At 45.1% G+C, this 254,080-nt stretch overlaps 11 protein-coding genes and 1 long non-coding RNA gene across 32 annotated transcripts; 7 read left to right on the top strand and 5 right to left on the bottom strand.

Annotated features, from left to right (window-relative positions):
* Positions 1-12,625: 12,625 nt before the first annotated feature.
* On the top strand, positions 12,626-23,300 carry LOC120824379 (uncharacterized). The gene is made up of 2 exons (XR_005712940.2): positions 12,626-12,940; positions 20,150-23,300. It is a non-coding gene; the product is annotated as an uncharacterized LOC120824379 (long non-coding RNA).
* A 6,418-nt stretch (positions 23,301-29,718) lies between these two features.
* On the bottom strand, positions 29,719-32,938 carry s1pr4 (sphingosine-1-phosphate receptor 4). Of its 2 annotated transcripts, none has more exons than XM_040184955.2 (2): positions 32,271-32,938; positions 29,719-31,624 (listed from the first exon to the last, which is right to left on the bottom strand). In XM_040184955.2, exon 2 carries the CDS (start codon positions 31,481-31,483, stop codon positions 30,239-30,241), a length of 1,245 nt encoding a protein of 414 aa, XP_040040889.2. In that variant the 5' UTR covers positions 31,484-31,624; positions 32,271-32,938; the 3' UTR covers positions 29,719-30,238. The 2 variants fall into 2 exon arrangements, with proteins under 2 accessions (XP_040040889.2, XP_040040890.2); XM_040184956.2 differs by having other exon boundaries at positions 31,998-32,273.
* Positions 32,939-35,229: 2,291 nt separating this feature from the next.
* On the top strand, positions 35,230-80,693 carry LOC120823641 (myosin IXB). Of its 15 annotated transcripts, none has more exons than XM_078108399.1 (45): positions 35,230-35,746; positions 49,591-49,829; positions 49,954-50,173; positions 50,431-50,690; positions 50,756-50,937; positions 58,927-59,021; positions 61,124-61,186; positions 62,665-62,764; positions 63,153-63,253; positions 63,580-63,709; positions 63,792-63,881; positions 64,458-64,574; positions 64,734-64,868; positions 65,309-65,430; positions 65,565-65,706; positions 65,820-66,015; positions 66,554-66,629; positions 67,055-67,147; positions 68,494-68,607; positions 69,303-69,342; positions 69,483-69,608; positions 69,737-69,817; positions 70,112-70,222; positions 70,299-70,424; positions 70,543-70,692; positions 70,808-70,968; positions 71,075-72,169; positions 72,324-72,393; positions 72,510-72,622; positions 73,144-73,262; positions 73,726-73,916; positions 74,022-74,129; positions 74,241-74,411; positions 75,155-75,196; positions 75,285-75,396; positions 75,495-75,568; positions 76,033-76,225; positions 76,327-76,455; positions 76,713-76,818; positions 76,971-77,102; positions 77,233-77,356; positions 77,522-77,572; positions 78,253-78,365; positions 78,458-78,597; positions 79,067-80,693. In XM_078108399.1, exons 5-45 carry the CDS (start codon positions 50,773-50,775, stop codon positions 79,591-79,593), a joined length of 6,144 nt encoding a protein of 2,047 aa, XP_077964525.1. In that variant the 5' UTR covers positions 35,230-35,746; positions 49,591-49,829; positions 49,954-50,173; positions 50,431-50,690; positions 50,756-50,772; the 3' UTR covers positions 79,594-80,693. The 15 variants fall into 15 exon arrangements, 13 of the variants coding, with proteins under 13 accessions (XP_077964525.1, XP_077964527.1, XP_040039729.2 ...); XR_005712862.2 differs by adding an exon at positions 78,698-78,771 and having other exon boundaries at positions 35,232-35,746; positions 50,431-50,937; XM_040183795.2 differs by adding an exon at positions 78,698-78,751 and having other exon boundaries at positions 35,232-35,746; positions 50,431-50,937.
* Positions 80,694-81,961: 1,268 nt separating this feature from the next.
* On the top strand, positions 81,962-86,181 carry use1 (unconventional SNARE in the ER 1 homolog (S. cerevisiae)). The gene is made up of 8 exons (XM_040185035.2): positions 81,962-82,359; positions 83,198-83,247; positions 83,335-83,413; positions 83,617-83,769; positions 83,922-83,937; positions 84,030-84,060; positions 84,291-84,453; positions 85,022-86,181. Exons 1-8 carry the CDS (start codon positions 82,261-82,263, stop codon positions 85,202-85,204), a joined length of 774 nt encoding a protein of 257 aa, XP_040040969.1. The 5' UTR covers positions 81,962-82,260; the 3' UTR covers positions 85,205-86,181.
* A 13,116-nt stretch (positions 86,182-99,297) lies between these two features.
* Positions 99,298-166,437, top strand: insrb (insulin receptor b). The gene is made up of 23 exons (XM_040184073.2): positions 99,298-100,834; positions 117,661-118,209; positions 148,310-148,518; positions 148,629-148,762; positions 153,884-154,023; positions 154,210-154,354; positions 154,434-154,648; positions 155,017-155,143; positions 155,594-155,844; positions 156,494-156,661; positions 156,768-156,966; positions 157,864-157,990; positions 158,361-158,514; positions 158,882-159,030; positions 160,029-160,185; positions 160,416-160,512; positions 160,746-160,813; positions 160,925-161,154; positions 161,825-161,935; positions 162,058-162,220; positions 162,322-162,451; positions 162,537-162,671; positions 163,084-166,437. Exons 1-23 carry the CDS (start codon positions 100,741-100,743, stop codon positions 163,436-163,438), a joined length of 4,107 nt encoding a protein of 1,368 aa, XP_040040007.2. The 5' UTR covers positions 99,298-100,740; the 3' UTR covers positions 163,439-166,437.
* A 4,746-nt stretch (positions 166,438-171,183) lies between these two features.
* arhgef18b (rho/rac guanine nucleotide exchange factor (GEF) 18b) lies at positions 171,184-206,886 on the top strand. 5 transcript variants are annotated; one of them, XM_078108392.1, is made up of 32 exons: positions 171,227-171,632; positions 175,526-175,683; positions 176,242-176,858; positions 177,206-177,386; positions 178,012-178,138; positions 178,244-178,298; positions 178,976-179,020; positions 179,811-179,885; positions 180,162-180,273; positions 180,540-180,726; positions 186,473-186,540; positions 186,925-186,961; positions 188,310-188,484; positions 189,169-189,275; positions 190,143-190,283; positions 190,426-190,676; positions 190,813-190,938; positions 191,043-191,160; positions 191,270-191,524; positions 191,649-191,725; positions 191,864-192,042; positions 192,179-192,252; positions 192,596-192,781; positions 192,857-193,003; positions 193,230-193,345; positions 194,044-194,112; positions 194,277-194,324; positions 194,560-194,841; positions 195,077-195,226; positions 201,184-201,538; positions 202,432-202,575; positions 203,062-206,886. In XM_078108392.1, exons 3-32 carry the CDS (start codon positions 176,689-176,691, stop codon positions 203,379-203,381), a joined length of 4,377 nt encoding a protein of 1,458 aa, XP_077964518.1. In that variant the 5' UTR covers positions 171,227-171,632; positions 175,526-175,683; positions 176,242-176,688; the 3' UTR covers positions 203,382-206,886. The 5 variants fall into 5 exon arrangements, 4 of the variants coding, with proteins under 4 accessions (XP_077964519.1, XP_077964518.1, XP_040039481.2 ...); XM_040183547.2 differs by lacking the exon at positions 171,227-171,632 and adding an exon at positions 172,468-172,621; XM_078108393.1 differs by lacking the exon at positions 178,976-179,020 and having other exon boundaries at positions 171,184-171,632.
* An 8,180-nt stretch (positions 206,887-215,066) lies between these two features.
* enc3 (ectodermal-neural cortex 3) lies at positions 215,067-225,504 on the bottom strand. The gene is made up of 4 exons (XM_040183765.2): positions 224,971-225,504; positions 222,965-223,999; positions 222,098-222,864; positions 215,067-216,437 (listed from the first exon to the last, which is right to left on the bottom strand). The coding sequence occupies exons 2-3, from the start codon at positions 223,985-223,987 to the stop codon at positions 222,118-222,120; spliced, it is 1,770 nt and encodes a 589-aa protein (XP_040039699.1). The 5' UTR covers positions 223,988-223,999; positions 224,971-225,504; the 3' UTR covers positions 215,067-216,437; positions 222,098-222,117.
* Positions 225,505-227,723: 2,219 nt separating this feature from the next.
* timm13 (translocase of inner mitochondrial membrane 13 homolog (yeast)) lies at positions 227,724-230,618 on the top strand. Its single transcript, XM_040183764.2, has 3 exons — positions 227,724-228,854; positions 229,092-229,160; positions 229,396-230,618. Exons 1-3 carry the CDS (start codon positions 228,735-228,737, stop codon positions 229,492-229,494), a joined length of 288 nt encoding a protein of 95 aa, XP_040039698.1. The 5' UTR covers positions 227,724-228,734; the 3' UTR covers positions 229,495-230,618.
* On the bottom strand, positions 229,278-237,467 carry tmprss9 (transmembrane serine protease 9). The gene is made up of 16 exons (XM_040183759.2): positions 237,209-237,467; positions 236,656-236,851; positions 236,403-236,530; positions 236,256-236,323; positions 235,995-236,170; positions 235,841-235,885; positions 235,155-235,268; positions 234,838-235,003; positions 234,451-234,725; positions 234,048-234,190; positions 233,301-233,586; positions 232,797-232,910; positions 232,555-232,723; positions 232,192-232,457; positions 231,670-231,806; positions 229,278-231,232 (listed from the first exon to the last, which is right to left on the bottom strand). The coding sequence occupies exons 2-16, from the start codon at positions 236,789-236,791 to the stop codon at positions 231,071-231,073; spliced, it is 2,385 nt and encodes a 794-aa protein (XP_040039693.2). The 5' UTR covers positions 236,792-236,851; positions 237,209-237,467; the 3' UTR covers positions 229,278-231,070.
* Positions 237,468-238,120: 653 nt separating this feature from the next.
* Positions 238,121-240,085, bottom strand: lsm7 (LSM7 homolog, U6 small nuclear RNA and mRNA degradation associated). The gene is made up of 4 exons (XM_040183763.2): positions 239,959-240,085; positions 239,601-239,691; positions 239,387-239,458; positions 238,121-238,606 (listed from the first exon to the last, which is right to left on the bottom strand). The coding sequence occupies exons 1-4, from the start codon at positions 239,962-239,964 to the stop codon at positions 238,464-238,466; spliced, it is 312 nt and encodes a 103-aa protein (XP_040039697.1). The 5' UTR covers positions 239,965-240,085; the 3' UTR covers positions 238,121-238,463.
* A 136-nt stretch (positions 240,086-240,221) lies between these two features.
* LOC120823624 (kelch-like protein 23) lies at positions 240,222-243,050 on the top strand. Its single transcript, XM_040183760.2, has 3 exons — positions 240,222-241,294; positions 241,465-241,876; positions 242,040-243,050. The coding sequence occupies exons 1-3, from the start codon at positions 240,358-240,360 to the stop codon at positions 242,341-242,343; spliced, it is 1,653 nt and encodes a 550-aa protein (XP_040039694.1). The 5' UTR covers positions 240,222-240,357; the 3' UTR covers positions 242,344-243,050.
* Positions 242,429-250,395, bottom strand: cers4a (ceramide synthase 4a). 2 transcript variants are annotated; one of them, XM_040183762.2, is made up of 11 exons: positions 250,282-250,395; positions 249,384-249,560; positions 248,592-248,709; positions 247,390-247,508; positions 247,113-247,170; positions 246,911-246,961; positions 245,961-246,053; positions 245,351-245,479; positions 244,713-244,819; positions 244,246-244,402; positions 242,429-244,155 (listed from the first exon to the last, which is right to left on the bottom strand). In XM_040183762.2, the coding sequence occupies exons 2-11, from the start codon at positions 249,557-249,559 to the stop codon at positions 243,949-243,951; spliced, it is 1,215 nt and encodes a 404-aa protein (XP_040039696.1). In that variant the 5' UTR covers position 249,560; positions 250,282-250,395; the 3' UTR covers positions 242,429-243,948. The 2 variants fall into 2 exon arrangements, with proteins under 2 accessions (XP_040039696.1, XP_040039695.2); XM_040183761.2 differs by lacking the exon at positions 250,282-250,395 and adding an exon at positions 250,130-250,275.
* Between the last annotated feature and the right edge of the window lie 3,685 nt (positions 250,396-254,080).

The raw sequence follows: 254,080 nt of genomic DNA, 5'->3' as shown, positions 1-254,080 counted from the left end.
TTTGGTAAACTTCATATCTGTCTCTGTGTGGATTATTCTGCTATGCGTTGACATTTGTTGAAAAGACATATCTGGACATTTATATGCATCTTCTTATGTAGTCAAATATTTGAAAATACACTTAGATATATTAAATCCTTTAACTATGTAACGAGAGCTATCATTAAAGTTGTATTTCATTAAAGAACACCAATACAAATGAAAAGCCTGCAACCAGTTGGAGTTCAAAATCCTGTTCTCGCTCTCTCTCCTCTCCCCGTCTCCCCCTCCTGAGGCCGCTGTGCTAAGTGGCAGATTAATGCTGATATGATGTCCTACCATCCCACTTAATGGACCTTGGCGTCATTATTTCCTTTTGTATGAGTAATCCATGCACGGGCCGGTGAGACAGGGCAGGCAGCAAACAAAACACAAAACCAATTTGGTGTGGACGGTGAAGCTCATTGTAATGATTACACATTACGGGGAGAAATGATCATTTGGAGATGCGCTCACATGACCGGCAGTCTGGCTGAAGGGAAAACACACCGGTGAAGACAACAGTAAAAGAGAACAATTGTTTCAAGGGAAAAACGCTCTTGTGCGGATGGCCGCCGTAAATCACGTGAATGTGATTCCTCAAAATTTGTAACACACCCTATTATCCCAGGATCGTCACCAGCTTAGCAAAAAGGGCACTTTTTTTTTTTACCTGAAGTTGTTTCATCTAAAAAAATAAAATAATCCAAACACGACTGTGTGCGCGCTAGAGTGTAGACTCAAGAGCACGCACACACACACACACACACACACACACACACACACACACACACACACACACACACACACAGACAATGCAGGAGCTGTTCCGTGTCCTCATTTCTTACCAGGGCTCCTGGGAATGTCCTGAATCAGACCAGCCTTTGCTCCCGGACCCCTGGCCACAGAAAAACACTTTCTCTGTGCAACCACACAAAAGGTGCAGTCAGTGTGTGTTTCGTACGGCGGATTAACGAGAGATTATCTACCTAGCAGTAAGTAAGCAATTTCTGTGTAGGATGCCTATGTAAATTGCCCCCCCCCATAGAGTATTGCCCCTTCTCATTCTCCGAGGATGCTGTCATTTTCTCAAACACTGGCCCCACTGAAGTGTTCAAACCGCTCAACGGCAAGGTCGCAATCAAAGGATACCAGAGATGTACTGTAAGAAGGAGTGATTTCTGGCTGCACACAGGCGCCACTATGAACACACAACGGTGGTCCTGACCTATGGAGCAAGTTGTTTACGCCTTAAAACATACCACCCGCTATATAATCCCCTTGTTGGCGGGCAGAAGCTGGAAAAAAAAGGGGCCACGCTTCACACTACTTTACACTTTTTGAGCAAGTAAGTACATGTCTTCCGGCGCAAGCGCCCACTACACTGATTCTTGCTATTCATGAAAGAATCCTGTCACAAAACGCACCACCTTTTAGTTTGTTTTGATCTGTTCTGTTGGTTTCTGCTGTCTATTCAGGTCCTCCACTCAGCACGAACCCTCAGTCTCCGGACCCGGTTTTCCGTGCCTATCTCACCTGCTGCTCATTTCTCTCTGTAGTCCCTCAGTATTTATATCGGGCCAGCTGCGCTTGGTTCCTGCCAGATTGTTACAGTGATCGTTTTCTATTTTCTGAATCTGATCTACCCATTCCAACTCAGCCTTCCCGTTTGGACCAGGATTTTTCTCCGTGTCCATTCTGGGTTTATTTGCTTGATCTCCCTGTTTTGTCCCCACCTGAACATAAAGTAAACTGTACCTCTGCCTCTTTTTTGGTTTCCAGTGTACTATTTAGCATTACAAATCTAGTTCTCTAGATGCTGTTCCTAAAAATATATGGTGAAAAATGACACTGACCGGTATGCCACGCCCCCGAATGAAGATGTATCACTGAATTTACATCCAGTAAACACTCAATGATAATTTTTAAAGTATTCACGGAATATGTTCTTATTTTGGACATTGTTATATTTGTTACTTAGCACACCCTGGGTCAGTACGATGATTAATATTGGACGACTGGCCAACACAGCGAGGAAGACACCATCTGAAACGTTGGAGTTACTATGAATTCACGGTAATACCAGAAAAATGCAAAATTTGAAAAACTTAATTGTCACAAACTGGAGGATTCAGTCTGAAGCATAAAGCTGTGGTTGATCCCTCAACAGGACATGGTAATGATGGGTCTGAGATAATGGCTGACTCAACACAAAATATGACCATACTTAACTTTTCCTCTTTTGCTGATTTGCATTTGATTTGTGGCCCGGTGGAGGCAAAACTTCGACCAGGACTCCTTTACGTACCAGGGAATTCATTTTCCAATTATTTGTGTTAGAGGCCATTGGAAATAAGACAAAGAAAATGGCAAACCATGGTGTATGACAACTGAGCTGCAGCCACTGAGACCGTGAGCCTATTTGGTTGCGCGGGGCAACAGTCAGATAATGGATGACGAGGCCTTGTGGAGCCAGCCGTTCCATTAGGTTTCGTTAATGCGGTCAGAGGAGGTTGGCGGGGCTCATCCGCCTTCGTATCCACTTTCAGAGACGCTCACTCATTCTCGCCAGCGGGTTCCTCCCTCCTCTCCGTTGGGTTACAGTTATCTCCCTCTTGCTTCTTACTGTATATCCTTTACTCTCTATCCTCCCTCTCGCTCATTATTTTTGTCTTTATCTCTTATTTCCATGATTCTTGGGAGGCTTTGAGGCGATCCGTCACGTGTGGCTGCTTCAGATTAGGTGGTGGTTTTCGGACAGTATCACCCCAGCGGTTGCACAGCAGTAGAGTACACATTGTGTCTAAACCGCTGCACCAAGGGATTTTCATTTGATTACCGTAACACAATTTTTAGGGGCCTATTCTCAAATTGCTGTGCTTTGCTTTACAAGCATCTCTGTGTGGCAAGCTAGGAACTCCAGGCTTGAGAAAGAGGAACGAACGAGTCGTGGACTGAACGTCCGAACTGTGCATATAGTGGGCAGAACAGAGCGGAATTCATGAATGGGTGTGTGTGTGTGTGTGTGTGTGTGTGTGTGTGTGTGTGTGTGTGTGTGTGTGTGTGTGTGTGTGTGTGAAAGAGTGTCGCAATAACTTTCTACATAATGCTGGGAATTATAGCAGCAAGTAGGACGGGGATCTTGTCTAATGCTTTCCTGTCTGTCTTTCGTGTTCTTTGGTTCCCATAACAGCTGGTTTACCAACCTTACAAAATGCTATTTTGTTTACACCATTTAAGTACATTATCTTCATCTATGTATCCGTCTTATTGTCTGTCTGTTGGTTATTTATCAGGTAAACAAAAGCACATTCTTTTAAACTTTATATCCAATGTATTAGGTGCTCGTTGTTCTTTTTTACTGGCCATAAGGGGCATCGGTACAAGCTGTAAACGCTAAAATTGACTTATCATCACCTTATAAAGTAGTTATGGCCTATAAAGGACTTGCCTATTTACACATCCAGCAGACGCAGGACAACAATGTCCTTTGGCCGGGCTTTTCTTTTGTCCACCTGACAAATGCGAGTCCAATATTCACTTTTGTTTTTGCGGTCTCTCCCAAAGGGAACGCGCGCACCAGATAGTCCCTAAAAGCACGTCGGTTCCTGGGCGGTTCCTGGCACATCGCTCCTTCACTGCGTCACGTCTCTGACCCCCGCCAGAGCGGCCGAGGAGCCCCGCATCGCTCGTCCGCACCTGCCTGTCATGTTTTCGTCCGCCCTGCTGCTGCATCACAAAGGACGCCTGTGCCTGCAGAGCCACTTCTGACCTTCTCCCTCACCCGGTCCCTCTCTCTCTCTCTCTCCCCCCCAGCTGAGCGGGAAGCTGCCTCTCTGTCAGCCTAATAAACACAAAAACAAATTGCAGCAGGTTAGAAGTATGCAGCGTGGGACGGAGCTGTTAATGTAATGAACTTGGCTTCATGGAAATACGAGGCAATTATACTCCCACGGTGCCTCCCTCTAACCCAGACAGACTGAATGGGAAGAGGAGGGGGGGGGAGAAATCAGGGAGCTAAGAAGAGAAATGGGGGTTTAACTGAGAGAATAGAGCCATTTAGCCGGCCCACAGGAGTAGGAAGTGTGCTGTCTGTGTGTGAGCTCAAACACCAATCAGTCATGAGGCCGCCTCATGCAGAGGTCACACCGGGCCTCAGGGAGCATTTTCCGACCATCGCTCACACTCCCGCTGTTTGTTTTGGTTGTTTGCCGGCGTGATTGCCGGCCAGGTTTGAGTTGTTCAGGTGAAGATAAAGAGAAACCGGGATACAGACGAGGGGTGAGCGTGGCGTGCTGGCCGCGTATTTAGAGCTCAATGTCTTATGTCATGTTAGTATCCACCGAGGCAATTTCTTCTAATTGCCACAAAAACATTAATCTTAGATCGGATAAAAAATAAATATAATGTATAAAAACAGAGTTAAGTTTAACAACGAGCATAACTATAGCAGCAAATGACCCCGTCATTTCCCTTGGCGTTGTTGCAGTGCTAAAATAATTAACATTTGCGCTGTATTTTTTAATCCAAATGTCACCAGTAAAAAGGTGGGTTGTCATTATTTTGTTTTTCCTCGTATCTGCTTAACCCTGTTTCCACTCTTTGTGTTGAGCTAAGCTAAACTGTTTCTAGCTCCAGCTTTGTATTGATTAATACACCTGATCAGAACTAAGCTATAACACAAATGCACATGGCCAAACTATTCATACTCCACGACTGGATCCCTCCTCCCTCCCAAGGGCCTCAGATCCACTCAGCAGGGATCGAATCCAAGAGCCGGAAGCAAACAAGAGCTTCGGATCTGCTTCAATCAGGGAGGCCTGATCCCTTCGGCCTCGCCACATCTGGTTTGTAATTGGCCGTGCAGCTGTAAGGACGATGCAGACGGGTTGAGCAAACGGTTGGAGGCTTTCTTACCTCCAGCCTGCTTGTGGAGGTTTAAGAGTGGTCCAATATCTATAGGCAACCCCATCACGGCATGGTTGCTCTGTGGCTCCTGTTATTTTATATCATTCTCTCTTGTCGCAGTGGATTTATCGTTTGTTATGAATATAAACATCGTCTCGCGTTTGCCAGATGCACATGAGCACATGAGTGCACAAGAGGTGGGAGGCGGGGGCAGTGGGGGGGGAGAGTGAAATTCTAGTGAACATTCAGGAAGTAATCTGGACCGGGGCCACGCAGTTGGGAGTGAATGGTTTCCGTCTGCCTCGGTTTGCAGATCTGTGTGAAATGACAGTCGCCGTCTTTTGCCTCTGTGGATCTCTCAGTTCTGACTCGCAGCTTATCAATAGATCCGTTATCAGTGTGGGGCGCTAACCTGATCTCTCCTCAGGAACATGGACCACATGTGCCGCTGGCTCTCAAACTGTATTCATGACTGAGAAGAGGGGCTCTCCGGGGGTTTTTAAGAAGCTCAAAGCGCGCCCGGCTTTGAAGCTACCAGAAAGCTCCTCTCTCACTCAACACAGATAACACACTGAGGCCCTAACCCACAGTCAGATCCTGCTACTGGTTGCACACAGGAAATGAAGAAAACGTGATGAAACCAGTGAGAAAAGCAGTGAAAAAAAAGAGAGTGTGAAGTTCAAACGGTAAAACCAGATCCGGGGTGTAAATTAAATGAATCAGAGTTGAGGACAGATTACTTGTTATTTGAGAATAAATACATAATCAAATGTTTGGGAGCGGCAATGCTTCCTGGTCAGAACTGTTTCTATTCATGGAAATACTGTAACATTAACCGATGAGTCCATTCAAAAGCCCACTGTCTTTTAAGATAAGTTTTGTTTTTAAAACATCACCACACCCACACAAATGAGAAGAGAACAAGTGGGACTAAAACTTCAAAATATGAAGACAAGAACACTTTGTCCTCAGGTAATGATGCTATTTATCAGTCAAATGTTCCTCGATATCTGATCTCGAAACGTAATGAAATCAAACCGAGTGTACGCGGTCCAAATATAGGATAAACAAAACAAGCAGTCGGGATATTAAGATATCAGATGTATTAAAGGGGCTTATCCTCAATACTATAATTCTAATATTGAAATCCACAACTATAGATATTGCTTGCATAGAGAGATAACTACTGTAGCTGTAATTCAAGAGTGGGCCTTAAGGCGGATGTCGTCATTGGTTCTCCCGTTGAACACACATAGATATAAGCTTTGATAAAATGTAAGAACACACATTTTGTCTCAGGAATATTTGTTCTTTCTACATACAATAATTATATTGAATCTTTTTTTTCTGATATTTTGTGTTTATTTGGCAAGGCACCGGTGAAAGTTCATCAAAAAAGAGAAGATAAATAAATTAATACTTATTTAGTATTATTTAGTTAATTTAATTACCTAGTATTTGGTGGAGTTTTCTTTGATAAAGACTTCAAGCTCTATTCTACCACAAACAACAACAACAACGGTTTAAATCAAGTACACAAATGTCGACACCTTTGTTTGAGCAGTTAGAAGAATCACTTATATTTCTGGGCTTCAACCTCGTGAGAACAAAATCTCATGGCATTATCTTCCAAATAGAGTTATTTTTGTTTGGATCAAAAGTGGCTGACTAACCATCATTGCCACCTGTTGAGAGTCCCTGCCATGGCTAAAAAAAGTCCGGTCCATGCATGTAAACACACGTATGTCCATCTGAGCACGTGTGTAACATCTTGTTTAGGTATATACAGTGGCTGTGTTTGTCCCAGTCCTGCTAACCGGCCACTTCCCCGGCAGTCCACTGCAAAGTGGTGGTGTGTCATCCAGATGTTGCAGCGGAGGTTTGATGAGTTCAGTTAGTCCCAAGGGATTTTCCCCATGAGCCCCTCGCTGATGCAGGGCCGCTGGGAGGAGCCATCACAGCCGACATGTGTGTCTTTCCGTGCCTCATCCTTACCTCCATCGGTGTACGGATCTCTACTCTGTAATTGAACTTCCATTTCCTGCTGCTCCTGATTACCTGCAGCCTCCTTTCCCATTCTTCTTTGTCTCCCTTTTTGAATTTGGTACAATCTTAGACGTTTTCCCCTGTGCGTGTTTCTTCTTGAAAAGCACATACGTTTTAATAACTTACATAATGCCACGTTATTAGTTACGCCTTGGCTTCTCATGCCGTGACAATACGTAAGGTCTTCCTCGGAAAAAACGCAATTGATTCAGTCAGAAAAGGTTCTCATAAAATCTAAATAAGGTATGAAATCCGTTGTACACGGAGGGGAGACGTGAACGTGTTCAAAATGATTGCACATGTGGCTCCTGCAGTTTGTTGTAAGCCGAGCTACAGATGGCCTTGATGCTCCAGTAGTATGGGAGAGAACCGAGTGAGAACTATAACAGAGAGCCCTCCAGGCAGCATGCATCACTCACAAGCCCTCTCTTTAACGGCTTAAAGGAAGAAATCACCGGGCTTTAGGAAACACATGTGTCTATTTTCACTCATGCCTCTGTGTGTGTGTGTGTGTGTTTGTGTTTGGTGGGTGGGAGGTTGAGTTACTGTCTCTCACTCCGTCTGGCCATGTAGCGAGAGATGGTTAACTAAAGTTATTGACGCTGTAAGAAATGGAAGAATTGTAATAGGGCAAGAGAGGCCTGCAGATGCATGATCCAAGTTCAACTGTCGCATCAAGCCTCCGCCGCGCTCCAAGTGCCCGTGATCAAGATTGTGTAATGAGAAAGACAGAGAGACAGACACAAACATTCGAAAACTCGTCTTTCATCAGTGCCCTTTTTGAAACCGCGGCGAGCTCGGGTTTGGTTCTGGAAACAGGATGTGGGCAGGAGAGCTGGGCATCTGCCACATGCCACGGAGCCCCGGGACCTCATTTGCATAGGTTATGTACAGTGTGTGTGTGTGTGTGTGTGTTTGGACGAGTGTCTGGTTTATAGCTGGCCAATAAAATCCTTGCATTCTTGTGCGTGTGCGTACTCGCCTATTGTCAGTCTCTGTGTGTCCGTGTCCACATGCAAATTGGGTTCATGCCCCCTGTTTTGTGTAACGCTTTAATGTTCGTATCCAAGAAGGGCGTGCGTGTTTGTGCGTGTGTGTGTTTGTGCATAAACGTGTGTCTGTCTATGTGCTTGGTCCCTCCCCCGTGTCTTGCGTAGGCTTCTTTTCCCGGCACAGCACCATGCATGGCATTCCCGTTGGCACCGTCTTCGGCCCACCCTGGAAAAAGACAGGCAGCCAGGCTGTCTGTCTCCCTCAGTCTGCCATCAGCCTTCACCTCTTCATCTTTACGCTCCGACAGCGTGCGGTCGAATAACGAAACATAAAGAAGGGTCAGGACAGAAGCAAAGTTTAGTCGAAATATTTACCCCGAGCGAGGAAATAAATCTTGAGCTGAGACAAATTTCCACAAAACAAAAACAACCGTTTCAGCCACCACTTGGACCCAATAGAAATTTAACTTTGGCAATCTGCTCTCTCATTGTGGTTACAATCTATTGCCGTCAAAACAACCCAGCGAGTAAATACAACCCCTTTGAAAAGAAAATGTTAAACGCAATACAATGTGAGTGGTTAGCATTTAGAAAACTGAAAGACAAGCTGCTTGACTCTCAATTTGCTGAAGAATCCCTCTATTTCCTGTCATCTCGCTGCTACTCAGCAGGGAATGCCCATCAAAATACTTTGGGAGAGATCTAAGACCTAATTTGGACTTGGAGTCAAGTTCCCCCCTTTAATGGAGGGGAGATTTGACGTGGGACTTTGTTTGACTGAAGTCTTATGACCTAACCCTCCCCAAATTACAAAAAAACAGGTCTGCAGACCTGCGGGCCACTATGCAGATGATGCCACTCAATTCAACATAAACAGCACAAATTCTCCAGCGTACTCATGCACATCAACGCATGTCATTCAAACAGTGTGTGACAGTGTTTAGGAACCGTAACGTAGCAATGCGTAACAAAAATGAAACACTTTGCATGCAGTGAAACCTCTCTGCTAGCGGTTGGAGGAGACTGTTTGGTTTCAGTCACTTAAAATCGGAGTATGATCCCGGTCGGGAAGCCCGCCTCTCGGCTTCATTATGGCTCGGTGTGCTGGAAAGTCTGAAAGCCTCAGACTGGTTTAAACAAACAAATAAGCCCAGAGGGAAAATGTGGGAAACACAGGCAAACACCAGCACCTTGGCTTGAACAACGAGCACTCATTACTGCTCAAAGATGGCTTGTTTTATGCTGAGACGGCATCAGCTTCGTGATCTATGATTAATTTTGTCGTGCCGCTTCTGTTTTCCTCCCGTGAACCTGATTAATTTTCTGTAGTTTCCAGTGGGTGCGTTTTTTGAGGGGGGGGGTTGAAATATCCATCTCAGAGAATTCTGTCCCAACGCTGACGCAACGGAGGAGAATGGAATATTATTTGTGGAGCTTCCATGTCTACAGAACAACATCAGTGGGATAAATGCGTAATTTAATTGGTGAGGTTTGGTGAACCCTCCCCAAAAATAAATCGGCTTAATAACCTCAAGACTAAGTTCAAATTAAACAACGAATCACTGTGATAATTGATCATTTTAATTTGAACCATTTCCGAGCTCTACAACCAAATTCCATTCAGCTCCAGGGCAAATTAAATCTACACCATCTGCCCAGCTAGCTAAGTGATGAAGTACTGCATGTCTTCTTGTAATTTGGGGTGACTATAAGTCCTGGGGTAATTTTGAGACTCAATGCACCTCCAACCTCTTCAGCTCAGAAACCAACGTAGCACCCCTTCTCTGTTGCCCTTTTAGTCAGGGTTCTCATACCACACCCTATAGAAGAGGGTCTACTAAGTTATTGCTATAATCCATCCATCCATCTGCAAACTGCTTATCCTGCACACAGGGTCATGGGGGGGGTTAGGTTAGGGTAATCAACCTGATCCCCAGAGCATGTCTTTAGACTGTGGGAGGAAGCCGGAGAACCCGGAGAGAACCGACGCAGACACGGGGAGAACATGCAGACTCCACACAGAAAGGCCGCTAGGCGGAGACGAAGCCAGGACCTTCTTGCTGTGAGACGACAGCGCTGACCACCACGCCACCGTGCCGCCCTATTGCTATAATGTCAGAGTATATTCACATAGCTCAGATGCGAAACCGTGAACATTCATTATCACACACAATTCAACACACACTCAGCGTAAACAGGCAATTCAATACTGTGCAATGATTTAATTGTCGGTACGATGGTATATACGTCGCCGCGCATGTCGGAGCTCCAGGAAATCGTCCACCCAGAAAAGAGCGGTTGGTATTCACAGTTCATTGAGTGACGCCAAGGGCGAAATGTGGTCGGTGGAAGGTTCCCTTTTCAGAACGCCAGGTTCCAGTGGTCCACCGACCGCTTTTCGCACTCGGCGCTACTGCAGTCCTCGTCGCGATGATGAAAAGTCATCCTGGAAAAAGACACTGAAGTGAATTTGTGCAGTGTAAATGATAGATCGCGCTGATGAAGTAATTGTAAGTTATGAGGCTGACAGACGGCCCCAAGAACATTGCAGTGGCTGCAGTTCTCATCTCCAAAACTATTTTTGTGAGATACTATCTAACTTCAGAGCGAACACACAAGCTTAATTAATGAATGTTATGTCTGGGCGCGTAATGCTCTTTGAAATACCATTCAATCATTGCTGCTGGCCTCTAATCATTTGGGATTTACAGTATGATGAACAGTTGGAGCCGCCGGACGTTGATGTCTCTGCTGAGGGTCTTCTTCTATTTCGTTTACTCTTCTTTTTATTTGTTGTTCACATTTTCTGCTGTTTTTAAAGTGGGGTTATTTCACTTGGACTGACCCTTGTATGGTGTGTAGGAGAAATCCAGCACAGTTTGTAAAGTCACCTAAGGAGGATGGAGAAGCTGTTTGTGCCCACATTGTTTTTTTGGGTGAAATTCATGACTTTCTATTTACAAGAGGCTCGCTCCGCTGGGCCTCATGTCACTCTCCAGTGTCCAAAACTGCTGCATCGCGCCTGCACTGATGAAACACTGTCACCTCTCTACTGGCTTCTCTGACCTTTTACTAAAACACCTCCTCAGTCTTCAGCTCGGTTACCATAACTGGGCAGGGTTTGGATTTCTCCACATGCAGATGCGATGTTCAGGCATTTAAGCAAAGTAAGCGGTTGTTAGCGTCTTCGGCTACATCCAGCAGGTGAAACTGTGTAGTATTTCCTCACTGTGTGGAAGATACTCCTTGATGCTACCGTTTGTAAGGGTGGCCAAGTAACCCTAAGAAACTGCAATTAGTTTATTTTAATGTCGTCCACATGGATCATCAACGTGTGATAGGGTAGGTTTTACCTACATTGTGCACATTTATGACCCAGTTTACCGAGTTTTTTGAGACGCGTCAGCTTCAAACGGTAAAAAGTCCGCCAGATAAATTGTTTTCAACCCACAACGACTGATGTTCTCGTTTCACCTGGAAAAAACTTTCAATAGATAACCAGAAATAAAGAAGCCTCAGCCTCCGTCTTAATCCGGGGAGCTATTCCTATAACGTCCTTGATTCCCATGGAAAATAAAAATGAGCACTAACATGCCTCACGTTGAAAACTCAGAGTTTCCATCAAGATGTATTGTGATAACCTTAAGTAACACTAAGTAGTCATACAATAAGAAGTTAAATGTGTTTTCTTCTGATTGTGGCTTTATTGATTCTACATGGACTACATATCCCCGGCAGTGGCCATTAGTTCAGTAATGGCGGGTAAACATTGGAGACAATCGCAAGGCAGAGAAACGCAATCAATGCCTTCAGCCTGCGGAAATATGATCTCGCACTTGGACGCCTTCAAAGTGGCTCGGCACCTCTGCGAAAGAGCGAAAAACAGAGTCAGTGTCCCCTTAAGGGATGTCTCGCAGAGGTAGGTTGAAAAGCTGCACAGAATGAAGGAGAGGAGGTGCGTTCGTGTACGAGTACATTTCACACTGAGTGACACTTGGGAGAAAGACGGAGGGAGGAAACAGAGATAAGGAGAAAGGGAGACAAAGACGGAGAGGCACAACATTGCATTAGGCACTTAGAGCCATTCCTCTCTGGCTAAAGGCTAATGCAATTGCCACAATAAGAGTGTCTCGGTGGAGGCTGTACAAAAAAAAAACAGAGAGGGGAATGAAAGAGGAGAGGCAGGCAAGGAGGGAAGGAGAGGAGGGAGGAGGGAGGGAGGGAAGAAGGAGAACTGGCAGCTCTTCCTCCAGACTCTCGTATGGACCGTGGATCTCGTGGGACAACTGGTTGAAAGTGTCTCTCTGTCTCCGCTGTAACTCCCGGCTGAGTGGCTCGGTGCTCTGCTGTGTCTCCAGAGCGATCCGTCAGGTATAGCAGGGAGGAAAGACCGAGAGAGAGAGAGAGAGAGAGAGAGAGGGAGGGAGGGGGAGGGGGGGGAGACAACCTGGGTTTGCATGCAGGCGGGCGGCAGTTACCAGCTTGCAGCCGGCTGGGTGTGTGTTAACTCCACATCTGACCTCTATGGGAACGGAGCAGCCTCCACTCCTCCCCTCTCCTCCTTGCAGGCTGTGGGAACAAATGGGACAGAGCTTCATTTCGCCTCTCTCTCCCCCTCCCTCCCTCTCTCTCCCTCTCTCCCTCTCCCACTCTCCCTCTCTGCCTCTTGGCTGGGTCGTCGAGCTCCGGGAAGCGGCCCTTGGACAGAGCAGGACGTGACATGGGACGGCTTCGGCGGGCCCGACCTCGCCGGTGGACTCTGTGAGGTGATGTCGGCGCCGACTGACTCTGAAGTGGCCCAGTTGGCACAGTCAGGCGGCCTGACGCAGTTGTCCGGCCGGTCATCGGGGAGTCAGTGAGTTAGTTTGCCTGTCAGGGAAAATCGCTCAGTGGCTCCCAACTCTGTGGATGTCATCGGCTGAACTCTTGAGGTGACTCAGACTTGCCGTGTAAGAGAAAACGGACCTGTGGGCACGGTAGGTGGCAGACACCCATCTCTGTCTCTCAAGAGCTTTTCCTTCGACTCGTTTCCCCATATGGGTGTTTTTTTTTATTATCTTTGCTCAGTTATGTGCCTCTCCTTATTGTTTTCCTTATTTTTTATGTATTTTTCCTTTGGCAGCTGACACAACACAAGACAGCAGACACTATCAAAGCTTCGGTTGGATGTTATGGATGTTGTGCAGTTGTCACAGTCGAGCTTTGATCTCTTTGTGACGGCCCCCGGGAGGAGAGTGCGTCTCCGTTAGTGTGACAAACCGGTTTCACACCCACCGTCAGCGCATCTCGCAGTGTGTGGGGATCAATGGAAAAATATAATCGCTAACCAATCGCAACTAGTTTAGAGCGTAGCATGCTGCGTTGATTGATATCAAATCAATGAAGTGAACAGAAAGGCAGGGTAGAGAAGTGTGTCACACACACACACACACACACTCACCTGCACGGCTTCTGGCTGCTGCACCAGCACTTTTTCTCATCAAACTCATGACTGCGTTTTTTAGGGTTTTTTGTACAACGAAATCATCTCGGCACTGTTTGGAAAAGAAGTTTGATTCGATAAACTCTAAAGCGGAGTCCACAGAACATTTCTGGACAAATTGTTCAAATATTTCAACGTGCTCCAGGGCTTTATCTGGGTCTGCTGGATCAGTGTGTGAGAGTGTTTCACACGGACAAAGCTGCTAGAGAAGTATACGGCGACCAAATGCAGGAACGTGAATTGCACAAATCATAATAAATAATTGTTTGCAATACTAAACAGGCTGACAGTTAACACCAAACTTTGCCGCTGTATGCATCTTTTAACTTTTGTTTTCACCTTTTTTCTCATATAATGGTTGTATATGTCGTGACGTACCGTCGATATTGATAGATAAAGATTAATTTTATGATTAATTATGAATTGAAATGTTCTATATAATATCGCGATTGTTATTTCAAGTTCAAAGTAAAACACTGACAATTTAACAAAGTAATTGATCAAGTTAACAAATAATTCTTCCAAACCATAGCTAACATTTACATAATGAATATTGCAAATAATTAACTGGCGAACTACATGCCATGCCACTGCTGTGTCATGGAGTTTGAGGAGGCAAAAATAACTTAAACTTAAAGTGAGCGTATTTTAACACTTTGTTTCTGTTTTTTTGGGTGAGTCTTTCTGCCCCCTTTGACCAAACATCAGTCCATTCAGCTAAACTAAATTAAACCTCAGAGTAAGGCCTCGCACACTCACTATCCGTGGCAGATGTTGACGAGGGCGTTGCCTAAAGAACAACCAACAGATGTTTGTTATTTGGGTTCTGCTGCTGATTTAACCCTTGGTGTTTAGTGTGTGAGGAGATGCCTGTGTGCGGCCTGTGTCCTCCTTCAGGAGGTACACCTGCGCGATTTGCAGTAGTTTCCTGAGCTTCAGTCTCTTGCGTGCGAGGCTCGCCTCTTTTTTCCTAATTTCCCTGCATTTTGTGTGTTTGCTGGTTCCCCTCAGATCAACCGAGCGCTTAAGTGTTCAGGACAGCATGGTTTCCCTCAGCTCATTCAGCCCGGTCATGCGTCTGCCACAGGGAATTTCTGTCTGAGCCGAGGCAATTACAGCACACATCCAAGGCCATCTCCGCCAGGAACCAAATGAAGGAGCCTTTGATAGGCCCCGACTGATGCGTATTTACTTTTTATGACCAACCAAGTAGTAAACAGCTCGCCGTGCCGGCGCTCGAGCAAGACTTTAAATACGGGACTGTTCACGCACAAGCGCACGCGTTAACACACACAAGTACATGCGCAAACAGACAAAAACTACGCAGCCTTCTCTTCTTCTGTCAATTTAGCAAACACCCGTAGATATCTGCAATTGACTGGCTCTGCCAGCTTGATCTGTTGGCCAGTTTCAGATTTTCAGACTTTTTTTCCTTTCTGAGCTGCAGACACGGCAGCAGCAGCAGTAGCCTCCAATTGAAGCCATGTGTGGTGGAAAAACAGGCCTCGGTTTGTGGAGAGATTGCATGCTCGGAAAGGGAGGGAGCCTGCCGGTCACTGAGGTCACGATCCGAACACACCAACTCCTCTTGGCCTTCTCACGCGCCATGCTGACGAATGCATCTCAGAGTCGGTCAGGAAACCCGTCCAAACCTCATTCAGTTCCTCCTTACCACCATCGGAATTTATTACAATTTTACAACTTTTTATTGGGGAGAAGGGAGTTCGCTAATGTTGAGAGGGCGTGGCACGGGACACGCACAAAAAAAGGCGGTCGGTTTAGTTGAGTCAGGCATGAGTGTTTGTACTAGAAGAAGCCACTGTCCTCAAATGAACCAGATGGTCCAAAGGTTTATTTCCTCCACCGCTGCGTCACTCTCGCTCACCATTACACAACAGCACGTTTATCTCTTTCATCCTCCCTATTCTTTCCATCTTTTATATGCTTCACTTTGGCTCTGCGTCCCTTTGTTCTCAGCTTGTTTCAGAGAGCCTATCCCCTTCCAGTCATAATGTTATCAGCTTATCCACGGCTATTAGCTAATAGCTGAGACAGCTACTACTATCAGATTCAAAGATGCCAGGATGTAATGCAGCTATGCCATTTCCTCTACTGGACTACAGTAGATCACATTTCTGTCTGCGCATTGAACCAGAACAATTTTTCCCTTTTCTCTATAGTCCAATGAGAGGTGAGACAGTGCCTCTTTAAAGATAATTCAAATGGTTTAGCTTCAAGTACCTTTTTGGCATAACATCACCAAATCTGTTTCGTCTCACATGTCTTCTTCCGTTTCATTTCCGACAAAAGGTTGGTAATGATTGATTCTGCATGAAATAACATCCCCGCCAAAATTGCATTAACGAAATGCAAAGTGGATTATTGTTAATGGGACACAAGAAAAAAACTCCTGCTTTCCTGCTCTCTTCATCAGTCACATGGCAGGACTGGTTTATTGGGATCGAGTGATCTAATGAGCTAAATTATAAAACTTGGACCCGACAAGCTCTGGTTAATGACTTTTTAATGCTCACGGGGTCTTTAGTTACCTAAAAATGTGTTATTGGTTGAGACAGGGTCGCCCAGTTTCATCCCTCTAATCAATTCTAACACAGTCCAACAACTCGGCCTCTGAAAGAACTCAGCAGGAGCTCAATTGCTTTACGCGGTTTTCCTCCAGTGGCTCAACTTATTCCTCAATTTTACTGCAGCAGATGCATTAAGCAAACATTTTCAACCCACACAGTTGCGTTCACTTGTCTTTCTCTTAACTTAATATGCGAGTTGTTCATGTGTAGGGCTCTAGAATTCCTTCTGCATTCCTTTTTTTCTCAGAGACTCCTTGTTAAGTAGTCAGTCAAGTACTTTGTTTGAAGCGGATCCCTTCAGGGCAACGTATTTATAGCCGTAGTGAAGACGAGGTGAAAAGCGTTTGGTACAAAGAGGGAAATGGGATGACTTTTCGTCACTTTTAGAAGAACTTTTAAGTGTTACACTCATATGAACAAACAACACAGTGACCCGGTTGTGTAATAGTTGTGCAGTAGTGATCTGACTCGCTCACATGTCGGGTGGTTTTTAAGTTGGTGTGATTGTGGTTGGATTGTCAGTTGTGGAAAGTTAAACAAAGCCAACAAATGCCCTACGAGCAGTCTGAGTCACGTTGGACCTTCAAGACTCTGTCTCCCTAAAACGGCTTCAAGTTCCATAAAAACGTACAAACAATTTAGTTTACTTCAGCTTTGAGTGAAATATCCCGACGCAATAACGCTAATGCCGGTAATTGTGGAACAACATTGACCGTCAAGCGATTTCGAATGTGGTTACTTTCATAAATTGGCCAACAATCACAGAAACTGATCCCTTCTCCGTAAATGTCATAGGGGTAAATTACAAAAAAATGACGGTTAACGTAATTTTGGTCAACAAATATAAGCAAATAAATATATCCCATATGAGAACATGAATAGGCAACTAACCCAGTGTTTTAATCATTTTGTAGGCTTATGTTTTACAATTTAATTTTTAAATGATAGTTCTTATTTTAGGAAAATTGATTTCACCGTCCCCTTATTGAGCAGTATGGAGTCCCACTGTAGCTCCCTTAAGTGCAATTCCTGAGCCGTTCCAAAATGATGTTACGATCCGAAGCTCTTCTTCAGACTCAACATTCTATCCCCATTATCAATAAAAGGTCCGTCTTCATTCCATTGCTTTTAATATGAATCAATCCTGGCTCTTCAAAAAGGTAAACGTTTCTGTTCTTGATCCGTTTTGCTTCGAGAAGTCTCCTAAGTCACTGCCAAGCTGGGACTCACGTTAACAGGCCGTAACCGAAGTTAGCAGCTCTCTGAGAGTATTTCTCGGAAGCATCCATAAATCAAAGCTCTTCTAATGCAATTTGACTTGTTTGACTCTTTCTCACACGCACACATTCCCACATTCTTTTATATTTCTCCCCCTCTCTTGTTTCCCCTTCTGCCTCTCAACACTGTTTTGTGAGAGCAGGCTGACAAATCCCAGTGGCACCGGCGTGCGAGATGCAGGCTGACGTCAGCGCCAAGCGCCCGCGTTCAGATGTGAATCTTACGCCCGCGGACACCAGCACACACATCGCAACATCTCCCGTGCAAACACTTCAAGCTGCCTGGAATAGAAAGACAAACAGCCCTTTTCACCTTTGAAAGGAAATTTTAGGAGGAAGTAACTAAGAAAGAAAGATCGATTGTTGAGGATTTGTATGTGAATGTACGTGTTGCAGTTAACTAATTAGGTTGCTAACCACTTGAGCATCGTACGATTACATCCTATCCCTTTTGCTGTTTTGCACGACAAGCAGTTTTGTGAATGAGGTCATTTTGTTCGGCTGAGTGTGCAAACATTGCACCCTGAAAATGTGGTGACTTGCTCACACCGTCAGCCTCGTGTGAAATACAAACTTCCATCAGACTGTAAAATATCTACATTTGGGCTCACACATGATAGAATTTTTTCTCAATTGACAACGATACTCCATTTTATTTGAAATCATGTCAGCTGAAGGCTCGCAGAGAAAAATCCTCTGGTTCTCACATGTGAGGATATGTTGCTTTTTCTCTATCATATTTGAGAATTACATTTAAATCTTTGGGTTTTATATACTTATATACTGGCTGTGTGGAGCTATAGCGACCCTTTTTGAGGCGTTTTGAAAACACAAAAATGGAATTCATTAAAAAAAAGAATATTTTTTTAATGAATTCCATTTATTAAAAAAATATTCTTTTTTTTTAATAAATGGAATTCATTAAAAAAATATTTTAATGAATTCCATTTATTAAAAACACCACACCATTTATTTAAATTTGATAATTTTCCATCAAGTTTTCACACCCGGAAAACCAACACTGACTCACGTCCACGTTGAGGGCCGGACCGCTCCCTTCTCACTCACTCACACTCTCAGCAGTTTCTTCTTTTCTTTCACACTTAACCTCATCTAACCCACACATGCAAACGAACAGACGCACAAACACACGCGCGCACATACACAGAGGCAACCCCTCCTTCCACTTTCCTACAACTGTGCCGTGAAGCGCAGCTAAACCTTTCACATCTTACAACCAAGACAAACATATTTATTCATGACTCCCGTCCAGCGAGGGGCGGACTGGTTGACAGGACTGACATATTTCTCGGTCTGGAAGGAGTTTGCAACGCCTTCATTCGGTTGTACAACATGTACTGTGCACTCTGCACGGGCCGTGGAGGACACGCAGTTCCTTTAAAACGTTGCACACATGCCATTGAGATTCTGTCAGCAGACATTGTAAGGTTTATAATCTACCAGCAAGTGTAGACACGAGTAGACCTTTTGAAGAAGGGTCTTATGAAGTTTCATTGTAATTATCAAGCTTAATCCAGCTTGGCGCGTAGCTCTCACAAAGTCTGCAAACAGGAAATAAGCTCCGTCCAACAGCGTTGTAGTGGAGATCACCTAAACCGAGACCAATTTAAGATCAGGACCAAGGCAGGGCCGGTGTGAAGCGCTCACCACATGACACACTCAGGGTATAATGAGGGACGTGCAAATCGGAAAGATACACAGATAAACAAAGATTCATCTTCATTCACTTCCTTCGTTGCCATATATGCTGTGGGACCAGACAAAAATATCTTTACAACATAATCAAAAGGCACAGCAGAGGGGAATTTTATGAGTTGGAATTTTCCTCTGTTTGTTTGTTATGCATCATTGAAATAAAATCCAAAGTCGTTTTTGTCTGAGACAGAGACAAGACATGGTAAAAATGTGGATGGTTCCAAAGCAACAGCTTCCAAATGTCATCCTCCAGTACTTTAACACTGCTCTCCAAAGATTCAAAAACTGGATCATAAAAACAACAATCCACTGTTTTGGTTTTTTTTGTGCCTGACTAGTTCAAAGTCAACCAGAGTGTTATTCCAACAAGGAACCTGTTCTTGATTTTTCTCTTGTCGTAGAAAAAACTACAGATGTGTTTCTCCAATTATTTTGTTTCTTAAATTAGGTGTAAGAAGACGCTGACAAAAGCTCTGAAGGACAGAATGTTGAGCCATGACCTCCTCCTCCTCCTCCTGACGGCTCAACAATACCGTCATTATTCCTTCCCTAGCAGGGTGGGCTTGGATTTTTCCGCGTGAAATGGCATAAACAAAACCACAAAAGATAATTTTATACGATGATGTTGCAATCGTACAAGAGGGACGTTGTCAAAAGAGTTTTGAACCAGCCTCCAACCTGAAAAACAACTGTTTCATCTGAAACCGAGACGAAAGAGAAGCTTGTGCGTTTGGCGTATTATTTTCAAAAACAAGACACGGATCTCCTGAAGATGCACGTTGTCCTCGGACGACATTTTGTAGTGCGGTTATCCGGGAGCACCGGATCCGTCTTTGCCATTTTCAAAGCAGAGTTTTTGTGGCTTAACAACCCGACCGGATAGCTAACTCTGCATGTTGCAACCAGACTCCACATCTGCTGCATCTCGCCCATCTGTGCAGCAGAGAAGTCTGCAGAGTCGCTCTTCAAATCTAATATTTTTAGATCACATGTATCATCTTCCATTCCGAGGTTGCACGAGTGGTTTAAAGTGCATCATAGATCGCCATCAGATCGGTTCAGGTTCTGCTCTGAAGCTTTTATTCAGACGAGTAATGTACCTCACGTCTCTCTTTGTTTCAGGTCTCAGGTGCTCAGCAGATGCGGTGGAGGACGGCACCTGGAACCCGTTGGGGGGGGAGGTGTTGGAGAAGAGAGAATGCAGCTCGGTGCACGAGGGCCCGGGCTTTGTCACGGCTGTGGTGGGGAGGGTTCCTGGCACCGTGATTTGATGCACAAAGAAAAACAAAATCACATTGCCAGGGATTTCCACTCCTTCACGGCACCGCGGGTGACCCGCCCGCGTTGTATCTCCACAGCGGGATGCCTTTGTGTTGTCTCCTTCAGACACAAAGTTATCTGAGACTGGATGTTGCTACGGATTCCGAAGGAGTAAATACTGGAGAGGTTTGAACGGGTTTTGTGATCAGCTCCCTCAGTGGATTTCAAGAGGTTAACCAGTTTATCACAAAACTGCAAAAAATGGGTTTAAAGCGTGCAGTTGAATGCGCATATGTCTAAAGATGTAACTGTCTTCACCATTCTCACATTTCATGTCAATCACTCGATGTAAAAGCACACAAGAGCCTACAATTATACATGTTTACACAACAAGTTTTGTCTCTCAGAATTTACAGTAGATTCATTAACAGTGAGACGATTTTCATGTTTCAAATGAAGGACACACTTTAAAACATTTTACAAATGTGCCCCGTCAAAGGGGAAGCAGACCTCAACATTAGAAGCATTGCAAAAATGTACCACTGAGCAGTCACGTAAAGGTCGGCGTAGACCTGAATTCGCTCCAAAGCCAGCCACCCACTTGCTGAAGGCACAGAGCTTAGCTAATTGGTGAGCAGTGATCCCTGCTATGTGTTGTTCACAGTGGCTAAGTTCAGTGCCTGAGGTGAAATAGGGGATTCGACGGAGGGGATTTGTTCGGGTGAATGGAAAGATCCTGATGATCTCGGATATGAAGACAGGAGGAGGAAGGAAGACGGGCGGGGGGATAAATTACGAAAAAAAGAAAGAAAGCAAAGTAAAAGTAAAGGTTATGATCCCATAAAGGAGCAATGTGGGGTTCATGGTTTAATGGGGCAATACAGTCCAGACAAGCTTTATCGTTTTCTTTATTGTTTGCCTAAAGCAACAACGTCTTATTTTACCCCAGTTATAACCGTAGACAAGAATCTTCATGCATGCCAAATACGTTTGACAGCGCATCACTGAGACAGTTTGAACCAGGTTCAATGTGGACTTAACAGTTCCACAGGTTGTATTTGAGGAATGTGGTGCTAAATGTCAGATCCGTCTGGGCATGCCCCGTTCGTGTCCAACTGTGTTTGCTCAGGGCGAGTGTCCCGGTTTGTTGGTGCCACAGCCTGGACCTTTATGTCGGAGGAGAAGCCTGCGTGCGCCGAGTTCACAGTTTGATAACCCCTCGCAGTGATTGTCAGAGCCTAGCAACCGTTGCTACCCACAGCAGGCCCGTAAACCTTTGAATTCAAAAGCGGTGGGTTGTCGCACAAAGGACAGTCTGCACTCACCATTTAGAGACTTTGGAGATTTCTGTCCTTTTGTAGCTTGTCCAAACACAAGTGTAAAGAATTAAATTAAATCAAGCTACATGTGTTAGGTCATCCGGCTATTCATTAATAATCAATAAAAAATAAACAATAACCCTGATATTCCATGTCCACGTCTTTGGTTTGGATCACCAACCGGATAGAATTGATAACTTTCTGCTTGGGACATGAGCTTCAGCGTTTTAGTTAAATATCCTTTGGTAAAAGGTTTAATAACTGAGTTAGCAATGTTATAAACCTTCAGGAGATGAAATGTTATTTCTGCAGTATCTGCAGTTCACTTTTAGTAATGCAAAGCTGCATTTATCTACTACAGTGCAATTCTGCCACTGCCGTCATTGTGAGTAAGTACCATGCCAACACAAAGCACAACAGGAGTTGCAACTGCTGTGCTTGGTCAATTTCCAAAGTGTTTCTATTGTTCTCTGCATGTTGCACATCACATCATCCTTTTTGTTGGATTTAAAGAAACACCTTCCAATGAGGCCGCACGCTGCATTTTCCTCCCGTGCCTACTGAACTGGTATCAGTGTTTTTTCTAAAAACTGGCTCAGTTCAGCAGGAACAGGAGTGGAGTCCATTAACAATCGGGATCGACCGAGTTTGTCATTCAGCTTCGGCTTCACTATTTGCACAGCACATTTCCCTGGGACTTGTAACCTCTCCACTCAACGTGCAGCGAGACAGTCTCGGCTAAGATTCAGCACTTTACTGTGCTCTTGTGTTTAGTTGACCTTAACCAATGCATTGAGTTTGCTTCAAGTCATTGGCCTTGATTAAAATCAAACCTGAGCCGTCCAACCTGTCAGACGACGGCACCGAACCCTGAAGCGTCTTCAAGGGCGGTGCAGCTTGAGTTTCACATGGCTGTCCCTTGCTTTGCTAAAACATGAATATTTCATGAGCAGATTTACCATTTTTTGCTTGATAGGTGGGCCCTGGCGTCCTCAGCCGCTGTGTGAATGCTATTACATACGGATGCTGTCGATCTTGGTGTTGTGCTGCTCAGCCTTCATGTTTATTTCATTATTCTGCAGAAAACACGCCACCCTATCTCTGTCTGACTCTTTCTTTTCTGCCTTTTTGTGCTGTCAAAGGCCAGACTGTTACTGGAGTTTATGTAGTCATGTAATCCCGGTTAAATATCTGCTGTGTTCGTGTAACGTATGTCACCCAGCAGCCTCCATTATTAGTGATGGGGGACGTGAGCAATGCTGCTTCTTCCGCATTCTACAGATAAATTGCAGCCACCAAAGGCAAAAGCGCATCATCTTGAAGTCTCACACCCGTGGGGGAGTGGAAGGCTTATTACCAAGCACGATGAATCTGCTCTTAACCAGCGACTCCTCTGAGCGTGGTTGGAACATACAATTGTACGTCTATTACCCTGCGGATGAATGTTTCATGCGAACTTGAGATTAGAAAGGTAGGCAGGTATTTTTCATTGATTGGTGTGATTTTTATCCCCGGGGTATTTCATCTACCTGATTGTGGATAACGGTGCGAATGAAGCATCATTCTAAATGTCAGAACAATTCTACTGATTTGGAGCATGATTTATTTTGATATTACAGGTGCAACCAATGTTTCATTTCATTATGAATCCAACTACTATTTCATTTTAATAAAAATTTGAAGAGCCTTAAAAAGAGTTCAAGCATTGTTTTTCTGGGTTCAAGATCATACAATTACATCAACTATTCCTGTGAGGTAAATATGTTACAGTAAAAAACATTTTTAGATATTTGCCCAAGCTGAGAAAACTATGAGGTCATTTGGAAGCTTTAGTAACTTGAATCGCTAAAAATGTATATAATTAAACGTTGTGAATTTGGGAGGTAGCCATATGGGCCGGTCTTGACTCGGATATCAGGTTTGTTATGCTAGGCTCAGTCCATATAGCCTTAATCTTTTAGCCTCAAGCAAAGAAACAAAGTCTGGCGAGTACCCTTCTCTCCGGCTACAAAACCCAAATTTAACCCTTTCAAACTTTTTAGACAATACAGTTCACAGATAATACTGCTGAAACGTTAAAAGATATGAGAATATCCAAATAATATCAAGACTGAGACGATTTATAGTATTAATCTAAATGTTTTGGGGGCACTAGTATGATCTCACAGTTTTTTTTTTGTCAGTTTCAGCAAACAAAGGCTGGACTTGCTGTTTGAGACAAGCCAGTTGCTGCCTGTTTTATGCAAAAACATGACAGAATAGACAGTATTGACTCCTTATGAAAGCAGACACATGCTTCCCAACCCGCAGAGACGGGGACCCAAACCAAAGCTGCAGGCTCTCCTTTTTGGTCTCCATAGCAATGTCAGTATCCCTTTTACCATCAGGCCTCACAGGCTGACCAGATTTCATGATGTGGCTGCTTTATTGAGCCTGATCTGCTTTTGTTGCCCCCTTTTGGCAATCAATCAGCATCCGTGCGGTTCTGGCCTGTGGCTGTGAGCTTGACTACGTAATTTGGTTAAGAGCTGAGCCGGAACATCTGTTCTACAAAGCCCCAGCTCCTTCCATTCCTCGGGGCCTCATGGAAAAAAAAGACGGCCAGCGGTGGAGCCGCCGCTGCATCACAGGACCTCCAAACCAGCACGCCACAACCTCCAGTCCAAACCCTCCCAAGAGTGATCTCAGTAGTGAGCGGAGAAGAGCGACGGGGCTTTGAAACAAATGTGTGATGTGGTGTAGGATTTAAAGGTGGACTGGCGGTGACTGAGTGTGCTTTATTGATTTCATACGTACAGTGGGTTGATTTTTAACTGTGAGACAAAGCGTTTCATTCAGTCAGATGACTCAGATGGAAAATATTTATTTTGTGAATAGAAAGTATGTGCTACTAATATAATATGTGTTATTGGTGTTAGAGTCAGATATCTGCTGGAATTGATGAAATACTGTATGAAGGTGGTTAATGATGACAGCAGATTGGATTTGTTTTTGACAAACAGCCACAGTCTGGCCATGCTAACATGCTAATAGTACATACATGCTAACCTGCTAAACATAAGCATGTCAACGTTGTCATGTGAGCATGGTAGCACACTTATGTCAGCATTTAATAGCACCGTTTTTCCTAAGTAGTCTACAATCTTACCGGGCCGAGTCTTGTTTTTGTTTCCTGACAAATCCCCTGCAGACAAAACCTGCATCCTCAGTAAAGAAACTTTAGTAAAACTGAAGCTGAATCATCACCCTTGAAACATCTTTCACAACACAATTAGTTAAGTGGTCACGGTGCTCAGCCAAAGCACAAATGAATGAGAGGGGCGATTAGGAAAAGAGGGAAGACTTGCTCACATACATATCCAAGGTTGAGAGCAGAGTCACAGCACATGGCCAACATCCAGCCCTCAAGAGAAAACGTTGTTATTTGTCTCATATGCTCTCGATGAAAGAGGAAGGGGAAAAAAACACGTCATTGTGCTTGTGGCAATTTTGATGGTGTTTTTGCCTCCATCATTTTAAAAGCTCATAACGTCTGCCCTTTGTATCCACTGTCCCACAATCTAAAATCTGATAAGGAGGAAGCAGCTGGGTCCGGAGATGGTGTGTAGACTTTAAGAGGCCTTCCTCCTCCACATGCACTCACACTGGCATCAGAATAAATCTTCCCAGAACGGGGCTCTTTTGTTAAGACGCGGAGGAAAGAAACTGCAGACCAAAGGCAACGTGGCGGCGCATTCCCTTTTAATTAAGGAACAGAACATCCTTCTTGTCTTGAGCTATGCTCCACCTACTGTGTATCTCTAGTTTAGAGACCTGCTGTGTTTATATGAACAACTACAGAGGCATGCATAACTTTAAACTAATGATTAGAAAAGCAAATACATCTTTAATTAGCTCCACAAGCACCAGAGAAGAAGACGGCTGTGCAGGTGACAGAAACCAACACATGAAGAAAAGGTTTGATTTCTGTTTTGCTTTGGACATGCGTTGAGTTAACGACGCTTGGTCTGGGAGCGAGTCCAGTGGGTTAAATAAAGAGAGATTTTCCCGGCTCGGACAATGTGTGTGTTGGTGTGTGTGTTGGTGTGTCTGTGGCTGCGCGTGTATGAATGAATGACAAAGACCAGATAACTCCCGCCTGGCTGTGAACGTCTGGTTCGTATCACCGTGCGAACACATTTTACTGTTGCTCGATGAGTACACAGGTGCAAGTGTATACATTAACACACGTAGACACACATTAAAACAACAAAAGTTCACTCAAACAAAGTTCTATTGTGTTTCTTTTAAATTTGTGTGTTTGAAAGTGAATTATCCGACAATTTTGATATTATCAAATGCATTTGCAAACGAGACATTAAGGTCTTCAGGAAGTGGAAAAACTCTCCAATTTTTTGTAAATTGTAAGAAGAGACAAAGAAAGATCTCACAAGCTCTTACAGTTTTCCATTACTGTGCCACCTATAACAATTGCATGACAACATATTAACAAAATTGTCTTTCTTTAATTTGTGGGGAATTAAAAGTACACGGTTATAAGTAAACGGTAACATTCTGGTATTTATAACACAAAAACAGTAGTTGTATGGCATCAAACTGTAATCCAATATACAGCAACATACCGTATATTACAGTAGGGCACTGTAAATAAAACAGTAAGTTACTAGCGTCGACTGCCAGTAAATTGCAGTTAATTCACTGTAAAATTAAAGTAATTACAGTAATACATTATACGGCAGTGTACCATAAAAACCAACAAATTACTGGCATCCGCTGCCAGTATTTTTCCATGAATTGACTGTAAAGTTCACGCCAATTTACTGTAATCCTTTTTACGGTAATATAGTGTAAAAACCATTTACATATTATACCGTAAAATAACAGTAAATTCCTGGCCTCCTTGTTGCCAGTAAGTTACCGTTAATTTACGGTGAAATTTTTTTTGAGTGAAGGCTAACAATCCCTTGGGGATCAGGTGAGTCAACATGAGTATTCTTTCTTTCTTCTCAAGAAAGTGCCTTATCCATATTGAAAGCATCCTGTGGTCTAAGGTGGATTAAGGCCTCGACTATTGCTAATTCTTATGTGATCAGCTCTTTCAACCGTGACCACTGAGACAAAGCGTTTCATGTTAGTTTTACTGTATGTTGCCTTTTTAGCGGCAGTCTTTCACCAAACATGTCTGGCGCCAAAGAGAAGGACAAATGTCTGGAATATCACATAAGTAGATATAGTAGTAGGGCTCTGTACTGCATGCCCAGCAAATCAATGTGAGCACTTGCTTGAGCGGGTTGTTAAACTAGAAAGTGTGCATTTAGCCATATTTGGGCCCATAGCTGAATCACACGGAAGTAGATTATGCTGCATCAGGAGGTTCAACAGACGTTTCTATAGACATCTTGATGCTCATGAGAGATATCCCTTCAAATTGAGTAGTCCTAAAAACTGAGTCCACTGTAAAGCTGTCAGTCCCATATCTTTGCCGTAAAGCCTTTTATCACTTTGTGTATCTTTCCCTTTAGCACATTACAGTTACAGGCTGATTACAGTTAAAAAAACGTAATAAACACACTCCTTATACATGACAACTGATTTCTTTTCCACATCATTAGTTTTTCTTTTCAACGGTGTTTTGTTATGTGTAGTGTTTTGTGCAGCACATGTGCCACCGAGCTGTCGCAGTGCTGATGGCACACACACACCCACCACCCACCCCCCGTGTAGCTTCACCGACACTACATCATTAGCTGTCTGCTGAACACCTGGAGGCAAAGCCAGCGAGGTAATTATTGAGGGCACAGCCGCGTCCGCACGCAACCATCATTAACCCATCGTACCTCATTTAGAGCAAAGAAAAGGTCTTGTTGTTGTAAGCGGAGACGAAGAGAGAGAACAGCGTGCGGTGCTGATCAGCCCCTGACATGTCAAATATGATACAACAAACGTCTCGAAGGCCAGAGCTAATAAAGCCTGGAATTTGCTGTTGTTTTTTCATCAGGCACCGGACTTGGAGCTGTGCCAGCACCGAGGATGAGAGCGGCTTATCCCCTACTCTTAACTGTGAGGATGCAGGAATTCACGAGACGGGAACACACACACACACACACACACACACACACACACACACAACCAGCAATGACTTGTTTGCTTCTTCAGCCCAAAAAGAAACACAAGAAAGGATTTTGAGGAGAGCCAGCTTTAGATCTTCACGTCGGAGAAACCTCATGAACGACTATAGAGAGCGGATTCACACTTTGTGTGCGTGAATGTGTGTTTATGAACATGTTTGTCTACAAAGTGAGTGCACTTCCATCTACAGAACGATTGTGTGAACCAAAGGTATACATTAGCCCTCCATTACATAGTCATATGTATAAATATGTATAAATCATGATAAAGTCTGTGTATATGTGCATTTGTGTGTGTGTGTGGGGGGGGGGGGGGGGGTGGGGGGTCGTGACAGGTGAACAGAACGATGTTGAATCTCCTATTGAATGAAGTCGTTAATTCTGTTAATTATTAATTCTGTATCTTTATCATCCTATCCTATCCGTTTCTATTCATGTGTGATTTACTCTCTGTTGTGTATCAGGGTTTTTTGTGTCTATATTTTGGTTGGATAAGCAAAGAGACTCTTCCTTTCATCAGCACTGAACACAACTTACAAAAGGCTTTGGGGACATGTTAAAACTTATGGCATTTGTTATTTAATAAGATATTTAGCTGTTTAATCGCAATGGCAAAAACAACAAATCACTGAAATCCCAGTTTTCTGGTTAGAAAAGTAAAGAAAATCAGTACCCATTAGACAATGGACAGAAAATCCTAGTATCATGTCATAGCTTATTTTTTAAGAAGATCTCACAAGAGGAAATGGAACAGATGCTAACTAAAAAGGGGACGAGGTTTCAACGCCGCGGTCTACGGAGACACTGAGGTATTTAAAACAAAATGTTGCAAATTCTGCCCCAAAAAAAGGAAAACGGATTACATATATTTGCATCATTTTGTGCTCTTGCTTAATGTATTTCATTGTCAGCATGGGTTTGTGACCCACACACACACACACACACAAATGTGCACACGTTGTGTCTCCATGCCTGTAGAGGACATTACATTGAGTTACAATCATTTCCTGGACACTGACACTAACCCTTACCCTAACTTCTACTTGCCTAATCCTAAACCCATCGCAGCCTTGAAGGAAGTTCTCACGATCAACGTAACAATTTAAATTACGAGGTTGTTTATCTGACTAAGAAGCTGATTGAAAAAAACTGGTTTATCTGATATGGCCTTTTCAACTACGAAGGAGAAGCAGCAGGCATGGCCTCGCCGTGACAAAGACCACGCAATCCTGCAGCAAAGAAGCTGAGATTCAGAGTTAAGTTATACTGAAAGTAGAAACAACACAGCAAGTGATACTGCACATTGGAGCTGAGCTCTATTGCAATGACTGCAAAACTGCCAGAGAGCACACAATGCATACAGAAAGGCATATCGTTGGTTATGTTTTTTGAAGAAAATACTTTTACATGTCTTTTCCAGTTGTTCCAGTACACAGTAGCATAAGTACACTATAGAAGCCTGTATAATTTACAGGCGGATACTCTCTGCTAAACCTCATATATCTACCCTGCGAGAGAGTCATGATGCATTTATCAATTAGCCCTGGCAGTGTGTGTCCTTGGGGCTGCATACGCTGCCCTCACCTCCTTCAAATTGAACTTCAATCCGTCATCCTGTCTGCAAAGGATGGAGGGGAGGGAGCATCCTTCTTCGATAAAGGTTTTTTGAGGAGTCAATAGAAATAATAACCTTTAGAACACACACATACTTTACTCATTAGTGCTTTGCGCTTACTGCATGGAACTGCTGAGTGAATACAAATGTTTTTGGCAGAGATTAAAAGTGGTAATTTGAATGTATTGGGACAAGTAATGTTTCGATATCATAAATGAAGAAAAACATAGTTTGCTCAGGTTGCTGTCATGTTTAATATCAGGGCAGGAGCATTTACAGCATTTTGAATAATCTGATGCATCCGCAGGAGCAAGTTATGGCTTTTGTCTCCCTCCAGAGGAATACTTACTGAAAAACAGCATGCACTCATTTATTAGGCAAAATAAACTTTATTTATATTTTCAATATACAGTAAAACGTACATCTTACATAATGCAATACAAGTCTGTCAAGTCTGCACAAGTTGACTGAGAAAAGATTTGGCAATAGAGTCACTGAGTGTGATATCTACTGAGCCACCGTCCCCCAACCAATAGACATTTCATCACTTCCTCCTCAAATATATATATATATATATTGGATAGAAAAAGCTTTGCATTTACAACTTAATGGATGTTTCATTACTCTTGTAAGCACAGTAATGACCACTTCCGAGCTCTCTGCCTTTGCAGCGTACCAAAGCCGTGGTGTAACAACAGATTGCTTCATAAATAAGGCCCAAAAACTGTTTACATTGCAAGAATAAATTCATTTTTTTATATGTCAACTGTGTGTCATCAAGTACCTACGGGCCGAGCACTCAACATTGAAACCAAAACTAAGAGGAAACGGTTGGGTGTGTATCAGTGCGCACAGGTCTTGTTTGCTTGGGCGGGGAGCACGTTGTGGTTTAACCGCTTGAAACTGACAGGCAGCTGGTGGTGGAGCTCAGCCTATATTTTTTGGGTGCCTTGCGAGGCTTGCTTGGAGTCGCTGGTGGAGAGGCCACGCTCAGGTTCCTGACCTTGTTAAAACTGTTCCTCAGACTGTCCCTCCTGCTCCCTGAGGTGCTGCTGGTCTCCTTGGATGTGAAGGTGTCTGGGCGACAGAGACCGGCCTTCAGACAGCAGCTGCACAGCAGCTTAGCGATGGCCTTCCTCATATCGCTGCTGCCCAAGGCGTAGATGACGGGGTTCAGGCCAGAGTTCAAGACCGCCAGGGAGATGCAAAAGTCAGCGCTGAACAGCAGCGCACACTGCCGGGAGTCGCAGAAGAAGTCCACCATTAACAGCAGGAACAGTGGCCCCCAGCACAGCATGAAGACTCCAACTATGGTGATCACAGTCCTGAGCAGATCCAAAGAGCGCTTGCGACTGCGCAGGGAGCCCAGCTGTGCACTCTTGTGCACGTGGCAGTAGATGGCCCCGTAGAGCACGCCGATGGCCAGGAGGATGAGGAAGAAGATGATGAGAGAGAAAAAGATGTAGGACTTGGAGTAGAGAGGAAGTAGCGTGGAGCATCCGTCCAGGCTGCACACGCAGTTCCAGCCCAACAAGGGGAGAAAGCCAATCACCATCGCCAAAATCCAGCATAGCGCCACCAAGCCATAGATCCTGCAGTAGGTCTTCTTCGCTGCCTTCTGGGGCAAGGGCTTTATCATGGTGGTGTAACGCTCCACAGCGATCAGCAGCAAACTGAATATGGACGCAGCCAGGGCCACAAACAGCACCCCTTCCCTGAAGAGCCAGAGGGCCGGCGTGAGGCGAAACGTCTGGCTGCCGGACATGCAGATGTTGACCAGGTAGGCAGCGCCGGTGAGGAGGTCACTGAGCGTGATGTTGGCAATGCAGACGTAAACCCAGCGCCGGCTGTGGGCGATGCGGGAGATGACGGCCACCAGCACCAGGAGATTCTCCAAGATGATGAAGATACTGAAGAAGAGGAAGACGGCCATGGAGGCACTGATGTAGTTATGCGGGTCCGAGGTGGTTCTGTTCTGCAGGCGCCCCGTGTGGTTATAATGACGCAGGATCACATGGTTGACGTCGTTGGCTGCGGTGGTGGCGTTCGATAAGGTGGTGTTGCCGGGGTAACTGGGTAAGTGGTACAGTTGGGGGCAGGAAGAGGAGGAGGTGAAGGAGGAGAAGACACTCATAGCAGCAGCAGCTGTGCGGGTCCAAAAGGGCTGAGTAGAGAATGTACGTGCTGCAGGGGAACTAGTGTGGAACTCCTGTTATCGAACAGGCTATCATCACACTCTAACCACTGCAGCTCTGCCTGTGTACAAGACACAAACCTGAGGAGGCAAAGGAAGAGGGTTTAAGAACAATTTCATCACAGCACCAATCTGAAAACAATTTAAAAAAACACAATTCCCCTCGCTCACGACTGCGCATCCTCATCAAGGCGGTCCAATCAATTTAAAAGGCAGCGTTTAAATGCCTGCTTCATGCGTAACAACACTCCTTTCTGCGGTTTGCACAGGATGAGTAGGCAGCTGCAGAGGGCATTTAAATCACCACGTGAAGGAAATGCACACGTTTTCTTTCATGAATGCTGGACAATGCTTCAATGAAATTTCCAATACCAATACCGAACGATTTACCCGGCTAAAATAATAAATATATTAATGATAACTAAATGCAAATATGACAAAAGCATACTTTTACCTTTTCTCCAGTGACATAAATTGATATAGATTAACCCAAAATGATTGAAAAAACATGAATTGTTTTTTTTCAAAGGATTATATTTATTTACACTAAAGGGTAAAAACAGTTTTTTCCCTTATGCATCAAGCACTTTATGTTGTACCCTGAGATTTTAGCAGGAATTAGCAAATCTGTTCAAAACCGTCCATATTGCATTGTCATCTATTATATGTTGATGAAATCCAATTAAAGTTCTAGTGATGTGAATGCGGAGCAGTGGCGAGTACTTACTCTGTCTGTTGGTGGAGATGCTGAGTGATGGTGATTGGGGAAGTAAGCCCAATAAGGCTAGGTGCACCACACCCAGAACGCACTCACACACACACACACACACACACACACACACACACACACACACACACACACACACACACAACATGCAACATGCAAGAGAGAGATTGTCGTCTGTTCCATTACCTTGAAAAAAGAAAATTGTTGGCCTCGTAATTTATCTATTTCACAAAAACGAATTTACTCTTACTGATATTTAAAGATTCTCCACAACTTTTCAGGTGCACCAAAATCAACAAGTTTTCCCAGGACCCCTTACAGATTTCACTACAACAACACATCCAGTCATATTGCTCAAGTTGCCCTCACGGTGACTTCTACGAGAAAGGCTCTGGCAAACGTAAATGTAACATAACTCGTGTGTGTTTTCAGGATGTGTGGCAAGAATCTCACGAGCACTTACAAGACCAAATGGCGGCAAGCCAAAGCTGGGTTATTACAAAAGCCTCAAATAATGTTTTTCTGATTCTTTCTAAGTAGAGAAACAGGATGGCAAATGTGCCCCTCCCTGCTGATGGAGGGTTTCATTCTATTTCCTCACACAGCTGCTTTGAACCGACGTGCCACATTCGTTCCCCACTCTCACTGGCACCGTGCAAGGCACGCTTGACTTCAGCAAACGTCTAAGCCCGCAGCAGCAGGCCATAACCACATGCCATAAGACAGGCAGTGGCATACGACCGTGACACTTTCAAGTCAACCGTAAACACATAGTATACTGAGAACCGGCATGCATGCATTTTGCAATGCAACAAAAAAAAAGATTCCAGACCACAACATCAAGAAACCACTTTCAAATATGAGCGAATCCAAACAGATTTGTCCCTCGAAGTGGAGTGTTCAAAGATTTTATCAGCAAAGTAGCCTCTAATTGTACCACTGCACTATACTTATCATTTATCAAATCCTTCAAAAACTGACTCAAGTGGTCTGGAAAAATGTCAAAAGATACATTTGAGCAAATGAAACTAAAATCATAGCCCGATGTTTCTCTAAGAAAGTGTTGTTTTTTGTTTTATTACAATTTTTTTTTTTTTTTTTTATGATAATAGAAATTTCTTTTTTATTTGTCATCCTCTATGTCCATCGCAAAGCTGTGATTTCACTCAACAGGTCTCCACTTCATTTGTTCAAAAGCAAGAAAGGAAGGGCAAGACAGAAATACAGATGTAAACAGCCACTGACCTACGTAGTGCAAAAGTAAGGGGGTGTGAGATTCAGGGGCCTTCCCCGCTTAACCAAAATACCTAACTTCTCCTTTTTAGTTCTGAGTTGTAAAACTAATATAGACATGCATCGCCAAGTCATATAGTGATCATTTTAATAAAGGATGCTCCCATACATACATCTGATGACACTGTGGAAAGCATGTCTCGCTCATTTTGAATTTGAAAAACACCACTGAATCAACAGCAGGCTTCTGCAACCCGAGGTGTAAACAACACCCAAAACCGTCAAAAACGCCCTTTACCATGAGCATATGACCACAAACAGCACAGTTACTACAAAGCGTGAGTCTGATAAGCAGAGCGAGAGCTGTAGATTTTGCTGTCGTGGCTCTAAAACAAAATTGCCCGTGTGACTACAAGTCAGTGCCGGGACTCTATGTCTGTTCAGAGTTCAGTTGGGGGGGGTCTGATCCCAAAATGCACTTGGGGACAGAGCATGCAAACAGGTTGCTGGTCTGTCAAACCTCCAGTCATCTAGGATTCCTTTGGGAGGGAGCCAATATGCAAAGTCTCCGCAAAACAACCAAGGCGGTCCGACTGGATTTGAATCAATCACCTATGAAAATGTATGAATGCAGAGGGATTAAAAGTTATTAAATCTAAATGAAGAAAATGTTCATGCTCAAGTGTAATTTAATGAAACAGACTGCAAGTCGCGTGTGTTCAACATGATATAATAAATCATCTTTAATCTTTGTTCAAGCATAGAAAACATGATATTGTCCTCATAGACTAAATAACTAGAAATAACTAAATAACTGCTGTATTACTTTATACGTGGCAACACGTTTCAAGCTCTTTATTTCATATTGGAATATGAAGAATTCTGGTCATAGTAATACAGCGGCTATCGAGCATCCCAGCCTCATGGTAAAATGTCCATAAGGAAATGAAACATGAGTAAAAAACGCTCCCGCTGACATGCAAATCCCACTGTTTGGTTCTTGAGCCACCAGCTTTAAGCAGAGACGAGGAGCGGGGCTACATAGGTCTGCATGCCATAAACCATTGTGTGCCATTAGTGGTTAGTAGATGCTGCTATGATGGAGACAGTTAAAAGCAAGCAATAAATAAATGCAACCTCTTGTTTCGGAAGGCATTTTTCACAATACAAAGCTTTTTTTTATTTACATGGTGACACCATCTGGCCGTTCAGTGCAATTTATTAATTGGCATATCTCTTGTGTACAGTCAACATCTATTGGCCACAAAGCAGTATTACAACAATTTTCCTGTTGAGAAGAAATCATGGCGGATCACTGCTGGACCATTTGAAGCTCAGTGAAATCCTGAAATGTCACAACGTTGCGCAGTTACAATAAATACAGATGACAGATGCAGCTTAACATCCCAATTTCAACTCTGTATTCATTTTGGTTGGCTATATATTTAACATACCACAAATTGCAAAAAAAATCCAATACCTCAAATAAAAGCCTTTGACGTTTTTATAGAAGCAAAAGGTAAAATCTGAGTACAAATCAGAAAACAATGACACAACACCAGAGTGCGAGTAAAATACAACTTGGAATATTGCGTTCACATTAGCATCAGACAGCAAAAGTCAAACAGCATTAAACTACGTCATACGTACCTGACTGCATCACCTGAGGCCCGCCCCCTCCTCGTGACACCATGTAGTACCACCGCCTGCATCCGGCAGGGGGCGCCGCTGCGTCGTTAATATCCGCGAGCAACAGGGTGCCTTCAGTGTGCGCGATCTTGTGCCTTTTTTCCTCAACTTTTTTTTCTCTCTCTCCGCCTTGTGTTATATAGGCAGAGAGAAAAAAGGAAGTAGCGACAAGCTAGCTTGGCTAGCCAGTCCGAACCCGCACCGTCTTGTCAGGAAAGAGTGGACCGTTTATTTTATTTTTTTTTAATCTCAGACACTGGCCCCGTTTCTTTGTTAAATATACGCGCGCAGGACATTTTTTTTCTCTCTCGGTTAATTCCCCCCACCTCCTCCCTCCCCCCTCTCCTCTCCCCCCACACTCCCTGACGCTAACCCGGATTCGTGATCTTTCAAAACGGACTGAGCCGCTGTTAGCCCCGGTGGTTGGATACGAGTCGGGTCTTCGTCTCATCGACGGAGAACACGAGCCTTTCTTTTCCTTTCTGATTCTTTCACCACACGGTTGAATGCTATCAAGGATCACACCGAGACAATGAGAACAGCAGCCGGCTCAGGTAACGTTACGCTGAATGCTCCTTTTTTCCTGCGCGGCACTTTATGTTTCTAAATTAAATATTTAACATCAGGTCGACCTCTGTTGAAGGTTTTATTTTCATTTTTTTAATGCGCGGTTCGTGCTTCGGTGCTGCCGGGCACCGACTTGACAAGACCAGCTCGTGAGAAGTTAACGTGAAGAAGTTCGCTGGGATATATTTGGCAATTCTTAATCCAACGGGTTTTCTCCATTTTTTTTTTTGACAAAATGGAGGTTTACCGGCTAACTTCTTTCCCTCCTCCCCCGCCACACGCGTCCCGTAACGATAGCCGTCGGAGTGACGACATGTCGCCCGTTAGTGGCACAGAAGCACAGTTAACGTTAGTTGTTTGAGTCTTTGGCTGCCTCGTTGCGTCCGGGCCTTGGTTCCGTGGTGAGACCAACCTTCACGTCACGGCGCCGTGTTGTGTAGCCGTGTTGTGTAGTTTCAGTCAACGAGGCTCACCTGTACTTCAGAAAACGTCACTGAGTTTTATCCATTTGTTTTTTTGTAAATTTCTTAAAGGCTTAAAGGCGACCACAGTTTATCCCAAATGCCATGACTGTTTTTATGTGCCCCCCCCCCCCATGGTGGTGGAAAGTTTATGCAGAAAGTACATCCTTGATTGCCAGGTGAAATACTTACTGCACATTGATACAGTATTGTTTTGGGGATTTGACAGCGTCTATGCCATTTATTTATATATATATATATATATATATATATATATATATATATATATATATATATATATATATCATGACTAAACGCTGAATTTCTCCCCAGTCTGGCTCAGTAATATCAGCAGTGTCTGCCTCTGCTTGCCCTTCATTATACACTCATTTTAATACTGCCCATCACTTTTATGTCTGTGCTCATGGGAAACCACTGCCACCATATCACTGTAGAGTTCAACAATTGGTAGAAAGGCTTGAAATTGATGCCACGTGTCGTGTATTCAGAATCGCACACAGAGACTGTATTGGAAGTGTTGTAGCTGTTTCTTAAACACGGCAACCAAATCTGCCACACAAGCTGCAGGACCCAGCTCTCTCTTCATGACTAACGTCTGGGGTGGTGGAAAATAACAATCACACACAGGAATATCGCAACTACGCACATATGCACTTCACTTGGAAGTTCCTCTCTTTTTCCATTTCCCCGATTTACTTTGGTCTGTAAAGCGCTGCGTTCTTCCAGCGGTTCGTGCTTAATAAGCCACATGTTGTGACCCAGGCCTCGATATATATATATATATATATATATATATATATATACGCACACGCTGTTGGACTGAAGGATACAGGATCATGGGATGTCGAGCAAATGTGCAAAATCGCAGGAGTAGGTGGAGCATCAACCTATACAGGAGGGAATGAACCTCCTGAATGTTAAGGCATAAACTTGAGCGTTACACACACTCAATTTATCATATGTGTTCTTTAAAGAATAGTCTTATTACTCTGCTGAAATCCACAAAACAAAATCATTTCTTTATCCTAGATGTATTATTTGGGAGAACTGAATATATCCATGTTTTGATCACCACAGTTTTTCATTGAATTACAAAGATTCTGCATAGAATGTAAATCCATCTGGCATCTCATTAAAAAGACATCTCATTACAAACATGAGCGCATCCAGACAGCATCTCAAATTAATTCTTCAAGGCCAAACCGGAGGTGACATTGAAGAAAATGTAGATTACATTTAATTTATGCTATACGCCGTATTTGACCGCAACATGTCTCCTTAATTTCTAGCGCAATTAAATATTACCCGTTACAAGAATAATACGCTGTGATTCTGTTGAAATGGATCTAGGCACACCGGAGGCGTGGTCTGTATGTGGGCAGCATCTGTAAGCCGACTGGTCGGGCCAAAAAGACCCTCTGCTAAGGATCAGCCATCAGCGAATTCAATACATTCAATGTTCCCATCTGTCATACTCCAAATCTAATTAACATCCCAATCCCTGAGAGAAACCCCTCAAGGAGAGTCAGATCTCCGTTTATTAAAAGACTTTCTGTGTTCGAATGTCAATTGTGGTTTCTCTTTTGGAAATCCCCAAAAAAGGGGAACTGATGTGACCGATATTGTTCAGATGCAAACACATGAGGCAGTCTATTCGTGCTCAAATGGCATCTAAACTGGAATCTAATCTTTTCCCATCTGACACAACATCTTCAAATTATTTTTAAACCAAAAACCCTCACGAATGATGTTGCAATGCAGAGCTAGTTCATTCCCTGGCTCCTTAAAGTGCCTCTTAATACTGCGTCCTAGAGCGGCTCTCTGCAGTCTTTGAAAGAGGGCGGCCATGTGAGCCCCCCTCCTCCCGCTAATGTTGCCCTCTTCAAGCCCCGCAGCAAAGCGGCCAGTGGTGGACCACGAGGAGAAGGTGGGGGAGGGAACACCAATTGGATCTCCAGCTCAACCTCTAGTTGTAATTGGTCCACAGATCCTGCTGGATGCAATTGTGTGAAACTGCCGATGAAAAGATAATTGCCTCGGTTGTAGCGGTTCTCAGAGGACGCGTTTTGCGTTTCCGCCTCAGACTCTGCTTGCGTATTTGGGTTCTCATCAAGCAAGCTGCCATCTCCTGTCAGCCAGCAAGATGGTTCATTAAAATGTCTTTTTTTTGGCTGCTACACGTGAGCATTTTATTGTTAGCTAGTGACTAGAGGGTGTGAGTGTGCTGCTGTTGCCTTGTTTATAGTAAAAGCAACTGATTATAACCGATCTGCTCTGATGTTTATTTTATCTTGTTTGTTTCTAGAACAGCTGGGTAACTACTTTGTTTGTCACTACTGTCTGATCAACCCTGATTAGTGTAGGAAATTGAACCCAGGTTATCGGCTGTAGAATATTATCGAACGTCGGCATTATCAACCACTGTGGCATTGTAGTCTGGTTTGGGCCTGCTGTTTGGTGTGTGCGCTCTAGAATGTGCAGACTGTGAGGTCGTCTCACATTCTCCTGTTTCAAATCATCATGAAAACACACACACACACACCTTGATGGGTCATGTCTGTTTGCGTAGTTTAAAGCAAAGACACAGTTTGTGTACTGTATTCTAATCCCTTCTGTGGGAGTTAACTATCCGGTTGCTGGGTTCCTCTTTTTAAAAAAACCATTTTTTTTTTTAGAATCTTTTGATAATTTTAGGTCCCAGACCAGAAACGGATGGAGCTGCGGTTTGCCGTGGCAGGGGAGTGATTTCAAATGAGTCCCTCAGCGGCTTTGTGTGGCTAAGTGACGCAGACACCTGCGGCACCACGGCGCTGCACAGCGGCCCCGCTGAGCAGGATACCAGCGACGAGTGCCAATCTGTTTGCTACTTTGTGAATGCAAGCCCGGGCAGCAGAGTCAGACGTGTAGTGGCGAGCGGGTGGCCGCGCGCGCGCGCGCGTGTGTGTGCACGTGCTCATCACTAAACCGTCTGCATGGCTCTGTAGTCTCCACTACTCACTGCCTGTCATTCTCCCTTTTTGGGTGGGTACAAGGGAGCAGTATCTAAGATCTTTGGACACTCGGCCCTTTTGAGAGGGCTGTGCCATATGTTGTCACAGATGTTGACTGGTAATTTGAACAGGCTTCCACGGGTAGAGGGGGAAAAAAACCCTGATGATTCCCATCAGTTTCTACCTGTATGAAGACCGAGGGAGAGAAGGAACTGATGTCATAAGGGAGAAATGGGATGCCGATATATGTGTGTACATACGATGAGTCAATAATGTCAACAGCATGCTCCTGTGGCAATGGACGGGGAGGGGCAAAAAAACATGTTTAGTTATTGTTTTTTCACCAGAAAGCTGCTCACCGAGCTTTGCAGTGTGAATTTGCAATGACCTGTATTTTATAGAGACCGGACCACCAGATGGAGAATGCAGGCGGAGAGAAAGTCAGTGAGTGAGAAGGAGAGAGAGAGGGATATAAATATATATATATATATCTCATCCAATTCAACAAACGTCTTGGTAACTTGGCGCCTTGTATTGTGGCAAAGCTGAATTTATGGGCTTTATAAATAGAGCCAGCTGTAATGATGGGGTAGAAGTGAGAAAAGGGGGGCCGACTGTTTAGGGATGGCCTACTTACAGTGCATTTGTTTAGTTGTGCTGCAGTATTCACAAAGTCAGCATTTCAGGGTTCAAACACCACGAGCAAAGACACTCGATGCTTGTGATTACACCAAATCTGCCTCTTTTTGAAAAACATGTTTTATTCTGATTATAGCCACGGTTATGAGCCAAGCAAAAGTTGAACCAAAATATACAACTCAGATTTTCCACAGTGAAGTGAAAGCTGGTCCGTCAACGTCATCGACGACTTGATTCAACCACTTTCAGGCGGTTTGAGCACAATAGCTTCATGTGGAATTTAGATTGCAACCTCCACGTTTCATGTTACCCTGCTTTGGGTGGTAATCCTAACAGTGTTTGCTTTGCCTGCTAAATTCAAAAATGGATCATAAATCGCGAGGTGCCAACAATAACCCAGGTTTACAAACTCTTCTATATGCATGTCAGTGGCTGTGATTCTCCTCTTTGACTGTACTGTTACAACGATGGGTGGTACGAGTTGCTTCTTTCCTGATTTTGATGCATGCGGTTCAGCTACTGCAGCTGTCATGTGGTTGCAGATCACCCAGGGAGACAGCGGAGTCAGCAAAGGAAAAAACATTTCAACTACAAAAGCACACAAAAAGCATTCAACTGTCCACAATAGATTATGAAATGTCTTTTCATGATTTAGCCATTTTTTTTTCTCTTCTTGCCCATCTGCAAAATTCCACATGCATCGGATGTCCCAGCTGCTCAACCACTAATGTAACCTTGCAAAAAAGAATATATGGAAAATCCAAGCCGTGCTTCTATCGTTTGAAGGCTGACATATTGACTGGAGTTTTTTTCATTCGCTCCCCGCCCCCTCAGCTGCAGAGGTCACCCCCAGGAAGTGTGCGTGCGTGCGTGCGTGCGCTGACCAACTAGTCGATGTCTGTGGTCTGTGCTATAACATCCCCCTTCATCCTCTCTGCGGTCACTGATCCGGTCCCTTGGCTCTGGATTATGGGCAGGGAGAGGCCACACCCTGAGGCTTCATGTGCTGTGACTCTGCACCAGAGAGCCGCTCCAAGTGTCCAAATTGGATCGTTAGCTGAAAAAGAACCTCAGCGGTGGACGGCCTTGAGTGTCATTATCATCGTTTATTTACCTAAAATGTCATCAGATTTCTATCAGTTGTTGCTAAACTTGAACTAGACGGGCAAATCTGTTTATTTTTGGTATAATCTGATTTAGTACATACGGATGTATTGTGGAGAGGCAAATCCAGAGGAGAATGGAGGTTTAAAAATGAACCTGACGTCCTTAGGCTCTCATACGGTCCCCAATGTAATACATCAATTTCAAAGCACATTGACACAAATTGAATTGTCCAGTATAGTAGATTTTCAACGTCATTCGGTTGATCGCTCCTAGAAAATGAAATAAAACATTTACGTTGGCCGTTAATGTGCATTTCCTGTCCAGACTTTGGGCATTATTTTTCTTGCACTTGGTTATGCGGTCCGGGGGAGACTGAGCAAGAGCCCTTGGCTGGGTGCTCTGCGTTAGCTGATCTCTGCTCCGTGTGTTTTGGCTGTATTTTTACTGTGCAGTCCGACTGGTCAGCGATGAATGACTCCATATGTTGGATCCATTTCATCTGGACGAAATTAGGAAGTCAGGAAGTTTGGCCTCGGTGGAAGCGTTCAGAGACATGATGACATCTTGTAGAAAAGGAAAGGGTTTGGAATCCCGCTTTAGTGGTGTTGTCTTTTTACTTCAAACTGGTTGGTTTAGGGCATGTCACGTTGCACAGAATCATCACTGTTCCTCAGATGTTTATCATCCACTTGATGGTGTGTTAGATCTGCCGGGCCACCCAAACAGCATCGGGACAAACCACAGGGAAGATTATTCAAAGAGACCGATAGCTGCACATAATCTATTAGCTTTCTCCCGTTTTTTTGTTTTGTTACTCTTATTCCACATCGTTATATTATCATGAGCTCTTTTTGCGAGCCCCCCCCATGCTGCTTTTACGCCCCACTTTGAAGTTGAAAGTGAGTTCAAATCCCGGTGTCCTAGTAGGCAGAACCGAGCCTGCTGTCTGGACTTTTTCTTTTCCTCTCAGAAATACTTAAGTGTGTGGCATGTGTGAGCGGCTGCCTGATTGTGGATACGTATGAACCCGCCGCGGCGCAGGAACTATTCTGGTGCTACAATAGAGTCATGTGTTCGGGAAATGCTTTTAGAGCAAGGCAGCCCACATGAGTGAGCGTCTACAATAATCCCCTCTGTCTGCCCACTTCCCTCCTCTTCTGCTTTTCCCGGTTTCTGCCTGCAGCTGCCCCACATCTCCGGACGACGTGCTGTGTGTTTGTGTGTTTGTGCGTGCCTTGTCCAGCTCAAGGTGAAGGGAGTGTTGGCTAACTGGAGGACCATCCTTAGCAGGCTCAGAGCAAATGCGTCTAAAGCCATTAAGTGTATTGTGCAAATATTGGCATTTTTATAGCTCATTTTCATTAATCATCCCGAGGATTGTATTTTGAAAGGTCATATACTATTATTAAAAATACTTCTCCCAACAGACTCCAAATATATTTAGATTACTTTCATAAAACACCAAGGATACTAATTTCCTATTTGATTAAATTAAAGTAGAGATTTGGTAATTGCATCAATCTTTTGAATTTCTCTTAAAGATAGGTTAGGCTGACAGTTAGGGTTTCAGCCATCTTCAGACTTCTTTCGGCTGGCTTATGGAGATGTGCTTATGTTAATAGCACACAACCACCGACAGCTGGTAATTGAAGAAATATGTAACTGCGGGCGTGTTATTTCGTTGACTAATTAAGAACACGCCAGTGTCCTCAATGCCCTCATTCAGCTGTACTTCTCCACTGCTGGCCCAAACTAGCCCGTTATTAGTCCAACATGGCTATGATGACTGGTCCGGGAATTTCCCCGGAAATCCCTGTCACCACCAACCAGCATGGAGTCCCCGAACAGCCAATCCGACTCGGCAGAGACCTTCTGGGCTGCATTAAGTCAGACTGGCTCCGGCCTCGCTGGTCCACTGTGTTTCATGTGGACGCTGCTGCTTTGCATCTCCAGTTTCATCTCCTTACAATCCCTCCACTCGGTGTGGTTCTGCATCTGGAATGAGTTGAACCAGCAGTGCTAAATGTTCTGCAGAAGGGGGTGACCGGCAAGAGGTCCGGGGGGTGGTGGGAGGCGTTGGGGAGATGCTGTTAATGGCAGCAGGAGAGATGGAGGGAAGGAAAGTGCAGTTAAGGAAGCAGTAGAACAAGATAATCCAGCTGAGCGGACCGGAGGCGAGACACGGGGGTGGTGTAAGGCTGTACGGGCCTCTCGGATTGCTCACCCGCTGTAAAATGTTTCACATATAGTTACACAATACAGTTTAGAGTTCATAAAGCAGATGTCACGTTGTTCAATAGTAACATGTCCAGTTTGTTTACAGCCGGCCTCCGCTGAGCGGGCCGTGCATGACGTGGGGTCGTACCTTCCTCGGAGCGCTGCAAGTGAACACCAGCCCTTCTTTCAATTCAATATGTGACTCGGACACATGATATTGGGAGGGGCAGATCAATGGCGTGCACTCAAATAACCATGTTGTGATTGATTAGCATTTTCCATGGCACTTATAGTGAGTTATTCATTGTGACAGACAGCCGACTAGCTTAAGTCTTTAGTAAAAACAAGAAACAACTTTAAAAAGAAGCTGTCGTTGTGATGAGATATCAAATGTTTTTCCCTCTCAAAGACCGAATAGCTTGTGCAATGTCTTTCTCCGCGCTGCTTTTAAAAAAAAATGTATTCTTACTTGTGGCAGAGGAGAGGAATGTGACCATGAGCTTGGGCTCTATGCCAACTGAATAGGATCGGATCATATCAACAAGTCAAAGGCTGGATCCCTGTGGCTCCTCTCTCCTTTATCCTCTTCTCTAGACGTAGGCAGCAGATGCTCCTCAGCTCTGGTTTTATTGTTCATGGCTGACCAGCCTGCCAGCTGACTTATAAACTGGGTGGCGGGGGGGAGGAGATGAGCCTTTAGTGCCCCCGTTTCTTCCTTTTCCTTCACTCTCTCTTTTCGTAGCCCCTTCCCTATCCGTATTTGTCTTTTTGAGCCATTGGTGTCTGCTGGATGAGTTACACTGATTGAGGTTTGGGTCCCCCCCCCCCCCCCCCTTTTTTTCAAACAAAAAGGCTGCGTCTTTGAAGGGGCCACATGGCTCCAGTGGGAGCGCTCTGATCCATTCACAGCCATTTTGGGTGCATCTGCGCGGCTGATTTAGCAACAGGAGTGATTTCTCTCTCAATCACACAAGTCCCGTGTGCACGTCTAAATCACTAAGATCACTCACTCACTCACACACAGAGTGAATCTTTACTTCTTTTGCTTCAGCTTTTCATTGTGCTCAGGGGACAATGCACCACTTTGGCCCTAAGTCAGGCCATCTCCTCTCCATTAGGCCACGCAGAGAGGGTTGTAGTGGTGACGGATACCTCTGCAGCCCCCTCCCTGGGGAGAGGAAAGTAGCTTGGTCTGTGGCGGTGCAGCCAGGCTCACTGATGTGCTCCGGAAGGGACCTTGCGGCCTTTGAAATGTTTGAATCATTTTGTTTCACACTGAATTTCAGTTTTTAATTTGAGCACGAACATTCAAATTGTTTACCTCCCTGACAACACAAAGCCTTCGGTGGGTCCAATCATTACAAGCACGTGTTGTTGGCACATTTTTCAAACCCTTTTATTTTAGTCAAGGTGTCAGGGGGGGGGGAAACAAAACGTTGATGGGTGGATTGAATAATTAATTGATTGTATTGGACATTCTCTACCACTCTACCACCAACATGGTGGTTGCTTCACCAAGCAGTCAGACTTCTATTCTTTTTGTGTGAAGGTGTGATTTCTCTGACACGTTCCTTGTAATTACATCATCACTCGTCTCTCCATTACAAGTTGCTCATCCTTCCTGTGTAGCATACTGAAATGCTGGAGGGAAGTGTAGCCCTGCGTTTGCTCATCGGGGCTGGGAGTCCCTCCAGAACAACGTTTCAGGAATTCGTGTGGCTTTTCTCCCACTCGACCACGGTAATAATTTCCAACTAAATTTCTATTAAACAATGCCTCATACAAGAATACTTGAAGTACCTCCACAAACTTATGGAGTTTGTATTTTTTGATGAGCTCTTTTTACCTGAGTGTTCTTGGTGTGAATACCTAATGAACATAATCATTTTTGGTTTTTGTTTATGATAAAGACATTCTATCTCTTTTATGACAAATTAACACTTAAAAAAAAATGTTTTTATTGAAATCATTTACATTTACTTGGTATGGAATTTGATTGGCCTGTGAATGATTTCCAATTCGTGGAAATTTGACCTACATTGCCGTGGAGCAGTGTGAGTCGGTTGACCATTAACCATTAGGGTTAGAAGCCCAATGTACTGGTCTGCTTGTCTACAGCCTTCTGGGTGCCGCCATTGTGGTGTGAGTGACTAGTTGCAGCCGTGTGAGCTGCTTTCAGACCTGACTAGTGAGAGACTCATCCTAAAGTCAAACACCGGGAGTGACACTATCTTCACTCCACACTCACGGCTGACATCACAACTTGGTTTGCATGTGTTTATTGGCGTGTGAGACATGGGCGGGGAGGGAGAGACAGAAGGCGTGAGAAGAATGGCGAAATGTATATTTATTTGGCTGTAGCTCATTGATGTGTCACTGCCGGGTCATTCGCTTCCCGCCAGATCAGTCAGCTAGTGGCGTCTCAGCACCTACTGGCTTCTCTTTTTACACCTAGATATATACATATATATACACACACAAGTATATGTGAGTGTGCATGCTAGTCCATTACGAAAGAAAATGAACTGCCCGTCGTAAAGACTATAACACTTAAGGTTCCCTCACATCACTAAGTGAGATCATAAACACTACAACAGCTGGCCATATAAAGGCAAAACATTTCTTTCCTCTCTTCACAAATTGGCTCTCTAGTCACACTGTTGCTCTTCCTCTTCCTTCTTCTATGGATCTTTCCAGTTTGACCGTGACTGTTTTGCATTGCTCCTGTCCTGTGCTGCTTACATACAACAACCTCCATGTTTACACCAGTGTAAACTGTGTGCTGGTTAGAATTATAACATAAAACGGACCATAACCTTTAGTGTTGTCAGCCCCTGTGAAATATAGACCCCCAGACGACCGACTCTAACCGGCCCCCTGTGACGGCAGTCAGCGCAGCACTCCGACATATCCATGCACCGTCTAATTTAGTAGTTCTACTCGACTGTATGTTAATTTGATTGTGCGGATTTCTTTTCTGATGTTTTGGTTAATCAGCCATCTGTAGTCATCCTGATGAATCTACAGTGAAATTAATTCCCTTTAAGCCTATTCTTCTTGCCTGGATAACAAGGGGTTAGGTGGGATAACCGGAGTGCGTTCAATTGAGATGATTTTCCAAGTCTTGTTTAAGGAGCTTGTTAGTGGTTAATGCCCCATCCTGGCCGCAGTCAGCAGATGGACAGCCTGTCTCTACCCTCAGTTGTGGTTTTGCGCTCTAGTGTCATTCCCATCAGCCCTCAGTAAGCAGCTGAAGTGCCAGGCTAAGCCTTTGCAAAGCAGGCAACCTTGGGTCTTATCTGAGGAATGCTGGGCATCCTTGCAAGGATCTCCTCCGCAGGGAGGAAGCTGCATTATCTCAAAGCCCCTGTCTCCTTTTGATTGTCCCTTGGGACCTCTCTCTTTTTTGTATCTCCCTTTTAGATGTTTACCTCTCTCTCAGTGCGTTTGTCCGTCGCTCAGCCTTCCTCTTTATTTCATTGTTCTTTCTGTCACTACCCTTTTTCTCCTGGCCGCTTTGCTCTCTGCAAAGCCACAGAAACTGAGATGGAACGCTGAACAGCTTCCACACGTCTTCTGTACTTTTATAACAGCTCTTTAGAAGCTAGTTGAGAGGGAGAACGGAGTAACCGATTAAAACCAGACCGGGCCCGTGATGGGGAGATAATGACGATGCTGTCTTTTGTGGCCTCTGCAGTTTTGCACGCCTTGGTGTTTTACGGGCGTGCGTGTTTTTGGGGACTGTGGTCAGTGAGCCTGGAGAAGGCACAAGCTTATGACTCTTAAGCTGCTCTGCTATGACCTGAATGGTTCCAGGGTTGGCTTTTTTACAAAATATCTGCGTCTTAGCTAAGTGGGTTGTGGTAGTCGTACATTACCCGCAAGGTTTGATCCCGAGCTCCCTCTGCCCGCATGTTGAAATGGCCTTGAGCAAGACACTGAACCCAAACTTCTCCCCAGAGCTTTACAGCAGCCCATTGTCCCTAAAATGCTTAGGATGAGTTGAATGCAGAGGTCAACTTTCATGGATGTATGAATGTGTGTAATACAGTTAGTTATCGGGTACAACTTAGTTTGGTTTAGAAGTATTATTTTCTTGACAAAAGAAAAGATCCCATTGTTGTACAGAAGAGAAAGAATAGATGAAGCATTATCTTTGCCACGAAACTAGATATTTAATCATTTAAATGAGCTATTCTTAACTTTCAATGAAACAACTCTTTTGTTAAGGAGGAATGGAAACCCTAAATGCATAACTCATGCAATAAGCCTTTTTTCCCCTCCGCATGCTTTTTAGGCATATCTCAGACTAATATTTCATATTTTTTTAGTTTGAGAAAATAAACTGTCTCCGCTCGAATGATTAAAGCGAAAAACTGCAGGACTCTGTGCTCTCGGGACTCGACCTGGGATCAGGTTACCAGTGCAGGGCAGTCTGGCTGCCATCCAGTGATCTAAACCAGGTCCCTGTTTCCCTGGGGGGGACATGCAGAGCACACAGAATACACAACTGATGCAGAAGCCCACTACATGAGCCATCATTAGACCCAACTTCAGCCAGCCGCTGTGTGCGACTGTATTGTAACTGGCTAACTGCATTCATTTTCGCTACAGACAGTTTTACCCTGCATCATTTTTATTATTTGTGGTCCAGATGGATATTATAAAAACTTTGTTAACATGCAGCAGATTTTCAGTCTTTTCAGCCCGTGCACCTAAAAGCACAGTATTCCTACATGGCTAATTAATATCAGCATTTGACTAACATTCTCATTTATATGAAGCCTTTTGTTTTCTGATTGATTATCCAAAACCCTTTTCATCAGATTCTTTCTTTCCAATGTTTAAATGCATTTTTGAGGGGGGGATTCTGTGGGCCGCAAACGGCCAGAAATAAGCTCAGCGGTAGAGCGCTGTTTATGAGAACCATCTCATATCCGATATATAATATAATGTGCATCTAAATGTAGTCACCTACTCGGCCCTGAAACACCTCAGCATCACCTCAGTTTCCTTTTAATGATTCGGCCATTGTCGCCCAGGCGATCCCATCACCAGCTTTGATGTGGAGCTGCTTTCATGTCAGTCTTGTGAAGTAACCACAGCAACAGCCCTGTCAGTCATTTGGGGTGTGGAGTGAAATTAACCTGCAGGTACGAAAGAATGATTTGACCGCTAATTACAGAGTGTTGCTTATCCCGTGGTTTTGTACCAACGCTAACTACTGCAAACTAGATTGTGGTGCAGAAAACGGTTGCCACTAGATGTTTCTCTCCTCTACGTGCAGGTTTCAGATGGCTATGTCTATTTAAATCTAGATATTCAACATGCTGAGAACTCGGCCTTTTACAGCGCAGCATTTAAACACGGATTGAATATATTCTTTAGAGCCTCTGTATTGAAAAGCTTGCTGTTTCCTTACTGTAGAAATAGTCACGTTACATGCTGCACTGAACGTATGCATGTTCTACTGTCAGTGATTAAAATACGCTGATTAGTTTGAATTAAAATCCCTTTAGACCCTCTGTGGGCGAACTACTTTCTTTTAAACACGACTCCAGTTACACAAAAGGGTTTGAAAAAACAACAAGGAATTTCTGCCTGACATCATTGACGTGTGATCAGGTTTTTATATTGGTACGTTGCCGGGCAGAAAAGATCACCGTAGGTGTCACGTCTGAGAGAGTGCAGAACGCTCACTCGTCGCTCCACTTGTGGTTTTGAGTGTTTTCTGTTTTTGTGTCTTGGTTGCTCTCATTGAGCGGAAGGGTTCAATTTCAGTGAAACTTCTGCAGCTGCAAATTCTCAGAGGCAATTTCTTTACATGTGATAACCATCTACTGCGGTGTTATTAACTTGAAGTCAACACATTATAATAAACATGTCTGAGCCCTGACCCCCAGCAATAGGAATACTACTCTCTGCATTGACTTTGCAATGGAAGTGCGGTTAGATTTTTGTTATACCCATTTTGATGACTGAACTGTATTTTTAGATTTGAGGAAAACCACAAGTAGGAAAGGAGGTACATTCTCTTTTATTTAACCGTAGTTTTCTCTCACATCAACTCTTTTGTTTGCATTTTGAAATGCTTACTTAGAGCTGCAATCATGCAATTTTTGAGGCATTTAGTGAGCTGCAATGCTCGTTTACAGTCTGCACTGGTGTAACGCCAGAAGAAAGAGTGTTTATTGGAATATAATAGCGCATTGTTTGCCTGAGAGTCAATCCTCTTTCATCCCAAACGTTGTTGCTACACAGGTTTCTGTTGAGGCTTCGTACAGCCTCGTTTCTTATCCTCATCCAGTGTAAATATATTAAATTGTCAGGCACCATTTTCTTTTCCATGTGTGGATGTATGACTGTAAAAATAAATGTCAACCTTTTCATTTCCAGGTGCTGTGTGGTGAGCGGGAAGTGGTGGGTGCGGCATGCTGAGGCCACTCCCCCTGGCCCAGGATGAGTGTCAGAGATGGCGCTGCCACCATGGCAACGAATGCAGGCAGTGGAGGACGAGGAGGGGGGGGAGGCAGCGGAGGCGGGTCAGCTGGCCCTAACGATCACGATGGCCGCTCATACCTGCTCCAGATCTACCCACGGTTGGCGGCCCAGTCCACCACCTGCTGCAGCCTCCGGTGAGTGTGACTCAGCGCTACGAGCAGAAGTTGGAGTCGTATTTTTATGTGGTTAAAAAGTAAAGGCACCACTGCTAAGCCAACATCTGTCAAACTCTGTCATTGCTTTTTCCCAACTCATCAGAGTGCAGAAGGACGCAACCGCGGCCTCCGTAATCGCGGACGCTGCTGCGGCCCTCGGGCTGGACCCCGGCCGCATGTATGTGCTTGCAGAGGTGAAGGAATGTGGCGGCGAGGAGTGGGTGCTGGAGGCTGGAGACCTGCCGGCACAGAGGTTTTTGCTGTGGCCTCGGAAAGCCCAGGAGAAACATCCCCAAAGCCTCGGCTTTTACTTCCTACTACAGGTAGGGTTGACGGCACACGATGCACCTTGGACCGCTGAGAAAAGCCCAAATAACGAGTTGCACACAAATGCTAAAACAAATATAACAATAAGGCAGTTAAATTGTTGACATGCAATGTGTTTCCTAGTGTCAATCCCCCTGGTTAGTTCAATGACAACTTGAATTTGCTTTTTACTAGTTTTAAAAAGTCAGCAGCCCTGGATACAGACCCCATCAACTGTCTGGATAATATTATGCATTTTTTTTTTCTCTTCCAGGAGAGGAACCACGATGGCAGTATTCGCTATGTCCACCTCCCACCTGTGACTAAGGCACAGGAAGCCCAACTAGCAGACAGGGGCTTCCTTCCCCCTCCACAGGACGATTTTGCGGATCTTTGCAACCTTCCCGTCCTCAATGAGGACAGTATATTAAACAACCTGCGCACGCGCTTTTATAAGAAAAAGATCTATACCTATGCAGGCAGCATCCTTATAGCCATCAACCCCTTCAAGTTCCTGCCCATCTACAACCCCAAGTACGTCAAGATGTACGAGAACCACCAGCTGGGCAAACTGGAGCCTCATATTTTTGCTATTGCAGATGTGGCTTACTACGCAATGCTCAGGAAGAGGGTCAACCAGTGCATCGTCATTTCTGGGGAAAGTGGCTCGGGTAAGACCCAGAGCACCAACTTCCTGATCCACTGTCTTACTGCGCTCAGCCAGAAGGGCTACGCCAGTGGAGTGGAAAGGACCATACTGGGAGCCGGGCCGGTTCTGGAGGTGAGATGTTAACATCTGGGTTTGTGTGTACTCCACCAGTCCCTTTCGCTGACAATCGCCCCGAGTTGGGTTTTACATTCAGGTAATCGGTAGTATCTCTCAGACAAAGCTTGTGGAAGCAGGTTTTAAGGCTTGTGAAAAATGAGAGATAAGATTAAGAATGGAATGGAAGCCAGTGTCTGTTTTGTAAAGTGGCGCAACAGCAAAGAAGAATGGAAAACACCGTAGAGTCCGTCAGAGCCTGGTAGTTTCCGAGCTTCTCGTCTGGTGGCACGAATGATCGGTTATTAAAGTTCTACATTTTATTTCTCTACCCTACTTCTGCACTGTCCTCCACCAAGTGTGAAACGCATTGTTCTTTAAATTAAGTCATATCCAACTATGACGTTGCTTCCTCAGAGGTGACTCATGTTGCTATGGCATGCTGAAACACCCACACAACGTTCACACACTTTATCTGAGAATATTTATCTCTAGTTCAGTGGTTATGAGTGATAAAACATTACATGAAAGTTTTTTCCCCATGCAGCATTGAGTGAATGTATTTTCAGGCTGTGACTCAGTTGCACTTCCCTGCGTGGGCCGACCTGATGAAACAGATGGCCGTCTGTGTGCAGTGTAAAAGACTTTAACATAAAGATTTTAGTCTACTCAGAAAGAAGAAATGAAAAAGCGGATGGGAAGTTGCTTTATGGACCTGTCATGTGGCCTTTTTGCGTTTGAACACGCTGTGGGAATTCAGTCAAGATAGGAAGCAAACAAACCACATCTCCACCGCATTTTGAAATGCAATTTTGCTCTCTTTGGGTAACCAATTGCGCAACGTCATGAGTTCTGTTTTTGACTATTAGAATATTTACAGCATAATTTTATTTTTGAGCTGATTTTTCTTTGTTGCTGTTTGGGGTCCGGTGAATGCTCTTCCTTCCTGCTCTGTGGTCTTTTAGAAGTGACGTGCCTGTACTGACTAGCTCACCGATTGAATTCAAACTTTATGTAAGCTACTCAGTTTGATAGCCAGTGGCAGAATATTTATCAAACCATCAAGACAATAAGTAAGTTTAACATGAAGAACCTTTTTGTCAGTGCAGTGTTGAATCAATGAGCCAGGCCATCTGGTAGTTAGTAATGGGACACATTTCGTCCTGTCTGGACGGACCACGTCTATGAACTTGAGCCGTATGGACGCATGAAGCGTTTCATAGTTTACCTCACTGATGCATGTGGAAAAATCCACGGCAGTCAGACGAATCACTCCACTAGGATACACACCTTTTTCTCTCCCAAACGTTTGCATTAGAAAGGTGTTTAGAACTTCCCAGTTATTTTATTTGTTCAGCCGTTTGACTTTTCCAAAGTGAGTAACTTGAATAATTATGCATTTTCTGAAGCGAGGGTGTATGGGTCGCCACCAGGGAGAGAAGTCTAATGTCAGTGCTGCTGAGTGTATCTTTGCGCAGCAGAAGGTGAAATACCCAGGGCTCGATGGAAAGTATAGCTCCTTTTGTTTGTTAACTAGAGGGACAAACTCAAACATGCAGACCAGTAAACATCTGTTAGCTTTTACCTTGTTGAACCAAAAACGATTACATCACTCCAGGATAAGATATGGCCCAGTATTGGTTTTGAGTTTAATCTTTTTGCTACATGGCAAAGAACAGAGTTGACTTCATTTACTTTATTTTTCAATCCGGCAATTGGAAACCGATTGTCCTCCACTTTCACATGTGGAACAATTTACCGCTGATCAGACCTGAAGCAGGATTATTACCGTGAAGTTGTTTTTAGCATCCACATCACTTCTACGCTTGTGCTCTCTCATAAGCAAAAGTGTTGAGGGTTCACATTGTGCTCTGCAGTGTCGATCTCCATATACCATCGACTCGCATGCCTATTTGCAACACTGTGGATCATTAGACTGCGCTGCAGGTACTGGATAAACCACAATGCTGCGTGTTTGTACGTGTGTGTCTTGCACTGGGAGGCATGACCGTGTGACATCACATCATTTTCGAGTACTTCCTATCAGTGATTTAGTTAGTGATTTGAAATCCATGGGAGTAAAAGGGATGAAAAAAAGATAGATTGAGTTGTGCTTGAGGCTGCACAGTAAATATCCAACCTCATATCTCCCTCCTAATCCCAGCACTGGGTTTCAGTGTAATAGTCCTCATTGGTGTTGGCACCGATTAATTGCAGTGTTTTTCGTGTTTTTCGTGAAGTAAATCTCCTCTCTACATTTTTCAGTTTTATTTTGCAATAATGGGGCTAAAAATAGAGCCTTTTACTCAGAAAAGCTGTATACGGAATGCAGCTTATTGAAAGTACCAAACGGTACTGAGAAAAAAAAACAGAACTGGCCCTAGCACACACACTGCCACTCTACTGTTTACTCCCAGAGCGCCGAGCCTGTGTTAGCCTGGTCCAGAGCTGTAGTCGCGTAGGGAGACGAGCTCGGCCCTTTCTGTCCTGGTCGGTTCGAGGAAGTGGAGGTTGGACTTTTGAAACTGATTTAAATTTGCATTTCAGCCAGAAAAGTTAACTCGTTGGTTGTGGAAGCTGCGGTAAACAGTTTTCTATACTATCCTGTTTTTTTATGTGAGAATATTCCGTTTTGATGTCACTCATTGTGGCAGAATGCTCATAAGATGGCTGATATTAACTGAAATACACTTCAGACGCTCTGGCACTCCTCTGTGGGTCCTCCAGCTACACTGGAGGTCTTCAGGCCCCGCTCATACATTGTGAGGAGATGAGATCATGGTTTATGGAGTTGAACGGCCTGTGAGCTGTGTTGTAGCAGAATAAATGCCCCCCACCTCAAACCATGTGGGAAAAGCCACGGCCCTACTTTATTTCATTTTATATTGTTCCGTGTCTTTCTTTCCTCCTTTGTCTTGAGATAATGCCAGTTAAGTCCCAGGACTTCTGCCTGCTGAACAGCTTGCCAGCTATATAAAATTTCTGAACTGGTCCAACCAGTTAATCCTCCTGCATGGTTCTTTTGCCTTCTGTTTTTGTTTGCCGAAAACAGCCCCTTGGGGCTCTCCTCCGTTGTAAAGTTGAATGAAACATTGCAGGCAATACTTTGGGGGTTATTTGTTAATCATAGAGACCACGGATCAAGTTTTTCTTGTTCCAGTGCATTAGGCAGTTGGCCTAATCTTTAACTGTTTGACAGAGACTAGATTTAATAAGCCATAAGGAGCAACATCCATGCTCCTTTTTAACAATGCAAATTGGCAAGTTAGTAACTTTTGAAGTTAAGAGAATCTCATCTTCTACAAGTAACTGTCATTTTGCGTGTTTAGTGTGTCGTTCCAGTCTCTTTAGAAAAAAACTCATTTTTACTACAGTCTGTCTTTGTAAGCCTTTACGATTGCATCTGACCCGTTGGCACCGTTGATGAAAATTAAAAATAACTATATAGAACGATCCCAATCCTCTGGTCGATCGTCCCGTTTACTTATGTAGGTTGAGATGTGGCTACTAAAATAACTGTTCCTCACCCTTCAACCTGCTTTGTCAAACTCCTGTGTGGAACTTTAACGAAGTGGTGTAAAAGTTGAACATTTAATTATTGTATCATAAGAAAGTAGTGTATTCACTCTGCTTTTTGGTAATAAACTATTAAGATACAATTCCAGGATCCTCCAAAGATGAAATAAATCAGTCCTCAGATCATCCCAACCTCAAGGTGAATAGTATGTAGTATCTGATTGGGCTGGGCGGTATGGCCAAAAATCCATATCATGGTATTTGGAAAGATTCTGACTGTATCCCGGTATGTGACATTTAAACACATTAATGACCCCGAAAAGGCCCGCCGGCTGCCGAACAGCTGTTTGCCGCTCGCAACTGGGCGGCGAGTTAGCACATTAGCATGTTAGCTGTTAGTGGGTTAGCTTGTTGTGGCTGCTAGTGTTGCCACCAGATGCAATACCAGAGGCTCGACAGACTTTGCAATGAATCGTTTTCTGATCTAATGTAACTTAGGTCGGATTTTCCAAAACCAAAAACCCTCCAAACAGACGTTCCTCCTGTATCGCTCTTTTCCGTGTTTTCCGAAGCGCAACATCAGAAGAGAAATTCCTACCGTAGGGAAATCTTATATCGTCTGAACCGGTATACCGCCCAGCTCTGGTATCTGAAGAGAATTAGTCATCAGATGTGAGATGATACACAGCCTTTTAACTAAAGCTCCCTGGTTGTTGTGTCCTTCATGCCAATTTGTCTCAGAAAGGAAGTTCCCATCATCCGGAACCCTTTTTCCGCCTTTTTTTTTATTTTTTATTTTTTTATTTTTTTTTAAAGGAAGCAGCTACGACACAGGAAGTAACTGCAGCAGTTCTCTCTGCTGTTAGCCTCGGACTTTGAGGGGTGTGGATACACCGAAGTATTGTATTGTTGCTCAGGAAGTGCAGAGGAGTAGCTGGCCATTCTGTCAGCTGGGCCATTGTTTATCTCTTACGTGTTGGTTACACCTCTTTATATTTGGTCAGGCTGGGTTGCATTGTGTAAGAGTCTGGGAAAAGCTGGCATTGCTGGCTTTGAGTCGCTGCGTCATGCACACATTTCACACACACACACACACACACACACACACACACACACACACGGGCCGAACAGTAATCATACTAGTTACAATCCTATTGAAGAGTGGGATATACTGTTCCTTACAGGACAAATGCAGCGTACATGTACCAGCACGCCCCAGGCCACTTCAGGTCTATTCACGGCACTCTGACCACACCACAGGCCAAGGTTTGATGTGGTACCCATCTAGACATGGGTGGAGCTGCTTGAAATGACTCCAATCTGGTGAAACACCCAACCAAAACCTTATTCTAACTATTCCAGGCTCTGAACTCTGACTACTTTGTCACTTTACCCTGGGTTATGTATGCATGCAGGGGGTAGAGCAGTCATTCTAGATAGTTTCATAAAAAAGCTTGGTTTTGCCCAGACAGAGGTGTTACCATTCCACACTGACTTAATCTGTTAGATTCCATTAACTTTTTAAAGCTGCAAACTGCTCCCGACAATAGGTGTTTGTATTTGCTTTATGTTTACACTGAGAAGTCTCTCCGACTGAGTCGTAGGGTGTAGCTTAACGAGTGCCAAGGGCACACAGGGCTAATGGTATTGGACCATTGCAAATGGCAGTAATTTTAGACCTGTGTCAAATGCAAAAGGCTTAACAGAGTTGCAGCTAAAATGTTAATGCTGCAGAAAAGTTATAATTTGACTGACTTTGTTTGAACACTGAGGAACGCTGAAACGCTTGCTCTAGTTTAATGAATCCCTAAGTGTGCTGTGCGCTCCAGTTTCCTACTGGGCTCAACATGGATTTCAATGTGCACTTGACAAAATGAAGTCAGTTCGTGCTGCATGTGTCAACTGCTCTTTGTCAATTCAGTTAGTTTCTGCTTCTATGTATGCGTCAGCATTGCTAGACCTCCCCCTAAAACACAGACAAGGAAGAAGTTTAATAAAAAACTAAATGTGGCTACATGAGACGTTCTGATCGCCTGTAAAGTGCATACTGAGCAATGAATACTCTACACTCAGTTCATCGTAACCACGTCCACTGGAACATTGAAACAAACGAGCTGCCCCTCTGAGTGCTACTGACGGCTTCATGGAACGTCGAAGAGTCCATTCTTTGTTACCAGTCGAGCTGCGCTCGGGGGTTTAAGAGCAGTTGGTAGGATAAAGAGGCAGCTTGAAACCGAGAGGAGGAACTGTGTAGAGACGTGGTTGCATTCACTGCCGACACCATGTGATTTTATCAAAAGATTTTTTCACACGAACAATTATTTTGTCACCAAGCGATGTTGGTGTTTTGCAGTGGTGATTATGTAGTTCATAACTCTCTTGCTTGGTTCTTTTAGTTTATCTGTTATTGAATTTAAAGGACCAACCGCACACAGCTTGAGGGGAAGTATGTGTGCAAAGTGTCACATGGGGGTCAATGGCATCTCCTCTCATCCCGAACACATCAGACCGTTTTCTTAGCTCCAACTCTTTTATTTATGTCATTTAAACCTTTTGTTGAGACTACAAAAAATATATCAAAAACTGCGGTGTTTTTCAGACACTTCCCTAGTTTGATTGGTAAAGAGAAGTGCAAGCAAATGTTTGTGTGTGGGTGTCTGAATGAGGATGTGAGACATACGTCTGGCTCTATACAGTAGTGGAACTATACAGTGGAGTGGCTCCAGGAAGAGAAATTAATCCAGACAGAATTGCATGTCATGAAATGGTCACTGGATCTGCATACAGGCAACACGCAGACGTCTACACGCCGCTTTCTCTTTCTATACCTTTCACTTAGCAATCCTTCCTTTTTGCTTCTATAAACTGCATATTAGACGTTTTGCTTCCCCATACCTGCTGTGCCTTCCAGCCAATTGCATTTTTGAGCGCCCGGGCAAGTTTGAATACGAATAAGGCTGTGACATGTTTAGCAATCCCTCCTTGGTGCAGCGGCCTGGGCCTTGCAGAGATTTCCCAGGGTGTTTGGTGCTCTTGGCTGCAAGGTTTGTGGGGGAGGGGGAGGAGGTCAGAACAGCACTGGTCACAGTGGGGAGCATTGAGACACTTTGGAGGTGCCAAAACACACTTGGTAACCCTGAAACCCGGAACAGAAGTGATGGCACACAATCCTTTAAAAACTGGCTACACCTGAATAAAACCATTTCCAATTTTACAGTTTGTTATTGCAAACCAAACATACAAATGAACTGAATAATTTTTCATAGATTTGTTTTTGACACATGCACATATCCATAAAACGGAACGAAAGCGAGTGTTTGGGTGTGAGCCCGGTGAGTGGGTGGGTACAAGTCTTGTCTGAGCAAGTCCCTGTGAAGATGAAGATGTATAATTCTGGTCCCAACTAAAGATCTGTTGCATCATCCAACAGGCAGCAACTCTTGCCACACACTCCACTACTATAGTATACTTGCTATAGTAATTTATATACACTTGTACAGCTCTGAACAATCAGTAGAAAGAGCTGCTTCCAAGTCTACTTCAGCAGCAGAATAAAAGATTTAAAGAAAAGGTCAACTGTTCATCCTGAGGAATTTCAATTGGACCCTGTAGGTGTGTGTATTTGTGCCCTCGGGTGCAATCGGCCTCCACACCACTGTGTCAAATTCACCCTGCAACTGCTTCAGAAAATACAATGTTGCTCCTATTTAGCATGCACTCAGTCAACTTCCCCTGTGGTGTGTGTGTGTGTGTTACCATGTGAGCGTGTGCATCATGATGAAAAGAGAGCGCTATTCTGGTACCGAATCAATGCGGTGAACAGTGAGGCCTTACTAACTGGGCTCTGTGGGCCCCTGGCGGTCCGGGTCCTCTCTGACACTGCTGTCCAAACTTCATTTATCATCTCTGACCTGTGCGCTTTCCATCAAATGCACGCACGCACACACACACACACACATATGAGAAATGTTCTTGACAAAGATGTGAAAGAGATGGATGGGAAGAGAGCGAGAGAAGGGCAGGAAGGGACAACCAGTTGCAAACACTTCTCTCCTAAGACCCCCAACATGCACACACTCTCATTGACGCGCAACCCCCGTCTTTAATCACTGCTCTTAGTTATAAAAAATAAAACCGTCTAGTGTCTTTTTTGTCCTCCTGTGTTATTGTTAGGTGTTGTGCATCTGCTCGCTCCTCAATATTCTATATTTGAAACTCCAGGTCAGAGTTGAGTTTCAAAACATCAGCAATGAGCAGGAGGTAAATTTGAAAATGTTTACAGACCGTGGTGGTTGCAGCAATTAAAAAAAAAAGAAGAAAAAAAAAAAAAAAGATACATATAAACCAGTTATCTTGTGCGTTTATTCGACAAAGTTAAAGAAGACAAATGTTGAAGCACATCAAAGGCATTGATGCATTTCATATTGACGAGTACAGAGTTTTGGTTTTTGACGTCATACCTTGTGTTTCTGTCTTTTGTTGTCTCTTCAGGCCTTTGGGAACGCAAAGACCGCCCACAACAACAACTCAAGCCGCTTTGGCAAATTCATCCAGGTGAATTACCTGGAGAGTGGAGTAGTCAGAGGGTGAGTAACAGCGAGTGCATGTGTTTTTGCAACAAGGCTTTAATCTGCAGTTCTGCAGCACACAGGGATGTGGAAACCGTGGTTTCAGTATGCTCTGTCTGTAGCGCCGCATGGTCTTCCACTTCTCTATAACCCCGTGTCTTCATCTTCGCTCTTTTTCTGGCCGGTAATGTAATCCTCCTCTGCGTGTGCGTGCGTGCGTGCGTGTGTGTGTGTGTGGACATTCAACCACTGGTACGTCCTTCCTTTTTATCTCAGCAGTCACTCTGCTCAGGAGCTGTATCGGAGTTTGGTCAGCTGTGTCACTTCCTCATCAAGAGTAGGGAACAGCAGCTCAGTACAGTTTCTTTCAAAAAAGAGTTGTGTGTGTGTGTTGCATACTAGTAATATAATTTTATTTCCAACCTCTTTTAAATGCCTGTGGTGAAAGCTCCCCGATCCCCGACCTGATTATCCTCTGGCACCTGGTGTCATTGTGCTCTATTGAATTTTGACGGTTTCCAATCAGTGGAGTCGATTTTAGCGGACTGGTGCTTTTCTGTTGGAAAACGTAGACCATCTTAAACAAGGAAATGCTGAAAACTGTAAATGTAGTAAACCTAAAAACACCGTCCATAGTCTACCATCAGTGTACTCGTTGTGCAGCCTTCTGCTTCACAGCAGTAAGGTGTCGGAGCGACATCACAGCTGAGCTCTGTCGCCCTCACAAAGGCTGGCTGTCTATCCCTCCATCCTCAGTGGCAGCCATTCAGACAGTCAATAGAGGAGATCAACAAAGGGAAGGCTGCTGTTCTGCTTCGCTCTGCTTTCTGAGCCGACCGACTGACTGACTGGCAGACGGGATGTTTTTTTTGTTTGTTTTTTCTTTCTCTCTCTGCCGCTCACTGAGTCCGGCTAATCCGCCTCACTGCGATCTGAGCAAGATGGAGCAGAACAATAAAAAGAAAAGGAAGGAGGCGTGTCAGTGAAAGATGCCTGAGCATGAACATGTGCTGTATGTATTTTTAGATGTGTGTCAGTTACTCCTCCTTGGTATATACTGCACGGCCTGTATGTGGGGCTGTGCTTTTCTCAGAATGGGCTTTTATGAACATTCCTGCAGCTTCTCCCTTAGATCATTTCACATGAACAGACCAGGACTTATTTTAAGAAGCTAACATTCACTCGTTGTCTGGTGTCGCCCTTAATGTTTAGAACCCCCTAACAAATAAGTCTATAGACCTTTTGGAACAGGCTGTCATAATGCAGATAGAGCCAATGAGTACAACTCCAGCATTCTCTGGAATGTATCCTGGAACGGGAAGAGGGTTAAAAAAAAAATCTGACCTCCACAAATACAGAAACAATTGAAGTCCAGGACACCCATTGTAAGCCAAGGTTAAATAGTGTGACCCTGACCATGATACCTAAAACAAATCACACGGCAACAATTTCTATAATATCCAGTAAAGTGTTTTATTTTTGTTGCGTATTACTTGCAGTGGAGACTATTCTGGCCTCAGCTGAGCTGTCTATAGTAGTGGCTGCAGTTTGAGAAGATGGACACAGCCATGCTTCTCTCATCACAGCTCTATTCTTAGTGTGCCGTGAGGACTGGCGTCAGTGTTGTTTTCTCCCGGCTCTAGAAAAAACAACTGTTATAAAATCTGATTTAGACAACTTTATGGCCTTGGCCAGATGCGGTGCGTAAATACCGCTGCTTTTAGTGCATGTCTCGTGACTGCAATGGTCTGAAAGCATACCTTTACCACCGCTGGAGCCTTTCAGTCACCATAGCCATCTATAGTACACAAAGCCAAAGCTGGCTGTTTGCCGATGTGTGTGTGTGTGTGTGTGTGTGTGTGTGTTGCTATGTGATGTGCTACCATCCATCTGACCGTATCTGAAGGCTTTGTTCACCGATTGATTATGCCGACCATCTGTCCTCACTTCCCCTCCTGCTCCTCCCCATTTTTTATTACCAGCCCACTTTCACATATGACCTAAAAACACAACCGAGTGACCTTTTGTGTTAAGTGATTCATGCTGATTGTTTTTTCTTCCCCTTTTTCTTCTCGTCCTCTTCTACTCCCCCCTTCCCTCTTGTCCTCTCCGTCTTGCAGCGCTGTGGTGGAGAAGTATCTCCTGGAGAAGTCTCGTCTGGTCTCCAGAGAGAACAACGAGAGGTGAGCAGGGGTCACAAGCCTTCACCCCCGCTGACCTTCATGGGGCCGTCTGTACAAACATGGGAAGCCTCTGACGGTTGGATATGAAGTTCAGCCGGAGGCTCCAGTCTTTGACTTTGGATTTCCATCTGACTGAACGCTTAAACCCCCACATACATGTACTTAAATATCCACTCGGGAGAGATTGGCTTCCTACGTTCCTGGTAAAGTGCTGTCCTCAGCCTGGTGTTGCGTCTGGAGTGGACGGTTTGTAGACTTGGAATTTGAATGTAGCAGTGATCACATACTTTGGTGATGTGACCCTCGGTGAGTTGTGTGAGATAAGATTAAATGTTTTGTATAAACAGATACAAACTTGAAAATATCAGTTTTCTATCCTCACTCACTCGTCGCTCATTCTTACTTTGTTACTCACTGTGGCATTCACTAGAGACTAGACTACAGCTTCGCTGCTACTGTGATTAATGGGCAAACAAATACTTGGACTTCGGTTATTGAGAACAGTCAGCCAGTTAGGGGAGTGAGCAAATTCTCCACCATTGCTTTGCTAAAAAGATATTTATATTACTCATCAATGAGTCAAAAGAAGAAACCGGTCGGATTTTGTATCTGCTCCAGTTAAATTGTTTAAATCTTAATTAAACAAATATAAAGCCTGCCTATCTTTTTAATAAAAATCTTCCCGTGGAAACTGCACAGCTTTAACCACAATGTGGTGTTGATCTCACTGTTGTCGACAGAGGTTTTTCCTACCTACAAAAGACGTGTTTTACGATGCCCTTTTTAGATTTATACAGATACCGACGAGCAGTAATGGGCGTCAGTCTTTAAAACCACAACCTACCATTGGGGAAGCAGTTGATGCTTTGTGTAAAGAACCCTACTGTAGCTTTTGTCAGAAAGAAGAGTCTTCCACATTCACGTTTCATATCCAGATTTTCCCCAGCTAGCTTTGAGTAAATATAGCCCCCTTGCATTGATAAGCCGGCCTCTCGTGGTTTGTCATTGTTCAGTTCGTCACCTAGCCTACAGTTGCTGTTGACAGTGCATCTTTCCTGTCTAGTTACTCCACCAGATGATGTAATGGTTTCTTAGTGATACATGTGAGAACTCATTACTCCTGTGTGCTTTCACGACAAAGCTTAGATGCCTGCTCACTGATAGCATGAGTGGAAAACTTAACTTTCGAAATATTTTTTAAATATTAATCCAGATATTGTCTTTTTTTCTATTAATAGCTTGAAACAATGTGCTCTCTTTTGGTTTATCACCCTCTTATTTGTGGCCATAATAAAGCTCATATCCTTACAGCCGCTTACTAGGTAGTAAAACAAATCAATTCTGGATGCAGATGATAGCAAATGTATCCCCTTGAAGAGCAGCTGAAAGAATATTTCCTGTGAAGTGTGTGTGTGTGTGTGTGTGTGTGTGCGTGTGGGTTGTACACGTCTCAAGTAAGATGTGTGTTGCCTTTACAGAAACTACCATGTGTTTTACTACCTGCTGTTGGGAGCTTCAGAAGAGGAGAGGAAGGAGTTCAAGCTACTGCCGCCTGAAGACTACTTCTACCTCAAGCAGGTACAGTACTGCTCCACTATCCCTTCACACCCAGCAGTTTATTGTCTTTACATACGGAAAAAATCCTCATTCACCGTTGTTCCACCTTGTTCCATTTGCTCACCCTTTGCAAATAACCTTCTAATTTGGTCAATGAAGTATAATCAGTTGTTGTGGGCAATTTGACCTTATAAGGAAACCCTATATTTGCCTTGGAGCCGACCCTGTATTCATGTAGACGGTCGGGCTGCTGAATAAGCCGCCGTGCGTGCCCTGCATGTCAATGAAGCACTCTTTGTTCGCTCGCTCGGTTTTTATTCCCCTTCATTACCTCTTCCCTTCACCTGTCTGTCCATGCTGTGCTCCTGCGGGGTTCTCATTACCATACTCTGTATGTTTTATCCTGTAGCAAAACTTCAAGATCGAAGATGAGGAAGACCTGCGACATGACTTTGAAAGGCTGCAGCAGGCAATGGAGATGGTCGGCTTCCTTCCTGCCACCAAGAAACAGTAAGTGAATAACGTTGATACGTTGCATGTAGTGCGCGAAAGAGACATCATGTTGTTCTTCCAGACATGTTGAATGGATTGTGTTGAAAATCTACCCTGAAGCGTTTTTCCACCCAGTCCTAAAAAACAGAAATTTATTTTGGTCTGAGTGTTGAATCACATTACCAAAAACATAAATAACAAAGGAGACCGTTTAGACTAGTTGTTGAACATAAACGGAGGATAACCCTAAAGAACAGCATGTGAAGCACTGTTCTTGGATGTGTCATGTGACTGCATTGTCACTGTGGCTTTCGACTCACGCAGGCTTTGTCGCTGTGTTGCAGGATTTTTTTGGTGCTTTCGGCAATCTTGTATCTGGGCAACGTGACGTACCGGCGTAAGTCGACGGGACGGGACGAGGGGTTGGACGTAGGGCCGCCAGAGGTCCTGGCTACGCTGTCTGACCTGCTGAAGGTAGCATTTCCCTTCTTGTTTCACTGAGACTCCGTTCTTTGGGGGTCCGGGTCGCCATTAACCTGCGTGGTCTCCCTCCCAGGTCAAGGAGGAGCTGCTGGTTGAAGCTCTGACGAAAAGGAAAACGGTGACAGTCAACGACAAACTGATCCTCCCGTACAGCCACTCTGAGGTAGGCACCAGCCACGAAGACGTCTCTGCAACCTGTTATCACTATAATGGAGTCCAGCCGTAGACTAATTGCTGGCCTTGTGCGTCTGCTTCTTCCGCCTTTATTGATACCACGCACAAGAGTAGATCTCTTCTTCCTGTCAATGTTCTCCTTTTCTCCGCTTTCTTTTCTGATGACCTCTGTGATACTTCTGTTGTAATTCTGTTTAACACATACATTCGTTCAAGTACTGTTCTATAGTACAACTTTGAGGTTCTTACACTTTTAGGATATTTTTGACTTTTTAAATGTATTGTGTTTTTCCCGGGAAATATTCAAAAGCATTGTATGAAGTAATTAAATTTAGCTTCTTCGAGTGATTGTCACATCAATGCATCACTAATATAATGCAATAAAATAATATTTTCAAATGGGCATGCTTACTTAAATATAATTTTAGAATGCAAGGCCTTTACAGACTACTTCTCCTCTGTGGTATGGCTTTTACCATCACTGGTGACGGCACCATTGCAGTTGTTCTTTTAGGTATCTTAACGTTTTTGTTGCAGTACTCATTGTCCCTCTTCTTCCTATCAGGCTATCACAGCGAGAGACTCCATGGCCAAATCTCTGTACAGCGCCTTGTTTGACTGGATCGTCCTTCGCATCAATCACTCACTGCTTAACAAGAAAGACATGGAGGAGTCTGTCCCAGTAAGACACAAAAACACATACAACAGCACAAACCGTACAAATTAACAATTTTCCTCTTCTTATACACCTGAAGGAATTATATGCTATAAAAGCTGTGTTTCATTTGTTGGTGATTGCTGTGCGTTCCCCTTCCTTCTCCTCACTTTGCCTCTTTTCCAGTGTTTGTCCATCGGTGTCCTGGACATTTTCGGGTTTGAGGACTTTGAGACCAACAGCTTTGAGCAGTTCTGTATCAACTATGCAAACGAGCAACTGCAGTATTACTTCAACAATCACATCTTCAACCTGGAGCAGGTGAGTGGTGCTATTTAGTTTGCAATCTTTGCACATGACGCACCTAACAGCACACCATCAGAAGATTTTAAATTTACGACCCCTGTCCCTGCTCTGTGTTTATAATAATGAGTACTTGCATGCTGACTCATCCAAACATTTCCTCTCTGACGGGAGAAACGGTTACATGCCAAGTCATGCTAATTTATCTTCTTCTTTAGAGCAACAACTTTACAAATGTTTAATTTATTGTCAAAACATTTAGTTATTCAGCCAAACTGGACTTTAAAAAATGTATACTTCTGCATAGTTTGCCTACACATGTAAGACTTACATCAGGTTTGGATGTTGGGGAGTATTTGTATTTTATTGCATCTTATTTGAGACCAAAAGTAAAAATGATTAATCTTTCTAACTCTGACTTGATTTCAATCCAAAATGTTCTGTTCTGCCTCAACCAGGAGGAGTACCAGGCGGAGGGTATCACCTGGCACAACATTGACTATACAGACAATGTGGGCTGTATCCATCTGATCAGCAAGAAGCCCACCGGCCTGCTTTACCTGCTGGATGAGGAGAGCAAGTAAGAACAGCTGCAGACGATGCCCCACGGCTTAGAGTACCAATGAACTTGCCTTTAATGAAGCTGTACATTCATTAGTCACATGTATTTTCCTGTCTCTCTCTCTCTCTCTCTCTCTCTGTGTGTGCCTGCAGCTTTCCCCATGCCACAGATGAGACATTATTGGCCAAATTCAAGCAACAGCACCTGGGGAACAATTACTTTGTGTCCACACCGGTCATGGAGCCTGCTTTTGTCATCCAACACTTTGCTGGAAAAGTCAAATATCAAATCAAGGTAATGAGGACAGAGCGAAAAGACGAGGGAACACTTTCAAAAGGGATTCAATTATACTTAGTTACGCCTGCATTTGCCGATTTTAATGTTGATGAAATGCTTGACCTCACCAGGATTTCCGGGAGAAGAACACCGACCACATGCGTCCAGACATTGTGGCGTTGCTGCGGAGCAGCGACCGCGCTTATGTGCGGCAACTCATCGGCACGGACCCGGTGGCCATGTTTCGATGGGGCATCCTGCGCGCCACCATCAGAGGCATTGCTGCTTTTAATGAAGCCGGCCGCTCCTGGGCCGCCAAAACTTCAGGTGCTATGAGTGGTGTGACGGTGTCAGTCCATCCTGGGGCAGGATAAATCATTCTTAGCATACGTTGTTTTGTAGTCGATGGCTATAAGGGCACATTAAGGGCGCAGACCTCCACCAAGCCAAGCAAGGTTTATCATGGTAGAACAAAAACTAATATCCGTGAAACGCAAAAGGACAGTGGTTTCTTTCAAGGTAGATCTATTACATTATACATTTCCCAATGTTTTACACGCCAGCTGCCTGCTCTCCTCCTGTGAAGCTTATACCACAACTTCAGTGCAATGCCGTTTCTCTGATCTGCAATTAGTCGGCAAAGAGAGGAAAATGGAGCAACATGGGGCTTTAGGAGATTTAGTTATTTTCCGTGCAATACTTTCTAGTGCCCTCAGGGCTAGCCCATTGACATGGGAGCCTTTTTGTGTGGATTAACAAAATTTAAAAAACTTAATACGAATGTGAAAATAAACGTTTTAAAGGCTTTGTTGTGATGAATACATAATTTCATTCGTTAAATCCATACTAACTATTTTTGTTTTAGGTGTTGTCCGGCCAATCTCCAGAACTCCTTTAGGAGAGCTTCAGCGATCCAATGCCCCGATAGACAGAATGTACAAGTAAGTAATGTATATACTGGCTATAAAGCTATCAAACTGGTTGGGTCTTTGTTGGATTTGGTTTTCCAACTGTCAGGTCTGTTTCCTTTGGAGGAACCTGTCTGCTATAATACCTGTGGACTTGTAGACCACACTGCAGCATGCTTCCTGTTTGGTGCCCCTCGCTGAAGGTGAAGGAAATGTTTCCAATGGTTTGGTGAGCTGTGGACCTCCTTATTCATCCTTTTGGGGCTGGATGAGATCAGGAAGGAGAAATGTCAAGACGTAAACTGCGTTCAGTTACTGCAGCTTACAAAATCAGTCTCTTTTTTTTTTTTTACGTCACCCAGGCGGTTGAATCCTCCCTCACCACAGCTTAGTCACCCACATCTTCTCCACCTTTTGGTGACCCCACTATGTGCGGTTCTCTCCTCTCCCCTCCACAGACGAGCTTCTATGCTTGATTTCTACTTTGATCACTCAGAGGAGCGCCCTCTAGAGGCCTTTGAAGACATCTTTGCTAGCTATGAGAGTAAGAAGTAAGTGAATTCGGTGGGCAGGAACAAGGAATGAAGAAATGAGGCCACGCAGGAAGGAAATGGGTTTTGCTTTGAGAAATAGTAACCCGTTTGCTCCATTTTTAGAGTTTGCTCCCTTTTAAACATTAGAATATTTTTTTAGCTCTTTATTAGTTGAATAAAAAACGATTGTATCAAATGTATGCCCCTTACCTTGCAATCCCTCCCTTCCTGCATTGATATCCCCAACTTCTCCTGCGGCTCTGATAATCTCTCTCCTTCCTCACGTTTATTATTCTAGCTATAGTGCATAGGAATGTCTTTGTACTGGCCCACACTGATTAGCCACCCGGATTACTTTTGTCAGCTGTGGAGCTTATGAGACACACAATCATTCACACAGACTAAATCTAATGGCATAAAAAGGATTAGGGGAGCTTTCTCAAAATGGAACAAAACGATGGAGATATTTTTGGATTCTCTGGCCCTTTGAATCTTGACCCTATACCTCCTCCTTATAGATCTAAAAATATTGAATAGTACCTGAATGAGTTTAACCTCCCAGCACATTGCTACTTTTATACAATCATCCACTTCTAACAGATCTGCAAACAAGGAGGTGTACAGGGTCAAATTCATTGTGACTTATTGGCTTTATATCTTTCCCATTCCTTCACTGCCTGACCTCTATTTTCGTGGTCAGTCATGGTAAGTATAGAAAATGATTGCATGGATAAAATCAAGATTCCATATTAACCTCACCAGAACCAGCGTAACATCAGGATCAATTAAAGGGCCGTGAATCAACCAGTCTCACTAGTAACAACTTCACACAGCCAGTAACCACCCCGGCATGGAAAAACAGACCAACCACAGCGCCAGCCCCACTCTGCATGTTAACTTCCACAGCGGCAGGAATAGAGGGTGAAAACAACCCCTACTTGCACCACTTTATTTCTCTCTCATTGTCTTTTTCTTTTCTTAAAGGGCATATGGCGGCATGGTTAGGTGCCTAGCGTGTGTTGTGTTTTTCATGTTCATAATCATGGACAGTGGGAGAAAGCATTTTGCGTGTTATTGGTCATGGATGAGCACAGCATGAAGTTCCTCGATATCACACCCCCGGTTATGCTGCAGTCAGTGTGTGTGCTCTTGTCTTTGGTAACTGTGGCGGTGTCTGTTTTATAAGGTATCCTGGAAGTGATGTTCTGTCATACCCTACTTTGTTTTTATTCCTTTTTTGTTCCTGCTTACTTTTCTTGTTGTCTTTTTTTTCCCCATCTTTTTTCCCCTCCCTTCTCCTGCTCCCCGTACTGCCCCATCATTCCCTCTCCACACTACGTGCGTGTTTGTGTGTGCGTGATCAGAGTCATGCATGCAGAGATCATCAGCTCCATTAAGAACTTGCCGTTGGATGGTGAGGACCCTCGCAAGCTCCTGCAGTCCTGGGGTCGCCTCCGCTTCCCTCGACACATCCTCCAGTGAGTCTGCAGACAGACCTGGCGTCAGTTCTTCTCCGGATCAGTTGGCTCAGGCAGAACACGCTCCTATCGAAGCTTTGTTTCCCGCCAACAGACTATTCTCATCCTTTATATCCACTTCTCCAATGAATCATTAATGATTTGGGATCTAGTACAAACATCACACACACTCCTGCTTCATCAGGAGACGTTACATTATCAGCTTGTGGATGCTATCTAGTTTTCATGAAGGCTGAAGCTGAAATGCCTTGAATACCTATTTCTGCATGAGCATCAACAGAAGACTGTGCTGGCTTGTGAGGTCTTGTGAAAGTATGTCCGAGCAGCATTTTAGAATCTACAGAAAGTTTTGCCGTTTTAACTAGAACGTGAATCAGGGATGGTAATGAGAGCATGTCTGTCTGTATGTTGACCCTCTGCAGAGCTGATGAGTTTTGCGTTGCATCCCATCCCCTGCAAGAGACTCCCTCCTCTCCCTCTCTGTCATCCTCACCTTCTCTCTCACTCACTCAACTCATCATTCATCCCATCTTATAGGTGCCAACCTGGATGTCATCACTGACTGCGCATAAAGACAGCCTTCCGTACTAACCCGGCTTCTCACATTCCCACCTACGACTTGTTCCACCGTCACACCTTTAAAACGCTCCGGCCCCTCAAACTCACTTTGCATCTTCCCTCTCCCGTTTTCACAGGAAACACAAGCACACCAAACAGAGGCAGGTCATCCCCAAGGTAAACTTAACTGAGGACCATGGGCTGTCTAAGGAGAATATATCGTTTAAGTCGGTTGACGTGGTTTTATCAGTTTTAACCATCCTTACATTGCATTGAGTTTAAGCAGGCAATGGATTTATTGTTTTACTGTTATGCAGAGTTTGCTGGATTCTCAGTCTCTGAAGTTCATTGTCAGCCTGACGCTGCATGATCGCACCACCAAGTCTCTGCTCCACGTACACAAGAAAAAGAAGAAGCCCCCCAGCATCAGTGCCCAGTTCCAGGTAACGCCGCCTTTTGACAGTATGAACGCGTCAAAATGAAAGCAGTCCAACGCATCCAACAACAGCAGCAGCAGCAGCAGCAGCAGTCCTGGCCATTCATAAAACACCTTTTCTGTTTTTTACCTCAGACCTCTCTGACCAAACTCTTAGAGACGCTGAACAGAGCAGAGCCGTTCTTCATCCGTTGCATCCGCTCCAATGCTGAGAAGGTAAGACGTTGTCATTGCTGTTGTCATTGTTCATGTAATTTTTTCTTGTTTAAATCCTTGGTCTCTTTCTGAATACTGACATATACACTTCCAGCATAAAGACTTTGTCGAAGGAAATGTTATGCGTATGCTGTTGTCGAGTAATCATATGTGATAAATCTCTGAAATAAATTCTTTGCTCCTAAAATAACTGTTTCAATAGATTGAATTGAAAAGAAATGATGACAATCGTCTAACTGGTAAATATATGAAATTGAAAGTGAATGTGCCTCTGGTGTCCTTGCATGTGAGCAGAAGGAGATGTATCTGGACGAGGCCTTGGTGTTTCAGCAGCTGCGATACACAGGAATGCTGGAGACAGTTCGCATTAGGAGGTCCGGCTATGGAGCCAAGTACACATTCCAGGTACAGTTCTTCCTAAAGCTTTTGAACCACAAATGTCTAAATATTTCTAATTTGTATTGTTGTCTTTCCCCATTAGGAGTTCATAGAGCATTTTAGAGTTTTGCTGCCAATGAATGCAGATGCCTCTAAAGAAGACATCGCAGCGCTCCTTGAGAAGAAGATGGGCCTGGACCCCACCACGTACCAGATAGGCAAAACTAAGGTATGCCACTTAGCTCCTGTCAGTTTTATTATTTCAATGCATCTTGATAAACATTATCTATTGTTTTGCCACTATTTCCTTCTGTGCATGTGATTCCTTGTGTGTCCTCTCTATTCAGGTGTTCCTAAAGGAGCTGGAGCGACAGCAGCTGCAGGACATGCTCCACAAGGATGTGAAGCACAAGATCATCTTCCTTCAGCGATGGTTCAGAGGTCGCCTGCAGAGGAAAGAGTTTCTGGACATGAGACAAGCTGCCATCTTGATTCAGGTAATATAGATTTTTGAGCCAGTCCTTAAGGTTGTTTTTTTTATTGTGTTCCCATTTGGATATTAAGAGACAGATAAAGTGTGATACTGATCCTGTTTGGTTCTGTCTTGCTCAGCGTTCATGGCGCAGGTACTGCATAGAGGAGCGCAGGCGACGGGCAGCCGCTGTGATCCAGGCTGTGTGGAGGGGGCACAGGCAAAGATCAGAGTACCACCGCCAAAGACAAGGCGCCACCAAAATACAAGCCCTGGTCAGAGGACATTCGGCACGCAGAAGGTAACAGTTTGGAACAAGTCTGCTGGACCGTAAATGGAAAGGGGGGCGACGCTTTAAAAGTGGTTTCCCTCCATTCATTGCGACATTGATGTTTTCTGTGTTACAGGTGCCACTCCATCCGTGAGGAAAAACAGCGAGAGGAGGAGGAAAAAGCGGCCCGGCAGAGGGCAGAGGAAGAGGAAAGAAGGAAGAGGCAAGAACAGGAGGAGGAGGCGGCAAGAAGAGCAGAGGAAGAAAGGAGAATGGAGGAAGAAACATCAAGGAGAAAGGAGGAGGAGGCTAGGAGAAGAGCAGAGGAAGAAGAGGCCACCAGGAAGGTGCTGGAAGCACAGAAAAAGAGAGAGGAGGCGGAGAAAAGACTGACAAGTGAGGCTCAAACAAGAGAAGATACAGACTTGGAGCTGGCCACAGTCCAGAAGGCAGAGGAGAACAGAGAGGTTAATACAAGCTCATACACAGAGGTGGAGCAGGGCAAGGATGAAGAGCTGGAGGATGAAGACGAGGAGTTTGATTATGAGACTAACGGTACCCTGGCTGAGGCTGGAACTCAGCTGGATGAGAAAGAAGATGATGAGGATTTGGGACGGCCAGACTCCAGACAGCCCTTTGGTAGGGTCACCTCCAACGCACCAACACCCACATGTCCAGACGATGCCTCCGCTGCTTCCAATGAAAAGAGAGCACGAGCTCCAGCTTTTAGCAGTGGCCAGTCATCCAGGAGCCAGGAGAAGAGAGAGCTCAGGAGGCGAAGAGGGCTGGAGCACAACCAGAGGGAGACCGAACGAGCCGCCTCCTCCTCCTCCTCCACCCCTCCCAGCAACAAGGATCAAACGTCCCCGCTGAAGAGCGAAAGCCAGGACTCCTCGAGGCTAAAAGAGCGAGCGGACAGCAAGGAGCTGGACCAGTACACCTTTGTGGTTCGCAAAGTAAAAGAGGACAAAGGGGGGAAGAAGGAGGCCAAACAGTCTCCTCCTTCTTCCAGTCCTGTTCGCCCCTCTTCGTTACCGCTGCACTCCGCTGACGCCGTGTCAGCCGAGAGAAACGGCCTAGGTGAGGGCGTCGGAGCAGCCAACCTGCAACGCCGCCATGGGGCGTTTAAGGAGAAGCCGGAGAAGTGGAAGGGGAGGAGGAGTAACGGAGAATACCCAGACAGCACTTCTCCAACTCAGAACAAGGAGGAAAGGGGCAAAAAGAAGTCGCTGTAGGTCTTCTGTTCAAATTGTCCAATATGTAAAAGCATCTTTCTAAAGACTAAAGCCTTTCAGTAGGAAAAGAAGGGAAGATTCTCTTCTCCATCATAATGCTCATGTGGTTAAAGAAAAGAAATGTATATCTTTTTCATTGATCTTCTGCAGGAGTGATGCGGCCTTAATCGACAGTTTGTCTTCAGGATTTGAAGTTGCCGGTGCTTTTTCAGCCAAAGAGGTATTGTTATAGTCACCTGTTGTGTTTGAAAAATCCAGGTATAAACATTTGAGCTGACTGGTGCAGTTATTCTGCACATGTTTAATCACTTGTGAATTGTTTTTGTTGTTCTGCAGATGATCTCCCCCTCAGATGTGGATGGCTCGAAGGGAAGCTCCATCAGAAGGAAACACCAGGATGGTTCTGGTCACCAAGACTCGGCACACTTCATCCCGTCCACACCAGACAAGTACTAAACCGCGCTGGCCTTTATCCGAGCGGCCGGGTGGGGGGGGATGAAAAAAAAATCTATCTAGGGAAAACACTCTGACTTGTGTAAGCAAGCATCCTCGGCTCGTTCTGCGCTGATGTTGACGCAAATTCCTGATAAGTGAATTTACTCAGAATGGATTCATATGTCAGGGCTCAAGTCATGGGGCTGCAGCTTTATCTGTGGGAGGCATCGGGGTGACTGCTTTGTTTTTATTTCGTGTTTTTGCTATGGTGTTAGCGCTGGAGCAGACCGTGGATATGTGGCACAGGAGAACTCCGTTTTGATGGTGTTTTTAGGGAGTTGCACAGAGGGATACAAACTTCGGTCTGCGGTTGCAAATCAATAAGTTGTGAGATATAATTTTGTGAACACACAGAGAAACCTATTCCCTTTAACCCGCATGAAACATCGCTCTGTTGTTTTAGTCACACAACACTTGTGCGTAACAATATCAGTGAATGTTTCTTTAGAGCTTCCTGTTTTTCTGTGTCCCGCAGGTCAGGTGGTTTCTTCAGCAAGATTTTGAAAAAACGTCCGCACAAGGAGGCCCTGACACCCGACAACGCAGAGCTGACATTTGCTCAGACTCTTGGTGAGCGGCCATCCGGAGGGGAAGGTAAATAATACAAACTCTTCAGTTTCCCATGTCCCTGCCCTAGTAAATCCTATAAGTTCATGTTTTTTGTTTTTTTTCTGTTGTCACTTTCCCAAAACGTATTTTTGGACCAAATGTTGCTGTTTTACCACCCAGCGCTGCTGGACTACTCGGTCCACTTTCATGACCTCATGAAGTGAGAAATGGAAAGAAAACACAGGTTGAATATCACTAGAATTCTATATGCCTTAACTTATCCTGCCGCTTGCTTTCTTAGAAAATACTGACCCGTGCAAGATCACGCTCAGTGCAAACAGGACTTCTTTGTTCAGGGTTTTGTTTTCTCTGTGGTACTCATACGTGCTTTCCATTGTGCATTGGGGGTTTCAGTTTGAGAAAAGAGAAGTAGTCTGCATGTCTTTCACCGTTGCTTCCCTGCAATAGATATTATTGTCTGATGATAAATCCAATTCCTCTCTTTCAGCCCCGACGTCTGCACATCTGTCCCGGCCTCTTTCTCAGCGACATGGTGATACTAGTAAAGGTTTAGGCCGCAACCCCACCATAAAGATCAGCCGTGCCACACGGGTCTCCGAGCAGTGGAACGCCTCGCTGGATCGGGAAATTACCAACGCCAATGAGCTGCGGCACCTCGATGAGTTTCTAGGCAACCAGGTGAGTGAAAATGAAGAATTACTCAATGTGGGAAGTCATTTTAGTACCGGCGTGTACTTATTTATTCACCGGCAAATCCCTGTTCTTGTTTGTGTCTCCTCACAGGTCAATGATTTCCGCTCCAGGGGGAAGTCTCTTTCAGCCACAGAGGCCATCTTTGTCACAGCCACCATGCAGTTCAGGGAGACTATCAAAGCTATGTATTCCCTCCCAGTGAGTTTGTCTACAGGCGCATAACACACACAACACACGTGCCGAGCAGAGCTCTTCCTCACCGTCCTCCCCTCTTCCTCATTCTGTTTCCTGTCTGCTGTACTTTTCCAGAAACCCACCATTGGCTACAAAGGTCTGATGACGGGCTACCAGCAGAAAGTGATGCATCTCGCGGACGATAAGCAGAAGGCAGAAGTCCAACTTGTGGTCAATCTATTCCAATCGGTTCTGGATGGCTTCATCAGAGGAGAGATGAAGAAGGAGGAGGCTGAGCCAGCAAAGGTGAAAACACTCAAATTTATAATCATGACGTCTAATAAGTCCAAATGGGGAGAAGATGCATTTTGTGTGGTGGAAGTTTGACCGAATAGAGGGAGACATACAAAGAGAAATTTGTCTTTGTATATTTAATAGACTTCTGCGCAGAATGACCGAACACAACAGTTTACAATTAAGCAACTGCCCCGGAATCGGAACAGAGGGCTTCCTGAGCAGAGTTTTTATATGCATGAAGACAATGAATCAATACAGACATGTGGGACTTTCCATGTCTAAGGGGATTTCACAAGTTGAATGCAGACTCTTAGCTTATGGAAAAGATGGAAGTAATACAGTCAGTTAAGCAGAAACAATAGTGACAATCTGCCTCTTTGCGGAAAGGGAGTCAAATGACACCTGTTCAGCGGAAGTTAGTTCCCAACACCTTAAAAAAATGTTCAATGGGGATTTTTCCCCCAATAAGGAAGTAATCCGTTGAAGGACTGGACAGAAATCCTTAAGATGTTCAATACTGGCAAATCATGTTACAGAAATAGTTCAAGTACATATATATTTTATAATAAACACAAGTAAGTCAAAACATAAAGCAATATATGTCTTAAAAGGTTATAGTGTAAATCACCGGTTGAAGTTCGATGGGGCATAGGATACATAATGTTTCCCTCAGATAAACGGGTCACATCACACTGGGTCAGTGATTTACTTTTCCTCTACATTTCTGATTATGCTTTCTGTGTGTTTTTCAGCCTGCTAAAGCGAGGAAGAAGAGGAGGAAAAAAGATAAAAGTGTAACTATGCAGTCAAAAGTCAATTTAATAATGATTTGTAATGTAATGTTGATTCTGGTTTCTAATCGAGTGACTGTCTCCTTGTTAGATGGAGAGCCCACTGGATCATGTTTTCGTCAACTATCAGGTCAACATTGTGCAGTCATGTGACCAGTGTAGTTATTACATATGGGGCATGGAAAAGGCCTACATGTGCAGCGGTGAGTTAACAATGAGACTATTTCTTCTTATTTTTGATTTATGTTTAAATATTACGATTATAAGTAATACAATCTTTTTTCTTTACCATGTGTCACAGATTGTAAAATGGTGTGTCACAAGAAATGCCTCGGCAAAATAATCACTGACTGCTCCACCTTCTGTGCTAAAAAGGTAAGTGTTTTATTTTTAGAAATCCCTGGCCTGGATTGATCATGAGTTTTTGATGTTTACAGGTTGGCAGTGAGGCCGGGATTCGGAAAGACAGTCATTGTCCTAATTTAAAACAGTCTTGTTGCGCTTCGCTCAATTATATTTTAGTCTGAAACACGGTAGGCTTTATTACTGACCATTACAGTACTTACTAGTTAAATGTAATTAAGAAAAGAAGGCTTTTATTATTGTTTAAATGACAACAACAAAAAAAAGATAAAAGTAACCTTCCACGACAGACCGCAGCAGCACAATGAGAAGTGGGGCAGGAGCTCGTAGGGCCTTTGCCCTCATAATCTAAAAAAATACCAGCGATTCAATAGATTCCTTCATCTCTTATATCTCTATTATATTGAAACATCCGAGGCGAGTGTACGGGATAAGTGAACATTTTACTAACCGCTCCTGTCCGTCTAAATCCACAGGGTGACGAGGACTCTGGAGGTCTGCACTTCGGTGTGCGCGTGGGTAGCCTGGTCAACGATAAGAACCCTGTGCCCATGGTGCTGGAGATGATGCTGGAGCACGTGGAGATGCAGGGCCTCTACACCGAGGGCATCTATCGCAAGTCCGGCTCTGCCAATCGCATGAAAGAGCTGCACCAGCGGCTGGAGACCGGTTAGACTCCTTCTGATTGAGCATTATTGTAGCTCAATAATACAGGCGTTGTCACGGCTCCATTAACAAATGTTCCATTGTTCCATTGGTAAATTATTCAGATCCCCACCGGGTCTGCCTCGAAGATTATCCCATCCACACGGTGACGGGCCTGGTGAAGCAGTGGTTGAGGGAGCTGCCTGATCCACTCATGACCTTCACCCATTACAGCGATTTCCTGCATGCAGTCGGTGAGGATGACGTCCCCCACCAGGGGGCAGCATTTTACTGAAGAGACTGTGTGTTCCTTATTTTCAGCTGGGTTGTTGACGTTTAAGTTGTTAAATACTTATACTTCACAATAGCTAGTAATTAGGTGGAACAATATAACAACAATACAATAGAAGTAATTGTTAAAACTGAAATTGGGCATTTTTAAATATTTAATGAGCGCTGTAAGTGTTCATGCGAAATTGTGGGGTTTTCTTTATGATGTTTTCTCCTCTAGAACTGCCAGAGAAGCAGGAACAGCTTCATGCTGTATACAAAGAGCTGGATGAACTCCCGATGGCAAACTTCAACACGTTGGAGAGACTCGTCTTCCATCTCGTCAGGTGGGATTTCTCTCATTGTCATCTTGTTTATTTCAATGTGAACATGACGTAACGCCTCCAATAGATCGTCAATGGCGACTGTTTTCTGTCCCTCATCACAAACGTGCAACTTGAGATGCGCCTTTTGTAAGACCTCATGAATTCTGTTGCAGGGTGTGTAAAGAGGAGGGTCACAACCGCATGTCTCCGAACTCATTGGCCATAGTTTTTGCCCCGTGTATCTTGCGCTGCCCAGACAACGCCGACCCGCTCCTTAGCATGAAGGATGTTGCCAAGACCACCACGTAAGAACAATAACTAAATCCGTGCTTTTCCCTTTCCACAATATGTGTCTTTTCTCCGCATTGCGTTAACAATTAGTTAGTAAATCTGCACAAATACTGTCTTACATCTCGCTTCCTCGTCCCCCTGTAGGTGCGTAGAGATGATCATCAACGAGCAGATCAGAAAGTACAACGAGAAGATGGTGGAGATCGAGCAGCTGGAGTACGCCGAGGCTCTGGCAGTTAACCAGCTGAAGCTCAAGAGACAGAACACGGTGAGAAGTGGACCCCGGGACGTTGTGATTCGCCTTTGTTTGATTCTGTATGGTCTCTTAATACCATGGCAACAACATACTATTTTAATTTATGGCTCATCCTCTTGCCTGGACGTAAAGGAATTACATGGGGTAACGCAGCCAATGTTCCTTGTTTCTCTTTAGCACTACTGGCATTTACCTCTCAGGTTCTCAGCTCCTCACAAAGGAGCGGTGGTATGTATCATCGAGCTCTCCTAGTGCAGTAGAACTAGCAGTTTTAGTGTGTAGTAGTGTGCCATATAGAAGGCACCCGTGCATGGCATGTTAGATGTGGGTGATGCTCTGGCTGTTTTTATTTTGTATTTTTTTACATTTCTTCCTGTAATCCTGTTTACTCTTCCTTACTAACTGGTAGTAGTTTGCATGTTGCTGTTTGTTATTCTTGTTCTCTTTAAGAGAGGACAAGATGGTTCTGGGTTTGTTTTGGGACAGTACTTGTTGTCTTGATGGAAGACAATAGCTGTACAACATTGTGACCTGCAAAGCTTCATGGTTCATGGAAAATGCATTTTTTTATTTCTCCTATTGCTTAGTCTTTCCGTTTTATTTTAAGACTATAAAGTACGGAAAGTCTTGTTATGTTTGCTGTTGAGTGGTTTCTGTATCGTGGTGGTGTGTCTTTAAAGTTGATCACAAACCAACTAAACTGTTTGCATTATGGATGTAAACCAGCTTCTATTGCATCACAGCCTTTTAGTGATTGTGTTTCACAGATGGGCTGCAGGAATTCTATGCGGATGCATTAATCCATCCTCTTTTCCTTACTAACTAAGTTTCAGATCTTGGCCATTTTTGTGGTGATTACACAATGTGCATTGTTGTGGTTTCAGCGTGTGGTGCTCTGTGTTCTGCAGGTGCATGAGAAGGGGAGTTCCGATCTCAGCGTGGTCCCTGAGAACGAGCCTCTGGACTCGGACACCGAGGCCGAGAACCTGATGGAGCGCATCAAGTCCATCAAACAGGAGAAGTAGGGATGCTTTCCTAATTATTTCTGTTTGCCGTGGTGTCCTGTCCTCCTCCAGTCCCTCATCATCTCTGATGTCATCTGTCTCTTTGCAGAGAAGATCTGGCCTACAGACTGCCAGAGATGGAGCAGCCTGGTTCCGACCAGGAGAACTTTGACTCTGAGGCCTCGCTGAGCGCCGAGAGCCTTCTGGACGAGCAGCAGCGCGCTTCGGTTCCCTGCTCGGAGACTGATGGTCAGTATTCAGCGTGCGGCCGGTCCTTCCTTCATCCTACCTTTCTCTCTCACTAACACGTGGGTTCCTGACCAGACCAGACCTGTTTTTTGTGGTACAGGTCTGGACCAGTGATGGTGATGGGGGCGGTGACGTCTGCTCTGTAACCAAGCAGGTTGGAGGAACATCAACCGTGTGTGTTTGTGTGTGTGTGTGTGTCTGCACACCCATGTATGCATGATTATGCATGTGCGCCACATAAGCATGCTCAAACTTGATCCAAATTCTTTAATTGAAAATTCGACACAACGTCGCAAGCCAGATGCTCGCCTGTTTGGGCCTTAACAAACATCCCTCGTGGCAGATAACATGGTTGCATGCTCTTCCATTGCTCTGCATCCCTCTCAGGACTCCTATGTGAAAAAATACCAGCTCTAAGGTAAAACATGCTCATCTTCCTCTGTCCTCTCTCTCTCTCTCTCCCTGCCAGGACGAGGTGGCCTCTCGCTGAGGAGACACAGGCCAGTTTGTCCACCCAAACCACCAGAGCTGGCCCAGCGCCCTCACGTCCCCGGTGGACCCGACTCTCGGCCGAAGCTCACCTCTGCTAGCTCCACGTCCTCCGTGTCCAGCTGCGTTTTTTCGCCCTCCGACTCCCCGGCCGCCTCCATCCGGCATCTGCTGCAACGCCGCAACCCCATCATCCCTGCCACAGTTAAGCTCCCGCATGGCGTCCCCTCCCAGTCCGCAGCCTACAAAGCAGCACCCGAGTATCGCGCCTCGAAGTTCTTTGCCAGGAGGAGAGAGCACCCAGGCCGCCGCAAAGACAGCACTCAGTCCCTGTACATCGACAGCTCTGAGTCTGACCTGAGTTTCTCTTCCTGCCCTCCCTCGATTTCCTCTTCCCCCATGGTGACCCCACCTCCCCGGCACCAGCACCACCACACTCAAGCCACTCGGGGCCAGAGACGTTTTTCTGACCCGGACATCCCTTTTATAGATGACGACGACGTCTGAGCAGGGCACAACAGAGAGGACAGGCAGTCTTCGTCTGGCCACGGATGACAGCGATGAATCGTAAAGAAAGAGCCAGGAGAGGACGAGACTCCAGAATCGCAGTAAACGTGACTAGATGTGCAGGAGCCACACAGGACCTGAGCGACACAAAATCAAGGCTGCTCCATTCGCTTTGTCAGTGGGAACTAATTGAGGAATTGCAAATGTGTCCGCTATGATAGTAAAATACCTGGACAAGATGTTGCCAAGCACCTTTTCTATCATTTTAATATATTGTGGTTAATGTTGAGTTGGGACAGGCTGTGTTCTCTGAAGCATCATATTGATGGACCAGCATTTACTTTTCTTTTCTTTCTTTTTTTATACACACTTGTGCTAATACGAGGAGATCGTGCAGCCGCACTTTTCCGGTCTTAGTTCTCTGAATTGGCGAAACATTCATACTGATATGTTAGCTAGTGCCTTTGAATTGTACAGTAAGTAAGAAACTCTTGTCATGTTATGGATAGTGCCCACAACGGGAGGGAGGGTCTTAAGAGAGGGTCCCTTGTGTTTATTGTACTGAACCAATGTCTGAAACAGGACGTTAACGTGCACATTGGGACCGTTGTATCGGTGTCTCGGCAGAACGGTTGCAATGGTTAATTTTATCTTCCCACCTACAGGACAACAAACCCCCGATAGGAATTCATTGCCTAGCAGAGCAAAGGGAAATGGGAGCAGCACACGCCACTTTTATCCTTTTTTGAAAGAACAAAAACACAAACCCAGCCATGACGCGACAAGCCGTGCCACAATGTCTTTAAAGTCTTTGAACTCCCCTTTCCCCGTTTTCTAAAATGAACCGAATCGCACCTGCAATTCATAATAAACATGACCTACGTAAGGAACAGGTTCTGCGACAGCACAACTTTGGCCCACTTAGTTTGAAATGTGATACTAATGTTCCTCTATGACTGCTGTTGAGTGATGTCTGTTAGTATGTCTGAATTATGAGGAATAACGTGTAATGTGTAACTGTGTGTGTGGTTGGGACTGAATGACGTGAACTGCAATGGTTGTTAGTATTAACATGACAATACAGAACGTGATGCTTGTTACCTCTGCTGCTGTGTGTTAATTAACTCTCCAGCAATGTGTCTCTTCTATCAACGGTTGGCAGATGCACTAGTATTTACCCACAAATTAATTGTTAATCATTTTCACATGGTAGTTACACAAAAGGTGTCATCGAAAGTATTGAATCAAAAGATGATGAAAGTCTGTGCAGTTACCTTGACGATCTTCGTTCTTTCAATTTGACATTAACTCTGGGTTCAAAAGATTCCCGTGTAAAACATTACTATTCACATCACAATATGTTTCTTCTTCAAAAAAGGGTTGTTCTGTTATATTAAGTCAAACTTAAAAAGGAGGTTAGGCTGTTTAAATGTTCACTTCAACTGTTAAAGTTGCTGAAGCGATGGTGGCGTACGGAGTACAGAGGGTGCGCCGGGAACTGCAAGGATGGCGGTTTGAACCCTGCATGTCTCACGTCAGAGGCCCCAACTCCTAACAGCTCAGTGGGAACCCCGGATGGCTGCACGCTACTCCCACTGTGTGGGATGGGATCAAATGGGATATGTGTAAGTCTCTTTGGATAAAAGCGTCAGCTAAATGACATGTAAGCACTGAAAGGTAAGTGGAGGTTTTAACGCAACAGTTAAAGGAGTTTAAGGTAGATGTTTTATTGCCTGCATACAATCCCCAGTAGATCGACATGCTGACCATCAGCCTTTTGGAAGTTGTGCACTAGCTTGAGAATGTTCTAGAATTTCATATGATCTGATCTGAGAATCCTATTATTACAATGTTGATATGATTTAATAGTAGTTCTCAATACGTGCAAAGGAAATACAGAATTATAAAGAATACATAGAACGGATAAGTACCAAATAACCTTCACGGTATGTAACTTCAGACCGTGATATTGCTTAATAATACAAAGACTGGACAGCTCTCAGCAAAAAAACCGGCATTTTTTAAAAGGATTTTTGTAGAAACTTTCTATTGGATTATTTTTTCTATATTATTGAACATTTTTTCAGTGAATACAATATCTCTCAGGGAATAGATAGATAAAATAATTGAACCAATAAAAAGAGGGTAAATAATATATAAACCGTCATGAAAAGAAAAAAGCAAGTTATTCAAAAATGAAGGAGCACATCTCGATTATTGCCTTTTCATTTTTAACAAATCATAAACCCATGGAGTCTTAGCTTTCACATCGTAGCTATAAGACATATTCACCAATACGAAGGTTCATATTTATTTTAATTTTGTTTAGATTCTTTGTATTAAAAAATAAAACACAGCGAACCTCTGAACCAGACAAATGACACAAGCAACCGTATTTGCCATTTGTTTCGTTTTCATTGACAAAAACGTAACCTTAAAAAAGGTTTGGTGGCCGAACAGAGGACACTAAATTAAGCGTTTCAGAGGAAAGCTTTATTGATAAATTGATAAATGACTCTGGACGGCGGTTAAAACGCAGGCCGAACTGTTGGAGAAAATATCAAGTCCCTAAAAACATTTTGAATGCGGGTCTTACTGTGACGCTCGCGCTGCGTCATCGCTGAACCGGTGACGTCGAAATGCTGCGACGGTGCATCAGCTTCAAACATGGCTTCAAGATTAGAAATCAATTTTATCCGATTATTGTCCCGCTGTGAATCTATAGCTTCCGAGAAAAGAGGGGAAACAGAATGGAGGTTAGAAAAGGTAAGAAGGCGTCAGTACGTCATAAGTCATTGTAGCGTTTAGCTCTGACCTTCAACCGCTAACGTTTGAGTTAGCATGACTGCTGTTGTTGTTCGCTGCAGCTGTGAACCGTCTGTTCGCCACGTCGTCACTGATCCCACTAACGGGATTTTACCAGATGATACGTTTCTGTCGTGTTCACCTCTCCGATACACTTAACACATGAACATTTTGTAGTCAGCGTTACAGTTGACTTGCAGGTTGTTAACGGCCTTTGCGGTGTTAGCTTGCTGTATTAATGACAGCGACAACAGTCGCATTAATATCACACAGTGCTTCACCAACGGTTACTAAGAGAAACTAACAGCTTCATGTTCAGACCTTTTTTGGGGGTAAACCATATCAAATTTCAACATTATTGTAACAAATCCACTCTTTATGAATGTTCTAATCATCTTATGTTAAAACTGTTATAGCTAACCGCTATTAGGTGTTATTTTAACTTTGAATGGACATTTCGGAGGAACACTTCGTGATGCGGTTGCACTCTATGGATTTATAAGAGATATTTTCTTTTGTCTACACTATTTTTATATCGATGAGAATTCACTAAATCAATTTAGCAAACTTTATCCTGCAGATCGACCCTGACGTTCCTGAATCAACTCCTCTTTAAACCAAAGTGCACAATAGTTGCAGGGCTTTTGTGTTGTTCTGCATTTCATGTCCCAACTGACTTTATCTGTTTAACTTACATACAGCAAACACAAGGGCCCTGACACAGAGCTTCATGTTGTGTCTATTTAATCATCCGAACCGATGTGACCCTCATGCATCTGCTCTGTTTTTCGTCCTGCAGTACGTTGGGGCCCTGGAGGAGATGCTGGTGGCTCTGAGGAAAAGCCTGAGGTACCATCGCTTTGCACTCTGATGTATCAAAGTTTTTATTATTTCTAATTTAATAACGCAAATGTCAATAACAATCTTTTTTCCCAGCAAACCGACAGCAGAAATAATGACTGAATATTCAAGAAAAGTGGATTTTCTGAAAGGACTTCTTGAGGCAGAGAAACTGGTCGGTGACAATATTCTCTCAAATGAATTTTCCATAGTACTCCCATCATGTGCTTTGTGACTTTGATATTAATGCAGCGTTTAAGACTATTCTTTGCATCTTACTTCTTATATGAACTGCACATGTAACAAACTTTAAAACACGAAACGGTAATTTCCTCGTTTGACTGTTTTTTCTGATCTTTCTCCTGTTCTCCTTCACAGCCTTCGCCATCCGAAAAGGCTTTGGCTAATCAGTTCCTCGCCCCCGGGCGAACACCCACAATAGGCAATGAGAGGATGCCTGCCTCAAAAACGGTCCACATGCAGACGAAGGCCCGGTGTACGGGAGAGATGAGGGCCGAGCTGCTTGGCACGGTAGGTTGAGATGTGGACTCTGATTACTCATGATATGAAAGTAATCCTAGCACTGTAATGTTAGTCTTCAATTAAAATACTCAAAACTAAAATATTAAAGGCCTCGTTCAATCAAATTCATACATTTTCTCTGTTTGTGTTTCTGTTCACAGGGGATGTCAGGCAAAGGTAATACATTTTTTTTATATTCAAAATGATCTTGACTTCAGTGTACCGTTGATATTCTGGAAAGATGACGTTCCTCTCCCTCCGCTCTACAGGCACGTTGGAAACCGACTTGCGAAACAGAAAGTAAAGTAGCATCAATTCTTGTCTTAATGATCTAACATGTATTGTATTATTATTTACTTATTTAGATACAACAGTAAAAAACAATGGTAGCTTCTAACAGGTTTAAGGATCATTTCCAGATCTGTTGATCATAAATCACTCACCATCAAAGGCTTTTGAAAGGTGGCAACCTTTTGAATAATCACATTTCTTTTCGACTGCCCACAAATCCGAAACGTCGTCTTGTGCAGAGGTCTTCCTGTGGATGAGCGTCAGTCTGCCGCAGAGCTGGAGGCCGTCATGCAGCACCACCACAACCTACAGGAGAAACTTGCCGAGGACATGCTCAACCTGGCCCGAAACTTGAAGAACAACACTCTGGCAGCGCAGAACATCATCAAGCAGGACAACCAGGTAACCGGATAGGCACCTGGAAAGTATCGCAGTATTCATCACGGTGTATTTATCAGGGTGCTCAGATGGAAGCTATTGAGCCCGTGAAAGAGTTTTCATCAGAGACCAAAGCAGATGAAATGAACTGAATGGGGGTAAACCAGCGCGTAACGGCAGCTGCCTGACACTTTGCCAATGAGGGACTTGTGTTGATACACTTTGCTCTTACGTTTATTTGACTGGCTGACTGTTGAGAAATAAGACGTACTGAAATAATAGAAGATTCGTTGTACTCGCATCAAATAGGTCTCAATAAAAAAAGAGAACACACATTCACACGGCTCCTTGTTGCATAAGGTATTCATGAATGTGTTTTTATCGTCCTGTTTGAAAAATGGATACCAGACACACACTAACAGGCCAACTGCTTGGTTTAAGGCAGAATTAAGCCATCTGTTGTTTTGTTTTTTACGTCTTCATAAGCTTCTGTTGCTGGATCAATTTCCGCTCTTGTTTCCTTTAAAACGGTCTAATAGTATCTGCGTGTGAGTGCCTCCCCCATCAGTTGCGTGTTCCTATTCCCTTCCAGACCCTGAGCCAGTCCATGCGTCAGGCCGACGTGAACTTTGAGAAGCTGAAGACGGAGTCGGAGCGACTGGAGCAGCACACCAAGAAGTCAGTCAACTGGTTGCTGTGGCTGATGCTCATCCTGGTCTCCTTCAGCTTCATCAGCATGATCCTCTTCATCAGAATCTTCCCCCGACTGCGATGATGCCCGTCCGCAATCCCGAACTATTAGCGCCGCGTCCTCCTGTGTTTACAGAGAAGTAACCACATAGGCCTCGTAGATCCGCTCAGAGAGAGAGAGAGAGATGCAGAACGGTAGTGATTAGAACCAAAACACATTTGCACTTTTGAAAGAGAAATTCTTCCTCTAAATGAGCTGATGGAAGTAAAAAAAAAAATGTGGTTTGAAGTGTTGGCCTACCCTTTTTTTTTGAACGCCATTCAAGAAGAGCTTCTTGTTGGAGTGTTTTTGCGAGCAGCAACATGTCTTAATAGCCAGACAGCGGGGGCTGAGCCTTAACAGTTGTAATCCCTTATCAGGTAGGCTGTTAGCCATTCAATACACGTATGTACGTTATTATTTAGTGTGACCTAAATAATCTTTTATAGAAAAATTAATGTTGCCATGCATTTGTCTTAAAGTGTTTACCAACAGTCCGGCATCTACTGCATATCAGCTACGGTTTAAACACTATATTGAGTTCATTGAATATGTATAAATGTGGACTTACAACACTTGACTTACTGCCCCTATTCGGCATTTATGAGCACAATATAAATGTTTAATAAATTGTTTAGGCCACTATACTGTTACAATGATGAATTCTAACTTCCATGAAGACATATTATATTTCCTATATTCTCATTCGCTATCTGTTTATAGTGCCATGATCCACTCGTTAAATGTTTTCTATATTGTGCTTATGACTGCTAAATACAGAGGTTAAAGTGTTTTATTAAAACGTTAGAGTACAAATTGCAAACCGGATTCCCATGATCAGTTTCATCTGTCATCCAGGTTTTGGAGACATCAGAACTCCCCGTGTGTGATTCGCTCATTCCTGTTTGTTCACGAGTGTCTGTGTGTGTTGGTGATGTCCAGCGGGTGGGGGATGCGTGTTATGTTGTTGATGACTGTCGATGAAGTGAGATGTTGTTCTCATTAAAATGACTGTAACCGCGTGTCGTTCAGAGTGTTTATTAGTCCGCGCGGTCTCATGGAATTAATTCCAGCACAGTATAAAGCATCTAAATCACCGTCTCGTAAACGTTTTGGCACAATAACCTTGATAACTGTCGGCAGTGGGAGCCGTGCGTGACTTCTCCTCGGAACACACCGGGCCCTCCGTTGGCTGAACGCCTGATGCAGTGACCCGACGTGGCCAGACGGTGTCAGTCACACCCTTACAACAGCGTAACCCGAGAAATGCCCTCCATGACCCGCGTGGCCTGATGAACCCCGCTGCTCCTTTAGAAGAAAACCACACAGCGACTCAACCCACCCCCCCCCCCCCCCCCCCCCCTCCTCACCCGGCGTTTAGATCCACTGGATTTAGCCTGTTGACGTTTGGAGATCACCGTGATTTTTCATGGGACCGGGCGCACCGAATGAAGCCTGGGGGAGGTTTAACATTCCTGCTGCTGTTGTCGTCTGTCTGACTGTCGTCTCAGGCCCGTGGCGCTGACTAGCTTGTCCAGACTCGCAGCCCCCCCCACCCCCGGGTGCTGCTGCCCCCTCCTCACACCCTGCCATGTATTTTAAGATCCCTGGAGGGGGTATTTTGCCTGCTGGAAGCGGAGGCATGCAGGCCACCAGGAGACCAAATGAGGTCGTGTCACAGCGGAGGATCATCGTCCCTCGGTTGATTTACAGCCGCTTGCGCCTCCATTCTCAGGCCTCTGCTGGTCTCCGGCTGTGCGATTGGCTCTCGGTGCATGACTTCATCAGCGGTTTGCCTTCTCGTGATCGTTGCGGTTCTCGTATCCCCATTCGCTGAAACCGACTTTCTTCTGGGTTCCAGCGTCTGGGACGTGTTAAGTACGCGCTCTTATAATCAGCAAATGCCTGTAGATCTGTGGAGCCCAATAATGGCTTTAACCTCTGACCCCAGGAACCTGAATGGGTTCCTTCCTGCACTCTTTTCCCACAGGAACACCCTGGAAATAGTGCCGGATTGTCTATAATTGTCAAATGAACCCAAGTTATTCAGTGCTCTTGTGAAATAAGAGCCTTTATTCAAACTTCAAATAGGTACTTGTGACTTTAACAATAAGATTTATGAAAATATATGATTAGCTTATATGATTTAAGCATCACCTGCCGTACAAAGTTAAAACTGTCCACACGTAATTCATTGTAAATAATTGGTTATACAACCCTGACAGTACTACAATTGGGAATGCAGTGCTTTTACTTTACAAGTCATGGCTAAGAACACAACGGATGAAGAGCAATAAACAAAGGCATTTTTTCTCAACCCGGGATCCCAAAAACTGCCAGAAGTCTATTGGTTGAATAAAAGCATAATTTAGGAGTAGGAAGGAACACAATTAGAATTTGTCGGACCACTAATAATATTGGGGCGTGTGTGTGTGTGTGTCTGTGAGCCCGTTTTAAATTGGTTTGATAAATTGTTACACATGAGAGAACTTCCATCCCCTCTCAGCTGCACTGCGGCTGCTAAACACCAACACTCCAGTCTTTTTAATTTGGTTTTTGGCTGCAGCCACAGTGAGGATTTGGGTTGCCTACAGAGATGAAGGAGATTTTCCTTTCATTCTCTTTTTTTTTTTTCCATGTACTTTCTTCAGGGAGCACAAGGCTAAAGAGGGATTTTTTTTCTTCTCCTTGCCAAAGTTCAGAATGAGCTGTAATGTTAATGACCTAATGGGAGCATAAAAGGCTGCACTTATTAAGCCTACACTGTGACTCACTATCTCAGACACACATACTCCGATTCATGGAAAACAGAACCGATCTGCCTCCGGCTTTTCGCTCAGGCGCATTAAAGTAGTTTGGAATTGCTGAGAATTTATACAATTACAAGTTAAATCTCCTTTAGTCAATAAACTCCTTGATTTCCTTTTATTGGAAAATTGCTTTTATGGTTACATTTTCCAGGTTTTGGTTTATAATTACTTAGGTCAGCCATGGATGGAAATAAGTCAAATTTGACTGTTTAATCCCACGCAAAAAAATGTTGTAAGTTGTCAGTAAACCAAACCAACTTAAATGCAGTTAACCTCAACTAGAGTTCACAAGGCACTGCTGCTCTTTCTCAATCTCTCAATCTCTCTTGTCTACACAGGTGCTGTGGAAGTTTCACTTTGTTTCCATTTCACCGTTACGGTTTCCCTCTTCGGGAACCCGTCTCCCTGTGTGTGTGTGTGTGTGTGTGTGCGTGGGAAACTGTTTCTGCGAGTCTCCGTGTGGTTGTGTTGGCTCTCTGGCTCTTCCTCCGTCTGGTGAGGCCTCGTCTCAACGCGCTCTCACACTCGTTCTCCGTACGGCGGCGTTGTGTGCTGCGGCTGTGACAGCAGTTGAGGCCCCTGGTTGATTTCTGAGAAAATCCACCAGGAAGCAGATCACAGATTAACCGACCACCAAAACAGTGTGTGTGTGTTTGCATGTGTGTCGTCATCTGCTGCCCACTGTTGTTGTTGTTGTCACTCGCAGCCGAGTGTCAACATGAACCGTCCCGGGGGGGTCAGTGCGGGGGGGGCCTTATTCGTCGGCCAGCGCGGCGCTGAAAGAGTCCCTTGCCGGCTTCTGCTCAGCCCTTTGATGTGTGAGGTTCCAGGTAGCGCTGCTGCTGCTGCTGAGAGATTTAATTTCTTGGATCTTTGCTTATTCACCTTTCCGGGGATTCTGGGCCTCCCAGCGGGCAGAACCGGAGAGCCCGGCCGGCTGTTGCTGCTACAACAGGAGGCTTTTGTAGCTTAGTGTCGAGGAGAAGAAAAGAAAGGCTTGTCCACGTCTTGCTCGACTTTAAAGGAATAGTCACATGTATGTTTTTTTATTATTGCCAAGAGTTGGATACCTGTAACTGGAGCAAGTTCATTTAGCTTAGCATCGATAAAGGGACAAGCTCACTAATAAAGGCACTTCATCTTATTTGTTAGTCTTTACTAAATCATTTGCAATTTTTACACCAGAAAATGCAGGAAGTTTTCTGCTCTAGGGCAAAAAACAATCCGGCACGTAACAATATTTTCATTATTGATGAACAGTTATTGATTTCAAGCTAAACTGCAACAGCAGTGTCAGTGGCTCCAGCTTCTCAGATGCTACGATTTGCCGCTTGTCTACGCTTTGTATTATCCAAAGTTAGAAATGTTTAACTTTTGTTTAGACAAAACAAGTCATTTTAAGGCATCACACTGGTCTGAACAGCAGCTTTCCTTTATTTTGAGTCGATGACTATAGCTTGTTATTTAATTGATGGCGACATGGATCCCCTCTCATCCGACTCTCGGGCGGGAAACAAGTCCACGTATTCACTAAAATATCCAACTGTTGGAAGGAAGGGGAGCGCTTGTTTTTGTCTGAGTCGAGTCTCGGGAGGAGGCCTTGAGGGTAAAAACCGTCAAGGACGTGAAGGTGGTGTAGACGAGGTGAAGTGGGAGCATTCGAGGCTTTGATAATGGAGCCGAGACCGAGGTGCGTCCATGTTTTCATCCTGGCAATCCGTGTGTTTAACTAAAGTGATAAGTTGGAACAACAGGTCCCTCCTCTCCTGGGCCTCCTCGGCTTCTTCCCCAGCAGGTGCAAGGCCCCTCCTGGAAAACGGGAGGCTCCTCAGGGTAGCAGATTAGGGGTGTGTGTGTCTGTGTGTGTGTGTGTGGCTAAAACCGTGTTTTTTCAAATGAACAAAACTCTGCAACCACAACATTGTATTAAACTGCTTTTGAGTTTTATGTGGACATAAGTCAATTTCTGTATGCTCGTGTGTGTGTGTGTGTAAAATACTGTGTTGGTAAAAGGCCTGAATCCTTGGCTGAGCTGTTATTTGTTAGGATGTTTGAGACCAAGGTTTTGTTCAAGGGTAGTTTCAACATCAGTCATCTCATGTTTTGTCCACTCAGATGGTATGTCAAGGCCAGCCAGATGGATCTTGATTAATTACAAATACAAAAGTGCCACATTTTGGTTAGAAAAAAGAATCTTCTACAAGGTTTGCTGTCACATGTTCCGTCCCATCATCATCATCAACCGCTGAGAAAATGCAGCCGTAACAGTTTTTTATTTAAATAACAGAGATTCTTACTCTATTGCAAAGGATTTTATTTTACAAACATGACATATTGTGTTTGATCGTATTCTCAAACCCGTTTTGTAAGATCACCAATCCCGCTTTCACGAGGGTAAAAGTGGAGTAGACGTTGCTCTGCTCCCAAATCCATCATATTCCAATCCAGATCAATAGTGATGCTTGATATCTGTCAGCTAAACTCCAGCTCTCCAGTAACTATTGATCACATAGCGGAGGAGCGTCTTCAGCTGTAGAAAAGGTCTTTGGAAAGAGCTTTTTTGGCTCCCGGGAAACGAGTGATAGAAATTCAAAGAGTGCGACTATGAAGGGGGTGTTTTTTTGTGTAGCAGGATGAACACTTCTCTTGCAGCACTGTGTTTTTAGTTCAACACAACACCATTCGGAAATGAATGAACAGCCTTGTGATCGTTTGACTTCCCAAATACTTTTGGCTGCAAACAGCTGTTGTATTTTTGGAGACCAGAGCACCGGTCGGATTTCTTCAGTCCAGATAACAAATCAATAATTTGCCTTTAGGTATTGGCAGATATGTTTTCATATTAAATCTGTTCCAACGAAAAGGATAAAATGCTACTTTTACAATAGTTCACCCGTAAGAACAAACCTGAATATTTGTGTGGGTAACAAATGCTTTTTAAAAGTACTTTAAGCGCATTCCGCTGAGAATTGTATTCATGATACTTTGGTATTTTGACCCAAGTATCATATAAATGCATTATTGTCAAACTGCTACAATGTAGCTGACCGCTAACCTGACCGCTTCTTTCTAACGTTATCAGCTCCTCGGCTGACCACAAGCCGTTGCCTTTGCAGTCGCTTTGCAGTGTCTCTTTTCGGCCTTCTCTGTGAACATCGCACTTCTCAGTTAAAGGTCACACTCACCTCCAGCACTGCTGCCTTAAAGGATGTTGATATCTTATTCTCTCATCTTGTATTTACCCACATTCCCCCTCCTCTCTCTGCCTCGAAGCATCTCACGCTGCAGTGCGACCAACGGCGAGAGAGAACTTCTGGTGACCGCTGAATAAAACATCACAGCGTCCTGAGAAGGTCCCACTGAGGAACCTCGACCTGCAGTCGTCGTGCTGGAGCTCAGCGTTGGGGGGGCTTTTATTTAGTAGCTGGGAGATTTCTTGGCTGAAGCCTCCTCCGTGACTGCTGCGAGTCAGGGGGGATAAATCAGGCACTAACTGTGCTGTTGCTAAGGGAGAGCGAGAACATCTTCTGTGTTTTCCTTTGCTTTTTTACTCTGTGCGCCTGCGATGTTCACCACCGGTTCACTGATTGGTGCCGACGAGTTGAAGCCGGCGCCTCCTGTTGTCTGAGCACCAGGCCGCTGATGGGGGGGGAGAGTAAAAAATGGGTTATCCTCGTCAGGAAGGAGTTTAATGACAACATGTATTATAAAACATCTCCTTTATCACTTTTTTACTTTTTACTTTTCTACCCAGTGCGTCAGAGTGTCGCCAAGTGGTCTGACATAGAGTTAGTATGTTGTGATTATTGCCGTGTGGGTTTTTTTGTTTTTGTTTGTTTGTTGTAGAACTCGCTCAACTTTGTGTTAACCCGCATTCCAGCAGCTTCCACATCATGACCGATGTCATTTTGGTTTAGTTTCGTCTCAAAGAAAGGTGTCAGTTGTTGTTTTTTGTCGCTGATACTAAATCACTGACAGTAAACTAAGAGCCAAAAAAGTTTTAAAACTATCCTCTTGTTACTCGGAACATTTTGACAAAAAAAATATAGAAATAAAAGACACAAAACCTTTTAATTTAGCTACTGAAAACATTTAAACTTGCAGGGACATGTCCTGCTGATAGAGTTACATCAGGTTTCCAATCATCATCTGTCTATTCTCAGCCTGCATGCATGTTGCAACTGCTTATTTTTGCACACACTCTCAAATGATGTCCTAACTTGGGCTATTTTTTCCACATCTTGTCAAACTGGGGGTTATTTATAGTGACTAGACACACTGAACTCTCCCACAGACGGCCTCTTTCAGGCATGCAACCCTTACTCACACACACACACGCACATAAACACTTTGTCAAGTCAATGTCACTAAATTACAATAAGTCCAGTTTGCATAATTCCAAAGCGACAGTTTTGTTTTTGACTCCCAGACCAGAGCGCTGGGTGGGTGGGTGGGGGGGGGGTCGCAGAGCGTGGCTATGGTCAGTCAGGCCTGAGTCTCCGGATGTTGAAGGAGCGTGCCCCCGAGCTGTGGCTGGAAATAGGACTCGGGAAGAGCGAATGATTAAAGCCTCGATGACTTCCATTGCGTCTGTTCCTCCGGGACGGAAAAGAACAGGCCGCACACACACACAAACACGCCGCCCTCTAAGCTCTCTGTCAGGAGGTGGACGGCTCTGAAGACGTGGAGCCAGGTCACTGAGAGGAGCAGTTTGGGTCACGAGCGCTGCTCTATGAGGTGTCTCCCCTTTCACTCGATCTGTGTGAAAAAATTCAGTGTCAGCGGGTTTATTTTGCAAGGCAAACTACATTTTATACTACTTCCCCCCTTTACGATACATCTCTGTTTACACAAATAATAAGTTGTAGCAATAGGTAGCAAATACATTTCAATTGCATGCTTTGAATTCGATAGCTGATAAGATTCAATCTGCACATTCACAACCAGTTCTTGCTCTCGTCTTATCGCTCATGGATTCGAGGTGCATTGATGGATATTTAAATCCTTAGCAGATAATATCCATTCATGGAGGACACAGAGGGTCATTGTCGGGTCCCTGTGTCACTAGAATCCTGGGAATTTTCATCCCTGCTCTGATCTGCACCCACAAGTCACTCTGTCGGCGTTTTCACATGCAGAATGAAATACATTTGACCGAATAAATCTGACTCTACTGCAAATTACATCCATCCATCTATCGATAATCTAGTCGTTGAAATAATTAATTAATTAATACACATTTTATCCCTAATATTATTAAAACAAAGAATATTGGTCGAAAGATTAAATTAGCGCAGAAAAAGTTACAGCTACCATAACAAAATACAAGCACAACATCTACAAAAAGAACACAGCAATCTGCTGTTATTGCAGCCACGTCCAAGTTGACCTCCGGCCCTCGAGTCACACTATGAAACTTCTGTCGACGTGCAAATGTCCGATGCTCCTGCACACACACGAACGCATCTACGTGTGCAAGGAAGCAGCAAAACAGTGTTTCTCGCCCCCCTCTCACGGAGTCAAGGGAAGTGGGAGAACAACACTTTGCTGTTGTGCAGCACACACTATCTTCCTAAAGCCGGTGCACTTTTCTGTGCTGTGACCTTGACCTTGACCTTGACTGTGCTGTCCCTGCATCTACTGTGCCTCTCTCTCTCTCTCTCTCTCTCTCTCTCTCTCTCTCTCTCTCTCTCTCTCTCTCTCTCTCTCTGGATGTTTTTGCCATATGTGGATGAAGCAGTCACTGACACATCCTCTCGGGAAGGGCATTCCGGCTCCAGCGAGCAATGCGACACCCCCCCCTGGCTCCTTATCAATGATAAAGTTAATCCTTTAGCCCCGCACATGGCTTCATGAAAAGACAAAAACAAACTACAAGAGGAGGCAAAGGAGGACACAGAAAGCTGAAGTGATCTGTGATATAAAACCAGGGAAAAGAAGCAGGGAGAAAGTAGCCATTCACCAGGTTGGATTCACATTTGAGAGTGTGAGGAAAGGAGTGTGAGGTGATGAGAGAGCGAGGTGGGCACAGCGCAGGTGACCTTGGCGCTCTAATCTGTTCATAGATAAGCGTGTCGTTGTCCGTGTGTGGGAAAACAAGGCTCTCTGGGATGCGTGTGTGCGACCCGGGGTTCTCACACAAAGACCAGGGGTGAACTCGCGAGGACACACAACACACATGGCGGAGTAACGGGGGGGCGCCGGCGGGTTTACTGAAGGGTCCTCTGGTTCAGGACATTGGGACACTGATAGAGTTGTCACGGAGAGGAAGTCAAACATTTCCCTTGGAAAATAAACGGCTATATGTCTCACTTTATCTTCAAGTGGTCAGAGGATTCTTTTGTTGAGCGTGACGTAGATTTAAAGGAAGTAAATGTCAGGATCAGGGCTGAGTGTTGAAATAGTGGCCTTTGTCACGTTTGTTTTAACTTCATTTTAAAGCAGACAGCCACAGAGACTTTACTACCAAAACCAGCACAATCCAGTTTGATACAAATGGTCCTTTATGATGCTAAGCTAACCGGTGACTATTCTCATTTGTGATTATTTTGTTTGGCTAAAACAACAAACAAAAAAATGTTTAGTTTAATAGTGAAAATTCACATGTAAGAAACTAGAGCCAGAAAAATGACCTAAACTATCAGTTAAACATGTCGAGGGCCGTCAGGCGATTTTGTGGACTGAAAGACAAAATGCAACAAAGTAGAAATATGAGTCACATGGCGAGTTAGAGAAAGGAGGATACAGAATATAAAGTACACAACGTGTGATATGATTGTTATGCTTTCTATTTCCCGTCCGTTCCTTGGTATTCATGTTCTTGACTAGCTGCGTTGTAACGAAGACAAACATTGTAGTTTCGTTGTGGTCGTTGATGTTGGCAGGCGGTTGGTTGTGATTGTATGATGATAGTATTGATGGATTAGTCTGTTGATTATTAAAAGAATATTTTATATTATTTTAGTATGTGTTCTAAATAAAATATACTTAGTTTACATTTTTTGAGTTTCCTTTCTGCTACTTTACATTTCTAGCTGCCACCTGCACGTGTTCTTCATAAAAGTGAGTGTAGTGTTTTTAAAGCATCTCATCTCATCAAACGAATAGCTTTCCATCTATAAGCAGCATATAACTCATGGATTATATGTGTTTATTACCTCTTCCTATGGTAATAAACCAATGAAATGTTAAGCCCTGAGGAGCAAAGATGAGGAATAAGATGAGAAAAAGCAGATAGAGTGCTTTAAATATCCCACCATATGTGCACGTATGATTTGTTTTCTCAATCTGCCGCAGAGACTCTGAAAGCAGCAGGAAGACACTCTGAAAGGCCGATTGACACACAGCATTCTGCGTTTCATGAATCCAAAGCAATGCATCTCAAGCTGCATCATAGACGTGTGCACCCGGGGTTTCGTTTTCCTTAATGGAGGATGTGATTGATTAAACCCAGACGGACTAACGGACACCGACAGAGAGACTGGAAGTCCGTGGATCGAGCCGGCTACCTGCAAGGCAGCCGTTATCAACGTGGATTATCAACAAGAGTTGTGTGGTCCGTGCGGGAGATTTATCGGATCACTGAACGCATCATAGGCCGCATAATCATAGTGTTGAGCCGCCCATGGTGTTCTTTCCGAAAGCTTGAGTCTTCCTCATCAATGGCTTAGTCTGACGTCTAGTCGTAGTCAGCAGCTTCCTTCATCTTCCTCGCTGTTTCCTATTTCAGATCAGGTCTGCTGCTCCTTCGCTTCCCCCCGGATCACCAGTCCACTTCGTCCAGATTCCCCCTCGTTCCCATTGGAACAAACACAGTGTGAAGGTTGGTCATCCTGAGGGCAATGTTGTTGTCCGAGATGCTGGATATACAAACAGGTTAAGCACCCTACAGCTACTTTATAGCACTTCTAGAGGCAAGCTGACAGCTAACAATATGCTCACAATTTGCAGGTACGCTGTTTATCATATCAAGCAGCACAGCTTAGCTAATATTTGGAGAAAAAAAAGACCCACAAAATCCCAACGCCTTTCATACGCCCCCACACACACTGCACCTGTCCAGGAAGAAGAGTTCCACATCAAAGTCCTCCTACACTAGGAGTTTTATACAGTGTTTCTGAGTACATCTGAACCTCGTTTTCCTTTTGAAAGATGAAGAGGGGATTCATTGATTTGATGAGGATATTGCTGCAGATGTGCAGGAATAAACACATGGATGACGTCTGCCATAGTAAATGCAGCGTATCCTGTTGTGTGTTTTTCTGCCGTCTCCCTTTTCCTGATGTCACGTGTGCAGAAGAGCGACCCGAAGCTCGTGAGGACAATAAAGGTGAACCCTTTTTTTTCCTAATCCATGCTGAGGAGAAACAACCAGGGAATCAGACAGTGAGTTTGTCTGTTTGTCTCCGCTGGAGGGACTGAAGCGTAGGAACAGCAAGTGCTTATAAGTGTAAATCACTAACACAGGGAGCCGTTTGAAGAGGATAATCCAGGCGGTGGGGGGGGGGGGGTTCTGTTTAAGCTCATGACCCTCTCCTGGGTTGGACATCTCAAACTCACAAACACACACAGATGCCCTCCCGCACACACAGGCGCACACAGGATGAACGGAGGTTCCTGCTTCGTGGCTCCCGGGGGAAGCTAATGACTGAGCTACCCGTGCCAACAAAAGGAAAGAGACTCTCTCCATTCAATTGTGTTAATCCCCCCCATTTACAGGCTACAGAACAGGCAACTGTGGAGGGAATGAGCGGGAGTTTGTTTTGGCCTTTAGATGTTCGTGGGGGGAAAAAAACGTACTGAATATGTCGGTAGAGTTAGTGTCGGAAGGCAGGAGAGGGAATCGCAAATGTATGCATTTATAACTCGTTGGCTTTGGTGTGGGGATCCCGACTGCACTGATAAATGGTGAGTAGCTCCAAGGAGCTGTTGTATGTCACCTGACCTTCTGCTTGCTTAAATGGGCTGATGCTAAATCAAGATATAATTTGTTATTGGAATCAGTGATCCAAATCAAATAAAGCAATGCTCCCTTGTTCCGTGTATCTGCCTTGCCGGACCTGAAGGGACAAAAGAGTATTTTGTTGTGCTCTTGCTGACATTATTGCAAAGCTGGATGTGTGCCGTCAGAAGGTGAAAAGCTGTACGCTGGGCCTTTGAAGGGCTTCATGGGCGGCGTTCACTGACGTAATGTGCGCTGACCAAGCAAATTTTCTTCAACCATCACCCATCTTCGTGACATCCACATATCTGCATATCCCGCGGTCTGAATCAACGTGCAGATAGCGGGCGGAAACGTGGTGAATCTGCCCCGGAGCTTGAGATAAAAAGAGATGTGTCAACATGTTACTCACAGAAACGGCGGCTTTGCAACATCCATGTTGTTACAGATTGATTGCCTGTGTGAGTTACAAAAAATAAAAATAAAAAGACGTTCATGAATGACCAAACAGCCATGCTATGTTCCAAATTCATCATTTGCAGTCAGTATATGAAGCAATGAACTTCCACAAACCGCATTATAATCCACATTATGATTATTTGGCATCACCCAGATCTCCCTACACACTTCTCTCTCTCTGGCCGGAGTTAATCCCATTCATTGAAATCGTTGTATCCCTTTTTCCCGGTTTGACGTTTGGAGTAAGTGAATTGGCTGGAGTTATTTTTAGTGCCACCTACTGAAATGAAGGTAGTACGGCGGCTGCGTGTGCAGACTCGAAACAGCACTCTTGTGCTTGTGGGATAGAAAGTCACTCACTTGACTTCCTCTATACTGAAAAGGGAAAGAAAGTGGTGCAGAGCACCTGAGAGGAAGTGTGTGTGTGTGTGTGTGTGTGTGTGTGTGTGTGTGTGTGTGTGTGTGTGTGTGTGTGTGTGTGTGTGTGTGTGTGTGTGTGTGTGTGTGTGCGTGTGTGTGTGAAGAGAACACAAGGACAGAGGCTGCATGTGTGTGCGCGCCTCCAGTTGTGGCGTCAGACAGCGTGACTACCACAACGAGATCTGTTTTGACTAGATTCCACAACCCTTAGTCCTTCAGACCTGTGACATATAATCTCACTAAGACCTCATTTACTCTGTTCACCGGGTAACAACATTCCTCAGATTAAGCAGCCGGCTCCACAAGCAGAGCGGGCCAGTGTGTGTCCATCCAGGCACACAAGCGGCACACGTGATCAAAAAGAGGCAAATGTTTTACTACATTGGGTTCTCTTGTCTTCCATTAGTCCCATGTTGAGGTGAGAATGGATTCAGCCACCGACCTGGAAGTAGTAACAAGTCCCCAAGTAATGTGTTTCATTAATAGGTCAGGATTCATTATAAGGATAATGTGGATATTTGGGGGAATGGTGGAAACCTGTGTGACTGCAGGCAGGTTCTTTACCTCGTGGCTGTCGGACAAGGCAGTGTGCAATGTTTACAACGCTTTATGACACAGGGAGAGCTTATTCTGGCCACAAGGGTTTTCTGCTTCCATACTGCTTGAAATTCAGCTGAAAATATCAGTTCTCTTTGTTGATTTCTGTACATATGTAAACTACACTTCTCTCGGTCGCTAAGTAAGCAAAACATTGGTGTATAGAGAAGGCTTAAGATAAGTTGGCAAATTAATTAATTTGGCTTGTTCAGTCAGTCATCAAATAACTAGTTAGAGCTGAGAAGATTGACATACATTAATGACGGAAATTAAACTGCAACTATTTTCATTATTGATTAATAGTACAATCGTTTTTTTTAATGCGAGGATTATCTGATTTTCTTTCTCATCGTACAGATGATTGTAACCTACAATCCTTGCATGGGTTCGGGACAGTTGTTCTTTTGAAAATTGTTCGGCAACTGATTTGATATTTTGTGGACAAAACAAGTCACTGAGAAAATGATCAAGAGATTAATCCTAATATGTTTTGACTGCAGGCTCAAACTGGTTACTGATTACTGCAGGACTCGTGTGGCTGTTATTTTGTCCACAGTCTGTACAAAAGAAAAGACTACGAATAGACTAAATAATTGAGATTCAACAACCCACGGTGGCGAGAATCAACAATTCAGCGCAGCACGTGATTTTGCATTTGAACACACGTATGTTATAAAAGAAAGTGAATCTGCTGCTTTACGTGTTTATTTTTCTTAAAAACTCATTATATACATAAAGACATATACAACAATTATTATACTCTACGAGGACGCGTGAACCCCCTCGACCCTCTCCTCCCCTCCGACAAACAGCGCCGGTGTTTTGACGCTGGCGGCCGCGCTGCCTGAGTCCAGATCCGGATCCAGCCGGTTGAGCGGCGGGCCGCTCCGCTCCGGGTTTTCCCGCAGACCACGTGCGGCCCAGCTGAGGTGACTGGCAGGACTTGTTTACTGGTGGAGAGACTCGCAGAAAGAGAGAGACGGAAAGAGGGGGAACCGGAGGGAGAGCAACCGCTAAAACGGAACGGGAATCCAAGTTTTTTTTTTAAAAACACTTGCTTCTTCTTTTTTTTTTTGTTAACTCTTTTCACGTTTGTTGACCTCATCGTTTTTCACTCTCGAGGACGGGACGCTGACTTTAGCCAAAGCGCGTGTGTGTGTTTTTATTTTTATTTTTTTAACTCTCGCCTCGTTTGTTTTGGATTAGCTTAGCTTTAGCTAACGTTAGCTCCCCCCCCTCCCTCCACCAGCTAACGTTAATCTGAAGAAAAAGAAACGGGCGGCGCGGTGGAGAGTTTTCTCACTTCACGGCAACGTGCAGGTCCAACGTAGCCGTTTCCACCCACATCCACCCACACCTCCACCTCCTTTCGTCGTAGACGGGAAAAGACGTATCGTTATTTTTTTCCTCCCTCCCCGTTCGTTTGTTCGGTTGTTTTTTACGGGTGTCTGCGGGCGAGCTGGTCAGGGGAGGTGAAGGAGTTCAGAGGAAGGTCGTCGCAGGGAAAAGGAGCTGCCTCGTTGCACGTTTTTTTTTTTGGTTGTTTTGTTTTTGGGTTTTTTTTTCTCCCCCTCCCCGCCCCGCACGTAGCTCTCCTCCGAAGGAGTTTCCCGGGATGAGCTCCCGTTCGACCTAAAGGGGTTCCGAGAAGACACCAGCGAAAACAGGGCTGGGTGGTGCCCGAACCTGTGGACTTCAGAGAGAGAGACAAGTGTCCTTCCGGCTCCCGCGAGACCCACAACTCCAGCTCATCGGTGCTTTCTTTCTAAAACCGGAGACACGTTTCGTACCAGTTGTTTTGTTTTTATTTCTAGGTGGGTGTATTCCCTCTTCGCAGCGGTGTATTACGGAGAAATGAGGCCGGGGCCACTGGTCCTCCTGCGGGGACCTCCAAACTAGCCCCCCCCCCCCCCCCCCCCGCTCCTCCTCCTCCACCTCCTCCTGCGTGTGGGATATAAATAATAATAGTAATTCCTCTCTTCGTTACGCGGAGCAGCAACATTAAACAAATGAACGTGGACTGTCGCCTTCACTTATGGAAAATGAACATCTGTACCCGCCCGCGTGTTGCCAGAACCCGAGATCACGTCATTTAGTGGTCTGCGTTCTTCTCCGGGGCGCACACAGCCGACATCACCAAGTCGGCCGGGAAGATACTCATAAATGTTCAACTCCCCCCGGCTGACGGGGGGCGACGTGGAATCACTTGGCTAACGTCGAACTTCATTTTTAGGAATTTGTCCACTGCTTTTTTTTTAATATCCCAACCCCGTGTTGAGAACTTTTCTCCCTCTTTGGAGTGTTTTTTTTTGTTTGTTTATTGAGAGGTGAGCTCAACTTCTCTCCAAGTCAAAATGAGACGCTGGACGCTGAAGCTGAGAGCACAAATTGTGTGTTTTATCGTCGGCACCTGCATTGTGTTCCAGTGTGGACTAATACACGGAGAAAGTAAGTTATGTGTTTTTTAAAAGTCTTCACAACACATGTTGCTGTATGTGTATATATATATTTTTTTTATTTTGTTACGGTTTTCTTGTTTGACATTAACAAATATACAGAAGAAAGGACATTTTAATGTTTTTCTAAGGGATCCCATCAGATCTTACACATTTAGAGTTTGTGATTACAGTATCCGTGTTGGCAGATAAACTACCATTAAGTAAGACATTGGTAACATAAACAAACCAAAGACCTCTGCTGTTATTCAAATAGTAATGTTGTTTACAGTTGTTAATTAAATTAAAGTAAGCTTGTCTTCCACTTACGCCGTTTTAAATCCCCCGTTGAACCTTCTACGGCTAATGTCGCTCCAAAAATACTACGGTTATTATTATTATTTATTTCGTCAATTAAGATTTGCGATGCGGGTCACGAGGCTCTCGCCTTCGATCTTGCGCATGCGCAACGTCGCATGCAGGGTCTAATTAAAGGGCGAGTAATTCCACTCTTTGCGTGCGCGTAGCTGCGCAAAATACAATTGGCATTTCTCGGGTAACGTGATCGATTCTGATATCCGCGCGCCCGCGGCGTCCCCCCGGAGGTGCGCGGTGTGTCGGATGCGCCGGATTAGTCGCTGGAACGGGACCGGCGCGGTCCGCCGCGGCGGGTCTAAACCGGGAGCAGCAGGGTCGGCCCTGTGCGCGCTACTATAGGCCTCTTACGGCGACAGACACGCTTCAGAAGCGACGCACGCACGGACACGCGCACGCACGGACACGCACACTGCTGCAGCCCGAACGTAAACAAATTAGCCGCTAAGAAGTGTCTTTTCTAGGCGGTGGATTAACGCGCGGGGCTGCAGAGCAGATCGTGGAGGTTGTTTTCTGTGGTGCTGTTTCATTTGTTGTTGTTGTTGTTATCGATGGATCCATTTTTATTTAATTTTTTTTTAGATCGCAGCGAGTCACATGGGAACATTTGCTCTGCCACACAGACACGGAGAGCTGGAGGTCCTAATAACCTCGCCACAATAACATCCGTGCAGTGATGAGTTTTATTTATATGTGTATTGCATAGTGAGTAGTTTACAGCTGGCTGCTGTTGCTTTGAAGGGAAGACACTTTAAATCAGTTGATCCGTTTAACTGGTGTAACACGTCATTCCAAATCTGGGATAAATATGATTTTACACTTCTAAGTTAGAGATGTCAGATGTAGCCTACCCAAGCTGCAGAAAATACTAAATTACTTGACTGAATTGTCAAACTTGTTATATTCTTCAAAGGCATTGACAGTGGGAGCGGATTTAATGGAGTGTAGAAAAGGAAAAACAATGTGAAGTAGACTGTAGTAAATTCTGTTTGACCATGTGGTGACTTACTACTGTTAAATCAGCTCAAATAATAAAATGCCACAACTGAAAACACATTAGGTATAAACACAGAATATCCCACTGAATTTCTGAGATTGATCATTTAATCAGGTTAAACCTTTGACCTATATCTGTGCGCTTCAGACTTGTGCTCAGTGTTTTTAGATGATGTGTTGCACAAGTCCACAAAATGTTTCAGCGCACGTGGGCAGAATAACAGAGCTATTACACCAGACTAAAATTAGGGAACAAGTCAGCGTCTAATGAAACCATTAATAAACTCCCGTTTGTTTGTTGTTTTTAGGCTGTTCCAACGTTTGAGTTGTATCGCTTAAAAATGTCTTCCAGCGGCACAGGTTGAAAGGAAATCTTCTGTCTCCTTTACACAGGTCATGTATGTAGACAGAGCAGAGGCCCCTGAGAGGGGGTCTCATGAGACCGGGTCTCTCTCTCTCTCTCTCTCTCTCTCTCTCTCTCCCCCCTCTTGGAGTGGGGTCCGTGGCATTGGCTGTTTCTGGTTACTGATTCACTCAATTCTCTGGGAAGTGGCCATATTTGGGAACTCTTGAGTTGTTTACGTCTGAAATACTTAAAATATTTCCCTCTGAAGCCACACGCTGCCTGACATCCCCCCCCCTCAGCCATGGGAAAGAGGAAGCCGTATTGACATGTAAACCCCCCTGTGGCGGCTGAATGCCCTCTACAGAGAGTAATAAAGCCGTTTGGTACAGCACCGCTGTTTGTTGATTGCTTTTGATGGGGTGGCTTCAGTTTGTCGTAGTTCTCGGGCGCTTTCTGGAGTAAGTAGCCCGTCTCCGTGGTTCAACTCACAAAAAAAAAAAAAAAAAAAGGTTGTGCAACGGCTGCCTTGCCCCCTTCTTGTTCCTCTCGGGCTTGTAAGCACAGCTCTGTTGGAAAAAGGGGGCAGTGTGCATGCGTGTTGTTACGTACGCGTTCCACACTCTGTGTGCTTTCTTAAATCGCCCCAAGTCACACAGACTGCAAAGAGCCTAAAGAATCTCCCACCCCGACGACGTGAGAGAAATTCCCCGTTTGTCCAAGAGCAACTGTTGGAACGGTTGTTTTTAAAATCAAAAAATCAAAATCAGGACGACTAAAGGTGCCCTGGTGGGTTTGTCTGTAGTCCATTTGGATTCTCATGCTCTGTCCGCTGGAGCGCACAGTGGCATTTTCCGACAATGCCGTGCATGCTGTGGAATGTGTTTGAAGTGGCCCACCATGTAGGTGCCTGTGTGTGTGTGTGTGTGTGTGTGTGTGTGTGTGTGCGTGCGCGCAAGCGCAACCCGGTCACCCCGTGCTGTCCACTGGATCTCATCTCTCAGCTCCAGACATGCCCACTTCCGGGCAATGTATGTCTTCTGTGTGTGTGTGTGTGTGTGTCATGCATGAGAACAGTGTGTACCAGAATGCTCAAGAGTGAGCTGCATGTTAGCACAAGCCCCCCGGAGCCCCTAGTGGCCCCCTTGACCCGCCACACATCAAAGTCATCAAATGGACGAATTGTATGATGTGTGTTTTAAAATAAATGAGCATCCGTGGATGTTTGTGGCAAAGAATGTCCGTTTTAGAGAGCAGCGATCCCTCTCCTCAACCCAATGATTTATTTAGGGAGACCTCAAAGGGCTTTACTGTGCTGCCACAGTGGCCAGTGAGCACAGAAGAAAAGGGAGTATTTGAATAATTATTCAATTTCTAGAAGTTTATTTAAAGTCAGTCTAACCCGCAGTAAAGTCATTTCAAGTTTTTTTTTGCTTTTTGTTGCATTTTGAAGTTCACGTTGATACTTAAGAATTCACATCATACAGCAGATAATGATACATTGCCGGGTCGGAAATTAACTCGTGCCAGTTATTATTATTTCTTTTGGTCTGTCACTCAGAAATGTTAGCCACCATGCGCTAATTTATCGAATTTAATTTTAGATGGGACGTCATTCAATATGCGATATATTTTGCACACAAAAACCATCACACGATCTTCAATTTCTGGAACTACACAGTAGCTTCATCCCCGCAGTAATGTACTGTACTTTTTTATTACCGGCTGTAGTTGATTTATTTTTTATTAAAACACACTATTAAAATGATTAGAGCTCTCTATAAAGTTCATTTTATGTTTCTGTGAAAACATCTTCAAACAAGTGTAATACTGACTGTATACTGCGTTATTGTAATTGTAATTGTCGTTGTTGTTGTTTACTGCTGCGCCTTGTCCTCGCTGATGGAGCAGCCATCGCTGGTTGTGCAACAGGCCTCACAGGTTCGCCGTTGTGCGTCCGTGTAGTCCGTGTGCACGCAGGCCTGCAGACAATGGGGGTCATGAACTGAGGACTCCGGCAGCTGTGTGCTGCGTTGGCCCGGAAGGCGATATGTAGTGCTAAAGGAAATGAACTGTTGGGGCGCCTTTGCTGAGTGCTTCCTCCTCTGCTCTTAACTTGCCCGTGCATTTTTCTTTTCTTGTCAGATTGTGTGTACGTTTGTGCGCATTTGTGTGATTGCTTCTGCTTGCTGTCTTTTCCCAACAACACAACCGGAGGAGGAAAAACAAAACCTCACCTTTTGACCCCGACAATTCACATTTTTGTGAGTCGTTAAGTAAATACACTCCATCGTGTTTGCTCGTGTGTCCACATTTGTCGGCTTTTGACCGGTGCTCCCCGGAGAACAGTTGGTTTCATTTTAAAATCTATTTTTTTCTGAAAGGATCATTTGGAAAGCAGATACATTAGACTTTAGTATACAAACAGACATAGAAAAGTAAGGATGCTTTGAAGTAATTTAAAATCTGTGTTTATTGTGTCCATAGGCAACCCATGAGCCCACATGTGTACAGATACGGAGAAAACCTTCCAGTTTACTCATTCTTATTCTGGGAGCTCTGTCGTTCTTGTGTATGTGTGTAGATTAGCAGATGGCCTCCTCCTTGACTCCCATTCCTACACAGAGCGGAGCCTGTTATTGTAAACATCTTCTCACTGCACGGAAATGTGAGTCGAGGATCACCAACACTCACACACACACACACGTACACACACGCAGAGCACCGTTACGCCATGCCGCAACAATCTCATTTGATAGTCCTTGTTGCTGTTTGGATCTGCCCTATTTTAGCTGTTGGTGACTCCACACATTAAAATCCACGTTCAGCTGCCGCTGTAATTTGGCTTATTGGCGTCGCGTCCTCAGTTACGGGTTTCTTTCTTCAACCATCACCTTTTTATTCGTTTTTTTACAAAGGTTTTCGTCCAAACCCGATGGTGTTGAATGTGTGGTGATTTCACTGTGATGAGTAAATTCAAACTTTTTGGTGCTGCGTACACATCTTTTGTGGCAAAAGAACTCTTTGGACAGTTTAAAAACAGCGTTTCCAGATGAGTCTGCGTCCGTTTGAGGAGGAAGGCTAAATGTTTTTGTCGCAAGGGAATCCGTCTCCGGCCCTCGGGTGGTTTACGGTTTACAAAACCATCCTGTAATTTGAGGGCAACGGCCGCAGAAGTTAACGTGTCCATCTCTGTCTGTCGGACGCTGATCTTCTAGCTGTTTCTGACCTCACTGCTGAAAGCCAATATGTGTGTACCATTGTTTCCTACGAGGAAACGTGAAGAGGCCTCTTCCTGTTTACAGCGTAACAGAGCCGTGGAAAAGATGCTCCGGACAACTGAATTTCATTTTGACACGTCTTGAGGTTTTCCAGCATTTTTGAGCAACGTGATTAAAACACTACCTTTTAATGAACATAATACAGTTGAACCTATAGGAGCTAATGCGTACCAGCTGTACCCGGCTGGAGTGACCGTGTTACCGGCTGCAGCAAAGCAAGAATTCCTTTCAAAGTCAGGAAAACTGCATGTTTTAGACTAAATATAAGAGTTCCAAACGTCATTAGTAGGCATCTGCCTTTTGCCTCTTTCGTTTCATTTTCTTGAGCTTTCATTCATCGTTCCTTTGTCTGCCACACATTTCTTTTTCATGTCCCTTGAACGTTGTGGCTAACAAAAATGCACCAGATTTGATGAGTGAATTAAATCAGTGGAAGTTATTAGAACCTTCTCTCTCATTCTCCCTCCCTCCGCTTGCTTTTACGTTCAGGGGTAAGAGGGTTCACTCTCTCTCATCCACTGATTTGTTTTTCTTTCACACTGCAGATGCGCTCGGCCTGCAGACCTGTCCTCCACACGCGCGCACACACACACACACACACTCACACGCCTGCTAATCCTGCTCTGTATGGGGTGGGAAAGCCTCCTCTTTCAAACCTCTTAAAGGTGTGAACACAATCCATTTGACACCTCTCTCTCTCTCCCACCCTGTTTTGTTTTTAGCTTTCTGCTCTCTTATCAGGCTTCCGGCTGGGCCTAAAGCCTAGTTTATGCTTCTGTGTTTTCAGAGAGACGCATGGACACGCAGACGCAAGAGCCCCTTGCGTGTCTTTTCACCCCTCCTTGCGTCCGTCGACCCATTTTTCTAGACTAGCGTCAAAAGCTACGCAAGCCGCCGTAAATATGACCACTGATCCAACCCGTCGTTGGTAGTTGTGAAAGAAAATACGGGCCAAATGTGTCGGCGATGAAAAGCAGCAGTGGCGATGCATGGGGCAATAAAGTCTATGATAAATAAATAAACAAAATGACTTCCACACACAAACAAAAACGCGTTACTCCACCTATTGAGTGCGTCGACACGACTGTGTGTAAAGACGCAGAAGCATGCGCCAGCCTCGAGTGATGCTTACCATGCACACCTACACATTGTGACACCCCCCCCCCCCCCTCCCCGTCACATGGGCCTGCTCTGATTGTGTTGTGTTTGTCCGTGTGTCCTTTTATGATCACTCCTGTTTGTATGTGTAATGTGTTCCGTGTGGGGGGGGCAGGAGGGCTCTGTTTTTGTCCCGATGAACTAGCCTGAGTTGGGTTACTATGGTGACTGCACTAGATGTGCTGGTAGGGCAGTGCTCCCTTTCCTCCCTGTATAAACACTAATTCTAGATTCACTGCATTTAAGTGCCTTGTTAATGGAAGTGGGATCCTTATTCTGTGCATAGTTGTCTTCCAGTGAACAGTCTATTCCATAGTGGCGTTACTATTGGGGTCCTTCCCTGTGTGTTTTTAATGGATTATTTTCCCTCCTCCGACCCACCCAGCAGTGTCCACTGTCCACACAGTAACTGACGGGCGTTTAGTCTTACTACACACCGCAACAGCAAAGTGTTTATCTTTGATCCGCGGCAGATGGGGAGGGAGACGGAAGCCACCCGCATCACAGATCGAGGGTACACAAAGCGCCTCCTTTCTCGACTCCTTCTCGTGCCCGCCGGCCTGCTCCGTCCACCTCAGAGCCATTTCACACCACCGCAGTCATGAAACCAGATGGGCGAGAATCTGGCCTTGCCCCACAAAACCACCGGCCAAGCAGTAAAATGTAATCACTTGATTACACGATGTATGCTTGTACGATTTTTACTATTAACGGTTAATTATTTTTTTGTTTTTTCTATCAGCTGGATTGTTTCTGCTTATCGGGAGACTTATCTATTGAACGGTGGCTTAGCTTGGCAGGGACAAGTGTAATAACAAACCCGCTGACCGCTCGACACACGCCAGAGTACATCTCCCGAGCTCAGTTTTTATTCAAACTGGAAAGTATTTGGTTCGAATCAGTTGAGCTACAATATGCTGGGACAATCAACCGCTTCACAGTTCACAAACTGATTTTAATAGATTATATACCAATGAAAATAGAAGTATAGTGTTTTTTAAACGTCTACAGGTTAATTTATTTTCAGGTTGAAACCATATTGAACAAAACAATATTTCCCCCCAAAATATAAATACCAACATTGTCACTGAAATAAGACTTTAGGACTCTTAAACACATTTTACTTTAGTTTTCCTTTGAGTACAAAGCGGTGCTGTGATATCTATCCTTCCTCTCAGGGTGTATGTTCTGGGAATAAAAGAAAAACGCTTCTGACCAGAGATGTAAATGCACAAATTAAACATTGAAGCATTCAGGTCAGACCTCATTTTTGGGTGGTGGTTGACACATCCTTTATTGTCCGTGTCCATCACGTGCCATTTCCTTCCTTAACAATGTTTAACCGGCCGTCTTGCTCTTGAAGGATGTGAGGAAAACCAACACCTACTGCCAGGCGGGAGTGGAGAAAGTGTCCCAGTGTAGTCTTCCATCCGGGAGAAGACACCGGAGGGACTCGTGCCAAGACGGGAGTGAGAAGGGACAGAGAGATGAAGCGCTTGTGCCTATTTTATGAGCCTGCGTCGGGCATTCCTAATTCACTTACAGTTAAAGAGGGCCCATATTGAATCATGCCTTGCTGTTAAATGACAGCGTAATGAATGGAAGTCATTTTACAATACCGCCGTGGCCACAGGCCCTCCCCTCCAGGGACTTGTCTGTCAGAGGCTGGGAAACAGGCAGTGATTTGTTGACCGGGGGGCTTTTGAGCGTTAACATGACGTCAGTATTCCCTTCGTGCCCTACCTATCAAGGATATCCTGTACTTGACAACTAACACAGCAGGGCGGTGATCTTGAGTCTTTGGGAATCTGCAAATATCTGCACAAATCCTGCAGCTTATGTGTCCATCGATAAAAGGATGACAGAACTTCGCTGCCTCGTGTTTCCAGAAGTGGAAGACGTCAGCAAAAATTAAAAAAATAGGGGGCGGGATTTAACAATTCCCCAAAAATGTCACATTTCTCCTGATGCATTAACTGATTTCACAGAGCAGATATATATGTTGAACATACCAAAAGTGTACAAATTAATTTACATATGACTTAAAGTGGCCCTTACAAGCTGTGGATCACAGGCCTGAGCAAAGGTGTGTGTGTGTGTGTTTCCAGCAGCAGCCACTCAGAGCTGGTGGTCTCACAGTGTAGACAAACGGGCCATTAAACTCACCCGGCCCCTCTGCTTTCCATCCCTCCAGCGTCCTCTCTGCTTTTCCCTCTTCTCCGACTTAGTTTGCCAACTCTCGTCTCCGCTTGCTCCCATACCGCTTTTCTTTTCTCAAGTTCAAGCTGTTTTGTTTTTTTAAACATTTGTTCATTCTTACTTTCTTGCGTTCATATTTCCTGTGCATATTTACACACACAAACACAATTTGCAGTCTCATTTCAAGGCGGTGAGAGTCCAATTATGTCCTCTCTGGGTGTTTCTCGTCGTTTGCATCAAATTTTGGGCTTTCGTTGCAGCCCAGAGTTGGCAGCCCTGCAGCAATCCGAATCAATAGGATTGGCCACGCTCGGGATGAGCTCACTCGTCCGATCCCCACTCAGGGAAGACCTCCACTAAACCCCTAAACTGTTTTAGCTGGAGGTAAAAGCAACTGTGTGTCAAAACCCACGCTACAGTTCCACGGGAACCGAAGTGTAAACTCTGGAGATGCAGCTTCACAGCCGTCGCTCCGCGGTCTGTTGTCGGGTGGGCGGGCGGATTTCTGGGGAGGAACGGAAGCCACCTGGGATCGACGAAGTCGTTTCTTTTTTGGCGCGGCCAACCAGGCAGGCGTAGCTCGTCCAGCCTCGTGTGTAGCTACGGTTTGCGGGTCAGAGCGCTGGCGGGGGCCGGGCCCTGCAGCTGCTGCCGTGCGGCTGCCAGTCAAGCGGAGGAGCCGAGCCCCGGCGGCCTCCCTCTCGGGCCGAGGCTCACCACACCAAGACGCCGCTCGGCGCTCCGCTCGCTAACGTGGGAAGATGAAAAGGAACATCAGATGTTTTCTCCATTACTCACTCGAGTCTATTTCTTCATCAAAGTCCGGCCCCCATTCGATTACCTGCTCTTGTTTCAAAATCCTCTTGTTTGTTTCTCAATGCTTTGAGTATGTCAGGAATGCTCCCCCCCCCCCTCTCCTCACAACCTGCTTTTTATTTGTTTGGAGCACCACCTGGTTTAGCCGTTTAGTCAGGCGAGGCCAGAATTGTTGAGATTTTTCTTTACTAGGTCTGTATTGCCAGCTGTCCGATTGTTTTCCAGACGGGGGAACACGTTGGCTGCAGCCGGTCACGGAGTTAAAGCTGAAAGACGGATCTAAATCGGTGCGATTATACATGTCATAAAAAAAACATGCCGGGTTCCCCATGCAATGCACGTGCAGAGTTTTTTCTTCTTCTCAAACGGTTGAAATTGCAGGGAAGGAGAAAGAGAGAGACCTAGAATGAGGAACTGGGCAATAAGGTCAAACCTCAGATACAAAGACAATGAACATCTTATCTGCTTTACAGATGCACTGACGGTTCCAAATTCTTGGCCGTTGTTTGCTAGTTTTGAGTGTGGAGCCGGAACAGCGCAGCAACAGTACGCTGGAGATATAGAGTCTTTGTTTGAGTTGTCTTGTAAAACATGGCCAAATTTAATCTTTAAATGTGACTACGTAAGGGTCGTCTCGTCTCACGTCCATCTTGCATGGAGACACGTTGCTCTGTGTGCATGCGGCGGGATATTTAGTGTTTGGGTTGGTGGTGCAGACTCGAGGTGTCGGTTCCTATGAGGTGTCCCGTCACTCTGCAAAGATGTCAAACAGGACTGTCCACACACATTCTGCTCTTCTGTTTCCTCCACTTAGCTCCTACACCTCTGGTTTCCTCTCTTCGCAGCTTCGACCCCAAGGTCAAACCCAAGCCCTGTGTGGCTATAGAACATATTGAGTCACTGTTTTTAAAAACAAGGGACCTCCCCGACTCCTTTTCTCTTTCCTCTTCCTCATTCTTTCTCACTGTTTATTTTCCGTCTCTCTGTCTCCCTCTGTCTGTGCCTATCCTTCCCCTCACCTCTCCTTTGCCATTGCCAGAAGGTAGACGGAGGGAGGTTGAGCCGAAGTCACCAGTGTGATCTGATTTAAGCCCCTCTTTTCTTGGCCAACCATCTGACAGCGCAGGGCCAGCATGTTGCTCTTTTCTACCCGCTTCAATCTGCCACAGCCTGGCCTGGTGCCACAGCTGTAACGGGACCCAGCGCTGGGTATAAATAGGCCCGGCCAGCTCCCCCTGCCATGCTCCTCAATGGGAAGCTGAGGCAATGGAGGAACAGGTGCTCCAGCCCACACACTTCCATTCCCTCTCTCTCTCTCTCTCTCTCCCCCGCTCCGTCTCCCTTCCCAAGCCCCCCCCCATCCCCTCTCCACACACCCACCCCACCTACACCTTTTATCTGACGGCCCTTCAAATTTCAAATGCGCCCGTTACGTGGTGTCACTCGGCCATTTTCCACTCTTATTGTTAAAAGAAGATGTCCTCCTTAAAATAGTTCATGTGTGGTTTAATTTAATGGCACGCTGGGATTATTTCCACTCTCCAAGCTGCCCCCCCCCCCCCCCCCCCCGTCTTTGGCTCTCGCACTGTTATTTTGGTCCTCAACTCTCTTTGTTTTGGAGGTACAAGTTGGTACATGTTAAACAAAATGCCTCTCATGCAATTTCTCAGCATCATTTTTCTCCGTAAAAGCCACAGCTTGGCAGTGGACGCACGCGGAGCTGGCTTTACTTCGCAGGACTTTCCACAGCTATATCAACAAACAAATGCATTTTTCCACCGCCAGTCCACTTGGCACCGCCGCCGCATATTCTCTCTCCTGGGGTTTGTTCAGCAACTGATCTGTTGACAAATCTATAATCAGCAGATCACCTCATCGGAGGCAACGTGTGTCCAACCCGACAGCTAGGGGAAACTTCTCACAGTCCAGAGTTAGCCGCCCGCTGATTTCGCGCCGGACAGGTCCGGTTTCCCGCTGGGCTAACGCAAAGGCGCCCTCTGCTACGGTGAAAGGCAGAAGCGGGTGCCGGTAAGCCGGGCGACATTCTCCTCTTCGGAAGCTGCCAGCGCGATCCACTTTCTCGCTGCCAGCCGGCTACCGTTAGTCGACGCGTATTAAATTCTCTGCAGGGAGCACAACTCTAAAAATAAGAGAAGAATCTGTCTGAAATTGTAGCTCCACTATAAGGGCAGGCTGCAGCTGCGGGGGCTCACTGAATAGTGGAGATGGCAGTTTCCGTCAGAGATGGTCGTCACTATCGCTACGACCCCGGTCACGCCGGTCGAGCTGTAATTCTGAAGGGCTTATTCTCTTATTCGTTTCCTATTTGACAAGCGAGAGGGAGTAAAGATGTGACGGAGACGGACGATGACGACTGGGAGCTAAAGTGTTACTTACCATGCTGCTTGACAGATGTCTTAAGAGCGTCTTGGAATGGGCGTGATTTAGGAAAAACACAAACTGGAGTTTTAGAGCAGGCTGGTAAACTCTGTGAAAGGAGAGAGGTTACACGGATGATCACGCTTTCATTCTTTCATTCCCCAGAGCACCGTTTCACTTGTAGTCAAATCTGAAGCGCTTTAATCACCAATACCGCTTCCGCACACTGTGCCTGGAATGTGTTGACAGCGTTTAGGTTGTTTTAAGTCGGTTAGGTTTTAACAGAATGGCCCCGGTAGTCGAAATCTGTTTGGTTGCCACGACCTGCCGGGTAGAGTAAAAGCACTGGACGAATGTTTGGAGACGTGAAACTTATTTTGGCATCTTCAAATTTCACGTTGCATAAAGCAGAAGGACTGAATAGATCGTACATAATATTCTGAACACTCGGTATTTGATGGATGATTTCACACATGTAGCCTGTACTATTATCGCCATGGGTGATTACGCCACAGCATCACAGTTAATGACTCCTACAGCATCAGGAACACAGAAGGGCAGGTTTTTTATGTGAAGGATCTATCAGTGTAGTTTGTGGGGTTGGAATAGTCCCGTCATATTAAAATAACATGTATACTGAGTGTAAAATAACATGCAAGTCATCCATGTGACCAACTTTACTGGAACAGTTCGTGCATTTATAAAGTTACTGTTACGGCGTGAATGTGTGAAGAGACCTCATAACTATTCAAGCAGCATTCAGGAACCATTGTCTTTTCCCCACCTGTTTGTTAGGGAGGGAACTGTCATTTCTCAATACGCACTTCCCTCAAATGTTCACGTAAAATGTTGAAACAGATTCATTTTCTGGGAAATCCCCCATTTAAGCTTAACCTTCACACCTGGTGCCATCTCCCAGCTTTTTTCTCTGCTGTTTCTGTTTGTCTGACAGCCTTCTATACCCCCCTCCCTCCCCCCCTCCCGCTCTCCTCCTCCTCTTCTCATTCCTGCTGCCAAATTAAGTGTCAAACAGACCGGGGAGGCGGGTGGATGGCCCACATTTCTCCTATGGAGATGCACAGTGTGGTACAGAACATCCCAGCCTGTGCTCTGTTATTCCATTCTCTGCTTAGATACAGAACCCCCCCCCCCCCCCCCCCACACACACACACACCGGCCCTCCCGCTCATTAGTGTCTGATTGGGTTGTTGTTATAATCAAGAGGTCCTGTACAGCCAGTGAGAGCACCAAGCTGTCTGCTCATGGGTGGTCCTCAGTGGGAGGGGGGGGGGCTTCTACTGGGGTCACGGTCATTGTCCACCACCCCCCCCCCCCCCCCCCCTCCGCGCTCAAACCACGTCTATTGTATCTATTTCTTTATATTCTGTTTATGTCATAATGCCATTCCAAATAGCAGCTCAAAGTTTAGTCTTTGTGTCATTTATTTTTTTCTCTTGAGGACAGAACATGAACGATTGTGCAGCAGGTGTCTCCTTCAATGTCTTTGTTTCTGTCTCACGTTGTTCATCCAGTCAGAAGCTTGGTTTTAATATTTTGAGTAATGCTGAAGGCTTAATGTTGTTATTATGGCCAACAGGTAGCAAAAGTGTGTGTGTGTGTGTGTTTGGGTCGCTCGCCATGTAACGTTGGTCAATAGCGGGCCTCCATTCATGCATGTGATCACCAACCGTCCTGTAGGTCCCTTTCGTCACCCCGCGTTCCTGCCTGGGCTCAGGTTACACTTTCATCCCGCTGCCTCCCATCAACCCGCTGCCCCCCTTAACCCCGACGGCCCCAACCTTTTTTTTTTCTTTTTTTCTTTTCCCCCAAGACCCGTATCCCCCTCGACCCAATCTCCCTATTTGCGCTCTTCGCTGCTCCTGTGCCCCGCCCCCCCCTCCACCCCCCTCCACCTCCTCCGGAGGGTATCTCGGAGGAGATAGCTCATTATTTTAAAGACCCGGTGGCTCATGCGGCCAACCCCAGACTACGTAACCCTTCCTCCACTCCTTTCCTCTCCCTCCTTCTCCTCCACTTTTCCTAATCTGTCCCCCTCCCCCCACCCCCACCACCCAATAACTTCACACACACACATACATACACAAACCACCACCCCCCCATGTCTATCAGTCCAAAACAAGTCTCCATTTTGCAGAGGGACCGCGTACAGCTTCCCCTCACGGCCCAATAACATTTCTTTATGTCAACAAAGCTTCTCCGGCGCGACGCGCTGTGTGTGCGAGTCTGTGAGCATTTCCAGTATCGTATCTCTCCCTTTACCCCCCCCTCCCCCCACCCCAAACCCCGTTAAACTGAAAAGGTCATGTTTGTGTCCTCTCTGTGTTTTCCTTGAAGATTGTTGCGGGCAGAGGTGGGTTGCACCCTGGCCCCCGCTGCGGTTGCGTAACGCGGTTTGTTATGCTGCCGCGTTGCACAATAGGTATCCGGTTAGTTCTGCAGGCTGACGGCGAGTGGGTGGCCTGCAGGCCCGTTTGATGCGTCCCGGAGATAAGGGGGGGTGTGTAAGGTTGCTCTTATCACCCGGGAATAACAGCGGCTGACACGCCGCGCAGGAAGAAGAGTGTTTTTGTGTTTTGGTTTCTGACACGCTGTGTGTCTAATAAAGAGGGTGCAGCCAGGACGACGTTGCTAGATTGTGTGAATGAGTAGCTGTTGTTTCTAACCCGGCCTTATCAGATGATCAGATTGTCCTATTTTAGCTGCCGTTGGCTACGTGGGTGCTTTCTGATACATTTTGTATCCAAACAACTGCCGTCGGATTGTTTTCTGCGGACGGGAGTCCTTTCGGCACCAGTAATGATATTGTGTCCACTTGTTGCCGTCTGACAATAAATGGATGGATCTGTTGATTCTTCCTGATTTTGTGAAAAATGTACCGTCAGAGTAATATTTGCTCCTTGTCAACAATATAATACACTTTCATTTGACTGCTATCATATTGCTATGGGCAGTTGGTCCAGTTGTGGGCGAGGTGAGGGTCAGATCTTCCAGTTGGCATGTGACACATTACGAACTTGTTCGGTTATACATGCGGCTGCGTGCTGTTTGGGGGTCAAACTGAATGATTAACAGGATGGCTTCCCTTGTGTACAGGGGAGCTTATTAGTTTTATAACTAATACCTTCTAGTTATTAGAAGTTATTCGCTTTTTTTAGTATTATGTGTATATTTTCTTCAGTTAAAATGCTGCTTTAGATTAAACACAATTGTCCATTGTGAAGCGTTTTCTAAATGTTACCGTATTGGACACAATCTCAAGCTCCAAATAATGTGGAACTATACCTGTATAGTTACCTAATATACCTCAGACCAGAAAAAGGCAAATTGAAAACGTAATATCCATGCAAACATGTTTTTCCTTGGTACAAACAAGTGACCTTTTACAAATATCTTGTAAATGACTTTTCACGCGCTGACTCACCTCTACTGCCAACATGCAGTCGTAGTAAACAACACGGTTTTATTTGGCAGTGCAGTGATTGGAGGCTTTCCTGACTCTTATCCATTAGAAGCAGTTCGTACCGTAGAGTTTGTACCTCGATTGTTGACATGTTTGCCTCGCTGACCTTTAACAGAATGGGAAGTTAATAGGTAGCTTACACCTGGGAAATGAGGACACTCGATAACAACTCAATGGAACCAAGTAGTCCACTGCAATCGATTTGGACTTTTTTCTGTTTCAAGATGCTGTAGTGCCATTGATTATTTTGTGTGTGTGTGTGTGTGTAAAGGGGAAGTGAAGGATTTAGCATTATAAATGAGGAATATTAAGAAAGGTGGCGAGCAGCGGAGGTTCACACCACCAACACGCATGGAAAACACTAGAGTATGATTAGTAGGTATGTGTCTGTATCATTGATTTGAAAGCAGAAGAGCAAATAGAGACCAATAGATCACCCGTATGATAAGAGGCTCATTTTACCCTCCATGCATGAGCTCAGGCTGCTTTTTAATGCGTATGTTCCTGCCAGCCCCCCCCCCCCGCTCTCAGTGTTTGTATTGTAATCAAATAAATGACTGAGAGAAGTCTTTGTTTCACAAGGTGGAAACACTTTTTACGTTCCATTACCGGATTGCATTTAAATGCAATCTTTCTGCATGTTGGTTATTGACCATAGCCATCTGTTTTGGGCCGTAATGGCTCGTTGTGTGGTTGATACGGTACATTCATCCTTAAATTTTAAATCGCCATTGGCCGTCTCGCCTCTACCATTATGGTTAGTGAGTGTGTTCGCTGAGTGTGGGTGTGTCGACACCGCGGAATTAATGCAAATGTTTCTCTCGTCTTAACAAGCTGTTCAAACTTCACGTGTACCGTCTTATCATCAAAGAAATTCACTGTTTAAACAATGAGGCATTCTTCTATAAAGTCACACGTTATTTTATTTATTTGTTATTTGACTTATTTGACATATAAAATGTGCATTTTATTAATTGCAGTAAGCAACAACAGCATTTATTTTCTCTCTGTACATCTCCTAACTTACACACACACATTAACACGCTGAGTGTGTGTGTGTGTGTGTGTGTATGTGTTTGTGTGTGTGTGCATGTACTTGCTGGTCCAAACGTGGGCCTGTGCGTGTGCCAGTGTTCAGCAGCTAAAGAGTATGAATGAGCCTGGATATGCATTTAGCTTCCAGGCTTCATTTCTGTTAACCCCTTCGTGTCTGCTTCATTCAGATCAGACGGTGCCGTACTGTAATTTCCTCTCTAGAGAAATAAGGCTGGAGCCAATGAGAAGACAGAGGATGTGTGTGTGTGTGTGTGTGTGTGTGTGTGATAGAAAGAGAGCGCCTGAGGTCAGTCAGATTGTAGAGGGGACTTCAATGAGAAGGGTTTCATGAATGGCTCTGCTCTACTTAACGCGGATCACTAGTGGTTTCATAGCTTTAATGGCAAAGGGAAGGTTGAATTTCATATCCGGTTGTTTTCATACCATTGCAAATAGAAAGCTCCTCTTGCGTTCATTTAAAGATTTAGATACACAGTCTATGGTTTGGCCTGTTGTTGTGAGCCAAAGTCAAGGAACGACATGACACATGGTGCTCATAGTAACACACTTCCTCTATTACAAAAATCTGTCACTAAACAATCACTATAGACGCTTAGTTCTAGGGAGGTGTTCCTAATAAATAATAATAAATATTGAGTGTCGTCCTACTAAAACCGTAATAAACTATTATCACACTTCCGGGGCAAGTTGTTTTTAAAGACTGTTTTATAGTCGATAATTGTTCCTCACATCTCCCTTCCTCTTAATCCCTCCAGTCTGCCAGAGTAAGGACATCCGGAACAATGTGACCAACCTCCAGTCGGTGGAGAACTGCACCATCATCGAGGGCCACCTGAAGATTCTGCTCATGTTTAAGACCAAGACTGAGGACTTCCGGGGCCTCAGCTACCCGAGGCTGCAAGTGGTGACCGACTACGTGCTGCTGTTCAGGGTCTACGGCCTGGAGGCCCTCACCGACCTCTTCCCCAACCTGGCGGTGATCCGCGGAAACAACCTCTTCTTCAACTACGCTCTTGTGATTTACGAGATGCTGCAGCTGAAGGAGGTGGGCCTCCACAGCCTCATGAATATCACCCGGGGCGCTGTGAGGATTGAGAAGAACCCAGACCTGTGCTACCTGGCCACCCTGGACTGGTCCAAGGTCCTGGACTCAGTGGAGGACAACTTCATCGTGGATAATAAGAATGACAGAGAGTGTGGAGATGTGTGTCCCGGCACGGCTCAAGGTCAGACCACCTGCCCACAGAACACCATCAACGGACACTTCAGGAGCCGGTGCTGGTCGCAGAACCACTGCCAGAGAAGTAAGTGTACATGTGCCTTTATGTCCTTTCAACAGGGGAGAGCTGATTGATCTTTGATAAATCTTCTGAGAAGTCAGAGAAAAAGTTGCTCCTTCAACTGCAGAAATCGCCAAATAATGTAAAACAACACAGGGGGAAAAAACAGGCCTTGAGTTGTAGCCTGAAGCTCGCGCACCAACTCTGTGGTACTGTAATTGTTGTTATAGGTGGTGTCAGGTGTTGAAACTCGCCCAATAGAGGGGAAAAAATAACGTTGATGTAGGAAGAAGTGGAAAAATCTCAATATTGACCGACTGGTTTGTACAGAGATGATAGTGTAGCACCTTTCCAGGATCCATCACGCCGCTCTTTCCAAGTGCAAGTGGCCCATTGAGACGCTTAATGATAATATGCACTGTGTTTTTTTTTTTTCCTCCCAGAAATCAATTGCGACTGATGTTTTCACGGCAAACGGTTTACGTAATGATTTCTATGATGCGGAGGGCTGCTCCTGATACCAGCAGCCGGGGGTCGTGGACTCCCTCTGATTAGCATTCATTGACTGCAGCGTTTGTGGGCAAGTGTTCTGTAATTGTGGGCTCTGACCTGCTTGATGTGTGGAATGACTCAACGGCGTTGTTGAGTCGGAGAACTGCGAGCTCAAAGGTAGGCATTATGGCGTGAAGAAAGAGAGCTCGAGCAGGGGAGCCGACGGACCGGAATAAACAGTAAAGCACACTTGTTTGTTAAATATTGGACAGATTTTCTCTCCTTTTTGACAGAAAGGAGCTGCGGGTTCGCTTGGCGCTGCATGTCGGCTAGTCAGTCGCTCAGTCTTTCCTCTGCAACCATAAACACAGAGAAAGGCTTCTATTGTGAGACACACCGATAATGGTTATTATTTTTTTGAAAGCGATTATAGCTTCTGTTGTTGTTTTTTTCTCTTCAGAAAGTCAAGCATCCAAAGCACTCGGCCGTGTTTATACATACAGACTGTCGCAGCCAGCAAATAATGTCGGCTCCTATATTTTCTGCCAGGTCTCTCTGTTGGAAAAGTAATTCAGGCTGTGTCTCCCTTTATGTGTCTCTCGCTCTCTACACGTACAGACAAAGACGTCGCATGATGTTTTGACTTCATCGTTTTGTGCAGCTTTCAGTGTGCGGTTATAACAGCCCCTCTCAATCCATTTGAAAGCTATTATCAAACCTTGTATTTGTACCTAAATACAAGAGCGATCCAATTGGCTAAAAGGGGGTCAGATGACTAAAGTGCAGGCCGAGGGTAACACATCTTTGGGAATGAATGTTCAGAACAGCCGTGAGTTGTGGCAGTACGACATGTTTCCTTTTATAACTTTTGCTGACTTCAAAGACAAATCTCTTTTCAAACCATTAAAAAAAAAAAGAAGAAGAAGAATGTGAACCTATTCGCTGAGGTGGGCGCCCAGCACGTCAAACAACCTGCTGTGCGTGTGCGTTCATGTCTCCTCTGCTTGGGATGGCCCCGGGGGAGCAGGTATGACGCTGCGCTCTGCGTCACTTCACCGACCCCGCTTGGGTCTGTGCAACGCGGCGCTTCTAGAGCGCGACGCCGTTGGCCCCGGCGGCAGGGCTGTGCGAGTATGTTTTGTGTTTGTTAAATGCTCGCAAGTGTTTTGTGTGCGTTCCTTGTGTGCTTTTCCAGGTGAGAACCGCAGGTGCACATTGCCACAGACCTTTTTAAGCTCACAGCCACTTCAATGCTTCAAGTCAGTGTTGTTCTACTTGAAAAGAACCATACAGGGCAGCAATAGTTATTGTTACCAATATGTGGAAACAGTCTAATGTGCTTGCTGCTATGAAGAAAGAGACATGTGTTGTTTGCCGGCCCTTGTTGTATACAATGAAACACGTGGTGGCGTGAGGAAACTGTGGGATCTTCCATTACAACATCTGTAAACAAACAATAAAAACGTAAGTTCACCGACTTGTGTGCGGGGCATTAGGTGGGGCATTAAGTTTAATGAGTGAGTGGAAACTGTGGGTTTGTTTTCTTTGTGTTTTTAAAGGGTTTGCGTTGCCTGAGGTAAGAGCCAAGGGAGAGCCTGCATTCCTCTGATCCTACACATGCTCCTTACAAGCAGGAAAACCACTGAGTGTGTGAGTGAGTGAGTGAGAGAGAGAGAACCAGGACGAGTCATGTTTAACTGTGCAGCGTCCTTAAGAAACCTATCGGCAATCCGAACCGCCTGGAGAGTGCATGAGATGTGACATTCAAGGCCCAGTGCTATTTTACTCCGTTTAGTACGTGTGTTCATCTGACGCACACGCGTGTTCAGTGTATATTCACAACGTCACGCGGGTAGCTGCTCAAATGTCGAGGTCAGCCCAGCGGCGGGTCTCGTCAAGTGCATTCAGGCTGCAATTTGCCCGGCTTTTACAAGTTGTCACTGTGGCTTTGTTAGCTGATTGAAAGTTGGCAGTTATTATTGGTCATTGTTTTTTTTTTTTTGCATGGGATAAAATCTTCCAAAAGCATCATTATATTGGAATTCTTCAGCCACAGGTTCGTTTTACTGTGTGGACGAATGAGCTGAAATGTGAATTCTACCAGTCCCACACGTGCCTTTCAGCAGCTGACACGCCACATGGTCGTCCCCACGGGGAACCAAGAATGACATGAGCGGTTCATTATTCATACGTAACTTGGTAAACATTGGAGTAGAACCACCGGAAAAGGAACACCAAAGAAAAGGAACACCTGTAACGCGTCTGACGTTGTTGGGTAACTTTAAACAAGACATGTGTGTAGGCAAGTGGCAGCGTCCCCATGAATGCACACGATGCACCCGGGTTGAGTGAAATGTTTGTGCCGTCATGTTTTGATATCAAAGATGTTTGCCATGACGGTTGTGGTTTTGTTGCAATTCCTTTGCGGCTCTAAATTTGTTTTTTTTAATGATTTTTTTTCCCCCCATTATTTAAAAAAAGTTTTTCATTTTCACAATAAATGGCCTTTTAACATAAGCTTGGATGAGCCGGTTAACAAAAATGACGCAAGACTGAACGTATGGACCAGAAAGAGCTGTATTTAGAAAAGAGACGGATGTACAGTAGACAAATACATAAGCAGATAAGAAAGTTTTAAAGCAAGTACACGGTGCTGAGGACTGGATCAACGAATGAGAGCTGAAAGGAGAGGGAACGTGAAGATAGAAAGGAAGTGTGGGTAATATTCACAGATGAGAGAGACGGAGGCAATGGGAGCAAACACTCGCTCTCCTGTTTGGATAAGGCTGTCTGCTGCTTGCGCAACCGGGACACACACGAAAAGACACACAGACCGGAGGAGAGGAAGCTTTTCAGGTCAAAGTTCACGTTGCCTACGTGCTCGGTTTGCGGCAATTTGTTTTGAGGCCGCGCACACAGACGCAGCTCCACTTTCCCCCCCCGCGGCGGAAGACGGGGAGGGAAAAATGTCCCTCTCTCCGCGTCACACGCGGCGCTTTCAGACTGAGCAGGTCAAACCTGCGCTGGTGGTCTTTTTAAATGGGTCCGTGTGCGTCATTCGCCTTCTGACCGGAGCTGAGGAGGGGTCGGGAAACAAGAGAGATTCAATTAACTTCCAAGACGCAGAGAGTACAGTAAAGAGGTCGAGCAAAAGAAAGAGAGCGTGAGGTGTTTACAGTGCTGTATGCAATTCTCAGTTACAGGAACTTCGTTTCCATGGAGCTTCCATCCAGCTGTAATCCGTGAGCAGTGATAAACCTGTTAGACAGTTCATGAAAGCATAAAAAGAAGCCTGTTGAACGACATCTTGACCCTACATCACAGAATTTGTTTTGTTCTTATTAAAATGATGCTCGCGAACCCACGTTAATGTTGAGAAAGCTATTGGACGCTACGGCAGTCAGCATCAAGTGTGTATTTGTGTCCCAGCAACAGATCTCCATGAAAATACATAAGAAAAAGTCCGTCGAAACACAAAGATTTTGAATTTAAAAGATTTTAAAGACCTTGGGAACTGAAATACACCCGATCATTTTAACGCTTTGGTTTTGTTTTGTACAGATTATATTGTGGGTTTCGCCTGCTCTCAGTCTTTATGGTAAACTAATCTAAATGTTTCTTGGCTCTACCTTCATAATTAACCGACCGCTTTGAAACTTGGAACAACTAAGCCAAATAACTAAATTCCCAAATGTGGAACTGTTCCTTTTTTATTTATTCATTTTTCCATCTAACGACATGTTAATCAGACGAGATATTCACGGTTGCCGTGGTAATGTGAATTGTCATCGGCTCGTACCGGCAAAAGAAACTGGACCGTTGATGTGGATGAGATGAAGAGCCATGAGGGGGAAGAGAAGGGGTCGGCCGAGGCGAAAATAAACAGAGCAAAACAAACAAGTCCAATTTCAAGTGTGGCTTCCAGGTACAGACACAGACGCACACTCAAAACACCACACACACACACACACACTCAGTTTTTCCAGAGTGGCAAGTGGCCGAGCCAGAGGAGGCTAAGAGAGGAAGAAGTATTAAGGATGGAGGCGCTAGATGAAGCGTGCCGCTGGTCAGCGCCCACAACCAAACAAAAACACTCAGCCAGCTTCTTATCCGATCTCTTCTTCCTTCCTCTGGTTCAGTTCCTGAATGAAAAGTACAGGAAACGGTCCTCCTCCTAATTAGCCATCCAGTGCCCAGTGATGCATACAGGGACTCATCGCCTCTCTCTCACGCCTCCTATGAGGAGTTCTGTTCGCTCGAGTCCAACAATCCTCGTGAATTTTACCCACTGAAACGTTATGTTGTACCCAGAATGACCGTATTTCTTGATTGTATATTTGTCATCGGTGAGATCACATTGAGATAATTTGATACAAACACAGATAGTCGGTGATACCTGAGTTTTGTTGCTGATGGAGGCATTTGGAGGCCTGAGGCCGAGTGAACTTTGACAAAGATGTTTTTCTAGTTAGGAAAGCACTTTGCTGTCTTCTCACTCACTGAAATGAATCCCACTGCCTGGAATTGGAATGCTTGTACCGGCCACGCATATGGGAACATATAGTACGAGTATTTCTTTAGCATGTGCCATTTTGTAGTGAGGGGCATAGAGAGCGTCTGGAACAGGTCACATCAGCGTTGGTGTCGAGGCCACATCTTCAGAGCTATTCAAACGATTTCAGTAAAAGAAAATGGTTGAAACAAGTTTCTTCTTTTCATTTGAACAGAGCAATCTTTCATTTATTCCCATAGACACGGACGAGCTCCTCTTTGATGCTGTCCTTTGTGATGGCTTCGCGTTGGTGGCTTGCCTTGGATCAACACACACACACAAATGCTCACTCACCTATGTTTGAATTTCCACAGGCCTCTTATAAGATACAAGGAGTGAGAGACAGACACGGAAAGAGAGGGAGAAGAGGAGGGAAGGAAAGAAGGAAGGAAGCATGGAAATGGACAGATGGAGAGGGAGAGTTAGTAATTGTGCTCTTGTGTTTTCCTTCCTGGCAGCTTGCATCCTTGTTAACAAATCCAAATTAACTTTGATAAGCTGGCATCAGCTGTAGTCGTGCACGTGTATGTGTGTGTGTGTGTGTGTGTGTGTGTGTGTGTGTGTGTGTGTGTGTGCATGCGCATTTCCCTCCACCCGCTCCATTTGTGCAGCGAGTGCAGTGATAGCCGAGTGCCCCGGGGGATCTGGAAAAGTCTCTCTCCTCTCTCCGCTAGCTCATCAATGGTCGGGTACTCCCACATTCTGCGCCACACACACACACACACACACAGTAACGGTACACTTTCAGATAGTAGCGTGCAAAACAAATGCACACGAGGGTCAAGTGGAGCACAAACATACACACTGGGCTAAGTGGAGCATGCGGGCACCGCTGGCCAACGGAACGCCAATATTCTCCCCTCTCTGCTAATAAGTGGAGATATGATGGGGGCTTCTGAGGAAAGCCTACATGCAGGGACAAGAGTAGTATCCAGAAGGAGAGGATCATTCCTTATCTCACGTAACCTAAGACCTCCCTTGTGTCCACGTAGCAGGCTGATATACTTTCCTGCTGAGGATGGCGGTTCGACTCCCTCCGTGCGCGAGTGGCTCCGCATGTGTGAGCCGCAGAGGAAGGCGCGTTGACAGGTTGAGCAGTTGTTGCAGCCCGAGCTGCCTGAAAGCACTTCCCCATTACTTCCTGCCTTTGTCCAAAACGGTTCCTACTGCCGAGCGGTACAACTGTGCCCTGGGGGGGGTAGGGGGGGGGGCAATGAGAGTGTTGTGGGGAGAACGAGAGGAAAGAAGGATCACAGCGTCGCAGATCCTTAACCCGTAAAAAGAAAGAGTGCTACGAATGTTTATTTCATTATGGCCCTGAGAGCCTCCAGCAACTAGAAAACTCCAGGTTGTAAATCAGTTTGTCCGAAATTAGAAGACAGCCAGCCGAGACGAGAGGATTGCGTTAGTTGTTTGTGTGCGAGGGAGGGAAAATAACACAAGCCGCCCTCTTCTCAAGAGACGGGGGATTGTTTTCAGGTGTGGCGGATCGGATGACATCAACACCAGACGCACTTGATAGTGAAGACGCAGTCCGATCACCAGTAGCACTCAATCCTAGCATATTATATGTACACTGTTTTAATACTGTGTTTATCAGAACAGTCCTTTCGTAAACGCATAATCCGCCCTGAGTGAAGAGATGTTTGAAGCGCATGATTATTACGTTCATCGGAGCGCTGTGTATATTCATGCATACACGGTTTCAGTATGTAGAAGCACAACACATTATGGCCACCAGTATTTGCCGTTTGTTTCCACATTTGAAGTTTTAAAGTTAAAAATTTTTGAAGTTTGAAAAAGAATTCCTTAAAGGTATCCACGTTGGTCCTCAGGACACCTAACAAATGGAAATGATTGGTTTGTTTTCACATTATTGTTGCTTTCATGTTGTGTACAGTTGCGTTTGAATCTTTAAAACCTAACGGCAGCTCTCAGAAGTCACAGCTGGAAATCTGCTACACGTTTCTCGCTGCGTTGAACTTGTTAATCCTCGCGTGACCCCCCTCACCCTTCTTGCTGTTTTTCCAAACCAAACCCTCTCCACGTAGTTGTGTAGAAACCCAGCTCACTCAGCTGAATGTCACGTCCTCCGCTTCCAATAAACGGATCTATTCCTTGAACCGTTGAACAGGTTTTTCAAAGAAAGAAGAAAAGAAACGGCACCTGTCAGCGAGTCGGCCCTTACTCAGAATGCGTTAATAAGTGTCTGCAAACGACGCTTTGTTCTTAGTAAACTGAGCTCTAATGGTGACCACCACCCCTTTGACGCTTTAATGGTGCAGTCCAGAGAAACTCTGTCTATTTAAGGCGATACCTAGTGACACTAGGCCCGGGGGGCCCGGGGGGCCCGGGGGGCTCTGTGGGTGAAGGGGGGCAGATGCAGCGGCGCATTATTGGGAGAACGTGACCCTGAGTTGACCCACCCGGGTCAGAGGTGAGCACGTAGAGGATGAGGGCGAGGCAGGTTTAGGGCCAATGACATGGACACACACACACACACTCTTCAGAAAGACTCACAAAGACGGGAAGTGCCAATGTGGAACATGAACAGGTGTGTGTGTGTGTTCATTGTGTTTTTTTGCCCAGCAGCAGGCGCGAACGGTATGATGTACTTCTTCTTTCTCTTTATAACCCAAATCATCATTTCCCATCTGATTTTGCTCTCTGCCAGCTCCGGGACACATTTAAAACATTTAAAGCTTCCTCCGCTAAAGCGTTCTTAAAGTCTGGCTAGCTGCTCAACGGTCGGTAATGAAGTTCTGATGAGTGTAAATATTGTTTTCTCTTTCGTCTCTACCACAGCTGGACCACCTAGGGCGAGCGTTTACCATTAGCTGTAGAAAGATATCAAATCCCAGTAAGGAGATGGTGTCATGAAGCCCTTTTTGTTATTTTCTTTTACTAGAGGCCAACTCGGTCTGGATCTCTTTGTTATGCTGAGAAGGCTGCGTCTCCTCTACGCTGCTGGCATCGGTACGCGGGCTGGCGTAGCGCCAATTTGCAAAGCAGGTACTTTCCTCTGACCGGCACCCTGTCCGACTTGTAGCATTGCTTGATTGCTGCTAGTCACAATCTAGTCGGCTTTATAGTGAAACAAACCGGATAATAAATGCTCGAATCGAAGCACAAAATAAAATGTGTCACGGGGGTCACAATCACGTACGAACGAGTGAGCGTAACGTGTCAGATAAAAAAATCTCTGTGCCAACGTTGTTTGTGTGTCACACAGGAAATGAAGATATGAACCTGGGTTTACGTATCGGACAGGCTGAGTGGAGGTCACACCATGAGGTTGTCAAAAATGGCAGCTTTAAGGTTTTAATACTCATGTAAGATCATCTGAAACAAAAGGCTATTTTCTTTGCTGAACATTTAACCACTGTAAAGTGGCTCTTATAGTCACCAAAAGAGGCCGATGAAAGAGAGAAGTAATGGTCTCTTTTCCCGTCTTTCTTTTTCTCCCGGTCGCTCCACCTAATGTGAAAGATTCTCCCTTCCATTCTGCACTCCCTCCTCCTCTTTTCCTTTCTGTCCCTCTGTTCCTTTACTTTGTGCCCCCCCCCCCCCCCCCCCTTACTTCCCCTTTCACTGTGGTATGCAGACATGCAGGAATTTCTGGGCCTCAAAATGATAGACCAAACTTGTCAGCTCCGGCTCTTGTTACTAAAGATGGCCGCCCCGGCAGTGTGTGCGCTTGTGATTGGTGCACTTCGGAGTTACACGCCATGTGATTGGTTGTACCATGTTTGTCCACAGTCGTCGTGTTTTTTGGCAAAAGTGTAAATTTCCGTTTTTTCTTTGTATGAGGCGCAATTTTCGTCTGTAATATGTGACTGCTGTTGCACTCCGTTTTCTCCACCCCACAGTTTTGGGCTTCCGAGACATTAGTGTTACAGCAAGCTGCGGTGTTTGTGTCTTCTTTGTCTTTGTGTGTAAATGAGTGGCGTGTTGCTTAGAGACGAAGATGGTAGCTCGAGTGTGGCTGCAAATAGGAAAGTTCTTTTTTTTGTTTTGTAAATCTCCCAATTGCTTTCCTGATAATTTGTGTTGTTAGAAAATAAAGATAATTCCCAATGTAACTTCTTTAAATATTTATATTTGTCTGTCTGAACTCCAAAGATGTATGTTTGCTATCAAATAAGAAAAAGAAAGGCAACCAATACTAAATATTTGGCATTTTCATTTCAAGGAGAGGAATCATAAACTATGCAAAGTTGTTTCTTAGTTTTTGTTAAGCGAGAAGCGGAAACAAAACATTTGGTCTGACTGAGCAGATGCAGTAGTGCATATTCTTAACTTAATATGAACCATACACTTTAGCTTGTTCAGTTTTAACACATGAACTAATGAAGTTGATATAAAATTACATTTAAAATGAGCCACTGGCAGAGACAGATGAAACACTGTGGAGCCTTTGGATGAACGTCTTATTATACAGTCGGGTGGTATAATTTATCCTCCTATTTCACTACGTGCCAACGGACTTAATAATGTTTTTGGTGCTCCATATGAAACTCCAATCAAGATGCCAGCTTCTAATATCTGCGCCTCCTAATACACGCATATTGAAATCGACCCCGAGTGACACCCATAGCTCGCCCTTAATATAGACGATGAGCTAGTGAGCTAGTCTCTCGCGCCGCGTGTGTTTTACGTGTGTGTATCGGCAGGCAGAGTGACGTCCGGCCCAGCTAATACTTAGCATGCCTCGGCTGCTGCCTCCTCTCCGCAGCGTCTGCTACCGTGGGCCTCGTGACGGTGGCATTGTTGCAGCTAAATAAGGTTCCGCTCTGGTCTGTCAGCCAGACACACGACACTCCGCTGGCCGTCCCACTCACAAACACATGGCACACACACACACAGGACTACGCTATGTTTTGCTGGTGTTTCGGATGAACTGTGGTGCACCTGCGCTTGTGTGTACCCGTATATCATCAGGCTGCTGCTTCCGAGATTCGTATCTCGACAGAGATGGAGTGGAATGATTTTTTATTTTTTTTTCCTCCCATGAGGAATGTTGCCGTCATGTGCTGTCGGTCTTTCTTCTTTTAGTTTTTCCCTTTTCTACCTAACTGCACCAACTCGACCAGTCCATCCGTCTCTGGCCAACTAACCCAGAACACAAACAACCATTCTGGTGCTTCGAAACCAGAGGGACAGTAACTCCCAGGTGAATTCTTCTTCAGTCGCAAAATGTACCTTTTTTTCTCCCCCTATCGATCTTGAAGCTCCCGGAGGGAATGCTGGTGTCTGTCCCCCTTATCGCCCCCTATCTCTCTTCCCGCCGCCTGCCTTGACCGAACCAGGCAGAGGGGCGCGCTTCTGGCCAATTCCACTGAACTAATTGGTTGTTGTAAGGGCTTGTTGGGAGAAGGGAGTCTGGGAGCAGGTGAATATCTGTTTGTGTGCACTGAGGCAGGCCCGAGTTGGGGCCTATTTAGTGTGTTTGTGTGTTTATCCCTCAGTTCCTCCCAGAGCAGAAATGGGAACACCAAGGGAGGAACTGGGCGTGGCTCCTATTAGTGGGGGGGAAAAACATTTACTTGTAGATGTTGGTTGTTGTTGAAACTGTGCAAATATTAGAATTACATCTTGTTATGCTAGAGAATGCTAGAGAGCTTTCAACGCCACTCTGAAGAAATAAACAAGCTCAGAAAATGCTATCCACACCAAATTACCACACATAGCTCATTAAAATGGATCCAATAATAAACCATTTTGGTTATCATGCCATTGGTAATTTTATAGGTTTATATTGAAAGGTGTTCCAAGGATACGTGCCACGTTCAGGCAGATTAATGACAATCCAGATCTCTGTATTGATGTGTAAATGAATTGCTCAGTAATTCCGTGGGAGTGTCCGGCGGTGCCCTTTTTAAACAACCCTGTAACGGATCCCGCATATAAAAAGACATGGCACTTACTGCTGGTGAAATTACTCCTTTATTTTCTTCCTTTCCATGCAATACCATCCTTGAACGTCAGCGTAAAAACACCACCGTAAGAGCTTTTTGCCATTATTGTTACGGGTCCATTAAACGAATAGTTTTAAATAAAATTCACATTTGTCAGTAACAAGTTCCGTTAAGCTCACATTCAAAACGCAGAAACATCCTCTTTTTACCCTTTCAAAATAAAGGTACAATTCCCTTTTACCAGAAGATCTGCAGAGTTACTTACACTCCCACCAAATTAGTGTTTTTACAAAATAGAAACCTTAAAACACTCAATTTCAAATTACAGAATAACCTTTCAAAGGTATGGGCTAAAACTACACAGAAAACAATATAGCATTTCTTAACTGCAATAGTGCTTAAACAGCCTCTAACAATAGAACTAATTTGTGGACAGGGCGCTCCAAAACAGGCCTGTTGGTGCGCTCTCCTTTGTGATTCAGCTCCTTCTCTCCAAACAAGATTTTGGCCCGTCTCACAAGTCCATCTTTGCCTTTAATGACGTCTGAGACTGTCCCGAGTTTCCATTTGCTTCGTGGTAAAGTGTCCTCAGCATCCAGTACAATGTCACCAACCTGCAGGTTCCTTTTAGTGCTATGCCAGCATTGTCTTGTTGTGATATTGTGTAGATATTCCCTTTTCCATCTACTCCAAAACTGCTCTGTCAGGTACTGCACCTGACGCCATCTCTTTCGTCCATAGAGATCCTCTCTTTCAAACTTGCCAGGTGGAGGCAAGGCTGTGGTGGATTTCATCGTGATCAAGTGGTTAGGAGTGAGTGGCTCCAAACTGTTGTGGCTGTCCAAGGTATCAGCTGTGAGCGGACGACTGTTCACTATAGCCATGGTTTCATAAAAGAAGGTGCGCAATGATGCATCATTTAGCCTACCAGAGGCAAGTAACAGAGTGGCATTAAGAACACTTCTGACAGTTCTGATTTGCCTTTCCCACACACCACCTGCATGGCTGGCATGAGGTGCATTCATTACAAAGTCACACTGCTTTTCTGTGAGGAATACGTTCAATCTATTCGTGTCCAACTCCTTTAATGTAGCACTCAGCTCATTTTTTGCACCCATGAAGTTGGTGCCTTGATCACATTGAATTTGTCGTACAGCACCTCTTAAAGCAATAAAGCATCTCAATCCATTAATGAATGTGTCTGTGGACAAGTCCTCCAACATTTCAATATGAATGGCTCTAGAGCAGAAGCAGGTAAGGAGCAATCCATACCTTTTTTCTTGTTTTCTCCCTTGTTTTGTCCAAAAGGGGCCGAAACAGTCCATCCCACAATAAGTGAAGGGTGGGGTGGGTTCTGTTCTTTCAACAGGCAGGTCACTCATCCTTTGGCTTTCAGCTGGTCTTCTCAACCTTCGACATGTCACACAGTGGCGGATGTGTGTTGCGACTGCTCTGCTGAGTCCACAGATCCAATAGCCATTGGACCTAATTTCATTCATGGTGAAGCCTTTGCCCTGATGTTTTACTGTTTCATGATGGTGGGCGATGATCAGATTAGTCATGTGATGTCCTGGAGGAATGACTGTTGGATGTTTAAAAGAGTTAGGAAAAGGTGAGCGACTGAGCCTACCTCCCACCTTGAGCACACCCTCTGCATCCAGGAAAGCATCGAGGTGATACAGCTTGCTGTGTCTTGGAAGCTGATGTCTCTTTTTTAATAGTTTAATCTCTTCTCCGTACGCTTGGCTTTGTATGTCCTTGATGATAAGTCGTTCTGCACTTTGTCTTTCGCTGACTGTTGAAAGGTCACACGATTTGACCTTTCTAGCACGCCGCAAGAGACGCGCCACTGCCCCGACGGCCCGAGACCAGCATGAAAACTTCTTTAATCTTCCTACAAGACCAACTTGCTCTGAGGTCTTTGTCTGGAATGTCTGAGCCCTTTTAACTTCTGGGTCACCAACAGGTAGCTCCAAAAGCACCTCTGTTGGCACTTCTATTTCTCCTTTCCACAGAAAGCTAGGGCCGGTGAACCAATCAGAAGAGAGCAACTCATCTACTGTTTTCCCTCTTGATGCATAGTCTGCTGGGTTTTCATCAGTTGGTACATAGAACCATTGCTTCGGGTCTGAGCCACGACGGATTTTCTGCACTCGATTTGCTACAAAGGTGTGGAAACGGCGAGCATCATTATTAATGTAGCCTAATACAACCTTTGAGTCTGTCCAAAAGAACTCTTCTACATTACAGTAGCCTAATTCTTCTTTGAGCATATTGCTCACTGTGACTGAGACAACTGCTGCGGCAAGTTCTAACCTTGGAATAGTTGTGACCTTTAGCGGCGAGACTCGCGCTTTTCCCATTAGAAGAACACAGTGAATGTCTCCTCTTTCATTCTTCAGTCTCAGGTATGTGCATTGGCCGTAGCCCGTGGTGCTGGCATCTGAAAAGTGATGTAATTCAGTTTTCATCACCTTTCCAAAGCCAGGAGGCTGATAGCAGCGAGCTACCTGTATTCCTTCCATCTTAACAAGATCATCTTCCCATTTCTTCCACCGTGGCTTCAACCGCTCTGGAATTGGATCATCCCATCCTGTTCCTTGATGACACATTTCTTGGAGAATTTTCTTTCCCTTGAGGAGGAAGGGAGCTACGAAGCCCAGCGGGTCGTATATGGAGGCGACAGATGACAGGATGCCGCGACGTGTTGCGGGCTGGTTCTTTGGAGAGACTTTGAAAGTGAAACAATCGCTCTCGATGTTCCAATATATCCCCAATGCTCTCTCTAAAGCTGGGTCATTGAATCTGAGATCTTTTGTTTTGATGTCCATGGCGTGTTCTGTTGCGGGGATGCTTTGCAAAACGGCAATGTTGTTGGACACAAATTTGTGAAGGCGTAAACCTCTATTTGCACACATTTCGCGTGCCTCCTTTGCTATTTGAATGGCTTTTTTAGCAGACTCTACACTAATGATGCCGTCGTCCACATAAAAGTCTCTGGCAATGAACTGTGACCCTAATGGGTGTGTGTGACTGTGTTCTTTGGCGAGCTGCTTCAATCCATAATTTGCACACCCCGGTGAAGATACAGCTCCAAAAAGATGGACCTTCATCCTGAATTCCTGGGGAGGTGTGCTTAGGTCTCTGTTTTTCCACCATAAGAAGCGTAGATAATCACGGTCATTTTCTGAGACATGGAACTGATGAAACATCTTTTCTATGTCACACATCAGAGCAATGCGATGCTGTCGGAAGCGAATGAGAACACCTGTCAGACTGTTTATCATATCTGGGCCAGGGAGAAGATGTTCATTGAGGCTACTTCCCTTGTACTTTGCAGAACAGTCAAAAACCACTCTCAGCTTTTCAGGTTTTTTGGGGTGATAAACACCATGGTGAGGTATGTACCATTTTTCTCCATAAGTGCCCACATCGCATACCTCCTCGACATCACCTCTCTCAATGATGTCCTTCATGTAGTTCATGTAGTCATTCTTGTAGCTTTCATTTAAAAGGAACTTCCTTTTCAGGTGGCTTAATCTTACAGCAGCAAGTTGCTTGTTATCAGGAAGGAAGGGCCTCTCTCTGAAAGGGAGGGGCATTTCGTAATGTCCCTGCTTGTTTGTTTTTATGCTTTCCTTTAATTTGTCAAGAAAAATCAAATCTTCTTGACTGACTGTTTTGTCATCTCCTTGAGTGTCTCTGAAATCAGTCTCGAGCATTCTTATTGCATCCAATGGAGTCACTGCGGGCAGCTCCTTCACAGTTACTCTGTGACAGTGACCGTTTGACAATTGTGCATCAGAGTGAGTTGCTGAACAGCCGACAATACTCCACCCTAAGTCTGTGAGAATAGCAAAGGGTTCGTTATCCTTTCCTGTTATGACACGCCTGGGTATGAGAGCTCCTGGACAATTGTATCCTATGAGTAACCCCACTTCACAGTTAAGAAGAGGCGGCATTTGATCTGCAATTGCTTGGAGATGCTGCCATCCTTTTGCCGTTTCGTGCGTTGGTATGTGTTGTCTGTTTACAGGAATGCAGTCCTTGGTGTATGCAGGAGGCAGTTTGATGTGCACAGTAGAATTGAAACCTCTCACACGCAGACCAGATGTCCGTTCACTTTTAAAGACCATATTTTCACCCATCATCGTAGTGAGTTTCAGTTTAACAGGGAAAGTAGTCAGCTGAAGTTCATTACTTACATCATTTTCAATGAATGTTGTGTCACTTTGTGTATCCAGCAGGGCATACACAAGTTTTTCTCTGGATGGATTATTGTCGCTTGACACCCACACTGGCACTATCATTGAGGTGTTTTCTGACTGACCTTGACTGGTGACATTGAGAGAAACGGCAGACGTTGGTTCCGTTTCCCTGTGTTGCGCTGACATTTCCCTATTTGTCCATTCTTTGATTTCAACTTTTCCGTAGCCATCATCGTGTAGACATGTAGGATGCCGTCCTCTGCATGAGTCACATGTGTGCCGATGTCGGCATTCCTTCGCGCTGTGACCGTGTTTTAGACATCCATAACACAGTCTGTTATCTTTGACATATGCCCTTCTGTATTCCAGTTTTCTTTGCATGAAGTCTGGACATTTGCAAAGCTGATGACTGATATCCTTACAAAGCATACAAGGGGCCTTGACCTTTTCCTTTGTTGTGGTCTGCTTACTGTTTTCAACCACAATTTGTGTGTTAAAGGTGCTGGCTTTGTTTCTTTTGCTTACCCTTGTGCTCCACTTTTCTTGACCAGAACCATCAGGTGGATGGAGAGCGAGGAAAGAGGTGACTGGATTGCAGGCGGTTTCGGCCTCCACAGACATAAACTTGGCAAAGTCCTTGAAGCTAGGGAAATCCTTTCCCTCCGTGAGACGCAATGTTACTTGCCGGTTCCATCGTGAGGCTAGCCACTCTGGCAGTTTCCGCACCAACTTCTGATTTTCCTCACAATCGTTTAGGATGTTTAAACCTTTTACATGGGGCATGGCCTGCAGACAGGCATTTAAGAAATCTGAGAAGTCTCTCAATCCTTCAGCATCCTTTGACTGTATTTTTGACCAGTTGGATAACTTTTCTCTAAAAGCCTTTTGAATGATAAATGGCTGGCCGTACCTCTGATTGAGCTTTTTCCAAGCGTCGCTGTAAGCTTCACTGTCACTACGATAGAATGTCCCTTCTAGGCATTTGTGAGCTGAGCCACCTACATATCTCCTTAGGTAGTGCAGCTTGTCGGTAGTGGGAATGTTCATTCTATCTATAAGTGAAATAAAAGAAGCCTTCCACTCAACAAAGTCAATGGGATTGCCATTAAACACTGGGGGCTCTGGCATTGGAAGTCTGTTAATAGCGATGCTGTCCTGAACAGCTTGTGCTAGGCCGGATACATCAATGGGAGCAGATGGAGTGACAATTGTAGGAGGAGGACAATTTATTGCGACAGGCAGAATGTTCCGAATAGGGTTCTGAAATGACTGAAAGGACTGAGCATCAGATTCCTCTTTCACTTCTCTGTCATATACTTCAAGTCTGGCTTGGGCAGCCTTTAAGTCTTTTTCAGCTTGTAACCGTTCTAATTCTGCTTTGTGTTTTTCTAATTCCCTCCTGTGCTCTTCCTCTAAAACTCGGATCTTTTCCCGTTGACTCTCTTCCTCCGTTAGCATTTTATATTCAGCCTCCTTAGCAGCTAATTCCGCCGCTGCTTCTGCTCGCTTGGCTGCTACCCTTGAACGTGTGGAGCGATGACTGCCAGTTAGCGCTGAGGCAGAGGAGCCGTAAATGGACCGGGCATAGTCAGGCTCGAGTAGCTCGTGCAAGCGCTGTCCTTCATATTCTGCATCATATTCTCCATTTACGCCAGTTAGCCTCTCGTTCAGGATTTTAATAATGTCACCTGTTACTGCAGCACAAGCATCAACTTTGCGCCTTAGCTCAGTGTCGGGCGGGCCGCACCCTCTCAATTCTTCATACACTTTCATGATTTCGATTTTCCTTATTTCCAGATTGTCTGCGAGACATGCCAATCGACTTTCTGTTAGTTCAGATTTTAGTTCTTGCCGTGTTTGTCGAGCTTGGGCTTTCCACTGTTCATAAAGGCTATCAAGTCTTTTAGCACGTTTGCTCTGCTCTTGTTTACGATAAGCTAGCATCTTTTCCGTGGGAGCTCGCGCGCGTTCCGAACGTCTAACGTTAGCTAAATCTGTAGCATTTTCATCGTCATCGTTCAACAGTTCAGCAAGCATTTCCTTTTTGTTAAGCAAAGACTCTTTTAGTTCTTGTCTAACAGCACCTTGTTCGGTTTCCTTTTCTATCATTTCCTTGTATTCCTGAATTACCTTTTGAAGGATTTCGATCTGTTGCTCTTTATCCTTGCTGCGCCGAGTAGTCTCGTTTCCCTCCATTTTGCTAGCCTTACTCCTCTTCTTGCTCTTTCCTACCACGTCGCCGTCTTCTTTTCACCGCTGCCCTTCTCCATTCTTCCGTACGAGCGTTCTTTTATATCCGTGAAAAATGTCCTTAAAGTCCGTTATAGTCCGTTGATGCAGCAGGTTAGCTGGCGAGGTAAAGCTCTTACTGTAACGGATCCCGCATATAAAAAGACATGGCACTTACTGCTGGTGAAATTACTCCTTTATTTTCTTCCTTTCCATGCAATACCATCCTTGAACGTCAGCGTAAAAACACCACCGTAAGAGCTTTTTGCCATTATTGTTACGGGTCCATTAAACGAATAGTTTTAAATAAAATTCACATTTGTCAGTAACAAGTTCCGTTAAGCTCACATTCAAAACGCAGAAACATCCTCTTTTTACCCTTTCAAAATAAAGGTACAATTCCCTTTTACCAGAAGATCTGCAGAGTTACTTACAACCCAGTCTGTGTTTAATGCAGTTGAAAGTCAGCACTCTGGGGTGTGTGTCTGTGTGTGTGTGTGTGTGTGTGTGTGATCACCTGTGTGTGTCTGTGTGGCCCCTCAGAGAGCTGGTTAGCTGTGATGGATGCAGAGAACAGCTTGGATGACAAACCCAGCCCCCGGTTTAGCTTGATGGGACGTATGTCTGTAGGAGGGGATGTCTGGCGCTCCAGGACTCCATACTGTGGACAGTATGTGCATGTGTAGATGGAGACAGATGCTCCAGACTCTTCATCTCCATGTGTACCGCTGACGAGGATAAATGTGCCAATAGTACTTTTTTGGGACTGAGAAAATAAATAGCTGAGGTCATATTTGCCACTCCAACTGCAAGTGACCAAATTAAAACCATGTAGTAGTGTTTCTTTTGTGTATCGTAATATTTGCACTACACACACGCACTGTCAACGGGTCCTTCAGTTGAGGCTGGATGCAGCTGCTGATCGCATCAATCACCAATACCTGTTTACTGTCTCCTGTTAACCACTGCACTGCCCAGGCTATTCCCCTCAGCACTGATTTCATTTAGCCCTCATTCTACTTTTTAAAATCTCATTACAAAGATGTGCGCGCACACACACACACACACACACACACACACACACACACACGTCTGTGTACGTTTGCCACATGTGGGGGTCTACAGTGGGGGTATGACGTTGAAGCATCATCCTTTAGATTCTGAACACCTTTTTTTTTAAGGGATTTCTCAATGAGAAAGCAGATAGTCTGCACTGACTGGCCGTGAGTGTGGTGGTGGTTCTCAGTCAGATATCGTTTTATCGACCCATAGCTTTTTGGAAAGTGGGGCACAGGTAGTGTCGGCGCGTCTCTCTGTTTGCTGCCCCTGGCTGCTGTGTTTTCATGTGAAAAGGCTTTTTCCCTTTGTGCGCCTCTCACCCACTCAGCCAGCCTGCCTGCCTGCTAGAGGGGCCTCTGTTGACAACACCTGCACCCCCCAAGGATAAGCAGGCCCTTTTTAAGTCCCCCGACACCCCTTTCTCCTTCCTAATGTATGTGCCGTGTTCCTTTTAGTCTTTGTTCTAAACACGGGTCTACATGTATTATGTATGTGCATACGCACACACAGGCATGATGCGAGCGGGGACCCCTCCTCTCCGGTGGTAATCCTGCTGTGCAAATCCTTCCTTCGGTCAGGACCCTAAAGGGAGGCGGTGTGCCGGAGCTGTTCTACCTCCAATGTTCACTTTATGCCGGAACCGCAGCCTTATTAGCTTATGAATTGGTTTCCGGATAAAGGGCACCCTCCTTCACTGTAGTGGCCGGAGCCAGAGACGTAGTGGGTGTCAAAGTGGTGTCACACATGAGCGAGGGTACTTCCAAACTTGTTGCAGGAGGTGAGTCTTCAGTGCATTCGTTTCCTTTCTTTTGTTTGTTTGTTCTACTTTCTATGTTGTTGGTCAGACGTGAACTGCACAGCAGTGGTTCTCCAAAAGTCCCTGACTTCCTCCTTTCTGTGGCTTGCTAAAGGTTAACCAAACATGACCATAAACTTAATAAGACAGTAGCTTTTTGTAAACGTATTGTTTGCCAATCCCTTAAAGAACCTTCTATGCTTTCCTTCCTTTGGAAGAGGGATTAAGTCAATTCAATGTACAAAGCACCCAAAGCGTTGAGTACAACTCTTAGTGTGGGAGATTCTCTACATGTGTTATAGATCGTGGTGTAGGCCTATGGCCGCCACTTTAAACATATTTAGCCTTGAGGAATAAAGGTATTTTTTTTGCGTAAACTTCTTTGATTGTGCCTTTTTTGAGGAGACTTGCAATGTATACAACGTGGAGACCACGTTCCACCCGACGCAATGAGCCCCTTAGATGTTCAACTTACCAAAAAAAAGATCTGAATGGCAGCCTGTTTGCGATTACTACAAAGTCCCTGCCACACTTTTACTCCATTGTCCTCATCTTAATTATTCTCAAATTCTTTTGGAGACCTTGAAGTTAAATTATGTTGATTAATGCACGTGTCGTTCATCGAATGCTGATAAAAGTAACAGCCTTGACACATGATTCCTTCATCGACCCTTTCATAACAAAGCAGTTGTATTTATGTATTACAGATGCGGCCACAGAAAGGAAGCGGTTTGCTGGTGTGGTTGGATGTTTGAGGAGAAATAAATTGAACCTGGAAAATATTTATTAAACTTAGAGGTCATGAAAATGGAAGGAAATACTTAAAAATAGCATTTATATAATTAAATACATTTTTCAAGAGATAAAATATATAAATAAAATAACTTTATGGGATATTAATCACGTGGTAGAAACGATAGCAATAAGAACCGTAAATTAATATAACGCCTATCCCTAATTGCCCTCCTTAGTTAACGGATGTGTCCATCTTGTTTTTGAGGTGACGCCCTGCAAATTCCTGTTCCAGGAGAGAAAAACAAGCCTGGGGGAGGGGTGTTTGTCAAAGCCACCTGATCAGACAGAGTGAGTGAGACATAGGAGGACAGAACCGGACGGGTCTTTATCCCGTTGAATCCGTGCCGTTTAGTTTTTTTGGGGTTTATTTTGCACATCATTTCCCCAGTAGTTGTCTCATATCTGGTGGTTTTTTGCTCCGCCCCTCTGCAGCTCCGTCCCTACCTTTTTGAGCTTTGTCCTCCTATCTGGCCCCCCTTCCTCCATACACGGCTCACTTCAGTTGTGCATCTGAATCGATTGCATTTGGTTTGCATTATCATGCTCTTGTTTTCCCGTGCTGCATCAGCCGTAGCCTCCATCCCTCCCTCCTACATTCACTGAGGGAATGTCTGAGCACAGTGTGAGCGAATAGGCTGTCGGAAGCATCTGTCTGCGGCCCGCCCAGCTCACTACAGACGCCGCGACATGGAGGCGTAAAGCTGGATTTTTTGACGTTTTTTGTGGCTCGACACCGTTGCGTCCTATATGTGCTATGCTTCTCGTTGCTGTGTGTACACACATAATCTCGCCTGGTCCTCTGCATCGGCAGTCGGTTCTGTGTGCTTATGGAGAATTCTCCTTCGACTGGCATTATTGGAACTAGTGTTTTAATTAGGCACGGTTTGTAGAGTGGCGCACGATGCATTAGCATTGCTGCAGGAGCATGTCTGATGGGTCGACTGGCTGACGGACACATCAATCCTGTCTAGTGAGGAGAACAGACAATGGCGGTGTTAAGTGTATTGTATACCTACTGTTTCTGTTAATTTGTGAATTTCTTTGTAATTTTTTTTGTAAACGGAATTTTTCTCACCTCCCCGATACGTATTTGTACAGGAAGATTTTAGGAGTCCTTCGTTTCTAGCACCCAATCACGCACACATTGCTGCCAGAAATGTGTCCTGTTGTTGAGGCTAGATGTTGGGATGATTGATTAAATCATGCGGCTGTCGAATGAGTTTTGATTAGAATTTGATCTCAAATGGAGACAACCTGAAAACGTCTGTGTGTGTCTGCTGTTTTCATCTACAGCTCCTAAGCGATCCAAAGCCCTGTAGAGGCTGCGTATTTTATTTTAGTTTTAGTTAGTTTTTTTCCTGATCGACAACCTGGTTTCAAGGTCTTTTGTCCACAAATAACCATGAAGTAGGATGGCATTTTAGAGAGTTGTTTCCTTAAAAAAAAAGTGACAGTGGAAGTCTCACATCAAAACCTTTTTTGTTTTCCATACACTACATGGTTTTCGTGAACCCTAGAACTCTAGACCTTTTCTCCCTAAAAACCAGCAGAACCCGATATTGGTTCCCATAAAGTTCACACAACATTTCCAGTCCATGATAAACAGAACAGGGGATGTGCTCAGCCAGATGGATGAACAAAGTTAGAGCACACAGAAGCAAGAGATCTCCCGATTTCCCCCAAATTCTTTACACTGTTTTGCTTATGACTAACCCTCTCCATAATCTGTCCCTGCACACCGGCCCAGGAGACCCCTGGTCGGTCTTCTCGGCTGTTTTCCTTGGCCTCTCCCTCTGCTGATGGAAAGATGAGTCTCATTGAGGTCAAACGGAGGCTTCTGCAACTTGGAAGTGAGGCTTTGAGGGATGACTGTGAATCAGGACCACAGTTTTGGTGTGCGGAGACATCATGACCTCCATGTTTTTAGATTTAATATCCCGAGTACTTTTCATGACCTGTGGCCTTTCAACTCCTCAAAGCTATGATCGTTTCTGGGGGATGTGTGTGTTTAATTGTCTTGAAACCCTTTAGCAGGGTTTTTAGATTAAACTTTATTGTCATTGCACAGGGTACAAGTACTGAGGCAACGAAATGCGTTGAGTCAGGTCCAGCAACTGCAATGTTATTGTCCTGTCTTAAGGTCGGGGGAGAAGGGAGGGTCGCTATGAACAATAGAAGAAGGTACTAGAACTCCACGTGTCTGACACGTGTGCAGCATTTGTGGTGTATTTTTGACGCAAGAAGGTGGAATGTGTGTATGTGACCCCGCGCGACAGGCTTGTTTCTCTGAGTAATGATGGAGAGTTTCCCTCCTTCCTCCCAGAGTAAGTAGCCTTCCTGAGGCCTTGTGGGATATGAATGGAGGGAGGAAACTGGCGGGATGGGGTGCTCTGATTTGTATGATACAAAGAGCAGTGAGGGCACTTAAAATGACATCTGGCCAAAGCTTTGTGTTCTTAACGCAGTGACTCAGAACAGAAGTAATGTCTGTGATTTAATTGTATTGATTTTATTTCTCTGTAGAAAATGCCCACAGAGTTCTCCTTTATCGTCCAAATTGACATGTGTAGCAATATTATAGTATTAGCTTTTTGTTGTTTATTCCTCTAACCATCATGCGCTCTGCTCTTGCTCTGCTCTCAGGTGCATGTGTGTGTGTGTGTGCGCGCGTGTGTGTACGCGTGTGTGCGCTTGCCTGTGTTCTGTAGTTCTGCCTCGTGCTACGCTGTGAATATGAAATAGGGCAGCTAGCATCTGCACTGCAGCCATCCCGCCCAAGCCCCCCCACACTGTGCCTACTGCTCACTGCAGCTGGCCATTCTGCAGAAACACAGGAGGGTGTCACTTGTTTGTGTGTGTGTGTGTGTGTGTGTGTGTGTGTGTGTGTGTGTGTGTGTGTGTGTGTGTGTGTGTGTGTGTGTGTGTGTGTGTGTGTGTGTGTGTGTGTGTGTGTGTGTGTGTGTGTGTGTGTGTGTGTGTGCATCTGTCACATGCATCTGCATTGATAACCTCTTTTATCTATACGGAAGTTGCGTTTACATAAAAAAAAAAATCCTCAAACTTCTTATCTTATCTTTTAGGTTCTTCACTGGCTCCGATTAAACACATTCAGCTCCCCACCTTAAAAAACAAAGAAGAGCAACATTGTTCACAGCCATGTTTTTCTTGGAAAAAGGCATTATGGAATTGCAGTCCTAACCTTTTCACAGACTAGGATAATTTCATTTTTGTTTTTGAAGTGTAAGCATCAACCTGCAGCAGCTGCGACGGAGGGTCCATGTCCCGGTCACGAAGGGGCAGCTAAACTCAAAGCCCCTGAAACACTAGAAAGCCGGGAAAGAGAGAGAAGCAGAGGTGGAGGTGGGAGGAGAGGAAAGAGAGATGGAGTAAGGGGAGAAGAGAGTAGAAAGAGAAACCTGACAATCCGCCTTTTGATTAACGTACTTTCTGTGTCAACTGAGGACAAAGAGAAAGAGAGAGTGATTTACCTTCCCCGCTGTCTCTCTTTCTGCGGCTAATATGAGGAGATAATGGGCCATTGAGGCGGAGAGGGAAGGCTTAAAAACACCGTAGTCATGAATGGGCTGCCCCCCCCCCAGCACCGCAGATTGAATTACCAAAATTAATTTGACTTAAAGATGTTGGATCTCCGTCTCCAGCGCTTGGTTGTTGTTTTTTTTCTATTCGTTCTAATTTGACTTCCTTTAAGGGACACATGAGATGTTTGGTGGGCGTATTGAGCAGCAGCAGAAATCCCAAATCTCCATCAAACTGCATTTTCTATGTCGTGGAAGTGCTGTGGAATGTTGAACTCTGATTGCCTCCCAATCAAGTCGACATTGTTTGAAGCGTGTCTCTCTCAAGGGATGCCACGGCAGGTCGCAGAGTCTTTAGAGATTGACCACTGGACCTGACGGCACGGTACCATCCTTTTGTTGGCTGAAGCTATTTTACAGAGAGACGCCTGCTTCTGTTGTGGTGTGTGTGTGTGTGTGTGTGTGTGTGTGTGTGTGCGCGCGTGCGCGTGTGTTTATGAGTTATTCTTGCTAGTGGAAACGTGAAGGAACATCATGAGGCCAGTGATGCAGGTGTCTTGCCCTTTAGATGGATGTTCACGTGTGCTGCCTCTCTCCATCACTGTCCCACTGTCCCCAAACTGTGTGGTCAGCAAAACCTGCTTGACCTGGTGTGTGTGTGTGTGTGTGTGTGTGTGTGTGTGTGTGTGTGTGTGTTTGTGCGCCTGTTTATTTGTGTCTGTGCGTATCAGAATCAGATGCAATTTATTGCCAAATATGTTACACAGAGGAATTTGACTTGGTGCATTGGTGCAATATAGAATAAAATAAGATAAATTAAAATAAGATAAAATATACAAGCAAGAATTAACAATATAAACCGATAAGTGTAATCGTGTGTACGTGTGTGTGAGCGAGAGAGAGGGATAGAGAGAACTTGTGTTGACTGCAGCATTGTGTGTGTGTGTGTGTGTGTGTGTGTGTGTGTGTGTGTGTGTGTGTGTGTGTGTGTGTGTGTGTGTGTGTGTGTGTGTGTGTGTGTGTGTGTGTGTGTGTGTGTGTGGTCCCAGCTTGTCTTGGTGTGTTTTTTATGTTTGCGCCTAGATGTCAGAAGAAAAAAAAAAAAAATGCATGCAACAGCAAATGCAGCAGCTGGTGGCAGTGTGACAAAATTAAAGATGTGGAACTGGGAGGGAAAAGAGGGAGGGAGGGAGAGGAACGTTGGGGGATTGTGGAGGGTATTTTCGAGAGCTCCTGGAGGAGAGAAGAATGAGGGAGTGGCGGAGTGAACCGTCAGTGGGACGCTTTGATTGAAGCTCCCTTCCCGGCGTCTGCAATGAGATCCACTAGATGTGGCTTTATGGAGGAGTAAATGTGTCACCCGGGGCTACACACCATGGCTGGGCGGGACAGGGGGAGAAAGGAAACTGCCAGGGGAGGGTCAAGAGGAGGAGACGACAAGAGACGGGGAATAAGTCAGGGAGAGGAGACAAGAGCGCAAAGCTTGAAGGGACAGAGAGACGGAAAGTGTCCAGCCGACCCGATGAAAAGACAAGACGCATACGGTGACTAGAGGGGAATCTAAGAAAACGCCTGTTGGGAGCATGCAGCTAATTACTGCACACAGTCAACGTCTGGACTCATCTCCATGGTAACAAGATGGGCCGGCAAGGCCGGCCGGCACACAGGAAGACAGACGAGGGGATCAATGAGCAGACAGGCAAAGAGGAGAGCAGAACCGCGCTCGTTCAGCCTGATTCACCCGCTTAGTTGGTCCACAGGTCCGCGCGGCTGTGTTCGCGTGGATGGCTGCCCGTCAACCCTAAATTCAGACTTACCATGTGACACTATGGCAGCTGTGTAAAACACTAATAATTAGGTTGCTTCTCCAATTGTTTGGATCTTGCGGCAGTCAGTAAAGACCAGAAGTTTCTGCTCTCTCAACAAACAGTCTGCAATTGTCCTTGAGCAAAGCAAGAAATCTTTAATTGATTTAATCAAGCCTTTATAGTGGCAAAGTGCTTAAGTCTTCTTATATTAATGAGTGTGATCACTCGCCCCCCCCCCTAATTCTTTCATTTACGCAGTTCTAACCTCATGATATGTTGGGCTCCCAAAAAGATCCTATAGCTCACGTCTGAAGAATTACTTAAAGTTGTTCATTTTGAATCTCACTTTGCAGATCTGTGTTGCTTGCCCCACAAATATCTTGGTATTTGTAAGTAGACTTGAGTAAACTCTCTGTGTTTGGTGAGTTGCCTGCACCATGGCGGCTCTTCTTCTGTGTGTCAACAGCCCTGAGAGGGAGTGGCTGTTGCAGAGGAAAGGGGAGGATATGTCCGTTTATTCTATTAATCCTTTAATACAGGTTGGAAAATGTTTTCACATAATTCAGAAGTGCATAGGAAAACCTTTGCAAAAAAACCATGAAAATAACTAATTAGTAATTCTGTTTTTTGGGCATTTACCCACTGCAACACGTAAAAACTTCAAATTTAAGAATTGTCTGCTCTTCGAAAAGCATTATGAGTTTTTGTCACACTTTTGGTAATATAACAGGCTTTTTTTCAAGGACTTTGTTCAGCTGGATTTTCAAAAAATAGCTTTAAAAGGTAACGGGGCCTTTTGTGAGCATTAAGGACTTTCATTTAAAACTGTTTGTTGTTTGATTGTGTTTGTGTATACAATCAGAATTACTCCTTCTCCTACACAGCAGTACTCACTTGACTTCAACACAAGTTGAATGACGCCTTGACTTCCTCTCGGTACAATTAGGCTCATATATCAAGTCTCATTTGAACTACTTTCATTGCTCATGCTATTTTTAACCCCTCACCTTATTTCAACCATTCATACGGCCTCCTCAGCCACATCATGCAAAGTCTGGAGGACTTCACACGTAAAACGGTGAAGGGGGAAAGGCCAACCGGACCGTAACCATAACTATATATACATATGGAATGTAAAAAAACAAACAACAACAAAATATTGTTCTCCGCGTGCGCTTTTGTAGAATAAGCGCCTCCAGCTCGTACGTATTTCTCAGTTCGGTTTTGTTTCGACCAGGATTTTGCACGTCATTGTTTACCATAAAGCAATATCGTGAGTAGGGAACTTTCAACATCGCCGGGCCCAGATCCTCCACGTACCTTATTCCCCCCCCCCCCACTCTCTCTCTCCGCTGTATCGGTGAACAAACACAGACCTTCGCCTCTGTGTATTTGTATTTGTCTATTAGTGGGCTTGCGTGTGTTGACGCTTCTTATGACAGTATCACTCTCTCCTTCCCAGCAATCAGCCTTTTTGTTTACAGCCTTTCCCCTCCTCCCCGTCTCTCTCTTCGACTCTCTTCAGGGTGAATGTCTCACATCAGATCACTCAGCCTTTACAGCAAAGCTTTTGAAGCTTAGGACTCCCACCGTGGCCAAATATAGTAAAGTCTATGTGTGTGTGTGTGTGTGTGTGTGTGTGTGTGTGTGTGCGCGCGCGCAACAGGCTGGATGTGCGTCTGCGTGCATTTGTTCTCCTGAGTAAATGGCTCTGGGGTAAAAACGTGTTTGTTATTGTTCCCAGCACATCGCCTGTAGACAACACCGCCAATTAAAGGGGAGGTTTTATGTGTTAAGAGCAGGAAGTGTTGCCGTGTGTGGCAGCAGGCTATTGGCTGCCCGGCTTTTCCCATGTTCCTTCCCCGGGCGGCCGTACAGACAGGGCTCTTTACTGCCGCGGCCAAATGAAAGGTAAACACAACGCGCCTTTGAATTTAAATTCCTTACTCGAAACGTGTGTGTGTGTGTGTAAGGAAGCGGCAGGCAAATTATTGAATGACACTGTGAGGTTTAAATGTGTGTATGTGTGTGTGTTAAGCTTAATGAGAGATTAGCTCTCCAGGATGCTACAGCCCCCTCCTACTCCTCCTCCTCCTCCTCTTGTTGTTGATGCACGAGGGAAATCGTCCGTCCATCCATGCCTCCTTCCATCCATCCCCCCATGCAGCCAGCTCGAAAACAAAACAAGGCGTTGTATGAATGAAAGTGGGAGGGCTTGAGTGGCCTAGAAAGGCAGGCAGGCAGATAGAGAGATAGATTGTGGTGCAGGGCAGGGTGAGGCTGTGGTGGATGGGAGGGTCAGAGAAGAGGACGGAGGAGGGGATGAATGAATGAATGAGTGAGCTGACTGGAGCATGTTTGGCATAGCAGCTAGCTCGCGTAGCCCAGTGCTAGCGTGAGCGGAATGAAGAATAAAGCTGTTACGCTGCCGTAGCCCTCCCCACTGAGACGGCTGTGCTGTGATCCGGTAGAGAGGCGAGAGGGAAAAAAAGGGGTAAAATATACCTCAGATTAATACAATATAATAAAAATATTGAATAAGATACCATGGTAGTGCGTCATAAATGTAAATTATAATCACTGAAGTGAACATAAAAGGGCGCCTTAGTGGATGGAACTAGCTATCTCTGTTTCAGTCGTAATTCAGCCGAAGCAGCAGTCTTCCCCGGCGCACTGGCTGCTTGGCTGCGTCTGCCCCCTGTCTGTCCCAGCGAGGCCAGGGTTAACCCTGGGCGTCTCTCTCCTCCCCGACATGGAAGGCCATTGAATGGCTGCCTCCCCCAGTCGGCAAACGCATTGGCTGAAGCTGAGGGTGGATCTGGGGTTGGAGCGGCACCCAGGCACGGATCCTCGACTGGAGCTGGAGCCAGTGCGAGCAGTCGCCTCCCTCCCGCGCTACGTGACGCCGTGGTCACAGCATGGACACACACACACAGCAGACAGACGAGAGGGGGAGGGCCGAAGAAGAGCATTTTTCTCTGTGGGTCAGAGACGACGGTGTGCAGCGTTTTGGTTTATTGGCTCACAGTAAAGAAAATGCAGTTGAGCAACTCCTGAACCAACCCGGGAGGTGGAAATGATGTTTTTTTTACTTTATTAGTCTTCCCCCTTTTCTGCAGTTTCCACCCTCCTGTCCCTCTTGTCATTGTTCTTTTCTTTAACCGTCTGTCCTCTCTGCTTTTACTCAGGCACCACAATGGGCACCCCTCCTGTGCACAGGGCGGGTGGTGGTCCTTAGGTTTGCTCACAGTACGGATAACTTGATTATCGAAAGCTAACCAAAATACTAATTCAGAACCTTCCCTTTTAAGTATGTGTGTATTAGACACTCAAAGCAGGGTCAAATCATGTTTGCACCCTTTTATTTGCCCTGGATCTGCTTTGTGCCCTGACGCTCTCTGGTTCAGTTCACACGTGATATTAAGGCTGACGCGGAGAAGCATGTTGAGAGTCGTTGATCAACACACTGTAGATATTTAGCTTTTTTTTAATCCAGCCAATTTCGAAGTAAATAGAACTGACCCGATTAGTTTTTATTATGTATTGTATCCTGGACTGAAATGAACAGGGCATCCTCCGTTAACTCGCTGCTTATTGTTATGTCCTATCCTGTTTGTCCCCATCAGTATGTGTAGTTGGCAAAAAGACCAGCGCCTGGCATAAGGTGAGATGTAATGAGTCTGTACTGGTCATCAGACGAGGCAATAACAGCCAGTTTATTGGATCATTACAGGGAACGGGGCAAACCTAACGGCTAATCCAATCACAATTGACACTAAAGCTCTTTCACCAAATGCTGTTTCCAAACAGGTCAAATTGAACTTGACATGAGCCAATGACCTATAGTGTTAAAGCTAATAGCAATTAAGGTGGTTTCCATGGTGGTGCAGACGATCGCCGTTGCTCATCAGGTGTGAATTGTGGACACTTCATGGATGCCAGGGTTGCATTCACTAGTTGTCCAAATACGTGTCAGCATGCCGATTACGGTGGGAGTTGTCTGATTGTGTCCTTGAATGCTAATTAGTGTTGGTCTAATATTGTGCAAATTGAGTAGATTTTCAACACAACCCCAGAACACAGACGGGAGGTCATGCTGTTGTAGCCTTGATTCAACTTGTTGATGCAACAATTTTAGCAGCAGCGACTCGATTGACGTTCATGTCGGGGGTTCATTTGGGATCTTTGTTTCTCTCAACCTAGTGGTGTGTTAACATTACAGTCTGCAATCCATCAGCCAGCCAAGGGAATCGCTGATAAATCTTAGCTTTGTGTTTTTTTTAATTACGTTTTCTCTTTAAGGGTCGACGTTTGTTTCAGTTCCCCCCCTCCCCTCCCTCGATGGCAGCTCCAACTTTCTCCAGCAGCGAGGAACCACAAGGCCTCGGCCGAGAACACCTGTTTATAGTTCACGCAGCCATGTTCATGTGTTTGTACTTCCACAGCAAACATGCATGCGGTTCCCTCGCTGCTCACAGATCAGAGCGAACCACCACTCGGTGGCCATTTTGACCACAGGGGGCTCCGCTCATTTGGCCCCTTCTTGTTTTTTAACGTTTGGCGAGCTGTTAAATGCCAGACACGGCGTCTGAGAAAGCGACACGTCTCTGCCTACCAACGCAATTTTTATAGAGATACTAATTAGGGTAAAAAAAAAAACATTACTAAATCTGTGTGTACAGTCGTTAACCTCGTCCTTACGTTTTGTCCTCCCCCTCTGTTTCTCCTCAGTGTGCCTGGACAACTGTAGGCATAGTGCGTGTAACCACAAGGGCCAGTGCTGCCATGACCAGTGCCTCGGCGGCTGTTCTGAGCCAGGTAATGCAAGTAGCTGTGTGGCCTGCAGGAACCTCCAGCACGGGAATAACTGCATGGAAAAGTGTCCTCCTGGATACTACGTCTTCAGGGGCTGGCGCTGTGTCAGCTTTTCCTTCTGCCAGGTTGGTGATAATTCAAATTCTTTAAGGTTGACTCTTATAATGTCGACACAGTAAACTTACATACGCAGGTGAAAGCAATCGTTTAATTTTTTATTTTTTTTTCAAACCAGGAGCTCCACAACCAGTGTAAGGATTCTAAGAAGTTGAACCAGGACCGAGAGTTGGGCTGCCACGAATATGTCATCCACAATGGAGCCTGTATTCCAGAGTGTCCGTCAGGATACACCACTATCAACTCCACTACGTACGTCCGGCACACACACACACACACACACGCACACACCTTTAATGCTACCATAAACACTGCCGTGATGGTGGCCGTCATTACACGATTGGAGAGTTAGTTAGTTTCCACCCACAACAAATCATTCTCCTGTGACAGTGGATTGTGGTCACTGAACACACTCAATAACCTTTGCACACAAAAGGTGATTGTGTTGGGAAGTTGATCAAACAGAAAGGGCTGCAGTAGTTTTCCTCTATGGAAAGTCTCCCCTGTGGAAAAGCAGCAGAGGAGTCAAGACACAAACATCACCTGCATCTCTGTTTGTCTCGGTATTAAACGTGAACAGTGTTGTTTGGCAGGTTGTAGGATTTACAAGTTCAGTGTCAATTTATAGCCTGTGAGGTATATGCAGAATACCGTATGAAAATACATATAGCTCATGGCTATAATGTCAGTTACTACTGGTATGATAAGTTTACCAAATGCCCAAAACACAAGTTTCTATATGGTCCTGAGACTACGTGTCAAATGAAAATAAATCCTCTAATCTCAGTTGCTGTGAATGGGTCCATGGGGTTTTCACAGCCTCCATCACATGTTCTCAATGATTACACAGCTGCATCAAGTCAAATCGTTCCCAGACTGACATATGCTTTAACACTATGTTAAAGTTTTTTATGGACTTTTCACATGCAAATTAAATCCGTGAACTTAATTTACTAAAACTGGGTTTTGTGTTGCGTACAGAAATATTTTTGTCAACCGAATGAAGCAACGAATGAAGCAACGTTTGTATTCATGCTGAAGTGGTGATTATTTTGGAAACAGCGTAGAAGGGTGCACTGAGGTGAAATAATGTGCCCAGGTCTTTATCCACCTAATAGCCAATTATTTTCCTATCCACGGGATTATTCAGAACCTGAGCTCAACAGTCCGTCTGGGACCTGTTCACTTAGTATGGTTGAGTGAATCTCATGAGATTACTTCCTATGAAATAATAGTAATAAGGATTGCTGGCTGATTGTCAGTACTTGCTGGATGTATTTAAACACAATAGTAATAGTAGTGTAGCTGGTTAAAAGTTTTAAAAAAAAGGTCAAAAATTTGGATAAAGGTGTCAGCCAGGTGCCTTTTGAATGTAAAAATAATGTAACAAAAAATAGTCTGGACGTCACCTGCTCCTGTTTAGCACACAGCTTTGCCTGCGTGTGGAACCGGCAAGGACACGACCTTGTTTAGCATACTTGAAGTAACCGGCGGTAGAGGAACATCGCTGGCCTCCTCACTTAGCGCCGGTAGCTGTTTGCTAAACGCAGCGGACACGTGTTTGTTTTGAGGCCCCAGCATGTGTTCTGAGACCTTTCCTGTTTTCGTGCTTTCAAAACACATACACAGGTGTGCACACTGAGGAACGAACGTATTTCAGCACAAACGGGGACGTATGTAACACTCCTGTTTGTTTTGTTTTTTGGCCAGGCATATCTGACTAAACGGCGCTCGCAAGAGTGGCCTGTTGAATACAAAAAAACTCGTATTATAAGCCAAGTCACCTACCAAGAAGTGGCCGACTTGTTGTGTGTTGTTGTGCTGTGACAAAAGACTTCAGAGAGTAGGAGTTCTGTTGCTGCGAAGACGGCGAGAGACACGCCAATGGAGTGTGGAGAAGAAAGTTAGCAGGCGATGGGGTGAAAACGAAGCACTGAGCTGCTTTTGAGCTTTTAGTTTTTTTTCCAATGAGATTTACCCAGAGATGTCTGCAGCGCCCGGAGCCGTAGTCGGGCCGGGTGATTGATGGTGTTTGTGTATCTGGCGTACCTGTGAATATTCAAGTGTTTTGCGTATACATTTGTGAGCACATGCATTTTGAGTGTTTGTTTGTGTGTGTGTGTGGCGAGCGTGTTCGCGACTACATTAGCTCGTTCCCAGTAAAGCGTTTGGTCGGGTTACTTTTTCCAGGTTCAGGCTGGGTGGGAGGGCGGGGGGGGTGGTGATGGTGGTATGTCCACTGTGTCCAGATGGAGGTTTATATATATAGAGAGTGATATATTTATTAGGTAAATAATAAACACCCTCGTGCGCGGAGCTTTAGTGCACCCAGCGGAAATGGGAAGAACATTTCAACAGAACATTAATCTTTCCAAAAAAACTTACTTTGGGTGTAAAAAAGAGAGATTGACTCTCTCCGTGTATGCTTCCATCCCGAAGGGATTATCAGCTGTTTAGAGAGAAAAGAATATTGCTTTAAGTCACATTCATACCCTGAGTTATAAGGCAGAATGTCATTCTTTGCGTGGTTACGTGTGGATGTATGTGTGGATGTTTTTATCAGGGGGCCTCCGTGTGTCTGTTTCGCTGCTATGGTTTGGTTATAGCGAGAACAAGCGTCATCATCACAGCGGCTTTAGCCTGGCAGACGCTACACCCACCCAGACAGACAGGCAACACACATTCTACATAGGAGTACACACACACACAGAACGACGAGGAGCGACACAGAGGAGAGGAGATGGTTGGCGTCCTGATTTTTCTGCGACGTCAAAAGACAATAAAGAATTCTTCCTGCCCTTTGCTGTGTGTCAATAGTGCTTTTGTATTAATTAATACATTTACCTCTGCAACATACGTCTAGATCCTTAGTATGCTTTGGGGCGGTCCTTGCCCAAAGAAGTTCTTAGTTGACAAAAAATATGATTTTGTTCACAATCAAGAGCTTAAAACCCCCCGAAATTACTCCTCTAAGAATCGCACTGAAGCACCCCTTTAAATCTTGAGTTTACAATCTATCCTTCACTTGGATATATTTTCTCTCTGCCTTCAACTGCCTCTTCAGCTGTGCGTGCGTGCTTGAGTGTGCGTGCGTGCGTGCGTGTGCGCGTGCGCACAATTGGTCTGGTTCCGCCGGGCTCGGGCCCAAAACCAAACCTGAGCGCCGGCTGCGGCCTCTGTTGCAGATGGTTCTAGCAGACCCTGCAGTCCGAGTCATGGAGTTCAGCCGGACAGAGGAACACTGTCTCTTTAAGAGCTGCCGCTGGGCTCTGCCTGTCTGTCTGTCTGCCTGTGCGTCTGTGTTTTTCAGTACAACAGCCCAAAACATTCTTTCTTTCCACACGGCAACTGGAGCATTACGGTCGAGAAGTTGAATATATGATTTTGTACGTGGGAGAAGGAATGAGAGAAACAATAATATGTATTTCTTACTGATGTTTAAGAGACAATTACAGTGTTTCCACTCGGCCATGAGTCTGAGAGGCGAAGCAATCATTTGGCCTTTGATTGACGGAAATTATTAAGAGCTTGATAAGATGGAAACTGGGAGAAGGCAGGTGTGTATTTGCGCTCTCTCTCTCTCTCTCTTTCTCTGGGGACGGGAAAAGCCAGACAAGGACCAAAACCACACCCCTGGGATCGAAGTGTTTGTTGCCCCCATGGTGAATGTCGTCCATAGCATCTCCTGTCTATTAACAGGCGAAAGGTTTGGGCACAATTTTGGTGAGAGTGTGTGTGTGTGTGTGTGTGTGTGTGTGTGTGTGTGTGTGTGTGTGTGTGCGTGTGCGCGCTTCCTGGAAAGGGGGATTATAATAAGAGTTGCATAAACATAGAATTAACTCGGGGTGAGCTTACAAATGCCAGTGCATGCAGAGCTCGCATGGTCCCCGCAGCGAACAACAGCATCCTTTGTTAGCTGCTCCCCGGGCCAGGGGCTGCTTTGAAAAGGTGCCTGCCAAGGCTGCTGCTGGATGTCATTTGTCTCCTCTTCTTTGAGTTTTGAATCCCCGATCGGACGGCTTCAAAATCTGATCCAGTGAACCATCGTCACCCCCAGCTCTCTATTTTAATTTTTTTTTATATAAAGAAGAAAAAAAAAAGAGCAGGCCCCTGATGAACGCGTTTGGTGGGCGAAGCTCACTTGTATATTTAGGTTTTTGGAGCAGACCAACCAAAAAGCAGCGTTTTAGTTTACGTCTCAGGCTGACCTTTGTGATCAGGGGGGTGTCGAAGCTGGAAGTGGAAGTAAAGGGAGGGATTATGTTCCTTCGAGAGGGCTTCTCATAAAAAGTGTTCATTTGTGAATGAAGCATCGGATCCCTTTTCTCTGTGTGGCGTGTACCCGGCTCACTAGACAAGGCCTGCCTTTTGTGAATGAATTCACTGAAAGGCAGCGCTATCAAGGCCTCATTGCTCAGTATACGTGTGTGTGTGTGTGTGTGTGTGTGTGTGTGTGTGCTTACGTGCACAAGCACATGTTTCCAGGGAGAGAATGCCACTCAGCGAGCTGAGAGAGGGGAATGCCTGTTAGAAACTGCAGATGGTGTTTCAGTCGTGTTGCTTTTGTTGTTTTTTGGTGCATTTGAGTGAGTGTGTGTGTGTGTGTGTGTGTGTGTGTTGTTTATGTGACAAGAAATGAAAGCAAAGGACCATGAAGCACTCTCCTATATTCCACGGTGCTAATAAAAATAAAGGAGGATCGGATGTGGCTGATGGATTCCGTAACCTAATTCCACGACTAAGAGCCTATGGATTCATTATGGGATATCAAATGAATTGAGAGAATTATACAGATTCACCTTTGAATCCATCATTTCATTCATTGAATGGAAAGGTTGTCTTTGATTTGAGATGATGAGTTTAAGAAAGGTGCAGTATTGTTGATTATTTGTCAATTTACGGTAATTATGGATATTGATCCCACGTTGGTTATTAGGCAGTCCTTTTTCTAATGTCATATTTATGGAAGTCGTATAAAGGAAGTTCTTGAATGAGCATTCTTATTTACAATTGCTGCATACGGATAGCAAAGAATATTTGGATCAAACTCAGCCATAAACCGCAACTAGAATTAATGTTCAGCTTAATTTCCTCAAACAGATTCCCTGTTGTTTTCAAAATGCCTCGTCATCCCCGGTCCCAGCTCACGTCACACGAGTACGTCACCGGGCCTGATCCAATTATGCGCCTTTCCATTTCTAATAACTGCACACCAAAACATTGCGGGCTCTGTAGTTTTGTCACTTTAGAATGTGCCGTGGACAATAATGTTCTCTGCCCGGGACATCAGCATAGTATTTTCTGCATTGCTCTAGACGTTGTTGTGTTTCTGGCTCTAATCTGTGCACGTGTCTCCACTCACTCTCTGTGTAGGTTGACCTGTTCGCCATGTGCAGGTCTCTGTCCTAAACTGTGTGCGGGAAACAAGACGATTGACTCTGTAACTTCGGCCCAGGCTTTGAGAGGATGCACCGTTCTCCACGGCAACATGATCATCAAGATCCGAGGAGGGAGTGAGTACTACCGCGCCTGCTGGGCCTCCAGTAGAGGCTCTGGTTCTCCCGCTGTGTCTGTCTCCTGCTCCCTCAGTCTCAGGCAATGTTGAGGACCTCCAGCCCTACTGTCTGTGTCTGATCGTACGACCGTCTGTGTTTGTTTCCTGGCCAAATCTTTACAATCAAATCTCCTTGTCCTTGCAGATAATATTGCAGCTGAATTGGAGGCTAGTTTGGGCCAGCTCGAGGAAATCACAGGACACCTGACTGTTCGCAGAGCCTACGCCCTGGTCTCCCTGTCCTTCCTCCGCAAACTGCGTGTTATCAGGGGCGAGCATCTTGAGGGAGAGTAAGTCTCGTCTCGTCTCTACTCTCCGCTCAGATCATTGTGTGCATTTCTTTATCCGGCTCCTCCCTGTCGCTCTCAGTGTCTTCGCCTTCTACGCGCTGGACAACCAGAACCTGCATGAGCTGTGGGATTGGTCCAAGCACAACCTGACCATCCATCATGGTCGTATGTTCTTCCACTACAACTCCAAGCTTTGCATGTCTGAGATCAGAAAGATGGAGAATGTGACGGGAACCAAGGAGCGCAACCAAAAGAACGACATCGCTGTACGCACCAACGGGGACCAAGCCTCCTGTAAGATACCCAGAATGTCAGACTGATGTTCATCCGATGGTCACCGCCTTACTGATGCCATTTCATTTAATGTTCTTAATATGCTCTAGATTTCTTTGTGCTAGCTGTGCTTTTTTGCCTAATGCTTTGTTTTTACCTCAAGATGAGCTCACAGTACATCACTTATGTAATCCTAAAAACAATGTTTGGATGAAATACTGTATTCACTTCTGCAGGTCTAATGTTGTGCAATATCATTTCAGACAAAATTATACCGTTAATGTCCTTTATTATTATGATTGTCCGTACCTCAGTAGCGTTGGGGTATTTGAGGTTGTACTGTTCTTTTACCAATAGCATGTGATAAGGATAGTGTGTTTCCCCCCCAGGTGTGACCAAGCTGCTGAAATTCACCTTGATCAAGACCTCATCAAATATGATTATGCTGAAGTGGGAGCCCTTTTGGCCTTCAGACTTCAGAGACTTGCTGGGATTTATGGTTCTCTACAAAGAGACGTAAGTATCTGACAAAAATCCCTGGACGTTCCCATACCACATGTACATGTATTCACACCTACGATCAGTGTTCCTGCAATACAGGCTACACACCAGGGGTTATTTTTAGCTACGGTTTGAATGTCATGTCAGTAACTTGACCAGTACGGCTTTTACTCTACTCTAACGTGTCCGAACTTGATTCTGAGAGGCTGGATGATGCATTCACCTCAACCATGCTAGTCCCCTGCATCGCTCTCTCTTTGCTGCAGCACTCAAACAAACAATAGGGAGACTCGATATATTTCAGACTGTTAAAGTTAAATACACATCAATGAAAATGCTTTATATAATCTTTAAAGCACTGACTTGTTTGTCTCCCCGTATTACCTTTTACCAGCATGTGCCATCTAATATAGTTTGAAGCTGTTTATCCGTGTTCTGTGATCTCTGTCTTTCCACCTGCTCCAGGCTGTACAGGAACGTGACGGAGTTTGATGGACAGGACGCATGCGGCTCCAACAGCTGGGCGATTGCCGACGTTGATCCTCCGCAACGTTCCACGGAGGGCAAGAAGGCGGATGATCCAGGGTACCTTATCCGACCATTGAAGCCCTGGACCTTGTACGCCATCATGGTCAAAACCCAACTATCTACGTCTGACGAGCAGCAGGTCAACGGAGCCAAGAGCAAGATCATCTACGTCCGCACCGATGCATCCAGTAAGTTACACCGCCTAAAGACGCGAGTGTGGATTGGTTCAGGAAATCCTATTTTTAGAGACTTTGATTTTCACTGACTCTGACTTCACAATGGGATGATAAATAAATGATAGAGAATCAAAATTTCGGATTGTATATTTAAAGTTGAAGAGAGACTAGTCAAATAATTGAATTCCTTTTGCAGCTGTAGATTTTTATGTGGATGTTGCACTGTGATACAATAGCTTAAATTCTAATTATAGGGTTATCTTTGGGTATATGATCACATTCAGAATTTCATTACACTGAATCTGAGCGTCAGAAAGGATAATGTGAACAAATGTATCAAGTTTAACTTCCAACTCACAATTCAAGTTCACACTTCAAGGATATTAAATTTACACTACCAGTTAAAAGTTTGAATCGGATTCAATTAAATGAGAAAGTGAACTTATGACTGGTACTGTACAATCCATCAGCGAAAAAACTTTGGTCCGGACGCGTTAAGTCCTTCAACTGCGTTTGTAGTTGAAGAACAGAAAATTCCAAGCAAAAAAATCAGGGAATCCATAAATAAATGAGGGGGAAGTGTTGTTTTTTTCCCACATAGAACCAAATTCCCTCTGTCACCGACATAGTTGTGACGGTTGATTCCCTCCATCCCCCTCAGAACCCTCGGTGCCTCTGGACCCCATTTCCTCCTCCAACTCGTCCTCTCAGATCATCCTGAAGTGGAAGCCCCCCACCAATCCCAACGGCAACATCACCCACTACCGCGTCATCTGTCGTAAGCAGTCTGAGGACAGTGACCTCTACAAGTTTGACTACTGCCTCCAAGGTCAGTATCCACTTGTTGGTGCATTCAAATCCGCCCCGAGTGGCTGTTTGCGAGCACTTTACATGTACTTGCGTGGCTTTCCCTCACGCCTATTTCTTCTGCCCAGGGATGAAGCTGCCGTCTCGTACCCCGACCCCCCCGGACAGTGAGGATGAGCAGAAGTGGAACCACACAGACGAGCCCACCTCAGGGGGCCGGTGCTGCGCCTGCCCCAAGACTGACTACCAGCTTAAGAAGGAGCAGGAGGAGATAGAGTATCGCAAGACCTTCGAGAATTACCTCCACAATGAAGTGTTCGAGAGCAGGTACACGCCCCGTATTCTAATTAAGTGCCAAAAAATTGGTAATGAAAATTCTGTTGCAACTTTTTCAAGATCAAGATAGAACTTCATTCATGTTAGTCAGGGGCTCAGTCATGCAGACCGCCATGTGGACTCAAACTCACACAAACACTCAAACTCACACACGCCTCAGCTGGATTTTGAACACATGCTGTCGAATCAGCCACGGTCAACTCCATACGCTGTAGTACACAAAGAACTCCTCGTGCTCTCACGCAAATGGATGAAGGAAAGGTCATGTTTTTCTTCTGCATGAGCAAGTGTCGGTTCCACATTAACAATGTTTCCCGGTACAGTGAAGGAGGGGCCTTGCAGCCCTGGGGTGAAGTGTGCTACTTAAGGACACTGATGGTGGTGATTTCGGAAAGAGGGAAGATCATTTTCGGATTTATTAACAGTGTTTCTTCCCGTCCTTCCGCAGCGTTGCACTGCAGGTGTTGTGTGTGCTAGTTAGTTGAGGTTCATGACCTTTGTGGTGGACCTACACTCACAACCACTAGTGAGGTGGCGCTGCTCGTTGGCACCACACAGGGGTGACAGTCGGTAGCCCTTCCAGCGGGGCATTGAATGGTATTCGTGGATATGTGTCATGCAGTCAGACTTGCAACTCACTGTAAAGGTTAGTGTGAGCAGGGGTCTTTACTGGCCTCCTCCACACTGCTGCTCCATCTGCCAGGTCCTGATTCACATGGTTCAAATGCTTCTGGCTTTTCTTTTTTGATCATTTATTGTACCTTTTCTGGGAGCCATTTGTGTTAGAGGACTGTGTGTAAAAGGCTCTTAAAAGGAACACTGCCCCCTTCAGGTTTTCGGCGGGCATTTCCTGTGACTTTTGCTTCACCTGTTGTCCTGTCTGTGCAGGCCATCTCGACGCCGGCGCTCAGTTGGAGTTGCCAACGCCACCCTGCCCTCATTCTTCCTCCCTGCAGCCCCCGGCCTGGCTTTCGGATCCACGACGGTCCCCCCTGAAGACGAGGAAGGATCCAAGGTCCTGCGCTGTTTGTCTTATTTGTCATTTTATGTGCTGATTGTTTTTTCTGTTCCGCATCACAAACGCTTATGTAATCTAAGAAAAAATCGAAACTCCTTTTTACATGTAACTCAAAATTCAAGTGTAACGGGAAAAAAAATGTTCTATTCAACTCTATGCGTTTCTTTCAACTTTGTGAGCCTCTAAGTTACATTCCGTAACATTAAAAGCAGACACATTTTTGTTTTTGTCCCCCCTGGAAAGAGAGCAAAGGAAAATCTCCTTCCTGTTCAGTCTAGCCTCAGAATGGCACATGAATGGCACTATTCTCCATTGAAATCACTGACACCGTTGAACTAATGACTTCTTTTTCATCTTTTCTGCTCAGGTGGAACTAAAAGTGTCCTCAAAAGAGTCAACAGTCATCTCCAACCTGCACCACTTTACCAGTTATAAGATAGAGATCATAGCCTGCAACAAAGTAAAAGACGTCGAACAATGCAGCTTGGCTTCTTTGGTCAGTGCTCGGACTATGCCAGAGGGTAAGAACAAGTACAAATGTCTCAGTGGAAATTTGAACTTAATGTTAGAATGATCAGTTATTGTTGAAGGTCCATAGGGAGGTGTTGATTGGTCGTTTGGCGTATAAATATATATATATATTTGGAGTATATATCAATTTGACAAACTGAACACACACACTGACATGAACATTAGCATTTAGCCTTTACCCATGGATGCAGCAAAGAAAGGGCCATGGGTCTCATCACAATAAACAAAATGTTTTAAACATGCATGGATGTCACATGTGCACAATCTGGGACAAAGTTTGCAACTAGAACATTGTGAAAATACAATGCTTCATACTGCTCACATTATGCGCTTGTCTTTAACGCGTGGTCCCCACAGAGAAGGCAGACGACATCCCGGGCACTGTGACCCATGAGATCGTGGCGGCCGAGCCTCCCTACGTGCTCATCAAATGGGACTCCCCTCGCTCCCCTAACGGCCTCATCATCCTGTATGAGGTGTACTACAGGAAGGTCGAAGACACAGAGGTCAGTACCAACCATCCCCAAACTTTTGACCCGTGCAAAAGCAAACCCACGCTACCACTGCGTGTGTTTGCATAGTGCCATACCTGTACACTACCGTGTAATTCTATGTGAGAATTTGTCTCTCATTGCTATTCATTGCGGCACTGCCTGACCCTAGGAGTCAGTAGCAGCTCTGTTACCGTAGTAACAGAGGCAGGGAGGAAGAGTCTAATGCAGTGGCAGGGAAGGAATGGCATCTCAGACAAAATCTCCTGCACTGCTACAAAAACACCATTTATTTAAACTGAGGTTTTTTTTATTGCACACTGTAGGACTAAACACATCATGCAGGCAGCAGACCGACTGGTTTGACTGTATTCATCAACTCATGGACAAAGTTGTAAATAGAGTTATACAGTTTAAAGTTTTCTTCTTTTGATACTCCCTCCCCATGATTTAATAAAAAAACTGTTGTTTATTCAATGTACCATGTATATAAAATACTTATTTACATTTTGATACTTATTTGGACTAAAATAAGTTGTATATTTATGTATATATATATTTATACAGTAGCATCCGTAGGTAGGCTGTAGCACCAGGACAACGGACGCAGACGCACACAAGTATCATTTTATGTGTCTTTCTGTTAATTGTCGTCACAATGTTTACACATTTTAAATTTGCACATTCTAAATGATGTTATTCTTGTACAAAGACAAATGCGGTATTGGAGACAATCTCCCCAGTCTGACTCTTTGTGTCGTCTTGGGTCCAGACACAAGATCTCTTCTTTAATCGGCCATTAACCATTATCTCATAATGACGTTGAGTCAAACTTCATTTCTTTTAATGTTCCTTCCAGTGATTTTCAGAGTTGACTTAAGGCAATATTTTGCAGTTTTGTAGTAAAAAAAGTTTGTTAGTTTATGATTTGGGTTAACTTTTAGAATTGTGTCTGCCCTCCTTTGTCACCCCTTTAAACATCTTGTGATGTATTTCTTTTTGTTCATTTCTAGGATCTCACAGCTTGTGTGTCACGGCCGGCCTACCTCACGTCAGGTGGCACAAAGCTTTCGCTTATGCATCCTGGGAACTACAGTGTGAGGGTCCGCGCCACCTCCTTGGCGGGAAATGGCTCTTTTACAGAAACCACTTACTTCTACATGCCCAATTGTAAGACCGCAGGCTTTATGTCTGACTAACTGAACCTGCATCTCCTGCATTGTTCACACGGATCTGGGCAGTTTGTCTACTGCTGAAATAATTATTCATGAATATTATAAGATATTTAATAACCAAGGACCGTAACATTTTTACACATTAATATCCTTTAATACAGATTGTTCTTTTATACTCTGCGATCTTCCCAGCAAACTGACCGGTGACTTCTGTGTTTATTGCAGCGGATCCAGGTTTAATTTGGATTGTGATGGGTCCAGTCATCTGCTTCATCCTGCTGCTGTTCATAGGAGGTGGAGTCTTTGTCATCCTCAAAAAGAGGTATGAATCTTTGACTGGCGTCGGGATGATCCACCCAGCTGGATATAGAAACTGAGCAGATTACACTAAACGACATCAAAGAGAGAGGACTGGTGCTCGTTTTGTTAAGACGGTGTTGAACTTGAACACTTGAGCCCAGGAGCCGTTATGCGTGTGTGACAGCGGAAATTAACAAGACGTTTCCATTGTTTAACCGTCTTCAGCGTCTCGTGCTTTATGCTGTTGTGTTACAGGCAAACCGAAGGCCCGACCGGACCTCTTATCGCCTCCTCGAACCCAGAGTACATCAGCACCAATGATGGTAAGATTAGCATTACACAACCACAACATGTGCTTCTTCCCGTATTTACAACATGATCATTTGTGGAGGACTACCTCATTTAAACGGCGCTCTGTGCCTTCCTGTGTGTAGTGTACATCCCCGATGAGTGGGAAGTTCCCCGGGACAAGATCACGGTGCTCAGAGAGCTCGGTCAAGGCTCCTTCGGCATGGTGTACGAGGGAATCGCCAAGGACATCATCAAAGGAGACCCGGACACACAAGTCGCCGTCAAGACGGTGAACGAGTCGGCCAGCCTGCGCGAGAGGATCGAGTTCCTGAACGAAGCCTCCGTCATGAAGGCTTTCAACTGTCACCACGTGGTACGTCACCGCGTAGCGCTTTTCAAACCCTCTCACAGCGTCGTCACAGGCAAACAGGCACACCGGGACGGCTATGCACTTGGGAATTGCAGTTTTATCACATCTTTCCGTTCATCTGGTTGAAACCAGCGTGAACATGTATGACTCATTTAATCGTGGCTCGTGTGTTGTGTTGATGCTGCCATATTGACACACAGTTTGACTCTCATATGAAATGTTCACACTTGGTGAGCAATTGTGCCTACCAATATATGTTCACTTAACAGCCTCCTAAGCACCAATTAAATTGCCACTTGTTATGCTGACAACTGTAAAAAAAAAAATCATGTTGAGATGTATGGCGCCATTATTCATGATTTACCCACAAATGAAGAGAGAATGACAACAAAAGAAACTTCTTATAAATGTATGAATCTTGTCTGCATGGAGAAGAGGAAATGTTTCTCTTAAAAGTAAAATAATTGAGGACACCATACCCACAATGAAGGGAAGTACTGAAATGCTAAAATCACCGATAGTTTGATGGTTTTTAAACCCACGTTTGGTGGAATGAAATGTGGTAGTTGTCATTTTCATATGTGGCTCTTTGAATTTTGATGTGTTCATTAGAAATCAAACGCCTTAATTGCTCGTCATTTAAAGGGTAAATACTGGAAGTTCTTTTCTGTAGGTGCGTTTGTTAGGCGTGGTGTCCAAAGGTCAGCCGACCCTGGTGGTGATGGAGCTGATGACCCACGGTGACCTAAAGAGCTACCTGCGTGGTCTCAGGCCGGACTCTGAGGTATGCGGCGCAGAAATCCTCCTCCTGGAGCTGGAGATCAATACAGCCAAAGGATGCTTCGTGCTCATATTCAAATGCGTGGCTGACTTTATTTCTCTGGGGGTGGGGGCTGGGTTTTACAGAACAACCCCACAGGCCGTTCACCACCTACGCTGAAGGAGATGATCCAGATGGCAGCAGAAATTTCGGATGGCATGGCCTACCTCAACGCCAAGAAGTTTGTCCACAGGGACCTTGCAGCCCGAAACTGCATGGTGGCAGAAGACTTTACCGTCAAGATTGGAGGTACCTTTTGCTCCTTGTTCGAACTGCAATTGCATTTCATCTCTGTTATTTGTGTGTTTCGGTCAAATTGAATCACAAATCTCTCCCCCTCCCGCTCATAGACTTTGGTATGACCCGAGACATCTATGAGACTGACTACTACCGTAAAGGAGGTAAGGGCCTGCTTCCTGTCCGGTGGATGGCGCCAGAGTCTCTGAAGGACGGCGTCTTCACAGCCCACTCGGACTGCTGGTGAGTCCCCGTCCTATTGTCTTTCCAATCCCGACCACTTTGCCGGGGGCCATTTGATCTCATTTGGTGGTTTGTGCGTCGGCAGGTCATTTGGCGTCGTGCTGTGGGAGATCACTACGCTAGCAGAGCAGCCTTACCAGGGTTTATCCAACGAACAGGTTCTCAAGTTCGTCATGGATGGAGGATACCTGGACCGGCCGGATAACTGCCCGGAGAGGATGTGAGTAAACGGCGCACGTCGCCTCCCTGGGCCACCTTGTCTCTCCGGCTTTATCATTAAACTATATCCTCTCTGGATATTCTGATTTAATCTCTCAGATGGAGGATCCTTGCAAACATTTTCAAGGAGTCGTTTTTCGACCGATGCCCACAATTCATGTTAATCTGGCAGCAGAACATCATAATATTGTGTACGTGTGGAATTGTGGAGTAGTTTCCTACTGCAGGAGCTACTCTGCCGTAATCAACCAGCACACGGCCTTCTCATGGAGCTCATTGTCAAAGTCATTTTCCAATAGAATACTTTATTACTTATTTTGTGGGCCAAGGGAGTTGATTGATTAATTGAGTGACTTGGGGGCTAAATGCCTCAGAGGGGTAAAGCTTTGTATGCCTTGATCTCCCTTTTCCAGGCACAGCCTAATGCAGATGTGTTGGCAGTACAACCCCAAGATGCGGCCGTTGTTCCAAGAGATCATCGAGATGTTGCGCGAGGACCTGCACCCGTCTTTCCACGATTTCTCCTTCTTCTACAGCGAGGAGAACAAAGTCCCAGAGACAGAGGAGTATGACCTGGACTTGGACAACATGGAGAGCATCCCACTGGACCCGTCTTCGTACTCCCAGAGAGAGGAGAGCTTAGGCAGGGACAGCGGGCCCTCGGCGGCCCGCAGGGGGAACTATGAGGAGCACGGCCCCTACACACACATGAACGGTGGCAAGAAAAACGGACGAATCTTATCGTTGCCCAGGTCCAGCCCTTCCTAACCTTTCCTGTTTCCTAAGAGACCTTGTTTAACCCCACGCCCCCCTTTCCCATCCCAGTCTTTCTCTTCCAGTCGATTGTTTTCTGTATCTTTCATGTTCCTCTCATCGGTTTCTGATTTTCGTATTCTTGGAGAAACCCTTCAAAAAAGACACCCAGATCTCAGGACTTTTTATTTTCTTCCTCACGGCTGCCGCACACAGGCAGGCGAGGAATGCAAACACGGTGTAACTCTTTTTTTTAACTTCCTCAACTACACATCGGACTTTCTATTACCGTATTACCTATCTATTGTTTTTCACTATTGGCACGTTTCCGGGAGTCCTTTGTGATGGAAACAGAGAAAAAACCAAACTGTGAACACAAAAAACCTTAGACAACCAAGAAGGCTGCTTATGCTCAACACACACCCCCCCTCCCAGACTTGCCCCCCCCCATCTGCATTTCCACATTTCTGTGCTTTGTTTTAAGTGAAATCCTTTTACTGAAATAGTGGCCTTTTTGTATGTGGCCTATAAACAAAGAGAAGTGTCCATCAGTGCTTATACTAATTTCCCTTTGAACAACGGCTTAATCAGTTTGGAACAGTGGGAAGACTTTATTTGTACAACAAATATCTATTCCTGGAGGAATGTTTTCTTAAATTTTTTTTTCTTTGTTTGTTCGGTTCTGCAGAATTCCTACATTCATCGGGTGTTTGGTGAACAGTTTTAATTTATTTGCTTCAATGTTATTTTCCTCTTCCCTTTCTCAGTTTTATTTCTGTGTCCTCACGATAAGGCTGAAGGATATTTAAACAAATAAGAATTTGACAAAAGAGTTCCTCGGACTGACCAATAGCTGCTGCTTTGATATATTTTAGTGGGTATATAAATATATAAAAATGATATATGCTATATATGTAGTATTGGTATTTATGTACCGTTATTTCATATATAATGTATGCTATATTGATGTTTTTGTAAATAGTGCATATTTGTAATATTTTCATCAGAAGCTTTGCTAGTATTTTATTTTGCCAGGTTTTTTCTTTCTGGGTTTTTTAAATTTTCTTATTTTTATAGCCCAAGAAATCACACTAAACTACCACCAGTGCTCTCTGTGTCTTAGGCCTCCAGTCCCTCTTGAGTGCTCTCTGTTCGCGTCAGTGGAAAGAGAGACGGCCCACCAAGTATTGTGTACCCACTGCATCCTTTTGGTTTTTAAAACCTCGTTCCCTCTGAGAACCGAGGAGAAAACTGTACTGCAGCAATGAAAAAACAAAATAACCAAAAAAAAAAGAAGCTTTATAAAAGGGGCATGAGGTCTTTCTGGGTGGAAGTGCACCTGCGGTTTTTCATCTGCTGTGTCTCTCTGGTCGGGTCCCGCCGGAGCCGAGGGGCTTTGTGTGTTTTCTTGTCGCAGGTTCATAATGTCTTCTTCACGCGATTCTTCTCCGGTTGTCGTCGTTAACGGTCACTGAGGTCAGAGCTCGTCCTTTCCTCCATGTGACTGTGCCTCCTTGTGTCGGCGTAACACTGACTGCTTGTTTCGCGAGGGCGGGGAGGAGGGGTCGCCACGGTGAATACAGGTGGATGAAACCATGAACGGAAGCAGTAGCCCCTCCCCCTTTACACCTCACCTGAGATCTGCTTCAGTTCAGGACCTCGGTGTTTGAATGGAAGGTTCTTTTAAATTCATGTTCCCCTCTCGTTGTTGTTCGGTTTTGCTCTGCAACACACACACACACACACACACACACCTCCTGCATGCTCTCCCCCCTCAGTCTTCCCGAGGCTTCCCATTGGCTGCAGAACTCACTGCTCAAAATCAGGCTATTGGAAATTTCCACGTTTTGTGGTTGAGGGGCTGTAGAGATAAACGGAAAGTTCCCACTGTGTCCACAGCAGCCAGTGAGGAGAGGGGCCGTGTCTCTATCTCTCTGAGAGGGGACGGGTGGGGGGGGGGGCATTGTTAATCCTGTTATCCTCTCTGCTATCACATGCCGCTGGGCCGTCAGGACACGGTGTGCAGCAGCTGTTTCACTCAGGTCTGACATTCCAGGGTTCAGTTGGAACTGCTCGTTCCCCCGTTTTTTTGCCCGTCGGTTGGTAGAGCTGATCCCATCGCCGCACCCCGTCGGATTCAGAGCACACACGAGCAAGACTTTGTCTTACCTTCTTAATAATCCAATAGCTGAAGTTCCCCCCCCCCTCCTGTCCGGAATCAAACACATTCCTTTCCACCGCACCGCGACTCAGAGCTGCATGAAAGTATGCTGCTGATCCGCCATCGAGGTAATTAATCCACTACGACCTTCATCCAGAGCCCACGGGCCTTTTTAGAGTTTCACAGCAGATCCCCCATAACAACTCCTTTCTCACCCTCTCTGTATCCACAGCAGTCAACAGACTTTGACTTTTTTTTGTGTGTGGTGTGGTTGCCAAACGGCATTCAGCACTTATAGTACAGCCAAAGTGTTGGCAGCTTTCTGTGAACAATGACAACCCACAGAATCAGAGCGAGAGAAAGCAGGGAAGCTGCCTCCATGTTTTACCAGTGCCTTCTCAAACCCACACTCAGCTACACACACACACACACACACACACACACTGTGCTCTTTCTGTATTTCTTCTCCTGAGGCAGGAGAGGCAGAGACACCAACGCTGCATTTGTGTTTCGTAGCGTTGTGCAACTTTGTTCTTTGCTGGAAGGGAAGTAGAAGTGTTTGGGGCAGTTTTATTTTTTTTTTAAATGCTGTACTATTGGTTTTAGCGCGTCGCCGGCGTGCGGTCTGAACACCCACGTTCACTTAGTGCTTTAGCGTTGACACTGGATCGGCCGGAGTCCGGGCCGGTGTGCACTCGCAGGGGCCCCGAGGTCATGAAGTAGATTTTAGCTAATTATTCTGAGGAGTTCCAATCTTGGGCTTTTTGTACTTTGTAAATAGTTTGACATAGTTTGGAAACAAAAGCAGAAAAACATATATATTAAAAAAAAGAAAGAAAGGAAAAAAAAAAAAGATCTGACGCCGCGTCAGTTTTGCGTACATGACAGAAAAAGGGGTGGAGCTCAGCTGTGTTTCAGTTCCACACTACATACTAATACTAAAGGATAACTTTAATGAGCAGTTAGTACATCCTTGTCTACACTACGCACAGTAAATCCACTTAGAATTAGTATGTTATATAGAAATGGGACATTGCTCCTGTCTCCACCTTTTATCTAGGTTGCTTATCTTGTGGTGGTGTTCACATGCATATGCAATTTTTAATTAAGATTGTGCCCATATCTTTGAAATACCAGATATTTATTTTATTATGATCATTGTCATTGAATAAAAAAGAACACGGTTAGCTTTTTAGTTGAGCATTTTTACCGTGTTTCAGACTAGAGCGACGTAAACGCCTAGTTTGTTATTGTACAGGTAGCGGATGGTGAGCAGGAGTGCTAGTTAGTTAGTTAGTTTGTGAGTAAGTAAGTAGTTGTCGTCGTCGTCGTCTTTGTGTTTGGCCAGAGTCTACCTCAGTGCATATGGATGAATCAGTCTAAAGAGCCGAAAATCTTTACCCATCAGCTCCTCAGAATCCGATTAATTCAAATAATATCTCTTTATGGTACAACACTGCTGTTGAATTCCTCCCTTCTTGTTTTCTCTTCTTTTTTTTTGCTGAGGGAAGCTGTTTCCTGTGTTGATATATTTGGGGTATTTTGGCCCTGCTCTGTTTATGAATGTCCTGATTTTGGCGTTACGGGATAAACTTAAGATATAAAACTATTATCCCGCCGCTTTTACATCTTTCACCCCGAGCACTTACTCAAAGTGGAAAGTAACGGCCTTTTTCAACAGTTTCTAAAGTTAAACTAAATGCTCTGGAAGGAGCGGTGTAGCTTTATTGTGCATATTGGCCTTTTCCACATTCACCAATCCTCCGGGCCGTTTGTGCTAGCAGCTCTACTGGCTTCCTGGGGCGGTGGGACATTAACACAAATCGCTTGTCTCTGAATGCCCCTGGGCCCTCATGCTTCTTTAAGAATCCCATCTAGGCCCTTTTGTCTGCTATAAAGCCCAGCTCTTCTTCCTCAGTCTGTCTCTTTATTGTCAAAAGCGGTTAGCGTTCAAATCACACACCTCCTCCAGTCGTGGTCCGCTGATTTGTCTGTTTCTCTGTGCTCATTTTTTGTTTTGTGTGTATATTTTTTTCTACTGTGAATATCAAGACGCTGATCAGGACACTGACGTCTGAGCTGAGTCAAAAAGATTTTAACGAGGAGCCCCCCCCCCCCTGCAAATGAAATATAGCTAGACTGGGACTGTGTGCCATAAGAACTGTTAGCAGACATGAACTCTAGATTGTAACTTTTCCTCTCAGGGAGGCTGCCTGATACTTTGGTTGGGGGATAAAGAGGAGACAAGGAGGAAGAACAGCTACCTATCTTTTTTTTAATCTACTCACAGCATCCTTGCATCAATCAACAAGGAGAGGACAACAACAAAAACCCAAACGCCCTTTTCATGAATCTGAAAACCTTCTGGCCTTCTGAAGATGGGGATGTGACGTGTGTGGACCGCCCTCTGGCGGTTGGATGGGAGCATTGCAGGTCGGGGCAAACAGGGCCCGCAGATCCTTGCCCCCCCCCCACCCTCCCCCCTAAAGAATAGTTTCCATTTCTCAAACGTGATATGAAAAACACAGGAATTGTGGGTCTTTTGGGGGGGATTCTGTGTTCTTTAGTTTAACTGCAGAGAAAATATTCTCACTGCTTGGTTGGAAAAGGCTGTAATTTGGATTTAGTGATAGTTGAGCTGCTCGGATCTTGCTTGCCTTGTGCATAGAAAAAGAATCGCCTACATCAGCAATTTGATTCTTACTAATTTTTTTCTTTATGCGATTAGTATGTTTTGACAGCGAGGCCCAAAAAAACACCCTAAAACCCACGACTAGCATCAAGTGAATGCAATACAATTTGGGGATTTCCATTTTGGTACATATTGTTATTTCACAATAAATAAATGAAAGAAACAAAGTAATAATCCCTCAACTGTAAATAGCGGCAAATTCCCCCGACCCACCCTGAAAACAAAAGTACTTCATTTTAAGGAAGTTTAGGTTTGTTTTGTTGAACAGAGCATGCAAATAACGCCGCGCAGGGCGAGAACAAAGCATCGTATGTATTATTGGTTTGTTTTAAAGGAAAGAAAGAAGTATTACATTTTGGAGATGTTTCCCAATTATTTTTTTGGCCAAAGGACGGCGAACACAATTACCTTTTCTGACTGTAAACTTTTACGACACTTGTACGATATGAATTTAACGATGCTATCAAGGTGTATATAACTTTTTTTTTTCTTCTAAATGTAAAGAGATTTGATTTATTTGTTCTTCTTTTCGTGACACAACCCACTACACGGAAAGCAAAGTCAAGTCTGTCTGTGTATTTAAGAGGAGCTTCACCCCCGTGTAACGAGACACAAACATTACGCGGCCTGAAACGTGTCTCAATGCATGCGTGCATTTCAAACCACCCGCCCACAATAGCATGTCAGCCGTGAAGCCTTTGAGTCACAAAAAACATGTCACCTACCACGGATGTTGTATGAAATAGTTTCTGACAAAACGGATGTTTAGTTTGCAAATGTGTTGTTTTATTTGTTGGGTGTTTCTTTTTGTATGTTAAAAAAAACAAACTGGAAAAGACCACTGCACATCCTTTTTGAATAAGAGGAAAACTGAGTGATAAAATCCCGAATAAGCTAAAAACCACCATACAACTTTAGAGTTCGGACTGTAGAGCTGGAGGATGTTGGGAAATATGAAAATTGCCTTCCTGGCATGTTTGATGAGAAGGTGGATAGCATCCAGTTCAGCGTGGCTAACAAGATCACGATCAACAAAGAACACATTATGTCTTGTTTTACTTTATTGGTACAAACGCTGTACCAAAGGAAAATTGTAAATCGGCATTTTAGGGGGGATGACGGTGAGACGTTCAGGATCTATTCGAGTGTCCAGGAATTAGCACCTTGCAAATGACCATTTGAAACTTGTCCTACAACAACACAACGAGTCAATGAGAGTCACGCAAGCCGTCTCCCCGACCCCCCCCCGTGTTATTGATCAGGGAGAGATCCGCCATTGTTTAAAGGGGCGGAGGGGGTGCAGGTGGGGCGACAAATCTGAGGAAAGGCCAGCGTCCTCAGTTTTAAGAGTCATCTGTGGGTCCAGTGGTCTGCTCCAGTTTATACACCGATACCTTCTATTTATCTCTATCCTGTTTCCCGTGCTGTGCGTTGGTTAAATCGATGGGTTTGTGTGCGTGTCGTCCTATGATGAAGTCTCTACCACGGCTTTCTCTGTCTCCGATTGCTGCTCTTCCTCTCTGTTTCCATCCGAGTCTTTCTCTCCTCAGTGCACATAGGTGGCCCCCAGAACGCTGTGTGTCGTCTCGCAGGATACCTCTTCTTCAATGTCGTTTGTCGCCGATGAATATGCTGATGTGTTAATTTTGGGATATGTTGTGTATACGTTGTGTTGAGACGCCGACGCGTGTGCAGACAGCAGGAATATGTCTTTCATGTACAGTCCGAAAGAAACCAAACCAACCCAGATTGCTTCATCCCTCACACTGGATCCAAATGTGCCATTATCTTTATGTATCACAGATATCAACATATTGAACACAGACACACACAGACAGAAATACATGCATATTGTACAGGATCAAAAATGTGCCATGACTAAATGAGCGCTTGACAATTTATTTTTTCTATGTTTTCAAAGGAGAGCCAAGTAGTGACATGTACAGAAAATGTTGCAATGATATGAAAATTAAAATCTTGCTGTGTGTAAATTATTCAACAATTAACTGTTTATATTAAAATTATGAATAAAATTATTGGAGAATATGTGTATTTGTGTGGCTTTTATATGGACTGAGTCAGACTGCCAGAAAATGTTCAACACGAGGAGAATCATTACTTTACTGTGACTGAAAAAATGACTGTAGCACTATGGAGGAAAGTGTTCCCAAGTACAAACTTTGAGGTACTTTTGGTACTATTTCCGTTTGGTGCTGCTCTATACTTTTACTCTACCACGTGTGTTTGATGGGTTACGTTCTTTATCTCACAGGCATGCAATTAGAAGTATGACTATAAATGTGTTTATTGCTTTACATAAAACTCCCTAACCGCCTATACAATAGTTATCTTCCCCTGGACCAACTATAGCTTTAAAATGCTGCTCACATCAGTTGCATGTCACCCGTAAAGCCTTTATGTCTCAAATGTGTCACTTATCATGAATGTTTTCTATTAAATTCTTAGAAGTGGGTTTAGACCACTGCACATTTTTATAATATCCTACACATTTTTTTAAATTGTATGGCTATTTACAGTGAAATCTAAACTCTCAATACTTCTTCCATTGGTTTTATTTTTTCTTTTCTTTTGTTTTTTGGGGCGTCAAAGGGCGTCTTGACTGTTTGAGGGGGGGTCTAAATCATTTCTTCACACTTCTTTGCCAACACGCTCCTATTTAAACCTGCTTCCTGCTGATCTGAGTGTCTTAGCTTACAATGCGGTTGCAAAACAAAGAATGAAATCGACACAATTGAACCTGCACCTTTTCCACTTGAGTCCGTAACTCCACCGCACCGTTTTCTCTGCATCTGCTCAACGTTTGTGCATTTCATAACCTCAAAGTGAAAGACACGGAGATTGACGAAGAGACGCTCCGACTCAAACCGCCGTAGACGCAGCTAGTTCCTCCTAACCCACTTTGACAGGCGGCGTCAAAACACGCAGCAACAGCGTCAACTCGCGCGGCGCCACAGCGGCGATCGGACTAATCGAAGGATGGATGCACTGACTCGTGAATGCATGCATCGCCTTCGGCTTTTTTTTTTTTGTAGAGCGGGGGTTAGCTCCATGAAATACGTTTAAGAGTTTACTGTGTAAACATTCTCAGAAAACCTGAGCCGCGATGACACGCTTCTTAAAAATAGCCGCCACGTGCGCCGCGGTGTGCGCGTCCTCTGTGGCGCAGAATGACAGAAAGAGGAAGCGGGGCCGCGGTCCTGCGGCCGGCTCGCAGCCTTTCTGCAGTCAGTGAGAACACAGCGACGGGCTCCACCAACCGGGACCCCCGTTCCCCGTCTTCTGCCTCGCGAGGAGGGACGTGCTGCTGCCACTCGTCACCCCAAAGATCGTCAAATGTAAGTATAGTGCACTTTGGGGGGGGGGGGGGGGGGGGGGGTCTGTGTTTCTGCACTTCGTCACGTATCTCTTCCCCCCCCCCCCCGCAAGAGAGTTGTGTTTTAGTGCATTTCTCTCTCCTCTTGTCTGTGGGAACAGCGAGAGACTTTTCCGCTTGATGTGCAGTGAGCTGAACTTGACAGTGATCCGTAGTTACACTTGAGAAGGTTAAGACGCACAATGGTTGCAACAATTTGTCAGGCTGTGTGTGTGTGTGTGTGTGTGTGTGTGTGTGTGTGTGTGTGTGTGTTTCTCTCTGCTGTACGGGGATGGTTCCACTTCACAGCTTCTTGCATTTCTTTTAAAAGACATATCTCGCTTTAATTCTCTCCAGAAAATGTGGCGTAAGTCAGACTTTCAAAAAAGTGTAACGTATCATCGCCCTGCTTGTATTGCGCGTACACTTCCTTCTCTTTTTCTCTTTCTGCTGTATTTCCCTGATAGCAATAACATATTTGAACTGCAAACTGAACAGCGAAACACGCTTGTTTGAAGCCCTGGCTTTGTTTCGGTTTTATCAGCTTGAAACCTTTCTTGGTCCCTTCACACTGTATCATATATAAGTCTGATAACAATTCAACACATCCAAAGCAAAACCTTGAGGCCTCCTGTTCTCTTCCCACTCCTTTTTTTGTCTTTCTTGCCCTTATCGTGTCTTCACTTGAGTCTTTAGAGCGGTAATCCCCAACCAGCAGTTCCCTTGCTTTGGACTCTCTCTCCCTCTCCTTTCATTTCCCCTCCCTCCGTCCCTCGTTTCCCCTCTTGCTCTCTCTCTCTCTCTCTCTCTGTCTCTCTCCCTTCCTCTTGCTTGGTGCAAGAGCTCCAGCGTGAGAGAGCTCCAGTTCCAACTGGCCTCCCCACTTTGCTGCTCGAATGGCGGACTCTTCCCTCAACAACTCCTGGCCCTCCTTCTCCAAGCTCTGGATGAAGAGATGGTCCTTCAAGCGAGGTAGAGGTTCTGCGTGTGGTCGCCGCTTTCACCGCTTTTTGGTTTGTTGGATAGAACGGAGGGCGTGGGCTGGAGGTGACCTTAGGACAGGAGGATGTGTTATCCGTTGTTCACCATTTTAACCTGATTGGGGCGTGTGGTGAGTGACGTTTGCTGTGTGGCAGAAGAGTTTTCTTTGCAAAGTTCAGGGACTCATTTTTGTCGCTGCATTGTAGAAATGTCACTATATGCACCTACAGCTGAGAAGGAGCCTTTGGTTATTCATCCATATCTAATCATTTGGTGTGGAAATGCTTCAGTAAATGTAGAGTTAACAGCCTAAACAAACCTTTTTCTTCATGATGTTTGGTGTGAGTTTACAGTTTTACGATCAAACCTAATGGGAAATAAATCACTCAGAAAGTCCAGATGAAAGAGACTGACGAGTTTTATGATATAAAACCGTCTGTTCCCTGTTATTCTCAGAAGAATAGGACTTTTTTCTCTTACGAAGCCGTGTGCATGCTTCCATTCAGCTTTGAGCCGCGGCGTCTGTGTAGATCGACACTTTGAAACCGTCGTCGGACGAATTTGTGATCAAAGCGGATCTGTGAGATGTTTTTTTGATGTGCGCTTCGACCTCAGATCTAACAGCCTCCGCGTTCTGTTTTAAACAGACACAACCTCTGTCACACACACACACACCCACACCCACACACACACACACAGGCACACAACTGACACCGGTTGGTGAGTCATCCAGGTACCGAATTGTCGTTAGGACCCTTAACACAAACACCTCATCAGATGAGTTGATTTAATATATCTCTGTTAGGTGACTTACAACTGGGCCTTTGGTCATAGACTCATCACGCTAATTCCAAATAATCAACTGACCGTATCATATGATGCCAACATGACAATCACAAGAGTTCCTCTTGTGATTGTCATGTTGCCTTTCAAAGGTATGCGCATAAGCTGTGTGGGGAACATGTGCCCTCGTTTCCTTCTTTCTCACTGTTGCTTAAATGTCTTTTCCAGAGCTCATCGAACACAAACAGGGGCTACGCCCTCGAATCTCCCATCTACATTTTTTTCATCCACCGTAGTTTTTTGTAGATTTAGTTATGTTTACTGTTGTTGGAATCATTGCTCTCCTTCCCTTTTCATTATTTCATTCATTATTATATTGTTGTACTATTTAATATATATACTGTTATAGTTTTACGTTTTACTCTGAAGAGACAAAACAACTTCAGTTACAAGAATTCAGTACGATGGCAAATTCATTGTAGGACAAGTCGATCACAAGTCAAGTCAGTTTGACTTAAGAACAAAGTCAAAACGTAACAATCTGCAGCACGTGACCCCTCTGTCAGTGACTTCTCTCTCTGAATACGACAGTTCTGCTCTTTTGATTATAACAATGCTTGAAATGATTGGAATCATATACAGAAATGACACTAATGACTTTTTATGACGAGCCTCCCCGGACCGCACATCTCTGCCCTTTATCCCTAACCTTGATTTGAAAATACAATAAAAGTAATACGTTAATACTTGTATGTATTAGATTAATTAGATATTCAGTGACGATGTGTGTTACTGTAATTTATTATGTGATAATAGTAATTTGTTGCACTAGCAGGCCACCCTGTTATGTGGAGACATACTGTGGGGAAAACAGCTGACCATGACAGTGCCAAATGGTTATGGAGACACACACACACACACACCTGAGCAGACACGCACTCGCTTGCACACAGTGACACACACACACACACACTCGTGTTTCGTCCGTGTGTGATATATAAGCAGATACGAGAGGCCGACCATAAAAGGCTGCGGCAGCGCTACTGGACAACATCAAGCAGCTGCAGCACTCTGTACGGAGTGTTTGAGTTTACACTTAACACCAGTTTGGACCCAAACTAAATCCTGCCGCGGTGACGCTGCCACTCCCCCCCCAGCTTCAGGGGGGTGATTGAGTATTATAGATCTATACGGTGTGTTTATGTGAGGGCATCCTTGGCTGTGGAGCGGATGCTGCTGGTTTGTAGACGTGGTGCAGCACTCAGATCCATTTGATCTCACTGCACAACGGAACCCGAGGTCGGCGACTCACACACACAGACACTAATCAAAGCGGTCAGAAATATGATCGGACGGCCCACCAGGATATGTATGGGTATCTATAATCCAATGCAATGTAAATTGCACAATGGATATATATATTATATATTCATATGTGTTTTAAGCTTAATCAAAATTTAATTGAATGCATTATTTCATTGATTGTTTGCTTCACAGCATATTTTATGCTACTGGCATGTTTTTGTTTCTGACCACAGTCCTCCACAGAGACAGAGCAGCGTCTCAGCTGAAACATGACGTCAGCAGCCGCAGTTCACCTGTTCCCACTCATCATTGTAAAGCTCAGTTTCACAGGAACCGTTATGAGATCGGGCTTATGCAACTTGTCGTAGCTGCGTCGCTCCCTTCTTACCTCAAATATGTGATCTCCAGCTCCACACTGTGCAGTTCCTTTACATAGCATCCATTTAATGTTACATTAAGCAAGCAGCTCCTCGGGCTGCTGAAAGCTCAGTGAGACCATAATCTCCGGCTCTCCAACCACCGCTGCTGGCTCATCACGCAGTTTGCAGTGACGTCAGTGTGAATCCAGGAATGTGTTCATGCAATGGAAACGTAAAGAAGCTTTTGGTGAGAGGACGTGAGCAAATGGGCTGTAACTGAGCTTGTCTTCCATCACTGAAGTTGATCACACAGGTGTTGTGCAGCTGCTAAAATCAGCCTCATTGTGTACTTTTCCCCCCCTCATGGTACAGTTGAAACATTGACTTTTTTCATATATATATATATATATATATATAACTCCCAAACATCACGTTCATTACCTTTCAGCATCTGAGTGCAAGCCGTGTAGTCAGCCCTGTGGGTCTCCCAGTGCACAGCTCGGTGTCCAGCCTCACGGTGGTACAGGCTCCTCCTCCTCCTCCTCCTCACTGTCTCCTGCCTCGGTCACTGAGGAGGTCTTCTTTGGGAGCATCAATAAAGATCAGGTAAAAGATTTGGATCATTTATGTATATTCAATTTAGCGTTGATTCCTTTTCGGCTGCGTTGCTGTTGTGATGGAAAACTCTGTCGGACTAAAACAACTCAATACTTAATGAATGGATTTAAATTTGGTACATCCTGTATTCTCATGACTATGGTGACTTTTCATCCTCCGCCACAGTGAGATTACCTTTTCTTTTTTTACTACTGGATGGACTACAGCAACAATTTGTTCGGACATTCATCTCCCTCCGAGATGCATCGCAATACCTTTTGATCATCTGACCTTAAAAACTAACCAGGTCAAAGCTCACTTAGCAACTTTAGCATCGTCACTATGAGCTTGTATTAAGCTGAAAATAAATGTTAGCATGGCAATGTACTTAAGTTACTTAAATTGTGGATGGAAGCTAGTGTTCAGTGTATTTGACAATATACACTGATATTGTATCAGTGTATACAATGTATTCATCTCCTCTGTTTTTTCATGCCTGTGTCCTTGTTCCTCTCTTTCTCCTCTGCCTTTTAACTGCTACACTTTCCTGCCTTGGCTGATTTGCAGGATGCGTGTTCAGTAGTCAGCGACTATGATTTCCCCTGTGCCGAGGTGAGAAGCAGTCTGGAGGACTTGCTGGGCCTCGCCAGAGACTCCGAGTACTTAAAAGACCTGGAAGGAGGGATACCGGCTGCACAGTCGACTTCATCCACGGTGACCATAGTCCCGCGGAGCCACACCCCAAGTGTTGGCCTCCAGGTAGCCCTAAACTCAAAGTTAGGTCCTGCTCTCCTCCAACCCAGCCAGACGTCTTTGAGCACACACTCCACTCAGGTCTATGCAGCATCTTCCCCCACCTTCTATATTCACCCTGCAGTGGAACCCCATCAAAACTTTGTGGTCAGTCAGCTCAAACCCAAATTGTTGCCAGGTTGTATCATTGACAGCGGCGATTCCTCAGGCCCCGCCGTGGGGCTCAGCTTGACATTTAATCTGAGTGGACTGTTGGGATCAATGGAAACCGCCGAAGGCATAACGGGATCAGAAGAAGTAAACGAGCAACCCACCATGGAGTCAGACGGAGAGTCGGACCTGGACAGCTGTCCCATTCTGGTCAGATCCATGTCAACGTCTAGGAGGCACAGCTGGGGTGTCCCCGTGTCCCCCATCAACCTGGGGAGGAGGTAAGACGGAGAGATAGTTGTAGCGGATGAAGAGAATTGACTGGAACATTCTCATAGGAATAAAAACATCTCCTCCCGTGCTTATGAAGTCTACAGTATGTTTCAGCTGAGCTCAGTGTTTCTATTGGTTTAGGTGGTTGTTCTCTCACAGCTTTCAAAATAATGCAGTCAAAGTTACTTTTAGTTACGAGAATTTAACCCCTGCACCAAAATGCTTAGTGACATCGAAAGAAAAACGAAGGCAAATAAAGGCAGGGCATAAATGGGTCTTGCTTAAAAGTGTGTGGTTAAAAGTTCCTGTGTGTGTGTGTGTGTGTGTGTGTGTGTGTCTGCCGGTGTGCTGCCAGACTGAGTCTGGATACCACGGCCATGGACAGTGATGGAGAGAGAGAGGATGATGAAGAGGGAGAAAAGGGTCTCTTCCAGCCCCCCCTGCCGCAGACCTCCGGCTGCACAGCGTGTCCAGGAGAGAAGACAGATGGCGCCGGGCCGATGGTCCCCTGTCCGAGAGCCAGACTCACCAGCATGGTAGTAAAGCAATAGTGACACATTAAACAGATTATTGTCAATAAATCTTACCTCAAGACCAGAATGGCGGTTCCATAGCCAAGCGGTTTCCACTGATGACTCATAAAACCCTAAAACATTTCAATAAAAAAGGCTATTGCCTAAACGTTTTCAGGAGATGTGGCCCGAACAAGAGGATATACCCATTTGTTTGGGTGTTTATTATCAGCCGTGGATTAATCTGCATTTAATTAACTTGTGATTATTTACAGTGTGTGTGGGATTGAGGAAGACGTGAACGTGTCACCCAGTGGAACAGTTTGGCTCATCGATGATTGTTTTAAATCAACCGAACTCTAATAAGATAAATGCTAAACAGATGATACAGATCAAATGGTTGTTGGTGTTCTTTCATGTTGAACACTCCAGATGATCTCCTGATATGGCCTTCTGCTGGTTCCATATTCAGCCACAGCTTGAATACCTGACACTAATTCACAGAGGGCAGAATCTGTCTGTTCTGTGCAAAATATTGCTAAAAGTCATCATGATACATTATTTTTCCAACTGTATATTTGGGGCTGGAGGTAAAACACATCAAATGGGCCCATGGTGTACATTTGTGTTTCCCCTCCAACGCTTTCAGGCCGTTGGCGCGCGTAGAAGGCATCTGTACTCCCGCTCAGAGATCCTCGCCACAGATGAATGTTCCCGTGCTGCGCACATTTCCCGTGTTGTGCAGACATCCAAACAGGCCGCAACGGCAGCAGGAGGTGGGGCTGAGATGTTATGCAAGTAGAGCTCATCTTAGTTTATGTGTTTTGCACTCGGCAGGCAGCCGTTTTTCTTATTTTACCGTTTCATCCCTTCTTCCGCAGCGGAGGAGTTTGACCCTGAGGAAAACTTACACTCTACTGAAGGACACAGCCATACGTAAGCACAAATATCAATTGCATCTCAAGCTCGAGTAAGGCCAAACACCAATTATGACTCGCAAGATGTGGTGGAATATCGATTTCCTCTCCTAAAGATGCCTCAGACTGACTGGCAGCTCCGGTTAAATGATGCTTAAAAGAAAGACAAATTCACTCCTCTGGTTTGATCCACAGGAGGCAACTTGTGATCACTCCTGTTTCCTCTAAATTACACCCATTGCTTTTGAATGGTTCAGTGCAATAGTTCACTGTAGTTGTAAATTGTTAGTCTGGTACTCCCACATAAGGGGGGATGGGGCTTCCCCCACTCCCTCCTGACATTTCTGCTCCATGTCATATGTCTGCAACCTCCTCCTCCCACAGTCTTGTTGCCCTGCTCCTTAGATGGCCCCTGAGCATGTGTTTGTGTGTGTGTGTGTGTGTGTGTGTGTGTGTGTGTGTACTTTATGTGCGCTCTGGTGATTGTGTGGAGGCAGCAGTCAAGGGAGGATTCTTCCCTAAATCAGATCAGAGTTTGCACCTACAGTTCCCAGCAGTCTCACTCTCCCCTCCACTCTCCTCTCACTCTTTTCTTCTCCTCTCCTCTCTTTTCCACTCCTCACTCCTCTTCTCCTCTCCTCTCCCCTCCTCCCTTTTGGCGGCCCCCACTCAACCTCAGTGTCTTGTTTGTCTTAGGCTGATGGTACAGAAAGTTCTGCAGGAGCTAAAGCTGTACCATGGGTAAGTAAACAGGAGACGGACCCTCAAACGCTCCTACCTGTATTCAGAGGGGCAGCAGAGCCAGATCCAGGGGAGCACTGCACTGTGTGTGTGGGTGTGTGTGTGTGTGTGCGTGTCAGTCAAGTCAAGTCATTTTATTTTGTATAGCCCAGAATCGCAAATTACAAATTTGCCTCAGAGGGCTTTACAGTCTGTACACATACGACATCCTCTGCCCCGAAACCCACCATCGGCACAGGAAAAACTCCCCAAAAAATGAAAAAACCCTTACAAGAGGGAAAAAAGGGAAGAAACCTTAGGGAGAACGTCAGAGGAGGGATCCCACTCCCGGGATGGACAGACTACAATGGATGCCATGTGTACAGAATGAACAATGTATAATACATGCAATTCCTATGACAGAAATGATTCTAGTAATTGTGAGTAGTAAGTGTGTGTAAGTATGTAAGTGTGTGTGCACCTTACATGTATGTGCATGCATGTTTGTGGCATGTGTATTTGCATGTGCCTCTTTGGGCCCTGTCGCAGTATTCCATCATCTCGTGAAAAGAGTCTGTGGAGAAATAAAAGGGAAAATAATGTTCAAAAAATCAATCGTTGACAATGAGCTCACTTGACAATCCAAGCCAGCTGACCGAGGGAAACACACGAGTTAAAAGTGCACCGCTGGCTTCACCACGTTATACTCTCAGATTGTCTCTTTTGCTTATTGATGGTTAAAGTTTTGGCCAGTTGCCATTGAAATTGAGTCTCTCTCTCCGCAATAGAACCTTCTCATTGTTCTCCGCAGAGCGAAGGAGAGGAACAACCGATCGGACAGTAAAGTTTCAGGAAATGTCACTTGGTACGAGTTCCTCTCCCATGAGTAAGTACTGTCCTATTGTCCTGTCGTTGTTCCCTTATTACTGAAGTGCAGACATTTTGGATGAAAATGAAAACGTCCACACACATATACACATACGGTGAATATGGTTCTGGTGTATTTACATAAAGCTGTTATTGGTATTGTACAAAATAAAGGCTATACAGTGAAAACTACACTATGCAATAATAATATTAATATAATATATTGTATTCAGATTATTTTTCTGTATGTTTGTATTTTCTTGGTATTTATTGCGATTTCTGCTCCTTTGACCAGCCCTGAAGAGGAAGGGGAGGATCGTGCAGAGAAGTTGGAGAAAGGCACCAAGGTGAAGAGGACTCTCAGCTCGCTGAGGAACAGGGTGACTGGCTCCTTCAATAAAGATAAGGTAAACCTAGACCACACACACAAGGTGCACAACGTCACCTTGCAATAGAATAGATTAACCGATCTTCATTTTAAAAGACCAATTGCTGAGGCGTAAACAGTTCTCTGGTCTGCATGTGTCTGCACACACAAGTCCGTTACCAACTTACACACACCCTCTTATACATCCTGCCTCTGACACGGTTTTGCAATGTCAGGCCCAGCAAAGACGTGTGTGCCAAACTGAAAGAGAACACACACATTTCTGCTTTTCTTGTTCCTCTGCAGGGTAAGAGCCGAGAAAAAGAGCAGCAGAAAGAGAGGGGGAAGGAGAAGGAGCGGGAGGCTAAAGAAAAAGTGTGTGGCAGTAGCAGCAGAAATGGGCATTATTTGGTGCCGGGGGCTTTCTCCAGCTGTGCCTCCTGCTCACTGTGCAGCAAGACCCTGCAGAGAAAGCATGGCCTGCAATGCATGAGTGAGTAACACCACAACCACGAGTGTAAACACACCCACGCTTGCTCTCAGCCTGACACACAAATGCACAGGTGCTCCGCTCACGCACAAACGCACCTACTTAAAGCCAAACTAAGCATGAACGCTCACTCGCCCACTTGTTGAAGCACTAAAGTATACGGGCGCCGTGACTCAGGCTTCTTTTTTGCTTTGTTGATGTATCCGGACCATCAGAGCATGCTTTTAGTGCAGATACATGCATGTGAGCGGGCCGGCAGGTTACTATGTCGTAACCCAGAAAGATATAATCACTGCACGTGTCATTCTACATATTGATTGTGGCTTTTGCATGTTTCTGCTGTGAAGAACTTGCTGTTCCCTTTCAGTTCCTCTTTAAATAGTGCTAAATACAGATCTAAATGCTAACACACTTTAATATGAACACACTTTACACAATTGAGCTCACTTGTTTGGATGGGTTTTCTGATATATTAGCATCATCACCTGACATGTGTTTGTATGAATCTACAGCAGGACTGAGCTTTATTGCTCTGGCTTGGCATATTCTTCACAACTCCTGTGTCTTTTGTATGGTGCGTGGCTTTGTCGTTGCTAAGCACAACCCGGTGAGTCCATTTGTAGAGCAGACCTGCACAGGTCATCTCGGTATCTAGCAGCTCCGCTTTTTTCTGTCCCTCATATGCCATTCATATGCATTCTGCAGGACAGCTGATGAGCATCTAATAACTAATGAAAGACGTGTGCTTGTGAATAGAGTACAGTGGAAACATGCAAGGAGTCAAGGAGTCATTGTACTGCAAAAAAGCAGGAGTCATTCCTTTTGATTATAAGATTTTGTAAATAGAAGCCTCTTATTTATGAAATAATCAAGAGAGGTTAAACTGGTAAATGGATGGTGTAAAATGGGTGGATTTTAGAATTCTTACCCCCAGCATTTGGTAATAGATATATTTCATAAGGGAGCACTAAAGTGCAGTATGAAGTTAGAAATTTAAAAAATAAATAAAAAGGGAAATGGTCCTTTTTAGTGGAGATTAAGACAATAGTTTTGTAACATTGCTTAATAACATGCCATTTCACAGCAGCGCTGCTAGTGTTTCAAAGGAATCAAATTGTTATGAAATGGTTGAGAAATTGTAAGACAGCAAAATTATGACAAGCACACTAAAATTCCTCAAATCTGATTATTTTGCCATAATGTGGTAAAACATTTCTAAATCGCAATATTGAAGTACTTATTATGAAGATATGCACAACTTAAATAAGGTAAATAACAATCCATCATAATCTACTTATAAATTATAAACCCTGACATCTGGCACGAGGCGATGCACCGTTTGATTGTTTTTTTTAATAATGTCCTTAATAAACAAAACTGCTCTGGTACATTTCACGAGGCAAAAGGCCGCCGCGCTGCTTCTTTTAGACACTAACCAGCAAGCAAAAACACATCAAGGTCAGGAGCAATTTCCCATTCATCAAGCAGGACTTGTTTACATCGATGAAGTTACTGATCCTACATTCTGAAACGTGATGTGCGCTGTTGGTGCACGCGCACGCAGGAGAAAACTAGTGCGTGTCCCTTTAACGTGAAGCCCGGTGGGGATTCAGCCTGTGGAATGCGTCGTTTGTGTGCCAGAGATTGTTCCCAGGGAGAGTAGCGCACCAAACTGGACAAAACCAACAAGAAAAAGAAAAGGAAAAAAAAAAAGAAGTGGGATACTTGTTGCTGTTGATCTCAATGGCCGAACAGCTTCACCGATCTCACGGACGGGATAGATTTGCTTTCGGGTGCAGCTGAATCGCGTCTCGTAACGGTAAGAGGCGGCGGCCGCGGCGATGGTCTCAAGCGGGATCAGGTGGATGACTCCCGTTGTTTCGCTCAATGGGCTCCTCGGGCACCCTGGCCGCTAGCTAGGCAGCTACATGCTAATCACAGTTAACCAAACGCTTGGTAAATCTCAAGTGTTACGGTGGGCTCGAGTCGGCGTACTCATCCGGGAAATCACTTCTTAAACGTCTTGCATATTTAACTTTTCACCAGCCGGTCGAAATTGAATCACCAGTTACGTTTGACGTAACGTTAACGATCGCTAACTGTTAGCCACGCAATGCTAGCGCGTTAGCCCGCATTCAATCGCTTCTGTTTAAAAAAATAACAAGGTTATTGTTAGTTGCTCAAGCAGTTTGCTTTGGAAGAACTCAAACGTTATGAATACAGACTAATGTTACGTGGACTCTGTGTCGTGGGTCACTGTTGCACAACAGCACTGAATGTGGCTCTTTTTCAGAAGTTAAGTATCGTTAGTCTTTGCCGCACCGCTCAACAGGTGATCTGCTAGCTCGCGTTAGCTCACGTTAGCTTCCGTGATAACTCCTGGTTTTTCACCCGAGGTCAGGTGTTAAAACGTAACGTTTCTAGCCGGCTCAAGTGCGTGACGGACAGTACAAGCCATCCAAAAGTACAATTTGAAGTGTCTCTTGTTTTCTTTCTCTCACTCCCGCCCCGTTCGAGTCCAGACTGCGGCGGCTAACTGGCTCTCTGTGCTTTATGAAACTCCACAATCCTGCAATGTCATAAACCACGATTGACCATCTTGATCTTCAAATTCGGGCTTTTCTTACTTTATTTGTATTTTTTTACCTCTATGTTCTGCCTAAGCTTTCCCTCTGGGTCACATGCTGCTAATTGTGCTTGGCAGGTCTGCCGGTGCATAACAGCCCCCTCAGTGACTCCGGGTCTCACCCATCTCCCCCTGTTAGCACAGCACTTCTGCATGCATCACTGCTTTGCATCACTGCTTTGCCCTCCAGCATGCAGCCCCTCTCTCTCTCTCTCTCTCTCTCTCTCTCTCTCTCTCTCTCTCTCTCTCTCTCTCTCTCTCTCTCTCTCTTGGTTTTATTACTTAAGTCCTGCATGTCTCCCTTTTGAGTACTTCTCACGAGATCCACAAACTCATTCTGATCATCTGCTCTTCATGGTTTCTATTGACCTTTTATTAAGAAGGACGGTGGACAAATAGATCTGGGTAAAGGACAAACAAGTTTAAGATGGAACATGATAATAAGACTCGGACTACGTGGGACTATCATTTGGAAGAATACAATTACTGCGATCTAGACGCGCTTTTGCTGTAGCTTTCCCCAAGCCTTATGTTCTAGTATAACCTGTTTCTACTGTGGTTTGTATGGGGCGAGAGATGTGACTGGGTGGGGGGGGGGGTGTTTCGCCTCACAGAGTAAACAGCCCACTGAGCCCCTGTTTCTCCTTTCACGCGATGATGTCATGGTTTGGCTGGCCACTGAAAGGTCAGCCCCCAAGTGTTGAAGTCGTCTTGTCTCTATTGTCTCAGGGAATCAAGAGCGACCTCGTACCTACAGAGACCTTCTTTTTTTTTTAAAGAAGCTGTTGTGACCTCTTGTCCTCCTCTCTGCGGCTGAAGGGTTTTGCTACACACTGTGTGCTCGGGGTCACACCTAGTTTTAACATGGTTTCATACTATCTTAGTGTAATAGATGTTCACAGATAAATCCGTTTGGATGATAAGTAAACCACAGATGTTTTCCGTCCATCCTCCATCGGTGATGGACGGAAAATGAGTTAATGTTTCCCTGGAACAGCCCGGGGGGGAACGGTATACAGATTCCAGTATCTTTGATAGATAACACAAGACAAAACATTCAGTCTCTAGAGGAACAATTGTAGCACAGGTGATAACCTGTTTCAATCATTTATTTCCATCTCCTCAATGGTTAACTTCCTGTGGGGAAGAAAATTCCTGCAGATGGCGGTTGTTGCCGAGGCCTCGTTTGCATTACCAGTCGATCCAGTGACTCGCCTGAACACTATGGTGCGTTCCTTTTTGTTATTGCGATGGTCTGCAGTCAGCAGATGTTGGGTGTGGCTGCGGGCTTTTGACGGTGGGTCGAGTGTCCCGAGGAACCCGCCGCCGCAAAAACCGCGGCGCTGCTGACGCCGGCGAGTCACCGGCAGAGCCGGTCCACGCTCGCCCGCCCGCGTCCCGTCTTGATCACACAAACCTCCCCGGTTTACGCTGCGCATCCTTTGATTTGTTTGGTTGCTGAATCGGGTGTAGCGTTTTGTTTGGGATTGTGCGTTTGCCAAATGGCGAGGCGGCCTGCGCTGCAGTGAGTCATTGGCGATAAGGTCTGATATCTGGGAAGGGAAAACACACCGTGTTCTAGCTTCCCTTTGGAGTCTTTTTTTTTTTATTTCCCTTTTTTTTAAAAGCATAACCACCAACGCGGCTACAACGGAAAGCGCTTACGTTCGGATTCCTCAGTGATGACTTATGGATTTTATTCAATCTTTTATTGCGTATCCTTTTGGTTTCTCAGCTTGGCCCAGTCGATTTTCTTTTTTCTGGCTTTTAAGATGTTCTACTTCACTAATACACTTTATTAGACCTCGAAGGCCGGCGTGTTAGTTGGAGACTGCTGCTGAGTTTGTTGCGTCTCCTGGTTCTGTGCCGGTATCCTGCCTCAAAAGGTAAAACGCTCAGCCAGCTATTAGTTGTTAGGGAGACGGAGGGTGTGGGGTGGGGGGGGGGGGGTGTTTGAGACCATGAATGCAGTGAAATAATAAAGTGGTTAGCTCACTCCGAAAGCAACAGATTCAAATAATACTCTCCCTATATGAAGAACTAACATTGTATATTCCCCTGTTCTTTATTCTTGGACATGATCATCTCTCTGCTCCGGGCCTCTCTTTGGTTCACAGGAGTGTCACCTTTCACAATAAGCTCGGCCACGGGGGGGGGGGGGTGAAAGGAGACTTGCTTTTGACTCGTTAATCATTTCGCAGGAACGATGAGGACATCATCAAGACCGTTGGCGTCACTGGTATTTAAACTGAGAGTACCAGCGAAAGAGAAAATCGCCGGTTCTTCTTTTCACTAATGGCTCCGTTAGCTCGGGCTCCCAAACTCCCCCCAGTTTCCACGGATACCGCGAAGCGGTAGCCCTGGTTCCCCTGTGCATGTGTATTGCTTCGCCCGTATGCATGTGTATATGTTTTGCATTGAGACCATGTTTGTCTCGTCCACGTCAGCCTGGTTTTTACATGGCTGGGATCAGGCTTTGCATAGTGATAGGTTCCTCCGTTTAGCCCCCCCCCCCCGATGAAGGGCCTCTGCCGCTCGCCTTATACAGTATGTAGTCAGGCTGAAAGATGGAATTGTTTTTGTTTCTACATGTTTTGTCTTTCCGGCTGAACAGCGAGTGGAAAACTTTGAAGGCCTCGGCGGCGGGTTTTCTTTTTCCCCAAACATCTTTTGATTTGGATCGGTGTCAACCAGCGGAGATTCGGTAGCTTTGTTTTCCGTTCGTGGGGTAGAAAAGTGGACAAAGAGACAAACCTCACTAACAGATGAAGGGAGTTCCGGGCCTGTTGACCTGAGCCACTTTGTGTGTTGTTTGTGTAAACAAACCGAAGCCACAGAGTTCCTGCTGCAGCTGAACCACTGGAAGAGATTCTGTGACTTCTTGATAAGAGTACATGTCCGAAGACAGAGACTTTGTGATAGTTGACGGCTGTAAAGGTCAGGCCATCGGGCTTTTATTTCAGCACCATAGCAGTGTTTTAGCTAGAGTCACAGCCGTTTTACCTGTAAGGTTGGACTGGTTTTGAAATGTTTTGTGTTTCCCGAGCAGATCTCCAATCCAGAAGCCACCTCCAGTGGCTAAAGCGACACTGACTCTGTGTTCCTGTCCTGCTGTTTTTTCAGATTGTGCCGTGAACGTTCACAAGAACTGCAAGTCTCTGCTTGGTGAGTGCACCAGCAGCAGGAATAAGGTAAACACGACACCGCGGCGTAGAAAAACAGGAACCCCGGCTGTAATCAAGTCTCGCTAGTTCGCTGGAGCCGACCCGTCAAAATAAAAGTGAAACCAAACGTTGCCCACAGCAGACATCAAGTCTTACTTTCATGGTCCTTTAATTTATGACTGCCACAGTTTTTTGCGCCGCCAAATAAACACTGTTTGCTGGATTTTTCCTCTGTCTTCAGCTTAGTAAACAGACTGTTATCTTGTGTAGTTTTCAGCTCCTTCTCTGACTGACTTTTATTGTAATATAATATACCCATTTTTCCCATGACGTTGTTTGACCTAATATTCTTTTTAGTTTTTTTTCATGATGTTTTGCACTTTTTTCTAAATTCCTCATTTACCTCAACAGAGAGATTCTTCGCACCAATCAGGATCTCTGAATCGTGGTAAGCAGAACGTGCAGATGTGCACCGTGTACATCTGGCTCACCACCGTATCGATTGAAGTAATGAAACTGATGGAGAGCGGTGTGGTTCCCATGTTGCATATTAAAAAGCAGGATTCCACTGTGGTGGTTTGCAGAAGATGAAAAAAAAAGAACTCTCATGACATCTGTAGATGGACTTGTCCTCTTTCTTTCTCCTAACTGCATGTGTGGGTCTCTTGTCTGTGTGTCTGCCTACACGCTGAGTGCAAAGGGGGTGATAGGCCTCCAGCAGATTGCAGCTAAAGGTGATGATTGGCCATTGTTGACAAAAAGCCAGGAACTTTACCTCTGGTTCAATTATTGTCTAAACCCAAGATAGATTTTGTTATTTTGTACAAATTCTCCACCGTAGATTGTTTTTTTTTTTTATACAGTGCCGCTCAAGTTATGGATCTTTGTGTCGGATCCATCTTGACAATTTTTCTTCTTTCTTGTACTTAATAAACGATCGGATTGAAGGTAATCTGACTTGTTAAATGTGCAATGTGCTCTCATTCATTATCGTTAAGTGGTCCGTCGATTGTAACATTCAGCAGGCCCTGCTGCATGCGATTGAACCCGCCGGAGACGTGTGCGGCTGCGGCAGCTGCTAAAGTTAATCTCCTGTCGCGGTTGTTATTCTACTCCGAGCAGCTGGAGTCCGGTCGGCCTCCACCGATTTCTCCTCTTGTTCTGCTTGGGTCAATCAGTGGCTCGTGCAGGGTGTCGGGGAGAGAGGAATCGAGGGGGGGGGGGGCCTGAAGTCAGAAATTTCGACAACAAGAGTGAGAAATGAGTCACTAAGGGTCTGGGCGGGTGGCATATATAAAGATAAACCAGGGATGAGGCATCCTTCTGCTTCTCCTAGGTTACACCAGTAAAGGCACATCACTTATTGCGTTTGCAATAATACCTGCTACCGATTATTGATTCTCACCTTGGAGTTGTCGTAGAGCTTATTTTGTTCCCAATGGAGCTGGCAGCAGTTAGCAAAGCCACTACGCGAACCACGGGGGCCTCCAAACGTTGCTCCAGGACGGCCAAGCTCTCCTCATCGTGGGGTCTGTCCAGACATGTTGGTGTTCGGGTGTTGCTGCACCGCGACCTGACCACCTGCCGATTCCTCCGATCCCTGCCTGGATCATGGCTCAAAAAATACTGGGGTCGCCTGGTAAAGAAGTCAAACAAACAGCCGCCCACCTCAACGTCCTCTTCTCCCCCTCGTCCGACGTCTCGCTCTCTCCCCTCCATCTGTGTCCCCGCGTCTCCTTCCTCGGGATCCTCTCGTTTTCTCCTTTCACCCGCGTCTCCGTGTTTTTCCTCGCCAGCGTTAAAGGACCGGGAGCGGGAGCATTCGGGGCAAGCCTCATCGCAGCCGCTGGATGGCCACCCAGGATTTCATAGCACCCCAGGCATGACCGTTAGTTTGTGGGGACCAAGCAGCCAAAGCGCCACCGCAGCCTCCGTCCTCGGTCACAGCCTCCGTCACCACAACAGCTCAGGGTGAGTATTTCTGTCTACTTTATCACACCTCCACCGGACGTGGAGATTGTCTGATTAGTGCAGAAACATTTTTTTACATTGCTGTCTTTCATTGTAATCGTAAGAAAAAAAACACGATTGTTCTGTAATGACAGGATTTATTTATATATATATATATATATATATATATATATATATTAATTCATCTGAAATCGAGAGCACCAGTCAGAAACGTTCTCATTGAATAAGAACAATGTGTCCAAACTTTTGACTGGTCCTTGATAAATTTGTCAAACGCCTGCTGTATGTTAATGCTGGATATTTTTATATTCTTTGATGCTGAAATACTATTTCCTCTGTACCATCATGAGATGCGTATTTATAGTTGACCAATCAAGGAGAGTTCTTTTTTTTTTTTATATATATATATAGAAAGACAATGTGAGACGGGAAGGCGGTGTGGGAGAGCGAGTTGGAGGCAATGGGAAGTTGTAAACGAGCAGAATACAGCAAATGTTAGATGGGAAATAAGTAGAGAGGAAAGACTGAAAAATGTAGCTCCCTGTGTTGTTGTTGTTGTTTTTGTTTTTGTGGTTAATTAAATGAAATAAAAGTCACTGTTAGGCACTAGCGCAAGCTCCTGGGATTATTTTGTTTTGGTGTCAGCATGTATGCCGCCTTGGACTTGTGGTTGTCGTTCCTCAGATTCCTCCCCGGGGAGATGGATGAGACGGATGCTATCCGCCCCAAACGCTGCAACGAAGACGCCATCTCCCTCGCTCCCTCCACCACCGAGTCCATCATCGTTGAAGGTGGGTGGACTCTCCGGGGGTGGGGTTGAGCCTCCGCTTCTCCACCCTTGGTTGTGACCGCAGGCTCAGCTGCAGAGTTGAAGCTTGTCCAAAGGGAGCTTTCTTAAATCCTGGGGAGGAGGATGTGTTGGTGTGTTTTGTGGAGTCAGGCTTGACCTTCGCCTGTCTCATTAAGTCCTAGTGTGTGGGAGAGGAACACGGGCTAAGTGGGCACTAGTTTACTACAAACAAAGCGCTACCGCAGCGTACTACGCCAGTACTCGCTGGGGAGCATGTGAATTATTCTTATGTGAATTACTACTGAAGAATAATAATAACGAGGCAACGGCACTTATCCCGAGGACAAATTGTGTTATTGGATCACAATTGGATCATTCATGTTTTTACCATGTCTAATTTTCAAGACAAGACGTGGCAGCACAACAGTGAACATTTCTTGTGATGATTCACAGCTGGTAAAGGCAGAGCTATTTATAAGAGCATCATCTCTTGAATACCATTGTCATTACATTACATTTCATTTAGCTGACGCTTTTATCCAAAGCAACTTACCATAAGTGCGTTCAACCATAGGGATGCAAACTCGGAAGAACAAGAAACAAGATTGTTCACATACGAATGCTAGAAAACGTAGGAAATTAAAGTCCTCAATATTAAGGACATGTTGCTTTTGTCTTTTAAAGGAAATAAGACTTGTTAAATCCACACTGTTTTCCTCCAGGGCTGCTGTCTCTCATTCTCTAACCTCTTCTTTCTTAAGTTAAGACCCTGACCTAAACATAGACCCCCCCCAACTTAACGCCAAACTCCTCTGTAAAATAATACTGAAAGTTGTTATATTTTAATCCCCACTTCTCGTCTTCTCAGATGCTCACTATGCAGCAGTGCGGGCCGATCTGGAGTCCGATGCCCAGGACCTGGAGGTAGAATCATGGAGTTTGGCGGTTGACCAGCAGTACGTTAAGAAGCACTCTAAAGAAACAGTGAAGCGACAGGATGTGATTTATGGTGAGTGAGATTGTTAGGTTGCGTTTACACCGATTGGGTAGACGCAAAATTCTAAATACAACTTTTGCACATATTCAGTCACACTCCATAAGACCTGTTCACGTGGCAGAATATAATGGTGTAACCTCATGTCCTCACACAGAGCTCATGCAGACGGAGATGCACCATGTGCGAACTCTGAAGATAATGCTGCGCGTGTATGTCCAAGAGTTGAAGGACAAGCTCCAGATGGACGCTGGCAAGCTGGACTGTCTGTTCCCCCAGTTGGAAAACCTCCTCGAGCTTCACACACATTTCCTGTCTCGTCTCAAAGAGAGGCAGCGGGAAAACTTTGTTTCGCCCAACGACAGGAACTACGCCATCAACAGACTGGCGGACATTCTGATTTCTCAGGTAGGGAGGCGATACGCGGGCACGGGCCTGTCGTGCTTTCGTCACATGACAGAGTTGTAGACCGCATAGAACATGTGCCACATGGGTCCGCGCACCAACTGCCCAAACCGAACGGTGGTTTCCTTTTGTTCTCCAGTTCTCCGGGGAGATCGGAGAAAGGATGAAAGAGAGCTATGGGGATTTCTGCAGTCACCACACCGAGGCTGTCAGCTATTACAAAGAACAGCTGCACAACAACAAAAAATTCCAGAACCTCATACGGGTAAGGAGAATTAGCCTCACGTTTTTTGTGATGTCCGATTGAATCCACTGCTCGTCTGTAGCCGAGTGCAACGTTATATCAAATTTTTCCCGTTTCCGCCTCAGAAAATCAACAACCTCTCCATTGTGCGGAGGTTAGGAGTGAGCGAGTGTATTCTGTTGGTGACGCAGCGCATCACCAAGTACCCCGTACTAGTGGAGCGCATTCTGCACAACACCGAAGGTCCAGTATTCCCCATTTGTGTTAATAAATAAATAAATGCCCATTGAGGAGAGTAAAACCACAGATTTAGTGAGTAGTAACTTAACGCGTTGTTGTTTTCTCTCTCTAGCGGGGACAGACGAGCATGAGGACCTGACTCGGGCACTGGGTCTGATTAAAGACACCATCGTTCAGGTTGACACGCTGGTTAATCTCCACGAGAAGAACTCTCGACTCCGGGACATAAACATCAAGATGGAGCCAAAGGCACAGGGAAAGATCAAAGATGGCCGAGTGTTTCGCAGAGAGGACTTGGCACAGGGCAGGAGACGTTTGCTTCACGAGGGCACCGTCAACTGGAAAGCTGCTTCTGGCAGGCTCAAAGGTATCATATGGCCTGGTCAAACCACTAATCTAAAATATACACGCTAGGTGTACAATTTCGTCCGTTTTGAAGAGTTTTTAAATTAACATGCATATCCCATACATATGTAATCTCTTCCTTCCAGATATTCTTGCAGTGCTCCTGTCAGATGTGTTGCTCCTGCTGCAAGAGAAGGATCAGAGATATGTATTCGCTGCAGTGGTGAGGGATTTATCAGTGTGCGGTAACAAGTGGGAGCAGGATTGAATCAATAATACTCTCTAATATTATAAATTAAAATTGTTTTATATCAAGTACCGTTAACCAAAAACCTTTCTTTCCCTTTACCTGTCCGTTCAGGATAACAAGCCATCGGTGATCTCCCTTCAGAAACTGATTGTCAGGGAAGTGGCCCATGAGGAGAAAGCCATGTTTCTCATCTGCGCCTCCTCCAATGAGCCAGAGATGTACGAGATCCACACCGCTGGCAAGGAGGAGCGGAACACCTGGATGACACACATACGGCAAGCTGTTGAGAGGTAGCTCATAGAGAAGAAACACGCAACCGTTTGTTACTGTTATTTTACATTCTGTGAACATCCCTAAATGCATCAGAAATGTGATGGGACTGTACCTCTCCACATCTGTAATGTCTTTGGTCCTGTCCCGTCTTAGCTGTCCTCATACAGAGGAGAGGCTGTTCAGTGAGGAGGAAGAGGCACGAGCTTCCAGGTTCAAAGAGTTTCAAGGTAACTGCAGTTTAAATGAGTAATGACTAAATAATGTTTCATAAAAACCCTCTGGAAAATCCTGTAGTTGACGTAAGAGGCCACAAGGAGGTGCTCACGCATCGTTTTAACATAAAATTGTTAGAAGTTGTCTTCACATTTTCTACAAATCTCATCTCAGCAAGAGTTATTTAGGACGACAAAAACTTCCCTAATGCTCGGTGAGATTTGGGTGTCGTAAAAAAATAAGGGTTGTTTTACAAGTGCAGGAGTGAGCATGTGACAACGCCACCGCGGTTTCTTTGTCCGTTGTCCGATTTAACTCCTCTCCCCGTCTACTTCACCCATTCATTTGTCCTTGTAGAGCGGCTGAGCCAGAAGGATGCCGTGGTTGTCCAGGCTCTCACTGAGAAGCTGCAGCTGTTTGCCGACATGGCAGCGTCTGTGGCCGGTCTAGAGGACACAGCTTCTCGTTCCAGACTGCTGCTTCGAGGGGACGCCTCAGACCTCCAGCAGGGAGAGGCTCTGCTCAAAGGAGCTCTCACTGAGGGTAGGATGACGCCGCATAATGTGTATGTGTGTGTGTGTGTGTTTGTGTCTAAATGTTCCATCTCTTCCACTTCAGTGGAGAACCTCCAGAACCTGCTGCAGTCCGGAGTGAGGGAGGACTCCCCAACCTCTCGGCTGGACGAGGGCAGCGGTTCCGGGCTCCTGCCCAGGCGAGCAGATACCTTCGGCGGCTACGACAGCAGCCCCGCCATCATCAGCAAGAGTGAGTGCAGCACTATCGGTGCCCCGAGGAAGTCCATCTAATGGATTTGCGGATGCATTTCGGCGGCTTTTATGTCATTAATAAAAGATGAATTGTCAACAAATGTCATTTCTTGATCTGTTTTTATTGGTCAAACTCATGTGTTTGCGAGTGGCACTATATCTGTTTTGCCTCGTGTGTGTTGGTCACCGTGTGCCTTTTCCTTGTGCGTCGGTGTCTGTGCCAGATGGCAGCGTGAAGAAGAAGTTTTCTGGCGAGACCAGAAGCCGAGATCGAAGCCAGAGAGCCAGCTCTGACCCGCAGCTCAAAGACCTGTGTGGCAGCCACGCCCTGGAGCCGACGGTAGGCGCTCGACACGCACACAAGACAAACCGCACATCTCGGGGATGAGTCACAGCGTTGTTTCCTGTAAATAGTAATGACCAGACCGAGTCCTCTGGAAAGATCCCACGTGATGTTTACTGTAAGCCTGCTCTCGCAGGTCACTACATTTGTTATAAATAGATAAACGACTGGACAAAACAAGGAGCAGGATGTTGGGCAATACGGCATTTAACGACACAAAGAGTTTTTCTCTCTGTCTCTGTTGTGATTACAACTGTACGCTGTGAAAAGGTTCATACCACATTGCCCAATTTGTGGTCCTATGAAAGTCACTTAAATAGATTTGTCCTTATTTTTTTATATTCCAGCTATCCTCAACTGTCTCCTCTCCGTTTCGCTCTAAGGAACACACAAAATTGCCCTTGTTGAATGGCTCACAAATATTTGATCAATTCTTAATATCTTGCACTGCTAATCTATAACATCAATGTCGTAGAAACTGGTTTACAAACATGATTTGTCATAGTAATTGTTTTCTTTTTTATCATAGTTGCTAATAATGAATAAATAATACAAAAAATGCTGCTTAGTGTTTTTAAATTGCATTTAAAAATGTTCTCCATCTTTTTTCCCCATGTATTACTGTAAATTCTCCTGTATACACCCCTTAAAGTGCTTGGGCTGTTTTTCTGACCTGCTGTGTTGCTGTTGCTCAGGTTGATGAGAGCTGCTGCTCTCCTGCCAGATGGAACCGCATCTGGTCCAACTCCTTCCCCGAGGCCGAGGTGAGCTCTCCTTCTCTGATCCGTCACCTTGAGCTTTACGCTCACAGCCATGCCTTCTGAACTTCAGAGATGAGGATAAGTTGGCACGTTACAAATGCCGAGTAGCTTTGTCGATTCTGGTAGTTCTTTGGTTGTGAGAAGCTTTCCTTTTGTCTCTTTTCTAGTTCTTTGACAGAGTGCTGATGCTCTCCCAAAGGCTCTATAGTCTGCAGGTAACACCGCCCCTTCTACAGTTAATGAATAAATGCAGTCAGTAGCATGCATGAGTTGAAATTTGGCATATCGGTATGTTTGCAGAGAAACTTTTTTTGTCATAATTTAGCATTTGTTTGCAGTTTGTCTCACTTCAACTCGATAACTTTGAATGGTGCTGAATGTCGGCTCCACCGTATAGCATGTAAACATAGTCTTGGCTCCCTAATGACCCGGTGTTGTCTCTGGCGTCAGGCCATCATTTCGCAGCAGGACAGCCACATCGAGCTGCAGCGGGCCTCATTGACGGAGCGGGCCGCCCTGCCCGGCCGCCACAGAGGGAACGTGCTCCTGGAGCAGGAGAAGCAGCGCACTCTGGCCCTGCAGAGGGAAGAGCTGGCCAGCTTCCACAAGCTGCAGGCTCAGCACCGGCAGGAGCAGCATCGCTGGGAGAGGGAGAGGGAGAGACACCGGCAACAAGTGGAAGCCACCGAGGCCCGACTCCGACAACGGGAGGAGGAGTGCAGGCGGCTGGAGGTGGGTGGAAGTGCTCTGTCACACCGGGCGGAATCCCACTGCGTTGTATTTAGGTTTAGAGTTTCATTGATTTATACTGTTCATATAGCATTCCATTTTGTTTGACTCAAATACAAATAGCTTCAAGAAAAATTCCCAACAAAACAAAAAAAGCTATTAAGAAAAATAATACATGATGTATTTTGATAATGACGATATTCCACACAAACGAACACCGCTTGCTCTATTGATGCAGGAGCATCTCGCAGAAGAGCGGAGGGAGCTGGAGAGTCAGAGGGAGACGTACCAGCAGGACCTGGAGAGGCTGAGAGAGTCCACCAGAGCTGTGGAGAAAGAAAAGGAACGCCTGGAACACCAGAAGAAGATCAAGAGGAAGACTATTGAGGTGGGAAGCATGTTGCAGAGCTGGAAAGTGTCTCCGTACGATAAAAGTCAAGCTAGCTAGCTATTGCTAGCAGGGTTTTTTAAAAAGAGAATGTTCTGATTTTTGACAATAAGTGTTTGTATGGATGTGTTCACGTTCATTTCTCAGTGTTCAGTCAGCATATTAGCAGCCACACACACAACTTGAAAGCTACTATGTGATTCATCCTAGATACCGGAGCATAGTTTTCAGTGAACCCGGGTATCGCCGCCTGTTTCCTTTAGTTGTTTAGTTTGGCAGCTCATAAATCCTTGTTTCTGGGTTTTTACGTCAACACCCGGCAGCTTTTACGCGTTATTCTCTTGCTGGCAGATAAAAATGACGCGGAGGCACCATCACACACAAAAACCGTTGACAGAAAGTGATTAATTACTTTTTCCTCCTCGTGCTCTGCCTCTATAATTACTTTCATTAACAAACCTGAAATTGTAGGTCATAAAAAACGATGTCACTGCATCTGCAAGTTGTGTGGAAGAAAGTGTGGATTGAGGCTGACGGTGTTTTGCTGGGTGACTTTGAGGGGACGAGGTAGAATAGAGAGCTGTGCTGCTGGGGACGCTTTCTTCTTATTAAGAAGAACGACACGCGACGTTAAGAAGAGGCTTTCTCCTCATTCCCAGTTTCCTCGCATCATTTTTTTTCTCCTTCCATTCCGTGGGCATGCAGCCTGTACCCACACATTCAAGGGGGAACTGGTTTCAGCTTCCACAGCCTGATTGGTGGATGGATGAATAATGAACACATGAGAATGAACCTCCTTGTGCTGTCCTAGAACGACAGGGCTCATTGTTGGACGTTTCGTGGGAGGGAAGATCCACTGGCTGTAATATAATGCCCGGCGCTAATAGATCCATCAGTTATGCTACTTAACATCAACCTTTAGTGTTTTCAAAGGCACTTTAAGTGATTTACTAAAGGGTTACTGCAAATGGTGGCAGTTCTTCTCTACCTAAATCAGCCAGCTTTTTATTTTTATTTTTTATCTTTTCACTTCAGTTTTTGTCAACTAATCCAGCAAATGAAAGACCTGAAATATATAAAATAACATACAATTTCAGTTTTTCAAGTTTTTTAGTAAGAAATACAAAAGGGGGCAATAAAACCATTTATTTTAGCCTATTTAAAAATCATGAACACAATAACTTATTTAAAGTAAAAACAACCACAGACTTTGTCTAAGGCAACATTAATTAATAAACATTAATGTATGTCTCTTTGTCATGAAAACAACTGACAACTAACCAGCTACAGTCTGGTATTATTTTTAGGCAAAATCCTTCCATGTCATTTAGCTGACGCGTTTAACCAAACCGACTTACAATAAGTGCGTTTCAACCATAAGGATACAAACTCAGAAGAACAACAAACAATAGTGTAATTTCATCAAACAAGCTGACAGCTTGCAATAGATAAGAGCCATTATTAATACATATTGAGTGCTACAATTTGTTTGTCTTTTTAGTCGAGGTAGAGTCTGAAGAGGTGTGTCTTTAGTTTGCGGAGGAAGATGTGAAGGCTCTGTGATCATATAAACCTTCTTGTTAAAAGTCTTCTTATCTGGTAGATTGTCACCTGTTGTAAATTGCACGTCAAGTCTCTTAACACTTGAGTCTCGGTCCCTTTAATAATAATTAAACTGTCCTGCATCATGTACACTATGAGTCCATGTAAAACACGCCCAATGATCAGATCAATGACTCATTAAAGGAAGCCGGAACCTTTCAGCTGGATGAGTCAGCGTGTTCTTCACAATCTCTCCTCGTGCCCTCTGTACAGACTCGCTGTACCAGCTGCATAGGCCTTTTTCCTGGAAGTCGGACCGATCACCAGAGGACATCTCGTGATCGCCGTAGCCGTTTCTCTAATTGCAGCGCGTCTCCTGTGATGTGACTAGTCCCTCTCTGCTGTGTGACATTCCTACCTGCCCAACGGCTCGTCATCCTGCATGCCAGGCGCAGTAACTGAGGGATGAAACAATGGCAGGCGATTTCAAGTCCTCGCTTGAATCCCCTGCCAGCCAACACACACACACACACACAAAAAAAAAAAAGTTATTGGTTTACTGTAGCGTTGCATCCTCAGACATCTGACCGCCCATCAACCTTCCAAAGGATGTCGTGGTAACAAATAATTTCAATGACATGTCTGACCTCAAGACGTACACAAGCAACTGACATGATTTATTGCACTTGTTATCTCAGAAGGCGACTGAGTCGTACCGAGAACACGAAGTAACTCCTGAGAAACCAAAGCCGGCGGCTGAGTTGACCTCATGCACTGAGCAATGCAGGGACCGCGGTAATTACAGAAGCCTTCGCCGGAACAGTGATCGTAAGGGAGATTGTTGTGTGGTTTGTTTGTTTGTTACATGGACTGGAAGATAAGAGCCCAAGCATATCAGATCCGGCCCATATCGGTCCGGCATCACAGTAAGTCACCTCGTGATGTTTGTTACAGCCAAGTAGTACGTTTTGCACACATGCTCATGTATGGCTTGCATACTGTTGCCCAAGTGCTATTGGAATTTCTTGGCTGCGGTCACGGGAGATTTTGGAAGGGTGGTTGCGTCAAACACATCAAACACACTCTTCATCGGCCGTGACCTCAGGATTTGTTCCAGGCTTCGGGCCAGCCTGATATCAACAGACATTTAATCACCACCGCCACCTGACATTAAGACGCATCAGCAAACCAGGAGGGCTATGATTAGGCCTCATAAAAAAAAAAAAGGTGTGTGTGTGTATGTTTGGGGACATAAACGAGTGTTTGTGTAAGACTGGTGCAAGTGGCGGCATGTCCTGACTTTAGAGGAACTTCTCTTTCATGTGTTATCTCATATGATCACAGTTGTCAAGGAATGAGTTATGATCTGGCTTTTTTATTTTTATTTCATGGTATCTGTTGCCATAGAGCCTCGTGTCTGATTGCTCTACAGTCCTTATGAATGCAAAGTCATGAAGTGTGTTAATAGTTGAGGATATAGATGAAGTCGGCCATTGAATGCTAGTAAAAAAAGAAAAAAAGGCCAGACGTTCTTTATGGGGAAATTAATAAACATTTAAACTTATAAATTCCTTTGGGCAAAGCACTCAATTTAGCTCCTGGTGGGAATAACCACATGACCACCAGTGTAAATTGGTAAAAACAAACAAAAGTAGAAAAGGTCAGCCGTGAAACCCGTGACCTCTATCCGTGTTTTTAACACCGAGTCAGCGCTTCTTCAGTTTGGCTGATTTACGATGCTGATGAGTGTGTTCCTGTGGTGTGAAAAGCCCCTGAAGAGTAACTCTTGTACACACACCTAGATTCCTGTGACTCAGCCTACTAAGTGCTTATAGAAGAACTAAGATAGAATCTGCGCTTGAGGGAAGGTATTTTCTCTTCACGCCATCTGCCAAGCAAGCTATCCTTGCCACACACTGTATGCGATGCTGCTACAGAAATCTTATTAAACGACACGTAGAGCTGTGCATCTCGTATGGTTCCGGTCGTCAATTCTTCAGATGTGCTTAATGTGTAACGATTGCTGTAATCATTGACGAATCACGTGGATCATCACTGCTCCTCATCGTCTCTGCTTACATGTATCATAGCAATCACTTGGACATCGTTTTGATTTGGAATTAAACCAATTTAAGGGGAACATTTTTGCTGCTTGCACCCATTCACCACCGACCGGAGCTGCACACATACAAGTACTCAAGTCGGTATCCCCCCCGACGTTATCGTGCCACGTAGTATCGGGTGCAGGTGAGATCCAGAGTCTTTGTCCCGCCGCTGTGACGTTGTTCACGGATTCTGCAGCTCGCGTTTTGCGAGTATCCAGGCAGTTTTCGGATTGAGGGAAACTGGGCTGTATGATTAGCCAGTCCGAGCCCGTCATCGACAGGAGCCTCTGGACGGCAGCCAGTGCTAATTGTTAATCCGCCTGTCAGTCTTTGCTTGTTGTGCTCTGCGGCTTCCGCACAGTTCACTGACCTGGAAACCTGCCGCTGAGAGAGCCGGCCACCTTGTTGTGGGAACAATGCAACATCTGTGTGTCAAGACGAGTGAGGGGGAAAATGATGCAGGGGATGAAGAAAAGGTGCTTTTTGGAGGGGGGAGGTGGAGTCTTTTCCCACCGCTGGGCCCGCCTCTCTCTGCCTCGGCTCCGGTCATGCTCCGCTGCTACACACACAAGTCTGCCTTTCATAGCCCTGTGGAATACTGTCCTCATGCGTTGACAATGTCCACTTTGTCCGGCATCTTCATCAATCATGTAGCACGTGTCCTGCATACCAAACGGAAGAGTGACGGACTTCTGCCAGACTTAAACGCGCTGGTGGTGCATGTTATCGGCAGGTCTTTATTTTTATATCCCAGATCAAGTTACGTTGTGTCGTTAGCTCTCTGATCCCGAGCCTCCTGCTCCTGCTGTTGGGCTCAGCATTATGGGCCGGGCCCCCAGCAGCTCGGTGTCTTTGTGGGCTCCCGGTGGCGAGGTGAGGAGGAGGAGGAGGAGGTGAAGCCCCTCTGACTGCAGTCGGCCGGCAGCTCCGAGCCGAAGGAGTCTCATTACGTCGGAATCTGACACTGTGGCGCTAATGTAAAGCATTCGGAAAAGCTTTATAGAAATAGCCACTGTTTTATTTATGTAGGTTATAGAGAAGCATCAAGTTTCAGAACCAGTTAAAAATCCTTAAGTTAATACAAACATACATACTAGTTAATCAACTAGCAATTTACCATTAGTAACCACTATTTATTTGAAAAGATTCACATGTGATTCCCTATACTGAATGAATATGTACTATCCGTCCTGTCTTTTTAGTGGACACTTTTACATGTTGGAGGATTTCAAAAAGCTCTTTTCAGATGGGAACTCATGAACATACTTTAATCATCTTAATCTTGTAATAACTTCTTGCTAGCGTTGGTACAGTGGGAATAACATGGTCTTTGAAAAGATTTCAATCAAGCAAACCAGAACACATAATGTATTATATCGTAAATGAATAGAGAATTGTTCTTGTTACCTTTTGTATTGACGCTTTGATTGATTGTGTGAAGCTCACGAAAGGTCAAAACGTTACAGACGGGCTTTAAACCGTCCGGCTAGAATAACACTGAAGACATGCGTATTATGCAACACGTGTGGTATTACCAACACAAACAAACAACCACGCTGCTCTATTGTAGCAGGAACCGGCCCGGTTAGTCTGCGTGAACGCAGATTACATGACAACAGTGAACCATCTCTGGACCTTTTTTCTCCTCAGTCTAGTAATTAAGTGGACAATGTGGTCAGCGTCTTCTACCCACTGATGTCATGAGTCGTTTTCTTGTTCCCCTTCTTGTCTAACAGCCTGTTTTGTTAGACACGCCTTTATGTGCACAGGGACTATTAAGGGTTTTATGTTTCTCGTGTGTGTGTGTGTGTGCGTGCGTGCATTGTCCTTGGGTCTCTTGGAACACATCAAAAGCCTTTTACCAAAGCGTGTGCTCAGCAGAAGCGGTTGCATGTGTTTCTGATTCCCTCTGTAGCCCGTGAATACTCTGCTACTCAGCAGATTGTGTTGGCGTAATGACCGCGTCGCACAGACAATTTATAGTGGGCATCTGTTTAGGCGCGTGTGTCTTCTGTGAAAGATTGCCTTCAGTTTTGTTTCTTTCTGCACACGTATTGGCTCATACATAACTAGTAAACGGCATGCGCACACACACACACACACACAGCATTCAAAGTGTGCGTTCCACAGCTCATGATTCCAAACCGCATATGACCACAATTCTGAATATTCCAGAGCAAAGTTGAGAGGCAGTTCCTTTAGAACTGAATATACCGACTATGTTACGTGACGACGTTTGCAACAATTAAAGGAGGCTTTAATCCGTCCTCCTCCTCCTCCTCCTCCTCCTCCTCCTCCTCCTCCTCCCAGGTGGCTCCTTTGTCTGGCAGCCTGAACGGGGAGCTGCTCCTGTCCTCGGGCCTCAACACCTTCCCCAGCGTCTCCGACCTGCCCCTCCCTCAGAAGCCCCTGGTGCGGGCCAGCCTCTCGGTCGCACCGGCCGACTACCTGGAGCGCCCCGAGGTGATGTTGCGGCGGGAGGCCGGCTCCTCCACCCTGCCGCCGAAGACGGTGCCGATTCATCTCTTCAGCACCACCAACCAGCAGCACAAGCTGGTGGGGGTGCAGCAGCAGATCCCCACCAAGTTGGCGGCCTGCGGCGCCGGCGGCGGCAAAGGAAAGGGGGGCAAGATCGGCAAAGCCTCACATCGCACCGACAGCACTGGTGAGACGGAGTTTGACGGGACGAGCTGCAACTAGCGCCGCTCCTCCTCCACCTGGCTTCGGGCTCCACCCGTGTTTCTTTCTCACTTCATGTATTAACTTCTCCCGGTGATGATCAACAGTAACTGAAGTGCACATACGTCTGTACACGTGAGTGTGATTGATAAACGGTAATGAACACCGTCAGAGGTTGGAATTCCACGTCGGAAATGAGCATAATGCATTTTTTGATTAATCTGTTTTTCATTTGTCATTTTGTACAGTCGGCAAAATCCATTTAATTCACTTCAGCTTAAGAGTGACTTCGTAAACGTCCAAAACTCATTCATGTTACATTTACTGCAATGTAGGAGAGAGAAACCAGCAAAGTATCACATTTGAAAAGCTGGAATTATTCAAGTCAAGTTTTAATGCAAATGCAACCAAAATGATTCACAGATTATTAGAATATTTTCCGATTATTTTTCTGTTTACAAGACTTTATTATTTATTTTTACTTTCATATGTTTGCATGTATGGTAGTCTTGTAACTGATGTTTTTTAATATAATAAACATGTAAAGGATGATTGGGAGTGCATGACTTTCTAAAATATTAGGTGCATTGAGGTTTTCTCCTCTCGCAGGTGATCTGTAACGGTGATGCGCTTTGTCTTTTAAAAAAAACATTTTCCTCGACATACAAGCCATCTGTCCCTGACATGAGCTTGACCCGATCAGCATGATTTAGGCGGCTGATTAGGATCACATTAGGAGTCTGGATTGGGTTAGCCATCTCCTTTTATCAAATAGCGGCTGAGAGAGGCTACGCTTTAGTTTACCGATGCAATTTAATTTTACAATTAAATCCCCTTTTTGTCTTTACTCCTGCGTCCTCCCCCCCCTGCCCCTTCTAGCCTCAGTGGACATGAAACAGATGCTGCCTCTGAAGCTGTCTGCCCGAGATGACAACACCCTGAAGGCCAAGCGTTCCGTCAGCCCCCAGCAGCAGCTCTCGCTGTCGCCTCCCCCGCAGCCTCTTCCCCTGCATCATCACGCGGGTACCTTTTTTTTCTTTAAATAAGCACCAGCGCACAAAAAGCACTTCCCTCTTTGCTCCGTCCGGACAAAACCCGAACGCCGTCTCCTCTCGTCCGTCTTTGCCAAGCGCGTTAATTCAATTTGCTTCTCACAGACACCGTCACGTGACACAATGACATTCTCCACCTGGGCCAGCCGGACCCCACCCCATCACGTTCCTCTCTTAAAGCTTGCATTCATGCCTGGGCCTCGCCCTGTGTAAACACCTATCAATTTCACGTGGCTCGCTGTGATTAATGGCGGGCTGTACTGCTGTCACAGCCATTTGATCGCTTTAATCCTGAGCCCTCACAATTACCAGTGACAAGAAACACTGGCAGGATTTCAGGTGCTTAAGCTCAGCTTTATTAAACAGGCACAAAGGATCAACGTGTTGGCCCCTTTTTAATGCCGTTTTCTGAGTAGTCCCTTGTTCTCTAATCGCCTCTCTTGTTTATCTGTGCCAGATCCACTCAGTCCTGCAGACCACGCCGGCCCAGACGCCCAGTCCCCTTCCTCCGTCAGCATCGCCCACCCTCAAAGTCTCCAGAAGCCTCCCATGCCTCCCGCGCAGTCCCATGCTCAGCCGCCCGCGCAGCCGCCCCCCACCATCCCTCCCAACTCGCAGACCAGCGGCTGCCTCCACCTGCAGCCGCGGGGCCTCAGTCCGAACGCCCCGGCCCGCGTCCAGGTAAACGTTCACGGGCTCAGCCACAGCCACAGCATGCCGCCAGCGTACAAGACCGCCGCGGAAGATCTCAACAAGGAGGACGTCATCTTCTTCTAAAGTCCGGTCTGGTGAATGATGAATGGGGGGGGGGGATAGTCGGTACCGTGTGTCCTGTGTGTTCTGAGGCGCCGCTGACACGGGACAGTGAGACGTTGGCGGTACGTTCAAACCCTGCAGGTGTTTCAGAGGGTTTATGAGGTAAAAATGTCTCTGTACTTTTCAGCACTCCGGTGGCCTATGAAGAAAGAAAAAAAGCTTTGTTTTTAAGTTTCTATTTTAATACTGTGTTTTGTTTCTTTATTTAACTTTTGGTTTAGTTTCTTAACGCAAGAGGACAACAAGTACGAGGAGGAAACACTTGGCAAAAGAAATGTGTATATAAAAAAACGGTTTAAATTAAGTTACACCAATCCAAAGACATTAGAGCAGAACGGGATTTGGCTGAAAGAAGCGATGTAAAAGAAAAGCGGTCGGCTGATTCTTTTCTTTTTTTTTTCTTTTACTGGAGACTGCGGTCAGCCTGGTTTTTATTACAAGACGAAAGTGACGTGCGGCCTTCACCATCTGCTTCTACTGTACCAACAAGAAATGCTTCACCAGAAACTCCCAGTGCAGGAACACTTTCTGCTCGATGTTTCATTTGCACAGTGTAAATACTCAATTCCAGACTAATGAATGAACTTTTGCGGACAAATGTCTATTGTTTTGGTGTCGAAATAGCTGTTGTTGATTTCATTTGTCGTTCTTGTTCTTTCTTCACCATGCTTCTCACACATGGCGGACCTGTTGAATTTACTGCTCGTTGTTGCAGCTGTTTGTGAAGCCTGAAGCTGACTTCTTTCCCGCGCTGTTTGATTATGCATCATTTCAATGAAGGGAGACTTCGGTTTATGCCAAATTCTGCATTCTGAGACCGACAAGTACATACACGACATACATATTTTCCCCAACTCTGACACAATGATCCTGACTCCACATTCAATTGATTTTATTTAGTACCAACAGCCTCAGAGGGCTTTACGGTCTGTACACATACTTATACAGGCCAACATGGACGTGAAGTCCTTATTATGCCAATGATGACATCATAGCTGGTCAATGGAACAAACTCCATCTGCTAGTCAAGATCATGGGATTTAGTTGAAAGCCATTTAGTGGAGATGGAGTTGGGTTCATATTTAATAACCTTTTTTAAATCGCATTTATTTCAGACTCATGTGTCAATGAATTTCCAAAACATTCATCCGTCAGATCTCACATCACCCAAACCCAGAACACGTCTTTATGATTTCGCACTAGATGATCCAGTATAATTAAAACTGTTAATCACAACCCTAAACAGCTGAAGATACACAGACCATCCAGACAAAGGCAGCAAAGGCTTTTACTGTTTAATGTTTGATCTCTCCGTCTTCTGAAGTGGCTTCACTCGTTCTATCATTACACACTTGTCTGTCCTGTGATTCCTCCAGAGACTCTCTGGACAAATGTGGGCACAAAGCTCAAGCGAGTTAAAATGTGTGTGTGTGTGTGTGTGTGTGTTTGTGTGTTTTTGGTCGCTTTGAATCAAAACCCGGATGATCCATTGGCGGTATGTTGGATTGATTGCTGATGACATTTCACTATCTGGCTCTTAAATCTCTGCGGCTGACAGAACAGCAGAAAAACCACCGTCAGCTTTTCTTTAAAAAATGTCAGGCTATTTTTTTCCTCACAGATGAAATATGGACATGTCCATGTGATTGTCTTGTCTGTAGATACAAGAGATGCCCTTCAATCATAAAGTAGTTGACACAACAACGTGTTTTAGTGTCTCTGGAGGGGAAAAATGTCAGAAGAGCTTATTCTCTTTGTTCAATTAAGATGTGAAGCTGTGATGGAGTTTTATGTATATTATGTACATTGTTGTACATACTTAATTTTATCTTGCGCTCTGGCTTCCTTTATACACACTGTTGTTGCAGGTGGCATTTGACGTGCGTCCAGATGCAGAAGTCAGCCAAAGGTTTCTTTCTGCGTGTGTGCACGTAGAACACGGCGCGCGTGCTCGTGGCGGTCTAAAGAAGCCGCACTCGGCCGCAGGGCGCTGGGACCGATGACGAGGGCTTGTTTGTTTTAATCCCCTGATGTTTGTTGATGTTGTAGCATTTGAAGACGAGGTGCACCGGGCGACGTCTTTCTTCGGCAATTCATGAGTGATGTTTTACCAGTGATGTTCGTGTAGGAGTCTCACACGAAAGTCCCCGGCTTGTTGCAGTTGAGGAGACACTTTCCTTTCTGTGTCCTTTATATGAAGGATAAATAACTCTGCTGTCGGGTCAGAAGTGTTATTACCTATCAAACATCCTGCAGAGAGTGTCCACAGCCGGTGTGTTTACGGTACACTGCAGGCCTGCTCATATTCTGCTTCAGGTCTCATTTTCTGGCATCTGTTGTTGTTTTCTATCCTCTCGTGATCTGAATTCCCCGTAATAGAAAGCAGATCGTACGCAACCCAGGAACCCAGTGGGGTCTTGAAGGAGTTTTTTTTTTTTTTTCATCATCAGGATATAAGCTCATCTGATACAGTTATCCTATTGAAACAATGTTAACGTGCTCGCTGGTCCGCGTTGGATGGAGACCTATAAAAACATAAATATTTTTCCAGACTTTGACACAAAGTCCTCAACTTTCATCCATAGACACGGTCTTCTTCAGCAAAGTTCAGGCAATTCTTAACCTCCTGGCCAACGTGGACGAGAAGTCTTAAAAGTGCTGTTGATGAAATCCTCGGTTTAGGTGACCAAACTCACACACCTGCTAATGGAGAGCACAGGGTTGAAAGCTCTGGGCGGCAGTTAAGAGGAGAACGACTTGGGACTCTTTAGTCAAAATAATATTTTCAGGCTTAAAAATGACTTCAGGTTTGACTTGATGAAGACAGGTGTTTGTTTTTCCTGTAATTCCAAGTGTGTCTCCTTTTTACTTGTGAGATTTATCAGGCAGTCGGGAGGTAAGAGCACAGTAAGAGGTTGACGCTGCCTTGTTTTGTGTCGCTGTTTACATCAACTCGAGTCTTAAATGTTCTTTTGCTCTACTGAAATGCTTAACCTCTTGGCTCAGTTTTAGAACGTCGAAGCCAATCAGTCACATCACTGTGTATGCGTGTTTGTCTACCTGCTTCTATTTGTGTGTGTGTGTGTGTGTGTGTGCGCGCGTGTGTGTGTGTTTGCGCTCTCCACCAAAAACACAGCGAAAACATTCCTAACCGATTTGTTTTTTTTCATACACACACTTGCATATTGGACTTGTAATGTGTAAATAATCATAAACATATTGTATTTCCTCAGCCAATTTTACACTAGTCACTTTGGATAGTAGCATACTTGAAGGGGGAAAGGGGGGATGTTTATAATGCTTATTATTGTCTGAGCTGTCTAATGACGTTCGTAGCACACAGCAGAACTGATTTTTGTACCGTTTTTATTTTATTCACTGCAAGACGTTAGGACGACCTGTGAACACAAACTGCTGCCTTAGAGAGAGTTTAGTGATACAAAAATAAAAAAAAGTCTTGACATTATCGTTGTATTTGCTGTCTGTCTTTGTGAAATGCCACGCGACAATCCCGGCAAACCTGTTCAAGTAAATTCGTATTTACTGGAATTTGTTCTCCCACCCACCGCCCCAACAACTGCCACATGTAACCTATACTTCTGCCTCAATACATGGTTTTCTATTCCCTCCTTGTCAAAATAATCCGGCCCACCCAATTAGATGGCAGCCGGCGTTATTGAGCCAGTGAGCAGACGACCTAATAACAGTCTGTTCCCAGACAAAGCTTTATTTCAGGTGCCGTGGTCTTTGCTCTTCAATCCCTCTGCAGACCTCGTAAGAGTTCCTGTGTTATTGTCCTTCTGGCTTTTTTCTTTTTTTTTTGTCTGTGTCTGCTGTCATTAGTGGCTTTCCTCTGTCTCCTCGCAACAATTATTTTTCCGGGCTGCTTCCCCCTGTGCATTTTTTTTTTTAATTATTTTTTTTACTCTTCGTTTCTGTTTCTTTCCCTTCACTGCTCTACTTCCATGGTTCCGATCCTTCTCAACTCGCAGCTCAAAGCCATTTTCATGTAACGCCGTTTGCAGGGAGCCTTGGAGTCTTGGCTCGTTGTTGTTCTGTGGCGGAGGCACTTTTCACCACAAAGTTAAACAAATAGACGCTCCGCAGAGGCCAGACGTGCAGACGAACCTCCCTGCAGGCTCGTAAAGCGCTGGGACTAATCCTGGTTTGATAGACTCCGTGTCAGCAGTTGGTTTGTGTTTGTGTTTGGCTCTTCCGTAAACAGCTCCTCTGCACTTTCCAAACCGGGTTTGGAGTGAGCCGTTGAGCTCACGTCGGCAGAGGAAAAGTCAAAACAGCTCTAAAGTCAGTGAGTTTCATCTTCTGGGATCCAAGAGTGTTTGAAGTTAATTTGAATGGCAATCCATCCAGTTGTCGTGGTCTATCAAATGGTTGTTTCTGCTTTTACATTCCCGCCTCAAACCTTTTGCTGGGGGTCAGGACCTGTATATTGGGAACCGCCGTCACCTGCGATGTTGTTAAACCAGATGGCGTCCTGTTCAACCTCCTGCTCTCTACTTTAGAACTGATACCATGAAGGAATGTGCCTCATGGCTGCTTATCGGAGAGTTATTCGTCGCTCCTGGCTGACACAAAGATCGTCTTGTTCAAGAGACGCAGAGCGGAGTCTTTTCTCTCCTCCCTGCTGACACCCAAGGTGATCACGGGAAGATAACCGGCAGCCAAGGCCGCTGCTTCCACTCCTGCTTACATAAGCTGCTTGGCAGGCCGGCTGTGTTCTGGGGAAAAGATAGGATTCAAGGATAAATGAAGAGCAGAGGAACTCCGATTATCCCCCCCCCCAGGTTGTAGAGTGTGATAAGTAAACCTGGAGTGATGAAACGCTGCCTGCTTCGTAGCTTCGCATTGGATGAAGGAGAACCATTGTTCCTCCTGACTGCTCAAACTGATCTTCCGTCTTTGCATCAACAAAGGAAGTCCCTGTGCGGTGAAGGGGGACGGGGGGGGGTGGAGGTGAAACGGCCCCCTCAGAGAGCGGTTCTGCCAGGTAGAAGAGGGATGAGGGAGAGGGCCATTGTTCCGCTGGCAGGGACTCCTCAGGTGAACTGAAAGGTGGTGGTGGGGGGGGGGGGGGGGGAAGAAGAGTGGAGTGTGCTCTCTGTGCCAACTCGGCTCTTTGTGCTCGGCGTATTTGCTGTAGCCTGGTGACTGTCTGGTCATTCCAGTTTTATTCCCACGCGCCAGGTAGTGATGAATGCCCCCATTGTGGCCCGTCGGCCGTAGCGACGAGTCACTTGATCGCAAAGCGTCTGCTTAAAGGAATAGTTTCGGGCTTATTTGCTTCTTTTTTTTTTTACCAAGCGAAGATGAGAAGATTGATCTTCTACTTTTACAGCAAATAACTATACTTCACAAAATGTTGAACTATTCCTTTGTGAAGCTCGTCAAAAAGTTAAGCTCGTCGACGTTGGTAAGTCCGCATCCAGCGCTTAAAGCATTTTTCATCTGTACTTTTGGAATGCAGTAGGCCATTGTCGAGGTCTGCTGCAGTGTGGGAGGTCTCTATGGCATTTTCAGAGAAGTAGAAAGAACTCTTCTCCCCCCCCCCTCCCGTGCACACACAAATGCACACTCTCTTTGCCAAGGCAAGTAGCCTCCTGGCAGCTACAGCACGGAAAAACCGTCTCCATGTCAGGATGAGAAGATTTGGGCAAATAAAGTAGCTCCGCTTCTTCCTGGAAAGAGCCAATAGGAGCTTTGTGTGCGAGTTTCTTAGCGTGGTCAAAGTCGCTGCTGAATGCCCATCTGGGAAACACGCGCAGCGCTTTTAGGAAAGTCGGAATAAGAAGTGGAACATACTGTCAGTAAATGGAACAAAAGGCCGACAGGAAACCCTTAAAACCAGCCAGCGATGTGAAGTGAATGTATAGTGAGTAAAAGGCAGCTGCAGGGTCCCATTTTATCAGGTAAATCAGATACACTTTTTTGTTGATGGTGCACTTAAACCTTCCCGTATTATTTTGAAGAAGGATTTGTTGTGCCTGAGGTAGTGCACTTCGCTCCAGATCGTGCCTTTCAACATCGTCAAAAGCAGAGAGAAAAGTTTTTCTCTGTCTAAATAAGATGTTTTTCTGTGTCCTCTTTTAATATTTTCCTCGAGTGCTTGTACAAGAACCACCACAGCGCTCTCTGTCCCTGCTGTGCACAAAATGGACCAACCGGGGTGAGAATAACCGCATAGATCTTCCTCAGCACCTCCTTCTTTACTCCTTGGAAGAGTGGAGCCCAGCAGAGCTTATCGTGCTGCTCCACAGGGGGGATCTAAACACGGCCTCTCTGATTTAGTAGCTGCAACTGAGCTGTCGCCAGCCTCCCACCAGAGCTGGCACATCGGTGGTGGCTGTCTAGCCCACTGTTGATCGGGGATGGAGGGAGGGAGGGAGGCGGTGGGGGGTGGAGGGGTGGACACATTGAAAGACGCTGCCAAAGGAGCAAAAGGCCACTAACTGCTGCAAAAACCAAACACCGGAACGAGACAAAAGCTGCGCGGATGTTTGTGCCAGGGTGCCTAAAGAAAAAAACAAAACCTGAATTTTAAAAGTCCTTTTATTTAACTGCTCAAAGGTACTTCTGTACTACTTATAAAGACCATTTACTAGAGACAAAGACCAAGGAAAAAAACACTCTGAGACCCGGAACTCCAAAGTCACATTGAGGCGTAATATCTCCATACATATTTGATGACGGGCATCTCTCTCGGCTGAGTTTCCACCATCCTCCGGCAGGAAAAAAATGTTGAAAATCAAATGTAAAAAAAGTACTCATGAACTGAAAACCACAGGGCGGACTGTGGTCCGCCCTGTGCAGTCCGTCCTTCAATCAGGATCGGCGGTTTGATCCCCGGCTCTATTAGTCCATGTCAGTGTGTCCTCGGGCAAGACACCCAGATTGCTCCTGCATGCCGCTCCTGCATGCCACCCCTGATGGTCAGGTGTCACTTTTTGAGTAGAAAAGGGATGTAACAGTGCAGTGCATTTACCATTAACACCTACAAAAATAATCACAGCCCCTAAAGCGTGAATGAAAAACGTCGTCCTGTGTTGTTCAGTATTTTTACCAAAACTACAGTAAAAACCATGGTTGACTTTTCAGATTCTGGAAAAAGTAACTTGATCTGTAAGAAGCGTTAAAGTGTTATAATTGCTCAAGTTGGAGCTCATTTTAAAAATCCCATTATACAAAGTACTAATAACTAAAATCAAGAAAGAAAAGTACAGTATGAATAAAGACTGCAGCCAAACTCAGCTGGGTGTGATGTTCTTTCGGAGGAGCGAGCGGCTCCCTTTCGTGTGTGTGTGTGTGTGTGTGTGTGTGTGTGTGTGTGTGTGTGTGTGTGTGTGTGTGTGTGTGTCGCGTTGCCAAATTCAGAGCCCCACTGATTCACCCCGTGGCTTTATTTGCAGTAAAAAAGCCTTCAGTCATCTGCAGATGTTCTCATCCCCTTTTGAGGAAGAATCTTACGCAACAGAGGGGAAGCTGTGTGCCTGCCCAGTGTAATCACTCTCGGGGCGTGCACACACATGCACAACGTACTGCAAACACATCCACCAAAAACACACACGCTGCATTTTTTTTTTTTTAAATCCGTGGGTCTTATTCCAGACCATTAACATGTCAACAATTTTTGGCCGAGTGTTAAAGCGCATTAAGTATGATAATGTGACACAAGCTGGTATGAAAGCGCTGCCATGTGCCATTACTCCAGCAAGAACCCGTTCCACCGCAAACAAAGGAAGACGCCACATAAGCAGCAAATCCTTCTCTTCCATCCTCTGTTTCTCGTCTGTCACATCTCTCCCCTCTCTCCCCCCCTCTCCCTCTCCAGTGTTCTAATTATTGTTTCCTCGGCCCTCTGGGAAACGGCATCTATCAGCCAATCAGAGAGCAGCAGCTCCGGGCCATTGACTTCTTTGATAGCGAGAACAAAGTCCACTTCAGTTCAGTTACAACTCTGAGCGATACAGCGAGCAATAAGCAGCTTTCCTCTGGAGCCGTATCATAAATCATTCAGTGTTCTGGTCCTGCAGTATTTGCAGCGACCCACCTTCGCTGACCCTCTCCTCTATCCCGAGATCCGTTTTCTTTTTTTTTTTGTATTCATCAAAAGCACAGTGAGGCTCTCAAGGGAATTTGAGATGAGAGGGATGCCACAGCGTGGCCACATGGCACCCCTCCTTCAGTTAGTGTGTGTGTCTGTATGTGTGCGTGCATGCATGAGGGTGTGTGTCAATGCGCCGTGTGTCTGCTTCATTAGTTTTGTATAAGCCCCCCAACCCCCGTCCCCACTCTGCTCTGAATGAGGAGGGAGGAAGACACACGTCAGCCCCCCCCCCCCGCCCCAGACAGGGACAGATGCTGCTGACACGTCCGAGTATCTCTATTGTATTATTCATCAGTGTCACTTCTCATCCGAGGCCGGACACAACAACAACAGGGGTCGCCGCCATCACCAACAACACACATGCATGGGGGTTATTTTCCTAGCTCTGTTTGGTGTGTGTGTGTGTGTGTGTGTGCCAGAGGGAGGGTTTACATCTGCCACACTCCAGCTTCTCATCAGGCTGTAGATGATTCTTTTGAAGTACATTTTCCCTCTTTCTCCAAGTGGAAAGTGCTTTGATTGGTGAAACAGAGTGTGTGTGTGTGTGTGTGTGTGTGTGTGTGTGTGTTCATGTTTTCCTGTGTGTCACCCCAGGTAATATATCAAACCCCTCCATTCTACCCCAGCCGTCAGCAACCCCCCCCCCCCCCTCCTTGAGCCTCACTTCAACCCAACTGGGACTGAATCTGTTTTATTAATGAGAGTCACAGGAAGTGTCCGTTATGTTTTGAATAATCTCCGGGGCTTCGCTGTGTCTTTGTGACAAAGAGGAAGATGGATTTTATATCCTGTGAATCCAATTATGCCGGGCTCGCCTGGAACGCCCGTCGGCCCCTTCCTGCTGTTGTTGTTCATGGGCTGAAGTCAGCAGACGAAGCCCCTCTGGCCCTCTCCTGTGGACGAAACTGTCCTGGTGTTGATAACAATGGGCATCGGGGGTAAAGGAAACACCTTTTGTCAGAGAGGCATGTGACTACACAAAAGATCATAGGCAGAGATGGAGGATGTACACAAACTCAGTCCTCATTAAAAGTGGAACAATGTCGGTTTTAACCTGTATGTCAAATACTAATATAGTATGCCATAAAAAACATTGTATGCAAAGTTATCCCCCCCCCTCACGGTAGTAGCATACACGCCCATTTCAGACAAACAGAGCATGTCAGAAAGAGCCTGTCACGTTGTTTACTCCTCATTTGTTTACCCGGTGAGCCAGGAAGCCTCAGAGCTGCTGTCCACATTCAGAGAGAGCCTGGAGTCAGCGAGGTGCCACTCCGCAACCGGCAAAGACACAGAGGGGGAGTGTAACGGTTTCCGTATTAATTTAGTCCTGGAGGTCGTGCTTATAGTCTTTCTTGGTATCCACACCAGCAAAGTAGAGAGTAAGTGAGTAAAGAGACTACGGGAGGGAAAGATTGATGTTTACTTAGAGGGCTGCTGCTGGGGATCCTTATGGAAGTCTATTTTCAGTCCTTTTTTTAAGATGTGGCTCCTGGTGGTGTTTTTATTTCTCACACACACACACACACAGGCATGAACTGTAAAGGCAGTTTTCACAGATCTGTCAGATCTGATGTGCTTCTGCCAGAAGGTACATATCGATCCCCCTCTTTAGTTGAGAGGTTTCCTGGAAAGGCCTGCAGGGACATTTCCCAGGCCCCCCGGGGACGGGGAGAGAAGGTCGATTCGGACCACATCAGGGCGTCTTTGTCTCTCCATCCAGTGCAGGCGAAGGCCCTTAGCTGGGGGTCTCAGGCCAGCAGACACACACACACACACACATATTGAGGTGGTGCAATGTCCCTGTCGGTTCCACCTCACTGCTTCTTTTCTCATCGGTTAACAAGAAGCTGTAACTGCTCTTCCCCCTCACACAGACGCACAAACATCGCCAAAACACACATGCAAATTAAGCGTGAATTCATATGCACACAAAAAAAACCCACACACAAAGACATTCCATAGATGTTTTCAACCCAGGATTCAGAATGTATTCTTTCTTCTCTTCCCCCCTTTGTTTTGTTTTGGAGGGACTCTGAGGTTCTTTTGTCTCCAGTCGACTTTCAAATGTCTATTTATTCACCATGGTTTAATTGTGTTGTCGGCGAGATCTGTTTGAAATCGCCCGTTTAGCCCGTTTTGCATGACAAAAGGAGCCTCGGACCGGCCTGCTCATCCTGCTGCCCGGTGCCACAGAGACACGTTTCATCTTTTGATGCACGCCTCGGATTGTATTCTTAAAATCCATACATCAACCTTTGATAAATTATTGAACCCACACTGGCACCAACATGTCCACTTTTTACAGGCATGATGTCATGGCTGCGTGGCCTATTTTCCTTTTACAGCCAATTAACCGCAGCCTTTGAAGTTTTTGTTAGTTGGTTTTGAAAAGCTTTAACAATGGCATTGCATTATTTCACTCGAGTGTTTCAGGGCCTTAAGGTTTGACATGATGTTACAGGGATCCACATATGTGCAAAGTGTTAATTTGATTATCAAATCACAGCGAACAACTTGTAAACAACTTGCAAAACACTCGGTGGGCTGCTTGACTCGTGTGTCTCTCTCCAGCGTTTCATTTCAGTCTCTGACACACATGTGGGCACAAAGGAAGTAAACTGATGGTCAAAAATGCATTTCCACACAAACTGCAATTAAACGTATTTTCAAAAACAAGTTTACGTGTGCACAGAACGTTTTAAGTAAAAACTTTAGTCTTACTTAAAACCTTAACCCATGTGAGAGGTGATATGAGGTAGTCATTGACAGTGCTGATGCCACAGGTATATCGTGGGATTTATATTGACGTTTCTCTATTGACCTTCAAAACATGAATTCATTTGTACCCACTTTCTCAGACTTAGTTGTTTCCACTTGGTGTTTGCGTGTGTTAGATCTTCTGCAGATGCACAAGCCTTTACTTTAAAAACAAATAGAAGACTTTGAAACACAAGCTACTGAAGAAAAAGCTTCCAGCGATGTCTCATCTCAAAGCGGCGGTGCATTGTTTTAAGCTCACTGCTCCGGAGCTCGGACGTCTGCAGGCAGCTCATTCAGCGCCTCCACCCTAAACCTGAATGTGGGCACATTCCTCTCTGGTTCTCCTCCCTGCCAGGCCGTAATGTGACGTCTTCCCACCTGACGCCCAGTCATGCACGGCGCCGCTTTCTCACGTGAACCTAGCCTCCGCAGGACGAGGGGCGAGCATCACCTGAGCAGCACGTATTGTTCATAAGTGCGATTTCTGTTTTCTTTGTTACTTCTACTCGACTGACAATGTGAATTTAAAATCTGAATTTGAAACCTCTCCATATGTACATATAAATCAAATATTAGACTGTTGCTGCTGCTGAATCTTTAAGCGCGCACACAGACTGGAAGAAGGAGACGGGTGTTCCTGGTAAAACCCAAACCACTCCTAACCTGCGTTTGGAAACTATTCCAGGCACGTTAATAGTACCTGTGTGATTATATGGCTGCTGAATTCCCATCATTCCTTGGAAAATAAGGATAAAACAACGTTTGTTTTATGTTTTAAAGATATTTATTGAGTGGTGAACTGTAGAACATGGTTTATCAGTAATAGCTTAATATAACAGTGTATTTGATATATTGGAAAGCTGCAGGGCAAATGAGGATTGTTCAAAGAGGAACAAATTGATCATTTGCTGCACTGATTATTCACACTACCCCGGCTGGGTTAAGACAAAAGGTACAAAATTAAGACCATTAAGAGTTTTCGTTCGTACAAAATGTGCAAATCAAAGGCGTCTACAAATGTGTTACAAAGCAAATACAAACTATTAACAAAAAAGACTTCGGTTAACAATCCTGAAATATACAATAAAAAAATGATATAGCGAGAACTTCTTACTACTTTGGACACAGTTTGTTATTTAAATCCATCATGGCCAAGATTAGCCATTTGGGTTTTGGCAATATTACATATGTATAAATACAACCGATGCAATTAAACGTACAGATACATTTACACTTGACAAAACAATCATCTAAAATAACAGATCCATGTTAAACGGTTTAGCACAAAATGGTACATTCAAAAGAAAAGAAGTTAGCAGAAGGAACTCTACTTTGAATGAATACACAAAAAACCAAAACAAACCCTGAGACACAATATACACAAAACAAAAAAGTTATAGCATCAAATAAGATCTTGAAACAAAAGTTCCTTCGGCCACGAAGGGCCACATTTGCTCTTGCGAGCGTGTATTTTAAGTGTAGGAGGATGACACAGATTCAACTTGCCAAGATTGTGGGAAGCCCGAGTCCAAATGCTAAAAATGCCGACCGAAAGATCGTTTCTGTGCACAAAATCATACACTTCCTCAATGTCCTTCTCCACCCGCCTGGCAAAGCAAAGGTCTAATTCCGTCCAGATAATGAGGAATCGGCATTTTGCACTTCACTGTAAAGCAACACGTCAGTCAGCGACACTAACAAGCCCTCAACTCGCAACTTGTAATCTTGCAGTGAGACGATGCACATTTTACATTACGTAGTGCGTCAGTAACAGCAGGCTTCTTACACTCACTGCAGCAGCTTTGCCCCCAGGAGGTGGAAAAGTTTGGAAATCCCAGCGCACATAGTATCGGCACGTTAGACGGAGAGTGTGAGGTCCCCGCAGTGAACATGGCAACCAGTGCAGCTCAGGCTAGTGGCTACGTGGGAAGGTCTCACGCAGGGGACGAGTTGACGGATCAGCCGGGAAGAAGTCGCCGTCTCCCAGGTCTCTTACTCGGGGACTCGGGCCTTCGCTTCAGGCGGGATGGCGCCACAGCAGGACTACACAAATTCTTCCTCCTCCTCCTCCTCCTCTTCTGTGCAGCCAGTGAAGGGAGAAATCAGCCTGCATACCAGACGCCACCGCTTATCTGGGGGGAGAGAGAGAGAGAGACTTATGTTTTGGGTCCTGTGAACTGTACGAGGACCGACCGTATGACACGGGGGGGGCGGCCTGTGGTCAGGAATGCAGGGACTTTGCTCCTCCGCGCCGCACAGCGGCTTATCACCGTGCCATTTCACCGGGCTTACCCACACAGCGTTAATAATGCCTTAGGACGGGCCGCTATGTGACTAAAGTCCTCTTGGCACGTGGGATTAAGCTGCACAAGCCATTTACGTCGCTAGGTAATAAAATATCTGAGGGCGGCAGAGGAGACGACCCCCCCTCCACGCCGTAAGGATGAGCCGCTCTCAACTACACAGGTTAGGAAATATATTGGGATATAACTTGTACTGTTCGAGGCTTCCTCATGCGTGGAGCATCCTTTTTTTGCAGATGTTTCAGTATCTAACCTTCCTCCCCGGCGGTTATGAAGGAATGTTCCACTGGAAATTAAGGGGGGGAGGGAGAGGGGGATGTTAACCTCGAATTTGCATATTTGTGATAAGTGTGTGCGCTCTATTCTGGGAGAAGGGCAAAGGCTCTGCTGGGCTCTCGTTTAGATAACATGAAGATTTCTCATTTCCACGGCAGACAAAGCCGGCTGATACTACAGAAGCCTCGGTTAGCGCTGTGAATAGATGCTGAACAAGTTTCTAACCATTTCAAAAGAAATACCTTCTATAGCTATAAGTAAAAGTAGCATTTTTTTCTACAGAACAGATGTGTTATACTAGCGTATTTCTCGGTTTACTATGAAGCTACAGGCAGAGGCCAGTAAGCAATTCATTTGATCTGTTCCTCGATGTTGAAGGAATAAAACAGATCTGAGTCACACACGTTCAGCCTGATCTACAAGTTTACCTGATTTGCAGCTTTCAACTTTCGGTGCGTAACCCGTTTCAGAAGGTGGCAAAAAAACATTTGATACCAAATCAAACCAGTAAACGGCACATATGGTGCAGTACAAACTCGGCTCAGCGTTCGTAGAGCAATTACTGTGTCGCGAAGCTTCTATCGAGTGCAAAGAGACTGAGCTCCCGAGACACCAGCAGGCCGAACCGTCAAAAACATCTGGATTTTTACCATTTCAATTTACAATAAAAAATGATCACAGTCTGGGATCATCAGTACATTCATAAAGAATAAAAAAAACAAAAAAACATCCTTGTCTCGCATCGTCAAATCTCTGCTCCCTTGGCTGTTCACAACGAGGGTCCCGCTGTCACGGAAATGAGCTCCAGACGGCCTCACAGTCGCGCTATTATTACCTGTCATGCCAAGGTCAATTCTACTCAACCCCGAGCCTCGGCGGTCTTTACCCTCATCTCAGACCCAGATTGATTACGTGAACAAACTGGTCCGGACCCGCGTCCTCAAACTCCCACAATCCCACCGGCCGTCACCAATCTGCCTTCCTTCCGCCGACGGGAACCAAGATGTCTGCAGTGCCAACAGGTGGCAGGGTTCATAGCCAGTGTGTGTGTGTGATGCTGGGAGGGACACAGGGGGAGCGGGGGGTCCTCGCGCCCTTCAACAAACCAAACAGATGGGCTGGGACTATATGAAGTTATTGGATCTGGCATTTTGAGGTTAAACCTGACTCAGTCTGTCGGCTCCTATCCCCCCCCACCCCCCCTCATGGGCATGACGCCAGACTGAGTTTGACAAAAGAAAAGACCACGTCCCATTTATCAAGTGAACACCGGTGATTTACATGAATCTCCATTCGTTTCAGCCCGCGCTCGGCCTGCATGTACCGGAGTCCCAATTACCCACAATGCACAACACTGAAGCCGAGTCGCCTTTCTTTGTTTGTCCCTTGTGTCCACGGGGCCTGTGCCGTGTTTGCTGATGACCACAAAGCATCGCGCCGCATTGACTAACGGGTGAATCAGTGGGACTCCATTTACAGGAGTTTGCCTTGTTCTGCAGCGCCGATAAAAGGGGTCTCTGGTGAGCTCAGAGATCTGCAGCTGCTGGGGATCTGGAGTCTCGACGAATCCTCGCGGGAAGACTTTGTCTCGGTTTAAGACTCAGAACAAAGAGCGCCTCGGCGTCTGGATGGGCGCCATTTCAGTAATGCTTGAGCAAATACGATGCGATTCTGATGCATCACCCGGCAGACACACGGGCCCCTGCAACTGCATGACAACCATGGGGCGTAATCAGAATTAGTCCGGGTGATTATTCAGCAATTTTAAGCAGATTTTTTTTCTCCCCTTTTACCTTTTTGTGGACCCCCCCCAGCACGGAGCAGACGACCAATAAAAACCCCATTAGCTTCGTGCTAATGTAAGCAGCCACACCAAGGGGCTGTAATGTGGCAGCTTGATTACTCAAGGGACTGGACACAAAGTGGGTGTGCGCGTGCAGAGTCTGACCGCGTGTGTCTGAGACCAGTGAGGTAGGGAGGGGGAACTGGGGGGGGGGGGTTGTTGTACACAGATGCCACAATAAAAGCCCCATTCAGCTTGTGTTCCTGGTGGCCCTCACAGCGAGGCATTAATAAAACATTAGTATTGAGCGACTGAGGCCTCTGCTCTCCTCCTCCCTGATCCCGCCGTGACCTTTCCGTTTTTACACCAGCTGCCCGGGGAAGCGGGGAGCCCGCCGAGGACCCCCCCCCCCCCCCCCCCCCCCCGGTGGCCCCTGACCTCTCCAGGTGTACCCCCATCACGCAGGGCCGCGCCCACCTCATAAGGGCGTGGAGCCGTTAAAAGGAGAACGCTGCTTATGTCGAGGATTTTTATGAGGGAGGGATGATGGAGGGAGGGAGGGATGGAGGGAGAGGGGGGCTAAGAAAACAAAGGCTAGAGCGTAGATGACATGTCATCTCTGGGGTCGGTATGGTTCATGGGTTTAAGGCGGTGACGGAGAGGGATCGTCCTTCACATTTTGCACAAGTCAGTGGTTACGTCCTGTCTGGCTGCAGTGTACCACATTACACTGTAATGCAAAACACACACCGAATATACTCGTCAAAGCAGTACAAACTAGAGGTAACTAGTAGTTATTTATTACTTCAATTGTATTGGGATCTTTATGTTTTTAGCCTTTAAAGGGGTCGCTTACTTCTCCTGCCTGGATCACAACAAATCCAAACCATATTGCTTCAACATTCACGAGTTACTTTTCCATGGGCGGTGGGTTCGGGCTCGGCCTGGCGGGTCCGTGGTCACTCACATCTGGTGGAAATGGACGGGGCCCACAAACTGCAGTGGAACGGGGTGACAAAAGGGCTGGTAATCACATCCAGGCCACGCAGACTGCCGGGGACGACCGCACGGCCTCCGCCGCAGGGCAACATTAACAAATCCGTACTAATGGGAATGCCGGCCGCACCTTCATTCCTCCCGAATTAGAGTAAGGATGGCCGGCTTTTTAAAGGACAGGCAATGCCAGCAATGTCAGGGCCTCGGTTTGTGCGTGTGTTTGTGTGACCGGGAGAGAGAGAGAGACAAAGTAGTACGGGTGCAAAACCAGTGGTTTCACAACTGTGTGAAAACGTGCAATACTACTACTACTACTACTATACTGAATACATGAACAGCTGACTGGTGGTTTTCGGCCTTATCGTAAACACACACGCTCTCTCACTCTCACATGCGCACAATTATTTTTTCTGTCTGACCCAGCTGAAAGTTGACAACCTCGGGTACAGAGTATTTTTAGGCAGGCGTTGGTCTCGGCTGCCAAATGGTGCAAAATAGCTTTGCTCCTCCTGGTCTTACTCGCTCTCCACTTCATCTCTATGTGTGTGTGTGTGTGTGTGTGTATATATAAGTGTCCTGCTCCGTATCACTTTGCTACCGCCAACATTTTTCCCCACTTCACTTCTCCTCAAAGGCCCCCGCGCCTCGGGTGAGAAGGAGACGACGAGAGTCGGGGGAGGACGCCTGCTTCACAGGCTGGAAATCTGAGCTTTTTTTTTTTCTTTGCTTTTTTTCCACGTCTGCTGTAATTAAGGCAGCGGGATGTCAGCTACTGTAACGGCTCCAAGAGTCCGACTCCAAGAGTTCATAAAGATGCTGTGCCTTGATCTTTCATAGCCAGCCTGCCTGTCTGCACACCCCCTAAAAAAAAAAAAAAAAAAAAAAGAAAGCCGAGGCTAGCGGTCCACAGCAGCAGCCTCATAAGGCTCCATCGAATCCAGCTGTTTACTGTAGACACAAGTCACACATACGCTCTGTGCTTCCCGCTTGCTTCCTCCCAGCTTTACGTCCTTCCCGACAGTTGTTTCGCAGCACGTAGGAGGAGGATCCAAACTTCACAGGAAAAAAGGACCAGTCCGCCTCGCTGCACACAATTTATATATCGGCACTTTGGTGTTCTCGCAGACATCAGTGAAAGAGTTTCCTTCTAGACAAATGGAAAGACTAGAAGCTCAACCTCCAACTTATGAGGGGGGGGGCACACAATAAATGCAAACAAGCAACTTTACCAGTCAAAAGTTTGGACACACTTTCCCAAATGAATAAAACTTTTGACTGGTTCTGACTGAAAGACTGGTGGGCTTTGCTTTGTTCAGACAGAGTCGGTCCAGTTTACCAGGTAACCACGGAAACGTTACGTATCCTTTGATGACAGGCCCGAGCGTTACGGACTATGGGCTGCATTAACCCGAACACATCGCGCAAAATAATACATCGAAAGCTGTGTGTTTGTAGTCAACCTAAGAAAGCCTCCACTAAAACTAAAACCACAAAACCAGCAATAAAAAAAAAGATGCAGCGCAGTCTGGGGTTTCATGAGAAGCCAAAACCAACGACTACTACAGCAAAATAATGGTTTTCCACTTATTGCAACGTCGGCTAAAATAAGATCACAGAACAGGCCTCGCGTCATGAAACTTAAAACCAGCTGAACCACCAGCAGGCACATGTAAACAACCTGCAAACCCGCCTGAGGATCGCCGTGCAGCTTCTCCTCGCGTCATCTGTGGGCCCCTCCATTCTCACCCGGTGAGAGAAACTGGAAACACCTCAGGGAAAAAAATGCATCATCTCTCATCTCACATGAAACTGTGAAAACTGCCACCTGTCATCCCTTCAGGCAGATGAGGCCGAGCGGTTCTTCACTGATGTGGTACGCTACGGCGAAGTCAATCATGTTCCTGCAACCTTGAAACGCATCCTTTGCTTTTTATTCCCCTGCAAGCACCTCAACTTTTCTTTCTTTTTTCCTACTTTGAAGCAGAACAGATTGTCCTGCCGTCTGTCATCACACGGAACTTTCTTTTTGTCCTTTAAAAGCACTTTGAGAAAAAAAAAGAAAAAAAGGTGTGCTCCTCTGACTCCTCTATGTGTCACATCACCTTTCAGAAGTTCCAACAGGACTCGGCCCAGACCCGATCCCTGCCCGTCCACCTCGCTGTGTGATTACCGCCACTGCTGACATTCCTCCTGCTCTAAAACCAGCACTGCACCATGTTTATCCAACACCCGGCCGTCGCAGCAGCTAGATAATGTGTAAGTGTAACCACCGGCAACCCTGAAAGGGGCCTTTTTAAACCGGCCTCGCGCGGTCTAAAAACGGACATTTTCCATGGAGTCCCCCATGTATCTGACGATGAAAAGGGACACTCCGAATGGCACATATGTAATTGATGTTTGTTTGTGTCAGTTTGAGGGAACTACAATTACTCACCTCAAAGAACGCGCTCCTCCCTACGCCGAGAGGTACTTCCACGTGCTGACGAAGGCGGTGGGAATGAGCGAGTAGGGCACGCTGGTCACGCTCTCCCAAGAGTCCGACGAGGGATCGTAACAGTCCAGCGTCTTACACCGCTGGGCCCCAAAGTAGCCCCCGACCACATAGAGCCGGTTTCCCGACGCCACCGCGTGGCAGCTGATCCGCTTGGCCGTCACGTCGCCGAACTTGGACCACTGGTACGTCTCGCTGTTGAACCGGTAGGCGGAGCTGGCGGAGAATTCGGTGTCGCCGCCGATCACCACGACGTGGTTGCCGACCACCGCCGCCGCCGTGTAGCGCCACAGCTGGGGACAGGCGGCCGGCACGGACCACCGGTTCTGGCACGGGTCAAAGCACTGGACTTTGGGGTATTTGTCCCTATTAACACTGGTGCCCCCAAAGGCAAAGAGTTTGTTTTTGGCCCCGACGACAGCGGCGTTGCTCACCCCCTCCCTGAGCGGAGCCACCAGCGCCCATTTGTTGGTCTGGGGGTCGTACTGTTCCACCTGCTTGAGGGACACGGATGGCGACGCGGGGAACGAGCCCGCGAGAGACGTGTGTCCTCCGACGACGTACAGCATGTGGTCGAGCTCCGCGGAGCCGTGCCCGAACCTGGCCACCATCATCGGTGACGCTTTGGACCACTCGTCGTGTAACGTGTCGTAGACCCAGACATCCTTGGAGGCCCCGTTTTCAGAGCCGCGACCACCGGTGACGTAAACCTTGAGGCACGTGGAGAGAAGCAGTGTTTTTTTTGGGGGTACCTCTACACGGCATTACATTCAAATAACGCACGTAATGGAGTATAAATCTCGTACATACCTTGCAACCGATGGCACAGGCGCTGCATTCTTTCCTGGGGCTGGGGATGTCCGTTTTGGGGGTGATCTCCTTGGTCTTGTTGTCGATCATGTAGACTTTATCACACATGAAGGTCTGTCCTCCCAGCAGCAGCAGGGCCTGGCTAACTTTCCTCGGCCTGGCACAGAAACCCGTTACAATGCCGTCGTTCTGGAGGATCCTCATCTTGCACCGCACCGCGTCTTCGACAATCTCCCGTCCCACCTTGTGGCACATCACGAGCTCCTCCGACGCGACGTTCTTCAGCAGGTACGACTCGGGGAGCAGCGCCAGGCGGACACAGCGCAGCAGGTCGGGCAGCTCGCTGTGCCTGTGCTCCATGTCGGCCTTGACCCAGTCGATAACCGCCTCGTACACCAGGCTCTCGTCCTCCACCTCCAGTTCCTCGCTGAGGATCAGCTCCTTGACTTTGTCTCTGGGCAGGCTGAGGAAGTCCTCGGTCCTGAAGAGAGTAGCAAAGTCCGCCAGGCACATCCTCCACGACAGCTCGTACAGCCTCTGGCACTGATGGGCGTCCGACAGCAGCATCATCCCCAGACAGTTGGACTGGTGGAGGTTCTTTTCCAGGAACTCGGCCGCGGCGTCCCGGATGTCGTGAAACTGAAGCATGTCGCCGGCCTCCAGGAGCGACTCCGCATTTTCTTCGTTGATGAGGATGCGGGCCGAGTAGGCGTAGTCGAGCAAGAGCTCCAGCACCTCTGGGTGCAGAGAGTCGTGGAAGTCGACATCGCCGTCAAGACTCTCCCGGAGCCCGATACTGAACATGGCCTCAAAGTATCGGCTGCAGGAGGCCAGCACGGCCCGGTGGCAGGGGAAGGACCGGTTCCCGGCCTTCAGGACGACATCGGTGAAGACTTTTCGCTTGCGCAACAGGTTGAGCTGCGTCAGCAGGCTGTCGGCGTGCGTCGTCTTATGGAAAAGGTGGATGTTCATGGAGCCGGAACTGGAGCGAGACTTTCTGTTTTCGTGGTTACTGACAGACATCTTGACGTTGACCTGGAAGTACAGATGGCATAAACTATTTGTTGACATGAAAATTCAAACGCTTTCCTCACAGTTGGTCAGGTGGAAGAGATTTTATGAGGCCTTGCGCCTTCCTTTTGTCAACACAACCATAACCCCCCCCCCCCCTTCTACCATCAAACAAAAGTCCCAACCCAACAGTTTATGAATGGGTTGTTAAGATATAAAAAAAAACATATCAGCGTGCGGTACGGAAACAGACTTCAGTCTCAGATAAGAAGCACTCTCACAGAGGCGCTTTGTCTCTCAAACTAATCAGCCCAATAAACTGATTTTTAATGGCATCTTATCACCTGCACAGGGCTGTGAGTCCCCTCCGAACAAAGCCAGAGCCAAAGCAATTCCACTCTACACTCCAGCTGTTCCACATACTGCTGCCTTTAGCTGTGAGATGTGACACCTCAGTCCAGCTCCCTCAGGCGGAAGTTATGCAACAGATGAAAAGCGCTTTCCTTTTCCTTTGATTATCTCTGGTGGATTTAGACCAGCAGCCACATCACATCCAGCGGGAGGACCAATTTAAGATCAACTTCCTTGCAAGCCAGGATCTTTTTTTTTGGATCTTTGTTTTTAATTGAATACAATTATATCAAAACCGCCTTGTAATAGTCACGGCACAGTAGGCTGATAAAGACTGGTCGCGTTGATGACGGGCAAATAAATATCTTCCGCTTTGAAACTGCACTGTTTTCATAGAAGATCCATTTAAGTCGACTATTAGATCCCCCTGAAAGAGCGACCGCGGACTTCAGCGGAGGAACTCGGCGTGAAATCCAATTCGCGTTGCGCCGTAAATGTGAAACTTTGCACAAAGTTCCCCCGGCTGCTACAACGAGGCGACATCAAAGGAGCCGACGCCAATAACCGGCTCTCCCGTATCGGAAGTATCAGAGACTCGCGTGCGCGCGTGTGCGTGCGTGTTCGCCGATCGATGCCTCAATTACCTGTAGAGACGCACAGCTGATCCGGATCCCTTTCCCTCGGTTCGAACTTGTTCCGCGGTGGATTTGTGTGAAGTTGTGTGGCACAATTTAGACGCAGCCGCGCTTCGGGACGGCGTCGCACCGTGAAGACCGGGCGGGGATCGGTTGAGCCATTTGTCGTGTCGTCGCAAGCTTCCGGTGTGAACGCGCAGATTTGCTGGTGTTTCAAAACAAAAACCAACGAAAAAGAGGGGAAGAAAAGTTGGTAGTTTGGGATTGTTCGGAGAGAGAGGAGCCGCGGAGCCTGCGGGAGTTCAACGAGCAAAGCGGAGAGAAAGAGCGGAGCGGCCGTGGTGTTCGGCCTGGCTCCTCCCACTCCGCCTCGCGTTGTCCAATCGGGCTGCAGCACTGCTGCACGAGCTCGCTTTATTCTGCATCCAGAACTTCAGGGTCAACGCACAGCATTGTTGTACAATGGCTTTGCAAAAGAGAGCACACAAACACCTGCCCGTGTGCTTCCTTTAGCTGCCGTGTGTCTCAGCTTGACTCTGAAGTTCTGTGGGGAGAAGATTTGATTTGATCTGATGTACAACCTCAACGCAGACAGCAGACATGGAGTATGCATAAATCATACATGAAAGGGATCCGTCTGAATTGCTTTTCAATGATTTGTTTGTGTATTCGTCATTTCTGTCAAATGTAATGAAAATACCATCTTTCGACTGCCATTAAATACATTTAGGGACGATATATCACAGACTTAATCTATTTATAATTTTGACGGCCTAAAAGAAGATGCATTTTAACATGTGAAAAAAATACAACAATTTAAAAAATAACCAACATTCATGCACTTTTTTCATTAATTGAAACACCCACCCTCTGAAACCTTGTATCATTTCCTCAACCGTTACCTCTGAAACTAACACTGTTATAGCATTTTCACCAGGTATGAATCCTGAAAGTATTCATCAAAGCTCAGTTCCTGCTCCTTTCTGACTGTTCCGCATAATCAAAAGTCTTAGCGATCATATGATTGCAGGTTAAAGTTCTTCGGAGAGCCATGAGATCGTTTCTCCAGCTGAATTCCTGGCATTTTCTGCAGGATTTAAGCGCTCACGAGCTATTCAGGACAAGAACCGGACCGGTCAAGAAAGAGCCCAGTCAGCCTGCACACACAAGGACTTATGTAGGCTGCTTAAAACATTGTACAACCCTGAAGCAATGCTGTAAATGTTTTGTATAAGTTTGGGGAAAAAGGAGTCTCTCTCTCTGTCTTTATTTTCTATGTATTTAAGTAAAAGATAAAGGAGTATCCTTGTTTCAACAAATACAGAACTGATTCAACAATAAGGAGTTATTTCGTGTGCAGGCCTTGTTGTCGGGACATGCCTCAACATGTCTGCAGATGCAACTAATGACATTGATAATAGCTAAGATTCCATCTAGGTGTGCCAGGTCCGGGGCTCTGCTATTGTGCACGTCGGACCTTTTTGTCTCACTGCGACACTTCAATGGAACAGAGTTTACGTAATTAGCTGCACCTGTGCTTTTCATGCCTTAACAGGCCTGCTGTGAGAAAAAAAAGCAGCGTGAAAGTCAGCAAAAAAAACCAGCTCCTCTGCTACAGATAATGCATCGGTAGCAGATTTAATATTTGGAATATTTTTATTATTATCCCTACTCAAGCAATTAAGGCTCTGGTGACAGTTCGGCCCTCCCAGAAGTGACAGATGGGGGAGGACCGGTGCAGCGAGCTGACTGATCTCCAACACCACGGCCAGAGTCAATGCCACACTGCTCAGGTTTCTCTTCCCCTCGCCCCCTCTGAATGTCAGTCAACAGCAGCTTTTGAAGATTAAAAGCTGCCGCTGGTTCTCGTCTGAGTTTGTGTGCACATCAGTTCGTTTTTCAGTAAGCTTTGCCTTCAGCCTCTATTTCCTATTTGTTCCTCACAAGGGATTTGGTCGTGTCTAACCTCAAAGTTCTCCACCATAAACGTTTGCATATGTATTTCACATTCTCGTAATCCATTTTTGCCAATGCTTGTGTGAAGCCTCCCTTGTAGCTGACTAAGCCAAATGCTTTCATACACACAAGTGTGCCTTGAGGGGATTAAGTATTTAAGAAGATTAGATTAATGAACTCAAGATTATAATCTAGGGTTAATTCATTTTGCTGCACTTTAACCCAACGCTCCCTCCCCCCCTTTGAGCCCGATGTGGCTTGACGCCAAAGTGGTCTGAGGACATGTGTGTGTGTGTGTGTGTGTGTTTTTCATGTGCTTGGGTGCTAGCATTGTGTAATCTGTGCATTAGTTACTTTCAGGCAGGGACGCCACTAATCAGACGCCCAACAATTATTCCTCAATGCCCCCAGCGTTGCAACAAGCCACTCACACAGTGTCTGTTGATAGTGACAGTAACCAACCGTCACTCCGTTGTTGCCTGCAGACTCACTGTACCACATATTGGTTCACTCAAGGCAGGTGGTCTTCTCAGTGAGGTCATCTCGTCTGAAACATAAAGCGACACGGGGTCATCCTCATGCCTGGGCCTCAACACCAAACAACGCAGAGGTTCTCATGACCTTCTATTTATGTTATTGGCTCTTACGTTGTGCATAGTTTTGGCTTGAAGTAAATTTACCAATGTTGGTTTAGATATATTACAAATCCTATGGAATGATTGACAAAATAATAATAAATGTATGCAATGATTAAAGACAATATATCAAATGTCCTAATTGAAATCATACACCATGAAAGCATATATTAAGTATTTTTTTTATTGTAATACAATTTCCAACAGCCTAATGTTGAGAATCAGCATGAAATAAAAAATCAGCCGTTGTGGTGTTTTACAACAATACATCCAACAAAAATTATCTCCCACAATTGGTTCCCGAATTTTTGTTCAGCCAAAACAAAGCAGGCAATTCTGCTGACTGTTTTATTACCTGTTTTCAACACTGTGCACATATATTCTCAGTCACTACACAGCCTCTTTTTGTTACGGCTTAATTCCGTTTTTTTAATTACCACTCAGTTTACCACCAATATACATTATACTATTGTATGAATGTTGTCCTTGTTGTTGTTCCTTTATTTCCGAGCTGGAGCATCTTATGTTTTATTTTCTCCTAGGTATTGCTTGATTCTCTTATTATTTTTGTGGTTTTGTTGGGAGGCCCGGCTGAGATTTAACAATATCTCAATCCCAACAATATTTTACACTGTACGCTCCTCTGTAATTCTTGCGACAGTAAATATCTTAAAATTTGATAACAAAATGAAAGTATATCATATACTTGGCAGTGCATGTGTTAGGAGTATGAGTGATAAATCTAACCATAGGGCTGTTTTTTTAGACATTCAAAATACAGCAGTCTAATTCTGTCCCTTAAGGTTTTACAGTGAACGAGTAGCGCTACACCGCCACCGTGTGGCTGACATGCGCAAGTGCGTGCACGTGGGTCGTTGTTCGGAGAGATAAGGGGGCATGGCTATTCGCTTTGACCATTAGTCTACTTTCCCAACGAACGGTGTGGTTTAACGTGTTTATGAAATAAAAACGTGTTTTGTAGCGGCAGAACAGTTCCACCGTCTCTCGAACAAAAAGTTGCATTTCCTGTCTCGAATGCCAATTCCAGAAGTGACGTAGGCAGACTTCCGTTGCTGTCAAGGGCATCGAAAAGTGTCGTTAGCCGAGCCTACTAGTAGCTGCCCACACGTGTATTTACACAAGATCAAAACAGCTAGACTTTCGGTAGCGACTCCGTTGGAAATGGACGGGTTCGGCGCAGACTTCCCAGCGGGTGCATCGGGTGGTAAAGTGGACGCCGGCACCATCATGGAGCAGGTCAAGGTCCAGATAGCAGTGGCTAACGCGCAGGAGCTGCTGCAGGTAACGTTAAATCAATGGACACAGTTGCTAAGCTAGCAAGGCTAACCTACAACTTATCTAACGTTAACTAACTGAACTGAAGAGTAATGTTACATATGCTAAATTTATAAGAGGGTGGAGTCATTGATATGTCACCACAATATGGAAATATGAGTAATGGAGAGATTATTGAAAAGGTGTCTTGATAATAATGCAATCAATAAGATGGAGAAATCGAACCACGCCTTTCTGTTTCAGAGGATGACAGACAAGTGCTTCAAGAAGTGCATAGGTAAACCTGGGAGCACGCTGGACAACTCTGAGCAGGTAGTGTTCCTTCCACAATGAGCATCATCTATCATCTCAATACGAAAAGTAATGTCTTAGTCTTGGACTGACATTAAACAAGCAATTTGAAAATGTCACCTTCGGTCCTCTACTGGGTATTTTTCACCTGCTTTTATTACATTACAGACAAAATCAGAAATGGATTGGCGGAATGATTAAAATGAACATTTTGCAAAGACCCTGAATTGTCACTAACTGCTTTTTGTTCCTACAGAAATGTATTGCCATGTGCATGGACCGGTATATGGATGCCTGGAACACTGTGTCTCGAACGTACAACTCTAGATTACAGAGGGAAAGAGCTCGTATGTGAACATCTCTCCCCTCAAACGTCCTTTCCCTTCGTCGGACTGCTGCTTGCAGTGAGGAGGAGTACGTTGTTTCCACCGGCGGCCAGGAGCTGTGCACAGACGTCTCATGGCGGCAGCACAACAACATCGTCAAACCAATATCTCACGGACAGTCGGAGACTGTGGACTCGAGCCATAACAAAAGTCTCTGCGGACATTTTCATTTTGCTCGAGGAACAGTTATGTTTTTATGTTATGACTAATTAATCTTCTGGTCTACATGTAGTCACACATTTTAAAAAGCTGCCGTTTACACTTGCTTGTTTAAAGACATGTAGGTCACAATAATTAAAAGCCGTAACCTGTTGAGCACACGTGCGATTTAGTGCTTGTGATCTGTCCAAGGAAATTGAGTTAATTATTGCAGTCTTTTTTTCTTAATAGTATGGCTTCAATAGAAACACTGAAACCTCTCTGCCTTCAAACTAAGGTTGAATATTTCTTTTAAGAGACTGTTCACATACCTGTAATAACGGGTTGCTGTCACACCAATTCATCCATAAAATACTTACCGCATGTTTGCGCTACCAATTCTTTTCATTGTGTTTATGATCCGCAGAATTTTTAAACATTAAAGCTGCACAACCTGAGCCCTCAAGGGGCAAAAACCGGCAGAACTTAAACACGCTTTTAAACTAAATTCAAAACGAAGGACCAACTTTGTGTTTTCATACGGGTGAAGCTGACATTCACGAGCCTTCGAACAGCCCCATATCAAAGTACACCTGGAGAACAAAACAGTTTTGTCTGATCTGTTTTCTAGTTGTCACTCTATCTGCTGCCTGCCACAGTGGTGGGCTTGTTTCAGCAGGGTCTGCCTGGCTGTACAAAGGGTACTGAACCTTTCTCATCCGTATGTGCACACCTCGTCAGATGTCTGGCAACCACACTCTACCCCCCCCCCACTTTCCTGTGGAAATAATGTAGAGAAGTATCCGCAGGAAAAGCTTGTGAACAGTATCAGCAGTTTGGCAGCGAATGGAATCTTTTTTATGGAAAAAAAAGAGTCCTCTGTTGTGTCTCGTCAAGAGTATGTCAATCAAACATCACCATGGGTTTGTCAAAATAAAGTGAAAATTCTATTAAAGCTGATTCCAGTACTTTTTCATGCAGAATTATATTTTCCCCCCAAATCACACCTTTCAGTAACAATTATTACATTGCATCTTTGTCTTTTTTTTTTCAAGATTAGATAAAGACGTAAAAGAACCCATAAATGAACAACGTATATTCAAAACCCCCACACAAAAGAAAAAAAACACACACCATGTACTATAAGTTTAGCAGTTTGGAAAATAAATAACTGAAATAAATACAATCATAGTGACCCTACTCCAGTTCAGTATTCTCCTTATTTCTTCAGGACATTATGAAAGCGGCCAGTCAAATAACCGCAAACAGCACCAATAATCAATACTGTGGAAATGATGTCTGTGTGGCTTTAAGCATGACTTTGGTCCTTTTTACAGTAAAAAACATGCATCAAGAAAATCCACGTCGGTTGTCAACTTCTAGTAGTTTGAGCTTCTTTTTGCCTCTTCAGAAAGGCAAGTATGTAGATATCCATTTCCTGACCGAAATAACATGAGTGTAAACCCCTGGAAAACCAATTCGCCCACAACCATGTCCCCAGCTAGTCACTCCAGCAATAAACCACGGGCCAGAGGGCTGGCGGCAGGTCAGCGGCCCTCCAGAGTCCCCCTGGATGAGAGGGGGGGGGAATTAAAATGACTTCAAGGCAGTGGGAGTCCCCGGCATTTAATGAGGATACTACGAATTAAGGATGTGTGAGCTATCAGAGGAGTAAAGTATAAAGAGAATGTCACTGGGATCGCTGTTGGGATGCCTGGTGCTTTGACCGAGACAGGAATGCATGTGGGTTTCCTTACATAAGGAGATTACTGAGGGAGGGGGCAGGGGTTCTATTTTTTACGAAAGAAAGTCTGCTCTCTCCCATCAGACAAGCGTCTTTCGCATTAACGTTGCAATGTTCCTCAACAGGCAGCAATGGGGTTTTCTCCATCGTTATAATATTTGACAAATATACTTTAAAACCATGAATTAGTCATATCCTTTTCCCCCCCAAAGCCTTCGGCTGTCTAAAAGGCTTTTGGGAAACTTTGTGGAAGGTTACTTACCATACAGGTGTCCCTCCCTCCCTCCATGTGACCGGCACACATCATGTTAGGAGTCAGCACGTTTCCATAAGACTGCTGGCAGTCTGCCTGGTCGATGATGCTCACTGCAGCTTTCTGCAGCAGGTTGGTCAAAGAACCTGTGGCAAGAATGATATCAGTGGGTAATGCATTTTCACAAAGTCTGATTCCGACAACGCTTCGCTGTTGCACTTTTTAAATGTATTTATATTATAATAAAATTCCCTTTAGCTCCATCGTTCTGGTGGTAGCATCAGAAGTCCTGGTAGAACCTCAGCAGATAAAAATGAAGCTGTCTACATACCAAAGGGTAAATGCTAAATACTGTGTGAGCAGGGGATCTGGTAGTGTTTAACAATATATTGTATGATATTAGTTTTATTCAGTCCTTGGGATCATGTTGATGTGGAACTTTTCCTTCTCTGATGTTTCCTTGCTGTCGTAAAGAGTAACATCATTATGCAGAAACCGAGCACCATGTCCACCCAATTTCAAATCCCTCACCTCCCTCCCTCATGGACCCCCAGCCCACGATGTAGCACTCTGTATCCCTGAGGAAGAGGTGCACTGGTGAGGGGAGGCAGATGGACTGGATGGTGTAGGACATGGGGGCTGGGACTGCCAGCTCCAACAGAGCCATGTCGTGGTCCATGTTGGTGCCGTTGAAGGCCGGGTGGATGATGACCCTCTGGATGGGGATGACCAGGGCGCCGATACCGGAGCGCAGCACAGACCCCAGGCTCACAGCCCAGTTAGCAGGGCTAGGGTCACTGTGGGGGGATATAAATGACAACAGGCTCTGTACCATCCTGGCTCATCCAATTTCTCTGAAAATATCGCTGTGGTGAAATTCAAGTTGAGTGGTACCTTTTGAGGCAATGCGCCGCTGTGAGTAACCATTTGCTGTGAATGAGTGTGGCACCGCAGCGGTGAAGTCTCTGGAACTGGAGACTGCCAATCCAAGGCCACTCCCCCCTTCGAGCAGTCACGCCGCCCACGATCCTGTGGGAGCCCAGAGCGGGACGCATGCCGCACTCTGCAGCAGGAACGCGCATCAGAAATATTTCCTTTTTAATCCAGCGTGTGCATTCCTTCACATATAAACTTACCACAGTTCATCTCGTCAGCCTGGTTGGGGCAGTCTGGGACGCCGTCACACTCTGGGTTGACCTTGCTGATGCAGGAGGCGGCGCCACACTGGAAGTTCCCAGTGCAATTGAAGGCTGGAGCACATGATGGACAGATGTCATGTGTGGCGTGAGCGTACGCAAGTATTTGCAATACCACAATAAAGGTTGGCTTAATTTAGTTTCTCTTAGTAAAAGATGAGACAAGCATTTTTGATATCGGTTCAGTATCGAGGAAGTACGCTGATAAACAGACTGAAGTGTAATTGCTCAGGCTATTTGCCATCTTACATCGGCTAGAATTGACAATTTTTTAAATCGTATTTGCTCTGACGAAGATCTAAGTAGGAATGCAGTCGAGTAAATCGTGACACGGCGTAGGGCGGAGGCGTAACCTCTTTCCTCATCATCTGCTTACACACAAAACAAAGGTTTAAAAATACCAGTTAACCATTTAATTAAGCTGCTCTCTCAGCATGACATTACCAGTCGGTGTTGGTGCAGCGGACACATCCAAGGCTGTGGTCCTGGGAACTGGGGGTTTATTAGAGCGTTCTGCTGGCACAGTAACATGCACAGTAGGAACATGCTGATGGGAATCATGGACCAAGCTGGGATCTGTGTAGCTTAAAATCCAGTTGCGAAGCCGGGTGATGCGGGAATAAACGCCAGGGTGGTTGATCTGGGCACATCCGACACCCCAACTCACCACCCCAGCCAGAAAGAACCTCCCCGGGGCCCCCTCACACACCAGAGGCCCTCCGGAGTCACCCTGCAGGGAACACAACGAGGAAAACTTAGTGTTCCTTTTTGTTATTGTCACTCAGTGTCAGGGAATCAGTGTTCATTGATTAGGATCCGCACTGTATTTTCCATGATTTAAAGGATTGATAAAGCACTTGGATTAGAAAATGCAATGACCTCCATGAAGGACGAGCTCTAAGCAAGGAAGTACAGAGGTTCAGGAATATTTGCATCTATGCAAGGACATATGACACTTTTCTAGATCGATTGAGCTCAATTTTTTTTTTATCTGATTATCATACGCAGCAAGTTATGCCAAGATGAAAATAGCTTTTTTTAAAGGGTGGAACCAGTGATAACATGCCGTTTCAAACCTACATATAGTTTTAAGATCATCGGTGTTTGTATCCAAACTTTACCCACGGACGACAAAGAATTGTAAGAAATGTAAGTTAACGCCTCAGATGAACCAAGTAAAACAGCGCTGACCTGACACGAGTCCACTTTGCCCTGCAGGAATCCGGCACACATCATGTTGTGAGAAACAATTCCTTTGTACACAGACGATTTATTGCACACATTGGAGTCGATGATTTTCACCACAGCCTTCTGCAGTATTGGAGGCAACTTGGCTGAATGGTAGAAGAGGATAACGTGCCAGAGTCACTCATGTTGTTCATGCTTCCAACAGTCGTTTTCTCAACTGACGGTAAAAGGCTTCATACCCCCCGTCTAGTTATTCTATCCACATTATAAGCAATTTGTTGCTCAATATCTTACAGCAAAATGTTGCGTGAGAGTTTAAAAAAAAGTAATTCCGTCAATATTAAAACACCAGTGACATTATGGCATCTAGAGACCCTCATTTGCTGACGTGTTGAGGTGCACTCACGATTAAACTGTTCTGTTGCGCCCCACCCTGAGACCACGCAGCTTTGTCCGGGGGGAAACACGTAGGAGGGGGAGGGCAGGCAGATGGGCTGGATGTAAGCGCTGAAGGTCAGCGGGGTCTCCAGCTCCAGTACAGTGACATCATGGTCGTTGGTCATAGGGTCGTAGTCCGGACACACAACCAGCGACTTGATGTTAATCGTGGTGGACTCCGACTCGTCCCCGCTCACTAGTCGGGCCCCTATAAGGGCCGTCCAGTCCTTGGGGTCCCTGGTCCTAAAACACAAATAGGAACGAGATAACAATTTGTCTGTCCCTTACATGTTTAATGCTGATGTGTGGTTAGTCCATAAATAACAGCGGAGATCCTTGGAGAAATGTTGCCTACCCCTCAAAGCAATGTGCCGCACTGACCAGCCAGCGTTCGTTGACGACGGAGGCTCCACACGTGTGCCGTCCGTAGAGCCTGAGACTGACCTGCCACGGCAGCTCGCCTTGCCGAGCATCCTCCCCCCCCACCACCCGAATCCCCATAGCGGGACGTGCACCGCAGTCTGAGGACACAAGTTGGATACATTAAAGATGATAATTTTCTTACAGGCACGTCAACGATTATTTTCATTTACCGATAACAGCTGAGAAAGAAGAAAGGACAATCCAACGACCGAGCTTAAAAAAAAGGACAGTAGTAGTGAAGTAATTTACCACAATGAGCTTCATCAGATCCATCTGCACAGTCGGAGATAAAGTCACACTGTGTATTTAATTTGGTGACACATTCTCCGTTGTCACAAGTGAAGGTGTTGCCGGGACACTTTGCTGCAGAGCCGAGATGAAAGAAAAATGTCAGAATGAGATTTACAGGATATGGAAAAATGTGAAGATAATGTGGGTATCATTTGTTATTATTTATCGAATCATATTTTGTAAGGATAATGGGGGTTTTGTGTAATATTACAGAACATTTTCAAACTGTCTTAAAACAATACTCACATGCCCAAATTGCAAGAATTATTGGTGACTGTATTCAATCCTCCTGTTCATTCTGCACTAATAAATTGATTCCCAAAGTGACTCCATAACCCACAGAAAATGTTCTCCAAAGTTGAGCCAATCAAGAAGCTTTTTGCATTAAAATTTTCATGTGCAAAATCCTTTAGTATTCCTTGTTTTTGACCACCAGTGGATGGAAAGTAACGGTAACATTTTGCACAGAACAAGGCCTATGGATTTATTTACCCACATTATCCCTTCATTACATAATGAAGACATGTAACCAATCTATATGTTCATATTAAAAACACAATCATTTTTGTATTCCACAATGCAGTAAATACATGTTTATATAAGCTCAGCAGGGTTGTAGGTTATAGATTAGCATATTCCCTTACCTGTCATCTCATTTCCAATAGAATAAAATGACTTCCCACTGGCTCCTAGGAACGGAAAAGACACTGTTAGGACATCAGCCGTGGTGCATTTCTTTTCCTCGCACTACACATCCACTCGTACGACCACAGACTGAGGACGGCAGGCTTTTACTACCCAGTAAGACGATAGCCGTGATCTCTCCGAATTCTGGCACCTCCAGTGGTTTCCCGTGCATTATTGAGCCAAGTCCTGCTCTCAGCAGATCCTGAACAAAGTTGTCTGAAAACTGCTGGACCTTTGACACCATGAAGACCAGCCTGAATGTTGCCATCACATCACCATTAATGTTACTGGGAAGAAACAGACAATGCCGTTTTTTTTTTTTTTTTTAATCGCTTGGATTAAGTCATGTACTTCAGTTCAGCTTCCACTCACCCAAAGGCAACAATACTGCAATCGACGTAGTGCTGCGATATCGACGAGACAGCGAAGGCATGTTTGACCTGTTAGAAGATAAAATGTGAAAATTACAACCTTTTTAAATCAAATATTCGTGTCAGCGTGGCGATAGTCGGCACTAACCGCGGTCTGTAAAACTGATGCCAGTACGATGGAGAAACCGGAGTTGTCATCTGACAGAACTGGATTGTACTTCAGACCTTTCAGCTCCACCGTCTCCATGAAATCATGCTGCTCCTGCACCAGGTAGGCTGACCGCAACACAGTAGAAGTGCTTTATTCTAACAGAGCAACTCCGTTGAGACAGGTTGAAGGGATCAGTCTGAAAAAGCTCATGACATGCTGCTGCATATGCGCTCATGCATGTGATACTCACCAATGACCAGGCCTGCAAAGATCCCGAAAATGAGGAAGAGGAAGAGGAAGGCTATGATGGAGCCCCTGTGGCAGGAAGAATTGGAGCCGGAGGCTCCTGAAGAAGCACACGGCTCTCCATCCTTCTTCCCCTCCATGTTGGATTCACAGCACCAGCCTCACAACTCACATTGCATCGTATCCAGTGTCATGATGCCCTACATCCAAAATAACAATATCAGGAAAAGTCACATAAGAGGAGAATTGAAAGCGTTGATGAATGAGTCATTGAATGCATTAGACACTCATTTAGCGTTAGTTATACGGGCACATTGTTTAATGAAAAGGGGTTCCTATCATAAATACAATAAGAAGTCGTTATGGCGACACAGACAAACAGTGGCTGCGTCCGGGACGCGCGTAAAGCGCACCGGGGGAAAACGGTAACGCTTTAAACATCCTTTAACGTTTGAGCAGCATTCCAATGGATAAAAGCACTCGGGTGGGAACATTCGTTACGCACGGTGACTCCAGGTGTTACACAATAGAAGCTTTATGCGCCGACGTAAACTCACGGACTGGTCTCCTCTGGACGCTGGCGATCTCCTGCAGCTCTCGGGGTCGGACTTGGATCCACACGGGGAGAAAAAGCAGCAGCATGGGTGGAGGAAGACCAACGGGGAGGACAGAGGGGTCGGCTTTTTGTTCCACCTGCGGCGGGGCGGGCCGCGGGCAGCTCACCTTTTCAGTTGCCTTTACAAAGCTTCCCCCCCGGCGCACCCTCCTCCCGTCGGTATTGATCCCTTCGGTTCCACCCCGATGTACACAGGCATATCCCCGCTCAGCTCGGCGATCCCATAATCTCCAGGTACATATATTAAGTAGATCTTGGTGAAGACGTTGAAAAAGAACAAACTAAAACAGGCCTAATTCTCTTGCGGGTTCCGTCCGGGCTGCGTGGAGGAGCGAAGCCTCCTGGAAACCGTTCAAGCCTGCGAGCAGCGGGCGAACCACTCGGGTGCTTTTAGCGGGATTAGTTTCTCAAAAGAGGAGTTTGTTAACCTACTGCTCTTAGTCTGACAGAGAGGGCGGAAGCGAGGTTCTGATTTGCAAATCCAGGATGAAATCATTTTAAAAAATGGTCTCACGCAGTTGGGTGTGTAAGAAAAACTTCACTTGTCAAAGGCACGAATAACAGTTTATAAAAGTGGATGTGATTTTGCTTCAACAATAAATAGTTGCTTTGCCATTTTAACAGCATTATTAGCTCACCCCACTTGCAGAACAGAGCCACCTATTATGCCAACTGCCCCTGTGTGCACAGGGAGGCTTCGGTGGCTTATGTCCACAAACAAAATCCCCTTCAATCCTTTAAACACTGTCAAAGATGACAAGGAACAAGTTGGTGGATGGAGCTGTGGCCAATGCGGCAGCGTGTCCACAAAGTAAAAACTAAATGATTTAAAGTTAAAAATATACAACATTCATTAGGATTTATTTTATTTTATTTTCTTATCAAAAACAACAAAGAATAGTAAAAAGTTTCTTATTGAGGATAAAAAGAAAACAGTACGGTTAACTTCCCAAACGCGTGGGCTCTTTACAACTCAAATCTTTGCAAACTTGCACACGACAGACAGAAACAAAGCTGAAGTGCTTTCAAGCACCCATTTGGTGTACAACTTATGATTATCAACAGAAATTTGCTGTGTTTGACGCAGTAATACAGTTATGACTTCTTTAAAATTTAAACAGAAAAAAAACTCCACAAAGTGTGTGCATGGTTGTATCGGTGTGCGTGAATGAATGAAGCCAATGATTGGTTGCGTATTAGCCATCCTGCTGCTGTACGAAAGGGTTCGGTATAGCCTCCATGCCGTCCTGCGGACAGATTAGCACAACGGAGGTTCCTCTGCAGACCACCAGACCCAGCTGCCTGGTGTCTTCTGTCAGCTTCAGCTGGTCATCTGGGTCTGGATGGATTAAGGTTAAAGAGACAAAAGAATCACATTTTTACACGTGGATGTGAAGAGCAATTTAAACAAACCCCTTTAAACATTTAAAAGAGGGAGCCCCCGTAGACCACGTGCCCCCGTAGACCACTACTAACGTACCTAACTAACCCTACCGAGGAATCACTTCATATACATCTGTGTGTCCTCGCTTTTAGCTCTTCTCGTTTCAAGGTAAGAAGCCAGAGGAATGAGGAGACAAGGAAGCACGATATTAAGAAAGGAGAGGAGACCCCTTTGTTCAACCTGCGCCTGTAGAAATACAAATAAGTCTGCACCATTTACCTCCCCTTTATTATAAAATAACACTTCTCAATATGAATCTGGTGACAAAACGTTGACACGTGAAGCAAGCATACAGCAATGTAATCATTGCTTGATTTTGGTTTCAGGCTGTGAGAATTCTCAAGCAAATGGGACTTCTATTTGTATTATGGCCACTAAACGGTATAGTTAAAATATCAGGTTCAACCAAATAAAAGGTTTAATATCTTTCTTGTTAGCACATACATGAAACAAATTAAGTTAAATCTAGACTTGTCCGTGGGTCTTTATTTTCTACCAGTCCTCGACATCACTTCATGTCTTTTCCTTTATTTTACTTTACAATGTGTCCGTTGGAGTGGAAGTTCCACAGTGTCCTGTCGGCGCAGATAAGTTGTTGTTTTGGTTTATTCAGCTATAAATTAACGTCACGTCTCCCGAACACCTGCTCGAGTTTATATGGCCAATTTGACTTACCACGCATGTACTCGATAGTACCATCCAGTACCAGGTTCAGCAGAGGATCAAACCCCTTCAGGACACCGCTGGCTGAGGGTTAACGACACAGAATAAAGCTCTCATTAGCCAGGCAATCCACAACAGTACCCAAACGACGCGAAGTCTGATTTGCTCAATGCTAACTCAGTTAGCATTGACGGTAGCTTGCTATCTTCGGGACTAGTCGATTTACCCTCTCGTCCTCCTTGAAACTTCACACGAATTGGCTTGTCGATGTATTTTGACAAGTCGAAGATGCTCTCCTTTTTCTTCTTTTCTTTATCCTGCACAGAGCAAACGGACATTGATTGGTAATTGACGATGAAAGCTCGTCGCAAACAAACACGGACTCAGAGGTTAGCTTCGCTCGGCTAGCCGAGTTAGCAAACGGAAGAGCTAAAGCCACGTTCATTTCGAGTACTTCTCGGACGTCATATTCGGAATAAACATAACGGACTCAAGGGAGCCATCGTTTTACTATTCGTACCCAACGTGTACGGGCGCAACATTTAAAATGTGTTTGAATGAAAGCTGAAGCCATATGAACTCACCGCCATGTTTGCTGTGTGACACGGAAGTGAAACTGTGACCCCAAAAGTATTCCACCAATCAAATCCACGAGCGTCTGTAGCTGACGTCACTCGGTTGTTCTAGTATTATTCATTTGCCAAGAGTAAAAATGATCACAGTTTAATAATCAGACAATTATTGCTTAATGATACATTTCTGACTCTATGTTGTAATCAGCATCTGTCTCTCACGCTGACCTCCTTTTCCTTGTTGCTTTTAGCCAGCATTCAGTCAGGGGGGGACGTCTATTAATACCACCAGTTGGTGTGTTGTAAACTAGAAGGAGAAGGAGGAAATGTCCAGAAGACGTTTGGTGTGTCGGTGAAATGGCGTGCTTTGCCGACGCAGAGCTGAAATCTTAGAGCTTTAAATACACCGTCATGACTGAAAAGATAAACAAACCCGAGGAGGAAAAATCTGCCTGGCATATGGCAGACTCCAACTCTGCGCCTGTTCTTATCCCCGATTCTATTCTACAAGTAGAAGGAGAGAGTTTTTATGTCAACCGTCAACAGCTGGCTCGCCAGAGTCCCTACTTCAGGGCTCTGTTTTTTGGCGGCGGCCTCGAGAGCAGCAAAAGGAAAGTTGAGATCAAAGGTGTGAGTCTGCAGCATTTCAAGGTCTTGATGGAACACAGCAAGAAATCCAATCTAGCTCTGGAGAGGGAAAACGTTCTTGGGATTCTTGAGACCGCAGACTTTTTACAACTGGATCACGCCAGGCTTTTGTGCTGTAAGTTCCTGGAGCGTGAGCTGCACCTCAGCAACTGTCTGGGAATGATGGCCTTCGCCTGGCAGCGGGGCTGCGCTCAGCTGTACACTGCAGCTCGGCAGGTTGCGCTCACACATTTCTCTGCTATTGTCGCTGAAGAGGATTTCCTATCGCTGTCTAAGGAGACTGTTGCCGACCTTCTCGCCAGTGATGACCTTGCCATCCACAAAGATGATCTGGCCGTAGATGCCACCCTACGCTGGGTGTCATTTGATTCAAAGCGAGAGGAACATTTTCTGGAGCTCATTCAGCTGGTGAGGCCAGAGTCGCTCTCTTTACCATTTATTACTGAACTTTTGAGCAAAATGAACAGCTCTGACCCCAGAGGCAAGCTCATCTGCACGCTGAATGAACACTTCCCGACATCTTGGTCAATGGGCAGATCGATGACGAGGACCAGGGCCAGAGAGACCCTCTTTGTCCTGGGTGGACCTCATAATGAGGAAGAGCAGTCACTGTACCAATTTCACCCACTCAGTGGTAGATGGCAGAGCTGCGCCCCTCTGCAGAGGAAGAACCTAACCCAGTACTCGGTAGCTGCGTTAGGTAATGATGGATTTGATTGGTAGAAATGAATTTATTCCTCATGGGAAGTGTTTACATGATGATGCATCTAAATCATCTACCTTTAATACTTTCCGATTGATACAACGTATATTGGACATCAAAATCCATACATTATATTGTTTTCATTTTCTCATTCTCCAACTATGTAGGGGACAATGTGGTGGTGACAGGTGGCTTTTTCCGGGACGTGCTGTGGTTCAGTGTGGACTGGGTCAGGATATACCAATGTGGGAACCAGCGCTGGGTGGATGGGCCAGCCCTGCAGAGGTCCAGGCACAGCCACTGCTCCATAGGGCTAGACTCCTCACTGTATGTCCTGGGGGGCAGCAGGGACGAAGGGCTTATGGCCGATGTAGAGAGGCTAGTGCTGGGGTCAGAGGAGGGCTGGGATGAGGTCAGCCCCATGGTCAGGTCTGTGGAGAGGGCAGCCGCTGCTGCCCTGGGCTCGTGTATCTATGTGGCGTGTGGCTTGGATGAAAACGGGGAGGTGTATGGTGGAGTTCAGAGGTACACGGTGAAGAACGACCAGTGGGATGTGGTTTCCTATTCTCCGTTTCCAAGGTGAGTGAATTTTCAATTTAGCGCACTCTTTTCGGGGGTTGCTTTCTGACAGATTCTGAAACTAATATTTCTTAATTAGTACGTTGTTGTTTTCAAAATCGATTCTCCTATCAAGCCCTTGTTATATGATTTCTTCTTCTTTTTTTTTTTTTTGGGATACCAGATACGACCTGGTTGCCTCAGAGCTGAACGGTGCCCTTTACCTGTTTGGAGGCCAAGCCATGCGTTTTGACGCGGAGACAGACGAGTGGACCGCGCTGAAGGAGGAATGCCTGGACAGGAAGTTCTTCTGTGGCTGCGCAACAATCAGCGGACAGATGTACCTGGTCAGCGAGAGGAAGAGTAACAAAGCGTTTCCAAACATGGTGCTTGTGGACCCCTACATAGATACTTGCATTGAGGTGGATGACGCCATACCGTGCCCCGTGCCGCTGAGAGGGTGTGTCACCATCAGGATGGCCACGTGATGTGACTGACCTACTCAAATCTATTCTACTATCTATGATTGAGACTTACAGCAAAAACATGAAAAAAAACAGCAGTACTAACTTCTTAAATAGAAATAATTTATTAAAACCTTCCAGCAGGCCAACATATCAGAAAAAGCATCCATGTGCACTCACAAGAGAATAGTGTGCAGTGTGACTTTCATAGAAAAGGGATGTTACTACAGGTTTTATATCTATTAAAGTAACACTGATATTTTAGTGTGGGTCATGGGTTATTCAGTGGATCAGCCCTTTTAGTGAATCCCACTCTGCCTCAGTTATTCAGAGGCAGACACAATCCATTTTCTACTTTACTGTCTAATCCTGAAACTAACCCATGGAAATTAAACATCTGTTTTTTGAAATGAATGAACTTCTGTGTATACTGAGAGTGTACTTTCTGAACACTATATCTGTTAATTAAGGAACTTGGAGTTTGGAGACAGCTGAAATACACTGAACCATGTCTTTCAGTGTTTAAATTCATGTTCAATGCCACTAAATACCCTAAATGGTACGCACCGGCCTTTATGTGAGCCATAAAGCATTGAACCTTAGTAAACTACTCCTCACATTTGCGTAACTTTCATGGCATACTTGTTCACCACCAAGTACCAAATATCAAAACTATTCACAGACTACGGTAAAAACAGCAGGCAAGGCACAAAGCAAACAGCCAGTGGTTCAGACCTTGACAGAAACCTTGCTGCGAAATCATGCTGTCACAATGATATTCAAAGTAGAAAAAGAAAAACACAGAATCCATATTTCTATGAGCAGAAATATTTTGTAAAGGCATCATTTTAGCAGACAAGATATATTCTTATTTGTACACCAGGAGGCGCCGTAACTCTTTTGAAAATTGAGCACGTACATTACCGACAACATCAAATCAAAGAAATCTGTACCTTGATCCCGCCCTCAGGGACTTTTCACATTCTGCCACAGAGTACATCAACATACAAACTACCTGGTTCATAAAAAAATATAAAGTGGTTTATCAACATATTTACTAGAACATATATTGTTTACAACCAGCCAAACCGTCCGTGTATGTGGAAACAAAGCTGCAGGAGTGAATACTATTCAATTCTAGTTTTAAGTTGCTCTCATTAAAACGTCATCATAACATGTATTAGATAGGATCAGTTTGACTTTGTGTAAAACATTTGGAATTCCTTGTTGACCAAATAAAGGATATAAGCTTTACTTTAAGGTACATAATGAATTCATTAATATCATAATAAAAAAACAACGTGATTACAAAATCTGCAAAAACCAAATGATTTGTTGTGAAGGATATTTCCCTTCCTGCTTGTTTTGCCATCGATACTGTATGTAGTGGAAGTAGCCTGCCAACCGGGTGAGCAGATCTACAATCCTCTGTGCTTCTTTGCTCTGTTTTTTCATTGAAGATAATCAGGAATCATGCATGTCCTGTTTGGCCAATGGACCGTGTTGGGTTGGACACAAGCCATGTGCATGTATCATATATTGGAAACAACTTATTCTTCGATAAGTAGGAGGGCAAACGATTGTTTTTTCCCCAGCGAGGATCAGTCAGCGTGGAAGTACGCGACTCCACTATCTAGCTTTGCGACTCTGCGCTCTGCAGTTTATTTTCCTCTGGCTAGTCAGGTTGTTCAGGACACAGTTGTTAGCCAGCGATGCCAGTTTGCAGTTGATTGCGCCCTTTCTTTGCTTCCTGCTCCCTTCGTCTCCATCTTCCTCGGGCGCTTCCTCTTCATCGTCAACCTCACTTTCGTCCTCACTACGTTCATCGCGCTCCACCTGTGACGAAAGAAAAACAAGTAGTATAGAATTCCCCCGGAGCGAAGGCAACTCACAGCAACCTTCCCTTTTAATTTGCAATCCTCTCACCTTGCCCAGGAACACAAACTTGTAAAGCATACGCAGGATCAGATAAGCCCAGAAGATGTGCAGTGCTTGCAGCACTAACAGAAGGGTGTTGAAGAAATAATAACCAAAGAAGGGCTGGAAGAATTCTAGAGACAGCACCAAGGTTGTGTGGACCACTCTGGAAAGCAAACAGTAAGACGGAGCTTTGGTGATGGTTCTCTTCAAAGGGTTAAGAGCACTTTGACCACTTGAATACTGTTTATCAACTCTTTGCTTGGGGACGGTAAATCTTCTGCTCTCAGGTAGGAAACCAGAACACACTGAAGGTGGCAGAGGATTTTGTAATAAAACTATTTGTGTAAAAGCTGACGCAGTGTTGTAAACCCCCGATGACCCCAGCAAAAAAAAACCTGGTGACGCCTAAGTTTGAGGCTGTGTGCAACGCAATGTGCAATGTGTACACAGTATTCCAACATGACATTTTGTACCTGCCAGGAAACACCACCAGCCTGGTCACCAGGAACGCCAGAGCGAAGACGACAAAGAGCGAGTCACACGTCCTCGTCCAGCCGGCGTAGTGAAACATCTTGGCAGACTTTCAGAGGAAAAGTTGCCGTTGAGTTATCCAATCCAAACTATTTTACAAGTAAGGTTAATCCCTGCATTCAATCCCAGGCTTTCTCTGTTATTGTTTCTACAGCGAAAAAGCACAGAAACTATCACAAACATTTACTCAAAGAAAAAAGAAGAAATGTGAGAAAAGTATACATATTATCACGTGAGTGGCCGGACAGAGATGAATTAAGCCAGACAATGAAATCCACAATATAATTACATCTCTAATATACCAAATGAGTTCCCTTAACACATTTCCTGCTTTACAGGAGTTTCTGGCTGAATACAAACCCAAAGATATCGCAAAGGTCATTCGTTTTTTTTTTACCAAAACGCAACAATCACGTCCACACAAAAATTACACAATGGCTCTATCCGAGTCAGATTCCCTGTGGCCTTTGTGCAATGCTTTTGGCTTTTCAACACCTTGCATGTGAGTAAACACAATCCCCTTAACTTGCAATACATTCTGTCCTTTCCTTCTCTCCAGAGAGAGCGTGTGGTGGTTTACCTCGAGCAGGAAGTCAGAGGAGTCGTGCACCAGCATCACCAGAGTGCCAACCCTCACATAGTTGGCGCAGTAGGAGAAACCGATGAGGAACACGGTGGCGATGTGATGAATCACCTGCTCCTTGAAGTCCTGGAAGGCACACATGGACACAAACACACACACAGACCACAAAGTGTGAAGAAGATGCATAGTCGTCGTTACCAAGTCTTTGGTCTGCGGTCCTGAGTCGGTCATGAGTTGTGTCCAAGTATTGGAAAAGCAGATGTACAGTACATGTTGTCTGGAGTGATTTCTTGTTTAGTTCGAAGCTCATTTATTTTGATTGGCAGCTCGGAGGCTGAATCATACAAAACCTTTTTCTCACTGAAATAAGGACATTTCTAAGTAAGCTGCAGCAGTAAGCATCTCAGATGGTTTCCTTAAGACGCAAAAACATGACAGATGAATCACATTCAATATTTAATGTAATTTATAGTATTTTAGAGCACATATAAGAAAATTAGCATTCCTTTGTATAGGTGCATCTTATGTACATGTTTTTTTTAACTTCATTGTATTTTACTGTTGGTTCTATAAAGATAAAGTAAAAACTATTAATCCTCACACTCACTTTTCGCTTGACGTCCACAGACACGCACAGAAGTAGCGACAAATAGAAGCCCAGTTCCAAGATGTAGTACCAGTAATGAGCCACAGCCACGGGCTACAGAATGAGAGGAAGACAGAAAACATGAGTCCAAATTTAGTTCTGTGGTATGTGATTGTGATTGTGTTTTTCAAAGCTCAACAGTTTCTGAAAAAATAGATATATTTTAAATAGTTGTCTAAGAAGCTAAAAGACCAGAATCGACTACTATTTCACGGTGACTTCAGGATGTGTGTGTAGGGGGAAAGAATTGAAGGCTCCGGGGTGATTTACAGTGGGGACGTGCTTGTGTTTCTGAAGCTCCCGCACAGACAAAAACTTCTTCGCAGCAACACAATGGTAGGAAGCGGACTGTGGCCTGTAACCCTCGTATAAGCATCCTTTCTTTCTGTCAGATGCCTCAGGATCTCCGGAAAAAGGAAAAAGATCAGCTGGCGTGAGGCCTGCAGGAGCTGTTCTCTGTACGTAGGGAGGCTGACCTGCCATCAACACTTCAGAGATATAAGCTTCACCAACTCAGTAAGTGGGTGTAGTATACTGATAAAAAGGTATTGTGGAAGTCTTATGTGGTCTTATTTTGTCGGGCTCCTCCGAGTTGTTATTTCTCCTAATCCCTTTTTTTAAAGGTGTTAGTGTACGTCGCACTAGTTGATTGATTTTTGTAGCGTTGTATACAAGCATTTGATCTGTTGAGCCGTTGATCCGAACCCTTTTCTGCTGTATCCAAATAAAAATACACCAAGATATCAAGCCTTTAAAACAAGTTCTTGCATTTTCTGGAATGAAGGAAAAAATAGCGAGAAACCTGATTTATGAGGCCCCGCTTCCTCTTGAAATCCTGCCTGACAATGTTTTACAGTTCATAGCGACACCATAGACCACCTGAGCTTCAAGTCAAGCGTGTTCTTGCTCACCTGTTTGGGGTAACCCCTCCAACACTCTCTATGATCCCAGAACCACGGCGTCTGTAAGATCACACAATCATCACGGTGAGTGTTCACATGCTATGTGTCATGTTTACTATGCATGCTAAGCGTTCTCACACAGTATAAATACCTGTAATGTGTAAGTCAGGCTGATCCTTTAAAAGGAAATACAGGTGACTTACAGACTCACATTAATTAAAGAGCCGAGTCCCGCAGTGAAGGATATGAGGTAGAAGACAAAACGCCAGCTGCACAGATACAAATGAACAACATCATTTGTTAGAGGCTACAGAATCCAGTAAATTGGTGAATTAGCTCAATCAGAGAGACGTTTAAGAAATGTCAAAGCAGGAATGTGAAGGTTTAAGTCCAACACACAAAATTTCGCTGTTGAATTTCCCATTTGAAAAAAAATAACAATATGTAAATATGTGTGTGTGTGTGTGTTAAGGAAAATAAAAACGCACGAGGCCTCGCAGAACTTCTTGGTGTTGCTCGGCCGGTCCTGGTTCCTTCTGTGTCTGAACCAGGTCTGGATATTTCTCTGAGAGATTCCACACTGCTTCCCCAAGCTCACCGCCTCCTTCTGCATACACAAAAACACAAACACACCTATTTACACATTCAATATTGTTGCACGCAGGCCGGCTGAGTAAGGAAACCTCCATTTATTTTAATGACTCCATTAGGGCAAAACACCACACATGTCTTTTTATTTATTTCCATTTTAACATGTTATGTCAAACACTTTTGTGTTGAATTAAAGGATGGCGCCAGCAATACTCAAAAGAGTTGTACTGTACAAATAAATATCATCCTACCTTTGCACCTGTGTCATGTCTTGTGACCCGGTATTTACATACATGCTTAACTACAAAGGCAACATCCAGGTGCCACTAGTGCGGGTGCTGGACACATGGAAATGTGTTGTGCAAATTACTCAGGACATACACACTTGCACATGAACAGCCCCACATACGTTTGGACGTTCTGTGATAATAGTAATAACATTTTGCAGGGGGGGAAAAATAGATATTTTAGTTTCTCTGCATCTCATGGCCAATGACCTTTGAACCACATTAATCACAAGGCTGCAGTGTAAGTGGTGTTTTTAATCCCTATTCTTGACAATTACAAATACAAAAAATGTAAATGATGTGTAAACTGCTGCATTATTTGTGCAATACAACTACTTGCAATCATAGTATAATTGCGCTGTGTATTATGTGTTTCACAAGCATAAACATGCTTACAACTCCTTACTTTTTACTATTGGTCAGAATGCATTCTTGACTTAAAATTCTCATATAATATTTTGTTTTAGGATGACTATGTAGCCAGGTACTATAAGATTTTCTACTAGTCTGTATATAACAATGAACTGACCTGGTGGGCTGATCAAAATATAGATTCAAAGATTTAGATTCGATTGAAAATCTAGGAAGTCAAAATCATTTCTGCAAACTAGGTTCAGGCGTTATGAAGCATTGGAGAGAAAATAAGGGCATAAAAGTCAACAAAGCATTACTGCTGCTCTTCTCGTAAGGATCGAAGGCTAAAAAGATTTTATTGAGGAAATCCAACTGAAGGTATAAAAGTTGAAGGGAAGTAAAACATGATTTGAGGATTTTCTCTTGTAACAAAGGGAAGGCAGAACTGATGTACAAACTTGCAAAGGTTGACGACTTGTCTGTTTGTAGAAGGTCTCCAGCTTTGGGACAGAATCGGCTTGAATCCGAATACGGTCCTTCACACCCAAATGTTTGCTTAACGGGAGAGCAATGAGCCTGAGAGCAAAAGAGAGAAAACAAAATAGGGGGAAAAGCTGAAACCCGGGATGATCACATAAAAACACACCCTTTCACCTTCAAGCGACTGATAGACCATAAGACGTGAGCAACACCTTCATAACTCACTGTCTTCCACAACAACTAACAAACAGTCAGACCACAAGCTGCACACCTGCCCACCCGTCACACTGGTGCATGCTGGTACTTTACATACCACCATTCAGGAAATCTTATTTGACTAAAATGACAGGCAGCCCTGCATTTCAAAAGGCAGAGTCCATTCCGTCTGGGAGGAGCGAAGCCTTTCACACAGTCAGCAGCTAAAACTGTCCACTCATGATGCCTGCTTTACACTGCCTGTCTGGTCCGTTCACTCCATCTGCCGAGTGCACAAATGAAGGGTAAAGGGGCTGTCATGCTGAGCTACACAGGCAGCACATCAGCCAGCAACCACAACCACTTCCAAGAGGAAATAAGATGCACACGATGTGTTTAAACATTTCACTTGGGGATCGACTCAATGAAAAACTAAATCCAAGATCAGCACAAATATTGAAAACTTAGCGAGTTACTTACAGTTGTCCAAGTCACAGTTACGACAACAATGAAAAGGTAGATGTTGCAGCTGTGATTTTCCCAGTGCAGTCGGGATGGAAGCAGGTGTGTCTCACCTCTCGAAGATGAATCTGAGGGCTATGAAGGCGAAGGCCAGTGGTACGGTGTAGACGAGATCTCTGGGTAGAGGAAAGCGGCCTTCGTCCTCCTTCATCTTAATGTCCTGCCAGGTGACGCCAGGAGGAAGCCAGGACTCCTCCTGCCACAGCCACTCATTCAACAGGGCCTCCATCCTGAGGGGAGGAGAACCGTGTTTTAAATGGGAACATTTGTCGAGCTTCTGAGCAAACCCGACCCGCTAAAACATTAATGCCGTATTCATTTTCACGTCACAAATAGCAGCCCAAACCCTCCAGATCAGGGAACAAACCAACATCCTGCATGTTCACACATGTTTACACAATCGTAATCTGCGCTTTGTTTATTAAATGTTCTTAATTGCTAAATTGCTTTAACATTAAAACACGGCACAAAATAGGGGGGACATGCTACGTTATAGCAGTCTGCCTGCATAACAGAACACAAGCCCGCCATTTAAGCCTTGATACACGCCGCAGTCCCTGCAAGTGTTCTAACAAGACCTGACCAACGCAGCCTTGATGCACGAGCGGGTTCAATACTCCCAAAATTGCACTCACACGCATGCGCACGGGCAACTGCATGCGTGAACGCACACGCATAAACACAAACGCGTACACACTAACAGCCAGAAATACGGTTGTGCGATCGCGACGCGCCAGATGAACCCCTCAAATTACAGGGACGGGTCACGTATTGAGCGCGCGCCGCATACTATCCATACCATTCCCATGAAAGCATCCCACACCTCACAGCTACAAGCCCCATCAACCAACAGCCAATCTATTTATTCTCATTTATCGATTCCCTATTTCCCAGAAACTCCGTAAAAACCGCTGCATTGATGCTCCAGAAGAGAACATGAATTGCGGTTACCTGTCCGTCCTCCAGCGATGGAGATGGAAGCGCACAGCAGCAAATGGGAGAGGAGGAGCTTGTCTGACGCAGCCTGCTCCTCGCGCTCAGTCATCGACGTCATCTCATTGGTTTATGTGTGCCCCCCCACTCTCCCCCTGCACAGGATAAGAGGTGGTCATTTCTTACGGACAAAACACCTACCAGGCAGTCGTCATGGGTTTAGGTTTTGTTGCATGGTGTTATGCTCTGTTGTGATAATCCTAAACATGTGACTTCAAAAAAAGATCCAAAAAGTTGAAAAAAAAAGGTTTTTGCAGAAAATATGGGAAGAAACTCATAGCAGGCTGAACTATTGATATTAATATTTGCATTTGCTGACACGTGAGGAGAGGGAAATAAATTAAGAGATTGGAGAGCGTGTTTTCACCAAGGATTTCTGTTATTTTTTTTAAACATCTGAAAAGATGATACATACTGTACATATGTTTCATTCTTCAAAGTATCTCATTATTGAAGAGTGCATCAAATAATTAGCAAAACACTAAACAACAGAGATGAATAAAGGAGATTATATAGTTGTATAAGGATTTTGCAGAACAACTGAGAAGAAAACAATTTTTTAATTCTTGACATTGCATTCAATGTTTTATGCGACTGGGTGAAATCAGACTTCCCGGTGGGAATATGTGCACTCTGTGATATCATTCGTTCAGCTGGTAGCTTTAACAGACGTGCTCACATGATGCTGGTTTTCATACCAATCATACAAAAGAGAGGGGCAGTTGTTTTCGTGGCTATACAGTCTCCTTTCAAACTCAACCATGAATCCTGTCAGTTCGGAGGCAGGTATGGGAAATTTAATGAATTATATAATTTGCATTCATATAATGGACATTGCAATTTGTTTTGCTTCACTTTGCTTTGTTTTACTTTACTGGTAAAATCCCTGTTTCTTCTCACGCAGGGATTATTCGTGGTCCCGGATGACTGCTGTCACATATATTCCAATCATTCACAACAGAATGTATATAAATATGTACATGACTGCGTCACACACTCTCTAACCCCTTTAAAAATCACAGAAAGGAAGTAGAGGGTCTTATTCCTGTTGCCCGTATACACAGACAATGACCGGCATATTTGCCCCCTCACAGTTTTTTACTCTGTACGTCTAGAGGGAAGTGCCTGAGAGACATTGAATGCAGAAAATTCACTTTTACTGTTGATCTGTGGCAGCAGATTCTTGCCTCCACCACCACCTGCCTTGTTCCCTTTATGGATGCAGGACCACTCTGTTGAGCGGACCGCTGTGCTCCACCTGCGCTTGTGGGGTTTACAGCGTGTTATTTGCTTTAATTGCGTAACAGTGCCTGTCTCTCTGCGTGTGCACATAGTTCTCTAAACCAGCATGAGTCTTTCCTTCTTTTGGTTGCAGGATCTGTTCAAGTCTAAGCGTGTGCACATGCGCAGGAGTTGAGATTGATTCAGACGGACCGTTTGGCTGATGGGGAGCTGAGATCTTTCTCTTGGCGGGATATGAGATATGTCTCCCCGGCCCTGCCACAGGATTAGTTACACACCATTGTGTTACAACTGCGCAACAGAACCAGAACAGCATTCTGGTTGACGTGTTGCCATATAAACCCTGCAGTGAGGACAGGGACACTTTCCGTTAGCTTGGTGAGTTCTGCTGTCACTGCACGTTTGTTGGGTTGGCGAGCTGTGGAATTTTTCCACATTCCAGAGGTAACACTTTTTTATGTCGTACCTAAAGCCTTATGCTTTTCTTGTATTCTCACAGAGCCCAAACATGCATGTAGCCTTACCTGCGTTTATGCACACATATGTAATTGCAGTTCTATAATCTATCTATAAATCTATAAAACATTATTATATGAGTATCACCACAAGTGGAATGTAGCAGGCCTGGGCTAATAGCAGGTTACCCTATTTAGTGGATGGACATTAAACACACACACATGAGGCTAAACATGTTTTTAGAATTTTAAAACATAAAAAAAAATCACAAATGGAAAAACAACTCGATGTGCTGGTTTTTAAACTGTCGCCGTATGATCTATCGAGTGCATGGTCTTCCCCTCGATGCTGGTGTTGGTGTGAGTTCGTGCTCAGATGAGCCTGTGAGTGAGTAAGTTCGAGCCTTTGCGTTGGATGATACTCTGTATAATGAGGAACATTGGTGCCAAGATGAGTGTGACAACCGCAGACTTAATTTCCTGTTTCCTGTACAGCCCAGCAGGTAAGGTGACAAATATAAATTGAATGTGAAAATAAGGAGTAGTTGAGATTAAGCTTTCTCTGCATGTCTAAGTGAATGCAGCTTGACAATAGTTTAGCAGGTCATAAACCAAATGATTAGACTTCACGATGGTGCCTGGAAACCTAAAGTCATTATATAATTCATTCAGATTTTCTGAAATGTTCTTGCATTTGTTGATGAGGTTTCATTTGACACAACAATGTGGTGCGAAAAGTCACATGGTCACAGTCTTTAATAGGACTCCTCCTCTGGGAGCCAGAAGCGGCACGGCAATCCATCCAATTTCCCTTTGCATCAAAGTTTCCGACAGACAGACATAATTTTTCATCCATAGGGCAACTGTGCGTTACTGTTGCTAAAACCCCCCAACAACCGACATGTTAATCTACATCCGGCGACCTTTCCCCTGGCTTTGGAGGCTTTAGAGGACTTTGAGGACCTTGAGCAGTAGGGGCCGAGAAGGCCTCTCCAAGACCCCTGGTTCTTAGCTCGGTGCTGCTCTGTCTGGGCCAAGAATAACACAGCCGGGGAGGTGGGGAATGTGCACAGGAAACCAGCGCTTTGCAGCAGCAGTGGCGGCTCTGGAGCCGAGGACTCAGATAGAGCGCAGCCACGATTCCGTGAAGCACAGACACGCTGCTTTCCCACAGGACCCCGAGTGGGGATTACAAGCGTGCGCAAGAATTCACCTATTAGCTGTCTGTCTGGAGCAGACATATTTCCACGGGTTGCACGTACGACGAGGTCGAGTTTCATCCAATTTTCTCATTGTCTTTATTTCTCTTTCATAAGCACACAGTCTCAAGTTCTCTCTGACTTTTGACCGTCCCTGGCATCCTGTACTCCTGCTCCCCTGCCAGCTGTTGTATGGCTGCCGACACAACAGGGCCTCTGTTCTCTGCTCCCGGTGGAAGAATGCATGCTCTCTTTCTGGTGTTTCCCCTGTTACCTCCTCTATCAGTGTGTTTCCCGGAGCATTCTCGAGCTCTCCACTGTTGATTCTCATTCTTCTGTTTGTTGATTTTGGCCTCAGTTCTTCTCACTCGGACCCCCGGAGTGAAGCCAGTTAACTCTCCAGCTCTAAGCTTTAAAGACAACAGTGCAAAGGCCCCCGATTCTATCTGAGAACAGACTGACACAACAACTCGAGGCGCACAGTAACAGTGGTGGACCAGAGGTCATTTCTAACCAAATTCCTTCACTCAAATAAAAGGTGATACCACTTTATTCCAGCAGAGGGTGCCAGACATCACAGTATCTGCAGATGTCCATCTGTCTGCAGTCAACAGTGAATGAATGGTGAACACTGATCTAAACTGCCCTGCTGTAGACAAAGAACCCGCATCAGTACAAATAATTATTTAATTAAACTTAAGGGATGTTCTGCATTAGTTTTAACACTGTAACTTCATAATAATTCCACACTTTTGTGAGTGTGGGACTTTTACTTGTAATTAAATATTTTTATTTTATTTTTTTATCACGAGTAACGGATCTGGTGACTTTTTTCCAATCAAACTGGGAGGAGATCACAGT

The sequence above is a fragment of the Gasterosteus aculeatus genome, chromosome 8, assembly GCF_964276395.1.
Source record: "Gasterosteus aculeatus chromosome 8, fGasAcu3.hap1.1, whole genome shotgun sequence".
Lineage (NCBI taxonomy): Eukaryota > Metazoa > Chordata > Actinopteri > Perciformes > Gasterosteidae > Gasterosteus > Gasterosteus aculeatus.
Note: the sequence above shows the minus strand (reverse complement) of the source record. Positions and strands in the feature narration are given on the sequence as shown.

Coding starts and splice junctions, on each gene's coding strand:
- s1pr4 (XM_040184955.2), bottom strand. CDS start 31,483: ATGAGTGTCTTCTCCTCCTTCACCTCCTCCTCTTCCTGCCCCCAACTG.
- LOC120823641 (XM_040183789.2), top strand. CDS start 49,654: ATGAGTGTCAGAGATGGCGCTGCCACCATGGCAACGAATGCAGGCAGT. Junction 59,022..61,123: donor GAGAGTGGAGTAGTCAGAGG/GTGAGTAACAGC, acceptor TCCGTCTTGCAG/CGCTGTGGTGGAGAAGTATC. Junction 75,197..75,284: donor GGAGGAAAAAAGATAAAAGT/GTAACTATGCAG, acceptor TCTCCTTGTTAG/ATGGAGAGCCCACTGGATCA.
- use1 (XM_040185035.2), top strand. CDS start 82,261: ATGGCTTCAAGATTAGAAATCAATTTTATCCGATTATTGTCCCGCTGT. Junction 82,360..83,197: donor CAGAATGGAGGTTAGAAAAG/GTAAGAAGGCGT, acceptor TTCGTCCTGCAG/TACGTTGGGGCCCTGGAGGA. Junction 84,454..85,021: donor TCATCAAGCAGGACAACCAG/GTAACCGGATAG, acceptor ATTCCCTTCCAG/ACCCTGAGCCAGTCCATGCG.
- insrb (XM_040184073.2), top strand. CDS start 100,741: ATGAGACGCTGGACGCTGAAGCTGAGAGCACAAATTGTGTGTTTTATC. Junction 155,845..156,493: donor CGTCCGCACCGATGCATCCA/GTAAGTTACACC, acceptor CATCCCCCTCAG/AACCCTCGGTGCCTCTGGAC. Junction 162,672..163,083: donor GATAACTGCCCGGAGAGGAT/GTGAGTAAACGG, acceptor TCCCTTTTCCAG/GCACAGCCTAATGCAGATGT.
- arhgef18b (XM_040183547.2), top strand. CDS start 172,546: ATGGCGGACTCTTCCCTCAACAACTCCTGGCCCTCCTTCTCCAAGCTC. Junction 179,886..180,161: donor TACGAGTTCCTCTCCCATGA/GTAAGTACTGTC, acceptor TCCTTTGACCAG/CCCTGAAGAGGAAGGGGAGG. Junction 194,325..194,559: donor AAAGGCTCTATAGTCTGCAG/GTAACACCGCCC, acceptor CTCTGGCGTCAG/GCCATCATTTCGCAGCAGGA.
- enc3 (XM_040183765.2), bottom strand. CDS start 223,987: ATGTCTGTCAGTAACCACGAAAACAGAAAGTCTCGCTCCAGTTCCGGC. Junction 222,865..222,964: donor CCTGTGCCATCGGTTGCAAG/GTATGTACGAGA, acceptor ACGTGCCTCAAG/GTTTACGTCACCGGTGGTCG.
- timm13 (XM_040183764.2), top strand. CDS start 228,735: ATGGACGGGTTCGGCGCAGACTTCCCAGCGGGTGCATCGGGTGGTAAA. Junction 228,855..229,091: donor ACGCGCAGGAGCTGCTGCAG/GTAACGTTAAAT, acceptor TTTCTGTTTCAG/AGGATGACAGACAAGTGCTT. Junction 229,161..229,395: donor CGCTGGACAACTCTGAGCAG/GTAGTGTTCCTT, acceptor TTGTTCCTACAG/AAATGTATTGCCATGTGCAT.
- tmprss9 (XM_040183759.2), bottom strand. CDS start 236,791: ATGGAGGGGAAGAAGGATGGAGAGCCGTGTGCTTCTTCAGGAGCCTCC. Junction 235,269..235,840: donor TATTGGAAATGAGATGACAG/GTAAGGGAATAT, acceptor TCGGCTCTGCAG/CAAAGTGTCCCGGCAACACC. Junction 234,191..234,450: donor CGCAACAGAACAGTTTAATC/GTGAGTGCACCT, acceptor TCTACCATTCAG/CCAAGTTGCCTCCAATACTG.
- lsm7 (XM_040183763.2), bottom strand. Junction 239,459..239,600: donor GTTTCAAGGAGGACGAGAGG/GTAAATCGACTA, acceptor GTTAACCCTCAG/CCAGCGGTGTCCTGAAGGGG. Junction 238,607..239,386: donor TACTATCGAGTACATGCGTG/GTAAGTCAAATT, acceptor TAATCCATCCAG/ACCCAGATGACCAGCTGAAG.
- LOC120823624 (XM_040183760.2), top strand. CDS start 240,358: ATGACTGAAAAGATAAACAAACCCGAGGAGGAAAAATCTGCCTGGCAT. Junction 241,295..241,464: donor GTACTCGGTAGCTGCGTTAG/GTAATGATGGAT, acceptor CCAACTATGTAG/GGGACAATGTGGTGGTGACA. Junction 241,877..242,039: donor TCCTATTCTCCGTTTCCAAG/GTGAGTGAATTT, acceptor TTGGGATACCAG/ATACGACCTGGTTGCCTCAG.
- cers4a (XM_040183761.2), bottom strand. CDS start 250,173: ATGGGGCTTGTAGCTGTGAGGTGTGGGATGCTTTCATGGGAATG. Junction 246,962..247,112: donor GACTCGGCTCTTTAATTAAT/GTGAGTCTGTAA, acceptor GTGATCTTACAG/ACGCCGTGGTTCTGGGATCA. Junction 246,054..246,910: donor GGAGGGGTTACCCCAAACAG/GTGAGCAAGAAC, acceptor CTCATTCTGTAG/CCCGTGGCTGTGGCTCATTA.